General features: G+C 45.9%; 79 protein-coding genes across 79 annotated transcripts in view; 37 read left to right on the top strand and 42 right to left on the bottom strand.

Moving 5' to 3' along the window:
- Positions 1-6: 6 nt before the first annotated feature.
- On the top strand, positions 7-1,423 carry M430DRAFT_146332 (hypothetical protein; the record flags this gene model as incomplete). Its single annotated transcript, XM_024863002.1, has 6 exons — positions 7-82; positions 178-638; positions 718-844; positions 918-1,001; positions 1,141-1,224; positions 1,290-1,423. The coding sequence occupies 6 exons, from the start codon at positions 7-9 to the stop codon at positions 1,421-1,423; spliced, it is 966 nt and encodes a 321-aa protein (XP_024718133.1).
- Positions 1,424-1,882: 459 nt separating this feature from the next.
- Positions 1,883-8,733, bottom strand: M430DRAFT_22285 (hypothetical protein; the record flags this gene model as incomplete). Its single annotated transcript, XM_024864673.1, has 3 exons — positions 1,883-1,939; positions 1,992-8,053; positions 8,106-8,733. The coding sequence occupies 3 exons, from the start codon at positions 8,731-8,733 to the stop codon at positions 1,883-1,885; spliced, it is 6,747 nt and encodes a 2,248-aa protein (XP_024718132.1).
- Positions 8,734-9,529: 796 nt separating this feature from the next.
- Positions 9,530-13,534, top strand: M430DRAFT_127636 (hypothetical protein). Its single transcript, XM_024862032.1, has 2 exons — positions 9,530-10,104; positions 10,157-13,534. The coding sequence occupies exons 1-2, from the start codon at positions 9,795-9,797 to the stop codon at positions 13,375-13,377; spliced, it is 3,531 nt and encodes a 1,176-aa protein (XP_024718131.1). The 5' UTR covers positions 9,530-9,794; the 3' UTR covers positions 13,378-13,534.
- A 349-nt stretch (positions 13,535-13,883) lies between these two features.
- Positions 13,884-16,494, bottom strand: M430DRAFT_69390 (hypothetical protein; the record flags this gene model as incomplete). The annotated part of the gene is made up of 6 exons (XM_024869426.1): positions 13,884-14,043; positions 14,105-14,216; positions 14,287-14,443; positions 14,505-15,336; positions 15,457-15,799; positions 15,853-16,494. The coding sequence occupies 5 exons, from the start codon at positions 16,492-16,494 to the stop codon at positions 14,178-14,180; spliced, it is 2,013 nt and encodes a 670-aa protein (XP_024718130.1). The 3' UTR covers positions 13,884-14,043; positions 14,105-14,177.
- A 366-nt stretch (positions 16,495-16,860) lies between these two features.
- Positions 16,861-19,048, bottom strand: M430DRAFT_127627 (hypothetical protein). Its single transcript, XM_024862031.1, has 3 exons — positions 18,295-19,048; positions 18,167-18,243; positions 16,861-18,114 (listed from the first exon to the last, which is right to left on the bottom strand). Exons 1-3 carry the CDS (start codon positions 18,833-18,835, stop codon positions 16,945-16,947), a joined length of 1,788 nt encoding a protein of 595 aa, XP_024718129.1. The 5' UTR covers positions 18,836-19,048; the 3' UTR covers positions 16,861-16,944.
- A 744-nt stretch (positions 19,049-19,792) lies between these two features.
- M430DRAFT_53494 (hypothetical protein) lies at positions 19,793-20,316 on the bottom strand (the record flags this gene model as incomplete). The annotated part of the gene is made up of 2 exons (XM_024868386.1): positions 19,793-20,040; positions 20,100-20,316. The coding sequence occupies 2 exons, from the start codon at positions 20,314-20,316 to the stop codon at positions 19,793-19,795; spliced, it is 465 nt and encodes a 154-aa protein (XP_024718128.1).
- A 382-nt stretch (positions 20,317-20,698) lies between these two features.
- On the top strand, positions 20,699-22,858 carry M430DRAFT_146312 (hypothetical protein). The gene is made up of 4 exons (XM_024863001.1): positions 20,699-21,484; positions 21,598-21,838; positions 21,892-22,147; positions 22,213-22,858. The coding sequence occupies exons 1-4, from the start codon at positions 21,006-21,008 to the stop codon at positions 22,722-22,724; spliced, it is 1,488 nt and encodes a 495-aa protein (XP_024718127.1). The 5' UTR covers positions 20,699-21,005; the 3' UTR covers positions 22,725-22,858.
- Positions 22,859-24,422: 1,564 nt separating this feature from the next.
- On the bottom strand, positions 24,423-27,867 carry M430DRAFT_37079 (hypothetical protein). The gene is made up of 2 exons (XM_024867046.1): positions 25,682-27,867; positions 24,423-25,459 (listed from the first exon to the last, which is right to left on the bottom strand). Exons 1-2 carry the CDS (start codon positions 27,705-27,707, stop codon positions 24,609-24,611), a joined length of 2,877 nt encoding a protein of 958 aa, XP_024718126.1. The 5' UTR covers positions 27,708-27,867; the 3' UTR covers positions 24,423-24,608.
- Positions 27,868-29,576: 1,709 nt separating this feature from the next.
- M430DRAFT_108004 (hypothetical protein) lies at positions 29,577-30,546 on the top strand (the record flags this gene model as incomplete). Its single annotated transcript, XM_024861186.1, has 2 exons — positions 29,577-29,648; positions 29,698-30,546. The coding sequence occupies 2 exons, from the start codon at positions 29,577-29,579 to the stop codon at positions 30,544-30,546; spliced, it is 921 nt and encodes a 306-aa protein (XP_024718125.1).
- A 392-nt stretch (positions 30,547-30,938) lies between these two features.
- On the bottom strand, positions 30,939-31,783 carry M430DRAFT_69384 (hypothetical protein). Its single transcript, XM_024869425.1, has 3 exons — positions 31,597-31,783; positions 31,384-31,514; positions 30,939-31,330 (listed from the first exon to the last, which is right to left on the bottom strand). Exons 1-3 carry the CDS (start codon positions 31,683-31,685, stop codon positions 31,215-31,217), a joined length of 336 nt encoding a protein of 111 aa, XP_024718124.1. The 5' UTR covers positions 31,686-31,783; the 3' UTR covers positions 30,939-31,214.
- Positions 31,784-33,297: 1,514 nt separating this feature from the next.
- M430DRAFT_146308 (hypothetical protein) lies at positions 33,298-35,177 on the bottom strand (the record flags this gene model as incomplete). Its single annotated transcript, XM_024863000.1, has 3 exons — positions 34,479-35,177; positions 34,375-34,413; positions 33,298-34,323 (listed from the first exon to the last, which is right to left on the bottom strand). The coding sequence occupies exons 1-3, from the start codon at positions 34,755-34,757 to the stop codon at positions 33,298-33,300; spliced, it is 1,344 nt and encodes a 447-aa protein (XP_024718123.1). The 5' UTR covers positions 34,758-35,177.
- Positions 35,178-35,485: 308 nt separating this feature from the next.
- M430DRAFT_107692 (hypothetical protein) lies at positions 35,486-36,457 on the top strand (the record flags this gene model as incomplete). Its single annotated transcript, XM_024861174.1, has 2 exons — positions 35,486-35,841; positions 35,899-36,457. The coding sequence occupies 2 exons, from the start codon at positions 35,486-35,488 to the stop codon at positions 36,455-36,457; spliced, it is 915 nt and encodes a 304-aa protein (XP_024718122.1).
- An 8,486-nt stretch (positions 36,458-44,943) lies between these two features.
- Positions 44,944-47,089, top strand: M430DRAFT_53487 (hypothetical protein; the record flags this gene model as incomplete). The annotated part of the gene is made up of 5 exons (XM_024868385.1): positions 44,944-45,207; positions 45,255-45,739; positions 45,788-45,990; positions 46,038-46,152; positions 46,228-47,089. 5 exons carry the CDS (start codon positions 44,944-44,946, stop codon positions 47,087-47,089), a joined length of 1,929 nt encoding a protein of 642 aa, XP_024718121.1.
- Positions 47,090-69,950: 22,861 nt separating this feature from the next.
- Positions 69,951-72,982, top strand: M430DRAFT_108060 (hypothetical protein; the record flags this gene model as incomplete). Its single annotated transcript, XM_024861189.1, has 4 exons — positions 69,951-70,150; positions 70,203-70,251; positions 70,323-72,845; positions 72,905-72,982. 4 exons carry the CDS (start codon positions 69,951-69,953, stop codon positions 72,980-72,982), a joined length of 2,850 nt encoding a protein of 949 aa, XP_024718120.1.
- A 1,270-nt stretch (positions 72,983-74,252) lies between these two features.
- On the top strand, positions 74,253-76,148 carry M430DRAFT_30817 (glycoside hydrolase family 125 protein; the record flags this gene model as incomplete). The annotated part of the gene is made up of 4 exons (XM_024865983.1): positions 74,253-74,395; positions 74,445-75,652; positions 75,716-75,898; positions 76,051-76,148. The coding sequence occupies 4 exons, from the start codon at positions 74,253-74,255 to the stop codon at positions 76,146-76,148; spliced, it is 1,632 nt and encodes a 543-aa protein (XP_024718119.1).
- A 248-nt stretch (positions 76,149-76,396) lies between these two features.
- Positions 76,397-78,102, bottom strand: M430DRAFT_30816 (hypothetical protein; the record flags this gene model as incomplete). Its single annotated transcript, XM_024865982.1, has 6 exons — positions 76,397-76,551; positions 76,660-77,479; positions 77,531-77,598; positions 77,651-77,895; positions 77,944-77,999; positions 78,049-78,102. The coding sequence occupies 6 exons, from the start codon at positions 78,100-78,102 to the stop codon at positions 76,397-76,399; spliced, it is 1,398 nt and encodes a 465-aa protein (XP_024718118.1).
- Positions 78,103-78,316: 214 nt separating this feature from the next.
- On the top strand, positions 78,317-79,674 carry M430DRAFT_30815 (hypothetical protein; the record flags this gene model as incomplete). Its single annotated transcript, XM_024865981.1, has 2 exons — positions 78,317-78,803; positions 78,854-79,674. 2 exons carry the CDS (start codon positions 78,317-78,319, stop codon positions 79,672-79,674), a joined length of 1,308 nt encoding a protein of 435 aa, XP_024718117.1.
- M430DRAFT_45046 (hypothetical protein) lies at positions 79,466-81,345 on the bottom strand. Its single transcript, XM_024867737.1, has 2 exons — positions 81,226-81,345; positions 79,466-81,142 (listed from the first exon to the last, which is right to left on the bottom strand). Exons 1-2 carry the CDS (start codon positions 81,285-81,287, stop codon positions 79,768-79,770), a joined length of 1,437 nt encoding a protein of 478 aa, XP_024718116.1. The 5' UTR covers positions 81,288-81,345; the 3' UTR covers positions 79,466-79,767.
- A 1,622-nt stretch (positions 81,346-82,967) lies between these two features.
- M430DRAFT_53484 (hypothetical protein) lies at positions 82,968-85,283 on the bottom strand (the record flags this gene model as incomplete). The annotated part of the gene is made up of 2 exons (XM_024868384.1): positions 82,968-83,036; positions 83,175-85,283. The coding sequence occupies 2 exons, from the start codon at positions 85,281-85,283 to the stop codon at positions 82,968-82,970; spliced, it is 2,178 nt and encodes a 725-aa protein (XP_024718115.1).
- Positions 85,284-85,895: 612 nt separating this feature from the next.
- Positions 85,896-87,508, top strand: M430DRAFT_108272 (hypothetical protein; the record flags this gene model as incomplete). The annotated part of the gene is made up of 2 exons (XM_024861198.1): positions 85,896-86,643; positions 86,694-87,508. The coding sequence occupies 2 exons, from the start codon at positions 85,896-85,898 to the stop codon at positions 87,506-87,508; spliced, it is 1,563 nt and encodes a 520-aa protein (XP_024718114.1).
- Positions 87,509-87,746: 238 nt separating this feature from the next.
- On the top strand, positions 87,747-89,667 carry M430DRAFT_30811 (hypothetical protein; the record flags this gene model as incomplete). The annotated part of the gene is made up of 6 exons (XM_024865980.1): positions 87,747-87,819; positions 87,867-87,937; positions 88,001-88,163; positions 88,212-88,675; positions 88,748-89,230; positions 89,317-89,667. The coding sequence occupies 6 exons, from the start codon at positions 87,747-87,749 to the stop codon at positions 89,665-89,667; spliced, it is 1,605 nt and encodes a 534-aa protein (XP_024718113.1).
- A 193-nt stretch (positions 89,668-89,860) lies between these two features.
- M430DRAFT_127595 (hypothetical protein) lies at positions 89,861-91,452 on the top strand. The gene is made up of 2 exons (XM_024862030.1): positions 89,861-91,284; positions 91,359-91,452. Exons 1-2 carry the CDS (start codon positions 89,977-89,979, stop codon positions 91,437-91,439), a joined length of 1,389 nt encoding a protein of 462 aa, XP_024718112.1. The 5' UTR covers positions 89,861-89,976; the 3' UTR covers positions 91,440-91,452.
- A 25-nt stretch (positions 91,453-91,477) lies between these two features.
- On the bottom strand, positions 91,478-94,867 carry M430DRAFT_37069 (hypothetical protein). The gene has a single exon (XM_024867045.1). It carries the CDS (start codon positions 94,791-94,793, stop codon positions 91,722-91,724), a length of 3,072 nt encoding a protein of 1,023 aa, XP_024718111.1. The 5' UTR covers positions 94,794-94,867; the 3' UTR covers positions 91,478-91,721.
- Positions 94,868-95,178: 311 nt separating this feature from the next.
- On the top strand, positions 95,179-96,226 carry M430DRAFT_30808 (hypothetical protein; the record flags this gene model as incomplete). The annotated part of the gene is made up of 4 exons (XM_024865979.1): positions 95,179-95,245; positions 95,310-95,329; positions 95,379-95,497; positions 95,560-96,226. The coding sequence occupies 4 exons, from the start codon at positions 95,179-95,181 to the stop codon at positions 96,224-96,226; spliced, it is 873 nt and encodes a 290-aa protein (XP_024718110.1).
- Positions 96,227-98,717: 2,491 nt separating this feature from the next.
- On the bottom strand, positions 98,718-101,623 carry M430DRAFT_53483 (hypothetical protein; the record flags this gene model as incomplete). Its single annotated transcript, XM_024868383.1, has 3 exons — positions 98,718-98,765; positions 99,296-101,180; positions 101,526-101,623. 3 exons carry the CDS (start codon positions 101,621-101,623, stop codon positions 98,718-98,720), a joined length of 2,031 nt encoding a protein of 676 aa, XP_024718109.1.
- A 161-nt stretch (positions 101,624-101,784) lies between these two features.
- On the top strand, positions 101,785-103,151 carry M430DRAFT_61298 (hypothetical protein). The gene is made up of 2 exons (XM_024868914.1): positions 101,785-101,992; positions 102,044-103,151. Exons 1-2 carry the CDS (start codon positions 101,955-101,957, stop codon positions 102,750-102,752), a joined length of 747 nt encoding a protein of 248 aa, XP_024718108.1. The 5' UTR covers positions 101,785-101,954; the 3' UTR covers positions 102,753-103,151.
- Positions 102,983-103,821, bottom strand: M430DRAFT_37066 (hypothetical protein). Its single transcript, XM_024867044.1, has 2 exons — positions 103,550-103,821; positions 102,983-103,456 (listed from the first exon to the last, which is right to left on the bottom strand). Exons 1-2 carry the CDS (start codon positions 103,655-103,657, stop codon positions 103,097-103,099), a joined length of 468 nt encoding a protein of 155 aa, XP_024718107.1. The 5' UTR covers positions 103,658-103,821; the 3' UTR covers positions 102,983-103,096.
- Positions 103,822-104,141: 320 nt separating this feature from the next.
- Positions 104,142-105,980, bottom strand: M430DRAFT_53465 (hypothetical protein; the record flags this gene model as incomplete). Its single annotated transcript, XM_024868381.1, has 3 exons — positions 104,142-104,182; positions 104,556-105,380; positions 105,479-105,980. 3 exons carry the CDS (start codon positions 105,978-105,980, stop codon positions 104,142-104,144), a joined length of 1,368 nt encoding a protein of 455 aa, XP_024718106.1.
- Positions 105,981-106,806: 826 nt separating this feature from the next.
- Positions 106,807-108,318, bottom strand: M430DRAFT_180626 (hypothetical protein). Its single transcript, XM_024863787.1, has 2 exons — positions 107,972-108,318; positions 106,807-107,647 (listed from the first exon to the last, which is right to left on the bottom strand). Exons 1-2 carry the CDS (start codon positions 108,060-108,062, stop codon positions 107,076-107,078), a joined length of 663 nt encoding a protein of 220 aa, XP_024718105.1. The 5' UTR covers positions 108,063-108,318; the 3' UTR covers positions 106,807-107,075.
- Positions 108,319-108,595: 277 nt separating this feature from the next.
- M430DRAFT_22258 (glycosyltransferase family 31 protein) lies at positions 108,596-109,973 on the top strand (the record flags this gene model as incomplete). Its single annotated transcript, XM_024864668.1, has 2 exons — positions 108,596-109,576; positions 109,638-109,973. The coding sequence occupies 2 exons, from the start codon at positions 108,596-108,598 to the stop codon at positions 109,971-109,973; spliced, it is 1,317 nt and encodes a 438-aa protein (XP_024718104.1).
- A 283-nt stretch (positions 109,974-110,256) lies between these two features.
- Positions 110,257-111,504, bottom strand: M430DRAFT_108280 (hypothetical protein; the record flags this gene model as incomplete). Its single annotated transcript, XM_024861200.1, has 1 exon — positions 110,257-111,504. One exon carries the CDS (start codon positions 111,502-111,504, stop codon positions 110,257-110,259), a length of 1,248 nt encoding a protein of 415 aa, XP_024718103.1.
- A 198-nt stretch (positions 111,505-111,702) lies between these two features.
- Positions 111,703-112,485, top strand: M430DRAFT_146266 (hypothetical protein; the record flags this gene model as incomplete). The annotated part of the gene is made up of 1 exon (XM_024862999.1): positions 111,703-112,485. The coding sequence occupies exon 1, from the start codon at positions 111,718-111,720 to the stop codon at positions 112,483-112,485; it is 768 nt and encodes a 255-aa protein (XP_024718102.1). The 5' UTR covers positions 111,703-111,717.
- Positions 112,486-113,443: 958 nt separating this feature from the next.
- On the bottom strand, positions 113,444-116,505 carry M430DRAFT_180599 (hypothetical protein). Its single transcript, XM_024863786.1, has 4 exons — positions 115,553-116,505; positions 114,695-115,432; positions 114,524-114,642; positions 113,444-114,401 (listed from the first exon to the last, which is right to left on the bottom strand). Exons 1-4 carry the CDS (start codon positions 116,173-116,175, stop codon positions 113,461-113,463), a joined length of 2,421 nt encoding a protein of 806 aa, XP_024718101.1. The 5' UTR covers positions 116,176-116,505; the 3' UTR covers positions 113,444-113,460.
- Positions 116,506-116,680: 175 nt separating this feature from the next.
- Positions 116,681-119,416, bottom strand: M430DRAFT_127573 (hypothetical protein). Its single transcript, XM_024862029.1, has 5 exons — positions 119,225-119,416; positions 119,136-119,173; positions 119,000-119,087; positions 118,603-118,952; positions 116,681-118,548 (listed from the first exon to the last, which is right to left on the bottom strand). The coding sequence occupies exons 1-5, from the start codon at positions 119,256-119,258 to the stop codon at positions 116,881-116,883; spliced, it is 2,178 nt and encodes a 725-aa protein (XP_024718100.1). The 5' UTR covers positions 119,259-119,416; the 3' UTR covers positions 116,681-116,880.
- An 861-nt stretch (positions 119,417-120,277) lies between these two features.
- On the bottom strand, positions 120,278-120,697 carry M430DRAFT_22253 (hypothetical protein; the record flags this gene model as incomplete). Its single annotated transcript, XM_024864667.1, has 2 exons — positions 120,278-120,579; positions 120,628-120,697. The coding sequence occupies 2 exons, from the start codon at positions 120,695-120,697 to the stop codon at positions 120,278-120,280; spliced, it is 372 nt and encodes a 123-aa protein (XP_024718099.1).
- Positions 120,698-121,863: 1,166 nt separating this feature from the next.
- On the top strand, positions 121,864-123,220 carry M430DRAFT_127570 (hypothetical protein). The gene is made up of 2 exons (XM_024862028.1): positions 121,864-122,248; positions 122,302-123,220. Exons 1-2 carry the CDS (start codon positions 121,963-121,965, stop codon positions 122,964-122,966), a joined length of 951 nt encoding a protein of 316 aa, XP_024718098.1. The 5' UTR covers positions 121,864-121,962; the 3' UTR covers positions 122,967-123,220.
- A 426-nt stretch (positions 123,221-123,646) lies between these two features.
- Positions 123,647-126,145, bottom strand: M430DRAFT_22251 (hypothetical protein; the record flags this gene model as incomplete). The annotated part of the gene is made up of 3 exons (XM_024864666.1): positions 123,647-125,814; positions 125,868-125,995; positions 126,045-126,145. The coding sequence occupies 3 exons, from the start codon at positions 126,143-126,145 to the stop codon at positions 123,647-123,649; spliced, it is 2,397 nt and encodes a 798-aa protein (XP_024718097.1).
- An 885-nt stretch (positions 126,146-127,030) lies between these two features.
- Positions 127,031-130,500, bottom strand: M430DRAFT_108736 (hypothetical protein; the record flags this gene model as incomplete). Its single annotated transcript, XM_024861229.1, has 2 exons — positions 127,031-130,281; positions 130,335-130,500. The coding sequence occupies 2 exons, from the start codon at positions 130,498-130,500 to the stop codon at positions 127,031-127,033; spliced, it is 3,417 nt and encodes a 1,138-aa protein (XP_024718096.1).
- A 275-nt stretch (positions 130,501-130,775) lies between these two features.
- On the top strand, positions 130,776-136,731 carry M430DRAFT_45028 (hypothetical protein; the record flags this gene model as incomplete). Its single annotated transcript, XM_024867736.1, has 2 exons — positions 130,776-131,357; positions 131,414-136,731. The coding sequence occupies 2 exons, from the start codon at positions 130,776-130,778 to the stop codon at positions 136,547-136,549; spliced, it is 5,718 nt and encodes a 1,905-aa protein (XP_024718095.1). The 3' UTR covers positions 136,550-136,731.
- A 673-nt stretch (positions 136,732-137,404) lies between these two features.
- Positions 137,405-138,081, top strand: M430DRAFT_270927 (hypothetical protein; the record flags this gene model as incomplete). Its single annotated transcript, XM_024865519.1, has 5 exons — positions 137,405-137,652; positions 137,806-137,858; positions 137,889-137,900; positions 137,930-138,010; positions 138,074-138,081. Exons 1-5 carry the CDS (start codon positions 137,447-137,449, stop codon positions 138,079-138,081), a joined length of 360 nt encoding a protein of 119 aa, XP_024718094.1. The 5' UTR covers positions 137,405-137,446.
- A 717-nt stretch (positions 138,082-138,798) lies between these two features.
- On the top strand, positions 138,799-142,723 carry M430DRAFT_61285 (hypothetical protein; the record flags this gene model as incomplete). Its single annotated transcript, XM_024868913.1, has 1 exon — positions 138,799-142,723. Exon 1 carries the CDS (start codon positions 139,169-139,171, stop codon positions 142,721-142,723), a length of 3,555 nt encoding a protein of 1,184 aa, XP_024718093.1. The 5' UTR covers positions 138,799-139,168.
- Positions 142,724-142,869: 146 nt separating this feature from the next.
- On the bottom strand, positions 142,870-144,739 carry M430DRAFT_53479 (hypothetical protein; the record flags this gene model as incomplete). Its single annotated transcript, XM_024868382.1, has 2 exons — positions 142,870-142,912; positions 143,559-144,739. 2 exons carry the CDS (start codon positions 144,737-144,739, stop codon positions 142,870-142,872), a joined length of 1,224 nt encoding a protein of 407 aa, XP_024718092.1.
- A 3,993-nt stretch (positions 144,740-148,732) lies between these two features.
- M430DRAFT_107908 (hypothetical protein) lies at positions 148,733-149,483 on the bottom strand (the record flags this gene model as incomplete). Its single annotated transcript, XM_024861183.1, has 3 exons — positions 148,733-149,042; positions 149,094-149,204; positions 149,254-149,483. The coding sequence occupies 3 exons, from the start codon at positions 149,481-149,483 to the stop codon at positions 148,733-148,735; spliced, it is 651 nt and encodes a 216-aa protein (XP_024718091.1).
- Positions 149,484-149,753: 270 nt separating this feature from the next.
- On the top strand, positions 149,754-150,349 carry M430DRAFT_107647 (hypothetical protein; the record flags this gene model as incomplete). The annotated part of the gene is made up of 5 exons (XM_024861171.1): positions 149,754-149,801; positions 149,859-149,873; positions 149,987-150,137; positions 150,207-150,272; positions 150,324-150,349. The coding sequence occupies 5 exons, from the start codon at positions 149,754-149,756 to the stop codon at positions 150,347-150,349; spliced, it is 306 nt and encodes a 101-aa protein (XP_024718090.1).
- Positions 150,350-151,315: 966 nt separating this feature from the next.
- On the top strand, positions 151,316-155,248 carry M430DRAFT_30787 (hypothetical protein; the record flags this gene model as incomplete). Its single annotated transcript, XM_024865978.1, has 3 exons — positions 151,316-151,378; positions 151,433-151,937; positions 151,989-155,248. 3 exons carry the CDS (start codon positions 151,316-151,318, stop codon positions 155,246-155,248), a joined length of 3,828 nt encoding a protein of 1,275 aa, XP_024718089.1.
- A 790-nt stretch (positions 155,249-156,038) lies between these two features.
- On the top strand, positions 156,039-157,635 carry M430DRAFT_108766 (hypothetical protein; the record flags this gene model as incomplete). The annotated part of the gene is made up of 2 exons (XM_024861232.1): positions 156,039-156,552; positions 156,737-157,635. The coding sequence occupies 2 exons, from the start codon at positions 156,039-156,041 to the stop codon at positions 157,633-157,635; spliced, it is 1,413 nt and encodes a 470-aa protein (XP_024718088.1).
- An 877-nt stretch (positions 157,636-158,512) lies between these two features.
- Positions 158,513-159,898, top strand: M430DRAFT_108739 (hypothetical protein; the record flags this gene model as incomplete). Its single annotated transcript, XM_024861230.1, has 1 exon — positions 158,513-159,898. The coding sequence occupies one exon, from the start codon at positions 158,513-158,515 to the stop codon at positions 159,896-159,898; it is 1,386 nt and encodes a 461-aa protein (XP_024718087.1).
- Positions 159,899-160,368: 470 nt separating this feature from the next.
- On the bottom strand, positions 160,369-163,410 carry M430DRAFT_22241 (hypothetical protein; the record flags this gene model as incomplete). Its single annotated transcript, XM_024864664.1, has 3 exons — positions 160,369-160,494; positions 160,600-163,072; positions 163,124-163,410. The coding sequence occupies 3 exons, from the start codon at positions 163,408-163,410 to the stop codon at positions 160,369-160,371; spliced, it is 2,886 nt and encodes a 961-aa protein (XP_024718086.1).
- Positions 163,411-164,062: 652 nt separating this feature from the next.
- Positions 164,063-164,892, bottom strand: M430DRAFT_22240 (hypothetical protein; the record flags this gene model as incomplete). The annotated part of the gene is made up of 3 exons (XM_024864663.1): positions 164,063-164,116; positions 164,244-164,548; positions 164,763-164,892. The coding sequence occupies 3 exons, from the start codon at positions 164,890-164,892 to the stop codon at positions 164,063-164,065; spliced, it is 489 nt and encodes a 162-aa protein (XP_024718085.1).
- A 664-nt stretch (positions 164,893-165,556) lies between these two features.
- On the bottom strand, positions 165,557-170,971 carry M430DRAFT_146232 (hypothetical protein). The gene is made up of 5 exons (XM_024862998.1): positions 170,203-170,971; positions 170,053-170,156; positions 169,025-170,005; positions 167,390-168,964; positions 165,557-167,342 (listed from the first exon to the last, which is right to left on the bottom strand). Exons 1-5 carry the CDS (start codon positions 170,930-170,932, stop codon positions 165,756-165,758), a joined length of 4,977 nt encoding a protein of 1,658 aa, XP_024718084.1. The 5' UTR covers positions 170,933-170,971; the 3' UTR covers positions 165,557-165,755.
- An 821-nt stretch (positions 170,972-171,792) lies between these two features.
- M430DRAFT_127539 (hypothetical protein) lies at positions 171,793-173,157 on the top strand. The gene is made up of 4 exons (XM_024862027.1): positions 171,793-172,053; positions 172,112-172,388; positions 172,444-172,991; positions 173,038-173,157. Exons 1-4 carry the CDS (start codon positions 171,845-171,847, stop codon positions 173,066-173,068), a joined length of 1,065 nt encoding a protein of 354 aa, XP_024718083.1. The 5' UTR covers positions 171,793-171,844; the 3' UTR covers positions 173,069-173,157.
- Positions 173,158-173,635: 478 nt separating this feature from the next.
- M430DRAFT_22237 (hypothetical protein) lies at positions 173,636-174,570 on the bottom strand (the record flags this gene model as incomplete). Its single annotated transcript, XM_024864662.1, has 2 exons — positions 173,636-174,392; positions 174,461-174,570. 2 exons carry the CDS (start codon positions 174,568-174,570, stop codon positions 173,636-173,638), a joined length of 867 nt encoding a protein of 288 aa, XP_024718082.1.
- Positions 174,571-175,898: 1,328 nt separating this feature from the next.
- On the top strand, positions 175,899-176,822 carry M430DRAFT_30779 (hypothetical protein; the record flags this gene model as incomplete). The annotated part of the gene is made up of 1 exon (XM_024865977.1): positions 175,899-176,822. The coding sequence occupies one exon, from the start codon at positions 175,899-175,901 to the stop codon at positions 176,820-176,822; it is 924 nt and encodes a 307-aa protein (XP_024718081.1).
- Positions 176,823-177,468: 646 nt separating this feature from the next.
- M430DRAFT_37053 (hypothetical protein) lies at positions 177,469-179,068 on the top strand. Its single transcript, XM_024867043.1, has one exon. It carries the CDS (start codon positions 177,503-177,505, stop codon positions 178,799-178,801), a length of 1,299 nt encoding a protein of 432 aa, XP_024718080.1. The 5' UTR covers positions 177,469-177,502; the 3' UTR covers positions 178,802-179,068.
- Positions 179,069-179,119: 51 nt separating this feature from the next.
- M430DRAFT_146223 (hypothetical protein) lies at positions 179,120-180,556 on the bottom strand. Its single transcript, XM_024862997.1, has 5 exons — positions 180,400-180,556; positions 180,161-180,349; positions 180,072-180,111; positions 179,657-180,015; positions 179,120-179,525 (listed from the first exon to the last, which is right to left on the bottom strand). Exons 1-5 carry the CDS (start codon positions 180,474-180,476, stop codon positions 179,258-179,260), a joined length of 933 nt encoding a protein of 310 aa, XP_024718079.1. The 5' UTR covers positions 180,477-180,556; the 3' UTR covers positions 179,120-179,257.
- Positions 180,557-181,247: 691 nt separating this feature from the next.
- Positions 181,248-182,577, top strand: M430DRAFT_30776 (hypothetical protein; the record flags this gene model as incomplete). The annotated part of the gene is made up of 4 exons (XM_024865976.1): positions 181,248-181,428; positions 181,590-182,401; positions 182,445-182,460; positions 182,504-182,577. 4 exons carry the CDS (start codon positions 181,248-181,250, stop codon positions 182,575-182,577), a joined length of 1,083 nt encoding a protein of 360 aa, XP_024718078.1.
- A 1,185-nt stretch (positions 182,578-183,762) lies between these two features.
- M430DRAFT_108320 (hypothetical protein) lies at positions 183,763-185,677 on the top strand (the record flags this gene model as incomplete). Its single annotated transcript, XM_024861203.1, has 3 exons — positions 183,763-184,033; positions 184,096-184,481; positions 184,571-185,677. 3 exons carry the CDS (start codon positions 183,763-183,765, stop codon positions 185,675-185,677), a joined length of 1,764 nt encoding a protein of 587 aa, XP_024718077.1.
- Positions 185,678-186,266: 589 nt separating this feature from the next.
- M430DRAFT_69337 (hypothetical protein) lies at positions 186,267-187,966 on the top strand (the record flags this gene model as incomplete). The annotated part of the gene is made up of 2 exons (XM_024869424.1): positions 186,267-186,412; positions 186,464-187,966. The coding sequence occupies 2 exons, from the start codon at positions 186,267-186,269 to the stop codon at positions 187,779-187,781; spliced, it is 1,464 nt and encodes a 487-aa protein (XP_024718076.1). The 3' UTR covers positions 187,782-187,966.
- Positions 187,967-188,014: 48 nt separating this feature from the next.
- On the bottom strand, positions 188,015-190,422 carry M430DRAFT_69336 (hypothetical protein). Its single transcript, XM_024869423.1, has 7 exons — positions 190,324-190,422; positions 190,188-190,269; positions 189,861-190,131; positions 189,019-189,810; positions 188,615-188,951; positions 188,383-188,546; positions 188,015-188,290 (listed from the first exon to the last, which is right to left on the bottom strand). The coding sequence occupies exons 1-7, from the start codon at positions 190,373-190,375 to the stop codon at positions 188,246-188,248; spliced, it is 1,743 nt and encodes a 580-aa protein (XP_024718075.1). The 5' UTR covers positions 190,376-190,422; the 3' UTR covers positions 188,015-188,245.
- A 512-nt stretch (positions 190,423-190,934) lies between these two features.
- On the bottom strand, positions 190,935-191,724 carry M430DRAFT_30772 (hypothetical protein; the record flags this gene model as incomplete). The annotated part of the gene is made up of 4 exons (XM_024865975.1): positions 190,935-191,300; positions 191,379-191,482; positions 191,597-191,613; positions 191,690-191,724. The coding sequence occupies 4 exons, from the start codon at positions 191,722-191,724 to the stop codon at positions 190,935-190,937; spliced, it is 522 nt and encodes a 173-aa protein (XP_024718074.1).
- A 4,570-nt stretch (positions 191,725-196,294) lies between these two features.
- Positions 196,295-197,919, bottom strand: M430DRAFT_108511 (hypothetical protein; the record flags this gene model as incomplete). Its single annotated transcript, XM_024861219.1, has 2 exons — positions 196,295-196,404; positions 196,452-197,919. The coding sequence occupies 2 exons, from the start codon at positions 197,917-197,919 to the stop codon at positions 196,295-196,297; spliced, it is 1,578 nt and encodes a 525-aa protein (XP_024718073.1).
- A 1,600-nt stretch (positions 197,920-199,519) lies between these two features.
- Positions 199,520-203,234, bottom strand: M430DRAFT_37051 (hypothetical protein). The gene is made up of 3 exons (XM_024867042.1): positions 203,007-203,234; positions 199,962-202,957; positions 199,520-199,910 (listed from the first exon to the last, which is right to left on the bottom strand). The coding sequence occupies exons 1-3, from the start codon at positions 203,015-203,017 to the stop codon at positions 199,765-199,767; spliced, it is 3,153 nt and encodes a 1,050-aa protein (XP_024718072.1). The 5' UTR covers positions 203,018-203,234; the 3' UTR covers positions 199,520-199,764.
- A 454-nt stretch (positions 203,235-203,688) lies between these two features.
- Positions 203,689-204,766, top strand: M430DRAFT_146214 (hypothetical protein). Its single transcript, XM_024862996.1, has 2 exons — positions 203,689-203,847; positions 203,925-204,766. The coding sequence occupies exons 1-2, from the start codon at positions 203,743-203,745 to the stop codon at positions 204,603-204,605; spliced, it is 786 nt and encodes a 261-aa protein (XP_024718071.1). The 5' UTR covers positions 203,689-203,742; the 3' UTR covers positions 204,606-204,766.
- Positions 204,767-204,887: 121 nt separating this feature from the next.
- On the bottom strand, positions 204,888-205,955 carry M430DRAFT_61266 (hypothetical protein; the record flags this gene model as incomplete). The annotated part of the gene is made up of 4 exons (XM_024868912.1): positions 205,774-205,955; positions 205,328-205,700; positions 205,202-205,272; positions 204,888-205,152 (listed from the first exon to the last, which is right to left on the bottom strand). The coding sequence occupies exons 1-4, from the start codon at positions 205,821-205,823 to the stop codon at positions 204,888-204,890; spliced, it is 759 nt and encodes a 252-aa protein (XP_024718070.1). The 5' UTR covers positions 205,824-205,955.
- A 347-nt stretch (positions 205,956-206,302) lies between these two features.
- On the top strand, positions 206,303-206,956 carry M430DRAFT_22226 (hypothetical protein; the record flags this gene model as incomplete). Its single annotated transcript, XM_024864659.1, has 2 exons — positions 206,303-206,361; positions 206,419-206,956. 2 exons carry the CDS (start codon positions 206,303-206,305, stop codon positions 206,954-206,956), a joined length of 597 nt encoding a protein of 198 aa, XP_024718069.1.
- On the bottom strand, positions 206,797-208,336 carry M430DRAFT_37050 (hypothetical protein). The gene has a single exon (XM_024867041.1). The coding sequence runs from the start codon at positions 208,197-208,199 to the stop codon at positions 207,033-207,035; it is 1,167 nt and encodes a 388-aa protein (XP_024718068.1). The 5' UTR covers positions 208,200-208,336; the 3' UTR covers positions 206,797-207,032.
- A 430-nt stretch (positions 208,337-208,766) lies between these two features.
- M430DRAFT_53430 (hypothetical protein) lies at positions 208,767-209,921 on the top strand (the record flags this gene model as incomplete). The annotated part of the gene is made up of 2 exons (XM_024868380.1): positions 208,767-208,916; positions 208,974-209,921. The coding sequence occupies 2 exons, from the start codon at positions 208,767-208,769 to the stop codon at positions 209,919-209,921; spliced, it is 1,098 nt and encodes a 365-aa protein (XP_024718067.1).
- Positions 209,922-211,987: 2,066 nt separating this feature from the next.
- Positions 211,988-212,803, bottom strand: M430DRAFT_37048 (hypothetical protein). The gene is made up of 3 exons (XM_024867040.1): positions 212,412-212,803; positions 212,180-212,331; positions 211,988-212,017 (listed from the first exon to the last, which is right to left on the bottom strand). The coding sequence occupies exons 1-3, from the start codon at positions 212,435-212,437 to the stop codon at positions 212,004-212,006; spliced, it is 192 nt and encodes a 63-aa protein (XP_024718066.1). The 5' UTR covers positions 212,438-212,803; the 3' UTR covers positions 211,988-212,003.
- M430DRAFT_180298 (hypothetical protein) lies at positions 212,548-213,201 on the bottom strand. Its single transcript, XM_024863785.1, has one exon. It carries the CDS (start codon positions 213,057-213,059, stop codon positions 212,658-212,660), a length of 402 nt encoding a protein of 133 aa, XP_024718065.1. The 5' UTR covers positions 213,060-213,201; the 3' UTR covers positions 212,548-212,657.
- Positions 213,202-213,344: 143 nt separating this feature from the next.
- Positions 213,345-215,038, bottom strand: M430DRAFT_30763 (hypothetical protein; the record flags this gene model as incomplete). Its single annotated transcript, XM_024865974.1, has 3 exons — positions 213,345-214,748; positions 214,872-214,899; positions 214,953-215,038. 3 exons carry the CDS (start codon positions 215,036-215,038, stop codon positions 213,345-213,347), a joined length of 1,518 nt encoding a protein of 505 aa, XP_024718064.1.
- Positions 215,039-215,304: 266 nt separating this feature from the next.
- M430DRAFT_82097 (hypothetical protein) lies at positions 215,305-216,273 on the top strand (the record flags this gene model as incomplete). The annotated part of the gene is made up of 1 exon (XM_024869603.1): positions 215,305-216,273. A coding segment is annotated over one exon (969 nt), but the record flags the coding sequence as incomplete, so codon positions are not given.
- Positions 216,274-217,368: 1,095 nt separating this feature from the next.
- M430DRAFT_30761 (hypothetical protein) lies at positions 217,369-218,274 on the top strand (the record flags this gene model as incomplete). Its single annotated transcript, XM_024865973.1, has 4 exons — positions 217,369-217,567; positions 217,672-217,927; positions 217,991-218,057; positions 218,113-218,274. 4 exons carry the CDS (start codon positions 217,369-217,371, stop codon positions 218,272-218,274), a joined length of 684 nt encoding a protein of 227 aa, XP_024718062.1.
- Positions 218,173-221,445, bottom strand: M430DRAFT_146190 (hypothetical protein). The gene is made up of 3 exons (XM_024862995.1): positions 220,875-221,445; positions 218,751-220,812; positions 218,173-218,678 (listed from the first exon to the last, which is right to left on the bottom strand). The coding sequence occupies exons 1-3, from the start codon at positions 220,957-220,959 to the stop codon at positions 218,660-218,662; spliced, it is 2,166 nt and encodes a 721-aa protein (XP_024718061.1). The 5' UTR covers positions 220,960-221,445; the 3' UTR covers positions 218,173-218,659.
- A 929-nt stretch (positions 221,446-222,374) lies between these two features.
- Positions 222,375-224,372, bottom strand: M430DRAFT_22219 (hypothetical protein; the record flags this gene model as incomplete). Its single annotated transcript, XM_024864658.1, has 2 exons — positions 222,375-223,739; positions 223,788-224,372. The coding sequence occupies 2 exons, from the start codon at positions 224,370-224,372 to the stop codon at positions 222,375-222,377; spliced, it is 1,950 nt and encodes a 649-aa protein (XP_024718060.1).
- Positions 224,373-225,618: 1,246 nt separating this feature from the next.
- On the top strand, positions 225,619-227,025 carry M430DRAFT_69325 (hypothetical protein). Its single transcript, XM_024869422.1, has 3 exons — positions 225,619-225,891; positions 225,947-226,174; positions 226,227-227,025. Exons 1-3 carry the CDS (start codon positions 225,709-225,711, stop codon positions 226,893-226,895), a joined length of 1,080 nt encoding a protein of 359 aa, XP_024718059.1. The 5' UTR covers positions 225,619-225,708; the 3' UTR covers positions 226,896-227,025.
- Positions 227,026-227,453: 428 nt separating this feature from the next.
- On the bottom strand, positions 227,454-229,460 carry M430DRAFT_180228 (glycoside hydrolase family 20 protein). Its single transcript, XM_024863783.1, has one exon. It carries the CDS (start codon positions 229,350-229,352, stop codon positions 227,556-227,558), a length of 1,797 nt encoding a protein of 598 aa, XP_024718058.1. The 5' UTR covers positions 229,353-229,460; the 3' UTR covers positions 227,454-227,555.
- Positions 229,461-232,450: 2,990 nt separating this feature from the next.
- M430DRAFT_37039 (hypothetical protein) lies at positions 232,451-233,813 on the bottom strand. Its single transcript, XM_024867039.1, has one exon. It carries the CDS (start codon positions 233,520-233,522, stop codon positions 232,605-232,607), a length of 918 nt encoding a protein of 305 aa, XP_024718057.1. The 5' UTR covers positions 233,523-233,813; the 3' UTR covers positions 232,451-232,604.
- A 443-nt stretch (positions 233,814-234,256) lies between these two features.
- On the top strand, positions 234,257-236,277 carry M430DRAFT_180225 (hypothetical protein). Its single transcript, XM_024863782.1, has 2 exons — positions 234,257-234,300; positions 234,509-236,277. Exon 2 carries the CDS (start codon positions 234,652-234,654, stop codon positions 236,233-236,235), a length of 1,584 nt encoding a protein of 527 aa, XP_024718056.1. The 5' UTR covers positions 234,257-234,300; positions 234,509-234,651; the 3' UTR covers positions 236,236-236,277.
- A 26,659-nt stretch (positions 236,278-262,936) lies between these two features.
- Positions 262,937-266,940, bottom strand: part of M430DRAFT_22213 (hypothetical protein) — a gene marked incomplete at both ends in the record, with an annotated part of 10,145 nt that continues 6,141 nt past the window's right edge. The window contains one exon of the mRNA XM_024864657.1: positions 262,937-263,161. Coding sequence (XP_024718055.1) covers positions 262,937-263,161 — 225 coding nt within the window. The remainder of the gene's footprint in view (positions 263,162-266,940) is intronic.

The following is a 266,940-nucleotide window of genomic DNA, read 5'->3' as shown; positions in this document are numbered from 1 at the left end:
GAAAACATGACACAATTCAAATGGTCTTCCACTGGCATTGATGTGGTAAATGCGTTTCCAAGGAGCGTCAACCACAAGACAAGTAAGTAATTGAACCTATTGCAGTAATTGCAGTAACTGCCAATTAGCAACCCAGAGTTTTTGTATATAAGAATGAACGTGGCTAACATTTCATAGTCGTCATCACAGGTGCCAGCCAAGGCGGAATTGGCGCTGAAACAGCCCTATCACTAGCCCACGGAAATCCAAAGCACATTCTGCTCGCCGGGCGTTCAGAAGACAAGGTCAAACCCGTCATCGAGGAGATAAACAAGATAAATCCAGGCATCACAGTTACATTTATTCAAATCGATCTAGGATCACAAGCATCGGTGAGACGTGCAGCAGCAGCTATCAACAATGCAACAACCTCGCAGATCGATATCTTGATCAATAATGCGGCGATCATGGCGTGTCCGTATGCTAAGACGGAGGATGGAATCGAGTCTCAATTCGGCACTAATTATATCGGACATTTTCTCTTGACGAACCTGTTGATTGGAAAGATGCAGTCGGCGGGGGGAGGGGCCCGGATTGTCAATCTTACAAGCACTGGCAGCGCAGCGGGAGAGGTTAACTTCGACGATATCAATTTTGACGTGAGTCTGATAAACACGTCGGGAATATTATTTTTTTCAAAAAATTTTAAATTCTAACAAGTTCCCTATATATAAACAGGATGGAAAGACTTATAACCCGATTGCCGGTTATGCGCAGTCCAAAATAGCAATCATTCTCTTCACGGTGAGCCTTTCGAAGAAGTTCGATAGCAAGCAGATTGCGTCCTTCTCTGTTCATCCTGGCAGTAAGTCCACTCACTTAGACACTACTTGCATATGATATGATTCGGTCTTAACCACATATTATCATCTTCTCAGGTATAACTACGGGGCTGCAGAAACACTTCCAAGATCCAGTTGTCTTCAAGGAGATCGTCGAGTACGTAGAAGCTAAGATTGGAGGTGAGTAATTCAATCAATCCATCATAATCTATCTGGTTCTCCACGGCAACAGACCGCATCCATCCCCTTTGTTTTAGAATATTTTTTTTCCCAGCACAATCGCGGTGATACAGTCAATTCTGATACGGTCGATTCCTAGGCAAATTCCAGCTCGAAGAAATCAAAACACTTCAACAAGGTTGTTCTACCACCTTGGTAGCAGCCCTGGATCCCTCAATTACAGGTATGTCATAGCTGAATTCGCAATTAATTGCACATCGGAATCCCTAACAAAACAATTTTTTGCAGCTTCTTCTGGCCTATACCTCGCCGATGCAGATATCGCAAAGGAACAACCTAAACCTGCCGCCATGGATCCGGACACAGCTGAGAAGCTCTGGGCCTTGAGCGAGAAATTAGTGGGTCAGAAATTTGTATGGTAGCTTAGAGAGGTTGCGTAGCTTTGAAATATGATCAGTCGCATGGTTTCGGTAACGTGACGACTCAAGGATGGTGACTTTGATTCAGGGCATACTTAGCTGCTAATACTGCATGCAAATGATTGTCTAGTGATTGAAGAATATTACCCGAATTCCATTCGTGTGAAGATAGTCGTCTTGCGATCCAACATCAAATTAAGTGCAGAGGTGAAGTGAAGAGAGATTACGCGGATCGTCGGGGCGTTAGAAGTCACACTAGAGGAAAAGTAGAAACGAGACGGAAATATTTGTAGATGGAGGGCCAAATGCCACTTGCTAGACTCCTAAAAGCGAGCTAGATTTTATTCGTTTCTCTTTTTGTCTATATATTTACTCCGATGAAGTGTAAAAAGCGGAAGCTTGCCTCGAACTTTTCCTACCAAAAACGCCCATATATGTATGCTTTTATCATTTGGTTATCTCTTACGGTGCCATCACCAAAGCCAACAATGCCATGCGACAATAAAGACCATATCTCATCTGTGTATAGGGTTAGCACACGTCTGGGAAGCAAGAGTAATGTGTGAAATACCTGTCTAAAGTATGCAGCCCGCTGATCAAAGTCCACCTCTTCCCCAATCTCCCGATTTCTAGGCAAGGGATGCATGACTACCATGTGGGCCTTCGCATTCCTCAAGGTTTTGTTGTCGATAATGAAGGTGTCTTTCAGCCTCTCATACTGCTCTAGATCCTCAAATCTTTCTTTCTGTACCCGGGTGCAGTAGAGAACATCTGACCTAGCAACAATCTCTGGAGTCAATTCGGTCGACACGGATAGAAGCTGTCCAGGTTTGGATTTGATGAGTTCAAGGATCTCGGTTGGCAGGGAGAGGAATGGAGGCGAAACTAGCTGGATCTGTACATCGTAGTGTTGAAGAAGTTTCACCAACGAATGAACGGTCCTGCCATAGCGCAAATCACCAGTGAAAGTGATGGTAAGGCCAGTTACGGTACCCAGCTCTTCACGAATGGTGAAGAGGTCCAGGAAGGCTTGAGTGGGGTGTTCCTTGCTGCCGTTGCCACCGTTGATGATTGGAACCGGGCTATACTTCGCAGCTACATCTGCACTGCTGTCCTCGGGGTGTCGTAGGACTATTGCGTCTCCATAGCAGCCAAGCGTGCGAATAGAATCGGCGAGAGTTTCACCCTTGACAGTTGACGAATGCGAAGTGGTGATTGCGACGGTCCGGCCACCGAGTCGTTGCATTGCGGCATCGAAGGAAGCAGATGTACGGGTCGAAGGTTCGAAAAACATTGTGCAAAGAAGACGACCTTTCAGAATTGAAAGCACACCTTCTCTCTGGACACCAAGCCGCATTTCTTGGGCGACAGTGAAGAGCAGATGCAAATCTTGACGAGTGAATTGGTTCACTGATAGGATGTGCTGGTTCTTGAATGGCGACTGGCCGAGCAGTGATTGAAGTGAAGGCGAGACGGTCGGCTGAGGATATAAAGCTGGGCCGAGGTCCTCGGAGATAGCAGACCGATTAGGGGGTGATTGAATGCCTGCAGAAGCACCGTCGAGGAATCGTGAACGAGTAGCGGCACGCATTGCTGGCGCTGCCAGCATAGACTGCCTTCTGCCAGAAGAGCTGTCCGGTCGAGGAGTAACTACCGGAGAAACAGCAGCTTTAACCACTGGAGACATTGGCGTAGACAGGTGCAAGTCAATGAGATGTGAAGACATATCCTTTCCTTCAACGTTTTCGCAAGCTTCGCCATCCAGACAGGCCGTCTTGTCTTGGAAAATGACACGTTTAACAGCACCATACATAGTCTTCCCAACAAACGGCGACCAGATGGGGCTCGGACTAACTGTATAAGGCCTGTCGACCTCAATCTCCACAGATGCTCCGACCTGGTCATGAAGTTCGAAGATCTCTTTTGGATTGTCATGAAGGCGTGCTTTGATATCGTCAACAGTCAACCTCCCATCGGCCACGGCTGACAAGAGTAGCGGCAATGTATCAGCGATTCCAATAGCGCTGTTCAGCTCCTGCTTCGCAACGTGAGCAAGCTGATACGGCAGACTTCCAACTGAGAAAACATCAATGGTGCTCATGTGCTCCCAGAGAGCCTTCTGGTCTTCCACCGTCGGCAGGAACTTAGCTTGTGGGAAGTCATCCTGCGTCAAAAATAGGGAGTACACGGCCGTATCGCACGTAACCTTCAGTCCTCTTTCTTTGGCCAATGAGATCAGTTTAATGTCTTCTTTGGTCGTAACGCTGGTGACATGGATCTTCCTGTTGTGAAGACTAGCGAGAAGCAAAATAGATGCGAGGTCAATCATCTTGGCATCGGTGATGATGGGCTTGAAGCTGGGCCATGATTCAAAATGTGCGGTTACAGCAGCCACCTTGCTAATATTGTCCGAGAGATGGTTGAAGGGGATGAAGAGAGACCCGACCTCACCAGTCACTTGGCTAATTTGATCAGCATTGGCAGATGTTGCAGCGACGGAGAAGTTGTAATCGCAGCTGGCTCCTCGTTTGCTGTTTAGCTGGGCAGTCTTGAGAGCTATGGCATCTGTGAGCGACCCCTCGAGTCCGAGAGGCATAATACGGATCATGCTGAAGCCTGCTGAGATGGAAGCTTTCGTGACAACCTGGAAGTCGTTGCTGCCAGGGGTCGCGATTCCTGGCACAAATGCGGCGATATTGATCAAGCCAGGAAGTACAACCGTCCGGTGACTGGTTTGGGCATCTATTGGGCGAACCTGGAGATCGAAATGTCTGGCAATGGCTTCAACCAGGATCTTGGCATTCTTCACATTGGTAACCAGCGGAGTTTGGTAATCCACAGCCATTCGTCTCGTCCGGTAGCCTTTGCTCATGTAATTTGCAGGTCGCCTGTATCGGTTGTTCGATGGAAGGTTGATGTACAGATCGATCATGTTGTTGGCAAGATGTTGTGTCAGAGAGAATTCCGATTTTTGGTCATCATCGTCGTTTCCGAGAATTTCGAGGTATTGGACCGGAACATCGTGCTCTTGGAGGAAATCGGCTGTACCTGCAGTGGCGAAGAGCTTGAACCCCAACTTCTGAAGCTTCACGACCGATGGGAGCATCTCCTTCTTGTCCTTGTATGAACCGATGGAAAGCAAGATGTTACGGTTGGGTAGCTTGAATCCCGTAGATATGAGGGCCTTGATGTATGCCTCGTACTTGTCAACACCGAAGGATGCAACTTCACCCGTGGAAGCCATTTCGACACCCAGCACAGGATCGGCTCCAGAAAGCCGAGAGAAACTGAATTGAGGAACCTTTACACCAACGCAGTTGGGTGGTAGCGCGGTTGGGGGATATTCAACAAATGGGATCCCCATAATCGCCTTGGTCGCCATTTCAATCAGATCGACACCCATAACCTTCGACACGAAGGGGAATGATCGAGACGCTCGGACATTGCATTCGATAACCTTGATGTCATTGTCCTTGGCGATGAACTGGATATTGAAAGGTCCGGTAACGTTTAGTGCATCCCCGATTTTGCGTGTGGCTTCCTCAATTCTCTGGATCGTCGTCGGCTCAAGATCCTGGGGCGGCAATATCAAAGTGGCATCACCAGAATGAACACCAGCATTTTCGACGTGTTCAGAGATGAAGTGGCCGACTACTTTACCGTCCTTAGCAACTGCATCCATTTCGATCTCCTTCGCATTCTCGATATATTTCGTGATGACTACAGGATGCTCTCGGGAAACCTCGGCGGCCTGCTGGAGATAGGATTCAAGATCGGCTTCCGAGTAGACCGTGTTCATGGCAGCACCGGACAAGACGTAAGATGGGCGAACCAATACCGGGTACGAGACCTTGTTACAGAAGTCCTTCGCCTCCTCAAAGCTTGTCAATTCCTTCCAGGTTGGCTGATCAACACCAATTCTGTCAAGCATACGTGAGAACTTGTAACGATTCTCTGCGGTATCAATCATTTCCGGCGAGGTGCCCAGAACCTTGACGTTGAGACGATGTAGCGGAAGAGCAATGTTGTTCGGGGTCTGGCCACCCATCGCTATGAGAACGCCGCTTGAGGATTCCATCTCGTAGATATCGAGAACGGTCTCAAGGTTGATGTTCTCAAAGTAAAGCCTATCAGCCTCATCGTAATCGGTACTGACAGTCTCCGGATTGTAGTTCACCATGACAGTCTTGAAGCCAGATTGACGAAGGGTTCGAATAGCTCTCACAGAACACCAATCGAACTCCACGGACGAACCAATACGGTAAACGCCAGAACCGAGAACCATCACACCATGATCTTCAAATGTAATGTCATTCTCGGATCCATTGTAGGTCAGGTAGAGGTAGTTCGTGAAAGCTGGGAATTCGGCCGCTACCGTATCGATTTGTTTCACAACCGGTACAATTCCAGCTTCAACTCTCAGCCGTCGGACGGCAAGTTCGTTTGAGTCAAGGTATTTGGCAAGCTGTCGATCACAGAAACCAAGTTGTTTGGCTTGACGAATGAGATTTGGGGTGACCGTGCTCGCGTTATAGGTGGACATCATCTTGCTGAAGTCGCTGAGGCCTTTCAGCTTGTTCAGGAACCATTTGTCGATCTTGGTCATTTCCCAGATCTTGTCGACGGAATAGCCAGAGTGCATGGCGTTGGCGATCGCAAACAGCCGCTGGTCCGAGGGCGTTTGGAGCTCATCGTCAATTGACATGAGAGCCTTAGTCTCGTTGAAGCCGAGATTGTGGAAGTCAATGGAGCGAATGGCCTTTTGGATTGCTTCTTCGAACGTTCGTCCTATGCTCATGACTTCACCAACACTCTTCATTGATGAACCCAGCTGGGTAGAAACCCGAGTGAACTTCTTCAAATCCCATCTTGGCATCTTCACAACGACATAATCAAGGGACGGCTCAAAACAGGCGCACGTAACCTTAGTGACCGTGTTGGAGATCTCGTTCAAAGGAATGCCCAGACCAAGCTTAGCTGCGATGAACGCTAATGGGTATCCGGTAGCTTTCGATGCGAGGGCAGAGGATCGAGATAATCGGGCGTTGACCTCAATGATGCAGTACTCCTTAGAGAACGGGTTTAGTGCGTATTGGATGTTGCACTCGCCCACAACCCCAAGGTGACGGATAACATTGACTGCAGTCGTCCGGAGCATGTTGTAGTCTTCGTCAGACAATGTTTGCGAGGGTGCCACCACAATTGAATCTCCAGTATGGATTCCAAGAGGATCGAAGTTCTCCATGTTACAGACGGTGATACAATTGTCCCGTGCATCTCGGACGACCTCGTATTCGATTTCTTTCCATCCCTTCATACTGCGCTCAATGAGGACCTGTGGACTCGCGGCGAAGGCCTTGTTGCAGAGGGCAAGCAATTCTCGTTCATTATCGGCGAAACCACTGCCAAGTCCACCCAGAGCATATGCCGCTCTGACAATCACTGGGAACCCAATATCTTTGACGACGCGCATGGCCTCCTCGACTGTGCTCGCAGACGCAGATTTTGCACACTTCTCGCCAATGGACTCCATACTCCGTGCGAACAGTTCTCGGTCTTCGGTGGTAATGATCGTATCAATCGGAGTTCCCAGAACTTTGACACCGAGGGATTCAAACTCGTCCTTCAGCTGGATACCAACTTGTAAAGCCGTCTGTCCTCCAAAGGTAACGTATATGGCATCGGGTCGCTCGTGCTTGATGACTTTCCGCACAAAGTCTGCATTGACAGGCAAGAAATACACCTTGTCAGCCAAGCCCTTCGACGTTTGGATTGTGGCAATGTTGGGATTGATCAAGATGGTGTAGATGCCCTCCTCTTTCAGAGCCTTGATCGCCTGACTACCAGAGTAGTCAAATTCTCCGGCTTGGCCAATGCTGAGACCTCCACTACCCAAAACAAGAACCTTCTTGACATGGACCCTTGGGTGCAGACGTGCATTCTCTGCGGCCTCGCCTCCTGGGAAATGGACCGGGGCTGTGAGGAGTTGACTGTCCGCAATGGTGCCCATGATAGTGTCTACGAAAACATCGAACAGGAATTCGGTATCTCGTGGCCCAGCTGTGCTCTCGGGGTGGAATTGAACACTGAAGTATGGTCTGCTGATGTGCCGAATACCCTCGTTGCTGCCATCGTTGGCATTAACGAACAGTTCACTCCAGTCCGCGGGTAGGCTGGCGGCGTCTACAGCATAACCGTGATTTTGTGAAGTGATGTGGCATTTCCCAGTCAGCATATTCGTGCAAGGAATGTTGTGACCACGGTTTCCAAACTTCATTTTCACGGTACGCGCGCCGGCAGCTCTGGCCAAGAGTTGATGACCCAGACAGATACCGAAAATGGGTGTTCGGTTTTCTTGAATCGCAGAAGCGATGTGCTTGACCGTCTTCTCCATCAGTGCAGGATCACCGGGACCGTTGGAGATGAAGAGACCATCATAGTCCTTGCCAGCAAGGTTTGGGAAATCATAGTCCCATGGGCACACGAGGACTTCCACCCCCCGCTTCAGCAGGCACCGCAATTGATTATATTTCAATCCCACATCCAAACATAAAACACGTACAGGTCTGCCGGAGGGATGCTTAAGTGCATTCGATGGGTTCGGGGTGTAAAGTTTGGGTTCCTTTATCGACACTATTCCTCGATGTCAGCCCCGGGACAGGGCCAAAGACGTGCCAGGACTCACCATCTGCAACCAGATTCTTCGCGTTCGGGTTGACCCAGTCAATAGTCTCGAAATAGGCCCTCCAGTTCTTAGATGATTCGGGGGCAGTGATGGCGTTGGATAATCCATTGGAAGTGCCATTGATCGGGGCCTCCTTCTGGAGCAGCATTCGCCCAAGCATGCTCCCTTCCTTTCTGATTCTCTTCGTCAATGCTCGGGTATCAACTCCATAGATGGCGGGAACTCCTTGTTCCTTTAACCAAGTTCCCAGTGATGAGGTAGCCAAGTAATGCGAAAAGTCTTCCCCGGAGTAAGAAGCAGTAACGAGACCGGCGATGTGTATTTGAGAAGATTCGAAATGTGCAGGCAGATCCTTCAGAAGCTCATCCATCGTTTCGCGCGATGGCACACCATAGTTCCCAACCAGAGGGAACGTAATGACCAGGATCTGGCCACGATATGAGGGGTCTGTTATTGATTCGGGGTACCCCACCATGCCAGTCTGGAAGACCAACTCTCCCGCCGCGCTCTTGTTCGCGCCGAAGCTGTATCCCTGGTAGACCGTGCCATCTTGGAGCTCGAGACTGATCATGGGCTCATCTTTCGCACCAAGCCTGGCGGCAACGGGAGGGTAGAGCTCAGACGACATCGTATCCAGTGACGCCCTGTAGCTTGGTTACCGTGAGCAACGGAACATGGGCTCGGGGAAGATCAATGTCGAGCAGGGGGCTCGAATACTGACACTGTAGTAGGAGAGGTAGCGATAGGGGTCTGGTTTCTGCGTCTGAAGTCTACAGGCTGGCTTGGAGGAGGAAAAATTGAGGAAGGATTTGCAGAATTGAAAGAAATGGAAGAAATGGAAGATTTTCTAGCTGCCAGGTTCCTGTCGAGGGAAAAAGCCAAAAACGCCGGACGAAGGGGATCATTGTTGATCCGGGCCGGCGGTAGCCCCGATTAGGCTTGGCACCTGCATAAATTTTTTTTTCCCGGTAGCCTTGCATCGCAGCCTCGACCAACAAAAAAATGCGTCGCGCGTTGAAGACGGAGGAAAGGAGGCTAAATCAGTTGGGTTTGTTGAGTCAATTAGTCTGGATCTTGCGCAGGAAAAGATCTCGTCGCGTCGATCATTCCCGCGGCCCAAGATAACGTGCGGGATCACCCACGGTGGGCATGAGGGGTGGCGGTTATTGCTGTACACGCTGTGATTCAGGTGTCTTATCTGATGTAATCGTAAAAGCCGCAGCCTCTCCAGCAGCGAGCTGTGATTGGCCAACACGCAGCAGATCACTAGCCTCCCGAACAGGGGTCTCACCAGCCACGCTGAGGCGTCGTCGTCGTTGATTGATCACTGGATCGACGGTCATGCGGTGTTTCTGCAGAGATACCTGAATCCCCCCCTACAGATACATGTACTTACATGTACCTCTGCAGTCCCCTAGATATAAAGTACATCATTGCCACTATTCAGACTTCCCCTCGTCCAGCCCGTGGAGGGAAGTTGTTGCTCTGTTCTACATCACAGTTCGCGACCGATCGACGATGAGCGCGCGCCCCGTATCTTATCTGCCTCGCGGTCTGCTCTGTTGATAACATTGACCCGTTCCCTGGAGATCCGCCGCGTCTTGCCATGCCGTGTCTGATCTCTCGCTCAACAACCTCAGTATCGCCGTCGTCGTGGAGCTCTGAGGAGGCTCCGTCTCAGCAGCGGTGATGCTCTCGTCCTTGCTACGGCCCAAGAGAGGGCGTCGACGCGTCGAACATTCGCCCTTCTCGTCGCCATACGCCGATCAATCATCCCCTCTCCTGGGGCGCCAGCAGCGTTTGAACCCGCGCCATGCTACCGCAGACTTTACCGAGACCGACGCCGACGATTCAAACACGGAGGACGATGAGGATAGTCAAGAGGCTGGTGAAGGGGAGGAGGATGAAGAGGATCAGGAGGACGTAGACGACGAGGCTGGCGACGAGGACGGACACGAAGATCCACATCTGCTTCCCATCTTCTCTGCAGCACATCTTGGTCAGACAGTCCAGTTATTCCTCTCTTCCTTTCCTAGCTAACCATGGAATAGATGCGCTGCCTGTATACAACCTCACGCATGCCATTCGTTTGATCGTCCTCCCGCGAACAGAGACAACCTTGACCTGGGATCAACTCCGATCCCCTCAGGTCTCCCAGTTCCTGGTCAAGCCAATGCAACAACAAATACGGGGTTCCCACTTCTCGCGCGCAACCCTGTATGCCCTCATGGCAAACTGTCTACAATTCCAGAAGGAAAGCCAGGTAAACCCGGGGAATGCTGGGAACAGCCGGACAAGAGCCATGGTGTGCGAGTTGCTCGCGATCAAGCTGTTGAAGGAATACAGTACTCGGGAGCTCATCGATGCACTCTCCTATGGTTTCTTCCCCTTGCAGGGACTCGATACACCAGGACTGGATTGGGAACAAAGGAACAGGCCAAAGCCCCCTGCCGCTCGAATCTCGACTCTGGAAGTAGCTATAAGAGCATCGGCAAAACGATTTCTAGCGCACCCTCTTGTTGTCAAACAACTTGAAGCTATATGGGCTGGCACGGTTGTGTTCCACTCAGCAGCTGACAATCTACACAGACCTCAGGCAGTTCAATGGAGCCAAGCGCAGAGATTCCGGCAGACAAATGAAAGCAGGCAGCATCTCAAGACGTCAAGCCAGGGTGTAGGATATGGAACTAATACTCCACAACCTCAATCCTCGCCTGACAAACGGCATCAACAGCCACCACTTCTGACTAGGAGAACGGTTACGCTCTATGATCCAAGGGATGCCTCCCTGTTCAAGCTGTCCCGATTGCGGGTCCCACGATACCGCCAATTCTTCTCCACGTGTTCATTGGCCATTCTTCTCGGCCTTTTCGTCGCTGTACTCGGTGAACGCTCTGTGGAGATTACCCCATTAGAGATCGTGTTTTGGTTCTGGAGCGCTGGCTTTATGCTGGATGAGGTCGTTGGATTCAATGAGCAGGGCTTCTCGCTGTATCTCATGAGCTTCTGGAACATATTTGATCTTGGGATATTGCTGCTGCTCGCCATTTACTACTCCATGCGGCTATGCGGACTGTTCCTGTTGGGTGTAGGGAGGGAGGATTGGAATAGCATGGCGTACGACGTCCTGGCAGCAAATGCCATACTCCTTTTCCCGCGGTTATTCAGCGTCCTGGACCACTATCGATATTTTTCTCAGCTGCTGATTGCTTTCCGGCTGATGGCCATTGACCTGGTTGCCGTTTTCGTCTTGATTCTCATCGCCTGCAGTGGCTTCTTCGTGGCCTTTACCATGTCCTTTGGGAGGAACGACTACGATGCTGCGGGGGTTGCATACAAAATATTCCAGATCCTGATGGGTTTCACCCCCGCTGCCTGGGAGGCCTGGGAAACCTATAATACGCTTGGCAAAGCTATCTTGGTCCTTTTCTTGTTCATCTGCCACTTTCTGGTTGTGACGATCTTGATCACAGTCCTCACGAACTCTTTCATGGCTATTGTCTCTAATGCTAATGAGGAGCATCAATTTGTGTTTGCAGTGAACACAATATCGATGGTCAAAAATGATGCACTCTTCTCATACGTAGCACCTACCAACATCCTCGCATGGCTTCTGACGCCCCTTCGGTTCTGTCTGCCTTTCCGAACGTTCATCAAACTCAATCGAACCGTCATCAAGGTAACGCATTTCCCACTCCTATTCGGTATCTATGCCTACGAGAAGATATTCCTTGCCCGTTCGGTCTTCGAGCCCACCGATCTCGTCGACAACATGGGCCGGGTCCAGAAACGTCTAATTTCATTTCAAGAGACTCGACCTGGGCTCTTCAGTCCGAATTTGCGAATGCGACAGGACTCCGTGGCCGGTTTTCAGAAGGACCGGGCACTCGATGAAGTGTTTCGCCTGGCACCTCGCGGCAATTTTCTACGGGATGCACGAAATGCCATGGGTGAACGCGAGACTCACAACGCTGTCAACAATTGGATAGATCACCAAGGTGGCGGCATTGCCAGCTCGCTACATGAACACGATCCATCGGTGGTGGATCGTTTTGAGACAAGAAGGCAAGCCAGAAACGTATCGATGTTTGGTCGACGTGGCATCAGTCGAGATATATCTGGCACTAGATCAGTTATGAGTGATCCCGCTGATTTCATGTCTACCAGCGCTTTTCACGATCCTCTACAGCCGCCAGACAGCGAGTTGCGTCACGTCAGCAACTATACTGTGGAACAGTCCGATGCGGATGGGGATGATGAGCTTGTTTCAAATGATGAGGATGAGGGGCAGACGTTGGATAAACGTACAGGTACAAACCGAAGTCGTGTATCCGATTCAGAAAACGAAAAGGAATCAGAGGAGGATTGCTTCCAGACACCCACTGCAGTTGGATCCGGCGGACCGCTATCTTCCTCCACCACTTCATCCCCCAAATTATTGGCTGCCGATAACTTCACATCTCCGAAGCCTTCGCCATCAAAACAAAAACATCATGCTCGCAACATGTCGACCAACACGATACTGTATAACCCAGTTGTAGATCGTCACTCCTCCTCCGCTTCGCCGCCCAGGTCACGCCCATTAACAGCTAAACATCGTTCAACTGCAAACACCGGAACGCATACGCCGATGGGCTCGGGCCCGAAAGCTGGCCATCGAACCCCTCGTCATTCCATCTACACAACGACCTCCACGAAGCCGCGGCCAATCATGCCCGCGCGGCAGCAGTTCCATTCGTCTCCCAACGCCAACATCTTAGATTCCGCTCACTCGCAACAACTTCCCCAGCGGCCCATGCGCCACCGCCACTCCTCGCTGGACATGGGTATGTCTGAGCTCGGTCTCGACGGCACGGGTCCCGTCATGGTTCCCAACTCCTTCGCTACGCAGATGGCGATGGCGACGGGCGGATTAAAGAATCTAAAAGCCAGAGACGAGGATACCGAGGGCATGATGGGTCGTCTGATGCTCGCGCGGATGAAAACGCTCGAGGAAGGCTTCGCTGAGATGGTGAAAGAGCTCCGGGGTATCCGAACCGCGGGTTATAGCTCCAATGAGGGAATGTCCTCAAAACTGAAAGGAAAAGAGAAAGTTGAAAAGGGAGGAGGCAGAGAAAAATCAAAGAACGAACCTAATAATATCGCTACCGCTACTAAGGTCCCGGAAACAACTGGAAAGCAAAGAGTGGAAGAAGAAGAAGGTATTAATGATGATGATGATGAAGAAGAGAAAACTCCCGAGACACATGATACAGGTCACGAAGGGGAGTGAGTAATTCGTTTTAGATCCTTAATAGATAGCTTCGTAGCGTGCGTTTGTCTTTTGACTGCTTTTGCTTTTGCTTTTTGGCTTTTGTAAGGTTATATACCATAGCGTAGATAGATAGTAGGTTTTTGGTTTTTTTTACTATAGAGATTATAATTTGGAGTTTTTTTATTTGGTGATCGGGGGATGTGTCAATGTGAGGGGACATGATCTGAATATAAGGGGTAAACACCCCCCCCCCCCCCCAAGATTTCTTTCCCGAAAAAAACAAAACAAAAGAGGGGCAATTATTATAATTTTCTCTCCTTAATTCTCATAGCCCATTAAAACCCAATATACTATATAACGACATATCTAATTTTCACATATCTCCACCTCCTATCTAACACCTAATATAATCCAATTATTACCATAGTATTTCCCAGAAAGAATACAAATCTTCTCTTATATTACTATTACTTATAATATAGAAGGCCCCAACCAAGTTCATGTTCCTAATCTAATGCAGATGCGTGCTATGAATGACTGCGGGAATGTGGAAATGTCGGGCTTATGTAGGGATTCTAGATACGCGGTCTACCTAGGTACTTATTTCTGCTGGGTCAGAGAGTAAGGAGTGGGATGTTGGAAGTGCTCTTATGTATGTATGGAGATATCAGACGGGATTGTTCTCTGGGATACATATTAGTAAAGAGCAGTTAATCACAGTTAGGAATCCATGATTATACATTACCTCTGTGTTCCTTCTGGCTTTTATTATTTAAAGGCCCGTAGACAATTTTTGCTTAGGTCTAAGACTCACTCATCTATATCGTGTTGGCAGTCATCAGATTCTCCCACTCAGTCTAAATGATTCTTTATTTAGTTCATATACTTTGATTTAGATAGCTTGAGAGGTGAAGAAACGGGTCTTACCCAAGCTATATTTGAAGGAGCGAGCCAGTGTTCGGGCTGTAGTCGATCGGCGAATAGTTTCATCTGATCATATGACAACCCGTCATCACTCTGAGTACTGCCTGCGCTTCCAGGAGTCAGATTGAGACTCGATGTCTGGTTTGGAGATGGCATCGCACTGAAATACTCATATTAGCCGAATGATTCATTCCTTCTTCCTATTTATAATTTCAACTCACAGTAAGAACTTGAAGATCTTCACCGCTTTCTCGCAGATCTTGCTTCTTCCAGACGAGGCCTCGAATCTCGTCAATGTCTCATCGAGGATCCTTTTGAATCTTTGGTATTGCGGTTTGTAGATCGGCATGAGCAGCGCCACGGCCAGAACTGCCGCTGCGTGGAAAGCGTGGAAGCTACCGAGACCGTTCGTGTACCACAGGTAGGGTCTGAAATTTGGGCTTTCGGATAGGATACGGTGGATGTCGAGGAGTGCTTCGGCGGATGCAATGCAGCGGATTTGGGACTCGTTGGGGATATCCAGGCCAAGGATTGATTGCGCGAAGAAAGGTCGGTGGAGGAGTAGGAATAGCTGATGAGAGTAGCCGTGCAGAATATGGAGATGAACGGCGTGGTGAGCGGGTAAGGCATCGAAGGTAGAGTCGGCGAGATAGCGTTTGTCCCATGTTTCCTGCGCATGACAGATCTGGTTGTCCAGCTCCTGGATGGTCTGCCGGCTAAGCTCATCAGAGTTGAAGATCTCTCCACAAATCTTGGCGTTAAGGTCGTATAGCTGGAACTTGAAAAGGAGATAAGTCATCTGTGTCGGGCCGTAGGTATTCTCTTTTATGCCGGACAAAGTGATATCAAGATCGTTGACGTCGGCTGGGAGTTTCACGTTATGATTTATACGCCATGAGGGGTCGGAATTCCCGAGGAAAGTATTCTGAATGGTGTAGAGCATCATCAAACCAGCCCAGCAACGACGCCGCTCTTCTGACTGAATAGGATCCAATTCAAAATTCTCTGGGTCTATGTGGCATGCCAGTGCAACAGCAACATGATAAGTCATTCCTATCTCAGCTTTAGTTCGAAGGATTTTGAGGATGGAATGTAATATATTGCGAGATGAGAATCACCAAGCGTGTCTCAATGAAAAGGAAGGTGGAGGCCTGTGAATGAAGTATGGCTTACCAAGAAGGATCCAGGTGGGCTCTTGACAATGACTCAGGGCATAAACCAGAATAATCATAGCTTGTAATGATTGAACATTGTGCTTTCCCCATAACACTCCCTGCCGTGCAAGACACTTCATCGCCGCCTCACGATAACGTCTACTTAGTACTCGGATATTGTTGCACGCATTTTGACCCCGTGCCAAATCTCGAAGAACTGGGTCGCTTTCTTCTAAAGCAGTGACTGCCAGAGATAGCAAAACGAAGAGAATTGCTAGCCACGACACGGGTACAGACGTGGGATCGCCTACGAACTGTTTATATTGTTCATAGAATGTTGGATCGTGAAGGATGTGAAAAAGCTAGTTTAATGTCAGATATTTTGATGGGAAGATAATACTACGGGTATACTTGCTGGAGAAAAAACAGTAAAGTACGTATTTACGAGATAGTCGCATTGCCGCATGGGAGGTAGCAGAGCAAGCAACTCATCAAAAGTCGAGGTTCCAGAAGTGGCAAAAGGAAAGCCCAACGTGGTTTCGGAATCATTCTGGGCATCCAAGGATGCAGTTTCAATTGACAGACCAGTGTTCGCAAGTACAGAACTCCACTGAGATGATCGTGGTTCGTAGCGAACGTCTCCGTTCGGAGACGAAGTCAAAACCCCTATGCCACGAGAGGCCAGACGCTCGGGTTGGTAGGATAGGGGGGAGCAAGTCTCTGGAGTGAAAGCTTCAGGACGTAGCTGAGATGGCTGAATCGGTTCAACTGGCGGAGAGATCATTGAGCTGGTCATTTCGCCAGCAGCAGCAGGAATCTGAGCTCCAGTGTGTTCCCGCAATAAAGATTCCAGATTGCTAATTCGGTCCAGCAATTCCTGATTTGACACTGCAAGAGCAGTTGCGTAGCCTTCGTCTCGAGTGGCTTTGTAGCCTTTGTAGACGCAAAGGTCTGCGCATCCCCGTCGCCGACATGTATCGCATGGAGGACGGGTCCTCGAGCATTTGATTTTACGTCGCCGGCAAGGCTCGCAACTGACGGGTTGTCGTACACTCATGGAAGATCTTAAAGTTGATACTGAATGGCCCGTAGAGTTTTGTGGATTGGTTTCGTCCATCTGATACAGAGGATGTTGCGGCTTCTCCGAAATGCGGGGTTCTGCTGTATGTAAATACCCATGTACTTCGGGGCTAGAGCTGTCACGTGTGGCAAAAATGGTAAATACTTCCGAGGCTGTCAAACTACAGTTTTGGCAGTAGAAAATAGTATGTCCTCTTCGTTCTTTTTTCGTGGCTCCTGTTAAGGATGAAAGTCTGGTTGGGTTCTCGAGAGGGAGGCTGGCCGGCCCCTTTTACCAGAAGCGAGGGGTTCAACGGGGGAGATGGAAAATGATTTACAACACATTTCTAAAATCCTATACAATGCGCATCCCAAACTAGACATAATCTATGGCTTGTTGGTCTATATCTGGGCTCTGATATTATGCTAAATCCTCTTGTGCACTGCCTTATTTCAGGAATGCTTCTACTGCACCCGCAACGCCCTTCAAATCCTCAAATATATGCCAGTGTCCAACTTCACGTAGGACTTGGAGTTCAGCTCCCTTGATCTCCCCTACATAATTCTCGCATACCTGTGGAGGTGAGACCTTGTCTTCATCCCCGGTGACAATAAGAGTCTTCGCCTTGATTTCTTGCACGGGAAGCTTTTGCGCAACTCCTGCAAGTGCTGTGCAACCCTTGGCATATCCTTCAGGATCCTGGCCAAGGAGGGACATTCTAGTGGCAGCAATAGCCAATGGGTTCTCGGCTTTGGTCCGGGCAGATGTTCCGGCTGTTGCAACTGCATCGACGACAGCGGCCATACCAGAACCTCGCACAATCGCTGCTCTAGCGATGGATCCATTCTGACCACCTTCTGGCAGTGGGTTCGGGGGTGGTCCTATCAGCACCAATTTAGAGACCAGCTCTGGATATTTGATGGCCAGTGTGAGAGCTATGAAACAGCCCATGCTATGAGCGATGACAGTTGCTCCGCTGATCTTGGCATGTTGGGCCAAAGCATGAAAATCTGATGCGTAACTGGATATTGAAACAGTAGAAGCCGCAGATGTAGGGGAGAGGCCATGTCCTTCAAGATCAAGGAAGTGCAGAGAGTAGGACTTTTCCAGCCCGAGAGAGGATACCAAGGGGGTGTAGTATTCAGACGATCCCCCAAGGCCGTGAATGAATATTATAGGTGAGCCGGTCGGGTTCCCGGCATGGCGGTAGTACAGGTGCTTCGAGTTGATGGAAGTGAGACCGACTCCCCCACAGGTCTTGTTGAGGTTACTGGTCTGAATGTGCGTAATTTTGGAAACACGAGGAACTGTTTGATTCTTTGCGGACGGCTCTGCGATCGTGTTTCTCAGCACACCAAGACCGGTGACTGATACCTCCACTACGTCTCCTGGTTTGAGGAAAACCGGGGGCTTTTGTCCAAAGCCAACGCCTGCTGGCGTTCCAGTGGCAATGACATCGCCAGGCTGGAGTGTTTGTCCCTCGGAAAGTGTCTTGATTAAGAACGGGACAGAAAATATAAGCTGGTCGATTGTCGACTCTTGTCTTTTCTCACCATTGACAAAGGTCTGGACCCCGAGTGACTTTGGTAGTTTGTGTGCTGGGACAGCAATTGGGCCCTGTAGTTTGTTAAGCCTATTTTCCTGAGACCAGTCAGAGAGAAATACGTACCATGGGACAAAACGTGTCCGCAGATTTTCCAATATAAAACTGCTTGTGATCTCTCTGCCTTTCTCGCGCAGTTACGTCTACTGATATCAGCCTTCAAGATCGGGTTCACAAACATCGGGTCTACAAACCATTGATTATCGTATATCCCCAAACATGATTCATGGCATCCGCTTCCTGTATCTTAAACCCACCCTTCCCAATAATCACACCGATCTCCCCCTCATAATCCAAGGTTTCAGTAAACCCTTGGTGTGGGAAGATTGGCTCACCGCTGGCAATTATGCTCGTTGCTCGTTTTGTGAAGATAACTGGATGAGTTGGCTGGTCGACTTTATCACTGGAATCGTAGCCTGATGAATTGAACTCCTTGGCATGTTCCGAGTAGTTTTTGCCCACGGCGAGAACATCTCTGCCACTGATAGGTGCGAGCAACTCCACAGAGGAGAGAGAAATTACCTCCCCCGATTGCTTGATATGTGATTCTCCGATCTCGATAACTTGGTACAGATCAGAAATTGGGGCCCCGGATTGAAAGCTCAGGGGCTGAATGGTTGATTTCTCAAGGTCAAGATGTCCAATCCGCTCTTGTCCAAGAGCCTTGGGGTCTCGGTAGGCAACATAGTTTGTGAAGCTGTCGGTTGCTCCATTGCTATGGCCGTTGGTAGCCATCGTGGGATATGTGTGTTCTTGAACGATAGTTTCCGTGGTATGGATTGGTATGAGTGAGAGAATGAGAGAATTCTAAGCTGCCAATCGACTGAAACGGGTATACTTGTAGGTCAGAGAGGACAGGAGAACTTGAGGAATAATAAGGAGGACTATTGTTGCAGGATACTATGAACTCCCATCTTCATGGAGCTCTCCCTAGCTGCTAAATAAAACCGGTTCCCAATGTCCAACATCTTTACCCCGCGACGCTTCGCCAAAACGCGTTTTCATCCCACCTTCTAGCGGCCCCGCCGTCTCCGCCATCTCCGCCATCTCCGCCCCTCCGCCGCCATCTCCGAGACATGTCCGCCGCCCCTGCAATGTCAACCTCCACAACACCGCAACCCGCGCAGACTCAACAATCGATGATCGCCTTTACATTGGCCACATCTCCTCGCGATCATATCCACAACTCGGCTATGCGTTTACCCTGTGTTCTGGTTCTGCGTCTTTTCTCTCCGGGTATTGGTCTTCGGCCACGGCACTTGCAAGTTGCGAGGGCTTGTTGCTCAGCATGCCCATGGGCCATGGATGGCTGTTATGCAACTGGACTTACTCGCCCCAGCTTTCCCCTCTTCTCTCAATGTATACGACACGAGCAAATGATGCTGTGCAATTTGCGGCATGGGACTAGGTTTCCTCTTCGCGGTCTGCCTCGACTCCTGGAGTTCAGACGGGCAGAGTTGCATGGGCATTGTTGAATTACGCAGTTGGATCCATCCTATTCTCAAATGCGAGAACTTGCTTGTCTTTCACTCGTCCTTATTCTTACAAGTTATTCCTTCTGCCGTTATCATCCTATCCCAGCCTTAGATTGATCAACAACCCTCATGATTCTATAACCACCACTCCAAAAAGCCCTCTCAGAACACCATCTTTCATCATTTTACTGTTCCCTTCCCAACATATATAGTCATCTCAATCCCACTCATCCCCCAGCCGCCTCAAACCAATATATCTTGGCGGCTCTTTAAACCTGTTCTTCGCGCCCGCCGTCCTGGCGACTCTCAGCGGCCTTCCAAACTCCTGCATTTCCTTTTTTCCATGAAAGCGCCAGAACTGCCAGCTGCAATCCGTCCCAGCGAATGAGCGGATGACTTGCTCCCCGCCCGGATGCTCCGATAAGAACTGTGTGCAATCGTAGACGATGTCATCGACGACGATTACTGCTGTTCGTTAGAAGAGTTGTTATTTTTATAGAGAAGCGTGAGAGATTTGAACATACAGAGACCTCCGCTTTCCGCGGATGTCCGTTTTGCAATTTCTTCGGCGGGTATAAATTGAAGTGCGGCATCAGGAGTCGAGAGCGGCGCGGCGGGGTATCTTGGTAATGGCGCTGTACCGCTGGGTATGTGCTCGATGTGGGCGGATGTGGGCTTCGGGATATCTTCCGAGGTAGCGTGGTTGACAGTGGGATGAGAAGTACGCTTTAACCAGCCCATTCTCATATGTGACCTGGAGAAGCTGGTGTGGTTTGGAAATTCAATTGCACTTAGGGGAATGAATCGATGGTCAGAGACGAGGAGACTTATGAGTATATCGATCGATGATAACGGATCACAGGCACAAGTGAGCCTGGAGAAGCTATTACCCGGACTGTCCGCTCTCAATGATCTAATCTGATCGATGCCGCGCAACACCCGCATCGTAATAGCGGGGAGGGCGGGGAGGACGGGGAGGGCGGAGAAGGCGGACAAGGTGGGGGTGGAGAAGAGCACATATCCCAGTCACAACGGCACCCCGCATTTACAACGAAACCCTGTCCGGAAAGGGATTGCTGTAAAATGAAAGGGAACCACGATCTCCTGTCAACAACCTGACAAATCTACACCAGGTAACACGTTCCCATGGAGCTGAGCATCGGTCCGCATACCCGAGCTGCTCTCTTGGAATGCGGGGAAGGGAGACTGTGATATCTCTAGTTTGAGACACTTACATACATGCCCAGAGATTGATAATCGCGTGTTGATTCAGGATTGAATCCTTGATATATGTAAGCCCCAGCTATATAGGCACAGTGGCTAGTATCCCCTTTAATCGTCCAAGAACTCCAAGCTTGCTTGCAACTTTCTCTTCTTCATTAATATCTACCTATTATCTAGTTATTCAGGATACCACTTACATACTTACGATGGCCCCCTCAAGGATTGACGACCCTCTCCCCAGCTTCAGCCAAGCAAGCATATCAGAGCAACGCTACTCAGGTCCGCCTCGGAACATAGCCAACATCGACGCCATCACATTCGACAAGTCGCTACAACCCAAGAACTACGAGATCCGGGGGACGCACCCGGAATCCAGGATCCTGTTCACCGATGTGCAGATTCTGGATTCCACAGGACGTGATCCCTATGCTGGGGATGTGCTGATCGAAGGGGAGAGGATCACTCGGGTAGGCGTCGTGCCGGGCGTGGAGGAGCTGAAGAAGGATCCGAAGGTTAGAGTATTTCATGGTCGGGGTAGGACCTTGATGAGTGGTTTGGGCGATGCACATACGCATTTCACGTGGAATGGCGGGGATATGAACCGCTTGGGAGAGTTAGGGGTGGAAGAGCATGTTCTCCTGACTGCAAGAAGTGCACAGTGCTACATTGACTCTGGATACACGATGTATGCCCCTCTTGTCTTGTTCATCTGGCTGGGAAGTCTCCTGCTCGATACTATGCTGAACAACCATTTCCATCTATCTGTTTGAATGAAGGGAGATAGCTGATCGTGACAAGGTGCTATGGAGCAGCATCGGCGAAAGAGAGACTGGACGTTGTGATCCGTGACGCCATCAATGCCGGAGATATACCCGGTCCTCGATACCTGGCTAACGGACAGGAGATGGCACGAAGGGACGGGGATCTCGTTCCTGGCATCACAGCATATGCCGATGGTCCCGACGAGATGCGACAAGTAATCAGACACCATGTTAATATTGGTGTTGATCAAGTAAAACTGAGTATGAGTGGAGAAGAGGTGAGCATTACATCTTCCGTCCCATCGTGGTTGAACGTGCTGATGATCTCTAGATCACTGAAATCCGCGCAGCGCAGGATTGTTACTTCTCCGATGAGGAGACGGCGGCATGTGTCGAAGAAGCACACAGCCTCGGTCGACGATTATGTGCCCATGCCCGAGCCCGTGATTCCATCAAGATGTGCGTGAGGCATGGCGTAGATGTGATCTACCACGCCTCCTACATCGACGACGAGGGAATGGATATGCTCGAAGCCAAGAAGACCAAACACGTGGTCGCCCCAGGGCTCAACTGGTTAATTGGAACCCGTAAGACTCCCCCTCCCTGGTGACACAAAAACAAAACAAGCCATTCTGACAAGTCACGCATCAAGTTCACGACGCCGCGGCATTCGGATATCCCAATGAGAAAGCTCAAGAAGTCGGGTACCAAAAGGAGCTCGATGCCGCTATCCGAGGCCTCAGAGAGATGCATCGACGAGGAATAACCATCCTTCCAGGTGGTGATTACGGGTTTGCCTGGACACCGCACGGCACCTACGCGCGGGATCTCGCGCACTTCGTGAACCTCCTAGGTTTCACCCCAATGGAAGCCATCATCGCGGCGACAGCCGGGGTAGCCAAGCTATTCATGCGCGAGCAGGAGCTAGGACGGATCCAGGAGGGGTTCTACGGCGATTGCATCCTCGTTGATGGGAACCCGCTCGAGGACATCAGCATCCTGCAAGATCACGAGAAGTTGAACGTGATCCTGATCAATGGGAGGGTGCACAAGGCCGGGAGGAAGGAATATGTAGCTCCGCCGGTGGCGGGACAGGATCATAATGCACATCCCATCGTGCCTGATTTCCCGGAGATGAAGAAGGAGATGCAGAAGAATTATTGAGCGCAGGCAGCTCTTGACTTCAGTTTTGTTTGCGGGGTTGGCACAGTTTTGTAGTTGTATGAATGGATAAGGCTGAAAACCTCCCGCCTTCCCCTCTAACCCTCAAGCTACACGATCCTATACTACGCGATGCTAATCTCACGGCCATCAAGACCAGCGTTGCTAATGTGCGATGTGCAACAAGCCTCCTCCCCAAATCCCCGGTCTGATATCACGTGATGCTAATCTCACAACCATCGAAGCCGGTGTTGCTGATGTGCAATGTGCGATATGCAACAAAACCTTCTAATTCTCTCTCTCGCCCTCTTTATATCATGTGATGCTAATCTCACTGCAATTGAGAGCGCTGTTGCTGATGTGCGATATGCAACAAATCCTCTTAATTCTCCTCTCCCTCTCTATTTCAAAAATCTCTGTTCCATCGAAACCACTTCCACGCTTGTCATGGATGCGATGTGCAACAAAAGGAAACCTGGAAGTGAGCCATGTCAGGTGATGCTAATCTCACTGCCATCAAAGCCAGCGTTGCTAATGCCCGATGTGCAACACAACCTTCCAATTCTCCTCTCACTCTCTATATCATCACGTGATGCTAATCTCACAACCATCGAAACCACCGTTGACAATGTGCGATGTGCAACAAACCTGGAAGTTTCCCTTTCCTCTCGCGTCAGGTAATGCTAATCTCTATGCCATCGAAACCGGCGCTGACAATGTGCGATGTGCGATATGCAACAAAACCTTCTAATTCTCTCTCTCGCCCTCTTTATATCATGTGATGCTAATCTCACTACAATTAAGAGCGCTGTTGCTAATGTGCGATATGCAACAAATCCTCTCTAATTCTCCTCACCCCCTCCCATATCACCGGTCTAACATCACGTGATGCTAATCTCATGGCCATCGAAGCTGGCATTGCCAATGTGCGACGTGCAACAAAACTCCCGTCCTCCTCACCCCCTCCCGTCCTGTATCACCTGTTTAGCGTCACGTGATGCTAATCTCTCTGCCATCAAAACCAGCGTCGCTGATGTGCGATATGCAACAAAAAACAAGAACTTGGAGAGCTGTACCAGGTGATGCTGATCTCACTGCCATCAAAACCACTCTTCAACACTTCCACGCTTGTCATGCATGCGATGTGCAACAAAACCTAAGGAAAGGAACCCATGTCAGGTGATGCTAATCTCACAACCATCAAGACCAACGTTGCTAATGTGCGATATGCAACAGAACCTTTCCAATTCTCTCTAAGCCTGTCACAATCAGACCCCCGGTTGAACAGTTGCAAGCTTGTCATGGATGCGATGTGCAACAAAAACAAGGACTTGGAGAGCTGCACCACGTGATGCTAATCTCTCTCCCATCAAGACCACCCTTCAACATTTCCACGCTTGTCATGGATGCGATGTGCAACAAAACCTGGGGAAAGGGACCTATGTCAGGTGATGCTAATCTCACTGCCATCAAAGCCGGCGTTGCTGATGTGCGATGTGCGACAAAACCTTTCTAATTCTCTCTTCCTCTCTGAGGTATTTCACGTGATGCTAACCCCACTGCCATCAACACCTCCGCTGACAATGTGCGATGTGCAACAAAAACACCTCATGGTCTTGGAGAGCTGCGCTACGTGATGCCAGGGAGATTGAAAGGTGTGCGGTTTGTTTGATTTTGGCATGGGCTGGATCAGAGAGATCTGCTCGTAGTAATAATAATATCATAATATAAATTACAGATATGTAGGTAAGTAGATAGATATACATACCAATTCAGAGATCAACCAGCCGATTGATTCAGTTCCGCCACCCCCTTTTCGTCGCCGTCCTATATATTATACATATCTTACATACATACATACATACATATATCACATATAGCAATCCATTACTTAACCTTCATGTTTCTCATTCCTTGTACCATGCCGTCAATTCCCTTGCCATTCGCCGGTCCTGCCGGATATCTCGTCGTCTTGACGTCGTCCTCATACAGGTCATGGTCATTGTCAACCGCATTATCTGCATCCGGAGTACACCACTCGGCGACGGGACTCTTGTCCCGGAGTCCTGGGAGCATGCCCGACCCTCCATAGCCTAGATTTTTGAATAATAAATCGCTCTCCTGATTCGCAGTGCTAGACTCTCCCCCATCCTCATACTCGTCACTGGAGTATATGTGGCGACTCAAGTCACCGATTCCTGCACCTACATATATTGGGCTTGTTTTTCCGTCCGCGGTCTCAAAGACGGGAGGGTGATGCCAAACATATTCGGTTCTTGGGTAGCCTTCTTTGGTCATGTATTCCTTCTTCGAGGTCAGGATTGGCTCGAGGAAAGTTTTCCTTCTCGATCCGCTGGATTTGCTCGATCTTGTGGAATTTCTTCTCGAACGCGAATTTGGCTCTCCACGCGCGAGGCCAATGACTGGAGAGTCGGCACTGTCCATCTCTGATGGATCTACGCTATCAGCGCTATTCGTCGGACGGCACGGACCGGGCCCTGGCGCGATGTGCCAATTGTGAGCCTCCCTTCCAGACACAGCATACTTCGGGACGTCAGACTCGGGTATCTCAATGAGGGTCTTGCCATCTTCTGCACGAAGATAATGTTTCGTAGGGAGGATTTCCGTTTCGATGACTGGGAGGACGCGGTGGTATACTTCATGTGTATGGATTTCTCGTGTTGTCCTTTCTTCTCGTATTTGGTGCTGCGTAGGAGTTATATGCTCATGAATGACGGCTGTAAGAAAGCAGACATTAGTCTAGTTGCCAAATTGCTAGTTTTAAATTGCGGGACACAATGAGACCTGCGATTGACCCTTAGAGAAGGGCCAATTCTCAGGCGGAAAAGAACGAGGGTCTGCGACATAATATGATGAAGCATGAAGCGACAATAGTAGAGGTGAATAAGTTCAAGCATGGGAAGTAGAACTGCGGGGGCGAGTTGAACGGGACCATGTACCAGGCAATGTTTTGGTGGTGACATCTGTATCAACTGAGTCCTTCAAGTCCACCACTCCTTTAAGATCGGGTGGTTCAGAAGCGCGATCAACGATCAGGCCCTTTCTGGGGTTTCCGTTACTTGTGGGGACAGAGGAAGCGTTGGGACCGGCCGAATCTGAAGCTCGACTTTCGACTCGGGCAGCAGAGGGGAGAGGTGGGCTTTCTGATGCTGCGTTTGACGACGTTAGAACCGGTTGATTTCCGCTTGAGGAAGTGGTCCTCCCATGGGTGGACGGCTGCGTGCCTCCGTTGGCCGCTACCGAACGTTCACTGCGCGCTGAGGTATACCCATTACTTGTGGACGACGAGCCTCCAGACGAACTTGGCACCCGAGGGGCCGCAGTTGTGGTGGTCTTTGAAGCCGACGACCGTTTCTTCTTTCTCGAACCAAAGCCGAACACCATGTCGGACTGACTGCTGGGTGGACTGCTGCGCGGCGACGAGGGGAGAGTGGTGGGTAGAGGAGGGATAAGGTGGTCGTCGGACGTGTTTTTCAGCGATGCTGATGCTGATGCTAGTGAGGTGGAGCGTTGCCTCCCTCGATCTGTGCTTATCGTAGGGGTCGAGACGGCTCTTGTTCTGGCGGGACGCGTTGACTGGTGTTGATGGTCCTGAGGACTCTGGGGAGCTCCGCGTTCGTGTATCGAGGCGGCGGAGGATCGAGGTGCAATGGACAGAGTCCGGTCGTCTCGGTCTTGAAGCCCATTGGATGTGGCGAGAGGGTCATCGTCACTACGACTAGCGAAGGCCGAATGATGTGAGCGGAACGAGTCAGTTCGAGGGGGATAGACTATTCCGGGGCGGGGCGCCGTAAATGATCGAATGGAAGATATTCGGGGGGAGGATGGAGGCGGAGGGGTCGTTGACTTGGGCGGAAGAGCCGTTTGAAGAGCTGGGAGACTTGGTGTCGTCGTCGAGATCGTCGGCGCCCTCATGTCGTCACCACTGCCACTGCCGGGGCCGCCGCCACGCGCTAGGACGTGAACATCAGCATCAACAGCATCATGGTTCTCACGATGGCTCTTCTCTGCGGAGCCATCGACGCGGGGAACATTTTGCCCTCCCTCAGGCGAATATATGTGCTTCAGATAGCTGAATTCCGGGGAGTCCAGGTCCAGGTCCCGCGTGCCTCTCTTACCTCTCTTAGACTTCTCGCCCTTCTCTCCCTTCTCCCCCTTCTCCCCCCTCTCCCCCTTATCCCCCTTCTCTCCAAACTGCGTGATGTTACGATCTGCTACATCTTCCCCGTAATTCCGTAGTCCGGACGCCTTTGCCCGGTGCCTCGACGCCTCCCGTGAGCCATTGATACTAGAGTGCGCGTCCAATATATCGATGTACGACTTGTGCGAAGCCCCCGAGGAATTGCGCGCGTGTTGCCTTGCGAACGGAGGAGTAAACGGTTCTGGAGGAGGGTATGCGCCGGCTTGCAATTCTGCCGCTGGAGATATCGCAGTCGGCAGAGGAGGAGGCGGTTCTTCCGTAGTCGTCCCTATTGCCCATAATGAATTCCGTCTGCTACGAGTACTGGCCACGGAACTCCTCCTCCTCTTGCTGGGGTCGAGGAAGGCTGGCGGACTCTTCATCGAGAAGCCCGACCGTGGTCTTCCTCCTGCCGCCCCGCCGTCTCCCGCCGCTCCCCCGCTGGGACGGGCAGCATGATGCGGTGCGGTCTTTGGTCTCTCCGTATCTCCTGTGTTGGTGTTTGTATCCGCCGTATCCCCCGTAGAAGGATGATCTTGACCGCGGTGTCGTGGGACGGAGGGAGCTGCTGCGGCGCTGGGGGTGCTAATCGACTGTCTCTTGAGCCTCCCGCGCCGGAGATTCCCTAGGACGGGAGGGCCATTGCCTGAGACGGGTTGGGAGCCTCTGAGCGGCGCATCGCGAGGGACGGCGGCGTCGTAGGGCTGAGATGGGAGATTTTGACGGTTGTCGCGGGTTGAGGACGATGCTTTACCAAACAAGAAGCTCTTGATGCGCGACCCCATCGCAATCGCAACTCTCTCTGCTCGGACCAGGCCTCAGGCGGGGTGTTTCACAGACGCGAGGGATCTGATCTGGGATCTACGGCGACAAATTGAATTGACTTGACTTCAACCGCAGCCACAGCACCGGGACGAGTCAGGAGAATCAACAGTGACGGTGATGGTGAGGTTTACGACCCCTTTGCCCTCTTCCATGGAAAATTTATTTTGGAATTTTGTTGCTAACCCACTGTACGCGGAACAAGAACAGGGACAGGAGGAGCGGCAGAGCAGCAGAACGAACACCTACCAACCCACTCACCACCCACCACCCACTTCACACCAATGACCACCACCACCACCACCACCACCACGGCGCCGTCGAATTGTCGCCAGCGACAATGATCCCATCCCGCCCGTCTCGTCGAACCCAGGGCCCCTCCCGATCCTCCCAGGACCCAGAGTCCCAGAGTCCCAGACGGGTGGCGCGGCCACTGCCAGCAACTCGGTATGATTGGCCGTCTTGTCTTGCCGTGCCGGGTCTTGGGTCTTGAGAGGTTTGGCCGCGGGGCCTGATTGGATCATTGAAGGCAGACATGAGGCCTTTTCCCTGGTGGAGGAAATGATGATCTCTGCTCAGCTTCGAATGTTCGTAGCCACAACCCACCAGGGTGCACTACTTCAACGACTCCAGCGTTTGACCTTTACAAGGACGCACCCCACAGGGCCACAGCATACGTACGGGGCTAATCCCTTTGAAGGACAGTGCACAGGGGCGAGTTGCCCAGGGTCTAATCTATCCAAGATCCTGGGAGGGTTCTGGAAGTGCACTGCTCTCCTTGCGGTCTACTGCGAACCGTGATCGTCTGCTAAGTGCCAAGTCCATTACTACTCTGTAGCCCTCTGTGCACGTTAACATAGAAGCGAAATGGTTCTTCGTCTTGGAACCTATCATTGCTTCGCATCTCATTTACAACTATTATACTCTACCTAGTGGTGGCGACCTCGGTTCTTCTTTCTAAACATGTCTGCTCTCTCCCCTTTCTTTCCTCCATAATGATTAGTGACGTCTCTAGAATTGCTCTCTCCGCTTGCTCTCACTATCCTCTTGCTATGCTAATCCATCCGAGCATGAAGAGCATCCCCAGGACGTCTGGATTCTATATGTTCATGCAATTTCAGTCAGATGGATAAGCCTCTTTAGCCCCTCACTCGAAGCAGCCCTGGATTTCTGGGACCTCGAGGCTTTCAAGATCGACCCTAGGTTCGGGCAGGTCGACCTTAACACTCATAAGGTTGGCTTTAAGATCAGCGTCTCCTAACCTTGTCGCCGAACTTTGGATAGAAGCTGCCAAGATGAAATCAGAACAAGAGTCTTGAATGGGCTGGACGACTCGAACCCACCTGATCTCTGCCCAAAGCCTAGTGCTCGCCAGCTCGAGGTCTCTTTTAAAGCAGACATCATTTTCGCCTGTGTCTCGAGAGTTGTCTGGCTCTCACAGCAGTCACTCCACTTTTTAAACTCCTGCCACTGAAGGCGAGGAATTCGCCCGCTGCCCTGATATCATCTCTCTATTCTCTGTGTGGCTGACGGTGTTTCCTCCTATCATGCAAGCTGCTGAGTCCGCGGGGAACATACCAAGATTGTCGAGTCTCCATGTCTTACTGTGCATCCCACTCGCATTATTCTTGCCGCTCTCCGTCCTTCGTCATTGATGATGTAGGTAGCCCCTCTCGTGAGAGGTCATGCCAGGGCTACGTCAGTTGGTTACTTCCTCGTTCCTGCGTATATTAGTTAGCAATGAGCCACATCTCTTTTGGCCTTCTTGTATCGTACATCAATTACACACAGAGCTTCACATTCTCATCATCATACACACACTCTAAGCCACCATGAACAAGGCAAAGGCAGCAGTTGACAACTTCCTCGCCAGGGATGGAAAGCATGACACTACTGTCCACGAGGTAGGCCGTCTTGCCTCTATTCAAGGGACTCTATTGACGTCCTATACAGGTCATCAACCCTGCAGTGCAACATGAGAACGTAATCCGCACGGAACGAGATGAAGCCCAAGAAGCAATCGACCGAGAGGTCCATCAAGATCACTACCACACTTCCGTTCAGCCCATCCAAGATCGCGAGGTTCTCCCCGAGCAACACGGCTACACCACGGCAGAAGTTGAGACCCGCAACTACAAGCATGGCAACGAGGAACATGTGAAAGAACGTCTTGCGGCTGAGCAGGCTCAGTTCAAGAACACCAAGACCATCAGCGAAGTGCAACACACCAGCGCCAATCTCGGGGCCGTCGAAGCCGAGCACGTCCATCATCATGTCCACGAGAGCATTCAGCCAGTCGTGCAAAAGGAGACCATCCAACCATCCGTTGTCCACACCACCATTCCAATCCACGAGGTCCACCAGAACGAACCCAAACACCACACTGCTACTCAACTCCCCGCCGTCACTATGGATGAGTTCAGAAATCAAGGGGGCCGTCTTACCGGTCGCGAAGAACGCACCGATGCCTTCGTCGGCGAGCCAAAGACCGTCGGCGGCACCCTGGGCGGCACTGGAGCATCAGGAACCACCTCCTTGACCGAGGGTAACGTCCTTCACACTCGCACTACCGGGCTCGACAAGGGCCGCGCTTCAGGCGTCGCCGGCACAGGTGTCACAACCGGAGCCAGCGGTACCGGCTCGTACGGCGTCGGCGAGAGTACCGGCCTCATCTACGACCGGAGCGCCACTCCACCGATGCGAACCGGCGGCGCAACACCCAGCAAGAAGCACGGCTTGATGGACAAGTTGAACCCCCTGAAGGACACGGATCACGATGGAAAGGCCGGTATCATGTCCTAAATGATTGGCGATGCGATGCGATGAAATGAAAAATAATGCGCGGCGCGACGTTATTATTTCTTCTGGTTTGGCTCTGCTTTGTATGTATGTATATTGATGTATGTATGTATCTATGTTATTGTAAATGAAAGAAACTCAAACAATATTCCTGGCAATCAATGGTATGGCCCATCTCATGATGTGATGCGACCTGATGACATCACGACACGATCTCTATAAAATGGTGCATCTGAACTCCTTCTCTTTTTTTTAGATGATGTGTACATTCATCACTCATATCCTTCGGAATCTTCGGAATCAACTCTAAAAGGCTTTTTTTGTCTCCTCTTGCTCTGCACCCACCAGGAGTTTTCATGGAGGTGGGATTGGTATCACGTGATATATGCGCTGGTGGGAGGATGATTGATTCTTTCGTAATGGATGGGCCTATCTATCTATCTGGCACCTATAAGCCATCTCTCGGTGCTGAAGACGATACTTCAGTTATCCCCGTGAGTGGATATGATATGTGGTCAAAAATAAACCGTACTATACACAAGTGTTTGAGTGGACTAAATACCAGCCTTATAAGATCTAAGGTCGAAAATTCTCCCTGAATCGTGCTCGATATGCAATGGTTGCAGAATCCATTCCTATCGGGGATAGATCAAATACTTCGATATCACCTTTTATGTGCTTTGTCGCATTTTTTCGTCCATTTTACTATGAGCGTAGGTACCGTAGCTTAGACTGATCCCGCACCATACCGAATATCTTTCGTCAGAGATTCTGTGTATGTCTGTACCTACAAATACTTGTTAGAGCGATTTGTTTGTATAAGGAGCAAAGTGTACTCACTGCTCATTCCGTCGATAACTGCAAGTGATGTTGGAAATACTCTAATTTGTGCGCGAGTAACGATATCTATAAGAGGCTCGAGGGTGTGGCGCAGGTAACTATCATGGACACGTGCATTTGCATTGCGTTCTCTGTTTTGGCACTAGTTAGCTCTAGGATTCGTAAAATGTAATGTTCAAAGGAAATAGTAGTGTAGAAGGGGTGAGTACCTACGTCTCGATGGCCTGGAGATGCTGTATTATGCCTTGTACCTGTTGCTTCAACAGGCCGATGGTGAGGAAGGCTATTAAGTGAGGAAGCATTTTGTTCTTTGAACCTCACCATCGGCCTGTTAAAATACCACTGGTCTAAGACTTCTAGCTGCTTTGCAAAAGAGTTGCAATTGCTGCATTGAGGTTTGGAACCCATTCTGCATTTGCTGCTGTAGATCTGCACAGACGGAACTCTGGAAGGTCGGGCCGCTCAACTCTGTACTATGGTTGGTTATGCTCTGTTGTAGAGCCTGTATCCTGTTCGATTACGGCAGTGCGCTGGGCTCTGAGCGTAGTAGATCTCTTGCTTCAGCGTCCTACGATAGCCAAGGTAGCTAGCCAGAGGAAGAGAAACCAACGGGAATTGCCTTAGTAACCGCGAGTGAAGCGGAGTTGGACATGATATTGCGGCCGGTTTGAACGGATGGAATGCCTCAGAGAAGCACAGGTGAGAAGAAGTGATGCTTCGATTGTTCTGTTCTGTTTTGTATCCATTCGGCGTTGGCGTTGCGAATCTTGGGCAACTTCCCACCCCTCGATCTTTCAATCACGTGATGCTAATCCTGTCTCTGTCAAACCCCCCGGTCAACACTCTCACGCTTGTCATGGATGCGATGTGCAACAAAATGCCTTAGCACAACTCGACGTGCGAGATATCACGTGGTGCTAATCTCAGAGCCATCAAAAACCCCCTGTCATCATCTCCGAAGTATGTATCAACAATCGCGAAGTGCAACAAAACTTCCCGCATCACGAGTCTAGTATCACGTGATGCTAATCCCGCTGCGATTGAGAGCAGCGTTGCCATGAGCGCTGATGCGACGTGCAACAAAACTCATAGGATCACATGATGCTAATCCCAAGGCCATCAAACCCCCCGGTCAACACTTCCAGGCTTGTCATGGGTGCGACGTGCAACAAAAAGGCCTCTTTCCACCTGCAGTCTTGCGATGGCTGGTATCACGTGATTGAGTACTTGTGCAACCCGATTAATACTCAAGGAAAAGGAAGGGTTGGGAATAGAAACATTGTTTAGGAAAAGCTGTTGATGTACTGCACTGAGTGTATGATGGGTAGTTATTGCACGTCTATTAAAGTACAGAGAAGAGGGGAGATGTATCTCCAAGACACACTGACTTCCGCTAGGCTGCTAGAACCTACCTTACTTACCTTACCTTACCTTACCTTACCTAAGGTAGGTACTACAGAGCCATCTCAGCTCTCTATATGTACAAACCTAATGAGAAAGACAGTGTAATAAAAAATACACCAATGTCTCGATCAAACGCTAAAAGGCCGCAATGCTTCGTACCAAATCACCAAGATTCTGAAAGATCCTGGTGTCTACCAAGCCAGGATCATATCCAGAGCCCAGCACCCAGTTTCGTCTACATCAACATTGTATGGCCGCATATAGTGTCTCTTACTACTGCTGACCGATGCATAAAGCTGTTTTGAAAATCTGCCCCCAAGGAAACGAAGGTATTATGTACGCGCGCGAACCTGGATAACTCGACGAAATCGCTCGATCCCCCTATATCCGGGCTATGCTGGACCTCGTCGGTCACGACGAAAGTGAAGCCCATACCAGCGATAGCCACCCAATCCAAATCTTTCACATCAACTCCCCCTCTCCCCTATGGTGACGAAATTCCCGGCCAATCTACATCATAGAATCAGATGTCGCTCGAAGTAATATCAAGGAAGACTTACAGAACCTAGTCCTCTCCGCATTCCTCTTTCCAACAACCACCTCTTCACCCACCCGCAGAACCTTCCCCTCTGACCGCCTACTCACAAATCCATACCGGCCAAATATCGGACTATACTTCATCCCAGGATCCACCCTTCTATCCGAGGACAGCAGCTTCAACACCTGTCCATCTCTGCCCGCCCCCGAGGTGCCCGATGCGTAGTCGATATTCAACGAGACGCACCTCCCGCAATTGCCCGTCAAGATGATCCTCGTATCGTCGCCGAATATTAATTGGCCCCAGAAATCCTCGTCGAAGGCCGCCGGCGACTTGCGGAGGATGATGTTGGCACGGAATTTCGTCATGTCCATGGTGATGCCGTCGGGGAGCCGAGAGGTTACGTCCGCGGTCGACTCCTCGGTGATCACGAGGTAGGGCGCGCAGTCGTTGAAGGCGATTACTCCGTCGTCTGGTCGGAGAAGGCGGCTGATGATGGGAACCTGGTTGAGGATGCGGAAGATTGGCGTCCGGGGCTTGGATGAGACGTTGGAGGGCTTACCAGGTAGGTTCCCTAGAACCTGGCGAGGATTGCCGCCCCAGTATGCGAGGATAACTTTGAAGCCGAAGATGTCCGAGAACCATTGATTATATTTCGCGCCCATGTCGAACGCAATCGTCGGGCTGGAATGCATGTTCACCTCTATTCTCTCGGATTTGTCGAAATTCGGCGGCTCCAGGGGAATTTTCAACTCTTGGCCATCCGCTTGAGCGGCTCCGGGAGGCCGGTAAGTGACGGTGAGTATGTTCCCCTGGATAGAGGTGTGGAAGAGGCAGACGTTTGGAAATTTTGTGACGGCCATGTGCTGAACCTGTCGAGGAGTCTTCTCAAGATCCTTGAGTAATACAAATTTCCTATCGTGAGTGAAACCCTCTGGTGTCAAGGTGGCGGTGGGAACTTGACAGCCTCGGAGTGCTTTGATGGGATATACCCAGAGCTTTGCACAGTTAGCATTCGAAAATCCGGTTGTCACATGAAAAAGTCTTACCTGTGCAATTTCCATCGTTGGCTCTCCTTGCCTCTTCAACTGAATTGCCCAAGTCAACACATGATACCCCGTGGAAGACGTGCTCATAGATTGCGAGGACTCACATCAGCCAGATTTTGGACACTTTCATTGCCCTTTTCTACCGAGTTGAATTCCCGTTTCATGGCCTGCGACCGTTGGGCTTTTGTAGGTATCGAGGATTTGGAAGATAGGGGGCGGTGAAACGCCGCAGAGATTAACTTTATTGCGAGGAGAATGGCAAGACCAGCGCCAACGACGCCGAGCTTTGCTGGGGTTGACATTGAAGAGAGAGCGTATAGGTCCTGGTTTATCGACCTAGTAATTTCCTGTCCTCTCCCATACAAGTACTCTGAATAGCTCATGATGTCGGATTTCGTTTGCTCAGTTGACCTGAGCTCGACCTGAAAGCTCGATTCTGGGGGCTTCGCTGCTTCAGTGCTTGAGCGCCCGGCGGTAATTCGTTCACGAAGAGTATAAAGCACTAGTATTATATCTCTTCTTCTCTTGGACTCGTTCAAATGAAGATATCTAAAGCTGGAGCTCAAGTAGTCCTCATCGATAAGTTATCCATTCCAAGCAGAGGATATCCCGTGAAGAGCTAGCTACCCCACTTTTGACGTAGATCCTAACCGGGGTTATATTTCCGGATAGAGCGAAAATGTGCGCCTTTGAAGAGAGTCCGCGACAAGAGCCGCAACCTTAAGCTCAGGTATTACTGAGAATTGTTCTGGTCCTATACCATCATAGCTCGGTGATTGGTAGTGTCGGATGTTGATTCGGATGTTGTTCGGGTAGAGAATTGCGAGATGCGGGGGTTCCGGCGGGGGCCAAGATTACCAGCTTATGCGAGGCTGTACTTTAGCCGCGTCAAGACTTCGCGAGGCTGAAGATTACTCGGTACGGTAGGTAAATAGAATCCTTGCCTGTTGGTAACTTGGTCAGCCAGGGGTGCTGTGCCATCTGCTGCAACACCAACATACCCCGCCGAAGGATCGAAAGTTTCCCACATCCTCTTAAAAAATCCAGCCTGCTCACTCCAGATACATACCTGTAAGCCCTCCAGCCCGTCGAAATGCCCTCGCAAGCAGAAATGTACTCAGCGGAGCAGATTGACTCTTATCTCTCTCGTATCTCGTTTCCTGTGAAGAAGTACCCCAAATCTACAGTCGCGGCAGATCGTGTGGACGAGAGTTTCAAGTATCTCTCCCAACTTCAGAAATGCCACCTTTCCAGCATACCCTTTGAGAATCTCGCTCTCCACTACTCTCCAGCCCCTAAAATTTCTCTCGATAAAGACATTGTGTATGACAAGATTGTCAGGAAGGCGCGAGGTGGATATTGTATGGAGTTGAACCTTCTCTTTGCCAACGTATTGAAAGGCTTGGGATATGAGGTTGTTCAAACGGGAGCGAGGGTCTTTGGAGCGTCGGGAGAACTAGATGGATGGTGAGATATCCCTGAAATCCTCCTGTGCTCCAACAAATGGTTAACAAATACCCTCAGGAACCACCAAGTCAATCTTGTGCGTATTGGAGACACAATATACGCTGTTGACGTCGGCTTTGGAGGACCTGGCCAAACAAGACCACTACCTCTCACCACCGGCGTCATCTCAAAATGGGGCGCAACGAATGCAGAGACTCGACTGAGGTTCCAGGAACCCTCGAATCCTATGGTGCAAGGTCTGTGGTTCTATGAGCATCGGATTTCGGAGTCCCATCCTTGGTCCCCGATATATTGCTTTGGGATGACCGAGTTCCTCCCAAACGATTTCCAGGTCATGAGTTTTGCCGTTTCCGCCAGTAGAGCGAGCTGGTTCACATACAAAGTCCTGTGTATGAAGATGCTGTTGGATGAGGAAAAGGATGATATCACTGGGATCGTGGTTTTGACGGATAAGATTGTGAAGAGGAGAGTGCAGGACAAGTCAGAGATCCTGGCTGAGTGCACGACGGAAGAACAGAGAGTTGCGGCGTTGAAGGAGCATTTTGGGATCGTCCTTTCACGCGAGGAACAAGCTGGAATCAAGGGGACAGCGGGAGAGTTGAAAGGAGAAGCATGAACAGATACTACATTTCCTGCTTCACTACCTTATCTGATGGACCATTCGATTAAGTGGTTCTGTAGTCACTAGATGCACATAGCTCAGAGCCACTCGACTCCAGCCTATACAGCTAACAGAGTACATCTCTGGGGCCCTGATCCGACATGCATAAACGCAACTATACAATTAGCAGGTTCACTTTGTCTGGAAATGGGAACTGAAAATGTTCTCCGTACAGCGTTACATCAATACGTTGTAGTTTTGGCGTTGAGTTGTCGAATAGCAAAGCTGACCGTTGACTTGACTGCGGAACAGAAAGGGAAGAATCGGGAGAGCCCCGCGCTATATCGAATGAGGCATGTGCGGGATGCTGAACTGAGTTATGCGGAGCGGTATATAAGTGGGGGTATCACATGATGTCACATGACGTCAGTCACGTAGACTAGGTCAGAACTAGCCACACCTTTTTATGTACACGCATATATATAGTATTCTACACCCTCTATAATCCTTTAACTAATCTAAATATATTTAACATAACCCTACTATTAGATCTACCTTTTAATAGGTTATAAGCCCGGCTAGGCGCATTCCTCTACTATTTATAACTAACTAGCTAAGTTATCTAGATCAAAAGAACGTAGATCTAAGTACTAACCTAATAAATAACTATAGGTAAGAAGGTATTAAAGTTAAGGACTATTAAACCGGAACAGATGTAGTAACTATTTACTAAAGTCTTAGTGTATACTTAAAAAGGTCTTTTTACTTTAAAAGGGTACTAAGGCGATTAGCTTACAGATTCTTAACCTAACCTCTTGTTAAGTAAAGTACTAAGTAGTAAAGAAGACTAATAGCCTATTTTAGTAAGGTAACAGAAATAGTAAGGTTAGGACTAACTATCGTAAATTTCTATAAGCCTACTAGCTACTAAATTTCTACGTTTTTAGATACTAATACTAACTACCTAAATTATTAAAAACACAAGCTATAAATATAAATAATTCTTATTACTTAGAAGGCTAACCTTAAAAGAGAATTAAACTTACTAAAGAAGTACTTTAAGAACTCTAGTACTATTATCCTTAAGGCCGATAGGCTTACTTTATCTAAATCTAAAACTTTACGCGTTACTAGCCTTACCTTTATTAGGAACTACTTAAATAATAAAGGAAAGGACTAGACTTAGAAACACTATATAGTCTAAGTACTTTAAACGTAGTAAGTAAAGTACCTATTAGTTAAGCTAATACTATTAACTTAATTCTACCTCTACTAAGCTATTACGATCTCTTTAGTTAGGAAGCCTAAGCCCCTCTAGACTCTAAGTCGCTATATTAGACGCTAAATTAAAGTTACTCTTCTTATACTAGGTCCTAATCCTTAAATCTAATAACTAGGTAGAATTTAACAAAAGAGTAAGAGAATAGCTTACCCTTACTAGATATAATAACATCCTTAAAAACGATAAGCTAGAATAAGAAGGTAAAGAAAGTAACGCTACCTTTTAGAAAAGGCTTAAAGCCTATAAGTCTTACATAAAGAGAGCCTACACTACTCTCTAGAGTCGCTATAGTACGTACGTCTACGCCCTAGTAAAGTTTAACGACAAGGTATTAGTAATTCTTAACAAACTAGTAAATACTTTTAAAGCCTAAGGAAATAGTACCCTTATTAACTTAACCTTAAAATTCTAGACTCTTAGACTATAAGACTATAAGTCTATTACTAAATATATAAAAGCCTTTAGGTAAATTAACTTTGACTTAGTAAGAATTAATACTAACGCTATAATGTCAGATTTTTATATAGTTATAAAATTTATATATAGACTCGACTCCTTATATAATAACTACATTACAGACTTCTAGAGAAATCACGTCTTTCTTTAAGAGAAAGACTCTATAGACCTATACCTAAAGGTTGTTTCCTTTAATAAGCTAGTTATAAAGACATTAATAGAAGAAACGGCTATAAAACTAGACGACGACAAGGCGATAATAGCTATAGTAGCGACCTATAACATAACAGTACTAGTAACTACTATAGAACAAAGTAACAAGAAGTTAGTAGACTACTATACCTGTTACGATATGACCGGACACATAATTAATTACTATTTCTATAAACACCTTAACCTAGTACTAAAGGGATAGAAACTAAGGGCTAAGAAAGGAAAAATAAGTAACAAGAAAGGAAAACTAAATAAAAAAAGTAATAAGAAGTAACGATTTAATAATAATAGTAATAATAACGATAAGAACACTATTATTACTACTATTAGCGTTACGTTACCCGTACTTACTACTAAAGAACTAATAAACGGTTTCTTATTAGATTCTACTTACTTAAACTATATAACCTAGAGGCAAGATCTGTTTATTAACTTTAAAGAGTTTAGAATACTACTAAGACTAATTAAAGGTATTAGTAGTATTAAAGTTATACTAATAAGAAAAGGTACTATCCGCGTTACTATAAAGGGTAAGCTCCTTTACCTAAATAAGGTCTACCTAGTACTAGATATAAGAGTTAACCTTATCTTAACTAGTTAACTTAAAGAAAAGGAATACGCTATAAGATAAGAGACTAGTAACAGAATTAGAAACAGAATATCCTTTACTATTAAGGACTATACGTTTACCTTAACCTAAAAGAACCGTATCTATCTACTAGACCTTTAGAAACCTTACCTTAGAAAGCTAAACAGAACTATCTTAACTACTTTAACCTAAGTTACTACGTATAGTATAGTAGTCGACCTAAAATACCTCTTCTAGTACAACTAGATAAGTTACTTAAGAAAAGCAAATATTAAACGACTTCTATAAGTAGCTTATAAGGTTAACTTTAATTACTTATAGAATAACAAGTATACCTATAAGAGTTATATACTTACTAAGATAACTACTAAACTATACAACTACCTAATTAAACTAGAAGAGTACCTAATAGACCTAATATACTTTAACCTTATAAGACTAATACTATTTACTAGTATAAATAAGGAAAGATATTTTAGGTACACTTACTATAACAAGACTAAGTACAGGTCTACTAAAACGCTTAGAAACAAAAGTTAAGCTTTTAAGTTCTTCTTTAAATTTAAAGCCGTATATAAGTAAGTAAGACAGAAAATTAGGCGTGTTAGGTATAATAAAAGAGAGCTTACTTTACTTAGGAAATTTAAGGATTACTATCTATAGAACAGTATTAAGATTAAACTAACCGTACTATATAACCCCTTATAGAATAGAGGCACTAAACGACATAGACAGACACTATAGCTATAGACTAAGGCTACCTTATACTAATTAGGACTCCTTGTTAATTAATAAGGTAAGGTCTTACAAGCCTGTCTATACTTACTAAACAAGAGTCTATATAGTGCCCTAGACTATAAGACTCTGTTTAAAGTACTAAACTACTATAAACTAGACCTACAGAACATCTATATCCTTAGCTCTACTATCTATAACCTTATTAGTAGATAAAAAAGAAAACTCTATAACTATATAGTTAAGGGCCGTCTAATTAGCTTTAACAGTAAGATAGTTTATCGTATTCTCTTACCTAACAGACAGGTTGTACGTAGTAGTAATGTCTACATTAACAAGTAACTGCCTCTAGACTCTTAGTACTATATAGTAGGTGTTACTAAACTTAACCTTAAAACCTAGGATTAACCTCTAACTATTCCTAAGGTACTTGATCTATAACTAGACATAAAGCCCTTAGACTAGACACCTCTAACAACTACATAACCTACTTACCTTCCCTTAAGTAAATACTAAGAAATAGCCGACACTTACTTTAATTATAGTAGTAAGCTTAAGCTCCTTATTACGACTCTAGCCTACGCTATATATACCTTCTTAGTACAAACAGACTTAACAGAACCCTTTAAGCCGAAAACCTAAAAACAAGCTATTAATAGTAAAAGCTAGAACATATAGAAACTAGTAGCTTAAGAAGAGTACGTATTACTAATAAAGAACAACACTTAGAAACTCGTGTTACTACCTAAAGACAGGCGTATCCTAAGAGGTAAGTAGGTCTAGAAACTAAAACAAGGACTATAAGGTAAAGTCGTCTAGTACAAAGTACGATAAGTTATAAGAGGCTTTAAGTAGTAGAAAGAAAAAGACTATTTTAAGACATTTATAACTATAGTTAAACTAATAAGCTACAAAGCTCTCTTTATAATTATAGTAGCCTAGGACTAAGAGATTAAGTAGATAGATGTTAAGACTACTTTTCTCTATAAGGATATTAACATAGATATCTTTGTTAAGTAACTAGAGGGTTTCTAGGACAGATTAGATCGCGTCTACTATCTTGTTAAGGTACTCTATAGTCTAAAACAAGCCTCTTAGGTATAGTATTAGACACTTACTAGCTTCTTAAAAAGCCTTAGGTATTGTCCTCTTAACTCTAACATAAGTGTCTTTTAGGGTAACGGCATTATAGTTACGATCTATGTTAATAATCTACTATTAGCCGGACCTAAGAAAGCTAAGATCTAGGAACTTAAAAACGTACTAAGTACTTGTTTTAAAATAAGTAATCTAGGCCCTTATAGCTTCTATTTTAGAATGTAAGTAACCTACAACAGATAAAACCAGGTTCTTAAGTTAAGTTAGAAGGGCTACCTAAAGAAGGTCTTTAAGGATTTTAGTATAGGTAACATAAAGCTATAGTTAATACCTATAGAAACATTACTAAAGAAGATAGTCTTAGTAAAAGCCTCTTATAAGGCTAACCCTACCTTTTGCTACTAATACTAATCTACTATTAGCTCTCTAATGTACGCTATACTTAGAACACGACTAGATATTATATATACTATATTAGTAGTTAGCCGCTATTCCTTAAATCTAACTAAGAACTACTAGTTAGCGGTTAAGTGTATTTTTAGATACCTTTATAGAACTCTTAACCTTTAACTTACGTTTAAAGGGGAACTTTTACTACTAGTTAGCTATACTAACGTAGACTAGGCTAGTAACTATAGTACTTAATAGTTAATATCTAGGTATATGTTTAATATTAAGAGTAGAGTAATTAGTTAGTCCTCTAAGCGCTAGGCTACTATCTTTCTATCCTCTTACAAGTCTAAGTATATTAGGTAGACTACTTCTATTAAGGAAGCTATCTAGCTAAAAGGTTTTCTTACCTAAATTAACAAAGACTACTTTAGGGTACCTGTTACTATAGTTATCTATAGTAATAACTAAGGGGCTATTACCCTTATAAAGAACCCTTAGTTCTATACGTAGACAAAACACATTAATATTACTTATTATTTTAGAAGAGAAAAAGTATAAGAAAGGGCTGTCGTACTATAATACGTTCTAACAGACTAACAAGTCGTAGATAGTCTTACTAAACTACTATACTATAACAAGTTCCTTGCCTTTTGCCGGCTAATTAGAGTAGTCTAGTTTATATAAGAGACTTTGTGTACAAAAACAAAGACCTCTATCTGACTTAATAACCTTAAGAACCCCTAGCCCCTTATTTTTAGGACAATTAACTATATAGGCGTAAAGCTATAAGGTTAGAAAAAAAAAAAAAAAAAAAAAAAAAAAGAAGAGGGGCCTAGAAAATCTTATGGCTAGATTAGCTAAGCGAGCTAAAAGGGGGTCTACCCCTATATATCTAGGTACCTACCTCTCTAAACTAATCACTACTTTATTCTCGGTTACTAAACGTAATAACTATATATCCTAACTATAGAACACTATTAAGACAACAAGTCCTTAATATCTTACTACAAAACTAGTACATTTTACTATTAGAAGAGCTTATAGACAACTCTATATTTAGTAACATTTAGAGACACCTGTAGCTAATTAGAGTAAGCTTTAAATACTATAAACTAGATTATTATTTAAGTAGTAGAAACACGCTATAGCTACTATATACTTACCTAATAGTATTTGTAAACACGGCTAAAAAGGAAAACTAAAAACAAGTCCTTAACATGTACAACTTTAGGTACTTTTTAGATCTATAAAAAGAACGCCTAGAGTAGTAGACTAATTAGATAGGTTTCTTCTATATATAGACTAAGTCCTAGGTTAGAAACCCTAACTAGGCTAACATACTGTTCTATATATAGGCCGTAATAGTCTAACGCCTTAACTAAGGGGGTTTTAAGATCGTTATATACGACTGTAACGCGTAGACAACCAGACTAGTACATATCTACGGCCTCTTTAGAATATAGTAGAAGTTTATTAACTACTATATTAAAAGTAGAAATATTTAAGTAAGTAAAGTCTAGACAATTAGTAAACTAAAAGAAAATCTAGACAAGAAATGTCTTAAGCTAACTAGTCGCTAGTTAAAGAGCTTTATCTAAACCTAAGAGAACTAGCCTTAGAATAAGAGTAAAATAAAAGAAACAGTAATTCGAGTCTCTCTAAAACAGTAGAAGAAAGGAAAGTAAGGAGACCGGTATACTTTACCTACTAGATACTACTTACTATCGCTATAAAGCTAGACCTTAGTAAGTTAAGGATCCTCTACAAAACATAAACAGAACAAAGACGAAACAGAAGACCTACCTAGAGACGAACATATAAGAAGATCTAAGATAGAGGACAGTTAACTTAACGTGCCTTTTAAAGAAACCTTAATGTAACTATAGGGAGAACTTAAGGCTACTAAAGGGATGACTAGATTTAAAGAAACAAGGATATTAGGGTAAAGAAGGGGCTACTATACCGACTCTTTCCTAACTACCCTTTTTTCTTACTAAGTTTTAAGGGAGTTAGGTTTTATTAAAAGGTGTTGTTATAGCTCTAAGTAAGAGTACTAAACTAAGTCATATAGAGCGGTATATAAGTAAGGGTATTACATGATGTCACATAACGTTAGTTACGTAGACTAGGTTAGAACTAGCCACACCTTTTTATGTACACGCATATATATAGTATTCTATACCCTCTGTAATCCTTTAACTAATCTAAATATATTCAACATAACCCTACCATTAGATCCACCTTTTAACACGGGAATGATGGTGGCGCTTTACCTACCGTAGTCTAGCGGAAAATGTGTCCACGTGACACAGATGTTCCAGGTTGTCACTACCTTACCTTACCGTATCCACCTCTCTGCAACTCTCAATCAACTTCAACCCTCTTTCATTCTCCTTCATTCTCATCGAATTATGTATTTATGGCAGCCGCCATATCATTGAACTTGTTGGTTATTCCTGGTCATCCAGAAGGCCACCGTCCGGATTGTAGAGTGTCAACTCTCAAGTGATGTTGTTCCTCGGGCTGCCGGCCCTTGTCCCCCCACCCGCTTCTCTTTGCCGCAGTTCATGCGCAGAATCTCTATGCTTATCTTCTCAATTACGGTTCTACAGTCCGAGTTGTAGTCAGCGTTGGCGAGCTGCCACTATTGACATCGTGCATTTGAAGTTCCGATCTTCTGAAATGTTTATGAAAGATTCTTCGAGCAGCCTGTCTTTCCCGGGTTCCTTTTCTTATCAAGGTTATCGTCTTTTTCCTCTTCTGGCCCCGGGGCTTAGCCTGGACCATCCTTGGAGATTCTAGACCTTTAAACTCCTGAACCCCTGGACTCTTAGAGCTGCAGTACCCCGGATGTGTAGATTCCTCTAATACCGGCGGCGGCTTCAACCGAACGGTATTGTGATCCTGTCGCGGAGCACATCGACAACCCCACCAATGACGACCGCTCATCAATTCTGTCTATTTCTCCACGGTCTACCAGCTTTGACGGCCCGTTCTATCGTCGATCTACTCGCCCCTGTATGTAGGCATGATAAAGCCTGTTCTAGTGCGATAAGGGGATGCAACATGCCGAAGATAAGACGAACGGCAGCAAGCGCTGGGTATGTGATCAAGTCTGCAGACCACCGTAACACCTGCACCGAAGCAATCTTGGGATTGAGACGTTCGGGTACTACAGACCATAGACAGGCTACAACGGGACGGAGAGCTCAGCTAATTCCCGGCACCTTCTAAATGGCGATCAGAGTGCCGGCCGCCAAGCGCGTCTACCTGAGGGACTAGATGCTCTTGGGCAAGTGAGACGGCTCCCCTGAACTGTGGCGCTCATGGTACCTCGACTCTGGCGGCAGTTGATGCCAAGCCATTGACCCTCATCAAGTGACTCCTCTGAACCTTCCTCTTAAAGTTACCTTGTTCTAACATAAGTCTGCTGATTCGACTCTTGGGATTCTGTTAGGAGTGGCGCTTATCGTACTCTACCGGTTGAGGTTTTTGCAGCGGGATTTCAAAGCATATTTTCAACTTGGAGAGACTTGGGCAGCCCTTGGTTCTACACCGTGCATGCCGAGACATTTTTCAACATGGCAGGGCGTCCAAGATGATGACCACCCTGACCAGAGGGCTCAGCCACCTGATCTTGAAAAATGAGTATATATTTCCTTTGGCATCCCTTTTCCTCGACAGGTTCTTTCTCATTGATCCCAACCGAAGTTCTCCTTTGCCTCTCCCGAAATCATGAAGCTGTCTCTCCTGGCACTGATAGGCTTTGCGGCTTATGCTTCTGCTGCCCCAGCACCACCCTCATCTCATGTTGTGCATGAGAAGCGAGAAGTTCAGCATCAGAAATGGGCTCGCAGAGACCTAAAGCTCAATCGCGATGCTGTTATCCCGATGTCTATTGGATTGACCCAATCCAATTTGGACAAGGGTTATGACTACCTGATGGACGTTTCGCACCCACAGAGCCCAAACTACGGCAAGCACTGGTCTCTGGAGAAGGCATGTTAAGCTTCATGTCTTGCAGCAATGTAAGCTAACAATTGCAGATTGCTGAGACCTTTGCTGCATCGCCCGAAACGCTCACGGCCGTCAAGGAATGGCTCACCGGGAGTGGTATAGCAGAGGATAGAATCAGATTGTCCAAGGGCAGGAATTGGTTTAAGTTCAATGCAACAGTCGAAGAGGCAGAGTCTCTGCTTCGTACCGAATACGGCATCTACACCAATGTGGAGACCGGTAACGATCATTTGGCTTGTGAAGAGTACAGTGTACCAGCACATATCCAAGAGCACATTGATTTCATCAAACCTACAGTACACTTCGATGCTTATGTCAAACCAAAGAGGACGCGCAGAGACTTGCAGCGCCGCGAAATTAATGAACGCGACATGAAGGTTAAGCCATTTCCAATTGCTCATCCGGGTGTAGCCGTCACCCCAGAAGTCACCTATTCTCTGGCGAACTGTTACGAGTACACAACCCCTGAGTGCCTAAGGGCCTTGTACAACTTCAGCAATGGCACCTTAGATGTGTAAAGTTACTCCCCCTCTTGTAAAGAACACCAGCTCACGTGGAGAAGGTCATCCTACGGCATTGTCGAATACACACCAGTGGCTCATAGACAAGCAGATCTGAACCTCTTCTACTCAAACTTGCAGCGCCAGATCCCTTCAGGCTACGCCCCAGTGGTCGATTCCATCGATGGCGGAACCATCTCAGTCCCTGAGAGTGAAGATAACAACGGGGAAGCAGATCTTGATATAGAGTACGCTATTGCGCTTGGTAAGTGATGGATCCTGCTCTTGAACATGGGCTAATGTGGCCATAAGTTTACCCCCAGAAGGTTACCGTGTACCAGACTGGTGATACAGTCGAAGGCGCATCATTCGGCAATTTTCTTGACGCACTAGATGCATCTTATTGCAGTGGGGATGATTCCACCTAGTAAGTCAGTTTCATCAGATATATCTGGCAACTACCACATGGTGACTATAACGATCGCACGCTCACCTTCTTCAGTGATGCAACATACCCGGATCCTGAGTCTGGAGGCTACACTGGGTCAGAAGCTTGCGGTACTATCACGCCCGCGTCGGTCATCTCTACCTCCTACGGGTACAACGAAGCCGATCTCCCCGCTTCCTACGAAGTCCGCCAGTGCAATGAGTACATGAAACTCGGTCTTGCTGGAACCACATTCCTCTTCTCGTCTGGAGACTACGGCGTAGCTGGTAATGGCGGCCAGTGCTGCAGCAAAGCAAAGTGTGCAGGAGGAAGATACAACAGTGGCAGTTCAGGGACGTTCAACCCCGCATTTCCTGCGACTTGCCCCTACATAACCTCCGTCGGGGCCACGCAGATCAAGCCCAACACAGCAGTAACCGCTACTGCTCCGGAGGAGGCATGCGAGACTGTCATCTATTCTGGCGGAGGTTTCAGTAACGTCTTTCCCATGCCTGATTACCAGTCCTCCGCCGTAGCCTCCTACTTCTCCTCGCACAAACCCTCTTATTCAGCCACTCAATACAACAATTCCGAAACAGTCAGGGGCTACCCTGACGTAGCTGCGAACGGCGCCAACTTCGTCGTAGCCCTTGACGGCTCGCTCGTCTTGCTCTATGGAACCTCCTGTTCCGCACCCACATTCGGGAGCGTCATCACATTGATCAACGAGCAGCGGATCAGTGCTGGGAAGTCAGCGGTTGGATTTATAAACCCAACGATTTACGAAAACCCATCAGCCTTTAACGACATCACGTCTGGCGGTAATCAGGGCTGTGGAACGAAAGGCTTCACTGCCGTTTCGGGCTGGGATCCCGTTACCGGGTTGGGTACGCCAGATTACGAGAAGTTGTTGTCGGTGTTCATGGCGCTTCCTTAAGCTGATAGTCGTGAAAACCTCAGGCTTGCGGGATATCTCCTCTAATTTGAACAAGCAAGTATGCTTTGGATATACACCTAGTATAGGTGTGGACCAATCCCATATCCACAATGATGTATCGTCAGATGATCGAACGAAGAGATAAAGGCTACCTCCTCGCTTATCCCCTTATTTTATTAATCATGGAACACACATGATAGATTCTCAAGTTTTGAGATGCAGCGGATCCACCATTGGATCCTCCCCTCATTCCTTTTCGTTAAAACGCTTGTTCAACCATTCCTTCAACCTCTGGCTTACTTGCTGCTTTCCATCTCCTTGCTATTGGTCCCTCAGCGCCTAGAGGCAATCTAGACCTCTCCACCCCCAAATTCCCATACCCTCAAAAGCCCAGACCTCCACCGAACAAACCCCCCAAGCCAACCCTCTACCAACTCATCCTCCGAATTCACAATACAATCAAGATCCCCAATCATTAGCACATGCATTCCAAACCTCGGTTCCCTAATTCCCTACCCCAGTTAAGGTAAATAATTGCGCACGTTTTATTTTTCTCAGAGTCTCCGCCCTGAACCGTTGCATCTTGGCAAGTGGGCTACTGCGGAAATGGGGTATTGTAATAGGGTGTGGGAGTTGTCTTATTAGTAGGTTGTATTTTCTAAGTAAAAGTGCCACAATTGTGGGCTTATAGCTAGCTAAGCGAACCCCATCAAATATTAGTAATGTCATGTGATCATTTCCTAGCGCTACAGTATCCCTAGGGATAAGGAAAAGCATTCAAACCCCGGAGACTATGAAATAAAGGAGATGCTTGGAAATATATGTATTAGTAGCATAAAATATCTCTTTTATCTTCTCGCTCTTACAACAGATATTCAGACAACTTTGTCCTGTTGCTTTAAGAAGCAATAGAGTAGCTCCTTAAGCAGATACCATAGATAGATAGACGTTGGAATAAAGATGCAAAGCAGCAGCTCTAGCCCCCCTTACATACATACTGTAGCGCTAGGAAATGATCATATGACATTACTAATATTTAATAAGGTTCGCTTAGCTAGCTATAAGCCTATAATTGTAGCACTTTTACTTAGAAAATATAACCTACTAATAAGACAACTCTTATACCTTATTATATAGCGACCTAAGAAAGATTAGTAAAAATTAGTTTATCTTATTAAAGTTAGTTTTATTAGTGTATTTAAGTATAAGAAGAAGGGTTTAGTTTATAAAGAACTAGTGTCGAGAATTAAGGTAATTTTTAAGGATTAACTAGTAGTATAGTCGTACTTTCTTATACATTAGTAATCGTAGATTACTTGTTATATCTCTCTTATTATTTAGTCTCTTTTTTCTCTTACTTTTTAAGTATTATTAATGTCTAATCTATTTAAACTTACTTTAAATTTTCTAAGATCTCTTTCTTTAAAGAAAAAGGGATTATTAACAAGTATTGTAAAAGTATTAGAATTAAGCTAATTAAGACTAATAGAGACAGAGATCGACTATTTAGTTATAAAAGTAGTAAAGCTATTAATAAGGATATTAACTACTTTACTATTAGTAACCCTTATTATAGTACTAGCTAAGTATTAAACTATTATAATGTTGATCCCTTAACTAACCTTTAAAAGAATAAAGAGAAAAGATATAAGCGAATATATTAAGGTAATTAAATACTATATAGACTTATATAAAGAAGAGAAGAGGACTAGAAGGATAAAAGTAGTCTTTAGATATAAGCTAACTAGTTAGGTAGTAGTATAGTATAAGGGTTAACTAAAGACTATAAGAGTAGACTAAGAAGTATTAAAGAAAGAGTTTAAGACAAAATTTATAGTAGATAAGAAAGTAGACTTTAACTAATAATTCCTACTATAGTAACAGATCTATAACCTTAAGTAAGATAATAAAGAGACTAAAGTATAGTATTTATAATAAATTAAAAAATTAAGTAAAAAATGCCTAGTATTATTAGTATTAGAGGTCGCTAGGCAAACATTAGGTAGGCTAAAGAACGTAGAACTTTAGTACTATATATAGAGCTATCTTTTCTAGGTAAAGAAGATTAATAAGGATAAGTAGTGTTAGGTGTATTTCTATAGAGTAAAAGAGGTAAGAGTTAATAGATAGTTGTAGTATATTTAAAGGTATATTACTACTTTAACTATAGACTAATCTCTAAACCTCTCTTTTTTCTCTTTCTTACCCTTTATTCTTATACTCCTTAATGCTTACTATTACCTTAGTTATAGTACGTAGTTACCTTATACTTAATGTCAGGTATATTTCTATAGAGTAAAAGAGGCAAGAGTCAATAGATAGTCGTAGTATATTTAAAGGTATATTACTACTTTAACTATAGACTAATCTCTAAACCCCTCTTCTTTCTCCTCCTTGTCCTCTATTCTTATACTCCTTAATGCCTACTATTACCTTAGTCGTAGTACGTAGTTACCTTATACTTGATTTCTAAGCTATTATAATTTTACGTATTAGTATACTTAATATAGTATCCTTCCTTTTTAGCTTCTATCCTTAGAAGCTTATAGGTAGCTATTAGATCATAAGGAGGCTAGGGTAGGCTAATGCCTCCCTAGAAACAAGAATAAATACATAAGAATAATTAGTAAGTAAATATATAACTATATAACTATATAACTAGTAGTATTAAGAAAAAGAGAATAGTAGCGACTTTATAGTATAGTAAAGGCGTATAGCTAAACCGTAAGATTTCTATTATATATTATACTTTTAGATCTTTACCTAGTATACCTCTTATATTTACTTTTAGTAAAGACACATTATAGTAAAGTACTAGTAAGTCGCTAGATAGTCGTAAGACCCTTAATACGTAATATAAACTATATTACCTAGGCGCGCTAGTATTCCTTACCCTTTTACCGCTTTTAGAAATCCTTTGTTACCCTTTACTAGAAGGTCGATAGTATACTAATAGTAAGTAGCTATAAGGATTAAACTATATTACTTATAATCGTATTTTTTAAGTAAATATAAAAAAACACTTCTTTTGTCTCTCTTTACTTAGTCTGTCCCTTATAGCGCTAAGGAGTATATAAAGACTCGTTTTTACTAGTTTATTACCTCTTTTTCTTTTTTTTACCTTATACAAATATAACGCTACTATACCCCCCTTCTTTTACGACTCTTTTAACAAACTTCTAACGTACCTTTATTAAACTATTAACGATAATATAGTACTAATAAAGCGTTTAGTAGCTTATAAGTAATACTTAAACTAAATAGCTTTATAAGACCTATAAGGTACCTTACTAAAGTATAAGGACAACGACTATAAGTATTCCTTTTTAGTAAAGAGTAATAGCCTAATAGTGTAGTAGCTACATTAGTAAAGTACGTCTATTATAAAAATCTAAAGAAAGAGTATATTTTTATAAGTATAACCCTTCTTAAGGTAACGCTCTTATGTCGTAGCTTTATTAACGTTACTAGGTTGTTTTAACTCTTTAAGCTAGAGAAACCAAACTTTAAAAGGTAATTATAAAAAAGAATAAGGTAAGGTACTCTATTGTTTATAGTAAAGTTAAAGCTAATATAAACAGGCTATAATTTAGGCCGCCTAAACTTTAGTAAAGAAGAGCCTTTAATATTTAAAGTCTTAGACTATAATATTAGTAGAGAAGAGGCTTTATAACAATAAAGTAAATAAGAAAGAGCGTATAAAGTAAAAGTTAGGTTATTTAGTAAAAATTACTTATTAGTTAGAGCTTTATAATAAGTTTACTATAACTATAAACATAAAGGTAGACTATCGTAATTAGCTTATAAAAGAAGTAATATAAGTATAGTAAGACTATATTACTATCTTTAAAAAGTACGTATCTTATTTTAAGAAAGTTATAAGTATCTCTTACCTTAATGTTAAGTTACTACTAACTTAAAGGTAGTACGCGTATAATTTATAGAGATCTAAAAGAAGTAAGAAAGTAAAGGATAAAGTAGTAGTAGATACTATAAAAGATAATAATAATAGTAGAAAGGATAGTAATAAAGACAAATAATAGACGACTAAGGGTTAAAGCGTCTTTAATAAGTAAGATCGTACTTTAGATTTTTTTCTTTTTTCTTTTTTTAAGATATATAATAATAAAGTTAGTAGAGCTTTAAAAGGTATTTACTAGTAAAAGAGTAGTTTAGTATTTTTTTTTTAAGATACTTAGGTTTCTAAGTTTTTATATAATAAATACAAAAGTCGTACTTATATTACTATAACTATACTAGTAACATTATGCCTTTTTAATAATTATCTTAATGTATTTGTTTATATTCTTATAGAAGTAGGCTATTGTTAAGGTTCTGTTATAGTTCTTACGAGTTTTCTAAATTATTATACCCTTTTTATTTTATAAGATAGAATCTGTTTCTTTATAGGCCTTTATAGTTAAGAATAGCTTTTACTTTAAATGTTTCTTTATCTAAGACTAAGATGTCTATTAGGCTTATAAGGACTTTGCCTTCTTATACTTTATAGGGTTCTAGGCTTATAATTAGAAAAGTAAGATATAGCCGTACTAATAAAGAAAGGTATAGTCTATAAGTAAGTCTATAGTCCTTAATAACGTCTTTAATTTAGTAAGGGCTAATGTACTTATTTACGAATTTCTTAAAAGGTCGACGTTACCTTAGGTATTTTATTAATAAGAGTACCTAGTCTCTCTTTTTAAATAAAATCTTTTTTTAGTTCTAGTTATACTATTTCTTATACTATTTTTAAGAATACTAAAAGAATATAATAATTTCTTTATAGCTACTTTATAGCTACTCTACTTATATATTAGCTACTAGCGCCTCTACTAGCTTTAACTAGTTTAAGGGTATGTCCTTAAGACCTTATAGCTAGTACTTGTATAGTACGTATAATAGTATTACGTTTATTATAGAGTACTATAAGGTATTATATATAAATTTAGTAAGATCTAGCTTAGTTACTTAGTCGTCTTATATAAAGCTATAGTAAGTTTAAAGGTAATACTTAATAGCTTAGTTCTACTGTTCTGTCTACCTGTCTGTTTATAAGTAATAAGTAGTACTAAGTTACTATAATGTCGTTAAGTACTAGTAAAAACTACTCTAGAATTTACTTATAAAGAAAGAGCCTTAGTCTAAGACAATACTATCTAGAATTCCGAATTATTATATAACGTAGTATATTAGAAGAGACGCTAGTCTATTACTAGTAAGACAATTAGTTATTAGAATATATAAGGAAAATTTTATAAATTAGTCTATAATAACAAGTATTAAATTATATAGTTTACTTACTACGTTATAAGAGTAAGGTAGCTACGTAATAAAATTAAGTAAGATCTCTTACTAAGGTTTAGAAGGAATAAAGAGTAAGGCTAACTCGCTATATAGTAGATAAGTCCTTACCTTTATTCTTTAATAGATAGTATAAGTAGAAACGTAATAGTAGATGTCTTTGTTAAGACTTAGCTAAAAGAAGGATTAAGAAAGCCTTTTCTTTGTTTTACTAACTCTCTAGTACCTTATAGTAAGTACGTTATAAAAAAGCTTTAGTAACTCTTTATGTAAGCCTAGATTATTAGGTATATATATACGTCTATAATACTATAGTAGTATATTATCCTTAAACGTCTATAAGGACCTAGTAGTACCTTAGCTACTATACTACTTCTTCTACTCTTTATTAGTAATAAAGGCGTCTTTTTACTACATGTTATAAAGGGCTTCTAATAGTAATAGTAGTAACGTTAACGTTACTATTACCTAGCTGTTACTCTTACTAGCCTAACTCTAAGTAGAGTTCTCTACTAGTATAAGAGTGTTTAATTCGCGACTTAATACTCTAGTAATAAAAGCGTAAGGTCTCTAAGACTTACGATTACCTTAGTCTACTAGCTAGCGTAAGTCTAGCCTCTTATACTAGAGTAATTCTACTAAGACAGTATATGTTAAGGAGGTCGCTAGACCTTTAAAAAGAATAAAAGGAATTAAAAGAACAAAAGAGATTAGAAGAATAAAAAGAATAAAAGCTTTGTTTTAAACAAGCCTTATAACAAGACTAATAGCTTTTAAGGTAACTATATTTACCTAGAATTTATTAAGGAAAGTTACTAAAAGAGCTTGTTACGCCTCTAATTACTTATTAGGATCTTATAAGTCAGGCTGTTACAACAACTTATTAGTAAGGTTTTAGCTACCTTTCTTATATTTAATCTTAAAGTTAAAGACAGAAAGTTCTTTTAGCTATCTAGCTTACTACTATAATAACTTTAGCTTTATAAAGAAGTAATAGTAGTTTAAGTAATCTATTAAAACTAATACTAAACTTTATATATATACTAAGTACGGCCTTTATAACCTAAAAGCCTTAATAATAGCTATTAACTTAGCGTTAAGGGTATTATAGCGTAGCTTTAGCCCTTTTAGCTTTTTAGAAATAAAAGTAATAAGGTACTAGCGGCCTTCTTATAGCTATAAAAGGATAGTACTAATAGTATAGACAGATATATCTGTTTCTATACGTATAAGTAGTTTAAGGTTATAGTAACGTAGAAAAAGGGCCTTTATAAAGACTAGTCGTAACTTGTAGAAGGCCTTTAGGGCTTTAGAACTTAGTGTAACAGTACTAGTAGTATTACCTTAAAAGAGATTCGTTAGTAGTATAGTAATCTTTAAATAATTCTTAATAAAGCGCTTATAGAACCTAGTAAATCCTAAGAAGATATAAATGTCTTTTATAGTTATAAGAATAGGCTATTCTTAGATTATAGAGACACGCTTAGGTTTAATACAAACTCCTTATAAGTCGATAACGTATCTTAAGAAACCTACTTACTTTATATTAAACTCGTACTTTAAGAGGTTAGTATAGAGGTTATGTTATTAGAGATGTTTAAGGACGTAGTAAATATACTATATATACTCTTCTTTATTTATAGAGTAGATAAAGATATTATTAAGATATATAATATAAATATTATTAATAAGATTCTCTAGTACTTTATTAATAAAGGACTAGAAGGTTACTAGTACGTTTACTAGCCTAAAAGGTATAACACAGTATTTAAAGTAGCTATATTAGTACTAGAAAGCCGTTTTCTACTTATTACTAGCCTTAATACAAACTTAATAGTACGCTTTACGTAGGTTAAGCTTAGTATAGACATAGGCTTATAACAGCTAATTAAGGATCTCTCTAATTAATAGAATAAGGGCTTAGTTCTTTCTAGTTACACTATTTAACGCCTAGTAGTTAACATAAAGTCGTAGCTTCTCTTCTTTCTTTAGAACAAATAGTATTAGAGTACTAATAAGGCTCTTACTTAGACAGATCTATCTTTTTACTAGAGCGTCGTCTAAATATTTATATAAGATACCTAGCTTAACCTCTATAAGTAAGTAGATTCGGCTATAAGGTAGTACTACGTCTTCTTTAAGGTCTATTATATAAGTAAGGCTATTAATTATAAGTAGTGATCTAGCCCTTTCTTTAGAGAAGACGTCTATAAATTATTAGTACTTACTAGGTAAGGTCGTTATAGCCTTACTATCTTCTTATAGTTCTTCTTATAGTTCTTCTTTACTTAAGGATTCTAGGTCGACTATAATTAGTTATACTATTACTATAATTATAAATTAAGCTTCTTTTATTACTTTCTTAATTTCTTTTTTTATTATATATAGCTAGACTATTAAAGACAATATAAGGTATACAAACGTCTAGGTCTTTTATAAAACAATTAGGTCTATAGCCTTTAGCTATAAAAATCTAAGTATAACATCTAAGTCCCTAATATTAGTAACGACAAATCTACCTTAATGTCGCCTTACTATTAAGTAGTTATCTTAGGCCTTAATAAACAGATCGTATAACCTAAAGCTTATTATTATTTTTTAGAACAGTAAGGACACTATAATATAATTATTAAGTTACTATAGTACCTCTTGTCTTAATAGTTATAGGTAGATAAGGTTAACTTCTACTCTTAAGTCTAGTAAGGCTAGTATAGCTACCTAGCTACCCTTAATACGTATCTTTACCTAAATACTTATTAAGGGTCGTTTCTCTTTTTATTGTTTAGGCGTAACATAGTAGGCTACTAGTATAGTATTAGCGCCTAAAGTACCGGCCTTATTAGAGTACTAAGCGTAAGTATACTTAGATTAACTATATATAAAGTATTTATATAGTAAGTACGAATTTACCTAATAACTAGGCTACTAGTATTAGTAGTAGTTACCTTATACCTTACTTACTAAAGGGGTTTTTGTAACGCTAAGAGAGTCTTCTTACGTGTTTAAAGTTTAGCTACTAGATACTCTTTACGTGTTTATTAGTATAGATAAGGTCTTTAGATTATAAGAAGAGCCCTTTCTAGTATAGTATAGTATTAAAGGAGCTTTATAAGAGCCTTCTTATTACTTTATCTAAATAAGAGTTTCTTTTCTTAACGCTACTACCTTAACTACCTTAAAGGTATCTAAGACCTTACTACTTACTATATAAGCCCTTAACTTAGGCTTTAAATAATTAATAAGAAGGTAGATATAGAACATTTTTAAGAAGGCGTAGCTAAGTTTAATAACTAAAGAGTTATACTATTAAAGAAAATTCTTAAAGGTCTTGTTTTAGTTTTAAGTTAATATTTAGAGTTTTAATACTACTTTAAAAGAGTAGGTACCCTTATCTATAATACTATAAAAGAGCTACGCCTTTATTTCTCTCTAAGTTATATTAAGAACTAATCTACCTTTTTTTAAGAAAATAAAAGACTTCTAGTACTCTTTAATATAATCCTTTAGTACTACTACTATAGCGCTAACGCGTTTAGTATTTGTTAGATAACTCTTTAGATAAGTATTAAACTCTGTTTTCTAGTTAAATAAAAAGGTCGTAATACTAGTATATATCTTGTTTTTTAGTAAAATAAAAAGGGTATTATAATAGCTCTTCTTTATTTCTTTAATACAAGTTTACTAAAAAGGCCGTTTTACTTTAAGAAGGTTATTAAATTTGTATAAGTTTATTAAGAGAGCCTCTTTTCTCTTAAGTACTATAAAGTAGTCTTACTTTTACTTAAGGTACTACTCTACCCTTACTTAGGTAATCCTCTTATTTAACTTAGTCTTACTTAAGGAAAGGATTTCTATTAACATTTAGAGAGTCGTACTAAGTTTGCCGCTATCTACTTATAAAGAGGTATTCTAAAGAGTTACTTAAAAAGAGGCCTATGTCTTGTTAAGGTTTATTTATTATGTCTATATTATCACTTCTTACTCTAATAGTCTATAACCTTTTAGTAAAGGAAAGAGATTAGAATGTTAGGTATATTTCTATAGAGTAAAAGAGGTAAGAGTTAATAGATAGTTATAGTATATTTAAAGGTATATTACTACTTTAACTATAGACTAATCTCTAAACCCTCTTTCTTTTCCCTTCTTGCCCTTTATTCTTATGCTTCTTAATACCTACTATTACCTTAGTCGTAATACGTAGTTACCTTATACTTAATTTCTAAGCTATTGTAATTTTACGTGTTAGTACACCTAATACTTAATTTCTAAGCTATTATAATTTTATATATTAGTATACCTAATATAGTATCCTTTCTTTTTAGCTTCTGTCTTTAGAAGCTTATAAGTAGCTGTTAGATTATAAGGAGGCTAAGGTAGGCTAATGCCTCTCTAAAAACAAGAATAAATATATAAGAATAAATTAGTAAGTAAATATATAACTATATAACTATATAACTAGTAGTATTAAGAAAAAGAGAATAATAGCGACTTTATAGTATAGTAGAAGTATGTAGCTAAACTATAAGATTTTTGTTATATATTATACTTTTAGATCTCTACTTAATGTACCTCTTATATTTACTTTTAGTAAAGATATATTATAGTAAAGTACTAGTAAGTCGCTAGATAGTCGTAAGACCCTTAATACATAACGTAAACTATATTACCTAAGTATACTAGTATTCCTTACCTTTTTACTACTTTTAGAAATCCTTTATTACCCTTTACTAAAAGGTTAATAGTATACTAATAGTAAGTAGCTATAAGAATTAAACTATATTACTTATAATCGTATTTTTTAAGTAAATATAAAAAAACACCTCTTTTGTCTTTCTTTACTTAGTCTGTTCCTTATAGTACTAAAGGGTATATAAAGACTTATTTTTACTAGTTTATTATCTTCTTTTCTTCTTTTTATCTTATATAAATATAACGCTACTACGCCCTCTCTTTCTTACAACTCTTTTAATAAACCTCTAATAAACCTTAATTAAACTACTAATAATAATATAGTACTAATAAAGCGTTTAGTAGCTTATAAGCGATACCTAAACTAAATAGCTTTATAAGACTTATAAGGTACCCTTCTAAAGTATAAGGATAACGACTATAAGTACCCCTCTCTAGTTAAGAGTAATAGCCTAATAGTATAGTAGCTATATTAGTAAAGTATATATACTATAAGAATCTAAAGAAAGAGTATATTTTTATAAGTATAACCTTTCTTAAGGTAACGCTCTTACGTTATAGCTTTATTAACGTTACTAGGTTGTTTTAACTCTCTAAGCTAAAGGAATTAAACTTTAAAAGGTAATTATAAAAAAGAATAAGATAAGGTAGTCTATTATTTATAGTAAAGTTAAAGCTAATACAAATAAGCTATAATTTAGGCTACCTAAACTTTAGTAAAGAAGAGCCTTTAATATTTAAAGTCTTAGACTATAATATTAGTAAAGAAAAGGCTTTATAGTAATAAAGTAGATAAGAAAGAGTATATAGAGTAAAAGTTAGGTTATTTAGTAAAAATTACTTATTAGTTAGAGCTTTATAATAAGTTTACTATAACTATAAACATAAAGGTAGACTATTATAATTAGCTTATAAAAGAAGCGATATAAGTATAGTAAGACTATATTACTATCTTTAAAAAGTATGTATCTTATTTTAAGAAAGTTATAAGTATTCTTTACTCTAATACTAAGTCGCTACTAACTTAAAGGTAGTACGTATATAATTTATAGAGATCTAAAAGAAGTAAAGAAGTAAAGGATACTATAAAGGATAATAATAGTAAAGAAAATAATAGTAGAAAAGATAGTAATAAAGACAAATAATAGACAAATAAAGGTTAAAGTGTCTTTAATAAGTAAGATTATACTTTAGATTTTTTTTTCTTTTTTCTTTTTTTAAGATATATAATAATAAAGTTAGTAAAGCTTTAAAGGGTATTTACTAGTAAAAGAGTAGTTTAGTATTTTTTTTAAGATACTTAGGTTTCTAAGTTTTTATATAATAAATATAAAAGTTATACTTATGTTATTATAACTACGCTAGTAACATTATACCTTTCTAACGATTATCTTAATGTATTTGTTTATATTTATATAAAAGTAGGCTATTATTAAGGTTTTATTATAGTTCTTATAAGTTTTCTAAATTATTATACTCTTTTTATTTTATAAGATAAAGTCTGTTTCTTTATAAGCCTTTATAGTTAAGAATAGCTTTTACTTTAAATGTTTCTTTATCTAAGACTAAGATGTTTATTAAGCTTATAAGGACTTTACTTTCTTACGCCTTATAAGGTTTTAGGCTTATAATTAAAAAGGTAAGATATAGCTATACTAATAAAAAAAGGCGTAGTCTATAAGTAAGTCTATAGTCCTTAATAACGTCTTTAATTTAGTAAGGGCTAATGTACTTATTTACGAATTTCTTAGAAGGTTAACGTTACCTTAAGTATTTTATTAATAAGAGTACTTAGTCTCTTTTTTTAAATAAAATCTTTTTTAGTTCTAGTTATACTATTTCTTATACTATTTTTAAGAATACTATAAGAATATAATAATTTCTTTATAGCTACTTTATAGCTACTCTACTTACGTATTAGCTACTAGCGCCTTTACTAGCTTTAACTAGTTTAGGAGTATGTCTTTAAGACCTTATAGCTAGTACTTATATAGTACGTATAATAGTATTATATTTATTATAGAGTACTATAAGGTATTATATACAAATTTAGTAAGATCTAGCTTAGTTACTTAGTTGTCTTATATAAAGCTATAGTAAGTTTAAAAGTAATACTTAATAGCTTAGTTTTACTGTTCTGTCTACCTGTCTATTTATAAGTAATAAGTAGTACTAAGTTACTATAATATTACTAAGTACTAGTAGAAACTACTCTAGAATTTACTTATAAAGAGAGAGCCTTAGTCTAAGATAATACTATCTAGAATTCTAAATTATTATATAACGTAGTATATTAAGAGAGATACTAGCTTATTACTAGTAAGACAATTAGTTATTAGAATATATAAGAAAAATTTTATAAATTAGTCTATAATAATAAGTATTAAATTATATAGTTTACTTACTATATTATAAGAGTAAGGTAGCTATATAATAAAGTTAAGTAAGATCTCTTACTAAGGTTTAGAAAGAATAGAGAGTAAGGCTAACTTACTATATAGTAGATAAGTCCTTACCTTTATTCTTTAATAGATAGCGTAAGTAAAAACGTAATAGTAGACGTCTTTATTAAGACTTAGCTAAAAGAAGGATTAAAAAAGCCTTTTTTTTGTTTTACTAACTCTTTAGTACCTTATAGTAAGTACGTTATAAAAAAGCTTTAGTAACTCCTTATATAAGCCTAGATTATTAAGTATATATATATGTCTATAATACTATAGTAGTGTATTATCCTTAAATGTCTATAAGGACCTAGTAGTACCTTAGCTACCTTACTACTTCTTTTACTCTTTATTAATAATAAAGGCGTCTCTTTACTACGTATTATAAAAGGCTTCTAATAGTAATAGTAGTAACGTTAACGTTACTATTACCTAGCTATTACTCTTACTAGCCTAACTCTAAGTAGAGTTCTCTACTAGTATAAGAGTGTTTAATTTATGACTTAATACTCTAGTAATAAAAGCGTAAGGTCCTTAAGACTTATAATCGCCTTAGTCTACTAGCTAGCGTAAGTCTAGCCTCTTATACTAGAGCGATTCTACTAAGATAGTATACGTTAAAGAGGTTACTAGACCTTTAAAAGAATTAAAAAGAATTAAAAGAATAAAAGGAATTAGAAGAATAAAAGAAATAAAAGTTTTGTTTTAAACAAGCCTTATAGTAAGACTAACGGCTTTTAAAGTAACTATATTTACCTAGAATTTATTAAGGAAAGTTACTAAAAGAGCTTGTTACGCCTTTAATTACTTATTAAGATCTTATAAGTTAGGCTGTTATAATAACTTATTAGTAAGGTTTTAGCTACTCTTTTTATATTTAATCTTAAAGTTAAAGACAGAAAGTTCCTTTAGCTATCTAGCTTACTACTATAATAACTTTAGCTTTATAAAGAAGTAATAGTAGTTTAGGTAATCTATTAAAACTAATACTAAACTTTATATATATACTAAGTACGGCCTTTATAACCTAAAAGCCTTAATAATAGCTATTAACTTAGCGTTAAAAGTATTATAGTATAGCTCTAGTCTCTTTAGCTTTCTAGAAATAAATGTAATAAGGTACTAGCGGCCTTCTTATAACTATAAAAGGATAGTACTAATAGTATAAGTAGATATATCTATTTCTATACGTGTAAGTAGTTTAGGGTTATAGTAACGTAAGAAAGAGGCCTTTATAAAGACTAGTCGTAGCTTATAAAAGGCTTTTAAAGCTTTAGAACTTAGTATAATAGTACTAGTAACGTCGCCTTAAAAGAGATTTGTTAGTAGTATAGTAATCTTTAAATAATTCTTAATAAAGTACTTATAAAACCTAGTAAACCTTAAAAAGACACGAATATCTTTTATAGTTATAAGAATAGACTATTCTTAGATTATAGAGATACGCTTAGGTTTAATATAAACTCCTTATAAGTTAATAATATATCTTAGGAAACCTACTTACTTTATATTAAACTCGTACTTTAAGAGGTTAGTATAGAAGTTATATTATTAGAGACATTTAAGGATATAGTAAATATACTATATATACTCTTTTTTATTTATAAAGTAGATAAGGATATTATTAAGATATATAATACAAATATTATTAATAAGATTCTCTAGTACTTTATTAATAAAGGACTAGAAGGTCGCTAGTACGTTTACTAGCCTAAAGGGTATAACATAGTATTTAAAGTAGCTATATTAGTACTAGAAAGCTGTTTTCTACTTATTACTAGCCTTAATACAAACTTAATAGTACGCTTTACGTAAGTTAAGCTTAGTATATACGTAGGCTTATAATAGCTAATTAAGGATCTTTTTAATTAATAGAATAAGGGCTTAGTTCTTTTTAGTTATACTATTTAATGTCTAGTAGTTAATATAAAGTTATAGCTTTTCTTCTTTCTTTAGAACAAATAGTATTAGAGTACTAGTAAGGCTCTTACTTAAATAGATCTATTCTTTTACTAAGGCGTTGTCTAAATATTTATATAAGACACTTAGCTTAACCTTTATAAGTAAGTAGATTTAGCTATATAATAGTACTATATCTTCTTTAAGGTCTATTATATAAGTAAGGCTATTAATTATAAGTAGTAATCTAGCCTCTTTCTTAGAAAAGATATCTATAAATTATTAGTACTTACTAAGTAAAGTTACTATAGCCTTACTGTCTTCTTATAGTTCTTCTTATAGTTCTTCTTTATCTAGGGATTCTAGGTCGACTATAATTAGTTATACTATTACTATAATTATAAATTAAGCTTCTTTTATTACTTTTTTAATTTCTTTTTTTATTATATATAGCTAGACTATTAAAGATAACGTAAAGTATATAAATGTCTAAGTCTTTTATAAAACGATTAGGTCTATAGCCTCTAGCTATAGAAATCTAAGTATAACATCTAAGTTCCTAATGTTAGTAATAACAAATCTGCCTTAATATCGCCTTACTATTAAGTAGTTATCTTAGGTCTTAACAAATAGATTATATAACCTAAAGCTTATTATTATTTTCTAGAATAGTAAAGATACTATAATATAATTATTAAGTTACTATAGTACCTTCTGTCCTAATAGTCGTAAGTAGATAAGGTTAACTTCTACTCTTAAGTCTAGTAAGGCTAGTATAGTTACTTAGCTACCCTTAATATATATCTTTACCTAAATACTTATTAAGGGTTATCCTTTTTCTTATTATTTAGGCGTAACGTAATAAGCTACTAGTATAGTATTAGTACCTAAAGTACCGGCCTTATTAGAGTACTAAGTATAAGTATACCTAGATTAACTATATATAGAGTATTTATATAGTAAGTACGAATTTACCTAATAACTAGGCTACTAGTATTAGTAGTAGTTACCTTATACCTTACTTACTAAAAGGGTTTTTATAACGCTAGAAGAGTCTTCTTATATATTTAAAGTTTAGCTACTAGATACCCTTTACATATTTACTAGTATAAATAAGGTCTTTAGATTATAAGAAAAGCCTCTTTTAGTATAGTATAGTATTAAAAGAGCTTTATAAGAGCCTTTTTATTACCTTATCTAAATAAGAGTTTCCTTTCTTAACACTACTACCTTAACTACCTTAAAGGTATCTAAGACCTTATTACTTACTATATAAGCCCTTAACTTAGGCTTTAAACAATTAATAAGAAGGTAGATATAGAATATCTTTAGAAGAGTATAGCTAAGTTTAATAACTAAAGAGTTATACTATTAAAGGAAATTCCTAAAGGTCTTGTTTTAGTTTTAAGTTAATATTTAGAGTTTTAATACTACTTTAAGAGAGTAAGTACCCTTATCTATAATACTATAAAAGAGCTATGCCTTTATTTCTTCTTAAGTTATATTAAGAACTAATCTACCTTTTTCTAAGAAAATAAAAGACTTTTAGTACTCTTTAATATAATCCTTTAGTACTACTACTATAGCGCTAATACGTTTAGTATCTGTTAGATAACTCTTTAGATAAGTATTAAACTTTATTTCTTAGTTAAATAAAAAGGTTATAATACTAGTATATATCTTGTTTTTTAGTAGAATAAAAGGAGTATTATAATAGCTCTTTCTTATTTTTTTAATATAAGTTTGTTAAAAGGGTCGTTCTACTTTAAAAGGGTTATTAAATTCGTATAGGTTTATTAAAGAAGCCTCTCTCTTCTTAAGTACTATAAGGTAGTCTTACTTTTACTTAAGGCACTACTTTACTCTTACTTAAGCGATCCTTTTGTTTAACTTAGTCTTACTTAAAGAAAGGATTTTTATTAATATTTAAAGAGTTATACTAGGTTTACTACTATCTACTTATAAAGAGGTATTCTAAAGAGTTACTTAAGAAGAGGCCTATATCTTATTAAGGTTTATTTATTGTGTCTATATTATTACTTCTTACTCTAATAGTCTATAACCTTTTAGTAAAGGAAAGAGATTAGAATATTAGGTATATTTTTATAGAGTAAAAGAGACAAGAGTTAATAAACAGTTATAGTATATTTAAAGGTATATTACTACTTTAACTATAGACTAATCTCTAAACCCTTCTTTTTTCCTTTTTTTACCCTTTATTCTTATACTCCTTAATGCCTACTATTACCTTAGTTATAGTACGTAGTTACCTTATACTTAATTTCTAAGCTATTGTAATTTTACGTATTAGCGTACCTAACAAGTAGCTAGTTAAGGATACTAAGTTTAAGGATGTACGTTTAGTGTTTATTACAGCTATAAGGCTAATTAGAAAGCTGAATCCCTTAGAAATTAATAAAGAAGAGCTAATTAAGGAAACTATAGTCTCTTAGAATTAAATTAACTTTAAGCTATATTAATTATTAAAGAAGAGTCTAGAAAAGCCTAAACTATTAAAGACTGTAGCTCTACTACTCTTATACTGTCCTTCTAATCCTTTTTTATTAACTATACTATTCTAGTAGTAGAGATCGACTTTCTATATAAGTACTTATTACAACTGTTTAGGTTAAGGTTATATAGTATTAACGTGTCTATAGACTAGGGTTCTAGAAACCTAGTATTATAAGAACAGGTAAAAGGTAGATATAACAAGAACTTAGAGAACAGGATATATAGTACTACCTATAAGATAGTAGACAGCTATATACATAGTCGTAAGGGAACTACAAGAGGTCGTACAGAATTAGACGTCTTATTAATTTAACTATCCGGCTTAATAGCCTACTTAACCCTTAGTATTAGAATCATTAAATCTAGTAGCTAAAAGGTTATTAAAGGAATTCTCTACTATAGCTATAACACTTTACTATAAGCGACTAATGTACAGCTATAGTACTAACGTAGTACTAAAAGCCGTACAAGCGCTACTTCTAGGTATACTATTAATGCTAGCTATACTAGTAATCCGTTCTACGACTAACTAGCGTACTTCTAATTAAACTTAGCTATATACTTAACTAGAAGAAAATAAGGGCAAGAGGCAAGAGGATAAGTAGACTCCTTTACTAACGTTATAAACGCTAACTATAGTAGGTCTCTTATAGACTAGACTATACGTCTAGCTATACGTATCCTAAGAAATTAATCTAACATTAAGAGTCAAAGATCTAGAAGATGTTAAGGCTAAGGAGTCGTATACTATACTAGATTACTAGCTATAAGGGTATTAGTATACTCTTTAACTACTAGCTATACTGCCTTCTCTATCCTTATAACCTAACTATATAAAGCTAGGCCTAAAAGAATCTATCCTAATTAAGTTGTTAGATAAGGTAGTACTTATAAGATTTAATATTAGAGAATTTCTCTATAATACTAATATTACTCTTAAATTTAGCTAGCTACTTAACTAATTACTATAGATTCGAGCCTAACTAGCACGATACCTCTAAGCTAAAGTACTAAGTAGACGTAGTTAGCGTAAGAATATTAATACTATAGTAGTTATAAACAGACCTCTACCTTAGGTTATAGATAATAAACTAGTTAATATACTAGAAATATAGTACCTTTATATAAATACTTATATAGATAGCTAGAAGTTTGTATAAGCTCTAGTTAATAAGAGAGCTATAGTAGAGCTAATCCCTCTTTAGGTAGTATAGTAGCTAGGCTTAAAGGTCTATTAATTAGATACAAGATAGTATATAATAGTAGTAGATAGTTAGAAAATCACTATTACTAAATATATAAATCTAGAAGTAATAGTAGAAGGAATTAGAACGTTCCTTTATACTTTTGTTATAGGTATTAACGATTCTTATAACATCTTACTATCTAGGTACTAGATAGCTCTAGTTAGAGCTATTAAGGATTATAGAAACGGAACTCTATGTATATAAAAAAGAAGTAGACTAGTTGTAGATATACTAGCTTTAGTAGCCCTAACTCTTTATATTACTATTAATTAGTATAAGTTAAAGGCGACAGGTAATACTTCTTTAGTTAAAGACTCTAATAACACTAATAACAATAATACTAGCTCTAATAAAGACACTAAAGAAGATATAAATTAGCTATTATAAGAGGTTAAGACATTTAACTAAGTAGTATATTAGGTAGAAAAAAGTATGTATTAGTAAGGGAGTAGACTCTTTACTAGTATAGTAATACGTCTACTTATATTAACCTTATATCTGTTTGTTTAAATCCTAACTATATTAACATTATTATATATGTATTATTATCTATTAGATAAGCTCTAGAAAACTAAGATCTAAACGCGCTATTTTTATTATAACTACCTTTATATAGTTATCTAACCTTAGTAAACCGACCTATCTTATAAGGAGTTGTATCTAGCTTTCTAGTTAATAGAAGGCCTATACCTAGACTAATGTTAGATGCTCTATAATATTATATTAACAAATAGTTTAATAGGATTAGAATTAATATTAGTAATGTTATAGACATAAAGGACAAAATAGTAAAGACTAAGAGATTACTATATATATAGAAGGATTACTTTATAATATAGATATAAGATGTAAAAGCTACTAACTTAATTAAATATACTATTAACCTTATCTTAGGCGTAATACTAATAGTTAACAAACCTAAGCGATATACTTAATAAGAGAGAGAATTTATAGTAAAGGTATTTCTTAAAATAAAAGAAGCTAGTATTTTAGTAAGGAGATTAAGTCTATAAAGAGTAAAGACTTTGTTCTTACTAAAGAAAAAGAGATCTAACTAATTCTAAGTAGTCTATAACTTTATACTAGTTAATACTTTAACTATTAAACTAGTCTACCTTATGTATAGTATTAAAGAAGTCTTAGATACTCTAGTTAAGCCTAAGTTTATAGTGTTTTTCTTATTAGATACAACAAATAGTTATTAGGTAGTACTAATAAGACTAGGTAATAAATATAAGGTAGTAATAACAGTACTAAATAGCTAATATCTGTTTAGGTAAATAGGTTAAGGATTAAAGGGTACGCCTTATACTTATAGCTAGTTTACAGATTTAGTTTTTAGACTACTCTCTAAGACTAATACTTATTCTATAATACTTATATTAATCTAGGACTATAGTGATATTAGGTTTATACTATTTATAGATAATTATATTAGTACTATAACTAGCTTTAAAGAGATGTTCTAGTTCTTATATAACTAATATTTCTTATAAGTTATATTTAGTCCTCTCTCTCTCTTACCTTTAAAGTCGTATTTCTTTTTTAGTTCTATTAATATAATTAGATTCTTAGCTAGTTTAATAGGATTACGACTATTATTAAGACATAAGAACTGTATAGTACTATAGCCTACTCTAACCTATTAACAAGAAGTAGACGATTTTATATAGATTACACTATTTCTACGTATTTTTATACTTAAAAGAGCTAACTACGTTCTTATTCTTAAGGAATTATACTAGTATTAAGTTACTATACTTCTAAAGACTAGAAAGAAATTATTAAGAAAAAAGTAAGTAGAAAAACCTTTTTAATAAGGTAAAGTATAAGATTAATCTTTCTAGTATATTAAAGATTATATTATTAATAATACTATAGTAGGCTCTAATCCTATAAAGTAGTACTACCTATATAGAGATATAAGTAAGAAGGGATTAAGAGGAATATTATTCTAGCTAGTAGATACCCTAGCTAGGATAGAAGTAACTAGAACTATTAAAGACTAGATACGTATCCTTATGTTTATATCCTTTAAATTATTAGACGTTAAGACTAGGTATATAACTACTAAGTAAGAAGCCCTAGTAGTTATAAGAAATTTAGCTAAGGTTAGATAGGTTATTATAAAGAGTCCTTATCTAACTAAAGTTTATATAGATTATATAGTATTAATATTAACCTTATAGAATAGTCCGGACTTATATAAGAAAATAGTCTAATAAATAGATTAACTAACTAAATATAACATTAAAGTCTACTATAGGCTAGAGAAATCAAACTTAGTATAAATTATAGATAGGCTGTCTAGATTACCTAAAGTACTTTAGGATAAACTAGTCTAGTATAATATAGAACGTATAGTATTTATAGTACTAATAACTACACTAATGTCTAAGAGGTTAGAATATAACTAGTATAAGCTACTAAAGAATTATAAGGTATATAGTCTTATATTAGAGTATCTTTTAGTAAGGGACGTAAGAATCGTATATATATTAAGGTTATAAAGAAAGTAAGTAAAGAAAAGAGTAATTAGCTACTATATCTAGGGATCTTATCTTATATATAAGAAGTAAGTAACCTATTACTTAGTAAAATATATTCTAGAAGACAAAATAAGTAAGGTAATAAAATAAGTATATAATACCTATAGTTACTATATAAGCGTATTAACTCTATATAATCTATAAGGCTAATTCTTTTAGCTAACTTATACCTAAGATATTAAAAACTAGTCGGCTACTTATAAGGTATATTAGAGAATAAGACTACGTTATAAGAGCTATAACATTAAACTAATTATTTATTTTAAGCCTTAGTTAATAGTAAGTATAGATTTTCTTAGACCTATTAACTTAGTAAGAGAGAATAGTAAGAAGTATGTACTACTAGTCATGTGTTACTTTACTAAAATAGTATTTATTAAGACGTATATAATAGTAGATTTAGTAGTAGTAATTAATTTCTAGGTTAACTATCTAGTACTAATTTTTAAGTAGCTAGAAAGAGTATACCTAGACAATAGAAGTTATTTTACTATAGTTAAGACCTATACTTTATTTAAATCTTATAGATTATTTATAGACTATATACTTATTACCTATCTATAGTTAGTAGGTTTAATTAAGCGATACGTTTAACTAGTTTCTACCTAGCTTAAGAAATAGGTTATTAAGAAGGGGCCTTAATTAGTACTAATGTAGCCTTTTACCTTAAGTAAAATCTTACTTATAATTAATACTAGGCTAGTCTAAACGTATTCCTTCTTTCTAGCTAAAATAATACTAGGATATATCTTAATATAGCTATAGATACTAGAAATTAAGCGACTAGTAGCTCTTAATAATAATAGGCATAAGGCTAAAAATACGACTAACTATACTAATTATTAACGACCTTAGTAAGTTAACTAGGACTATAGATCTAATATTATTATATTATTAGTAGTTCTAAGGAAGTATTAGTCGTTTCTTTAAGAAAAACATAAAGAACTAAGGGATAAAGTCGTTATATTAATTATATACGCCTACTTAAAGCTAGAGGATATAAAGAGCCTTAGGTTCCTTAAACTATTATAAGAAGATCTAGTCTTTATACGTAATTATTAGCTAGATAAAGAGAAAGGACGTAAACTTAAAACACAATAGATAGGCCCTAGACTTCTAACCTAAATGACTTCTAACATATCTATAAAAGTAACAAACATCTATAGTAATAGCTAAGTTAAGAAATACTATTTAGATAATCTAAAGGTATATATACTTAGGACTAATTAAGTAGGCGTAACAAGGTTCCTTATTAATACTAACTAGACCTATAATATAAGGATAGCTTTACTAGATATAGATCTAACTATAATAAAGTTTGCTAGTCGACCTAGAACAAGATACTTAGACCTTACTAACCCCTTTAGCTTCTAAGTCTAGACAGGCGACTACCTTAGTAGACAGACAAGAGATTATAGGTACTAGAATTAGCTAGTAAAGTACTATTATAGAATGTATACAGGTTACTAGAATAGTTTACTCTTCGTTTATCGATCGTAGGTACTTACTATAAGTCTAGGGGTGCCTTATAGCGCTAGGAAATGATCATATGACATTACTAATATTTAATAGGGTTCGCTTAGCTAGCTATAAGCCTACAATTGTAGCACTTTTACTTAGAAAATACAACCTACTAATAAGACAACTCCTACACCCCATTACAATACTCCCCCTCGTCCTTTGGTAGCCCAGTCAGCTACGAATAACAAAGCTGGATTAGCCGCGGTGATGTCATGGACTAATCGGGGATTGAATGATGGTGATTCCGGTGACCGAGTGGCGGGCAGATAGTTTCACGCCACTATCTCCGTAACTTACCCCGCATCGTTTGAATAGGAGGCTCAAGGTCTCCTCCGCTGCTTATTGGAGCCAGAAGCCTGTGCACATGTCTGCCCACTTCGTAGCCTCTTCATCTTTTGGGACCCTTTGCTATCGTCTGCCCACATCGTTTTGCACCTCCGTCCTCTCTTCCCTTCGAGAACTTTTTAAAGAGTCTTCTTACCGTCCACAGAAATGCCTCTCGTACCAAAGGAACCCATAGAAGCAAAGACACGAAAAGAGCCCTGCTGTTATCTTGATCGCATACAGGAGTGTCTGATCACCTCGCCAGAGCTCTCCCTCGCTGTCACCGGCCGGGAACATGATCGCCACGAGCAATGGCCCGCCGGCTAGAGCTGTCGGGTTGGAAAATGAGAATGGAGACGCTGGTAGACGATTTCCTATGCGGCCGGCCAAAAAGACCCAGTCGCCCCTCGAGCGCGACGACTGGGTAGATCAAATTCCTCAGTCTGACTATATTCGGTTCTTTCGATCGGTGAACTGGTCAGCTAGCCACCTGGGGCCGTTGGAAGAATGGTGTCTGGGGCTGAGGATGCATACGTTTACGCTGATGGCGGATTCGCAGGCGGCGTCTATTTACTGGTTGGTTGTATTCCTTCATATGATGGGATTTGCAGTGGCTGACGTGCAGAAGGGGGGATCATAGGGTAGCGATTTACAATTCGGCCTTCTCGGTCTTAGTGGTACCTTTCCCAAATGGCGTTGACGACGTCGACGTCTCGATGTAGATCCATAATACTAACAAAGCGATCAGGGGAATTTCCACCCGGCGCTCATGGGCAGCACTTTTGAAAGAGAGTTTCCGGGATTATACGATTCCATTATACGAGAAGTCATGGAGAAGGCAGAGCAGCGCGGTGTCTCACAAGATATGGTCGAGATACCCTTATTCCCCGTACGGAACGGGTTCTTGGAGGAGACGTATTTCACCGGCGCGTTCACACCTATTCGCAACCTAGATGGGAAGGTGGGAGGCTTTTATCAGGCTGTGAAAGAGGTTACGAGACAGAAGATCAACGAACGGAGGATGGCCATGTTCAACTACGTGATCATCCCCTCTGCCCTCGAGCAGGAGGATCTCGCCTACCATGTCATGTCGCAGCTCGAATCCAATGGACGCGACGTTACCATGGCCCTTTTGTATGAGATTGACGAGGAGATCGTTCCTGGTACCAGCCGCGTGTTTCTGCATGGCAACATTGGGTTCCCAAAGGGCCATCCTCTCGCCGTTGAGGAAGCGGACCTTAATGACTCTGTAGGTCTCATACCGCTGTTCCGCGAAGCCAAAAATAAGGTCCGTACATACCCGGTTGACGAACGATTTGAAGGCGTTCAATGGCGTGGCTTCGACGAGCCGTCTAGCTCCTTCAGCATCATTCCCCTTAGTGCTGCAGGACGCACCCTTGGGTATTTAGTTATCGGCGCAAACCCCCGTAGGCCTCTTGATGAAGATTACCAGCAGTTCCTGTGGCATCTCGAGACGAGGATCACGTCCATCGCCGCTTCGATTGTCAGTGCAGGGGAGAAGAGAAGACGATCCGAACAGTTGGAGAAGGAGCTCAGTGATACTACGAGGCAGATCCAGTATATGGCACAGCATGCATCTGTCGGCCTGCGGCATCTATCACTTGATGGTAATGTGAGCTGGGCGAACGAGCAATATTTCCAAATAGTGCGGCGTTCGAAAGAAGCAACGGACTACAAACACTCCTTTCTCGATGAACTGATTACGGAGGACCGGCCCAAAGCTATGGAGGCGTGGGAACGAGTCACCCGGGGCGAACCGAATGTTACTATGGAATTACGTTTGAAACATATGTTCATCCCGCCATGTGGAGACCCAGAACCGGCATTTATCCTCATGGTTATGTTCCCTTATATTGAGAAGGGGGAGGTCAAATCGATCATGGCTTGCATCACCGACATCTCTCAACTGAAGTGGGCCAAATCTGTTGAACAGCGAAAGGCTGCCGATGCCGAGGCAGCCAGGCGCAAACAAGAAGAGTTTATTGACATCGTGTCTCACGAGATGAGAAACCCTCTCTCTGCAATTTTTCAATGTGTAGATATGATTCAATCATCGATGGTGGAGTGTGAAAAGAAAGGACAGACCAAGGAAGCGCTCCTCGAGGCACTTCGGAGCAACATCGACAACAGCGGAGTCATTCTTCTCTGTGCACAGCATCAAAAGCGTATTGTGGATGATGTTTTGACACTGTCGAAATTGGAGCACATGCTGCTCAAGATCTCGCCGCGTCCAACCCAGCTTGCGGTCCTGATCGAGCGGGCTGTAAGGATGTTCGAGTTAGATCTCCAAAGCCAGGGTTTCAAAGTCACCATAAATCCTGAGTCTTCGCTGCGAGAAAACAGCGTAGACTGGGTTCTGTGTGATCCGTCTCGTGTTGCTCAGATCGTCATAAACCTACTGACAAATGCTATGAAATTTACTCGGGCGGAACCCAAGAGAGAGATCACCATAAGTTATGGGGCGACACTTTCCGAGCCGAGAAACGCGTTCCAAGCAGGGATGACTTGGGCGCCAAGTGAGAAGGAGGTGGACGACCTGACGCTCGAGCCAGACTGGGGAACTGGTGAGCAGTTGTATCTCGTGTTTTCAATTTCGGATACCGGCGTGGGAATGACGCCTGAAGAAGTCAAGAAGTTATTCCATCGCTTCAAACAAGCTAGCACGAGGACATCCATCAGATATGGAGGGTCTGGGCTAGGGCTGTTCATTTCCCAAAAGCTCACGGAAAAGCATGCAGGGGAGATTGGCGTTGCTTCGGCGCCCGGGGAAGGCACTACCTTTGCCTTCTATGTCAAAGGCCGACGTATAGGACCCGAGAATGCTGAATTTGCCTCCATAACGCAACCAGCTCAATCATCACGTCCAGAATTGGTTAAGAGCCAAGGAGAGAAATCAAATGTTGAACTCGACAAGATCCATGTTCTGCTTGTTGAGGACAACATAATCAACCAAAAGCTCCTCCGCAAACAGCTAGTAAATGCGGGATGCGTAGTCTACACTGCAAACAATGGTGTGGAGGCTCTCCAGTTTCTGGGCAAGAGTGACATCTGGCGCGAGCAGGTGGCCGACAGTAAACGTTTGGATATCATCTTGATGGATTGGGAGATGCCCGTCATGGATGGGCTGACTTGCAGTCGGGAGATCAGAGCCCTGCAGGAATCGGGCCAGATTACCAGACATGTTCAGATCATTGCAATAACGGCAAATGCGCGAGAGGAGCAGATTCAGAATGCCTATAAAAGTGGCATGGTATGTTCTCAGCATTCTCTAGACTCTGTTGAGCGAATTTGCTGATTGATGACTGGCAGGACTCTGTTTTGTCAAAGCCTTTTGTAGCGGCGGATCTCCTTTCCAGAATGAAGAAACACCTGAGTATATCAGGCTAGCGAATGATTTCGCTGTTTGCAACTTCGCAATGACCTGGATGCAACTGCGCTGGCAGCATAGCCGTCTCTTCTATAGCGAACAACTCCATAAATAGGCGGCAAAGCTCTGAAAGCTGTGCAAGGCAGACCTATCTGCAAAGACGCCAGCCAGCAAGTCCGGCAGCGAGAAATGCGAGAAAGAAGTCAGTGCGTGCGGAGACTGATGCATCATCCCCCAAGATACCCCGTAAAGATAGGATTATAAGCTAGCCAACGCGGCTCCATATTTACCAAGTAATATAGACGTCAATGTTGCAGATCCTTACCCGGGACACCGGTCCTGATTGTCAATGCAAACAGAACTGGAACTACCGCTGAGTAGATGGAGAAATACTAAAATGATGAATGGGCAGTTCAATACCTTACGAATTAGACGAATAGGGAACGCAGTAATGCAGTTGTGGCTAGGATAACTGAGCTCGATGAACGAAATTTGATCTGTGGAGGGACGCCAATACTGGTGCTAATGGGTATAAATAGCTTTTATGAATATAACAAATGAGATTGTTATCGTCTTATAAATTGGACCTGCCGTTGGTTTCGAGAAATAGACAAGGAGAGAGAGAGGATAAAAGGTAGAGTATGAATAGCCAGGACTGCTGACGCCGGAGTGACAGGAAAATCGAAGTCAATTTCGGGAATAACAAATAATAAATAGACAACTCCAGAGGTTTCAGAGACGAGACGCCGGGAACTATTGATTGCTATCCTATAGCACGGGATTATGAAGAGAAAAGGGGAAAATGTTGATGTGGGATGTTGAAAACTAAACTATGAAGAGATGAAAGGCGGAGCGGTCCTGGATGATGCTAGTGTCAGGTGATGTCAAGTTGTCGACAGCCTCATAGGCAAGGCTTACTACAACTCTCTCACGCGCAACATCAACAAACACCCGTGTCGCCATAATTCTATGCGTCCAAAGTTCCAATTGGATAGAGCAATTGGCTTTCACCCCTAGAACATCGATTGCCCTCTCTCGATCTCTCTCCCGCCCTCCTCTCTCACGCGACCGCGAGGTCAAGAAACGCGAACCATTGCGATGCGAAGCACCTGGAACCGCGAGACGCCGTGCCAGTTGTAGACGACTTATTACAGTCGGCGTCGTCATAGAGGAGTGATTGAGTGACAGGAGAGGAAGACATTGCAACCATTTGGATTGAGGCCCCCATTGGGTTATCCATGGTTGTTGGGCTACATCTAAATTGTAGTCGCATCGAAGCAGAGAAGCACCATGCGTCCCTGTTCCCTCTGGCCAGTGGCACTCTGGCTGGCATGGAGTACCACAGGATTATCCGCAGAGCCAGATGCGCCGGAGGAGTCCCATAGTTACCATAGGGCTTGTCCAGATTACAAGAAATATGCCACATATGTTCAGTGCGTTTCCAGCTGCTGTTGTCAAGAAGCTCTAGCTAACCTTTGCAAGTCGACCGCTCTCAGATGGACCAATGCAACTCCCATTCCAGCGACCGTCGGTACACTGCAGAACCTTTACCTCCCCTCTAGTGGAGAAGGTCATTGAGGATGTGACGGAGAAGATGGTCGACAAAGACCTAGCGCGCCTCTTCGAGAACGCCTTCCCAAATACCCTTGACACGACTGTCCGATGGCATGTCGATGGAAAGAATAAACATACTGAATTGAAAGCCCGAGCCAATGCCAGAGATGCAGGCAAATGGGAAGGCGCCCAATCCTTTGTCGTCACCGGCGATATCAATGCAGAATGGCTCCGCGATTCCACCAACCAACTCCTACAGTATCAACCTCTGGCAAAGTCAGATACAGCAATATACAATCTCATCCTCGGCGCTATCAATACACAGTCCGAATACGTGATCCAATCCCCATACTGCAACGCCTTTCAACCACCACCCGGTTCCAAACTCCCCGCAACGCAGAATGGGCAAGAAGATTACGTGCACCCGGCCTTCGAGCCAAACTTTGTCTTCGAATGCAAATATGAGCTGGACTCCCTAGCCGCCTTCTTATCGCTGGGCAATACATTCTTCAACCATACCAAATCGCAAGAATTCCTTACTCCGCGTTGGTATAAGGCTCTCGACACGCTCCTCGATGTCTTGGATGAACAATCCCAGTCCACCTTTGATCCCGTCTCTGGGCGGTTCCAGAAGAACACATACACATTCTCCAGACGCACAGATCAGGGCACCGAAACTTTACCTCTCTCCGGAGTCGGCAACCCCCTGAACTATGGCACCGGACTGATCCGCAGCGCATTCCGGCCTTCTGACGATGCTACGATCCTCGGGTTTCTCATCCCAGCCAATGCCATGATGGCCGTGGAATTGAAACGGACATCCGAGATCCTTCGCACCGCGAAGAAAGATGTACTTGCGCAAGAGCTCGAAAAGAGGGCGCAGGCGATCACGGAAGGAATTTGGGAATATGGGGTCGTGACCCATAAGCGCTTTGGACGGGTATTTGCGTATGAGGTTGATGGGTATGGAGGACAGATCCTGATGGATGATGCGAATGTGCCGTCCCTCCTAGCTCTACCGGTTATGGGCTTTGTAGAAAAAACGGACCCAGTGTATCTCAATACCCGAAAGATGGTGTTAGACAAAGCGACGAATCCGTATTATTTGGAAGGCAAAGCATTCCATGGCATCGGCGGTAAGGCTCCTCAGAACCTACCTACCCCTTCCAGGACTTTTCTTTAGCTAACGAGGGACAAAGGACCTCATATCGGCCCCGAATACGCCTGGCCCATGTCCCTCCTCCTTCAATCCATGACCTCAGACAACGACACCGAGATCTCAGAGTGTGTCAATCTCGTCCTAGAAGCTTCTCGTCTCGGTCTGGTTCATGAATCTATTAACGTGAACCGTATTCATGATTATACTCGGAGCTGGTTTGCTTGTGAGTCTTTCCCCCTAACCTCCCTACCTTATGATCCCGTTCACATTTATGCTGGCCTATGTTGATCTCACTTACCTTACCTCTCTATTTCTCTATTCATTTGCTTTTTCATATCTTTTAGAGTGGAGTACTGATAGAAAGAAATTGCATAGGGGCAAACAGCGTCTTCGCGCAAACAATCCTAGACCTAGCGAGACGAAAACCCCATTTGATTTTTGGCAAGGGCGCGGAACCGTATCTTGTCGAATGACGGATGATATGTTGTGTATTATGGGTTATTGGATGGAGTTCACGTATAATAGTATAGTATAGTATCTGTAAACTTCTCTATTGAGAAGAGTACATGTTCAAAAAAATCATGGGATCAGGTTATTTTAGGGTGTGGTTTTTCACACTTAATGCTTGCTTGCTTATACATTACATATTCCATGACCAGCCCTTCCACCTTCGTTTATCCTTCTTTGATCAACGGGAGAAAAGAAAAAGGAAAAAAGAGCACTATTTCTTCCCAAAGAAGCTCATAATACTACCTTGACCCTTTTTCTCCGCTCCTTTCTTCCCCTTTGCTGTCGTAGACTGAGCCTTTGGTTTTGGCGGCGGCGCAACCGGTTCATCTTCCGAGAAGGATTCCCAGACTGCTTCTTCTCTCGTGACTACATAACATACCATCCATCAGTTCCTATCCCCAAAAGAGCAGATCCCATTTCCAATTCCACAAGGTCTGGGTCAGGGGGGGATGGTTTGAAGGGGCGACGACTTACCCAAATAGCCTTCTTCATCCTTGATAGTCTTCTTGCGCATCACTCTCCTCTTTCCTCTTCTGCGTCCTCCACTCACCGTCACGGTTGGTTCAGGCTCGGGTTTCACTTCCTCTTTTTCTTTTTCAGGGTTCGTCTCTTCTTCTTCTTCTGGCTCTGGTTGTTCGACGGGTGGGACGACTTCGTCCTCAGCATCATCATCATCTTGCTCCATCATTGCTCTTAACTGCGCCTCCCTCTCCTTCCTAGATCTCCTATCTCCTGCACTCTCCTCCTTTGGCGCAGGAGGCACATATGTCTCCTCCTCATCCTCGTCATCAAAATTCACTGCATCTTTCATTACCTCATCCTCGGTCGCCGCCGCTGATGAATCCGTCCCCTCCTTCTTCAATTTCGGTTTGGCTTTCGCAAACGCTTTGAAGATATCACTCGAATTATTCTTCTTCAGAGCTGGTGGGTTGGGGGCAGGCGTGCTTTCTTTGCTAGATGGTGCGCTTGTACCTCCTGATTTCGCTTCGGATTTCGCTTTCTCCTTTCCCTTGCCGAAGAAATCCTTTGCAGCTGTGCTCTGTTGTTTGGGTTCTGGCTTCGCTTTCGGTTCTGGCTTCACGACAGGGGCAGGGGAGGGCTTGGATGCTTCTTGTTTAACTGGTGCGGGCTTGGAGGTTGTCGTTGGGGCGGGAGGTGGTGGTGGTCTGCGGGCTGGACGGCGTTTTACGAGGGGATTGGTGATTGCGCCATATTTGGGGTAGTATTCGAGAGGATCTTCAGATGCTGTGAGGGCCCTTAGTTCGCGGGTGCAGTCGGAAAGGAGTTGGAGTTCCTGGACAGTGTGAGTTGTGTCTGTGATGCGAGGGGGCGGGAAAGAGGTTACCTTTAAAGGGTGAGGTCCAAGACTATAGATGTGTATTGATGTTATGTGTTCATATTGGGACTTTAAACCTGCAGAACAAGCTTAACAATTTGAGTGGGATGGAAGCGGAGATATTCATACTCTCCAGGTCCTCCTCTCTAACCAAGGTAATGCTCAAGACGGACGTCTCTTCTGTATCCTGATCTGGCTGAGGCATAGAGCTGCTCATGAATGGGCTACTCTGCATATATTCATCTTCCCCATCCTTTTGTACACCACTTGAGGCCTCTTGTTCCTCTGCGCGTTTTGTACCGCTGACAAGATAGGTTGCGTGGACAGTGCCTGGTTTCTTCGCATTTTGCAGATGGTGGAATTCATAGAGCATTCTATGTCCATCAGCAATTTGGCTGAATGGAAGAGTGCGCACTACCTACTCCTTTGCAGTATTGACATTGACTTTGAGAGCTCGACTGAGCAGCCGGTAAGTGATCTGGACATCGTCAGTTGCAGGAAGCCAGTTCGTAGAATTGTAATCATACCACTTTATCCTCACTTAAGATATTGGCTGCCAAGTAACTCTTGTAGTCTGCCATTGTCCTATTGCCTATGGTGTCGTTGTCTGTGTCCTCAAAAGAGTTGTGATTTTACATACAGCACAGTCCTGTGGGAGACGCGCGCCGAAAAGAAAGTCGCGTTCCCACTTTACGCGACTTTCATCATCCTCTCCAGCCTTGACCTCCACCAGCTCCACAAGGCCGACTGAGACAAGCCCAACTCACTCAGAAATATCCTTCATCAGGATTCACAATGAACGCAAATCCACTCCCCGACGATGCCTTTGAGATCCCCGACTCGACGGATTGGCTCGCCACTCCTCTCCCCTCTCTGGCGGCCGTCGAGGCAGCCCTACGATGTCAAGTCTGCAAAGACTTCTATACGACGCCCATGATCACATCTTGCTCGCATACATTCTGCTCGCTTTGCATACGACGGAGCTTGACCCACGATGGCAAATGCCCTGCTTGTCGGGCAGGGGACCAGGAAATGAAGCTGAGGCAGAACTGGGCGATGGAAGAGCTGGTGGAGGCTTTCAAGAAGGCGAGACCAGAGGTTCTGGGGTTTGCGACAAGGCCCGTGGAAAGGAGCACATCCCCGAAACGCAAACGGGTAGTGGAGGAAGGGGAAGACGGCAGTACTCCTAGACGGAAGAGAACGAGGTCTGGGAGGCGGATACTGCCATCTTCACAGATTGTAGCACTTGATTCTGACGGCGATGATGAGGATTACACTCCTGGTATGTATATGGGCGTAACTTGCACGGCGCGGGTGCTGATACATGTATAGAGGAAGAAGAACCCAAAGATGGACTGGTGCCCTGTCCAATATGCCAGGAGCGGATGACAGTCCAAGCAGTTGAAGCACATATAGACCACTGCGACGGCGAACCTCCTAGCAAGAAGAAGGGGGCTAGAAACTCAACACAAAACCCCACAATACATAAAGCAATAAAGAGACCCGAACGACTTCCTCACCCGCACTATTCTGGACTCAAAGACGCAGCGCTCCGAAAGAAGCTTGCAGATCAGGGCATCTCCTCTTCCGGGTCAAGGCAGTTAATGGAGAGACGATACACAGAATGGGTTACGTTATGGAACGCAAACTGCGATTCGAAAAATCCGAAAGGGAAGAGTGAGTTGAGGAGGGACCTGGATCTCTGGGAAAGGACCCAGGGAGGTAGAGCTGTGGTGTCCTGGAAAGAGCAGGAAATAGGGTCCCAGATTAGGGACAAGGACTTTGATGGGAAGGCTTGGGCGGAGAAGAATGACGAGGCGTTTAAGCAACTTATTGCTAATGCGAGGAGGAAACCTGCTGCGAAGGCATCGTCTTCGTCTTCTGGCTCCGGGCCAATTCAGGGAGAGGCAGTTGATGGACCATCCGTGGCATTGCGCACCCTGGACCGGCCAGACACTGAGTCGAATGAACAACCAAGAGCAACAACGTCACTGGTCACATATAAGGGATCTCAGACCAGATTCTTTCAAGAACCATCATCACCCGGCCATACAGGTCCACTCCCATCCCCACAACGTCAAGGCACATCGACACTAGACAAAGATACAGCTATCAATCCAGATAGAACTACAATCAAACCTCTAGAACCGTAGCCTGCTATTGACAGGACTAACAAGATATTAAACTCCCAACCTTGACGCCCGTGATTATACCCCCTAACCTATATTATCCCCAAAGATTGAGCTTTATGCGGTAGCTTGTTCAGGAGGATCTAAGCTCATCCTCTTGAACAGTTCTGCACTCTCATCGATTTCCTTCACCCCTTCCTCTTTCTCCGCTCCCTTCTCGCCCTTCTCCTTGTCTGTATGCATCTTCACAGCATCCTCCTTAGCCCGCTTCTCGATCTCTTCCAACTGCGCCAGCTTCTGCCTCGTCTCCTCTGCCTCTCTCCTTTCCTTCTCTTCCTTCTCCCGATTTTCTCTCTCCTCCTGTTTCTTCTTCTCTTCGTTCTCCATCATCTCCAGCTCGTCATCCACCTCACCCTCATCAACCACACCGCCCTGCGCCGCTTCCGCAATGACGGTCCCGATCTCCTCGACCTGGCCCATTTGCTCCCGCAAGCCATCCAGAACCTGGTCCACGCGATCCACACCTCCAACCTCTTTGTTCAGTCCCGCCAGGACCTTGGCGCTGCCTTCCATGACGCGCACGAGCTCGATCTGGTCGGCCGCCTGCTCGATTTTTAGCAAGACTTCTTCGAGCTGAGAGAGTGTGGCGTGTCGCTTGGTGAGGGTAGCCTCGGCCAGCTTTTTGGAGCGGAGGGCCGCGAGGGCCGAGACTTTGTTCTTTCGAGATACGGCTTCGCGGGCTGTGCTTCCCAGCTCTTCAACCCTGCTTCCCAGGATCTTTGTTTGGGATTCCAGATCCCGAATGAGACCCGTCAGACTCGCAATCGTGTGTTCTTCCTGCGTTATTGTAGTGCTCGTCTCGCCCGCACTTCTCAACTTCACCGTCTGCGAATCCCAAACCAGCATCCCTTTATCCCGCTGGAGAAACCGCAAGAAGAGTTCCATATCAGCATCCGAGAGCTGTTTCGCGCCCAGCACGTCCCGGAACTCCTCTTCGAAGAGCTTTCGAGCATAGATGCGCTCCACCCTGCCCCTCCTCCCTTCCGTTCGCTTTGCCAGCTCGGTAGCTGCGTCTTCGAGATTCTGCACGACGACGAATTTCCCCGAGACCAGTTTGGGATTATTGGAGGCTCCCACGAGGCCGAGCTGGCGTAATCCCCAGCCCACGAGGTTCAGCGGGTTCAGCGACCAAGGGTTCCGATAGATGCTCTCTTTCGCGTCCTGGAATTGCGCCACGGGGATGATTTCTCGCCGTTGTATACTCTCCTGCACCACGGCTCCCAGGGCGAGCGGCCGTCCCCATTCTTTGCTCTCCAGGTCCCGCAACAACTCGTCGTTTATGGTTATTGATAGGAGATCGTGCGGAGGGAGAACCCCGGCCCGGGAAGCGTGCGCGAGCCCTTTCCGCCATGCTTCGACATTCGCTGCATATCCATCGGGGTTCGTGGCTTGTAAATGGCGGAAATCGCTGTAGAGGGAGGCTAGCCGTGCTCTGGGGTTTGTTTCCTTTGATCAGTCCTACTGCTACACTTCCAGTGTTTGATGATGCGAGGGGAGAGAGAGAAGCAGATTTACCGGCGGAAGGCGGGTTCATTTGCTACCAAGTAAGCGAGGAGTGGAGAGTCGGTGTCTGGCATCGCGATTCAAGGAAAAGGGGTCAATGTGCATCAGTTGTTGCGAGACAATTGTTTTTTGTTGACAGTGGTGTTTTCTGTTCCTTTGGAGATGATCCTTATCGATAGCATCTCAATAACTGGCTGCCTTAATGCCTGAACCCGCCTTGGCCTGGATCAACCTCAACCAATGGACTGGAGTCCATTCCCTGGCTATAAATACGCAGTTTTCTCCAATAACTCCTGCTCCGGCTCTCTTGCTTGATGCTTTTAAGATTGAGCGGGTTCCAAAAGTCTTGAAGATGAATGCCCATTCTCTCCACAGGAGAATGCCCCCTGCCTTCGGCCCATTGATTATTTCTCCCATCAGATCCGCCCCCACGAAGTCAGTCTCAAAGACCGGTTCTCCGGTCTTTTCTATTTTCGACTACTGCTTGTCGAAAATGCTACCTTAGGAGCTCGTCCAGAACACTCCGGATATCATCTTTATTTCGATAAACTGGATCAAGCAGTCTCCCGTCCACCCCGAGCACATCAAATTCGAAGCATATAACCTTGTAATCATTCTATGAAGCTCTAGAGATTAGCATCTTGGACTGCTAATAGGATCAGAGTATACACAGGTTGGGATTAACCGATATCAAATACTGATCAAAGAACTGCTGAACATTTTATGTGAGAAGTAGCCCATTCTGAGCAAAATCGAACCAGAATCCCCCCCTTCTGGCGCCTTATTTGTAATTCAGGTAGAAAAATTGCCCGATATAAAGAGAGATTCAGCCATCACGGGGAGAAAAACTAGAGCAGCTTGGAAGCCCACTCATGTATCAATATATATTTCTCCTTGTAACAGGGGGTTCACAACACCAGTCGGTGATGACGCATCGGCCGTTCCCTCGCGGTGCACGCTAATCGCATAAGACTGGAGGATATCGCGGATCTGTATCTCGAGTTTATCTGCTCGTCCCGTCCAGCTATATATAGTGTGGGAGGAGAATCGAGTAATAGCAGCTTTATCGGTAAGCAGCAGCGTACTACCTGTCTTCCAGTTATTTATATGCAGACATATTGGTATAGAAGGGTTACCTTAACCCGATTGAAGCTTTCAATCATAAGGTAGTCTCCCGGTTGCAGAAGCTCATTGCATCGTGTCTGAATGGTTTCTGAACCTCTTAAGCGTACGTCAAAGGGATCAGATGCGACGATAAGAATATCTAGCAAGGTCTGTCGTTGGACATGATGAATGATCCACGGTGTCAGGATGGGAGGTGTTGTTGATGCGAGGTCAATTGGTGGGGAAACCTTTTGAATGGTCCCTCAGATGGTTATCGATAAGCGATAAGAGATAATCGATAAAGGATAAGGTACCTGCAGTAAATGACGGAGTAGCAGTGAGGCGTGGACAGCTGTAATGTAAATGTAAATTGTGAATATTATGAAGCGAAGCATAAGGTAACGTTGTGCAGTCAACTTCGCTTGCATAGCTGTATCCCTGCTGCCCACATGAATTGGCACTGCGGTGTAAAAGGGGTCTCCATCTATTATTCTTCAAGATGCCGACAGGAGAAGCCCTAGATTTTACCTCAGAACGCATCTTTCGTCAAGACCTAAATGCCCAACACCAGACACCGCCCCAATGCATTCATTCATTCCCACCATTTACGCTTATCTCAAATCCTACTGGGACATCGGGTCCGCCGCCCTTTACTCGAATTCAAGCTGCGGGCTCAAAGTACTATTCTCCTCCTCAATCTCGTCCGGCAACACCGGTACCTGCACCCCGATCACGCTCTTTCTCTGGGGTTGAGACGAAAATCCCGACGTCTCCTCGCCAATCTCCGTCTCAATCTCTCCCCCTGAGAGCATTCCAGACCCCTCGATCGCCGACTCGGGGTAAAGAGACATAGTCACTTCGTTCCGAAGGCCTGCTAAGAACGCGCCCGCGTTTTCCCAGCTCTGCAATCCATCTTTCCAGGCCAGCTCCCCGTATTTCGCATCCGCATCGTCAAGACAGAGTTTGGCCTGTTGCGGCTTGCCTAACGTAAGCCATGCGTCCGCAGCCAAGACTCTCCATAGCGCACTCTTCCGGATTCGTGCTCCCCATTTTCCCGACCCTGAGCCTACTTTGGATGCATAGCAGGCAGAGATCCGCTCTTTTATCAGTGCGTCCCCGACCACGCCAACAAGTTTCTGGTCCAATAGCCTAATGCCCCATCTGGCTGCGTCGTCCGTTGCAGATCCACCTCTCAGACGCAGTAACTCCATGCCTAGAGCCAAAGCACGGAGCGCGCCATATGAGCTCCCGCAGCGAGTGATGTAGGAGTAGGAGGCAGTTTCGAGCATCTGATCTACTGTCTCTGCGCGGGTCTTGGAGTTGATAGCTTGTGGGATCAAGAGCGTAGAAATAGCGGCCATTTCATTCGCTGCAGCGTGGTATTTCCACGCCTTGTCGTTGTTAAAATCGGACCGTAGGAGATCGTAGGTCGATTGTGCCAGTTTCCAATCGCGGAGCATGAAAGCATAGTCTGCTAATTTCCGCATCAAGGCTTCAGGGGCGTCAGGACGGTAGAAGCCTTGCAATGCATCATAGTTGTTATTTGAGCCGCCCATACCGTTTGACGAGGATGATCGAGAACTGCTTCCAAATCCCGTCCACTTCGAAATTTTCAAGAGCCGTCCTGCCATTCCTCGCCTTCGGGATGCAATCTGATCGTTCCACGTTGCTACATTTCGTTCCATAGATGGAACCACGGACTGGGTAACCATTTCGCGGATGAAGGTTTTGATTGCTGTAGTGTCGGATTCGTAGAGGCATGGATATGAATCCTCAATGTCCTCTTGACTTTCCCGTCTGTGGATTTCTGAGATCTCTTCCGGTGCTGCCAGCCACTCCGGACGAGGTATCTGAACACTATCGTCGTCCGATGCAATGCATTGACTACTTCTAAGCCGGAGAAGATGGCAGTGTAAACCAAAGTGACGTTTCATCTGTTCAAATAATGCCATGGATTTGGTGATATCATCTCGTTCTTCGTCGTGAACAAGAACGTAATATCTCAGATAGTCATTATTTACCCACAATGGTAACCGTTTATCCCCATGACTAGATTCATCATAGAGCTTCCGTAATGTCTCAATTGGACTTGTATTCCGGGAGCTGATGGCAATTATACATGCCACGGGATGTGAAAATGTCTCGTGAGGCACCAGGGGAAGGCCAGAAAGTAGTCTCCGTAGGTAGAGAGTATAAAAAGGCGATGTTGTATCCGCATTCCCTGGCTTTACATCCTTGAAATTCAAGTAATCCTCGCCATCCATGGTGGGATATTGCTCGGCGTGTGTCAAATGTCTGTCCACCAGATTCTCAATATGGGAGATATCACCTCCAGTCCTTGACCGCTGAGCCGCAAGGGAATCCGGTATCGTTTTGTTCGCATTCCCAGGCAGAACCTTCTCCTCTCTATTTCTCCGCGACCCTAGCACAGCCCCTGGAGGTTCGAGGCCATCGCCCAGCTGTACAAATCGTACAGCAAAGTCATCCCAGGTTTTTCCAGCACCTACGCTATCCCTGATCGTAACTCTTCCTTGTATCCTTTCTCCAAAAGGTCGCAATAATTCCCACAGCCCCCCATCAAACCCCTTGTCCTTTACTAGCTCCTTCGTATCGATCGAGGTATGAACGGCGATGTGCGCCACGAAAGAATGTAGTATCAAATTTCGAGGATCTTCTGCCCGATCAGACGGTGTGAGCCGGTTGCCCTCGCCCGGTGTGCCGCCAAAGACAGAACTCGAAATCTTCCTCGAAGTGCCACTTGGGGAAGAGGACCTCGAGCCGGTAGGCGTCGATGTGGATGCAAAGAGAGAGGAAACGGATGCATTAGTGTTTCGATATGGGAGAGTCGATGTCGAAGATGCTATGGATTGAGTGTCTGTACTGAGTCTGGTCTTGGGGAGCCTCCCGGAGGGCGTCCTGGAGGGTTCGGGTGGCTCGAAAGGCGGGTCATTTTTTGGAGGTGTCATGAAGGCCAATTGTTATGCCAAAGACCGACGGTTGTATTTTCGTCGCTCTGCCAGCATCGATCTGCGCGACACCATGCGCCGAGAGAGGTACGAAAGCAGGAGTGCCAGAGGTAAATCGGGGACCTGTTCAGGATCTGGATATGCGAAGCATTTGTGGTTGAACGAACGAATGTCCTCTCGAAAGGGTGATCACTGGCATGTGGCTCTAGAATGTGAAAAGTCCTGGGTCATATAACAAGACTCTGTCGTACTTTGTTCGCCCTCAGAAGTCCGGCGCATACGATGTATCTGGCCGTGTTGTTCGGCGTTGAAGTCAAGTTCCAGCTGCACGTGACTCCGCACTTGTATAAAAAAGTTCGATTTTCATGGTCCCTGAACAATCTCTGTATTACCAGCAACATCTTCAGGTTTGGAATGATTTAAGTAGCCCAAGACCCTTTCTAGCTCACTCAGAGCCAGTGCACCTGTGTCTTTGAGCTGATGTCCCTACGTTCTTTGGTTCAGCGTAGAGTCATAGCTGGAGCCTTCTTCACCCGCTCCTTTTCTTTCTGTCCTCCCATGAAGAGAAAACCCTCCAACTCACCAGAACCACAAGTTTCTAAGAAGCCAAAGATGGCAACGACAAGGATTACTCTCTCGCCTCGAGAGACCCAATTGAGAAACCTTCTCCTTGATGTCGCTCGATTCATTGATGAGTCCAAGGAGATCAAAGAGAACATCGAGCTACGTTTTGCAGGAGGATGGGTCCGTGACAAGCTTCTCAACATCGAGAGTCATGATATCGATACCGCCATCAACGTCATGACTGGCGACAGCTTCTGTCTCAAGATGAAGGATTACCTAGAGAACGAAGAGAATCTTAGAAAACACTCCCTAGAGCCAGAGGACATTGGAAGCCTCCACAAGATTCTTGCAAAGCCAGAGAAATCAAAACATCTCGAAACAGTAACAACCAAGCTTTTTGGCTTTGACTTGGACTTTGTCAATCTGAGAAAAGAGACGTATTCGGAAGACAGTCGGAACCCTCAGATGGAATTCGGCACTGCTATCGAGGATGCTGACAGACGGGATGCTACCATCAACGCGCTATTCTACAATCTCCATAGTGATGAGGTCGAAGATTTCGTGGGAGGGTTGGTGGACTTGAAGGCTCAACGGATAAGAACACCCATGGAGCCGGAACAGACCTTCAAGGACGACCCGTTACGGGTATTGAGGTTGATCAGATTTGCTAGCCGTCTGGATTTCACGATTGATGCAGAGTCTGAGAAGTGGATGAGCAACGCTACTGTCATGGAAGCTCTGAAGTTAAAGATTAGCAGAGAAAGGGTGGGCGTTGAGGTCGAGAAAATGCTAAAGGGTAAGTTTTCTGCACCCCGTCGAAATAGCGTCACTAATAATCTTTGGAAGGCAACGACCCCCGCAGTTCTCTCCAGTATTTCGACAGGCTAGGCCTCTACTCCACAATCTTCACAGATCCAACAGCCAAAGATTTCCCTGTACCCAGCACTGACAACTGGAGCATTGTATACGACTGTCTGCATGCCCTGAAAGCGAATGAGACCCCTGGCTCCATATATCACGCTCTAGTCCGTTCTGAGGATGCCAAATATAACTCTTGGCTCCTCGCAGCTCTTGCACCATGGGCATCAATTCCAAACCCTCCACAATCCGGACCTAAACCTCCAATTTTATTTGGGACGCGCGTCATACAAGAAGGAATCAAAGCGAATAGCAAGATCTGCAATCTTGTTAACGGAGCTTTTAAAAATTATGCTCAGCTCACAGAGCTAAAGAACGCTGTTGTTGAGGGCCTGGCACTTATTCATGAACGTGACACTGTCGGGATGAGGATTCGGAAGTGGAATGTGGATGGTGGGAATTGGAGATTACAGGCTTTGTTTGCTCTTCTTGTAGAGGTCATGGGCCGTGTTGGCTCTCAAGGTGTTCCACTCAGCACGGTGCTCTCGGAATGGCAAGGACTCATCGACCATTTGGAATCGATGGATATCATGGACGCTCCGGCCGAGAAGCCTTTGATCGATGGAAAGATGCTTATGGCCGAGTTTAATGCGAAGGGTGGGGTTTGGACCAAGGGGGCGTTAGATATTTGTATGGCATGGCAGTTACGAAATCCTGGTGCTACTAGCCCTGAAGATCTGAAGGCGGCGCTTGAGGAGGTGAGGAAGAAGAGCGACGAGTTGCAGATACCCATGAAGAAGTAGTTATTTATATTCTCAAAACAGATGAATGAAGTAATGCTCAAATGCAAATCTCTTTGGGGCTGATCTTACCAAGTGCTTTACTCAACCTGTGACTTTAGTGCTCCCCAGATATACTTTATATGTCCGTTGGAAAAGGGGGGACCTGGTATTCCGCGCTAAAATTCTTGCAACCGAACGACCAGCAACGTCGAGCAATGACCAATTCCTCACCAAACAATGTCCATGAAGCATCACAACTATGTTTGCCACGGCTCGTGAAGCTGCAAGGAATAATGCCGGTGATATTGACACCATAACACTACCATCTCAACGTGCGTCTGTCCGCTGTTCACTTTAAAGCAGATGCTAATAGCCGCAGTCCTGCCTGAGAAGTACTCGTTCTCACAGCTCCATAGCGAACTTGCCAGTGATGAGACCTTGAGCAAGGCTGTGAGTTTGACTTTAAAATGAACCCCATCGCATTATCCACATCATGCTGATGTCTGGTTTAAGGGAGTGCTGGAGAATTTTCTCGTCCTGCGAAGCTGCCTCGAGCACCCGTCCAGGCTAGATCGAGAAGCGGACGACGAGAATATCATTGATATCATCGCATCATGGATATCAAAAATGATCCTTCCCGATGGGAGTATTATTGCTCGCGATGATATTCCCTCTGGTACACCGTCCGCCTCCAAGTGATTAACTTCAAGCTAATCATTCACAGACTCACAAAGTGCCCTCGAGCAGGCTCTCGAAGTCACGCAACGCCTGGGTCTCCAGGGCCTAAAATGTCTACAAGTCCTCTTATCCTTCCACTCGCCCCCTTCGCCCACCTCCGGTATCAATGACCCTCAAATCCTCCTCTCAGCCATAACATTCACCTCCTCACGTGACACATGGACCAGCAGCTCTTCTCGATCCATCGCCACCAACATCCTCTCTGTTTATTCCCACCAAACAGAAGCCTCTGGATTTATCATCGATTTTCTCTTGCAATCGGTTGTCCGCCCTCTCTTCTCTAAATCCAAACCCGAGGCGGTCACGAGTACCGGCCGAAAAGCAATGCCCTCCTCCGCCCCACCAAAGAGGTACAACGTCTCAGATGCGTCAGACCCCGCCCAAAAGCCATGGAAATATACTTCTCCCTACTCGATTCCTGTATTTGAATGGGTGGTTGAGAGTTCTTCTGTATTTCCCCCGTTATTCCTTCCCATCGTTACCAACCTTTCTGAATATCTTCCTAATTAATTCCTTTGACAGGAAGCAATCATAAGCCAAAGCTGGAACCTCTTTATCCCACCCCTGTTAACCCTCCTTGATGACCCCAGCACGCCCATACGCTCACGCGGCCTATCCATACTCTCTTCCTTCCTCCCGAAATTCGGCAGGAAATTATTGGAGCAGACGGGATTGGGCGAAGTATTTGATGATGCAGTTATGCCAACTTTGATGTTTCTACCCAGTATCACGCCCGCTGACGAATCTGTCCAACTATTGGGGCCAGCGTATGAGGCTTTGTTTGTGCTTGGGGATGTGAGATGGGGAGTCAAGGAGACAGGGGAAAAGGGGCGGGAACAGGTGAACCAACAGGACCGGATGAAGTTCTACGACCGGGTAATGAGGAAAGGAATTTTGATGGGTTATATGTATGCCAATGAGCATCCAAGCATCGTGGAGCTGCTTATAGGTGAGATGGGGGTTTTGGTTGAGAAGATGGGGGTGAATGCCGTGAAGCATCTCAAGGTAACCAAGTCTCCCTGAACCGTTTATTTTCTACCCGTCCTTGCCCCGATTACTGGATTAATATGAATGATTAATTTCTACGATAGGATATCATACCCATTCTCTCAGCTCTCCTAACCGATCCTTTCGCATCCTCGCCAAAACAGCTACTCACCGTGGTCCGCACACTAAAGTCCGTCATTCTAGCCTGCTGGCCTCGAATATCTCAGCCCGCACATCGCCTTACCATCTTGAAATCATTGGTAGCATGTTGGAAGAACATTGAGGGATCTCAGGCGGGCACGGAGGATCTGCAAAGGGAATTGAAGGGTGTGGCACGATTGTTCGTTAAGACTGTCGAAGCTACGCAGGTCATCGGTACGGGTTGCGATATCCAAGGTGAAGTGGGCGCGTTGGTGGAAGCTGATTCTGGGCTTGGCGAATTGTTTGGTTTGTAGCATAGGTAGACATTATGACGACGCAAATAATAAATCTTAAATAAGGGTGTTGTTCTGTGTTCTTGAAGTGGTCAAGTCTGAAATGCCCCCCCTTTACGATGATTGGCGGTCTTAAATACCCGAAACTGGTAATAGGATTTGATATTAGAACACCCCCAGAACACCTCCATCCAGCGACAAACATCAACATCTCAACCTCGATCCCGCCCAGGGACTCTCAAACCACACTTCCATGTCCTGGACAGCATATTGCGTATATAAAAATTATATTGGAGTTTGCCACTGCACATCAGAGCCAGCGCTCTACAGATGAGCACCATGGCGGGACAAGGACAAGGACCAGGACAAGGCCTCCTAACCTCCTTCCTGGCCGCCATTCAAGCCTCCCTCTCCGTACTGCTGGTCATCTCATACGGGGCGCTATCCGCGCGGCTCCAAGTGCTCGACGCGGCGTCCGCCAAAGCCATCTCCAAGATCTGCGTCCGATTCTTCCTGCCCGCGCTGCTGCTCACCAAGATCGGGGCCGAACTGCACGCCGGCTCAGCGTCCCGCTATCTGGTCGTGCTGATCTGGGCTCTCGTCTGCCATCTCGTGTCCTTTCTCGTGGGCAGCCTTGCACATCTGGTGTTTGGAATGCCCGACTGGATTACCGTGGCGATCATGTTCAATAACACTACGTCGTACCCCCTGCTGTTGGTTCAGAGCTTGCACGCCACGGGTATCCTGAGCGTATTGGTGGAAGGGGACGGGACCACGCACGATGCTATCGAACGGGCCAAGAGTTACTTTCTAGTCTTCGCAACTGTGAGCTCCTGCTTGACATTCGCAGTGGGACCACGGTTGATCGATAGCGAGCATGCGCCTGATCGCAAGGAGAACCACGAGACTGACGATGCGGACGGGGATGATGAAGAAAGAAGAGAGGAAGACAGCAACGAGGCGACGGATCGAACCCATCTTCTCGGAGCTGATTCTACACAAGTCCAACAGCTCGTGGTATCGACCTCCTTCTTCCCCTCCCGGAGACACTCTTCGACTCCCAAGGCCGGACGCTACGACGATCGCCGGCTCTCCCTCCTCGTCATCAGTAAACGCCGCTGGTACGGCCTCAACGACCGCGTTCGCTGGTGGCTCCTTTTTCTCTACGATTTCCTCAACGCGCCGCTGCTCAGCGCCGTCCTAGGCGCCATCATCGGCCTCGTGCCGGCCCTGCACCGCGCCTTCTTCGCCGACACCGACGACGGCGGCATCTTCACCGCGTGGCTCACGGCCTCACTGTCCAACATCGGCAGCGTCTTCGTGCCGCTCCCCGTGGTCATCGCTGGTGTCTCGCTGTACCTCTCGACTCAGCAGCCCAGGTCCGAGGACGCCAAGTCCCGCACCTCCTGGCTGACCACCGGCTTCGCCCTGGTCGTCAGGTTCGTCCTGTGGCCCGTCGTGAGTATCGCTGTGATTTACCTCCTGGCTAGTAGGACGGCCTGGCTTGGAGATGACCCCATGTTATGGTTTGCCATGATGCTGATGCCGACTGGGCCGCCGGCTATGAAACTCGTCGCCATGGTAGAGGTCAGCGACGCGGATGAGGAGGACGAGCACAAGATCGCGAGACTGTTGACTGTGAGTCCCCTTTATTTCCCTTTCCTTGCATTTCATGGTTACAGGTAATGACGTTGACGTTGATGATGATGTAGATATCGTATATTATTTCGCCGGTTCTGGCATTTACGGTTGTAGGGAGTTTAAAAGCTAGCCAGGCTGCTATGGGGGCCTGATCACGGATGGATTAGGTCTTCAATCTGGATTTACAAAATTAATCCGGATATAATTTGTTCCTCTCTGGAAGTTGGGACTATGTATATGAATGACTAAATAGCAAAAATATGATATCGTACGCCATTATGAATCAAAGCCCACACTCCAACATCTCCAGTTTCTGGAGCAATGCACTTTTGTAAGAACTCCAACTCCAATAACTATCAGGGTATCTATCTGTCCATCGCCCCATTATCTATGCATCCAAGCCAAGAAATTAATTCCAGTTTGACATTCCCCGCCTAATCAATAGGCTGCTGCTTAAACAGGCTCTTCCCCATCAACCATTTCCTGTACGCCTTATACCTCTTCTTCGGCAGATCCTCATCCGTCACCGTCAAGGGGTTTTCTGCTACCGCCAAGAAGTCCGTATATTCTGCTAGATCCTCCTCGGCCGCAGCGCTTATCGCATCCCCACTGAGCATCCCTCCGCCTTCCCGCCAGCTGCCATTGACATAGTCGAGATATTCGGAGTCGACCTCTGCGGGGAAGACCTCGGTGGACACCACCAAGGGCAGGTTCTGCGGATGCGAGATATATCGGGCATAATCCTCCTGTTCCTGCTCGGAGACGGACGGGTTTAGTGATTCGTGCACAACCTGTCTGAAGGTCCACTGGGCCGCCTTGGACTTATCCAGCTTCTTCGTCTCTTTATCTTTCTCCTTGTCATTCTCCGCGTTCTGTGCTGGCAGTTCCTTCATGATACCGTGCGTGGAATTTATAACATTATGTGCAGTCTCATGGATTGGCTGCAACCATCGCTGAATACTAGTCCGCTTTGTTGTAGCCGTCGTATTTGAATGAACCGATAACACGTCATCCTCGATTGCCATTTCTGGATGGGGTTGCTCTTGGTCTGAGGGTTCCAGAATTGTGACGCCTTTTCTGGTGGCTGGTTTCTTCTTCTTTTCAGGCACGTCTTGGTCCGACTCGGTGCGTACTTTGAAAGGCGAGAGATCGTATCGCCCTTCTTGCGTCGAGTGGACTGGTATGTAGCGGAGAGTAGAGTTCATTTTCCCAGGGTATGCGTAGACCTTCACCAGAGATGATACGGCCAGTGGTTTGTAGTATTCTAACCAATAATCATCGAAAAATCCCAATGGCTTGTTAGCAATCAGACCGCGAGGAGCGGAATATTTTGGTAGTTTCCTGGGCTCGAGAAACTCGGGCGTGTACCAATTGATGTAAGAGCGGCGACGTTTGGAAGTCCAGGCTCTGGGATCTGCGTGATGCAGATAATAATCTGTTGACAGGTCCCAGAGCATCGGCCCACCCTGCGTCCAGATATAATTCCCCAGAAACAAGTTATAGGCTTCTTGTCTTTGACCATCAAGGAAAGAGTTATTATAGTAACGTTTGAAGGATTCGACCATGTCGCGTGAATGCGACGTCCATTGGTTGATCTTGCGGTACGTTTCCATGGTGTTGACAAGCTGGGAGCCCCCATATTGGACTGCTATCGTGTCACCGTGGTCGTGATACATATGTGTGAACATATTTACGGCATCCGTATCATAGGAGATGGACGTGTCACCTATAATTCCAAGGGCGTGGAGTTGGTGGCCCAATGCGCGTTTCCCGATCACGAATTGGGCAGCATTGGTTCGGTCGAGGCAGTCTATACAGTTTGTTCGGGCAATGCCATTTTGTACTGAAGACGGGGTTGTATGGCCGTCGCCGCTCTGGAAAAATCCTGTAGTTGTGACAACCTCCTCGGCGATACTCTCAAGAGTGCCTATCACATCTTGATCACGCGACTTTGCGGCACGAGACATGTCCCATGCCTTGTGAATGATTTTCTTGTCGGCAGGAAGGAACTGATTGAGATAATTGATCGCATTTGTGAATTCTTGCAATAGTTTTGATTCTCGCGGCGTTCGTTCTCGAGCTTTTACCAAGTTGAGTACATAAATGGGTCCACCATAGCGCTCAAAGAGATTATCGAAATGGAGGGCAGCGGCACTGTAGAATGGGTCCACCAGGTTGAGTTCAATTGGTGGCTTTGGTGTGACGCCAGTGTTATCCTGGGTCCAGTATAAAGGGATACTACCTCGATGTTGGACGTATGAAGTATAGTTTGGACTAGCAAAGAGCTTTGGTCCTGGAGCATGGAATGATGTTGTGAGAACTTCAGAGACTATTTGTTCGGTCTCCACGTCGTTGGCGACATAGCCCAAATCGTTTGCTCCTCGTTTCAAGAATCTAGCACCGGCAAAATACCTTGATCGCCTCGCTATTACTGTGATGTATACAGTGCGTCCATATACCGAAATAGCAGCTTGATCAATATAACCATGAATGATAGGCAAACACCAATCATAAGTATTATTGAGAGCAGACTTTGCGGGTTGTAGCAAGTAGCTATTCCAAACGAACATCGAGTTGTAGTCGTGAGGATGAGGGTACAGGATACCTTGGGCGATGAATTCTCGCTCGGTACAAATGTTGTGTTGTAACGTTCTCGTAATATCGTATGAATAGCTGAAATAGAACGATCTCGTCAAGTCCAAATTATGGAGAATGCTTAAGAACCTTGCTTCTTCAGGGTTGCTTTTGGCGTCTGGCTTGAATCTCGAATTCGCCCCTGTGGTCAAAGGAACCAGCTCTGTTCCGTCAGCTTGGTACACGAAATGGCCTCCAATCATAGCCACTTGACTTCTCTTCGTGATCAGGAGCATATAGTATGCCCCAGTGAAACGTATGAACCCTAACAGCCCCCAGGTGCTGCAACGTAATTTCATTCCTCCGGTGCTCTTATTGCCATCGTCAATTGCGTTCAGCAATTGACTCATCTCCTTCTTCGTATACACAATTTCATCCTCCGCAATGTTCAAACTGCCTATTTCAGCTGTCCTATCAATCTTCAAGATGCGGAACCGTCGATCCATCACATCAGCCCCAACGATGTAATATCTCGTCGCCGTCTCGTACAGCGAGAATTTGTGCATCTTACACACTCCCTGGTCGCCAACCTTCTCGTATTCGGCCCCGGTATTTCTTTTCGTATCTGAAGTCGGACTGGTGCTTCGCTGGAAAGGCTGAGGGACAGAAGCCTCCTCTTCATCGTGGTCCGCGGCTGATGCTGGGTGCTTTGAGACATCGGGAGGGGCTGATTCTTTAAGACTGGGAAACTTGGGGGCATCTGGTGAATCATTTCTAGAAATATTGAAGTCTGCACTTAGGGGAGAAGTCATGGCAGACGTTGAGCGCGAGGCGTTGTCGGTCGAGTATCCCGCGATACTAGGATCGGCAGGAACTGAGTTCCGAGGACTGGGAGAGCGCCCTCGGGAGGGGCCATCTTGTTGCTCTGCCATGGCGACCAGTTCCAACGTTACCGGGCTCTCATTGCCGTCGCTGGTGAAGCTGTTGATCGAGCTCCGAGGTGTTGATATCGCCGGATTAAGGTTGGCAATCAACACGTGAGGCTCTTCAGTGATATCAGGGTGCACTTATCTATATGCGGTCTAGTGCCAGACCCCGGATTTTGCACATCTGCTTATGTCATCTTTGTATCATCAGCATGTGATTGCTATTTATTTCCACGTGAAGATCCGATCGAAACTTCACACTTGCCGCCCTCCTCTGGGCTTTCTTTTCTTCCCTTTTTCCGTGCCTCTGAATGAAACTTTATATCTTGAAAATTATATCTTCAAAAATATGCCCCTTTTTTGCTCTCTCTAATGCCTCTGTAACATCGCCATGTCTGATGACAGTCATCAGACACAGAGCGCCCGCGTCCACGAGGACAAGGATATCATAATCCAGAGTATGTGCCCGACTCCTGACATGTGATTGTTATGTGGTGGTGATTGCTTCTAACAACGCTGCAGGTGTACTCCACGAGGAAGATGTATGCCTCCTCGCATGATTGGGAATCCTAGGACTGACATTTGGAGAAGCTATATAAAATCCTGGGGACGTCCAGGTCCGCTTCCGCCGCAGAACTACGAAGATGTTACCTCGAAAGATCCAAAATCTGCCATCCAGATAGGCCGCCTTTTCATCCTCTATCCACTACGTAGGCCTCCCCTCCTCCATTCTGTCTAGATAATACCACGCATATCTAACAGGTTCCTCCAGTGCATTTCAGAGACTAGGCTTCGCATTTGATATCCTGAAATCCCCTTCTGCGCGACGAACCTATGACCGCGCCTCGAAACCAACCACCTCCCAGCTCCCCGATAAAACCACTTTCCTGGGCGGCGAGCACACCTTCCGCAGTGCGGTCGAGGCTATATTACATGAATTTATGACTGGGGATTTTGTTATTGTGCGGAGATGGCTGGACAGCTTACATGTGCGGTACCCGAATCTGGTCTCCAAGGAGGTGGTCATAAATGTAGAACGATCTTTCATACGGATCCGGGAGTTGGTCCTAACGACGAGAACGTACGCTTTGTTGATTTATGTCGAGCTGGGAAGAATTCATAGGGTTCAAAAGCGGCTGATGGGCCTAGGATATTTGGATGTCGTAGGGAGAGCCCGGTTGACGATCCATCTGGTGAGAGTTACGCTCGCGATGCCGATGCGTGTTGATCGTGCTTTGAAGCAAAGAGAGGAGAAAGCCTGGAGGGCGAAGGTAGCAGGGCTCCAGGCTCGGGGTATCACGCCTACTGAAAGGATTGGGAGAGCCGGAATCCTCAATGATCGCGTCAGCAAGGTGCTGGAATTCATTGTCGGTGCCGCCGGCAAAGACGAGGGGGCTGATGAAGCCTGGAGTCAAAACCTCGGCGCAAAAGTCTCGTGACATGGAATTGGGTTGAAATCTCTGGGTTTTTGGTTTTGGGTTTAGCGGCATTGGAAGATTGGCGTTCTTGGTTTGGGGATAGAACTGTACGAGATCTGCTTTGTATCACGAGTCACGCTTTCAGTTTCAAATACCTTTTTCCCTCACTTCAAGGTTGTGAAGTTAGTATCTCATACACAACCTAAAGCTCCTCAGATCCCACATACAGCGTTCCCGAGGACAAACGATATAACACTATGTAATAAGGCCTTGAGTGTGGCCTCGAACCTCGTACACAGTCACACTCAATGTAGGCAATCAATCCTCTTGCAGCTTCGATTTTGCTCTCTAATTGAAGTATTATCACCCTGTATAAAAAAGCCCATATATGGATAGCGATTCTTCTTAAGAATATCAACACGTATATCATTTTTTTTCTTCTGTCAACTTCTAAACTCAACGTTCAACTAAGCACATGCCATCCATCCATCTATCTCATCTCCCCCCCCCCTCCTCCACCCTTCCCCCCCAAAAATATCAATACCTATTTATGACGCTCCAACCACTCTCGCATCCCCATCCTTTGTCTCTCACCCACACTCAAACCCGAATATCTATCCCTCACCACACCTCTCACGTCCAAGTTTTCGCGAGTTCGCGGCGGAAGCTCTCTGCTCCCAGAAGCCGACTTTGGTAACGGGGGCCCTGAGCTACGCGGGTAGACGACGTTGCCGGCCAAGTAGTTGAGGTAGACACCGCGGTTTCATGGACCGCCGCTGTCTGGGTGACATGGGTCTAGGTTTTTTGAGCGGGGATTGGCGTTTCTGCCGGGCATGTTGTTTGGGTTTGGGGGGATCGCTGGTAGGATGTTTTGATAAATATGAGTGTTGGCTAGGTATGGTGGAAGGGTTGGAGAGGTGGGTACTGGGTAGTTTGTTTGTCTGTTGGTTGGTGTTGGAAATTGTGTTGTACAAAAAAAGGACTTGGGGATCCTGGAGATAGAGGCATGGAAGTTTATATAGATGTGGTGGGAGCTATGAGTCATTAGAGAGACGTTTTGTGAGAAGTTATTCAATTATATAGAACAGTAGTTATTGTTTCCAGGACTAAGAGTAAGAGTAATCTGAAAGGATATTTTTCTGGATTCCCAACTCCTGCTCTCGGACGTAGGGTGAAGTAAGTCATTGTCTTCGCAGTTCGTTTTGAGAAGCATAGTATAGGTACTCTACGATACCTACCTACCTATGTCCTGCTATCGTATAACATAAGGTATAGTACAATAAGAGATATAATACTAGTAGGAAAGGACAAACAGCTTCAGTACCTATAAATCCGATGCATGACTTAAGTTAACCCAAGTCTGTCAGCGATTCGATACTCCTTGAGTCCGAAACCAACCCCGAATTATATCACACACAGTGTCAAACCTCGAAAGTGAAAAGATGTGTTTTCTTAAACCAACGTTTATTCATTCATTCATATAAGCAAAAAAACTACTACTACCTGCTCCACCTTACATTCTCTCTCCACCCATCCCATCCCATTAAAAGTAACGGTCCGAACCATAAATATCATTCAACCAACGCTCAACTCTCGGTCTCGTCACTGCATCGTTATATGTATATATCGGCTGTCCCCGATAAGCACCATATTGTCTCTGTCCACGTCTCAAGTTCGCCGCCGTGAGCGGCCGCACGTTGGAGCGATCAGGGACGATGTATAGCGGTCCTTGTTGGAATCTGCCGCCGCTTTGTGGATAGGGGCCCGGGAGGGGTGGGAGGGGTCGGTTGTTGAACGGGAGGGGTGGGAGGGGTTTGTTGTTGAAGTTTGACATTTTTTTTTCTTTTGAGGTAGGTATTTTTTTACTGTCTCTTGGTGAGTAGATGATAGGGCGATGATATCTGTGGGCTTGGGCTTTGTATTGGTTAAATAGGTATTTCAAGTCTGGTATTAGATGTTGGGCTGGGCCTGGTTCGTTATGAAGTAAAGGAGTAGTGAGAAAGAAGGATAGGAGAAAGAAGTCGTCGATAGCATCTATATATACCTTACCTTACCTATCTCATACTCAGATACGCAACTTCGACAACCCAACTATGATTCCCCTCCTCCTAAATAACCATGAATGTTCCAAAATACGCGTGAATGCATGCAAATTTAAACTCAGAAATTCCACTCCATGAGCCACCTAAACAACAAATTGCCTACCATCTGTGTGAATGATCTCACTCGTGTGCGAGTCATTGCTAGAACTTCCGTTACGTTCTGTATTACCTTACCTGACTTTTGTGAGATTGAGAAAAGGGTTTCGAAAGGTGAACGCTTGAAGAGTTAGAAGAAGTCCTTTGGATTTCCGAGAAATCATGGATATATCTCCTGACAACAATTACGGGGAGGGTGAGTGAGTGCCACATATACATATGTGCAAGACGTAGTGGTCGTCTAGACAGAATCTGCATCTTCGTCATGATAACAAAAGGAGAAGAACGGTTTAGAAAAATAAACAGTGTGGCTATTAGATGTAGATACGTCTTTCTTTCGACTTCGAGAGTTCAAATGCTAACTAAAAGGTTTTGGATAGCTGCGAATACTTGAAGCGCGGGTTTCGCTCAATACTGTATCTGCAGGAGACTACCTAGATATAGATACGGAAAAGGGCCCTTGATCACTGGATTTGCTAGGGCTGAGTAGGCATGTTCTTTATTGAGGAATCTCTATCAACAAATGATATATATATACGGCTTCTGAACCGACCCAAACTCCATGCCATGATCCTCTATAATGCATTAATTTACAGCATAAACTTATAAGTTATACATATGATACATCCCAGCTTTTTCAAGGGGTAGCGGCTTCGTGTTGCTGGACCTTCTCCCAAAGGGGACCTGCATTAACCACCTTCATTGGTATCTCTCCATCTGGGGTTACCGGGACGCCCGCATCAGAGGCAGGCGAGTCCTCCATCTCGTGAGCATCTTCCAAGCCTTCACTCGTATCCGTCATTATCACCTCGGAAGCTCCGAGAATTTCGCTCACATCGCTACTGCTCTCCTGACCCGCCACGTCCAGCCTCTTGGTTTGCTCCCTCAAGACCTTCAATCTCTGCTGCCTCCTCCTCTCCCTACTCGCCTGATCCCAGTTGACATGAGCGAGGCACTCGTCAATCTTCTTCTCCACTAATTCCTTAATATGGAACGCCAATTGCTGGCTGTAGAATACACCCGTGAATCGATAGCTCAGCCACAGATACAATGTAATGGCTTTATGAAGTGCTTCCGTCTCCTTAAGATATTGGGCACTTCCTTTGCTATACTCGGTTGGGTTTATATCCAAAAGTTCTAACTTCAGAGTCGTGAGCTCGAGAATGTGGCCTGATGATTGGTCTGCGACGCATTTTGCGAGTTCTACCAACACAGCTGGAAGGCCGGGATCGCGGAGATTAACTGGAGCGGCCATGAAAATCATCTTATCGCTGATACTGAGCCGAAAAGGTTGGATAAGATCGGCAATGTCAACTTGCTCTCTTAGACGACAAAGATGGAAGCGTGAACTGACAGAGGAAATTTCGTGAAGACGGAGAAGGATATAGGAGAATGGCGTTGTCGAGGGGAAGTAAGAAGCAAAACGTGTGAGGACGCTGGCCGGTGGAAAGATACCGGCGGTCTTGAGGGGCTCGACTTCAGTTTCCATGGCCGAACGGACGATAGGAAGGTCGAACTTCTCAAGAGTTGTCACATAGCCGATGCTTTCACTGGGTCGTGATGTGCGAAGCTGAAGAGGTGCTTTGGTATCTGCGGGCTCGCCATCGGTGAGGTCGTTGGGTCCTTTTTCAACGGCATCCCGAACTGTCCTATATCTTCCTGCCCTACCAGCTATCTGTTTGATATCTGAGATTTGCATCTGTTTGAATGCAGAGCCATCGTGTTTCGAAGTCGCTTCGAAAATGACACGCTTGATGCTCAAATTCAACCCCATTCCGATAGCATCACTCGCCACGAGAAAATCGTAATCATTATCAGGATCATTGAAGAGATTGGCCTGCTGAGCCCGAGTTTCAGGTGGCAGTGACCCATAAACAACAGCACAGCGTCTTCCAGTCGCCTGTTCAATATCCCTCTTCATGGCATGAATTTGGACCCGAGAAAACAGGATGATGGCGTCGCCCTTCCGAAGTTGTCTTAGATCGCCATTGAGACTGTTCGGCATAGCCTTCAAAGGGCTGAGCCGCTTGTATGTGTGAATCTCAAGCTTGTCTCCCATTGCCGCACAAAGTTCCTTAATCAGAGGTATTGTGCGAAGCTCACCACAGAGATGGACTTCTTTTGCCATCACACCGAGAAGCGCTTGCGTCCAAGCCCAGCCACGATCTATATCGCCCATCATTTGAATTTCATCAATAACCGCTACATCGACCCTGGTGTTTAGGGGAACCATTTCAACTGTGCAACTGCTCATCGTTGCGTTCAATCCTTCGGGAAAGCGGCGCTCCTCGCCAGTCACCAATGCACAAGGCTTGCCCTTCGCGTTCATCCTCGTATAGACTTCGTGGGCCAATAGCCGTAGAGGTCCAGCATAGATCCCACTCTCTGCGGCCTCGAGCCTTTGTAGGGCGTTATAGGTTTTCCCAGAATTGGTCGGGCCAACATGCAAATGTATCTTCCGCTGCATCATCCTCGTAGCTGGGTACCACTCGATAGGATATCTCAGATCTGCCAATCTTTTCTGATTCGCATCGTCTTGAGCCGAAAAATTCTCCCCTACCACCAGATTGATAAAGGCATACTTCATCTCCGCAGCAAGGCCGCCAACATCAGAATGGATGAAGGCATGGCGGAGTTTGTAGAAAAGAGGATTCTTCTCCTTATCCGTAATATCCTTCTCATTGGCAAGTATTACACAGTTCGCAATCATCTCTTTGAACCTGGCCCCCTTGAGCTTCAGGTGGTGCGGGTCATTTATACCCCAGGCATGACAAGACCTTCTGGCGTCGTCATCCCATCTCGACAAGCTTCTCATCAACTGCGAATATTGTTCCATTAACAGTTTCTCGAAGAGGCTATATTTCGGGAGCTTCTTCTCGAGGATGTTTTTGTAGCCGACTGCGCGCGCGACTGGAGTGACCGATATCTTTGAGTACCTGCGAGGCTCCCTTACTTTGCCGTATGTCTGCTTCGCGGCATCGTCCTGGCTTGGTCCATCATTAAAATCCTGGCAGTATTATCATCAGTACATATTCAGCCATAGGGGTTGTGTTGGACTCACACTTAGGAATTTTGAGCCCCGTGTTGGCTGCCTCCAAGGTTTTGCTGTCCCACTGAAGGACCTGCACCCATCGTGGCTGCGGACAGCGGGAGCCAGCCATTCCGAGATCCTGAATGTACAGAGAGCACATCGGCCGGCTCTCCTCGTAGCTATGGGCATCACAACGATCGAGAGAGAAAGGAATATGGGAGAGGCTGTAGATGAATCCCACGAAGGGCCTTGGGAGGAAAATTTATGGACGCCTGAGGCATCAATGCATTAGTTCCCGCAAGGCTGCTGGTGGGATCATCGTCCGAGGTACAGCACCTTCGGACTACAACTCTGGTTTGACGGCCTTACATCTAGGACTCTGGACTCTGCAACCAAGTTACATCTACAGCCCATGCTCAAGATACTGGGCATTGGAGGACCGAGTATCAGAGCAACTGCTACACCACCCGCAGGTCGGAAGAACCCACCGTACGCCAGAGGAACCTAGAGATCCGCAACAATGGCCTCTTCATCCACACCACCAACACCACTCTTTTAGTATGACGTTCCCTCCCATTCCCGTCCCAGAGCCTCACTGACAACCGCCAGCTCTTGCATTGCGCATAACACCACCATCCTCAGCGAGCACACATCCTCCGCCTCCTCTCAAAGCTCGTCACTCGCCTCTCTCGTCCTCCCCAAGATCACCCATACGACGCCCCAGAAGCTAACCTACACGCACAATAACAACTATATCCACTACATCGCCTCGGCGCCCTCCGAGTACCCCCCAGCGCACGCCTCCGCCGGCGGCCTCACCTATCTCGTAATCGCGGACTCATCGGTGGGACGACGCATCCCCTTCGGCTTCCTCGTCGAGATCCGAAAGCGCTTCTTGGAGAACTTCCCCGTCGAGAGCAATGACTTCGCAAGTATGGAGAGTTATGGGGCGGGGAGTTTCAATTCGGAGTTGAAAAAGCTGATGGTGGAGTATGGCACGACGCAGGGCGGCAAGCAGGACGCGATTGCGAATGCGCAGGGAGAGATTGATAATGTGAGGGGCATTATGAGCCAGAATATTGAGAGCTTGCTTGAGAGGGGCGAGAGGATCGATCTTCTGGTCGATAAGACGGATCGGCTTGGGGGCAGCGCACACGAGTTCCGCATAAGGAGCAGGGGGCTGAGGAGGCGGATGTGGTGGAAGAACGTTCGAATCATGGCCCTTCTGACGGTGGTGGTCATCTTCTTGATCTACTTGTTTGTCGGGTTCGGATGTGGGCTGCCGGGGTGGAGCAGATGTGTCAGTCATGGGAAGTAAGGTACAGCCGGTGAGATATTGGCGAAGATATGTAGGATATGGGTTTCAGGGAACAGGAAACAAAGTTTATACCACCGGAGTTAGTAATTCAATCGGAGGCGATGTATTTATAGCACATCTCTTGTACACAGGCCATAGCCTTCAACCCAGAATTTTATTATATGTACCTCCGCTCATTGACGGCGTATTTCAACAACTCATAGTATCATGACGGGCAATGCATCTCCTATCCAAGGATGCTGCCATCCCCAGAAGAAGGGAAAAAAGACTCCAAGCGCCATAATGTACACTCTCCCCATTCATACTTCACCCCCCTTCTCTCCTTCCAGCAGCACTCCCCAAACTCACAACCGGCTCCAACCCTCCCTCCTCACATCATCATTAAACACATACCCAGCGGCCACCGGACTCGTCCACCCATCATCGCCCACGCCATTCGGAGATTTCTTCAAGCGATCCGTGAAGAACACGGGGTGTCTGACCGATGCATCTAGCAGCACCCCCACTTTTCGATCGTGCAGGATCTGCAGCGGTCGGAGGGGCAGAGAGGGCGGCATTGCTTCGATTTGCGACCGAGGAGGAGGGTTAGGAGAGGAGGGGAAGGATGATGATGATGATGATGATGATGATGGGGTGGCGGACGAGAATGAGTGGCTGGGTTGCTGGTTTAAGGGAGAGGCGAATGGGGACGCGGCTGGTTGTAGCTGAGGATGGGATTGTTAGCAGGCAGGCAGGCAGGCTTTTTTATTGATGGGGAAGTTTAAGTGAAAAGACGAGGAAAGAAAATGAGGACATACATGAGGTCTATTAGGTTGCAGAGAAGAAATCATAGCGTTCTCCCTTTCGGCTTCCTGCTCGTGTGGGCTGTTGGAGTAGAAGATTTGCGAGATGGAATGGCGCAGCATAACGGTTCGAGGAACTCTCAATTAAATTGATACAGTCCTTTCGCAGCTGATGGGTTCTATGATTCGTGGCTCTTGATGATGAGAAGAGGAGTTGACGTTTCTTTTTTTCTTTTTTTTGTTCCTTTTGTGCGGAAATAGGTGGATGGATGGATGGAGAGTCGTTGAGCAAGAGGGGAATAATGGGATGTTTTCTCCGTGTGGGGTAGCTTCTTCCCCCCCGGAGGTAAAGCTTGGCCTCGGCACGGCGGAAGACGGGGCGCGTAGTTATTCCCTGCTATTTCCGGATGCATCTGAGCAGCCATTTGAGCCAGGCATCCACCGTGTAGGTGGTCAGGCAGCCACAGACTTATATAAGGTAACGACAAAGGAGGTTGGGGGGAAGAAAGAAAGAGAGGAAGGGGACAGATCCTGAGTACATATTTATTGACGAGAAGAACAACGTTGTTGCTTTATCTCGTTTCATCTTTCTGCGATGATGCGTCTGTTAGAGAACCCAGTTAACATTTATAGATCTCCGCTCCTCGTCTTGAAGATGCGGGCTTGCGGCATGACAGCCATCTGGTTTGACACTTAGCCAACTACCTTCGACCAGTCTCTCAATGGCGGTGTGCGGAATGGCGATTGATAAATTAAGATATAAGATTAATGGGTTCATCTATGCTGTGTTTCCATGTCCATCCATACAGTATAAAAAGGACAAGAGCCTCCACACTGCACCCGCAATAATCCCATCCATTCATCCATATATGAGTGGTATCTCTCATTCCCTCATATTATGCATCTCATCCGAGCAAAAATGTGAGCCTCGCGCGCTGAAATCGCTCATCAAATACTTTGCCGCTAGGGGGCCGAAAAACCGATTACGATAGTTGGATGGGGTAATTCTTCCGGATCTTGCCGCCGAATTTGAACATTAAGGCTGGCACTGGGATTAGCCCGAGAGCAATAAAGCCAAGAACGCTATTTCCCCATCCTAAGCCCAGTTTCGAATACATGGACGGTGCGGCCAGGGGGAGGAGGGCGCCGAAGAGAGAGCGGCTCGCGGTCAGCGCGGCGAGAGCCGAGGCTGCGAAGTCTGGGAAGCTGTCGATGAGATAGGTCTGGATGGGCATGAAGATGCCGATCATGCCGAATCCGAACGGCATCAATCCTAGGATTGGCACGATCCAGTGGACGTGATACTCGGCGGCCCAGCCGTACCAGAAGAAGGTGATGGGGATGAACATGGCGAAGATGACACAGGCGGGTAATCGCATCTCGGGCTCGAAGACACCGTTATTAGCCTTGGTCATTCGGATAACGGTTGCATCTGATATCTTGGCAACGGTGGCTAAGCCTAAGAAGAAACCGAGACCGACGCCGATATATGCCAGACCGCAGATTTCAGGGTGCCAGCCGTAGGATCCTTGGAACACACCTGTGATGGTGGTGAACAGAAGATAAAGAAGGCCGTACACTACACTCATATACAGGGCCAATAGAAAGACGATGGGGGAGCGGAAAAGCATCTTGAGGGGCCGGAGCAAGCCACTTCGGAGGATGGTCACCTTGCTCTGCTCACCACCGGCTGTATCGTAGGCAGATATGAGCTCTGGGCGGTTCAGACTGGCGCGGAGGGCTTCTGTCTTCCGCCGGATTAACACGCGTGGGTTAGTTTCACGGTTGAGCATCTCGACGCCAGCTGTTGTCAGTGTCGCTGCGATCAGGAGGACCCAGAATACCCCTGGACAAGTCAGAAACATTCCTAGATGGGGAGCTGTTGCGCTGGCAAGATATTCTAAACAAGCTCAAGATCTGGGAGAGTTTTCAGAAAAGACTTACATCGCCACCCAGCTCGTTCAGCAATAAATCCACCGCATATTGGGCCAATGACTGGGCCGAGGAGGGGTCCAGCACCATAGATGGCTGTCGCCATCCCACGTTGCTCACGACGAAACAGATCTGCAATGACGCCTCCTCCAATGGTCAAACAACCAGAGCCTCCAATTCCCGCAAAGAAACGGAACACGATAAGAGCACTGATGTTGGGAGCAAGAGCACAACCGATTTGCCAAACGCAGAAGAGCGCGTTAGCAACGAAGAGTACTGGCCGGCGGCCATAGATCTCCGACAGAGGCGACAAGAACAGCGGACCGACCACGTAGCCAAGAACGAAGATACTGACTGTCAGAGCGCTGATGGTTGTGTTGGTGTTGTGAAGGTCCACATCCATGAACGAGACTCCAGGTGCGAACATCGAGGATGCAAGCGGACTTATGAGGGTGATGGAGGAAATGAGTCCAAGGAGGAGCCATTTGCGGCGACTGGGGAAATTAAGCGGCATATCGGGATCGTCTTGTCCTTCCCAGCCTACGACACCTGCGTCGAGGTCGGTGACTGGTACTAGCTCTGGATTGAGCATCTCCTTTTTGGATCGGGAGGTCAGTCTCGTTGCGATGCGGGAGAGTCTGCTCGACGTGGTTCCATGAGTGGGCACTCGTTCAATTTCATACTCGGCGGATTTCAGAGGGTCGGATTGGACATGTTGCGCCTGGGCATATCAGTTACCGTATTGGAGGCAAACGCGAAGGGAGAGGGGGAGACTCACGTGGTCTGGATCTGCAAGGTGGCCCTCGATATTTCCCCCTTGCTTCTCCGCCATATCGACGTCAGAACTATATCTTGAGGATGGCGCACCGGTTGTCGTCTTTTCCAATAACTCGCCTCCACCCTCGAAGTCATCCTTGGGTGCCATGACGAGCAACTCAAGGCCGTAGCGGTCTAAGAGGCCGACTTCTGTGATGGAATGGCGGGGGTATGGTGAAGTGAATTCGATAATAGAAGAAAATGGACCTAGTTGGACTCGTAGGTAGAGAAAGGAATGTAAGTGCTGATCAGTATCAGTCAAGTACTGCAGAGCCGCATAGCAGGGTCAAATATTGCAGGAGGGGCAAAAGAAGGGGCGCTTATTCGCAGAAGAAAGAAAGAAAGCGGTGGCAGAGAAGAGAACGAAGGTGTTTCCCCTGTGTTCTTCTTGAAGAAGAAGAGGCAGAAGTGAACAGAAGAGAAAAGAGAACGAAACGTCAAAGAGACAAAGAACGACAAAAGGAGGAGATTATTTATTTGGGCATCGTATCGGCAAAACGACAATACGACAATACGATTGTCCGATGCTACGTTATGGAACCCGGATGTCGCGAACCCTTATGCAGCCACCCGGCCCATGTGATTGGCTCCGAACCTCTCTGGTGCATGCACAAGCTTTTATGCAAACCTGTCATTTCCTCGCTTCCCGACCCTTGCATTAACCTTAATTCGAGGCGCCTCATTCTCCACCAATCAGTAATAGCCGTGTATGAACAAGCCTTTTGACTCGGGAACATCGCTAAATCAACTAGAGAAAGGGTCCAATGTTACATATCCGACAGATTATCCATTCTCACAACTCATAGATCGACCGCGCAGGCTTCCATGCCTTGGCCTGAGTCTGCGGCATTTCTTGCAGGGCCTCCACCAGTTGCTTGCCCTCCGGCCCGTCTTGGGGATGTTCTTCTATGAGATGAGCATCGGCGGCTGAACCCTTCTTGCGTCTGTGGAGAAAGTATCCCGCACCGAGACCTGCAGTGAGGGCGACGACTCCAACACCAAGCCCAACGCCCAGTCCTGTTTTGGCTGCGGTACTCAATCCTCCCTTAGCCGATGGACTTGAAGAGGGTGATGCCGAAGGTGTTTGGCTACCGGAGGTTGGAGTTACTGAAGTGCTTGAGGGTGGAGGCATTGAACTGGTACCGGAGGCCGTAGAGGTTTGAACGGCCGTCGTGCTTGAAGATGCCGGAGACGCGACTGCGTTGCTGGTGATGTTGATGTATTGACTCTCAAAGAGATTCGTGGTTCCGGTTTGAAACACGCCGAAGAAGAAAGTTTCTCCTGCACTCAGATTGAATTGTGGGTTTCCACCCGTTCCGCTAAGGTTGACGGTCCATATGAACGAGGTGGTATTCACGAGTCCCACTGGAAAACTGTCAGCTTGCTCTAATTTTACGAGTAACTCCCGCTGAACACATACGAGAATTTGGAAGGTATTGGAATGGCAGTGGTCCATCTTGCCAGAGGACCAGGGTCACAGTCTCCCAGATCGTTTCCCACTGTACATTGATGGTACTTCCAATTGGGAACGAGCCATCAACGTTTGCATGGTTGAAATCTTGAGGAGTTGGGAATATAAACTGATTAGTTGTTGCGCCAGTGACGGCAGCAACTAAGAGCGCGATGAAAAGAGCGAGCAGGAACATAAGGAAATTCTCAATAGAGCTTTAGTCGTGATCTCACACATACTTTTGAGAGAACAAGAAGGGCGGGTGCGGAAAGACGGATTCATCAAGGAAATACTTCGGGCTGCTTTGGTCCAACAGTGCTGCATTATCATGAGTTGTTGGATATTTGTTGGTGGCGGTTTTATACCAAATATACCAAATCCGAAACTATAGGGGGGGTTGTCGCCTGGCTGCGATCCCGGATCGGTCCGCAGCCCCTGACCCAAATTCCCCAAAGTTCACGATGGAACGGGCTAACAACTTCTAAAAAGCTCGCTGTCATCGGTCTTCCTGTAGGTCAGTACTTGAAACTGGGCGCGACGATAGATAGTCGAGACAGTCCATTTCAAAACGTGGCTTTGTGTTGGTGAGTTTGCCGCCTCTCGTAACATTATCGTAACAGGGTTCTAAGCGCCGAAACGGAACGAACCAATCGACGCGGGGTCCCCGTACCGCTGATGGGCGCTTAGCCCCTCAAATATTGCAATCCTAAATTTCAACAGCGCTTAGCAAACGCCCTACACTCCTGAGAAGGTGATGAAGGTTAAGTGTCGACTATTCCAGCTCTAAAGATGTTCGTCAAACCCTTCTCCCGACTCTATCTTCACTTCTCACTTCTCGGTTGATGATATCTACCTACCTACCTATGTTCAGACTACAGATTCGCCCGAGTAGCCGCTCCTCAAGCCTTCGCTTTCTTGTCGTGGCGTTAGTGCTGCTCGCTATCGTCCATTTGTACCTCTCACTACCAGTAGAGGCTAAATATCGGTCAAAATGGAGCTGGAACTCGGGGAACGATGACGATGTATGCGGTGCGTTCTCAGGACTTGAGCGCGTAGTAATTACAGTCAAAACCGGAGCCACCGAAGCACCCGAAAAGCTTCCCACGCAACTGCGAACGTCCCTACGGTGCGCACCATACGTCTATGTCTTCTCAGACATGGAACAGAAGATTGGAGAAACACAAATCTACGATGCGCTGGACACAATTCCAGCTGAGGTCAAGGACGGAAACTCGGACTTCGACATCTATCGTAAACAGCAGGAACTACAAGATCCCGCTAAGATTGTTAGTATCTTGCGGGATTTCAAAGACCCACGAAGGCCCGAGGACTTGGCGGCATGGACGCTCGACAAATATAAGAATCTCCACATCGTTGAGAAGGCCTGGGCTCTCCAACCGGACATGGACTGGTACTTCCACATCGATGCTGATACCTATGTCATATGGTCAAGCCTATTAGCATGGATACAAAGGCTTGACCCATCTAAGGAATCCTTCCTAGGGTCCTTATCCTTCATCGTTGGAAAGCCTTTCGCCCATGGCGGAAGCGGGATGTTGCTTTCAAATGCAGCAACACGCAACTTCCTCAGTCATAACGGTACAGCTGCGCAATGGGATTCCAAAATGCACGAAAATTGCTGTGGCGACTGGGTTCTCGCTCAAGTTTTGCATGAATACGGTATAGAAGTGATGAATTCATGGCCTACCATCAATGGAGAAACACCAGACACGATACCCTTTGCTTCTGACCACTGGTGCCAACCGCTTGTGACTATGCACCACATAACTCCTGCTGATGCAGAGCGACTTGGGAACTTTGAACAACGAAGGCAAAACAAAAGCGTAGGTGCCGCCTAGAAGCTCTTTTACACCCAGAAGTTTACTAACATTCATGTGCTTGCAGGCACCGGTGCTATATTCAGAAATCTTCAAAGATCTTATCTTTGATACAATACCCGACTCCCTCGAGGATTGGGACAATAAGAGCGAAGATGAAGCAGTTTCTGGTATTGGTTCTGCGGAAGATTGCACCGAAGCGTGCGCGCACAATCCCGACTGCTTCCAATCGCTCTACACTGGTGACGGGTGCACCTTAGGAACGAAAAACTTTAGGTTCGGCGAAAAGCACAAGCCTGAAGATGGCAAGAGGTGGCAAAGTAGCTGGAATAGAACGAGAATTGCGGCATGGGCGTCGAAGCAAAAGCCTTGTGCTGGGGCCACGTTTCCTTTCCAGGATTGACTAACGAGCATCTATGATTGAGTTGGATATACGGCATGTAATAAAGGATGTAATGGAAGATACCATATAATGCTCTGGGATCTGGGAACGGTGGCGTACGAGTCATCTCTGTAGATATCAACATCAGGTACGGGAAGGTCTCTCGAGAGACTGTTGATGTTTGAATGATTGAGAAATGATGTGAATAGACGGGTGAGATGTGGGAAGCGTGTTCGAAGCGAAGTTGGCCAGTTTTCGTATGAGCTAGCTACCTAGGAAAAAAGGTCAGGTAATAAATGCAAAACTATTTAGCTTTCTTCTGCTTTCGAGACTTGGTCTCGGGTGCCTTTGTCGCGGGGGCGGGCTTCTTCTCGTCGTTCTGCTGGTTCTTGTCCTTGTTCGATTTCTGCTTCTTCTCCAGCTCTTCTTTTTCCTTCTTCTCTAGGGCTCGGCGGACGGCTTCCTCCCTCTCAACTCGTTCGATCAGCTTCTCGCTGCCCTCCCAGAGCTTCTTCGCCACGGCCTCGTCTTTCACATCGCTCCTTTCGAACCCTATCTCCTGACACTCCTTGATCAATTTTCCGCCGCTCCCTCGCCCCAAGCTACCTTCCATAGCCGCGTATAAGAAACTCTGTGCTCCGCCCTCCGCGCTCTTCAACAAGATCCAAACCGTCTGCCACAAAACCAAATATATCGATAGTCCCCAGAGCGTCCCACGCGTCAGCCACCGTCGCATCCCCGGCGTCCGCGAATATCCCGGGTTCACGAATATCACGCGCGCATTCATCGGCATCTCATCGGGTCTCTTATACGCGTCCAAATGTTTCTGAAACGCGTGTCCGAAGATCGTCAGTGCGAGTTTGCTCCTCGCGTATGCCTTCGCCGGCGTCCAATCCTTCTTCGTCATCGCGACGCTGCCGTCGTCGACCGGCGCGGAATTCACGTATGAGGAGCACGTCGCGAACACGATGCGCACGTCGCGATCCGGCGGCTGCGCGCGGATCGCAGGGCTCAGGATGCTGAGTAGGTGGAAGTTCGCTAGGTAGTTCACCATCCATGTCTCCTCGATTCCTTCTCTCGTGACGACCCTCGGTTTCCCAGGCGGGGTGAGCGTCGCCGCGCATAGGATAATCATGTCGAGTCGCCGGGGAGGAGCGTTATCGATCCATTTCGTAGCAAATTGTCGGATACTGTAGAGAGAAGATAGATCCACCTGCTCCGCGTATATCAACTCGTTTCCCGTCCGGTCGCGTAGGTCTTCGATAAAATCGACAATGAACATATCGGAGGGCGGTTGGTGGGTCAGGAGAACAATCTGCGCGCCTCGTTGCGCGAGTTCAAGGGCGACGGAAGCTCCGATTCCAGATGTGCCGCCGGTGATCATGATCACTTTCCCGTGCATCTGCCGCTCCGAGGTGTTCGGTCTGCCCGTCGAGTACCATTTTAAGAGGGCAATGGCGGACAGGATAGCCACGACTTTAATAAAGGTGAAGCCATTGGGAAGCCAGGTTATGTTCCCCTTAAAGGCTTCCTTGACAATGTATACAGGCATTGTCGTGAAAATTGGTTGTGTAGGGCCAGATCGTGGAGTTGTTGACACGAAGTAAGAGGTTGGAAAGGGGAGAGAGTTATTTCCAGCCACAGAAAGGCGGTAAAGAGCGGCAATACTTAAGCTTAAATTTAGGCCGGAGCTAAAGACAGCGACAACCGTCCGTGATCGCCACCCCAACTTCTTCAACACCACAAATATAAACGGTTCGGCGGTATGTCCGACGACGAGACCTACGAGGTCCCTCTCCAAGACCAGAGGATTTTTGGGGCTGGTATAAAGCGCAAGAGAGTCAAGTTCGTACCGTCGAGCTCCTCTTCCACCGCTGTAGCGCCGCCGAGCACCACCCCTGCGAAATCAGTGAGCGATTTCTACCTCAGTCTTGTCCTGCGAAAAGACGCAGTCTCCTCCGAAAAGAGCACAGCAGGCCCTGATACTCCCCATCCACCGCCAGCAGCACCCGCCAATGAACCAACAACTCCAACAAATGAGCCCTCCGAACCGCAACTCTGCGAGATCTGCAGCCTTCCTCTCTCCTCAAGCTCTCCCGCTGCAAGCTCAGACGCCACACTCCCTCAATCGGCGGTGGCGGCACAATCGACTCCCAAAGCGCGACCCCATGAGGCATCTCTCGCGCACCAAGTATGCCTCACGCACTCGCACCCGCCATCACACCTGGACCGCAACCGCAAGGGGCTCGCCTACCTCGCAGCCTACGGCTGGGATCCAGATTCGCGACTCGGGCTGGGCGCGTCAGGGCAAGGAATCCAATACCCGATCAAGACGAAGCCGAAAGATGATAAGCTGGGCATCGGGGTTGTGGTACCCCCGCCGGGAACAACGGAGAGGAGGGTGAAGAAGATGCAGAAGGTGGATGCGGGCAGAGCGAGGAAGATGTATGAGAAAGATAGGAGGGAGGGCCAGAGGCTGCGCGATTTGTTTTATAGGAATGAGGATGTGGAGAGGTATTTAGGGGGTGGTTGATGGCGTGGGGCGGGACATTGGAAAATATAACTATGGGCGGCATTGGGACGGATGGAAGCGATTCTTGGCTTGGGCTGGAAGTCGAAGTACAAGATGAAAAAGCCCTACATACGCTTGCCCGCACGTTGGGTACAGTTTAAATCGGTGCTATACCGCCCGTACAAAAGGGTTCCAGGGCAAGGCAGGAACCGTGGTCATTGTCAATATTGGACAAGTCTTGGCTATCAAGTGCTGAAAGCTAAGACTTACACTTCCTCAATAGCCTGGAGTTTCGGCTCCGTGAGCAGAACTCACACAATTGATCCTAAGAATACCATGAGTGGAGTGATTGGGACGCGCCCATCCTCAGCTGCCTTGCCTTTGGTAATACAGGGGAGTCGATGGCTAATTGCCCTATCGAGAGGTGGAAGCGTAATAGAGACTATATTGATTAAGAGTTAAAATCACTTCAATTAGCTCCGCAATAGCAATTTACGAAATTAAGAGTAAAAGAACGTAATGCATTTCTTTGGTATCATTCCATGTCAATAAGCCAGTGATCTGGGTCTGCTGAACTCCTGTCCTTAACTCCTCCGTTGAATTACCATTTCCATGTCAACTCCACGCCCGTCACATGCAGCATTCCGGTGAAAAATCCAGCATAGTTAACGCCTCCATGTCAATAGTTCAGAAAAGGTTCAAAACCAGTTCGGAATATCAACTCCATGCACGTTACATGCCGCACCTCCGATTAGAAGAAAAGAAAAAGCCACCTTAATTAACGCCTCCATGTTGATAGCTCAGGAATGGCTGAAAGACCAGTTCCATATCAACTCCACACACGCACATTACGTGCAGTGCTTCCGATTAAAAGTCCATCACAGTTGACGCCCACGTCAACAGTTCAGAAATTGCCGAAAGAAAACATACGAAAAAAAGGTGTGTGGAAAAAGAGTGTATGAAGAAGAGAAAGCGAATGATAGGACGTTTACCACTTTAGGGTAGAATATCCGCATCGTCGGCACTGTCATCATCATCATCTTCGTCACTCTCGAGAGAGGAACTGACGAGCTTGCCGTACTTCAATGCTACCTCGCTGTGCATCTTCTCCGTGTCAATATTGACGCGCTCCTGAAGTCGCCTAATCGTGTCGTCAATGCCTCGAGATGGTTTGATATTGAGCGCCTCGCATGCAGCGCGGACGTCCTTGCGTGTTTGGCCGCTCGTGTAGACCCACTTCACTGTCTTCTGACGCTTTGACTCTTTGGCCTTGTGCTTCTTGGAGACTTTCGATATGTCGTCGTCAGCTTTGCGCTTCCCTTTGCCTACACCACCATTGTTCTCCTTGTTGGAGCCAGATTCGTCCAGTTCCTCAATAGTAGACAAAGCGGAATCATCTGAAGACACTGACTTATTGTGGTCTGAAGAATTCTCTTCCTCATCTGTCGCCATCAACAACAGCTGCTGCAGTCTTTGGACTAGGTCCACAGATGTTTTCATTATTGGCACTCTCTCCTGCGGCGGTTCGGTCGGCAAGAAGCCCATCATTGTTATTTGGCTCTTATTGTAATCGTTCAGCCACGGATTCTCTACTGCCCATTCTTCCACAGTGTCTATGACTTTTTGGCTGTTGTATTCCCAGTATTTCTCGATGATATCGAACCAGGGGCTTGCATTAGACTTGGGATTCGGTCCTTTCATCTTGATTAGCCAGCCAATCATAGCATGTCTGACGGTCTTGATTTGAATCTGCATCTTGTGCTGAAAGGCTTGTGGGTTTTCGTCGTCATCTGTGAAGCTTGGTTCATTGAGCCAAGGCAAAGGTGCTCCAAGGATCATTGCTTGGATGCTGACAAGTACAGCAAGAATGGTGCTCTGGTTCGGCTGCCACATTTGGCTTGGGTCACCGGGCCAAGTGTTGAGAATCGAAAGACAAACTATGCATACGTGTAAGTACGACAATCCAGTGTTCAAATATAGCGGGTATTATCGAGCAGACAAAAGTGGATGAGATGAAATTCTGGGTGGAGAAGGGCTTAGAAGAAACGAAAATACTAACCATCGCCTCCATGATGAAGATTTGGATTCATTGCGGGACTCTCAGAATCGACTCCTTGCAGGACAAAAGCTATCTTCGGAGGACTGTGAGGATAGTTACTCGGAAGAACCATGTCGAAGCTAGTGCGAATCGTCAGTCAGTAGAGGGTTGTCTTTTGGTTGTTTAACTCACTTGAATAATCCTCCTGCATATGGAGAACCTTCCACTCCGATAATAAGCACCTTCATCACATCCGAGCGGGACTCCGCAACTTTTACAAATACACCATCTGGGAGCGATGTTGTCATATTAGAAATCTCCTTTCCGATGGCAAGCATCCGGTCTTTGGTCGTGGAAGTGAGGCTGCGAAACATCTTGGCAAAACGGTGATTTTCCAGAACCTCGTCAGTAAACGTCACTCTGTTTTCCTCGGCAAATTTCGTCCAGGGGTTTTTGAAGCCTTCCATAGAACGAATGCTGTTGTCGAGAGATTCGCACTGAGCCTCAAGTGAGCAGTAAAGCTTGATAATTCTGTTGCAGATATCGATCGGGTCTTGGCCTTTGGGGTGGCTAGAGGGTCGCTTCCCTTGATAATTGGCTTCAGCATCCTTCTCTGTAAGTTCCAGGAACACTTTAGCTTGCCGATAGGTGTTGCTGAAGCAAGTATACAAGGATGGTGACAAGTCTCTCAAGTCATGAAATCCTTGCTTCATTTCTCCAATACTAAGAGCTCGAAGACCAGGGCTCTTCTTTCGGTTTGGTTGTTGTTCAAAGAGGAGCTGAATAAGCTTAGGATTCTCAGCTATGCTTTCAACAAATGAAAACAGGCTATGGTAGAGGGTAGATCGCTCTGTGATCTCTTTGATGGAGTCGTTGCGGATCAAAGCACAAATACGATCCATCAGAAAGCTTGTCTGAAAGAGTAATAACCTAAAGCATTCAAGAATCAGTAACTTTCTTAGCTGGGGGCGTGGGTGTCCCAAAACTAAGGACAATGCATAAATCAATCCGTGCAAAGAAGGAAGCAGCTGGTCCTTGGGGTATGCTTACTCATTGAGATCCTCCGCAGGGGAGGCTGAGGCCAACTCCACGTCAGGTAGGAAACCCTCAAGTAGGGCAAGGACAGAGGCGATCAAGGAATCCGAATGCTCATGTGTCGGAGCAGGGGGAGCGGCCGATGTCTTGTAACCCGCGGAGGCGTATCCTGCTTCGTACCCAACCCCCGAGTCCTTAGAAAGATTGGCCTCATCCTGTTTCTTCGAGTTGTTAGATGCAACACGGAGCTCTAGCTCCTTCTGATCAAAGTGGCAGAGAATCAGCCAGATACCTAAGAGTCTGGCTCCCTCGCAGCAATGATTCAAAGAGCCAATAGATGTGACAACAGTGGTCTTGTTTAATGTTGGTCTCTCACCACAGCCAAGGCACGTCGACGTAGTGCATACCTTGCAGCGAAGCTTGGAGATCTGGGATTGGACATCAGGTCGAAAGATACCCGGGGAAACGAACCAGGGCCAGACGTTCGAGCTGACTTCGTTGTATGTAAACAGCGTGTGGCAAGATCGGCATTCGAAGTGGAACTTGGAGTAGAGAGCGTGAAGTTGTTCAGAACGAGAAAGTCCAGTTTTGTCTTTTGACGACGCCAGTCTGTTGGCAGTGCTGTTCTGTGCCCCCATTCTACTTGAGAGTCTTGACGCTGTTCGAGGTGCAATGGTTGGTGTCGATGTTGTAAGTGGAGGAAAGATCGAAAGAGCGCGAAGTTGTCTTCACAGACGCGCTCCGTGAACAAGAAGAGTCGCGCGTCTTCGCATAAGTCACGCATAGCGAAGTGATATTGAGTGAATGTGCTGGACCCGACTCGACGGCCCGAGCCTCGAGTGAATAGGCGAGGGACTTGACAGGACTTTTGCCGAGACGGACATTCTGCCCGCGACAGTAGAAACGGCATATGCTACGCAAAGCGAATCAAAGAAAGTCAAAAGGTGTTTTGTTTATCAGATCCTCCCTCCTCAATACAGAGGAAGAGCTGGAGTCGGGAGCGGTTGTTGGTGGGGTAGCGGGGTTGTCCGGGCTATTGTTAATCCGCCGAGCCTCCACGTTTGACCCCTTTTGCCAAATGCCTCCCCTTTTACAGACTATCGTAAACTAACATTACAATACACAATGGAATATAGTAAGCTATCCAGGCAACTTCTCCATGTCTAGTTGTAGATGTCAATCCATCGCTATCAACATAGGAACGCTACGTCCTGCTATTATTACATCCATACTCATCCATCCCATCTCTCATCATCGTCAATATGTTGTTGTCGCCTGCCAGCAGCTATGTCCTCCAACGCCACGCCAAAAAGCCTCCTTCATTAGGACCTCTCGCCCTCGGCTCACAACTTCTTCCCAAAAAACCCCTTCTTCTTCTTCTTCTCCCCCGTTTCGTCTTTTGATGACTTACCTTTCTTCTCTAACTTCTCGCCATTCAACGGCTTCGAACCGGCGGAATTGATGCTCATGGCAGCCAGCCCCGCAGTCGGAACGAGCCTGGCATCGTATGTCGTCCCTGGAGCATGATGTTGGGGTGGCGGCGCAGCTGCACTACTCGGCACCCGCCCTCCGGGTAATCCCACTGCGTGTCTTGATACGGGGCCGCCGGTGGCAACTCCAGCTGGTTTGGGCTCCTCCCGCTCGAATAAGTGAGCTGGGGCTTTGGGTTTTGGTCGATCTACAGGTAAACCTAGCTTCCGTCGATCTTGGCTCAGATCTCCTACTTGCTTGACAAATAAGGAGGGGGTAAGCATGTGGCTTGTGGCAAGAAAAATGTCCCGCCCACTCGATCTGGAGACTTCGTAGCAAGCCCGAGATTCCGAGTACGTAGCTCCACCGGCCACAAACACAATAATTCTCTGCCGGATCTCGTTCCGTTCAGTCCGGCTTCGCGCCCAAGTTGGCTTAGCACTTCGAAGTGAGGTTTGCGCCTGCGCAGCCATTTCGTCAGAGTTATCCAGAGGCGGTTTGGTATAAGGAAAGATCCCTTGATCTAGTGTTCCTTTGACGCATTCTTCTAGCATGAGCTTGAGCGCCGGTTCGTAGCGTGATAAAGCATACTCCTCTTCTTCCGCTGTCGGGACGGTCTTGCGAGGAAACAAAGGTGGAGGTGCAGGTTTGATGTCTTTGAGGGCTTTTGATACACGTGCTCCAAGGAGTTCCATGTTGGCGACCGACTCAAAGTCATTGGGTGGGAGAGAGGAGTGCGATAGGAGCCGCTGGATATCTTCGGGTATCAGTCCGTCGCGATATATTACGTAGAGCAGTATGAGTCTCAACCGATCCGTTGGGACAATACTCTCGTCATCTAGCAGCCGGACAATTTGGTCTGCAATATTCTTTGGTTTTCGGAAGTCCTCGTCTAGTCCAGTCGCGAGTGTTTGCTCCACTGATGCAATATCAGGTAGCTTGTGCTGCTGGAATATGTTCATGCAATCTTGAGCCATAGTCAAGTGCAATGAATATGCATCCTTCAATTCTTGGAATTGTGGTAACCCTGCCAGCATATCCTTGATAGCATTAAGACTGGTAGCATCTCCATCGCTGTTCGTGAAATGCGGGTTTTCGTCGATAAATTTTTGGAAATCTCCCATCAGCTTCTCAATTGTATCCTTCATATGTCTGTGTCTATTATCGACCCAGATCTTATCCTTCTCGCCTATCTCCATGTCTTTCTCCACCGCGTCTGAGCTCCCTTCACGCACGACAGTTCTGTAGAGCACTTTATCCCCTTCCTTGATGGGCAAGAGGTCATGTGCCATGGCTTGATATGTGAATTCATGGATCAGTGGCGCGATGAGGTCCATTGACCTATCTGTGATTAGGAGAACTCCCGGTGGCCGGGCAGTTTGAGGTGGGAAGTTCGTGTGGTATTTCGCGTATGCATCCAACTCATCTTGTACAAATCGCGCAAGATGCGAACAGAGAACGCTGGCTTCGTGTATCGGATTTCGTGGCCTGTAGTATCGGATCTTTGGGTATTCGCCCAGTGAGACGCAAATTCCGGTAATCTAAGATACAACATTCAGCATGGCATTTGTGAAACAAGTAACATGAGATCTGACCTTCTGTGCCAAGAGTTGCATATGATCCCGAACAAGCTCATTACAAGCTGGATGGTATAATATGGGAAAACTATACGGATCTCTGAATGTAATTAACTGTGATTCCCGGGGGAAAAAGTCTACTGATAATGTCTCGAATCCTGCCAGTTGTTCTCTCGCATTTGCCGAAGAGTCGATGCGCCGGCGCATCTGGGGGTGAAGGAGGGCAAGCCATACTAAGTATGACTTTCGGTATCTCCGACGCTCAAAATCAGCCATGAGGCAGTCGACAATATGTGGCTCTGGGGATAGTATGTATATGGCATCCATATCGGGATTCGGCCCCCTCCTCTCCTCGATCCTTTCGATGTCTGCTCCCATCTTAGCTGCGGGTCTCTTGTCGCCCAATATTACGTACTCGCGATGTTTTCGTTGAGGATATCATCTTCCTTAAGGACATTGTCTATAATCTTCTTGGCCCCTTCATCAATGACCAGCACCTTCCACTTAAGAGCGCGTCAGCACGGCCACGGTATTGGTATCAGAACACCTACGTCTCCTCGAGTTATCTGCTTGATCTTCTCCAGAATAACTGTTCACCGTCATCAGTCGAGGTACCGCTGGCAACGCATGATCCGCTTACTGTCGCGCTGCTCCTTGATCGCTGAGGCCCCCATGCTGGGCGCTGGAGACCGAGCTGTCGAAGAGATCCCCACGTTAGTTGGTATGTACACGGCAACCAACTATCCAGTACCTATGTATCAAAATCGCAAATCTTTGATTGGGCGAGGAAGAATCTAGGAGAGCGGTTATATGTCTCTTTGTCTCTTCGTTTGGTGGAGTTTCGAGGATCATCATCCGAGACGTTCATGGTCTGAGGCTCTGCGGGTCTGCGGCCGCTAGTGCCGGCATATTTATCCTCCGAAGTCTCCGCCGTGCATACATGTGCAGTAGGTATTGATGACTGAGGCAGTAACATCTTTCTAACATGTCCCTACCGAGTTTACATTGTCCTCATTTTCTCATTTTCAAAGTGAAATGTCGATGTCAACGGTACTTAGTTGTTCCAACACCATTAAGCTTCTCATCCCTGACTCTACCGTACAGCCTAGTGGTGAGCGAGAATCTAGATTTCGAGATGAGCAAAGGCCTGGTTGATCAGAAGGTCCCCAGGCTCCGAAGATATTCAAATATCTGGATGGTGATATTAGCACATTTATTTCTAAGTCATACCTTGTACGAAAGTACCTTCTCTTTATTTCGATCAAAAAGAACTTCTGGAGTCATAAGTTAGCCATGAACCCTGTTCCTCAGCTAAATTTATCTATAAAACCAGGTATCATGCGGCTCCAGGTAGTGTTGCTTTGGAATATCACCCATCGTGATATTCGCCTGCTTTACAGCACCATACGCCCCCCTAGTTGAGGAAAGCATATGTGGTTTGAGTTTTCCGTACCTCATTATTCATACCGAAACATTCCATTTACGCGTCCGCGACTCCGTGGAGTGGCAGTGACTACCCGTCAAGTCACCTTGTGAGAAATGGATTTTATTTTCCTTCCATTAGATGTTGGATTTTCTTATTATACCTACTTGTCATCTAGAGACAGCAGCAGGTCTGTATATAACCCAAGAGAGCCATCTCCACACGCAATCTCAGATCAGCAAGCTCCCATTCCCTCCGACGCCGAACCCATTAGGCCTTGTATTCATCACCCTCCATCTTTAGAGCATGGGCAAGGCCATAAACATTATCCTCATCACGTTTCTTGTACTCATCGCCCTCCATCTTCAGAGCATGAGCAAGGCCATAAACGTTGTCTTCATCACGTTTCTTGTATTCATCACCCTCCATCTTCAGAGCGTGAGCAAGTCCATAAACGTTATCCTCATCGCGTTTCTTGTATTCATCACCCTCCATCTTCAGAGCGTGTGCGAGGCCATAAACATTATCCTCGCTCCGCTCCGCCACACCTGAATTCCTAGCATCTACGGGTGCTGGGACGATTAGCGGATATTCCGTTTTGAGGATTGGAAATTTATTACCAGCAACGGGAGCAGCTATACCCAACGCCACGAACCCAGTCACAGTAACTAGTATGTTTCTGAAAAGCATTCTGACTTTGCGGGCTACTTTTCTCGCAAGGAGTGTATTCCGTTATTGACTGGCGAGATCTGATCCGCAGAGATGGGAGGGAGAGCTATTGATGATAGGTTCCTGGGCCGGCCTGTGTTCTTATGGTTCACTTTTCAAAGCCTGTAATCTATCACACTGCCCAAAGTGGGGTATACATATTTGCTATCTTGAACATCCTCTTTTCTTTGGGCCTTCCCGGATTGTATTGTGACTAGTGCCATTCGAAACGATCAATACGAGAAAACGGCACAGCAAGTTGGAGGTGTCGCCAGGCATAGAAACAGGAAGGTACTTGAAGATAGTCTTGCTCGGAATCGAGACTTTTCAACCCATCGAGTTTACAATATAATGCAAGTACTGTCGAAGAACTGCGGGAAGTGGCATTAGTTTATTGCTTACTCGCCCTCGGCGATTCTTCCGCCACTTCAGTGCAGACGAGCCATGAATACTGGAATAGGCAGTTGCATGGAGATAGTTGTTTATCAGACCTATCAGTAAGCGGATAGCACGATGTCAGATTGTCATTGACTCAAGGCTGTTTGATTGTACGTAAAGAGGAGCTTGAGCTCGTAGAGCGATAACCTACGTAAGTGCGGCGAAGTCAGGATAATCCATAAGCATGGATATACTTCGGTGTGAGACATTCTTCCTATCTTCCGTTCAAGCCATCTTTTACCAAGTTTATTATTATTTGTATTGTTGCATTGATACCTCGTTTACATCGTGCTTTAATCGAAGCATTCGAAACTCTTTGGCCAACACGCGATCAAAACGGCAGTTGTGGACTTCCCCGTACTCGATAAGCTAAAAATATAGAAGATTTAGCAAGGGGAACCCAGGTGTTATGCTTATCGACTGTACGTTAAAGTCACTAGATCAATGTGGCGGGGTATAACGTACGGAGTAAGACGGCAATTGAGGATTCCGCTTACAGGTCAACCATTGATTTCACCGCCATCATGCAGACTGTGCCGCAGAAGGTATTCCTCTGTACCAAGCTATCGGGCCACAAGTCTTCTGCCGATAACGACGATCGCATCACCACCTGCCGGATATGTAGTGGATCAAAGATGTTCTAGATTTTGACTCCCTCAGAGCACTGTGCGCGCAATCGTACACTTTTCTGCTCCTTCATCCGTCTATAAACCTGGAAGAGTTCTTTGTAGAACAAGAAGGCCGATACTTAACTTCTGGAAGCTCGGGTGTGGGGTATCAATGGCTTACTCTGTAAACCATATATCATAATGTTCTCGAAATGGACCAGTACAGCCTCATCTGCGGGGCTTCCAAGCAATGAAAAGGATGGTAGTTCCGCTGAAAACCTCCTTCTCTCTTCATCTCTAGAAGAAAATCGGGATGCTGAAGAATGGACAAGAGCATCACCTCCATCGCGCAGGAGCCATTGGCTATGGACGATCCTCAATATTCTTCTCTTCCTCTTCTCGCTCTCTGTTCTCTTACATCAAGCCTATCAGAAGCATGCAGAAGCGCGGGTCAAAAATGGACTTCTTAAGAAAACCTCTTTTTTCTGTAAGGATCCACAGCTCTCCCATTGCGTTCAGAAACTGACTCCTTTTTCGAAGCTCCCATTCTCGACCGGGTGGAAATTCCAACATACGTCAAGCAGACAGACGGCAGTCTTTTCGAGTCCGAGCATCCCTCTCCCTACCGCAACGGTCGAAAACCCGACCCCAAAGTGAACGATGCATGGGAAGCATTCGACAACATCCGCACCTTTCCCATCAGCGCCGACGACGTGCGAAGACTCGGCAAGGACCCCTCCCTCGCCGTCAAATTCCCCGAAGAATACGGTCTCGGTCCCGACGCATACGTCGCGCAGCTAGACATCTTCCACCAGATCCACTGTCTGAACCTCCTGCGCCATCTCGCATGGGCCGAGTACGACCGCGACGAGCAACACGGCAAGAAACCCTACTCGGAACTGCATTGGGTGCACGTCTCGCACTGCACCGACATGCTGATGCAGAATATCATGTGCGCGGGCAACACGGACGTGCTGACCTTCAATTGGATGGAGACGCAGAAGTGGCCCTTCCCGGACTTCTTCGTCAATCATCAGTGTCGGGACTTCGACACCATCGTGAGATGGCAGGAGGAGAACGCTCTCCCTTTGATGATGGGCCGGAATCTGACGAGGCCGCCTGATGCGAAGGAAATCCCGGCTCCAGATGCGTACTATGAATTGTTCGGGAAGGAAAAGAATGTCTCGATCCACCATATGATATGATTTCTCCGGACTCTGGGGACTCGGGCTACAGTACAGTACCAGCCCATAATGTTTATATTCCTCTTTCGAGAGAAGAACCCCGAAAGGTGATTAATTCCTTCTGACTTCTGGGTCGACGTGGAGAGCCTTTTCAACCATACTCGACAAGGCTGATAGGAAAGGGCGATAGATAACTCGATAACTCAAAGTCGGAACCAAATGAAGATATGCGTCTGCAGTGATAGAATAACAATGAATCAAAATAGTTCAAATGGAAACGCTTGCAGCTCAGTTCACGTGATATCTAGAGGTTATTAAGCTATTTGGTCCTATATCCAATCCGATGTTCGATTTCCAGCCCAAGCTGAGGAAAGCTCCCCGCATTTTCGAATGCGGAGGTGCCACATGTGTTCGCGGGTCTGCTGGACCCCATGAGCCTCAAGATGGACTAATCGAAAGTATTATTAAGATGGGATTCATCTCGTCGAAACTAGTACAATTCACGTACGAGGGTCACATAGAGAAACAAAGATCAAGGGCTGGCAGCAATACATCCTATCATTGCTTCATAGAGAAGCTAAGCAAATCCCACCATCTAGCTATTCAACCTCACTAACAACGTGGCATTGTTTTGTTTGCTCAACTCCCTGCCACGACGTCCTCCATTCTCATCCTGTCCGATGTATGCTGCTGTCCATCATCTACTGCCTTCTGAAAGCACCCTGTGGCGGTGGCGGTCCCCTTCCATCGAAGGGTCCCACTCCTCCAAATGCCATCCCTTCCGGGCCTTGGAAGCCCCCATTCATACCCGGAGGCAGGAACCCAGGCGGCGGAGCGTAGAAGCCTGGCGGAGGTTGCATTCTTGGAGGACCCATAACATCCGCTCCTTGAAAGCCACTGATACCTGGAGGTAAGAATCCAGGGGGGAACATCTGTTGTTGCATCGGCGGCGGCAAACGATTGCGCATTTCAGGGCCGGCGCCTCCTAGACCAGGCGGGGGTGCGATGTGGTGGCGCATTGGCTGCTGGGGTGGTCCTTGAAGGCCGGACTGCTGAGCCCATCCTGGTGGCATTTGATCTAGACCCGGAGGCGGAGCGCGTTGTAAGATTTGGGTAGGTTGAGGCTGGCGTTCATGCTGGGGCGGCGGACCGCGTTGGAAGGTAGATGGGTCTTCGAAGAAGCCGGGTGGTAATTGAGGACGAGCTTGCCGCTGGGAGGCACTACGTTCGCGTTGTGCTGCTGCTTCGCGCTGAATTTCAGCCTCCATAATCTGCTGTTGAATTTGTCGATCCATGGGTTTCTGGCCGGGTGGCATCCGCAGTAAAAGTTGTTCAGTTCGCTGCGGCTCAGGCGCTGCTTTGGCGCTTTGCATTAGATTCATAAGGAATTCGGTATTGCTGTGGCTCTGTTGCAGGTCTGGCCTCACTGACGACTGGCTAAGAGCGTTTTGACGTTGGCCAACTAGTTCATGTAACATTTGTTCTGGTCGCACAGCTGGCTGGCTTCCAGTTCCTTGACGCTGATTTAGCAAATCCTGAAGAGCTGGCTGCGAATTACGTGTGCTCGACCGACTTTCTTCCTGGCGATCAGGGCGATATTGCTGGAAAACATCTGGTGAAAGAATGGGATTGCTTTGCGGTTTGTCTGGAGCAGGGGGCTTTTGTTGCTGTTGAGCATTGGCTGGAGAGGTGGTACCCGAACCGGGCAATGGTTGGCCTTTTAATTTCTGAAGCAATTCTGCGAAAGCTGCCTTCTCGCGAGAATCCGGTGTTGTGTTTTGAAACAAAGCTCCAACTCCCTCAGCAGAAGCTCCTGACGCTGGAGGGTTCGATTCTGTTTGTCTTCGAGCAGGGTCTTCTTGCGGGGCGAAGAAAGACGTAAATCTCGAGGCTTTTCCGGCAGTCTTAGGCTTGGCCACTCCCTCTTTCTTTGCATCAATACCTGAATCCAGACCGTTTTCATCTTTCTGGGCTGCCCACATGCCAAAGAACTTATCTGGACCAGTATCGATAGCCAGAGGAGTGTCAATTTTGAGCTTCTCCAAACCAAAGGATCCTCCGGCATCAATCTTTTCTTCCACAAGGGGTTTGGCACTGCCAGCTTTATCCTTACCCTGCATCTGCTCTTTCCACTTCTGAAACTCCTCTTGGGTATGAGCTTGACTTCTCTCACCCGCTGGTTCGTCCATCCACTCAGGCTCGCGTTCTTGCCTATTATCTCTGTCCCGATCCCTGTCTCTATCCCATCTCCGGTCGCTTCGGTCATGGCGATTGTCTCCACGATCTCCCACTCTATCATCGCGGTCCTTTTCTCTCCATCCTCTGTTCCGGTCAGCAAATCTGTCTCCCGTGCTATTACGGTCTCTCGGTGTGGGAGGTCCGTCATGATCTGTTCGAAACCATGATTCGTTCCGACCTCGACCAGTTCCATTTCTACGGGTATCGCGCTCTTGGTCGTGATCAGCATCCCTGTCTCGAGTAAAGTTATCAAATCCGCGATGAGGTCTATCCTTTGTATCGCGATCTTCGCGATCCTTGAATCTCCCATCATCTTTGTGCCTGTCAACCCCCATGCGGCCGTTGAAGCGCTCAGCGCCTTCGGTCCCGAAACTCTTCCTAGGTTTAACGGTGCTCCATCCATCACTGTCCGCATCGCCATCCGCCCGTCTATTACGTAGTGAGTGGCCCCGCATATCTCGCAGTTCATTCTCCGTGTCTCTCTTCATGCCACGGAAGTTGTATCGGTCGCGGGAGTCAGCGTCTCGGGTAGGGGGGTGGTCAGGGGAATCAAAGGTTTTGTTCGCATTACGAATAGATGTTGAGGACGTGAAGGCCATCTTTGGAGGGCCAAGGATGATATCTTCAGGGTCTGCGCAGCATTAGTACACACAGCTGGTTTACTTGGTCTCGTGGTATCCTTACTTGCACTACCCCGTGATATATGCTGCGGACGTCTACTTGTCTGATCTAGCAGTACGTTAGAGTCATGGTTTTTGGCTCGTTCAGTTGCACTGGTCGAGTTACGGGTTGCATCTGCGGATGGTTTTGGTCTGAATAGCTGTCAACATGTATACTCAACGAAAGCAACGAAGAGCTTACCCCATCCATTGTTCTGCTGGGGGTAGACCTGGAGGTCGCAATAAAGATAATGGCGATTCTCGCAGGTGTATCAACTCCTCTGCTGTATATCGAATTGCCATGATTGCTGTGATAACTTGGGCTACCTTTCGTGACCCTGAACGTTCATCGGCTGCTCTGCAGGCCGCACAAACCGTCTGTGTAGAGAGGGCAGCACCTTGATAGCTCGATAGAGCAAAGAAGATCGGGGCTGAAGGGTGGAAGGAGGGTGGAAGGAGGGTAGAGATGTGTCAAATTGAGCGGTCGAAGTGGTGAGATGGGGAGGGAAGAGGCGAGGAGATGCTATGAGTTGGAGGGAGGGAGAGTGTCGTGACGCTGGCAAGGCACTCCTGGCAGCCCCCCGGCGTCAAGACAGGTCGAGCGTACAGGCGTAATGGAGGAAGAAGTAGGTCGTGTGAGGAAGTAAGGGGATTCCAAGGCGGTGGTGTTGATCGTCAAGGGTCAGGATTGATTGATTGTAGGAGTCGAGGTACAAGGCTGGTGGTGGTCAGAGGTGAGCTCATAAAGCTGGTAGACCAAGGCGAAGTGAATTCTTGTCAATGGATATTTATTATTGCTTTCGATGCTTTCGTCTCAAGGCTTTCGTCGCGGTGCTGTGATGGCACGTCAAGGTCATGAATGGACAGACACCCACGTCGGGGCTGCTTATGTAAATAAGCGTGATCAGGCGAGGCAGGTATTCTTCCTGCAGTGTGGAAGTGCTCACTTCTGAGGTTCTTTTTTTCCTTTGGTTCTTTTAAAGTTAATAAGTCTCTCTTATTCTTATATAATATAGCAAGTACTCATCTGACTAGCTCTTTTACACTTGTCTCGTTTTCTATATTTTACGATCTAGGTACCGAGGTGTGAATATCACCCTGCCCAGTGCAAGACCGTTGAGAGAATTACAATTTCACATCTAGATGTACGACCACCGGTGATCATGATTGGGTATCATATCTACATATCTAAAAGTTCAAGGTATTTACCTTTGCCTCCTTTGCGCCTTGTCTCGACCATGTTGAAACACGCTTTTGGTCACATGACTCCAGAATCCGTTCCATAAGAACTTTCAGCGGTACTCCTCCCCTCAACGCAACTTGCGCCTGTAGCCAAGTCATAGTGCTGAACCTCGTAATAAGAGTTGTACTGCCACCTTCGATAGTAGTGGCCCTGAACAAGATCTTCAGGATCTTCTCACGCAAGCCTGGTCCTAGATAGGAATTGCTATACAGCGAGAACAGTTTTTCGAAGGCCCCTCGTTTCCGGTATATAGCCATGTCGGCAGGGGAGCGTAGACCGTCGAGCATATAATTCAAAAGCCAAGCTATCTCAGAATAATGTGCGTCGTCGAGACTGGGTGCTTCGTCAAGAATCTTGTACATCAACGGAATCTTATCTAACTCCCATACCGGTCCTTGGGAAAGGAACTTGTTCAACTTTGGATAAAGGCAGTGAAGAGGATCGTTGAGGACCGCGATGGCATGCGATGCGAATGCAGAGATGATTGTGGGAAGTGGTTCTTGATCAATGACCTTTCGCGCTGTCTCAACGACTTCTAATAGAAGTAACCAGATCTGCTCCTTTTCTTCGAATGTGGATTCCTTCAACTTCGCAGCGAACTTTGAGATATTCGTGACAGCCTCTCGTCGAATACTCAAGTGTTCTGACGACAGGAGCAAAATCATTGCTGCGGCAGAGCCTCCTTCGATCACCTCGTCGACCTCTTTTGTCACCCATTTGTAGAGTGAGCTGTGATCCTCCACGCGAGTACCCGAATCCTCCAGCATTTTCGTTGTTATCTCTTCCTTCTCGGTGGCGGAGAGCACATCGGCTATGATACCAGCATCTCTTGGCGCAGCGAGAACGGCTTGGGGGTCCGGAACAGGTACGGTATCGACCAGTTTCTTAGAACGCTCAATTATTTTTCGAGGACGTGAGCCTTCTGGCGTTCCTGCAGCTAGCTTCTTTATCACCAGTTTTATTACTTTTTTGTCCTCGCCTATCTTGATCGAAGCTGCTAGATGCCGTGCGATGTAGTCCGCGACTTCTAGGAGCACAGAATCAGTGGCCGTCTTGACCACAAATGGCCATTGCTCAACAATTGCTAGTGTCAAAAGACTAACAAGGGACTGTTTGTCATTAGATCCACTAGCCTCTGCATGAATCTCTTCAAGAGCGAAAATGTACTTGATTGGCTTGGCTGCGCATCTTGAGACACAATCGTCAAGAAATTCAAACACTGTGGCCCCATTCGTAGTTTCGCGAAGGCTTCTCAACCCAAGGATAAAAGTATCCAGAGAAGATATGGCGGTCTCTTTTTGAAGTATATGATTCTCCTGAAGGACTGAGCCAAGCACCGACCTCAATTTCACAAGTGGTATGTCAGGCGGGGCCTCAGCAGCGAGCTTCAACATGGCCATGAACGGCGAAATGGACAGTCCTTCGGCCTTTGCAAACCAACGCATACCAGGTGAGAAATGAGCAAATTGGAATAGGTTCTCCAACTCCAATGCACGCATGGCTCGGTTCTCGGGGGTTTCATCGACTGTTAGAAGCGTCTCTGCAAGGGTCGCCGATACGTCAAATTTAGCATCCAGCGCAATCCGAGGAACAGCTTCATAGTACAAGACCAGCAATCTCGTAATTGCTTCTCGCTGCATGAGGTCCGTCTTGGGCATATTTCGGAAGGCGTTGATAACATCCTTGATAGAAGGACATCTTTGGCAAAATTCGTCTGTCAGTCTCTCTGCAGCTTGAGACCACACCGTTGTTGAAGATCCTGCAGCTGCTTCTTGGTACATCTTGAAGACCTCTTGGAATTTGGCAAAAGCAACGCATAGGAGCCGAACGGCGAAGAAGGTAATCAATTTATCAGGCTGATTCAGGCAACGAGTCAAAACCTTTTGGTTCAGAGGTTGGGGGAGAAGGCTTTCCAAAACCACAGAGGATGGTGGCGGTAACCGTGCGTATCGTTCTTGATATCCAAAGTACTTTGGAATAGGAAGCTGAAGGGCTGAAAACAGGAAGGCTGAATATCCTATCCAGGTCGCAGTGAGCTTAGGGTCGAAGGTGAATCCCTTCTTGGAAAAGAAGTACTCTGCTACCAACTCAGGTGCAGACTTGAGTATAGTGATCAATAGATGGCTCTCTTTTGTGCTTGACCATGGTCGTAAGTTTTGGATAAATTCTGCTAAGATGGTATTGCGAACAGGAACCTTTTCGGTAAATCTATCCATCCACTCAATACTGTCGAGTCCCAGGTCGATAAAGTCCTGTCCTGCACTGGCATCATGAGCGTCATCTGGATCAATGCCCCGAGGATAGAATCCGGTTTGACGATTTAAAACCCCTAAATCCGCAGATGTGCAGGCCAGCAACAGAAATTCATGTGCTACCGTTTCCACTGGCTTCTTCAACGTCGGCAGGTCTTCGTCCGGCTGGTCGTACCTATACAGCATCGCAATTCTTCCCAAAGATACGGCGTTCACAATCCTCGTTTTGGCATCCCTTGGGAGGGCCTCGTCCTGAAGTACAGAGACCTTTAGAGTATCAAGAATCTCACGAACCATGAATGGAGGGTCATCCTTGATATCCTTCGTCAACGCCCCCACGATGTCTCGTTGATTGAGAAGCTCCCGCTTCGTATCTGAAGGAAGGAATTTTATGGCAGAGAGCACAAATCGAAGAGCCGTTGTTCGTACCGATGGCTTTCGTTTATCTTCCACGCCATCTCCACTATATCTGAGGTTCAAGTTGCGGGCCAGGTTCTTATATGTTTGATCTCTAGCACGGAACACCTGCTTGGCCAATACACCGCCATCAAATGTTGTCAACTCCCGGAGCAAGCGCAACACCGGCGAGATGAGAAATTCCTTGCCCTTGTTCGATGTAATTCCTCTCGCAATCAACTCCTGCTGACGTTTCTGCAGCAGAGTTCGACCCAATCTTAAACCGTATTCGGACAATTCGAGTTCATGAGATATTGTTCTGAGAAGTAATGCAAGGACCGCGGGAACAGCAGACAGCAGCGAATCATTGTTCGATTGGGACGCAAAGCTCCATGTCTGCATCAAATCTCCCAAGTATACTGCAGTCTTGTCCTCCTCATCAGATGGCTTCTGCGCTTCGAGATATTCCTTGAGGATAGAGATTTTCCCCGCATTGTCGTTCTCAGTTGTTGCGAAGCTGTCTAGGAAGGCTTTGAACGATTGAATTGCTAGAAAGCTCTTTTAGTAAGATTGATTGTAAGAAGGGAGCAGGAGCATCTACCATGTTTTAAACGGCTGGCATCTTGATCAAATGCCAGAATCTGTCGCAACTTCCTCGCAGATCGAATCTCTTCTGCGGGACTGAAGACCTTTTCAGAGGTAGTCCTTTGTCGTTTCAGATAGGCCTGGTTACCATCTTCAACATCCTCCGCGGGCCTCTTAGACATTTTCAACTGATTTGTCGCTTTCTACTACTGTTCATCGCCCAGCAGAGTTTTGGAGAATCTTCCTGTTAAATGCTGCGGAACTTTTTCCTGATGTTCAAGTTCACCCGGAGTATAGCCGGCCACACGTTCCCGTTTTGAGCGATCCAAAGGCGGTCAGCAGCAATACCGCCGGTCCAGGCGATAGCTCCCATCAATGAAGCTATCGTCGCGATTCCAACTTCCTCTGTTAAACATGACTTGACTCTGCTCGCTCAGCCAAGTGGCTTGCGGCATTCATGACAACCATTTCGCCTTTTACTCCTCGTCGCGGGACCCAGCGAGCTTCGCATCTGCGGCACGTCAGTAACGGCAGCGCAGACTCGAATTTCAGCAACCGTCCCACGCCTGGAGCCTCAGATACTGGCACCGCCCAGCATGATGGAATATGCCCGAAGGCATCTGTGGAGAGGAGATGCAATCTCTGGGTACACGAGGAGTCTTTCTCTAAGAATGATGTCGTCCTCAATTTGGATTTATTTCCAGACGTCAAGCCTGGGGATCTTATGGCAATTGTATCGTTGAAGGCTGATTTGGGCGTGCGTGACTTCCAGGAGAAGGCGCATACCCCAAAGAAGGATGCAGACAATCTTCCAGCTACGATGAGAAGCGAGCGAAGCAATTCGAATCCAAAAAGCCCAAGCCAAGCTAGCGGAACGGATATCAGGAGTGAAGTTGAGCTCGGGAGAAGATGCTTGTTCATTGTGAAGCCGATGTCTTCCGAGATGAAAGCAAAGCAGCCAGGTCTAGAGGTATCCGTTGCAAAGCATATTGCTGATATCTTTCATTTCAAGCATCGATCTAATGTGCTCGTCGCTAGCGTTCGTCATCTCTGTGCCCTTTTCCACTATATCAACTCTACTAACAAATGTTCCAGGCTGATATTGCTAGTTGCTCTGCTTCTCATGTGGAAATGTCCTTTAAGGATGAATATCTTGCACGGTCTGATATGTGGAGGCTGGCGGTCTATGAACTCAGCAACAAAACCGTATTCAAGGGCCAAAAAATACTGTTCATGGGCACGATCAAGGCGCAGGTGACATCTGTGTATGTCAATGGCCGCAAGGTTCAATCCGCCTTCTTCTCAACGGACACGAAACCAATCTTTCGGAGTGAGTCAGCGCGCTATGTGCTCTTCATCCAGATGTCTAGGGAGATGTGGGATTTTGATTCAGAGGGGTCTGGGGAGATCATGTTCAATAAGGTTGTCAATGGCTTCCTCCCCGCCCTCTTCAAAAAGTGGGTCGCACTCCGAGCAAAACATCTTGTTAGTATCGTGCTTTTTACGAGAGTGGAATATGACACGGGACTCACGTCAGAGCTGGGAACAAGCGTACACGACAACGGATATCACACTGGCGTCCAGACGGATGGCAACAAGAAGCCTTATAAAGATTTCTATCGTGTTGTGGTTAGTGAAATGGCCAGCGGATCGTGGACCACTATCCTATACCAATTGAAGCGTGAATTCAAGTTCTTCCGGAAAGATATCTCGATGCATCGAATCGACACAGTCAGCGGTCTCGACCCTGCACCACCAGAGAGTAAGATGAGAGGAGCGCTAGGAACACGGATAGAAGCTGAACCGTCGCTCGCGATGTATGGAAATGTTCTTGAGGCAATCACCCTGGCCTCGTCTCAATTCTCGCATGATTATATCGATCGCGATTTGATGCGAACCGGAATTTCAATTGTGGTCATCACTCCTGGCCCTGGTCTCTTTGAAGTCGACTACGATACCCTGAGAATGACCACCGAGGTTCTAACAGGAAATGGAATTGGGATAGACCTGGTATGCTTGCCCAAGATGCCTTTGCATTCAGTTCCAATCTTCCGATATCGAAATCCGCAATATGCTGCTTTCCAAGAAGCGCTACACATGAAATCACTGCGCAGCGAGGACAGCACGCCACGTCAAAATGGAGCTATCTTTGGGAGCTTTTCATCCTTGAATGAATCGATATCACCAACCAAAGCATCCTTACCTGATCGCAGCCTGCGCAATGGATCATTCCATGCCACCAATCCTAGCGAATGGAATTACGCAATTCCCCATTGGATCGATGTCTCCTACTGGACGGGGGCATCACAAGACCTACATCTCATAAACCCTGCACCAAAACAAGGCCTCAAGCATTTCAAGAAATTTGGAACTCAAAATCCCAGCGATTTTGCCGTTCGATGTAAGATGTACGAGATGGAGATGGCTAGTGTCATGGAGAATGTGATGACGGAGATTTCTGTCACTCCTCTGCAGCACGATGCATTTTTCCCAAAAATAATGATACAACCTCAAGACGGATCCGAGAAGCAGACAGATCAGCATGGTGCATCTCATTCGATTCGCCGGGAGAAAGCTTATGCGGGTCTAAGTGAACTTGTCAATGGCCCTTCAAGACCATTGGTCGATCGGAACTCGAGTCAGACGGAGAAGGGGTTCTACAAAATGCTTGATGCTTTTGATGTGACCACCTCAGAGTTAGTCGCAGAGCCCCCTGAGGTCAGGCAGAGAAATAATGGCAAGAAGTCTTTCAAAGCGGGTAGTGAGGAACCTACAAGGAAACCACCTGCGGAAGATTCAACGCCCTCCGGTGCGTCTCTTAACGATGGCCTGGGGAGCCCCAAAGGTATGGCTATCAAGGGAGCGGCAAGTCCTGGTCGGAGCAATTCTCGAGCTATGGAGGAAGTATCCAAACCCCGCACAGATAGCGTTAGCAGCACTACGACGACAACAAAATCGAGAGTGTCGCCTCTCAAAGCTCCTAAACTTGGACGCCAAATTAGTCTTGGAAAGCATGGATTTGGTATCGCAGCCCCGAAAGCCTCTACAGCAGAATTGCAAACAGAACATGTCAGTGCGGCGAAGCTGAGCACTGGTTCAATGAAGGCAGCGGATACAAAGAGGCCAACCAGCAGCACTATGGCAAATCGCCTGCTGGGTACCGCGTCAGAACGGCCCACATCATCCCACAGTGATAAATCGAGGACCAGAGCGGACACCGCGCCTTCAGAAACTAAAGCTTCTAATGATACTGAGTCCAACGATAAAACCCCAACACCGTCTGCCAGGCCTATGACGATCAAAGTCGCGCTCCAGAATCTCGACGCCACGAATCAGTTCAAGTCAAGATCAGTCCTGGGCTCTGTCTACGAAGGGATTGGTCGGCATGGTGACGAAGAAGCTAGTCTTTTACACTCCCTCACAAGATCTGATGACAGCCAGAAATTATATACCTCAAAACTACTCGCAGGGTCCGTACCCGAGCTTCCGGCTACACTCTCGCCAACGACGGCTATGGCTCCTTGGCTAAATGTATTGAACCCATCGAACCCTACATCGAATGATGTATCTGGACCAAGTCAGTACAAGCGTTGGCAGCATGTATTTCCGAGGCCAATCCCGACGAAGACGATGAAATGGAAGTCCCTCTGCTCTCCCGCTTCCGTGCCCCTGACAACTGAGTACTTCCCCACCAAGCATCAACTGGATACGGAATATCAGCAGAAGCCGTATAACATCTCTCAAAACACTGATGATGACTTGAATGAGGTCACTAAGTCTAGAGAAGAGTTTCTCAGGGAGCTCATCGCTTTGCGTCTGTCCCAAGGGTTTCAAATTGTCGTTGGACCAGCAGTCGCTGAGGCATTTGGGCAGAAGTCTATGAAGATTGCCAACGTGTTTAAGCGCGACCGCATTGCAGAAGATGGAGTTAGTGTCTTTATGTCGATGGGAAACATTATTCATCAGCTGTCTTGCGTCAATGGGACCGAGATTGCAGTCAATATGTTTGTTCGAAAACCAATGGCTCCGACTGCATCTAATTCCGGTGCTGTTGCACCCAAGGTTTACAAAGCTGCCATCCGCACAACCTTGGGAGATAGTTACGAGTCACGCGAGATCATCCTTGGCAAACCGAGGGAGGAGTATAATTGGAATTATGTCGACACCTTCATTGCTGGATTCGATGAGGAAATGTCCGAGCACCTACGCTTCTGGCGTGCGCGCTTTGTTTTGATTCCTGTGGAGCGGCCATCGCATTATCAACGGCGTCACGGAGAAGACAACGAGGAAGAGATCCGGCTGGAAGGTATCAAAAGACTTACACAGATGTGGCAACGCCACAGAGTTATTACTGCTTCAGAACGCCGGTTCCAGAGTCTTACCACGAGGAAGACGAAAGACCCGAACCCGCTGGACATCGTGTACAAGACGGAAGATCCCTCGCTTGTCGTGACAGCAGAGCTGGAAACCTTGCCATTGGTCGAGACCGGTGATGGTGGTCCTCGGCGTGGCCAGCTGCTCGAGTCCGAGCGGTTCCGCAAGTCGAAGCTTGATATTGCAGAATTGGCCGAAGCCATCCAAGCACCTGTCGAGAGAGGCGGGGTTCGGATGCAGAATCGCAGATGGCATTTCCGAATACACTACAACTGTTTCATCGGCTCTGATATGACCACATGGCTACTTGATAATTTTGAAGATATCGAGACCAGAGCAGAAGCAGTTGAGCTTGGCAACATGTTAATGGCCAAAGATAAGGATCGCGAAGGTTCCAGGGATGGTAAGGAGAAGGAGAAGGACATGGGGATCTTCGTTCACGTCGAGAAGCGGCATCCTTTCCGTGATGGGCAGTACTTCTACCAAGTCACAGGGGAGTATGCCAAGCAACGCCCTGAGAGTCGGAGTGGCTGGTTTGGATCGCGACGTCGGGATACCTCGATACCTGCAACGCCAATCCCAGAAACACCTAGAGACTCTCCCAGACCCGAGCGATCGCTGTCCAGCTCAAGTTACGACGAGAGATCTTCTGAATCCGGGGCGACGACTCCAACGACAACAATAGCGGGGCCTGGGAAGAAACCCAAGGTTGCTCTCAGCAAGGTCATGAAGTACGATGTGGACCATCGCAAACGTTCATACCGTCCTGAGCGGATCAACCTTCACTACGACCGACTGCATAATCCGGATAATTGCTATCACATCCGGATCGATTGGATGAGCGTGACGGCAAAGCTGATCGAGGACGCAATCGAATCGTGGGCCTCAACCGCTGAGCGCTACGGGCTCAGGCTCGTTGAAGCACCCATCGGCGAAGCGTGCACCATCACATCTGTCAACCCCTTCCGGAGCCCTTATATTATCAAGCTCGCCGCACCGCCTCCCGATCGACGACCGCCGACGTACTACGACCTCAACTCTTTCGCTCCTCATGCACAAAGCAGCCCCGCCAGCCGCCACTACTACCAAAAAGCTATTATGAAGAAGTTCAACTTCGTCCTGGATATCGAAGCGGCGCGTAACTTCCCCAGCAATGTTGACGTGACGTACTCGTGGGGCCGGCCGGATTTCAAATACACCCAGTACATCCACCGGTCTGGCGTGGTCCTGGCCGAGATCACGGACGATGGGAACTTCCTCCTCCTCGCAAATCGGTTGTACAATAACAGAACGGTAGCCGCGAGGGAATCCGACCGGTACGTCAAGACCGACAGCGATTGGCCCCGATACGCCGACCGATCGACGCCAGTCTCGTCGCCCCTCCTCAGACCGACGGCGCCCGCCAGCCTCCAGTCCCCCGTGCTGAAGGCGACGGGCGACGTGCTAGGCCCCAGTCTCGCCAGCGCCAAGTTCTCCAGCGTCACGGCGCCCGAGGCCGTGGGCAAGGAGCTCGAAGCCTTCTGCCACGATGCCGGGGCGCTCGAGGCCTTCTACCGCGAAGTGTACGAGCGCGCGGCCCCGCCCAGCGCGACGCCGCCGCCGCCCTGGGTCCTCCGCAGCCCGTCGGTCACGGGACTGTCGGACGTGCCGGCGCTGGGCCTCCCGCCGGGGATCCTGTCGCTGTCGATGCGCGACGCGAGCCCGTCGCCGATGCGGCTCGCGAGCGTCAGCGGCATTGGCAGTCCGAACCCGGGGCCGCTGGGGCGGCGGCCGAGCGTGCAACTGGGGGGGTTGGCTCAGGTGCAGGAACAGAGTCGGGAGGCGGAGGGGATTGGCGAGGGGGAGGAGAAGTCGTGAGGGATGGTGTTTGGGCATCTGTCTTGTATATGGATGATGGATGGATGGGTTGGATGGGTTGGATGGGTTGGATGGGTTCGATGGGTTCGATGGGTTCGATGTAGAGGGGATAACTAATTGTATTTATATAATAGATAGATATCGATATACAAATAAATAAGTAGGTATTCTTACTTAACCGCAATCCCATTCCCTCTTCCTTAAACACGAGAAAAGGGCACACACGTAAAATATAAACTATAAAGCACCTGTACTGGATACCAAGTTCTCAAGTAGAAGCCTTAAAAAGGGGCCCGTCCGGGGTTGCAGAATATGGAGAAGTAAGGGGAGGGGGTAAATGAGTGGAATTGGGAATTAGTAGCTAGGTAGGGAAATAGGGGGTTAATAGGGGGTCCCAGCTCGGTATGCGCATATAGGTACTCCCTTCCCTTGCCTTCCCTAGGCTTGGCTTCTATAGCTAACATCTCAGCTTAAGCAGGACAATTCCTAAACAATACCTCTCTCTCTGAGATAAGAAGCTATACAGAAAAGCAAGGACAAGAGTTGTAATGAAATAATAACTCTTTAACTTATTCAAGTAATCAATCAATCAAATCATCCCTTATCCAGAATAAAAACAAACAAAACAAAAGCGCTCATCCCCGAGCTGCGCAGGAGAAAGCCGGAGATGTGGATTTTGTGGATTTTGTGGATTTGTGGGTCCAGGGGCGAGGGGATATGGATGGGATGGGATGGGATGGATGATCTTCGGGGGATTTTCTATATTTCTCGGTTATGCTTTATTGACGTTAGAATGGGGATTAAGGTAAGGTAAGGGAAGGATGATTCCGGTACACTCAGATCCAGATCCATATACAAAGTAATTATTTATTTATTTGTTAATAATGACGAATGTAAATGCGGAGTGAAGGGAAGGGGATCAAGAAAAACACAGAAATGATAGATCGCATACCGGAATCGAGACGTCGACACCGATGCTTTGGTACTGGAATTGATGCGTGGGGGCTTATCGGTGGGATGGGAATTTGGGGGATAGGGGGGGCCGGGGGAAGCGAGATACCTAGGGGGATGGTTATGGGTATTTGGAGGGAGGGAGAGGTAAGGTGAGGTGAGGTGAGGGGTTTGGAGGATGGGAAAGGAAAAGATGGGAAAGGGGTAGATTGATAGATAGATTATTGATATAGTGATAACAAGGCCGAAGGACCCGGGGAAATTCAAGAAATCAGATAAAACATCACGTTACATCATATCTATAGAGGTCGCGATATTGACTACTTTGGGAAGATTAGGAGAGTGGGCTTCTTGATATGTATGTATGTACCCCTATGTATGTATATAGATGTATATAGATGTATGTATATAGATGTACAATGTACATAGATGATAGGGCCGTCGGTGAAGAAGCCGTCGGTGAGAGTGTGAGGGAAGGGAAGGGAAGCAGAGCGCGCCGTGCCGCAGCAGGTAAGAATTTAGAATGAGCGCGTGGCAGTTTTGTTTTTTGACAACTTGACTTGATTTGATTAGATAGATAGATAGATAGATGGTATGTATATACTCGGTGTGATCCCCCTGGTTGTGTGTCTGGCTGTTGATTTGATTGATTCATTCCTTTCGCCTCGACGAATGAATCCCATTGTCCATTGTCAATTCCATGTCCAATGACAATAATGACAATCCCTAGGTAAAGTAAGTGATTACCCCGGCAAAAGCCAATGACCACCCCGGCATTATCAATATCCGATATCGAGAGAGAGAGAGAGCGAGATCCCCGGAATAATCATGATCGAATCCCCCCAACGAGATACGGCAGAATTGATAGGGAAGCCGAGTCATGCGGTGCGAGTCGATGATGTATAATCATAGAATGTATAGAATGTATAATACACGGAGTAATTGTCTGTCTGATCCCGTCATGGAAGAGAAGAAGAAGAAGAGAGGCTTTCCTCGGCCCGTCGTGTTCCTTGCTCTCTTTTAACTGTGAACCGTCATCCCCCGAAGAGACGTGAGTGATGGCCAGAAGTCCCACGCAGATGAGAAGAAGAGGTGTGGAAAACGAGCATGATAAATCAATTATCAATTTATGAATATAGGAAAATATAACATCTGACAATAATAATATAATCTATCTGATCCTTCAACTCTTCATGCTTCAATCCTGCATTCCCATCTGACTCGCCCTTCTCACCGCCTTCACCGCTTCTCGCTCCGGCTTTTGCCCTTGGCCTTTCGCCTTTTGCCTTTTGCCTTTTGCCCTGGCCCGGCCCTTTCAACGCCAGATCCTCTTCTCTTCAACGACCGCACTTCTACCTTCTGACACCGACGACGGAACAACGTACAACTTAACAACTTACAACACTCGAGAGTCAACACCATCATCCTCTCTTCACCACCATCCTCTGCCTCGGCCTCTCCCTCGACACCCTGGTTCACCCCCCCGGCTTTTGCGCAGACGTCACTCATCACTTCCATCCATCCACCTCCCACGATCCCTCTCCCTCTGCCTCTGACTCTGCCTCTGCCTCTCGACATTCCACCCGCAACAATGGCCAGTCCGATATCCCAGCTCCAACACCGGCATGACCACTGTTAGACAGAATCCCCTGATACATCCTCACCATCATGTCCCTCCTGGGAAAGCTCTTCTCCGGCTTGCCCTCCGCAACCTCCTCCTCCCGCCCTCCCAACCCGCTCGACTCCAACCTCGAGGACAACTTCACCTACAACCTCCTCTTCCCCGACCCCGAGGCCCTCGCCCACCATGATCAGGTCTTCTCCCTGTCGTCCGCCACCGTGCTGCCCCCCGCCGCCGTCTCGCCCTTCGACGTCAACCCCGACATCGATCTGGAGATGCGCGATGTGCGGGTCATCATCATGCAAGAAGCCACCGCCGCCACGGGCCATGCCTACCTGCTCTACGACAGCCACCCTCCGCCCCCATCCTCGCCCCCGCTGGAGCGCCAGCTCACGAATCCGCGGCGGGAAGGCCGCCGCTCCATCAGCTCGTCGCGCCGGACCAGCAGCGTCCAGAATAATGCCCGGCCCGTCATCATCCAGCAGGAGACGGCCCCGAGGCCCGTGGGCGCGTTCGATCGCAGGACCACACAGCATAACAAGACCCTGAGCTATCAGGAGACGGAAGGACAGCGCTCGGCCAGGGAGTATCGGGAGGAGGTCACGTCGTTCGCGAACTGCATCTTCGGCGCCTCGGATACCCTGGCGTACAAGGGCGCCGGCACGAAGCTGCACATCCTCCCCGCGGAATCCAGATCGACCCCCACGTCAGGTTCCTACGCCGCCGACGGTTCGCTGGGAAGGTCGAGCATGCGCAGCAGCCGGTTGGCGCATTCCTTCACGTCAGACAACGTCGCCTCGGGGATGCCGTCCCCGGGTTTCACCAGCACAGGTACGACGGCGAGGAGTGAGCGGAAGAAGGTCTTGATCACGCGCATGTTCCCCGTCACCCTCCCCAACGATGATGCCGACGAGGCGCAGGACCGGACCCCGACCGCAAAGGCACGCGCGGATGAGACGACGGGGTATCCCTTTCCGCAGGTCAGCGAGCATGGCCTGCCACAGAAGAAGAAACCACAGCAGAAGAAGACGCCGATGTACGCCGTGGGCCTGGTCATCCGCCTCCCAGCCGCGCCCCCCAATGCGCCCTCCGCTCCCACGTCCAGGTCCACCTTCCGCGGTCCGAGCTCCTACAACGAGCAAGAGTCGTTCCCGTCGTCGTTCAACTCGGCGCGGCACGCTGGCTGGACGATGCTGGGCCATGGCTTTGGCGTGCAGTCTCTGGAATCGTCCTTTTCGAGCGATGTGGACGACCGGATTGACGCGATTACCCAGCATTGGGACATCATTATGCGAACCCTGTCACATCTGCAGGCCGTGGCAACGGCCGCGCTCTTGCCCATGCTCAAGCAAGCAGACATTAGCTCCCCGAGTCCGCAGAAGCACACCCGGACGCCTTCCGCCAGTGTGTCTGTCTCGGGGAAGCGGGTAGAGGAGGATGTCAAACCGTTCAAGATCCAGAAGCCTAATATCAAGTACGTCCAGCTGATGTCAAACTGCCTGATGCAGGCCCCGAATATCCACAGAGAGGTCGAGTCGTCGCGGCAACGGATCCTCAGCGGCATCCGCGCCCGTCGCGTCGTCACTGGCCAGGGGAGATGGGGGATCTGGCGCGAGGAGGCGAGATTGGTGAGCAAGTGGGCGGGGGGGAAGGATGAGGGCTTCTTCTTCTTCAACCTCCTCACCGGCTTCCTGGGCAATCATACCGAGTGGCTCCAGGCCCTGGGGCCGACTCACTACCGTCGACGGTATTATCAGCAACAGAGAGCCAATCGAGAGGATGATATCTCTGTCCCCGCGCGAACCGTCATCGTCTCGGACAATAAGCTCATGGCTCGCCGGCTGATCTTCCTGCTCTCCGCCTTCCTGCCGGCAAATCAACAACCAGGGATGTGTCGATTGCACCGCCCAAGTACATCGACCTCTCTCGGCGGCTACTCGCAATCGCCGCCTACGTATACCGTGCCTATCTTAAGAGAGGAATCACTACGTCGCCGGATCAACAAGCGCGGGAGCGCGGCTCGAGGCGCTCATGCCAGGACTATGAGCTTCCCAGCACAGAACCTGGAGATCCATCACCACGATAGACGGACCTCGGATGCAGCATCGATCCGGACCGCCAACCTCCCGATCCCGGGAAGTGATCTCGGCACGAGGAAGAGCAGTGCGGCGACTACCGCGACCGTGACGCCGGTGACGACCATGCCTCACTTTTCTACCCGACGTCCCGTCAGAGGGACTGGGCCCGCGCCGCGACCAGGGAGCAGTGGTAGTCTAGCAGCGGACGACCTCATCCGGACCTTGAAGAGAGGCGACAGCACCGGCCAATACAGCAACACGTCTACGGATTCGCAGGGACAGAATTCGCGCTGGGGGAGCATGATCAGTGGGTTCTGGAATCCGTCAAAGAAACGGGAATCTACAACGGCAACCTCCCCCCCTACGTTAGAAGGTGTAGAGATTAATCCGAATTACAAAAGATATTACCAAGGCAAGCTGCAACAGATGGTCGATGAGGCCACCGCGCGAACCTCGCAAGAAGAGATGCGCCGATCAGAGACGGCCTCCGCCGAGACGGCCAGACCAGAGTCGGATGCGGGTGGTGACGAGGCGACGGAGCAAGTACGGAGCCGCGAACGCATCCCTGATCCGTCGGGGGCATATGAGAGCCCGGTGAAGACGTCTATTAAAGACGGGGTCATCGAGATTGATGTGCCCCTCCCTGAATATCTCTCTTTCGAGACGGCCGTCTCCTCACCCAGTAGCTCTGGCTACTCGCTGCCCACCCCGGGATTCGGCAATGGGCTGGATGCATTTGAGCATTACGCCCGCGGACCCGATTCAGATACGACGATGAATGTGGGAGGCTGGTTACCGAGATACAATCCTGACTTTGCCCTCCAAGCTATCCCTCCTCAACCAGATTTGCTGGAGGAGGTCAAGGAGAGCATGCGTGCTGAACCCACGCCCTTTACCTCCTCCACCCCGCACCCTGATGATAGCGGCGAGGGCCGCTGGGTTGATATCTGCTCGGCTATCATCGCCGATACCACTAATTTCTCTATCAAACTCATCCGCTACCGCCGTCTGATCAAACGCCCTCACGTCGACCATTCGGCTACGTCGTCCATCCAGAATAGTCTGGATAGCAGATACGGCAACGTCTACAGCGCCGCGCAGCTCACGCCTGGTATTGAGATCGGGAGCGAGGTCGAGGAGCGTTTCATCGAAGAACCCATCATCTCCATGGACGAGACGCTGATCGAAGCCGTCGAGCGCATCATCGCTCAGTCGGGCCCGGGGTCCAAGCATTCGTCGGTCTGCTCGAGCCGCAGCACGTCACGCCGCGGCGGCGGTGGTCACGAACGCAGCGACTCGGAATGCCGCGAGCCGCGCGTGCCAGAACACACGATAGAGGTGCCGCGCAACGAATGCAAGAAGATGGTGCTGACGGCACTAGACGAGATCGTGCGGAGTGTGGTGGATAGCCGGGAGCGCGAGGCCATGGCGGAAGCGCGAGCGAACGCGGGGATGCTGGCGAGAGAGAAGGAGAGTTTTCTGAGGGAGGGCGTTCGGTCATGGTTAGGGAGTGTGGAGAATTGACTCTGCCTGCTTTTGTCCCTGCGCCCTTTATCTCAATCTGTATAGTAGCGTTGCATTTCTCTTTTTCTTTTTTTTTTGGACTGTTAATATGTGGGTTTAGCGTGGTCGTTTGGCGTTTGTTTGGTTTGGTCAGTCAGTACCTTACCTTATCTACTGAACTGATTGATATTTATCGATTGATTGATACCACTGGAGTGGCTATTTGCTTTGATTTTGGGGGGTATGGATTGGATTGGAACGGGGCGGATTGGATTGGATTGGAATGGATTGGATGGGCAAGAGATGGGAGATGGGAGATGAGGGATGGAGAGGGGGATATAGGGGTGTAATGATCGATTGATCGAGTGAGTAGTAGTCATGAAATGAAAGAATAAATCAAAATCAAAAATAAATAAATAAATAAGTTCAGAATTAAGATATGAGATGTGAACATCCCCCTCTCCCTCTCCCCATCTCCATTCTCTCCCTCCCCCACCAACCCCAAAATCTAATCTCATATAAAACTCCCAATAATCACAAAAACAGATATAAAGAGTTCCATACTGGTGTATCGGTAACATTTCCGCCTCTCATTTCAAAAGTGATTGTGCGCGGTAGCGCAGGGTTCGACTCCCTGGTATGGAAGATTTCTTTTTTGGTTTATTGTGTTTTTATTTTTTTTTTTTGGGGGTGGGGGGGGGGGAGGGCACGGTATATTGATCAATCAATCAATGGAGAAATATTCCAAGTAAATTAAAAATTCTACACGCACAAAAAACACATCGATCGATACGCATACAAAAACTATCCCCACGTCCCCCCTCCCCCACCCCTTCCCTGTCTCTTCTGCGCCGACAATCTCCAATCGTCCTCCGCCGCATACTTATTATACAGGGGTTGTATGCGCTCCGCTTTCTTGCGCTTACTCAGTCTATCCGTCGGCGCAACTTTAAAGAACGTCGGCGCTGCATCGACCAGCCATTTCGGTTCGATGCTCGACGTGCAATGCATGTATTCCTTACTTGTCAGGACGAGCGTGTGGTAGATGACCCATTCTGCTTGTTTCCCGAAGAGTGCGGAGCTCGGATGGAGATAGACGGGCGTCCCTTCGATGAGGGTTTTGTAGCCTTCCTGTGGGTCTTTGCGTGCTGAGTTGCGGAAGAAACCGCTACACAGCGCTTGTCGCACTTTTTGCGTGTTGCGCCCGCACGACACGATCGGGTGCTTGTAGCGCTCCATGATCTTGACGAGTTGGTCGCGGACGTCTTTAGCGCGCCGCATGGAGCGGGCTTGGATGAAGTTCTCGAAGCACCAGGGGTTGGCGAATTTGTTGGCTTTCCAGCCGTTGTAGACGTTGAGCAGCGTGAGGTGGTCGCCGTGCGGGTCGTGGAATTTGGCTTTCTTTTGGTCGGCTTGCGCTTGTTTGTCTTTGGGTCGGTAGAAGACTGTGGGCATGGAGAGCATGGCGACGATGCTGAGGATCTCGTCGGAACAGCCGAGGTCGACTGCGGCGATGAGCACTTTGGCAAGGGCGGGTTCCATGGGGAAGTCGGCCATCTTGCGGCCTAGTCGCGTCAGGAGTCCTTCGTCATCTAATGCTGACAAGGCGTAGAGCTCCTCGAGCGCGGTTAACATGGTATTGGTTGGAGGGGGATCCATAAAGTCGAAATGCAGCAGATCATTAATACCCATAGCCTTCAACATCAGGATCGTGTGGGAGAGGTTTTGTCTCTGGATTTCAGGGATAGTCGTCGGTAGCATCTCGGATTGGAACGCCGCTTCGGTGTAGAGACGGAAGCATTTTCCTGGTCCTGTACGGCCCGCACGACCAGCTCGCTGCTTGGCCTGAGCCTGGGAGATGGGCGTTACAACCAACGAATCCATACCAAGCTTTGGATCGTATGCATTTTGCTTGACGAACCCAGGATCGATGACATAGTAGATGTGGTCGATGGTGATAGATGTCTCGGCAATGTTTGTAGCGATAACCACCTTTCGGCTGCCAGGAGGCGCCGGCTCGAAGATCTTACTCTGCATCTCGCTCGGTAGGGCTGAGTAGACCGGGAGGATGATCAACTCTGGAACACTCGGTCCAAGCGCTTTCATACGCTCGTACAAGATCTCACAACTTGTATCAATCTCTTCCTGGCCAGTCAAGAACAGGAGGATATCTCCGGGCGGTTCGGTCAGGTGGATCTGCATGACCGTAACCAGTGCCGCGTCCAGATAATCGGATTCTGGCTCTCGCGAATACATGATCTCGACCGGGAACGTGCGACCCGGGATCGAGAAGATAGGACACTCGTTGAAATACGCCGAGAACTTGTCCGCGTCCAGAGTCGCCGAGGTGACGATGACCTTCAGATCCGGCCGTCGCTTTAAAGTCTTCTTCAGCAGAGCGAAGAGCACATCTGTAGCGATTGTACGTTCGTGAGCTTCGTCCAACATGATGACCGAGTACCTCTTGAGGTCAGGATCCATCAAGACTTCTCGTTGTAACATGCCGTCAGTCATGTATTTGATCTTCGTCGCAGGACTCGTGCAGTCTTCGAATCGAATAGTATAACCAACCTCCTGACCCAGCTGACAGCCGACTTCCTCTGCCACACGTTTCGCGACTGACATAGCAGCCACTCGCCGGGGCTGAGTGCAACCAATAATGCCATTGTTTGCGAATCCTGCCTCGGCCAAGTATTGTGTCAGTTGCGTTGTCTTCCCTGAACCCGTATCTCCAACCACGATCAACAGTTGATTTTCCTGGACGGCCTTGATCAACTCTGACCGGAATCTAAAAACCGGAAGAGATTCTCGTTGTTCCTTAATAGTCATATTCGTTCTCCGACCAAGCGATTGATCCTTGCTCTGTGTGGCTCGTTTCCATTCAGGAACAGCCTCTGTAGATTGCACAGGTCTAACGCTGCGTAGATCACTTGCAAACTTCTTCTCGTCTGGATCGGCCATTGGATCATGCCACTGAGCTGACAGATCAACTTTCGCGCCCTCGGCAGCAGCCTTCTCCTGGGCTTCTTGCTGCCTCAACTCTCTTCGATCCTTGGCCAGAGCGGTACCTGCCATAGCGGCTCGGTTCATAGAGCCGTCAGGCGCCTTGACCACTCGAATAGGAGAGAGTTCAAGGGACTGCTTTGTTTGTCCCGCCAGGAAAGGAGGTTCATCCTCCCGCAGTTCAATATCGACATCTTCTTCAAGCTCCATCTCGCCCTCGCCATTGAGTGTAGCGTTGTAATCTTCGTCTAGGTCTGGGTAGTCCGAAGCCTTCACTACGCCTGAGGCGATGAGTTGACGAATCTCCCATCGTTCTGGTGAAGTCATCCTCTTCTTTTGCCTAGAGTTGCGAGACGTGTCACCCTCGAACACAAGGACTTTATCGTCGATCAGTCCATACTCATTCTTGCCCCCTCCTAACCGCTCCATATTCGCTCCAGACTGTATTCTTGCCTGTGGTGCAAGATCTCGCCCCGTCTCTTGATCAACTTCCTTCATCGAAAGCCCAATCCTAGAACCTTCAATCTTGATAACCTTGACCTTTACCGGCTGCCCTCTCGAAACCAGATCCGACGGGTGATTCACACGCTGGCCTTCCACCAGCGCTGAGACATGCACAAGCCCATCCACCTTGCCCCTGACCCCATGTATGTTGACAAATGCTCCGAAGTCCTTCACACTTGTAACGTGTCCGTCGTAGACCTTGAAAAGTACAGGTTCATCATCGATTTCTGGAGTTGGGGGCCGCCTGAATTGTTCGTCATCGTCTCGCCTCCGCCGACTGCTCTTGTGACCATTCCGTGACCGACCATACTCATCGTCATCATAGCCGCTTCTTCGTCGGTGTCGGGTATCTTCTACTGAGCGAGACCTCGACCTGTATTTGCCCCTGCGACTCCGCCCCCTATCATAATCCTCGTCTGGGCTTCTACTTCGTTTTCTGCTCGTCCTGCCTGATCTTTCCGTCTTCGCCTTTCCCTCAAGGCCTTCCAATAGCGCAAGGGTATCGTCAATCGCGTCGGTCTCTGGCTTCGAATCGCCATTTGTATACTCTTCCTCTACATCATCTTTCCAGGGTATCTCTTTATCGGGCAAGGCAAGCCCCTTAAAGACCTTCGTCTTCTCGTCTATATTGTTCGTTCCGCTTTGCGTCTGTGGACCATTTTGACGCTTCGCACCTTTGAACTTTGGATGCATAGTCAAAACCAGTCGATCTATACTCTCGATCAAGCTCTGGGGGAAGTCTGCGCCCATCCCCTCCAGCTTCTTCTGAAACTCCTCCAAGGAACTGCATTGCGCATGCTGGGCGATGACGAACTCGGCGAGGGTCTTATCGCTGATGCCCAGATGGTTTTGTAGCTCCGAAGTAACTTTCGAGACCAGCGAGAGTAGCTCAAGGGATTCGAGATCGTCCATGGCGGCTGTGGAGGGGAAGGGAGAGTCCAAGGGGTTCAGACCTTGATGGTTTTCCGCATCTTGAAGTTTATCGCCGCAGCGCGCTTACCCGCGCTTACTAAACAGAATTAAGCGCGCTCGGCTATCAACTTGGATATCAACGCCTCTGCTTGTTTCTTCTACAAACTTCTATCAAGTTAAGAATTGGACTGATATTTTGCCATCTTAGATCACAAGAACTTTTTCCACAGAAGCAGTTCTGCTGCTTAGACTATCACGTGACTTTTACTGCCACTTCAGTTTCAGCTTCTAGCTCATCACATCTCTCAAGTCTGCTTTGCCTGCTACTCTTTTCCAATTATATCACACCTTGTGTGACTCTCCATCTCCATTTTTCATCAAACTGTGTAGTAGTCTTACAAAATCCTTCTGTCTATCACCGTCATTGACAGAAAATAAAAGCCATCTCTTTTCGGTAATCTTATCGCGAAACAGTATCGACGTCAGCCAATATCATAATGCAGACTTATTAGGGCCCTCTAATAGATGACATATCTCATCTGAGGCTTTAACTGGAAAAGAGTCGGATGGTTACACGATCTGGAAAGCTGGGAAGTCCCCAATAATGAAAAGCAGGCCGCCACAGCCACAGCCTGTCTGAACTTGACCCAATCCAATTCCTAAGCTCTATCTGCATGATCTGCCTGTTTTTTTACGCTTTGATGAATATCCTGGCTTCCACCTTGAAAGACTACTGCGCGAGACGACCTGTTGCGTGGACACTAGATTTCAGTGGGGAACCGTCATCCAAGGGAATTTCGCTGCAATTGTAATTCATTGAACATCATTCCTGATTTAGAGGACGCTTACACGAAGTGGACCAGCTGGTACCAACTAGTCAAGAAGAATGAAAAAGATACCATAATTTAGCCATAGCAATATCTTCAGAGGTTTAATACAAGCGATACAAGCGACAAATGATAGATTTCTTCGAGTCTCTCCCGGCATTTGGAAGAAACTCTCGTGAAGGAATATAAAAAAAGGCTGCTCATTCCTATTACATAGCCACTGCTAGAGTTTTTATCGATTAGGGCCTTGGGTCGGTTATGTTTCAATATTGATAGTGGTTGATAGGGCAGAAAAGAGCAATATCAAAACGAACTCGTGGAAAACAGACCAGGCAATCGTGCCGATACCTCTCAGTTTCGACACTATGCTTGCGACTCTTCAAGCTTATTTGCTGTTAAGGCGGGTGTTTCTCCTTGATTCTCGTTCGATACAGATTGCTATTCTCCGGGAATCCCGGATTCATAACGTTTGATACCCGACCCTGTGGTGCTGGTAGCTTGATTGATATTGAGTTTGAGAAGCGCCGCTCAACGAATATTTGATACTCGTACTTCAGTTCTCGCTTGATAAGAGAGAGTGCTTAATTCCAGGTGAACCAGTCGAGGGACCCAAGATAGTGCGTAGTCGCTTGATAGTCACGGCTTTCGACTAAACATCAATATAATATTGGGATGTACTGATTGCGGAGTAGATGGATAAAAAAAATCCACAAGCTCTGAACGTGATATATTCCCCACTGACCGTCATATGTACAAGACAACTTCCCCTCTCCGGTGAAAAAAATCACTTCGTCCTAATGTGCTTCAGCTTTGTAGGGCTGTACAAGAAGTTGTTCGCATATGCCTTCGGAACGAATTTCCTCTCATTTGGCTCTTGCACGAAATACTCATATCCCTGCTTTTCCGCGAACCTGATCGCGTCCTCCTTGCTCTTGAAACTGATGTGTGTGCCTTGCATGAAATCGGCGGAAGATTGCCAACCGATCAGAGGGTTCTCCCATCGGTGTCCCTTTTCCAGGATATCCCAGTCCATGCGCCAGTGGTGGCTATGCCAATCGCCGGATTGGGTTGCGGGCTTGGCTTCCTTGTAGATGCTGCATTTGTTAGTTGGGACGACTGAGAGAAAGTGGAAAGAGGGACCAAACCGGACGGTGCGAGCCTCGAGGTCAATTGGAGCTCCAGACAGAACAGCGGCTGGAAGAGTATCTCCTTCTTCGCTGCCGTTCATAACCCGTTTTGGGATGGGGGAGAAGGTTCTGTGACTTGCATCAGCCTCAATTCATCTGCGACTGGCCATTGACCTACGAAGAAGCTTGGTCGACTTCCGCTGTGTAGTCTGGCTGATTATGTCTGGTCATGGACTTCTTCACTTCTTCCTTGCTGAGTGCAGATGACTGGGTGTTATCTGATGTTGTGAGGGGCGTTCCGACTGCGGTGTAGGTGTTGAAGCGTGTCGAGCCTGGAACGGGTCGTAGGGCCGATGGGGCACCTGCTCGTAGCAGACGACCTGCGATCGAGGGACGGAGGAGAGACATTTTGTGCGTCGCGTTGCCGTCTTCGTTGCAATGGGATTTGTCTCGATGTTGCGGCAAGCTCGAGGTCAAGATGATCTGCTTAGTCAGCTAGCGCTAGTGGAAGCTTTCGGGAACCGCAGGTCGTTTTCACGACCTTGAAACCGCAACTCTCCTCTTCGCATTTCATCAAGACGTTCAATAGAGGTACGTGGCAGTGTGGGATGGGGATATAAGGAGATCGCAATGCTGGGGATGTTCAATTGGGCTGACTTGAATGGGATAGTCATCAAGATGAGTTACATTACCCGCCGGGCCCTTTCGACCCTTATCCCTCCCAAGGTGCGTCCTCTTGGATATCCAAACCCAATCCCATTCTGTCTGCTAACCTAAGATCAGATTGCCTCGCCATCTGTAAGTTGCTGTCCTTCCGCCGACCCGTCAATTGAATCCTACGAGACCCTGCGCCCAGCAACCGATACTACCGACCACATGGAGTGAGGAACGACCGGACTGATGGAATTTAGGGACTTGGCGCTGCCACAGATGCTGCCCGCATGCAACGCGTGGTGAGCTTCTACGAGAAGCTTCCCCGAGGCGCAGCTCCAGAGGTCAAGCCTAAGGGCCTTGTGGGCAGATACCAAGCGAAGTACTTCGGGAAGAACCCTTCTGCTACCCGTATGTTCACCATCTTCGATCGACGTGCCATGTCGGAATACGATAGCTGACTTTCTTGATTTCCTCCAGCCATCATCCACGCCATCGTTGCCGTCCTCGCCATCAGTTACGCTAACGCCTACTACTTCCACCTGCGTACGTTGAGGTAAACTCACAGCTGAGAGGACCATTGCTAATGATTTGCAGGCCACCACAAGAACAACGCCCATTAGATAAGGGACCTGGGGCACGAATGGAAGGGGATGGGTCTACTGTACTATGATCGATGTAAATAAGGCACAGAATACCAGTCAATCAAGGTTGCAAAAATAATGCCGGGCTGAGGATGACCAGTCCAAGGAAATCTGTGTGACGATCTGAAGCAGGGTGAATTCGAATACCCGTGACTAACTGAAGACAAAATGCTGTCAAGCAGAGGCAGAAATGACAGGAGAGTAGACCGAGGCTCCTTGGGTATCCCGGAAGCGTAAAAGCTTCTGGATGTCAGGTGACGATCTCCCATGGCCATTCATAGGTACCTTAGATAAACAGTTTTATCAATGATCAGAGTGAACGGCTCCCAGGAATTGTCTCCGAGTCAACGAGATCTCGAGGGCACCTTGCAGATGGTTGGCTCCCTTTTGAGAATTGCTGGAACCATGAATACCGCGGCAACATATGGTGCTATTTATATTCATTCAAACTTAACTCGGTAACAGAAGTTATAGATGAAGATTCCATCCGACAACATCTTACCCCAAGACTGGAAAAGTGAATTGCTTCTTTGCTTTTTGCAATATATTTCAATGCATCTAAAAGTACGTATTGACGAAGATCGCTCCTCTCCCTACCTTATACACCCGTCATGAATTTCAGCCTCCAAGACAGAGCTCGCTAAGTACGCTAATTCTTCCGCGCTAGCCGCTTCGAGCCTGTACATTCTGTTCGTACCTTAAACGCTACACGCATCGTGAACTTGATTCTTTGACCCCAATACACCGTCAATACCTCCCGTCACGGCCAACGAAGGAGTGAATCATCCATCTTCTTGTCGCCTTGCTGGTATTGCGACGCTCCTCTAATCTACGATTCCTTCAATTAACCCTCGGAGTCAAGGTCAAAGCTTGCAGAGTCATCAAAGACGGGCCAACGCATGCACAGCTTTTGGAACCATACAACAAGCAATCTGAAGACGTATGATGGCAACTGAAGCCACCTCTAATAATATCGCGTCGCCGTCTTCTACCCCTGACCATGAGCTGGTGCGTTGAGAGCTCTGTACCATGTGTCTACTCACCTTACTGACGTGCGCTCAGAACACAACTGAACCCACGAGCCAGGATGCCCCTTCCGAACAGTCCCAACCTCTCGTGAACGGAGCCGCAGAGAAAGATGGAAGCAAGAAAAGTAATACGGAGTCTGCCGAAGCAGGTGTCATCTCGGCGGAGGTCAGTGTTAGTGGAGGATCGGATACTGAAGCTTCGAAGGCGGAAACCTCGAAAACTGCAGGCGATGACAAAGGTCACGTTCGTACGACATCCACGGTCAAGAAGCCTACATCTTTCAAGCCAGTTTCGGTAAACAAGACATTTCTTGCGGCAAAAGCCGCGACGGCTGCTGCTCCTTCGAAGCTTGGAGACAAGCCAGCCGCCGGCGCACCCGCAACACTTACAGGACCTTCGACAACAGCCCCAAGTCGACCAAGGCTGGTTGCAAAGTCTGGAAGTAGTATTCGCGATTCGTCTCCTCGAACTGCTGCTTCTGCGAACGGTGGCAAGCCTGGGACCCCAGACGGCAGTGCCGTATGGAATAAGAACCGACGTACGTTGGCGACTTGAATTTGTGATACATAAATATGCTAACTCGTATCAGCTGCACCACCCCCAGAACCAAAGCGTTTTACAGACGAAGAACTCAAGCAGCGTTACGGAATCCATCTAGCTACGAGGCTTCAGTCGGATGACCCAGGAAAACAGGCGAATTGGGCAGACATAGATGATGACGATGACGACTGGGCACCCGAAACAATCGAATGGACCGATGGTACAAAGATTACTCTACCTCAAGCAGATGAAACACCTGCGCCAGCTCCAGCTCCAGCTCCCTCGCCAGTTCCGGCTGTGAAGGAAACGAAGCCTCTTGAAGCAACGAAACCAAAATCCCCAGCACCAGTCCAAGCGTCTGTCTCTCCTACCGTGAAGCCTAGTGGATTTGGGGGAAGAGCCGGACTAGTTCTGAAAGGAGCGAGCGAGAAACCTACTCTGGTTGCGAAGCCTCCAGGACCTCCAGCACCAGTGAAGTCGCCATGGGCTCCGTTACCTCCTGTGGATAAAGTAGCACCTGTTGGAATTGATATCCCCCAGAGTCAACAACAACAGCAACAGCAACAAAACCGCTTCAGTCAAAGAGATCCCCATGGATTCCACGGAATGCCTCCGCCTCCAGCTAAGGAGATCGCTGCAGATGATTTCAGCCGGTCATGGAGAGACGGCCATTCCAACACGAGCAGAGAATTATACAACTCTCAATCTGGACGATATGAGCCAGTAAATGACACCCGTCGAGGTTCTCGGAATGATATACACTCTCGTCAACCCGCAGTACTGCAGAGGCCATCACAGCAAGATGGTCCAGCAGAGCCATCTGCGGCCTTCCAAACGCATCGCGCAAGTGGACAGGATGGCGGATATGGACGTCGTCGCACTTCTTCAAATGTTAGTGGGGGGAGTGGGAACCTTGCCCGACGTATGAGTCGAGGTGATATGCCACAGCCCCTGGAGATGTTAAATGCCCGGCGGGGTTCATTGGCTGCAGTAAGCGATGAGCCTTCATCGCCTCGAAATTATTCTCCTTCTGGACAACAGCAAAGTCAGCGTGGGCCTCAAAACCAGCCATGGTCCCGTGCGTCGCCCGCTGTTAGCCATCCCTCTCCTCAGTCTGTCCACGGACAACCTGAACCACCTGCACAGGCGCCTGCAGGCATTCAAAGTCAGCCTGTTATGGAAGATCCAATCGAGGAACAAAAGAAAATCATGCGATTAAGACGCGAACAAGCCATCAAGAGACGACAGGAAGAAGAGGCAAGAGAGGAGGCTGCCAAAAAGGAGCGTATCCGTCTAAAACTCGAAGCTATGGAGAAAGAACTCGGTCCTTTGCCAGACGCAAAGAAGAAAGACGCACCCAAAGAAGAGAAGGCCGTCCCTACTCAAATCAAAACACGTGATGTTTCTGAGCCCGCGCCAAAATCCGAGCCTGTCGCGTCAGAAGGAAATATCGAATCGGACGCGAAAATTTCCCAGCATGTTGATAGTGCAACATCGCATGACGCGAAGCCCACCGACAGTCAGTCTTCGAACCAAGACCTCCGTCCCAACGGCGCCCACGGTGTTTCTGCATCATCGGCCCCATCTACCCAACCTCCTCAGGAGAGCCGGTCTACACAATCGTGGCAAAACCGCACAGCCACGAACTCTGAAAGATTCCATGCTTGGGGTGCAGCACCTGCACAACAATCTTCGAGAAACGTTTGGGGACCACCTTCTAGTGACAGAACACTCGGGAATGGTACCTTCAACCCCGAACTAAGCATGAATTCGTCATCCACCCCTGGGCCAATAGGTCCTCCGAATCGTGGAAATGGTTCCTATCAACAAGGACGAGGTCGTGAATACGGATCTCGGCCAGCACCCATAGGTCCTCCAAATAGAGCAAACGGCGTTTCAAGAGAGCAGCAATCTCGTGTCGCTGCCTCTGGTTGGACTAGTCTCCCTGAGAAATTGGCCCAAGAAGATGCTTTAAACGCGAAGCAGCATGAGGCTGAACTTGCTCATCGACGTGACCTACAGGCCAAGGGTCTATACACGGACGTGCCACAGCCGATCATTAAGGATCATTGGCGCCCAGTCACTATGAATGAGGATGGAACGCGAGGCAAGGCCCAACCAGTATCCTTGAATATCATAGATGATGGATCTGCTCAACCGAAACAAGAAGAAACCTCTACTCGACCAATTTTCGAAGAACACCGTCATCTCGATGGGCAAACTCAATTCAAACCTGACCCTTGGAGATCGCCTTCTAACCTGAATACGTCTCCTCAGGTCCGTGGATCGAGATTCTTCCCCAATAACAACCGTGATGTACGTTTGGAAGATCCGAATGCCTTTTTCGATAGGCCGGGATCACCATCACCACCTCCGCCAACCATGGCTGGCCACCCTGCATACGATGGTGACAGCGCTCATCCGCATGTCTCCCTCCCACGTCCCTCACCTGTAGTCAAGTTACCACCTGCTGTGCTTGCCCCAATTGGTCCACCAAAGCCAGCTTCTTTTGCCGCCGCGGTTACGGCGCCAGCAGTACCTTCTACGAACAACTATCCTGGACGCCAAGATTATAATCAGAGACAAACCTCATATCAAGATATTCGTCAACAACCACCTACTGGAGGGTCTGGAGGTTGGCAAGATAGGATCAGCAATTTGCTTGGTCGCAAGAGTTCGCCTCCTAAGTCGCATGCTTTTGCTGTCGATTCGTCAAGCAAGAATGCTTTGGAGCTACCTACATCCCAATCTTTTGCAACGGTATCATTGCCATCATCCGTCACTGGCGATTTGGCCGCAGACGATGGATCTGTAGCATCCAAGCCAGCTGCTGAAGAGTGTTTTGAAGAACAAGAGATGGGATCCTTACCCGTCATCAAGGTTCCTGTTGCAGCACCCGTAGCCGCTTGGTCAATGGCCACACCTCAGCCTAAATCACTTCCAAAGAGGTTCCTTCTTTCGAATCCCACCAGTATTGAGCCGATCAACTTCCCTCAGCATATTACAAACAACCGCGTCACAATCTCCATTTTACTCCCCGGACAGGCGGAGCCGAAGAGTGTCAGTCTTCCGGCAAGTAGACAGAGAAGCAACCCAAGACGAGGTGGTGCTTCACGAGGTGCGACACGTCATTCTTCTTCTCATACCAGAGGCGGCAGAGCAAGAGATGCATCGGGAAGTTTCCCATCTCCTAATCTCGATAGCGCATCGGTTTCATCCAGCCCGACTGGTCGTGGAGGTCACCGAGGGCATGGCAGAGGATACGGCTCGAACTGGAACCGACATGTTTCAACACCGGTTCATACATAATCAGTGTTGGATTTGGATGTAGCATGATACAGGAAGCTTGCAGGAAGCCTTCTACTCGGCATGGCGATAACGACCTTCTTGTGCAATTATGGACCTCATATTTCCTTTCTACCACGCACAGCAACACACCACTTTTCGCATTACCAACAGCACCTTGTAACTTGAATGCATATGAGCGGTTGTTTGTCTCTTCAGCGGCTATAATGCAACTTTGCATACGGCGTGTACATTAGGTGCACAGGAGAAATGATTTTCGCCGACTTTCAGGAGTTGGTAGACATAATCATGGCCTTGAAGCACATTTAAGGATGGACCTCAGAGTGCATCATTCGATGGTGAGCTTGACCTAATTCAGGCAGTAGCAGCTGAAGGAGAGATACTTCTTTGCAAATCTTGCGAGCATTGCTGTGTAGCTTGCGGATGTTAAGGCTTGATTGATACCGATAAATAGCCAATTGATGAATAAAACACTTCAAAACATTTCAAACCAATGACCACGTTCCATTGAAGTCTATACCTTGTCTAAATGCCTGATCTGAAATTCTCTCAGCTTTATTGTGTAGACCTTGTATTTCTCAGTTTTATAAAACTCCTTCCCATAGCCAAAGAGACCCGTAGCCCCCCGGCAAATTCTCACCCCATTACTTCCATCCAATCAATCAACTCGGTACATTCCTCCCCCACGTATGACATCCCCACCACCAATCCCAATGTTCAAACACTCACAACCTGGCCCCTTTTCCGCCATTCGTCTCCTGACTATCTGATATCCAGATCTGAGAACGACATAATGGTTGCCAAGAAACAAATCAATCTCCTCCGGGGCTGGCCCAACCCGGCTCTCCTAGCCAGCTCCGCTATCCAAACCGCAGCCGCAAAAGCTCTATCCGACCCCCAGGTCTCAACACCTGGATTACTCTATGGTCCTGATCCGGGGTATCAACCTTTGCGGGAGAGTATCTCCAGATGGCTATCAGACTATTACCGCAACCCGTCCCTTGGCCCCGCGGAAGCTTCGCACAATGGCACAGGGGGTAACGGGGATGAGGATGATGGGGACAGGATCTGTATCACGGGCGGCGCCTCCCAGAATCTGGCTTGTTTGTTACAGGTGTTTACGGATCCCTTGTATACTCGGGTGTGGATGGTAGCGCCTTGTTATTTTTTGGCGTGTCGGATTTTTGAGGATGCGGGGCTCAGGACGAGGGCGGTAGGGGAGGGAGCGGAAGGGGTGGATCTGGAGGCTTTGGAGAAGGGCTTGGAGGAGTGTGAGAGGGAAGCAAATGCAGAGAAGAAGGTAGGTGGTCTTGAAATTTCCTGAGAAGACAAATGGGAGAGATGGCAGAGGGGAATGGAGTGTTCAGTGGCACGTGATGACCGAAGGGGAAACCCAAGAACAAGCCTGGACTTTTAAAACTGCTCTGATTCTTATATCTCTACAGTCTATGCTATTCTCCGAGACACGATTTGCTAACGTATTATAGAAAGTCAAACTGCCAAAGCCTTGGTCAAAAATCTACCGCCATGTAATCTACGCCGTCCCCGCCTTCTCCAACCCCTCTGGTCGAACCATGGCTCTCTCTTGTCGGCGCTCACTTGTCCAGCTTGCAAGAAAGTACGATGCATTAATAATAACGGACGATGTCTATGACTTCCTGCACTGGCCCACCTCCTCCCCCTCCTCGCAGCATTTAACTAGAGCAATACTTCCACGACTAGTAGATATCGACCGGACACTGGAGCCCGTGCCAGGGAAAGAAGACTTTGGCAACGCTGTGAGCAACGGAACGTTCAGCAAGATTGCCGGGCCGGGTGTGAGGACTGGATGGGCCGAGGCGACCCCGAAACTCATATATGGATTGAGCCAATGCGGCTCATCGCGCTCTGGAGGAGCGCCGAGTCAACTCACCGCCACGATCATAAACTCATTACTGCAAAGCGGGGATTTGGAAGAGCATATTGAGAAGGTACTAAAACCTGCTTTTACAAGAAGATACAATCTTATGATGTCGGCTATCACGAGAAATTTGACGCCACTGGGCGTGAAGGTTGAAGAGGGTAAGGTGGAGGGGAAGGATATCTTTGGGGGGTACTTCATCTGGTTGGAGTTACCGGAGAAGGTGAATGCGGAGATTGTGAGTGAGAGGTGCAGGGAGAGAGAGAATTTAGTCGTGGCGCCCGGGGATCTATTCGAGGTCCACGGGGATGAGAGTATAAAGTTTCAGAACTCACTAAGGTTGTGTTTTGCATGGGAGGAGGAGGGAGATCTCGAAGAAGGAGTGAAGAGGTTGGCGCGGGTTGTGAAAGATGTTATGGAAGGGAAGGGAGGGGAGATAGGGGGAGGCCGAATGAAGGCATCGAAGCAGGATCTGGGAGAGTTTAGGTGAAAGGACAAGGAAAATGGGATAAAAATTATATAGATATACTCACAGGCTCAGGCTTCAGAATCGATCAAATCCCATACCAGCTAAAGCTACTGCACTCTATACACCATGCCTTGTGATAGGTGCCACGGAAATTACAATAGAATATTGGAAATTAATTCCCAGGCACTTTTAGAACTTGCATGACGAACGTCAGTTACTGTTATGAAGTGCTTTAGTTATTTGTTCCTTTGCACTCGAAAGGTTTTAGAGGAAAGTGAAGAAGATATAAAAGAGAGGAAAAATAGATACGGATTATAGGCTTGTTTTGAATAGTCCAATCTACTACTAGAGTTTTGATAATCAAATACACGAACCTATCTATCTTCGCCGGTACTGATATTCGCAGAGGTCTTTATCCAGCCATAATTGTCCTCTGAAAGCACTTCGACAAGTTCATACCTAGGTACCTGCGGATCAAGTACCAGTAAGAAATAGAACTTTCTATTTATCGAATGCGCCTTCTGCGAAAAGAGACGACGTTGTGTTTGTACAGGAAGTTGGCTTCGAGGGGACGCACGTGACAAGTGAACGACGACATCTCCCTTCGCTCAACTTTGTCTTCACCCGTCTCTCTCCTACTCATTTCCTTCCATTCCAGATATCAGTAACCTCAATAATCCTAATCCCTTAAATACTCCAACCTTGTCTCCTAGTAACTGAACATACTTCCAGGGCATACTAACCACCATCATTCTGTCTACGATCTCGACATTCCTCCAACATGGTTCACCGGCCGCACTGTATGCGGCGCGCATATCCTGTTGACGGATGGGCATGCGAATGCAGCTGTCATCCGAGAAGTGACCAAGAGCATTCGCCGGAGAACTGGCTCAGCGAAATGAAATGCCGGCCGCAATTCGATGCCGTCCGTCAACCCAATTACTTCATCCTCAACCCCAAAACACTCGTTACTACATCACAACCCCTCAGCTTCACCATTGGAACAGGCACTCAAGTCCTCTCCTCCGCTCTTGCAACCTGTCTTGAAACCAAACATGAACTCATTTTTGTGACCTGTTTCTGGTCAAAGAAATCCAAAGCCAGCGAGGATATTACTTTGCTGCTTCACAAGTTGTCCGAAAAAGCTCTGGCGCAGAAGCATACTATCCAGGTGCGCATTTGCTTCTCCTCTCATTCGCCGTGGAGGCGTCTTCATCCATCTGTTAGGAAGGGGAAGATGCATCACCCTCGGTCATGGAAACGGCTTGGGTTGCCGAAGCCAAAAGAGATCCAAGGACTGCATATGGTGGTCAAGAGTATATTTGTCCCTCCCTTCAGTGTCATGCATCCAAAGTTCATTCTCATGGATCGGAAAAAAGCATGGATGCCAAGTTGTAATGTCAGCCGGCAGAACTGGTTTGAGGGGTGTATTGAGATGGAGGGAGAGATCACGGAGAAGATTTATGAATTCTGGGTTGCATTTTGGGGGAAGAGAGGGGCGGAACTTCCTCCCTTGCCCTTGGATAGCCAGGAAAGGCCGGGCATTTCTTCGCCAGGGGAGCTTGCACCAGGATCACCCGTGATATCTCAAACAGCTGTCCCCTCACATCCAGCTGGGATACCCACGATCCTCCTCCCTTCACCTCACCACTGGAACCCCCGTTTCTCTCCTCTCTGGATACGGTACACGCCTCATACAACCCCATTCACCACCTTTCTCCAACACATTTTCCGCGCCGCAAAATCAAGCATCTACATCCAAACGCCGAATCTGACCTATCGCCCAGTCATGAGAGCCCTCACCGAAGCTCTCAAACGCGGCGTAGATGTGCACATCATCACCTCAAAACATCTCATGGTTCTCGAACAGCTCGCCACCGCAGGCCGCATCACCGAATGCGAGGTACGAAGGCTCGGAGGCAGATACTCACACTTAAAGAAAGCCAAAACCATCGCCCTGCGACGGTACGAAAGAGCATCCCGACGAGGCCAACCCGTAGAAAACCCTCCCAGGCTCGGCTCACTAAGCATTGGATATTACAAACCGAAGAGCGACAAGTCGGTCAAGGACCCGAACGAGCCCGTGAAGAGCCATCTGAAATTCGTGTGCATAGATGACGAGGTCACGATCCTGGGAAGTGGGAATATGGATCGTGCTAGTTGGATGACTAGCCAGGAGCTGGGGATCGCTTTCTTCTCGAGGGATCTTGCTATACAGCTTGCGGAGAGTGTGGAGAAGGCTTTAGATGGTAGGGTGAAGTACGCGTATGAATTGAGTATGTGAATTAGTAGACAGGCGAACTCCTAATGAAAAATAATTCTCGATTTGAACGAACACTTCATCTGTGGTCGTGATTGATTGATTGAACCGACATTTTCAGACATCTTCTCACCCTCCTATGAAGACGGAAATAGAGTCCCAAATAGGTAAGCAGATTGACAAGCAGGAAATATCAATCAGGAGCATGCATATATCCTCTCTCATTCATCACTCCCTACACCCTCGCTCAGACATAGTAGAATAATCAATCCCTCCTACCAACCCCTCCGCCTCTTCTCTCTTCCATTCACACATACACACAACCATACGTGAAGAAGCCAGTACATCCCGCCAAACCCCCAAACGCCAAAAATTCCGAGAGAGGTTTCTTGGTATCGATCGATCCATCCATTCATTCATCCGTCCGTCCGTCCGTTCACCCAGCCACCCGCCCATTCCATACCCAGAACATCATTCATACGCAACAACTACGCCTAGTACTCTTCTACCGCGCAGTTAGGGTGCAAGACATAGACGCTGTGCTCTGCGGTAGTGGTGGAACTGCCTTGTCCATCCTCGCCTACGAGACCTTGTCCGCGGATCTCCATTAGGATGTTCTCCTGTTGCGCGCGAGTTAGTAAGTAAGTAATGGAGGAATGGGAGATTGGGAGATTGGGGATCAGAGGAGAGAGAGAGAGAGAGAGAGAGAGAGAGGGGCGACAAACCTTAACCATCCGCTTGATGATCTTCTTCACCAGTGCCTTCTCGGCGTGGTAGTCCTCCTCTCCTGCTAGCTCGTCCTCTTTCTGCTCCAGATACCACTCCACCAGCTTCTCGCCCTCGACACCTTCGCCCGAGCCTAGCTCGTCCTCGTTGACTCGCTGCACTAGCAGGTTGACGACCGAGATGTACTTGTCGTACGTGACCTTGGTCTTCTTGCTCGTTGGCGCGGGCGTGCTGCCGTTTGCACCTGCTCCACCATCGGGGCCGTGATCTCCATCTTCGTCGTCACCGCCATCCGCCATCGGCGCGTCTCCATCGATGTCTCGTGGCCGACGATTCAGGACCTCGTCCTCGTCTTCGTCGACCTCCACGTCGTCTTTCTCGACCGAGATGATACTTTGTCGGAGGAGGTTGAAGGCTTCGATGACGAACTCGGGAGTGATCTCCTCCACGCAGTTGGCTTTGGCAATGGCTTCACTCAGTCGAATCATCGACTCCAATTGTCTGACCGTGATTCTGTAGGAGTTCCGTCCAATGCCACCTTGTGCGTCGTCGCTTCGAAGCTCTTTGTACTTCTGAACCAGGACCTCGCGAGCTTCGGGCGTAAACTCTGGTTTGAACGTCTTCGCGAAACGGATGTAGCGTTGGAGTTGTTCGGTGGTAAATTCTGGCTGCACCGCCTCGTCCCTCAACTGGTGGATCCCCACAATGTGCTCCGCGAGATGGCGATCCACGTTCTCATTGCACTCGTCGAGAATGACGAAGAACAGATCGAAACGGGACATGATAGGAGCAGACATATTGATGTTGGCTCGTAGAGTAGTCTTTCGGTTGTATCGCCCCCCGACTGGGTTTGCAGCTGCGAGAATGGATGTTCGGGCGTTGAGAGTGGCTTGGATACCAGCTTTTGCAATAGAGATAGTCTGTTGTTCCATAGCCTCATGGATAGCAACCTGGTCACTGATGTCCATCTTGTCGAACTCATCAATTGCACAAATGCCATTGTCTGCAAGCATGAGAGCACCGGCTTCGATGGTAAACTCTCCTGTTTCCTCATCCTTCACGACAGCGGCTGTGAGACCAGCAGCCGAGGAAGCTTTACCAGAAGTATAAACAGCACGAGGCAGAAAGGAGCAGACATATTTGAGGAATTGGGATTTCGAGGTTGAAGGGTCTCCAACGATGCAGATATTGATGTCACCTCTGAGTGCCATTCCCTCTTTGGTAGTTTTGCTGACTCCGGACATCAATTGAAGAAGGATGCCCTTTTTGACGATTTCATGCCCATAAACCATAGGAGCAATTGAGTTGACCAGGCGAGAGTATATGTGATCACTGTGAACCATCTTTCGAAGATCCTCGATTTCTGCATGCGTCATGGATGCAAGGACGGCTTCTTGTGCATGTTCGCCCGGCTCGTTTGGATCAATGGGAGCCGTTTGGTTGAGAGATGCTAGGATATTGCTGGATTGACCATTGAGTTGTTGAGACGACGCTTGTCCAGGAGTCGTGGTATCTGGGGTTACCATGCAAGCTAGGAAAGCAAGTCTGTAGGTAAGGTCTCGAACACCAAGTGCTTTCAAACCGGTAACGCCATTAGCATCACCACTCCTGTTCTGGTTGTCTCGTACGGCCATTGGCCGAACGCCTGGAAGGCCAAGTTGGCTGACATCAGGCACGACGATAAGAGCTCCAGTAAAGATGCATTTCTCTCCAGCTTTGGCCCGGTCCACGATTTCACCACGAAGAATAACATCCATGGTCCGAGGCATGCTTCCTGTAGGAATCTCGGAACTATTTTCTTGAACTCGGACTTTCTGCCAATCGACAAAGGTACTCTGCCTGATATCTAGTCTCCACCCATGACGATTGCCACATTCCAGGTTAGGGCACTGGGTTGGCTCAGTGTATCGGAAGGTCTGCTCGACATTGGGAACGGTGCTCCGGCAGGATTCGCAAATAAACGTTGCGAGAGAGAGTTCTGGCCGGACTTCGGAGGTTCTGGTGACTGTGCCAGAAATTGAAAGCAGTTGACCGATATTGTTAGTCCTGAGGTGTCGGATACGAGTGACGAGAGGTAAGTTGTAAAAGGCGAGGGCGAATAACTTGTCAGTCTGTTGATTTGGGGTTTTGTCGCCCTGAAAATCAGATTGACTTGCAGAAGCAGCGTTACTGGCACCAGACGAGGTCTGGTTGCTTGATGCTACTGGTTGGCGATGATCTCGGAAGTATCGAGGTTCGTATTTTGCAATCATGGTATGCAGGCCTTTCGTTAAGAAAGGTAGGAATCTGTAGTATTCCTCAACAATTCCCACAGCCAGCGCACCCCCCTTCCACTGTGCAAGATGCGTATAGTCGACATAGAGCGTGGAAAGCTGGTATGTTCTCAGACCATGGATCTGAGCAATATAGTACTTGTCTGTCGTGACAGCACTCGATGGAGGTGCTCCTGATGATACTGGATCTTCGACGAATCTGCAGGTCGTCAGTATGTTGCGACAGAGAGAGAGACAATCTACTACTCACTGCTCGAGGAAATCCTCAAAGTTGATTTGGACGTATTGTCCGATAGCATCCTCCACTCTGGGAATGTTGCGATCGTTTCTCCTGGGTCGACTAGATCCAACTGGAATCTGATCATCCGCAAAGCCTTCATCATCACTCATGGGCCCAACACTTTCAGTTGGAGGGCCTCGTGGTCGAGCTGAAGACCCTTGTGACCCCCTGCGTCTGGAGCGGGCTCCGGGAGTACCAGTCCGGCTGGATGGGCCAATATCTGAGTCGATAACATCGGACATCATGACTGAAGCCATTATGGGCGATAGAATTAAAGAGGATGTGGTACGGTCGCGGTGTTGATGTTTGTGGAGAATTTGTTCAGGAGTTGGCGTTTAAACAGGGGCAGGGCCGAGTCGCGTTTTGACGCGCTTTCTGCGCGACGACGCGATCATGGCTGCCGTAATAAAGTGCTTGCATATAATCATCGATATCAATAGGGGGGAATCACATGTCTGGCCTCCATGAGAGAGTTGCTAGGCGGATGAATAAGAAGACTTGTATTTCTTGCAGCTAATGAGTGAAAGTTGTTCTCATAGTTTTTAGTTTGATGTGTCTTGTTGACCTAAAATGCCTCTCTTCTCCTATATCCCCTGAACCTCAACATCGAGTTCTTATTACAACAGCGGTGCCTGTCTGGACAGGAAATAGACAGACACACAAAAGGCGAGAAACGGGAGGGGAAATAAAATATGTAAAGTTTGGGTGTTGCAAAGGAAGGAGAAAAGAGGGAACCAATACGTAACAAGTACCAAGTCAAAACCCTCAAAACCGCAGATTCCTCTTTAAATGTCACATCAGAACCAACAGCCCAAAACTGCACAATTCAAATATCCTGGTATTGCCCAAACCAACGCCGTATCTTGCCTTGTATCCAGTACTCCAACATCCCATACACAGTTAGCGAATCTATTTTTCCCCTCCCAACGCCGCATCGCTCTTCTCTTCTGCGAAAGAATGGATCTATTTCTCGTCAGCCGCAAATCATCCCTCTCTGGAATATCCATCTATAAGAACTGGATCAAGAACAAATGAGAGATGACAGAATAGAGAAGAAAGCATATTAGAAGAGAACTAAAACACAACTCACCGATTCAGCAACACCAACCCACTCCTCCAACGCCCTCACATAAACATCCTCCTTGTCAACCAGCACTTCATGACCCCAAACCATCACATTATCGAAAGTCGCCTTTTCCTCCAGGATTCCCGTCTCCTGCTCCTCTTCGTTTTCTTCTATATCCGCGGTATCTTCGTGTCCGGCATATCGATCTTGATTCTCTCTCGGTAATACCCGATTTGTTTTTAAGAGCACCACGCCTTTGTATCCTTGCGGAACCTTGAATTCTCGGCCGTATAGTTTGCGTCCTCTGAAATAGGCAATTTTCTTGCCATCTGTCGTGTCATCAGTTAGCTATTATCAAACCATGTCCCTAGAGCCCATTTTCAATCGTCTCTTGTCACCTCATCTCCAAAACCTCTACTTTCCCTCCTTACCCTTCTCCTTTTCCAACCGCAACCCCGCCTCGCTCCCCGCCCAAGAAAAGACCAAAGAAAGAGAAGAAAGAAAGAGAAAGAAAGAAAGAGAAAAGAGAAAACGCAAGCTCACCTTTCAAAACCGGCTTCCAATACCGCCCCGAAGCATCCACACTCCCATCACGATGTATCCTGCAGGGAAGAAGGTTCGGGACCAGCGGCCCCTGGTGAGATTTTGATTTCTGGATTGCGCGGGCAGGCATCGCGGGTTCGTGTTCGTGTTTGCGATGTGAGGGAGAGGTGAGAGGGCGACGCGACGACGCGTTTGTGGGACCGGCGGAATGATTTTGCGACGCCGGTGGGGGGGGGGAGGGGGTGGGGGAGAAAATCGTAGAGAGTGGTCCGAATCGTCCGAAGACTCACGATTAAGGCGGCGGCGGCGGCGCTGCATACGCCTATAGTAGTATATACCAGCTATAGCAGCACCGTACATCATCCACCTGTTACGGGCAGTTCGATCCATATTGGCGTGGGAGTATATCTTTAATTCAGTCAGGTAAGTTGGCTATATAGGTGCTGCTCGTGGTAGTGGCTGCGCCGCTGTTACGCTAACTGATGGATTTTATGCGCCGTCTCTCAACCTGCTGAAGCCTGAAGCTCTCTAATACCACGGAAGCTGGAATATCTCTCTACGGTGCGATTACAGTATGATTCTATTAGAGAATCGGTTAAGGTCACTCTATAACTAAAGGTGTATGCGTGGAGCATTGCAACTTTTGGTCACTGAATCGTGGATTACATTCCATCCTTAAAATATCTGCCTACCTACTTAGGAGAAACTGGTGACAAGTATTTTACATCTCAAAACAAGTTGTCATTAGGATAGGTAGAGCCCATGGTAATATCAGAGGGTTCATCTTTCATGCTACGAAAGATTCACGGAAGGGGCAGTTTATTGGATCCGGAAATTGATTTTGGATAACTTGATTCCCAGACTCCGAACCTTAAGAATGTGGTGCATATCAGAAGTCGTGTAGAAACAATGAGCCGTGTCTATCATCGTCACACAAATCGTGACCAGTCGACGCCATATAAGTCATCACAACGCCAGCAGCCAACTCCGCCCTCAAACCGCAGTGCCATGAATATGCTTTCCATTAGCCTCAGCCTCATCAACCTCAGCCTGACAATCACAACCATACTCCTGCCTAAACTCAGGCAAAGGCAAACCATCCAAGATCTCTAATGCCTTTTTCGCAGCCCCGACTTTCGCATATCGACTACTTTCCGCTTTGAAATCCGCTACGACCTGGGAATGTATCATGACAACCGCCATAACGGCCGGCTTGCTTCCATCGATAGTAGGGATCTCGCGAGTGACAACCGACCAGTCCATACAGCCCATGTTAACCTGGAGAAACTTGGTTAGGAAAGTAGTAGGTTGTTTGTTGGCGAAGGTGTCATAGATGGACATGTCCTTGAAAAACCATCTGATGTGTTCGTCGAAGAAACGCTCGACCTCTCTATAGTCGTATTCGGAATCGACGAAGACAGCACCGACGTATGCCTCGACGATGTCAGGAAGGCACTTCGGTGGTTGACGCACAGCAAGCCAATAATCGGGTGAGCATTCCTCACGGGTCTTGCCGGCTCGAAGGGCGTCTTCCTCAGCTTGGATGCGGGCTTCAGTGATCTCAGTCACGTAGTCCCCGATCTGCTTCTGAAAGGTGGCATTGAAGAGAAGCAAATGTCTATGAAATCCAAGTGATACGCAAAGGGCTCCCAGGAATTGATTGGACACCATCGCCATCTTGTGTTCGGTAAGCCACTGAGGGTCATGCGCAGGGAACTCATGGAAAAGGAAATTGACACAAGCCATGTCAAGAAGCGCATCTCCCAGGAATTCGAGTCGCTGATAAGACGGGATATGCTCATATGAGAAGGGATACGATGGATGAACAAAGGCTGATCGGGCAAGACGAGGATATTTGAAATGGTAGGCGTGTTTTTCTTCTAGCTGTCGCGCCAAATCGCGTTGTGCTGCCGTAGCACCGGCAGTCTGATACTTTGGCTTCTTGTAGAGCTTGTAGTAATCAGAGTATCTGGTGACGTTATGATTTTCACTGGAGACCAACTCAGTAACCGCCCTGACAGCGTTGTCCATATCCTTAGAGTCATGGCAGGTGAGAAGAGCAGCACCGATCAAAGCCTCGCAAACGTCTGCAATAGTCTTATCACCGAGATGATGGGAATTTGGTGCTTTCGCAGTCTTGCCTTTCTTGAGAACAAGACCCTCGGGGTACCATGCTCGTCTGTTGAAACTATGAGAGCGGATATATTCGTAAAGTTTCAGCTTGACCGCATTGTCGCGGAGATTTTTGTTGCAAATCAACATCATACGATCAACGTGATAGCTGTATTCGTCGTTATCCGGATATATACCGTAGAGAGATATCGAAGTTGCCATCTTCAAGAAACAATCACCGAGGAATTCTAGACGCTCATAGTTGTTACCCATGCCACGCTGAAAGTTGATTTGTTCGGTGCCATGTTCGCCTGAATTGTCCGAGTCCTTGGTCACAGCTTCCAAAGCAAGCTCCGGACGAATATTAAGATGTAGCAAGGCGCAAGCCTCGAGGGCAATGAGGTATGACTCGACTCGGTGTATGATTGCAGGGAACAGATATGCCATAGCAGCAACAGTTGCAGGAAGCTATCATTATCAGCATTTGCACAACGTGACTTCAGAGATATACTTACAGGTGATATTTTGAGTGTCTCCATAATTACCCAACATTGCTTAGAGGTTTCGACTTCTGAGGTATCGAATTCATCAAGAAGATTGCGGCGCAGGGATATGAGTCTGGCCGCAATGACCCTCTGATTCTCATCGAACGTTCGACGAGCTCTGGCCTTCGCCCACAGACTACAGCTGTACTCCATGATGTTATCATTGTTCTTCCGTGCTCCAGAGCGAGATGCCGAATTGGCGGGAACAGGGTCCAATGGCTTAAACTGAGGGTCTACTCCCAGGGACCAAAACTTGCGAGAGCCATCCCAAGGGTCGACAATAAACTTATCTTTAAAATACTCATCCGGCGCATCCTGCCATGCTTTATTCTCCCAAGGTTGGTCACCCCATTTCGACTGGTAATCCTCTATGCTCTTGATAATGTCCCATGCAATCACCTCGGATGGGTCACAACATTGATCTATAGAGCCATGTGACTTGACCGGGGCAAGGAAATATGGCATCTTTGCTTCGTCGGCCTCATAACCTTTGCTGAATACATCGTCGAAGATACAGAGCGTGAAAGTATTAATTTCATGGAGAGTAGAAGCGTTGACCTTCAGAGGCTGGGCAAAAGACGTGATTTGAACGGGTGACTTCCGGCCAGCACCAAAGTGCAAGAGGAATGACGGAAGCTGTGGGAGTCGCGACCTTGTCAATAGAGCTAATGGTTGTGATGGACGATCAAGACATTCTGGCTGGTCCAGGCTTAGGACTGACACGAACAACTCATCGGGGATGCTTCCGGCAGACCACATGTCCGGTTTTGTGCGCATGTTATATTCTTCCCGCTTCTTCGAGTCGACAGCAAGAAGGGCATTGCGCATGGCTGGCAGTTGCTTGGTGAACGTGGGCAGTAACCATTCATCCAAGTACTTACCCTTTCTTAGCAGGAGACATGTTTCGAAAGCTGCAGAGCATTTTGCTACTTGCTTGGTAGAGCATGGACGCCCAACAGCTCCTCGAATTGGTGATGCTTCTGGGAGAACTACTTCGCATATGAATAGCTTGTTCTGGACAGTAATGACATACTCCGGGTTGGGGATACTATCTGGACTGCGAGGTAACGAGTCGACGAAATTCGCAAGAACCATGAGGCTCATTTTGTAAGTAAGCTTTGCACCCGTTTCGGGTACTTTGTAGACGCGATGCGATCTCTCCTTGGCCAAGAAATGATCCATATCAAAGCTACTGCCTGTGACTAGTCTGTTCTCTGGAAGAGCGTTGCAAAATCTTTTCAGTATGCTTTCATTCCGACGGACTTCTTGAATAATTTGAATATGGTCCAGATTATGCTCCTCGTACATGTGAATATACCTGGAGTTCGTATGCCTGGCGCGGCCCCTCGACTGAATATACTGAATCAGGGTTGTGTAAAGGTCAAAACGGATCACAAGGTTACAATCCGGAATATCAAGACCTTCCTCGGCGATAGATGTTGCAAAAAGACAGTTGACAACACCTTTTCGGAAGTTCATCATCGTAACAACCTGTTGGCGGAAAGACACATGCAAATCTCCTGCATCTCCAGTTTTGGAGCCAACCTTGTAGAACTAGTGTTAGCTGAATCTCAAGTCTGCTGAGAATGATATGTGATCACATACCAAAGTATCAACACGGAGATAAGGAGTCCCGATGTGTGAGTGAGAAAATAGCCTAGCAAGGAGGCTGGCAGTGTATCTCTGTCTCACAAACACGATGACTTTATCATCAGTCGGTCGTTCAAACCTTTCCCTCAGGTACTGGACAAGCAGTACGACCTTCGAAGACAGGTTCTTGGACGAGCCTGACGCATCCAGATGAGGTGGATCAAAGTTCCAGGCCTTCACAATATCTTGGGCCTCTTGAAGTTGGAGCTTACGCTGTTCTAGAACCTCCAATGGCTCCTCAACCTTCCGGGCATGATACTGGCGCTCGGTCTTGGCTAAGAGCTTCTTGGCTTCATGATCACTCAGAACAAAAGGCCACACTTGGTCTGAACACCAAGGTCCTAGCTCTTTTGTCACCTCATGTGAGTACAATAGAGGCTTCTTGAAGACAGGATTAGTTTTGAACCTCTCATACATCTTCTGATGAAGGGGTGTCTCAAACACTGGTCCCAACGTCGAATATTTGGCAAGTTGCTCTTGTTGCGATGTAATCTTGTATCCAGCCAACATACCATCCTTCGCAGTAGCAATCTCGCAATGCAAAAGGGCTTCCAATTCAGCGGCAGCTGTTCTGACATCAACTCTAGCGTCTACAGGCGACGCAGTCATCCCGAAGATCTTTGGAAGTGAAGTTTTATTTTCTTCTGATACGTAGAAGTCTTTGATGATCCTGGCGTATGAGTGGTCCTTCTTTGCATGGTGAGCTTCGTCGAAGATTAGAAGATTGATGCGATCCATCGATATGAAAGAGTGATGAAGGCATTGGCGAAGGACTTCAGCAGTGCAGACAATCACCATGTTTTCATTGAAGTGCTTCTCCCAAAGTTCTCTGCTCCATAAATCGCAGCCCATATCGCCACAAAACATGTTCATTGGTTGGTCAAGATTGGCCTTGAGGACTGCATGTTGCTGGAAAACCAGGGTCACAGAATCGACCTAGCTTCGTTAGCTAGAAAGACAAGTTATACAACAGTTATACATACCAGAAAGAAAGATATACGCTTGGGCTTGCCCATTGCTCTGTCTTCCAACTCTTGAGCAAAAATGTGACGAAGAAGCAGGACCGCAATCAAAGTTTTACCAGAGCCTACAGTTGTTAGTTTACTCAACATAATTTCATGTATAAAACGAACCTGTATCTAAGACAGCAATAATATTTTTCTCCTTGGCCCTTTCGAAAAGTTCGGTTTGGTACTCTCTTGGGGTTGAGATGATCTCCTGACTTTCGGATTGATTGACAAGCCATCTAGCAGATTGATTTACTTCATCTCCGGGCTTGACCTGATTATCCTCCTTGATAGACCTTAGGATGGATTCCTGGATATAATTGTCTGCAATGGCGTTCATTCTTCTCTTGCGCTCAGAAATTTTCCTCGGCTTTGCAGAAGTACGGATCTCATCGTCGTCATCGTCATCGTCATCATCATCCTCATTTTCACCATTCTCAAGGTCTGATTCCTCGTGTCCATCAGTAGGCAAGACATGCACAGAACCCGGAGGCTTCGATTCATCTGAGTGAGGAGAGGGGGGGCCTCGGGAACTTTTTGAAGGGCTCAACTTATTAGAAGTGCCAAAGGAACGCTTGAGATCGGCAATGACATCCTCCGTAGTTCTGGCTGCCAGAGTTGTGGTAATTTCCTGCTGGATGGGGATAGTAGCTGCTGGCAGCCCGAGACCTGTGACAGGTGCTGGCAAGGAAGACAGAGTCTCTGTAGTCGAAACGGGGCTAGCTGGCGTTGAAGGTGGAGCGACCTTTGGAGCAAATGAACCTGATGTGGGAGCTGGGTCTGGTGTAGGGTAATTAGTGACAGGAAGGGCTGACTGGTGATCAGGACGAGGATTTGGTAATTGAGCTATTGCCATCTCCTCTAGTCCCGCTATATAAGGAGAAGGAAAAGACACTGCTTCTTGGCTTGTTAGAGGCATCGAATGATCGAGTGAGCCGTTCACTGGAGGGGTATCTCTATTTGCAAGTCCCTTCGGTTTTATGCCATGATCGATTGAAAAGGACAAACCTGGAGGGGAGTTGATATTCTTCAACGCAATTGGAGAAGGTCTATTCTCATGGAGAGATGTAGCTAGAGCAGGCTTCGGATACGACACCTCCGGGAGACCTCGTTCGTTTGCTGTCAGAGTTGAATGGGCGCTCGCTGCTTTTGTGGACGAAGAGACAACGTCGGACGATGTTAGAAGAGAGTCCATATTGGCATGCTGATGGGGAGAAGTAGGCCCAACACTCGATCCAGCTATCAAGGAAGTATCATTCAACATCTCCATAGCCGCGAGGGTAGGTTCAGTGAGATGACACTGGCGTGCCTCATCACTTCCCTCAATTAGTTGCTCTTCGGTCGTGACTGTGTGGTTGTCAGTAAATGAGCTGTCAGTGAATGCAAGCAAACATTCCGGATACTCGATCAGCTGAGAGAGATCCTGCAGATACGAGTTCCCGGCAGCAAACATGGTGAAGAAACTATAGAGATTGACAAAGGGTAATGGTTTACATGTGCAGGGCCCGAGAGGAGATTCCCGCCGCAGTTGATGTCTATCTCCAAAGATCAAAACATCTGGAGAAGAGAAACATCCAAGTCAAGTCAATAGGTATAATATTGAAATAAATCTTCAACTCATTCTTGAATGGGTTGTTGGTTTTGGGAGACGCGAAGCGAGGTGAAGATCGAGGGGAATTTCGCGTCTTCATCACGACCCCACCTGACGTTTTCAATCATCCCCGCAAATACAAGACGATATCACCAACCGGTGGATAAGCACTCTGCAATGGAAGAACAAAGCATCAGAGCTCTCTTTGGCTCTGCAGAGCGCCAGAGGAAAGACATTGAGGCATCATGGGACAGCAACACCGCAACATACCAGCAAAACCTCGCCGCCGCGATAGCAACCTACGAGAACTGTCTCCAGCTCGCCGACCGACTCTCGCTGTTCAGTCCCAATGAGACGCTCGAGGATCTGGCCTCCGGTGACATGCAGTATGTGATTTGAGCTTCCGCTGTGCTTGCAAATCCGCGCTGACTATCAAAATGATAGATATCTTCTGATCAACTACCGCCTCGCAGACCTTATCCAGCGTATCTCCTCCCCTGACCGCAAACAGATCCTCCAGCGGGCGCGAGACGCATACGAGCGCTACCTAAACCTCCTCGACCACTACGAGATCCTCTCCCCCGCCGACAAGAAGCTCTACAATACGTACACCGAATCACCGACCACCTTCTCCACAGTCTCGAGCAGCGACCCGAGCGTACGCCGCGGCGCCAAGATCGCGAATTTCAAGCTCGAGAAGGAATTGAAGCGGAAGCTGGAGGTACGGCGTCTCATGTAATATCGTGGGGCTCTGATTAACAGTAATCGTGGAATAGTTCCTGGAACAGTCCCCTGCCTACCTACAAAACGACGATGCTGCCGTCCGCGAACTGCACCTCGCCAATATCGCCTTATGCACACATGCCACCTTCCAAGCTCTGGAGTCTATAAACCGCGAGTTGGAGGTCCTTGCTATGGCGCCTCCCCCTGCGGGTCCCACGCCGCAGGCTCTCGAGCGTGATTACCGCGAGCGAGCCGGTCTGCGCGATGGGTCTGAGTACTCGGAGCGTTTGGATCGGAGGGATGTGCTGTCAGCTGCAAACAAGGGGCCACTATTAAGCTCAGGAGGCAAGCCATTACGGCCCTTTACGTTGCTGGATAGCAGACAGACGATCAAAGAGGGCGTGTTCAGACCAGGGCATAACTTGCCGACGATGACGATCGATGAGTATCTGGAGGAGGAGCGGGCTAGAGGGGGCATTATTGAGGGGGGTGGCGAGGCGAGTGGTATCCCTCCAGAGCCGGATGAGGATAATTACGAGAAGGCGGATCAGGAGACGATGAAGGCGAGAGAGTGGGACGAGTTTGTAGAGAGTAATCCGAAGTATGCCCTCTTCCCCGTCATTATAGAGCCTTGCTAACTGAGATAGGGGTTCGGGAAATACATTAAATAGAGGATAATTTAAGGATATATAAGTCAAGGTACCATGGACATTTCTTGCTGTGATTGTGACTTGTATGCATGGAATTTAATTTATTTTTTGCTGCTGAAACCCCCTTTACCTCCATCAGTAGGAACGCCAAAGGGTTTCTTGAGTCATTGCTAGCAAAAGCGTGACATCGCACTGCAAGAAGTACACCTCAAGTGAAGACCAACGGCACTATGCTTGGCTTTTGCAAATTACTGATTGATTATGGAGAACTGCGCTTCTTATTGCCTTGTACGAATCGTATTGTCACGTATTTCCCCAAATCCTCGCTATTATTGATACCACGTGAAGATCGCAGGCGTAACATGCCGTTATCCTCCCTCGAGTGTCCTTCCCTGTTAGTCCAAAGTCCAAATCGAGGATGCTGGGAGGATTGAGATGAGACTCTAGCCAGAAATCGCAACGAGGGGCCCGAAAAAGTTCAGGAGACAAGAAACTGATGCGGTAACAACTGAGAATTCGAAGATGGCAGCTACTGCGGATTGTAAGACTTGTAATGAAGGGAGTGAGGACTCGGGTTTTCTTAGTGGTGCCACAGTCATTGATCGAGGTCGAGAGCAGCATTAGGTGCTGTTGTGCTGTTGTCTGTGACCGCAGGAAGACATTCCATCCCTGATGGTCTGTTCTGAGCCTTCTTCTTCCTCTCGTCCTCTTTGGCCTTTTTCGACAAGATGTGGCGCTCCAAGCGGACTTCCAACGGGACTTCATCAACCATGTAATCGGCACGGAACTTCACAGACCAGGGACGATCACTGTAACTAAGCGTCCGAGGGGCGCGGTTGATATCCGCAATCGAGGCGGGAGTGTTTGCAAGCCACTGACGCCGATTATGGTCAGAAGAGCTCCAATATCCATTCAGATATAGCAGCGACCTGGTTACAATCTTATCAAGGACCGAACCCTTTTTTGTACACTTGTAAATCGCAACTGCTTCAGCGCGCGATAGCCAATTTGGATTTCGGTCAGCATACTGCATGATAGTGTCCATGCAGCAGTTCTGAAATGATGGAGAGCGAAGATATTCACCAAATAGCCAGAGACCTTCGAAGCGTACAATATCCGGGCCAGTCCAGGCATCATACGCGTTTATCTCGCCAGTGTAGAGCCACCGCTTAAAGACGATGAACGGGCATGGCTTGAGATTAAGAAAGATGGGCTCCTGGTTATCATTTCCCCTGCGCGCTAGTTGGTTGGCGAAGCGGCCGCTGTGGATGATAAGGAGGTCTTTGTGGATATAGTAGCTTTTTGCCTCCTTGCCAACGATGAAATGGACAATGGGGCTACCGACAATGACGCTGGGAAGTGATATGCCGTTAGCCTTTGAATCAGATAGGATCTGAAGGTATATGTTTTTGTATCTCACCTCTTTGTAACATCCTTATGTGTTTCAAGTTTTCTTGCCAGCGCGCACTCGACAAGTGTTCGATGGGGTGAGACGCATTTGCAGTCCTTGAATCGCACGACGCGGTCCATGTTGGCTTCCTCTTCTCCGTGGTGTTTGAAATTATGCTCTATGGGAAAGGATTGTCAGAGATAATAGATGCACAGAAGAGTTTATGCTGTATTGAATATGTTGTAGTGGTGGTATTGTTCTGAGAGAACTTGGGTATACGTACTTGACTGTTTAGGAGCGCGTTGAGGAAATCGCGTTCCACTTCCTACGATTATGTGACAGGACATATAGTAGTAGTAAACTCATTCACTATTCAATATCCTTACTGAGTAATATGAGAGCTATCGCTCTATTTAATAATACATTTGGTTCAACAAGAGGGGAACAGAAATGAAACCCCCTGCTAAAGCGCCTGATAGGACATATAGATGATCAAAGCTGCAAAAAGGCTTGAAATATAACAATATGAGATCTGTGATGGAGATTAGGAACCTCTTAATAATTGCCCATCCTTTGCAGTCTTATCAATATGCATGAAGTGACTGATCGGCCTGCTGCCTCTGAATCTTGTAGCCTTCCCAGTCTTTACAGAGGCTCTGCATCTGTTGAGAGATCTTTGGGGGTTTGAGTTCTGATATAGACTATGATACGCCTTGAATATGATAGTCATAAATGGTTTCTCTTAGTGTATCTCTATCTTCAATCTCGCCTTGGAATGGATCATGGTAGATCTGCCAATGGTCTCATACTTGAGGATGAAGTACTTTGATTTGCCATGTCTGCAAAGCTCCTCTAACCTTCTGTTTCAACATGACTAACCAGTTACTAGCACACTGTGTAAGAAATCAGCCAAACTTATTGAGACAAGCAAAGCCTATGATTGTAACTGTTGATAACTGACATTCCAACTGCATTTAGGACCTCATGCAGGAGTACTAGGTAGACAAAGAGAGAGCCAAAAATAAAGACTTGCCTTGACTACCTCACCTTTGATTTTCTCGTCTGACAATATCTTGAAATTCACTTGCTGGTGATCAGAGAACATGCCCCGGTTAAAGAGTGTTAGCGCCGCTTTGGAGTTTCTCCTTGATATCCTCGCGTGCTGTTCGCGCTCATCCTTCTGACATCCACCCTCCCTACCATCAAACACTTATTTGGTGTTTACTCCTCGATTTCTCTCGCGCTGTTCGCGCTCATCCTTCTAACATCCACCTTCTCTACCGTGAAACGCCATTTTGGTGTTTACTCCTCGACATCCTCGCGTGCTGTTCGCGCGCTCATCCATCTCATATCCACCCTCCCTACCATTGATCCCAAGATACAAAATGGCGTGCATGGCAGACTGGTACTCTACTGGAGACGTGAGTCTCCCCTTCTAAGGCACCAACTTGGGCTCCTGGGCTAATTCATGCTTCAAAAGGTCTCCGCTTTCGCTAAGGTTCCTCCGGAAGTTTTGGAGAATATCTTGACCTTCGCACTCGTAGCAGAGGGAGATGTCCGTCCATATGCTAGCGTCACGCGCGAGGACCAGTTCAAGCAGATGCATGGCACGAAATCCGACAACTTAAGCCCAAATAGCTTCCTACCGATCTTACTCGTTAACAAGCGGTTCTATCGTGAGGGTATTGCTATTGCTTACAGAGACAATTCCTTTAATTTCACTTCCCTCGCAACTTATGCGGCGTTCGCCATCAGCCTTAGGATCTCTAAGCGGTCTAGGGCTTCGGCCAGAAAGATCACAAAGGTGTCAATCACACTTGACGTTGCTGGCGATGCCGGAAGAATCTCGGATTTGTGGAGCTTCATCTACCCTCGCGACTTGGAACTCTGCTCTCTTACCGCTAGCCTCTGCGACATTACGCTCCAAAGACTCTTCAAGACTCTTCCAAACCTCTCGCACTTGCAGGTCTGCACCAGCTTGTTCCAGTGTACCTATATGGCCCCAAACGCTGTTAAGCGGACTACGCGTCTTCAGCCTATGATGCCAACATGCCGACATCTGCCTATGGAGACCCGCCTTCAGCATATCAACTTTGCTTTCGACAATCCCTACTTCAATGGAAGGAAGAAGGCAAAGAGAACTCATCAGGTATTGCTGTATAGCCAACTTCGACATGACTTCATGGTGCCCGGCATTTACCGCACTTTTACAACCTACATGCGCTTCCTTCTCAAGGAGATTCGGAAGAGAAAGGAGTTGGAAGCAGCGGCTCAACTGGCTGCATCATCTGATCCATCCGCACTTTCATCTCAGGAGACGTCGGATGAATCAGAACAGCCAGATTCGTCTGCAGTTCCCGCCCCCGCCCCAGCCCCGGCTGCCGAAACCTAAAGCTGAGGAGACAATTACCGGATCGAGTAAAGTTGGAGGACATTAAGGAATGGCAGTCTTGACAATTTGATTTGAGGAATCGAGCGTGAGAATTTGGGAGGAGTCAAGTCTTTGATATTCAACCCAGAGACTCCCTGGAAACTTCCAATTGCGGCGGACGATTCAAGCATTAACACGGGAATATGGAAACCTCTTGCTACTAAGAAATTTGCTACTGAGAAATTCGATGCTTTTCCCTAGTCCCCGTGATGCAGATTTCCCTGGTAAATGATACGTGACAGTCTGTTCTCCCAAGTCAGAATTTGTGCCTCAATAAAATGATACTTGTTCGAGGATTCCTCAACCTTCTTCATACCCTGTTACCAGAAGGCAAATAGATGTCTGCTATTCCAAAATTTCTGCTTGAAATTGAGTTAAATTCTCATCTTATGGTGTTGTCCAAGAACATCTCTTATGACCGTGAACAATTGACGAGGTGGTTGAACCGAACATATAGGGGTACGGTCCGTCTATCTAATGATGACTAAGTTATTGCCTTGAATCTGCGGTGCTCAGAATCACACGGGGAGGGAGTATTCACGTGACTACATGTTCAACCTCGGCATGGAATGCAGCCTCGCGAGCCCAACCTCAATCACTCGCACATCTTCTATTCTTTCTTTTCTAACCCATGCGTAATCATGGAGTTCATGACCGCCCTCCAGGGCACCTTCGATGACCAAAAACCCTCTCTCTTTGAACTTCTTTCCGAGCAACAACTCTCCTCTCTCCTCCCACCCTCCCTTCGCTACCTGCTCGCCGTCGCAACACACCGGCACCCACGCTATCTCCTGCGAATCCTCAACTCCTTCGATGAGCTATACGCTCTACTCATGCTGCTTGTTGAGCGGCACTATCTGAAAACGCACGGCGGGGGATTCACAGAGAACTTCTACGGCCTGAAGCGTGAGAAGGCGTTAGCCGTGGGCGAGGTTCCCCGCGCTGCTATCGCGGCGCCGAGCCATGTACGGGAGGCGCTGACGCTGACAAATGCGGATATATGGAAGAATCTGGCGGTGATGGTGGGCATACCATATCTGAAGAGGAGACTGGACGAGGGGTACGAGATCAATGCGCCGCGAGCGTTGCTGGGAGGGAATTATACGCGCATGCCTGTGAACCCGACGTGGAAGCAGAGGTTCATGCATTATTATCGTTGGTTCTTGCGGAATGTGTATCCGAGTGTCAATGCGGCGTATTATTTCTCCCTCTTGGCGTTCAATGTTGCGTATCTGTTCGATAACAGCAAATACCATTCGCCGTTCATGTGGTTGATCGGGACGCGGATGCGGAGGTTGGGAGAGGCTGACTATAGAGCCATTGCTGCGCTGGATAAGCCGAGGGATGTCCCTGGTGGGGGGAACCTAGGGATTACGTCGTTTTTCAATCCTAGAATGTTGGGGCCCAGGTTATTGGACAGCTTGAAGTTTCTCCTTCCAACGAGTATTTTCGCCCTCAAGTTTCTGGAGTGGTGGCATGCGTCAGACTTCGCGAGGCAGCTATCAAGAAAAGCAGCCGAGGGAATCGAGTTACCGCCTCCAATTATATCCGGTCTCTCCACGCTATCCGTTAAATTCGGACCAGTCGGTCCCAAGGCCAGTACTTCCGACTCGGAGAAAGAGGATAAACAGGAAGAGAGCGAAACCAAGAACCCGCCAATAGCCGCCGGCTCCCTCTTACCAATCTTCACGGTCTCCATCCCTGAGGACTCTGAGCTGTGCCCCATATGCGAGAAGGAGATCACGACAGCCACGGCGTGCCAGACGGGGTTTGTATTCTGCTATACGTGTATACATAGGTGGATTGAAGGCAACCACGAGAAACAAGAAGAGTTCATGAAAGACAGGGAAGGCAAGTGGGAAAGTGGGAAAGGCAGATGTGCTGTCACTGGTCGAAGGGTCCTCGGTGGCACGGAGGGCCTGAGGAGGGTGATGCTTTGATTGAGGAGATATACTTATGAGCAGATGATTTGGGGATCATTTATGGCGTTGGAAAATGTATCATATATGCATGGGCTTGGCGTTGGTGGTAGTTGGGTTGGCATACCCTCTTTGGACTTGTTCTCCTATAGCTTTCTGCAGAAGCTTTGTGAAATCTCAAGAAGGCAGAGTTTATATAAAGCCAGAGGCTTAGAGTTAGTGCTCCGAAAAGTATTTTTGAGACGAGAACAGTCATCATTCTCCTCAATAGATTCCATGGATTCGGGATATGCATACCGCCACTGGAAGAGTTCTGTTCGTTGCACTTGATGTGCATTTATTCTGGTCTACTTAGCAGCTCGCTATCCGGAGTTGCAAACCAGTTCCTCGGAACCAGCGATCTCATGCCAGACGCGTTGCGTTCTCCTATCGTACACTCCCCTGGTCCTATCGTACACCCCGCCATTCCACACCAGATCACAAGAAGCCCGCATCATCCAGCTCCATCTGCGACCATTCCCACAAGCGCTCGGACAAGTACTCATCCTGAGCATCGGCACTTGCTTTGCCCTTCTTCCCCACGGGGACGAAATAACCGCCATTGTCCCCTGGCTTGACGTCCGGGCTTGCGGCACACCAGAGGGTGTTCCAGCAGCCCTTCTCTGGACCGGGCGCGCCGAATTCGACGAGGGGTCTGATGATGCGGTTGAGAGCCGTGCCGGAGCGGGGTCCTTGGGTGGGGTTTCTTTACTTATGTCAATATTATTCTCACTGATAAAAGACAAGAGGAGGAGACAGAAGGGAATAGAAAGTCAGGGGAAGAGCGGTTTTGGATATAGGCTTTGATAGGAGGAAAGGAAGATAGGGCAGACATACGATTTGAAGATTCCAGGATGCAAGCTAAGCGCGAGCAACCCGTTCTTCTCGTCTCCATAGCGCAGCGCAAGTTCCTTGGAATGCAGAACGTTCGCCAATTTACTCATGCCGTATCTCGCACGTCTGCTCAAGCGTCGACCTTTGCAGCTCTCGGAGAAGACGATTCCTTCTTTCGGAGCCAACTTGGCGTGGTCGTCACTGCTTACATTCACGATTCTCACGGTACCCTTAGGGGAGATCTTGACGGTGGAGAGAAGCAGCGGAAGGAGGAGACGCGTGAATAGGTAGTGGCCGAGGTAGTTTGTCTGGAACTGGACTTCGTAGCCTTGGGGAGTTTCGCCGTACGGAACGCACATGACCTGGAACGTACGATCAGTCTATTGGGGGACTCGAGCCAGGAGGAGAGCGGACGTACACCAGCGTTGTTGATCAAGACATGGAGCTTTGATTCTCTTCTACTCTTCACATCAGCTAGTGAACATGAGTTGGGGAGGAGATGCGAACCTGAGGAATTCCTCCGCGCTGCGCTTGACACTTTTGAGATCGGCCAGATCGCAAGGCAGAAAATGAACGTCTGCACCGGGTTGGTTCGTTGTCAAGAGCTTGATTGCGGCTTGGACTTTGTCTCTCGAACGAGATGCCATGTACACCTTGGCTCCATGGCGAGCTAGCTCGGTCGTGGTTGCGAGTCCGCTGAGGAGCGTCAGTCTATATCATAGAACGGGAGGAGAGAAGAGACGAACAGGCCTGAGTGTCCACCTGTCACAATGATTACATGACCTATGAGGTTAGGCAGCTTAGATGGATCGAAGTTCGACATCTTGAATGAATGTACCTATAGAAAGGTATTGGAGGGTGTTGGGTGAAGCTCGAAAGAGGTGCAGAGGTTGAAGTAAGCAGAACCGCGTAGATTCAAAAATACGCGTACCTTATCTGTAACCGGACACATCAAAGTGAATCGAATATTCGTGTAGGCTTAAAGTCATGTGGTAGTGAAGCAAGCTTTGCTTTCTACTTCATCTTTCATATCTACCGCAATGGATCTTCAGATCCCACCATTTCGGAGCAGGCCGTCCAAGTAAAACCAATGATAGACCCAATTCCGAGTATATAGCAACACTCAACTAAAGGAATGCCAGACAAAGGAAACATCTTGTAACGGATGTATATAACAGCGATTTGAAATATACTGACGACTGCTCAGGGGGGAAATGCTATATTATTGCCTGGAATATAAGGCGTTAAGACGACTCGAGCCAAATGAATGAACTTCAACTGTCTCCAGTCTGCGAACCCTGTGGCTGACACTTCCATCAGGGACGCCGCTATGATAGGATATATCTGGTCGTATATCTTTGAGCATTCAGTATTGCTATCATACTCTCATACATGGCAGTCCATATTGAGATCAGAGATGATATTGATGCGAACAAGACCTCCCACTTTTGCAACTCGCGCATGGCGACGGCCCGTCGGCAGTGCAATAAGAGTTTAGAGGTTGCTCTGAAGCATCTTGCTCCATAAACCAAGACGTTGTCTGTCAATTTTCATTCAGTTCAGGTTATATATCGCTTCGCAGTTTGGACCAACAATGGCTCCCATCAGCATTCTCAAATTCGGGGTCTCTTCGCCTGCAGATACCTTACCCCTCAAGGAGTTGAAAGCTGCAGGTTACGATGCAAATGATATTCTCGGTGTTGTTGGCAAGTCAGAAGGCAAGTACCCTTCTCCTGTCGCCGGGATTGGTTTTCAAGATATCGATGACCGGAATGGTTTTGCGAATTGATGATGTTGAAGCACAATATTCTCCATATCACGTGCATCACTTGTCCAAAACATCCCCTTCTCCTCAAGAACGATTGAAATCACATCAGAACCTGATATCTTGTCTTTCAATCCCAGCGACTGTCAAGGCCTGTTGCTAATGAATCAGGCAACGGCTGCGTGAACGATTTCTCTCGGACGCTCAGCACCCATGTTTGGGAACCGCTCATCCCCTCTTCCGCCGTGACTATATTCTCTGGAGGCACCGAGGGTGTTCTAAGTCCACACGTGACATTCATCGTTCAAGAACCAAAGACGACGGGACTCCAGGCTGCTGTTGGACGGACCCGCGAGCTTGAGCCGCATGAAATTGGAACAGCGGTGCAGGCTCGGGAGGTAGCGTCCTCTGTACAGAGGATGCTAGAGGAATCCGGGATTCGCAAAGAGCTTGTACATCTTGTATTGATTAAATGTCCACTCTTGACCTCCGCTAAGCTGGAGAGCATCAAAGCTGCGGCGAAGACTGCTATCACGACGGATACCTATGAATCGATGGCAAAATCACGGTACGCATGCGCCGTCGGGATAGGACTCGCTCTGGAAGAACTGGAAGACAGTCAGGTGGAATCCGCATTGGCGAGCGAAACCAGCTGGAGCAGCAAAGCAAGTTGCAGTTCCGGTGCCGAGCTCGAAGATTGTCATATCCTCATTCTAGCATCCGACCCAGTTGCCGGCAACCTGCGTGCCGCTTCAACGTATATGGAGGATGCCATTGATGCCAAGTCAATCATGAAGATTCTACAGCAGATTGAAGCAGAAAAGGGGCATGTGGTACAGGTCTTTGCCAAGGCAGAGGCGGATCCTAGGGGGGTTATTAGGGGAAAGAGACATACCATGAATACAGATAGTGATATACATAGTACGCGACATGCGCGCGCTGCTGTAGGGGGTCTTATTGCGGGGTTGGTGGGGGATGCTCAGGTATGTTTGGAGCTCAATTTTGAGTATGCAATGGCTGACCTAGATAGGTTTATGTGTCGGTATGTCATCTCCGTCATCTCTCGCTATGCGTATCAACTTTAGGTCGTCCTGGTATTAACATCAGCAGGGAGGCGCAGAGGGCCAAGGCCCTGCAGGTGGTGGGAGCCTGTGCGTGATATATAAAGTATAGAGTACTCTTACGATCGAAAGGCACTATCCTAACAATCCTTGTGGGGTTATCTATGTACCTTCGGAGCGATGGACTCATTTTCCTTTCCTCTGGCTAAACATCCCGGAATCCATCTGTCTCGAAATGCAGCGCGATAATATGCAAACTTCCGGCAATTGGCTCAGCAGACACAGAATTGTATACGTATTTGGCTTCAGCGTTTCCTGTCGGTGGGAGAGATCGGTGCCCTATTGATGACTTTGAGATGGAGTTATTGTTGAAAATCCGATGCTTTCGATGCTCTGACGTCAGTCCAACATAAGCCTACATCAAAAGTAGAGAGCAAAATCTCAAGAGGCATAATATCGGAAGCCAAAAATAAAAATTAAAAAAGGAAGCGCCAAAAAGAACAAAAAACATACAACAGTAGGTATTCGCTGGTGGTCACCCACCCAACTACTAATCTACCGATCTGAGGCTTATGTATGGCAGAGCGGACGGGATGCCCAGTTCTCCTCAGTCTGTGGTCGTATGTGACACGTATTTCACTATCTGGATACATATACACTTCCCGGGTGAGATTGACCTAATTGTCTCCGGCAGTTTTCCTCTTTTCCTCTTTGGCGCTTTTTTTCTATTGCTGTTGAATGCGTGGAACATAATCCGCATATTTCCCTTCCTCACTTCTGCTAGATTTGTCACCGAAAAGTCGTCGGTCATGTTGCGATGGAGTCTGCCTTCCAGAATCCTAATTTCCGTTGTGGACGTGTTCACGGTTCCCTTTAAGACCTGACCCATCACAAGATAAAATCACGAACCTCCCAGAGTTCAATTCTTATCTTTGAGTAGAATTAATGGGTCAGATACCACGGATGAGCGGCCGCCGCTCATCAACTGGTTCTTGCACCCAAGGGACTACCACTTGTACTCAGAAGTAGTGGGATGTCGGCCGTCATTACCTTCCTTTAACCCCCAACCAGTCTTGTCGCTGTTGCCGCCATTAGGAACCCCAACCCAAAGTATGGGCTCTGGTGATCAAGTCTCTCCGTCATCTCTACCGTAGTTTTTCATGGCTACTTAACTCTCCAACCCTACATCCTTTCTCTACTTCTCCCATCAATTTCATTATTGATTACTTTTTCTCCCTTATACTTTCGCAACATTGTTCGCGGTACCTGCCAAAATAGAAATCATGGGATTGTTTGACAGAAGGAAAAACGACGTGCAGCAGCCCTCGGGCACGGTCACGGTTGAGGAGAAAAGCACGCCGGGTGGGACGCCAACGCCCCTCACGCCTGTGGCTCGATCAGCAGCTGATCTCCCAGCTCAAATTGATCAGGATGGCAACGCTGCCACGGAGGAAGCAGGGGGAAAGCGACGAGTCACCAAGCTGGCTGTTTTGCTGGGTTCGATTGCTTCCATTGGAGGATTCATGTTCGGGTACGAGTCGGGTCAGATCTCGGGTATGTCGTGCTTTATTCAGAACAGAGATCTGCCCCGTGTCATAGTCCTAACCCATCTCAAGGTTTCCTGCAAATGTCCGATTTCCTCGATCGCTTTGGGGAAGACGGGAAGTTCACCGCTGTTCGGCAAGGAACCATAGTCAGTCTCCTCTGCGCGGGTACACTGGTTGGCTGTTTGGTTAGCGCGTGGACCTGTGACAAAATCGGACGACGTTACACTATTTCTGCTGCAGCATTCTTCTATATCATCGGTGTTATTGTTGAGATTACCAGTTCAACTCACTGGGTTCAGTTTGCGGTGGGCCGGTCCGTGGCGGGTCTGGGAATTGGTGCTCTGTCGACGAGTGTCCCCATGTATCAGTCCGAGAGTGTTCCAAAGAATATTCGTGGCGCAGTTGTCTCTTCCTATCAGTTATTGATTACACTTGGTATTTGGACTGCATATATGGTGAGTTCTTAAATATCATAAACACCTCTCAGAATCTCAAATTCCTTCCTATCTGTGTGTTCCTCGTCCCTGCTAATGACACCTGTTAGATAAACTATGGAACCGAGTCCGCCTTCAGCAATTCGGCCCAATGGAGGATTCCTAATGGTCTCTCCGCTGTCTGGGCGATCGTCCTCGGCACCGCAGTTCTCTTCTTGCCTGAATCCCCTCGATATGCTTATCGACTCGGACGAGAAGAAGAAGCTCGTCAGACCATGGGACTTCTAAATGGTGTCGGTCCATATTCGCGTCTTATCGATTCTGAGATTGCCGAAATAGAAGAGAAGATTCAAGCCGAGAGAGCGGGTGGCCATCACCCCTGGTATGAGATATTTACCGGCCCACGAATGCTATACCGAACGATTCTGGGGATGACACTTCAAGCCGGCCAACAACTCACCGGCGCGAATTTCTTCTTCTACTACGGCACCACTATTTTCCGCTCCACGGGAATCAGCAATTCCTACATTACATCTATCATCTTGGGAAGCGTGAATGTGGCTGCTACTATCGTCGGATTATGGATCATAGAGAATTGCGGACGGAGAAAGTGTTTGATGGTCAGCGCAGCCTGGATGTGCGTCTGCTTCCTGGTCTACTCCTTCGTCGGGCACTTTGCTCTTTCAGCCTCTGACCCCTTATCCACACCCGAAGCTGGTATTGTTCTCATCGTCTTCACATGCCTCTTCATCGTCGCATTTGCCACCACCTGGGGTCCCATCGTCTGGGCTGTCGTCGGCGAGCTATACCCTGCACGCTACCGCGCATCCTGCATGGCTCTTGCTACGGCCTCGAACTGGCTCTTCAACTTCCTGATTTCCTTCTTCACCACGTTCATCACGAATGAAATAGATTATTTCTACGGGCTGATCTTTGCCGGTTGTTGTTTCTCGTTGTTTTGGGTAGTGTACTTCTTCGTGATTGAGAGCAAGGACCGCAGCTTGGAGGAGATTGATACCATGTACATTATGCATGTGAATCCGATCACGAGCGCGAAGTGGAAGCGGAGCGACATTGGGGACGAGGGCAGTGGGGAGGTTGGCAACGATGGGTTGTTCCTGGGGACGGAAGGGAAAGATGATAAGAAGACAGAGGCCGGTAACAATGTACCCATGGTTCAGTCCCCTAGGAGCCCCATGAATGAGACTACTGTGTAGGGGTTTGTTGAAGATGTTGGATGGGAGTGCTGGGAGTGTAGTATAATATATCCTTGGGTTGCTTTTCCATTCCAAAATAATGTTTGGACAAGCGGTTTGCATATCCTAGATAGTCGATGGAATCAATAATTACAGCTTGATGTTTTCATGTTTCTTATGACCATCATCTAAAGCTATAAAAAGGTCATAAAACTACGTACTTTTGAATAACATTTATCAAATGTAGTATTCGTCGTCCCAAGAGCCTCAACTGTCCATTTAACCTTCTTTTAAGCATTCGGATAATCAGATAATAATTGACTTGGCGTGACGACCCTGGACGATTCATCGAGAGGGGCTAGGCCTCAAGAGGAAAATAGGAAAACACGGGGTCTTTAGCGCTAGTCCATTACCGGCACTAACTCATTTATCCCGGAACGCCCGGTTCACCTACGTAACGGCTTAAGAAATCAAATCCAAATCCCTCACGCGTTCTGTTCCGTAACTCCATAACCATCCAGACTCCAGTACTTGAACTCATCATCACCCGAGTTGCGCTCAGGGAGACGTTCAATGCTCATCCTGCATTCTCATTCCGGCTCCATCCACAATGTCTGAGGCTTCTCCCAAGAAGATGGGCTTCAGGTCGCGACTGGCCAGTGCCCTCAAGCCAAAGGCCGGCAAGAAACTGACCAAGGAGCCTCCTCCGGCATACGATTACGAGGCTGAGGTTCTCGACTCTCTAAACCAGGTCAAGTCAGACGTGCCGAGAAGTGAGAGTCTCTATCCAGCATCAGAGTCGGCCAGTAAAGCACCACCAACGCCGGTACAGCAGAAGAAGCCCATCAACTTCTACAACAAAAACACCACTGGCGTCCAGGCGCAGACCGGAGAGTTGTGGGATGAGGCTGAGATGCTGCACAGTTTCCTGCGGCGGGACTCGTTTGACTCTCTCGCATCCTTGGACAGGGAACATCGCAACAACCGGACGGCCTGGGATGAATCGCGCAAGCGCGGCGAGAGTATGATTGCCAGCTTACCACCGGGGCTATGGGAACACATTACCTCCTACTTGACGCCGACTGATCATGCCAATCTCGCATTCTCATGCAAGACTTTCCACTCTATCATGGGCCCCGGAGTATTCTCCGCCCTCAATCTTCCAGAGAACCGTCAGTACAAATGTGACTTCCTCCTCCCAATGGACAGACTCTATCCAGACCACCTCCTCTGCTTCCCCTGCGCAGTCTACCACCGACGGATCCAGAAAGGCCAAGAACGCATCAAGCACAACCACACGCTCAACCCGATCTTCAACTGTCCAAATCCCAAACTGCAATCCAAGGCCCGCATCACCCCCGGCTGGACGCTCCCCTTCTCCCTGGTGCAGCTCGCCTTCCGAGCGGAACGGTACGGTCCCGAATACGGAATCCCCGTCGAGTCCCTCAACAAGCGCTACAAATGCCGCAGCAGCGAATGGACACACCAGACCCGCTACTACTTCCACAAAGGCCATCTCCTCCTCCGGGTCGTCAGCACCTGTTTCGCCGAGGGCCAGCTGCCACCCAGCATGCAGCGACACCTCCTCTACTGGCGCGAAGACTACACGCCGTACTTCTCAGTGTGCGCTCACTGGCGCGACGGCGAGCTCATGAACCTCTGCAAATGCGCGCTCTCGCACATCCCACCGCCCCGAGCGCCCATCACGCAGCAACTGAAATCCGGGCCAGCGATCCACCTCGCGCTGCGCAACCCCAAAGTCTTCATCTCGCTGTGCAGCGAGTGCCGGCCCATGCGGCGCTGTCCCGAATGCCCGACCGAATACCTGATCGAGCTCAAACTGACCGAGGACAAGAACGACCCGGACCCGTTCAACCGCTTCAAGCAAGCCATCGTGGTGACGCGCTGGAGCGATCTCGGGGATGGCCGCTCGCCTGAGAGCCCCGAGTGGAAGGCGTGTATCCAGGAGGAGAGTAGCGGGTTTGATTCTTTCAAGGCGCTTAGTCGGAGGGGGCTGAGTGGCACGTTTGAGGCGCAGAGTGGAGTGACGATTCCGGGACAGAGGATGTTGAGCTTGAATCCGGCGAATGTGAAGGAGGGCGAGGAGGGTCATAATTGGTATTAAAAGTAAAGGGTCTCTTCTCTTCTCTGGGATTTATTTTTGATTATTCTTGTATTATTTCCATTTTTTGGGTGGATTGGTTGGATTGGATGGTTGGCTGGACTGGAATGGAGTGGATTGGATTGGGTTGGATTGGGATTGTAATTAATATGTGTATATATAAATGGGATGTAAGTACTGTACGGTTTAGATATCTATCTATATATAACTCTACTTGTAGTCTTCTCGGGTGGTTTCTCATTTGTGCATATTTAAATCGTATCTGTAAAAGTTTGGTGAGATGTATATACATATATTCCTAATATAACAGTCTCGCATCTTCTTGTTAGTACACACTTATATACATACAAAATACTCATTTCATGGATGAATTAAGTATTTCATTTCATTCTTTCATTCAATTCGTCATACTATCCCATCACTCACTCACTCACAATTTCTCTCATTCTCCCACATTCCCATCCCATCTACTGATACAAATCCTTGTACTCCTCCTTAATGAAATCGGCACCCTATTCAATCACACAAAACCGTTAGTTTTTCTTGGCCGCATAACTCGAACAAAGTGGAGGAGGGATTGAAGACCGGGGGGAGGGGGACATACACGTTCAGCTACCATATAGACAGCGTTTTGAATACGGCAGTCGGGAATAACGGGGAATACTGAAGCGTCGATAACGCGCAGGTTCTTGACCCCGTGGACCTTGAGCTTCGGGTCGACGACGCCGTCGGCGATGTTCTTGGAGAGACGGTTTGTACCGCAGGGATCTTTTGTTGGGGTTAGTTTTTGTTTCATATGTTTTTTTTTTTGGGAGGGGGGGATATTGGGGACTTACGGAATCCAGTCTGCGAGCGTTCCAAGATCATCTTATTCATAGCGGCGTCGGAAGCGCGGGGCATCGGCCATGGGTAATCACCCTGCACGATATCCTTCATGCCCTCGCCGTTCATGATGATGTCGTCGATGAAGCGGATGCCCTCGCGCAGCGCGATGATGTCGAGATCGTCGGAGAAGAAGTTCAGGTTGATGTTGGGCTGCTCGAGCGGGTTGGTCGAGTTCAGCTTCACGGTGCCGTTGCGGGAGAGCGGGCGCAGGAGGTCGACGATTACGGTGAGGCAGTCGCCGGTGGGTGGAGTGGGGATGTGCCATTGGAAGGCGTCGGCGAACATGGGCTGGGAAAGGAGGGTTTTAGTTTAATTGTGGGAGAGGAGGAAGGGGGAAGAGAGGGGGGGGACATACGACGAAATCGATCTGGAAGTGAGGCTGGCCGCCAGGTCCGAAGGGGTCGACATTGCCGTTCTTCTTCTTGTACTCGACGTATTCCTTGCTGCGGTTCAGGTATTCGTCAATACGTGGGAAACCGACGAGTTCGAGGAGACCGCTGCTCAGGGGCCCGGTCTTGTCTTTCTTGTAGGTCTGGACGGCGGCCGTCTTCATGGGACCCGCGCGCAGGATGTGGTTGTCGAGACCGTACCCGTCCTTGAGATGGAAGACGTGGGCCAGGATGGGGTGGTCGAGGAGATTTTGCCCGACGTGGGGGGATTTAACGACTGGATCGATACCGTGCCTTGCGAGCTCTTCCGCTGGGCCAATACCAGAGAGCAACAGCAACTTGGGAGACTCGAAGACACCGGAAGAGACGATGACTTCCCTCTTGGCGTAGAAGGACAAGTCTTCGCCGTTAGGTCCGTGAACATTGATACCCCTCGCGACGCCATTCTCGATGATCAGCCTCTTCGAGTGGGTGGACGACAGAACGGTGATGTTCGGCTTGCCCAGCAGGAACACCCAGCTGGAAGAGCGGACACCCTTGTAGATACTGTTCATGCACTTGGTGAGACCCGCCTGCTCCCCGGAGTAGACATCATCCGTCAGTTTCTCGCCCTTGCTGAGCCAAGCCTTCTCCAAAGCGTCTCTGAAGGGCTTCAGTTCGGGAACCAGCTCCGCATGCTCAATCTGCAATGGGCCGTTGATCCCAACCTTCTTCAGTTCTGGCGGGTAGATCCCCTGGTCATCGTGGTAGGTGGCGGACTAGGTCTCCGTGTTAGCTGCTAGTAGAAGGACCTCAGCGGAAGACATGCCTTGTTGAAGTAGTCTTTGCACTTCTCCCAGGTCCAATCATCACCCGCATAATCGGCCCAGTCATCGAATGTTGGCTTACTGCCTCGAAGCCAGGTGTAGTAGTTCAGACAACTGCTACCACCCAGGACCTTTCCTCGAGTGTTTGGCTTCTCAACCCGCGTGTAGTCCGGACGGTCGATCATGGTGGTCTTGTAGGCCCAATCATACTTGCTGTCTCGGAGATCAAAGGCATGAGCTGGCGTCGTGATGTCTGGCACATCCTGAGGATTCCTGTTGAACGGTTATTAGTTTCGATGAATTCATCTGGGACCGAAGATTCAAGGTACCCGACACCGGCTTCGATTACAAGGACGGAGACCTTGGGGTTCTCCGCCAATCTGCCTGCAACGACATTACCAGCGGTACCCCCTGAAAAGCGTTAGTGGTTGCTCCCCTTGATATGAGGTCATGATATCTTGGTACCTCCAACGACGATGAAGTCGAATTCCTTGTTGTTTGGAGCAATGGGAGCCATTATTACTAAATGCGCACGACTTGGGAAGAATGAATGCACGAGTGATGAATGAACACGAAAGTACAACTATCTGAGAAAGCTCATTGTGAGGTTTCTCACGAACTTATATCTCAAGCAAAAGTACACCACACCGCCACGGATCGTCGCGCAGGGCAAACTAGTGATCTAGACAAGCGTGAGGTACTTGAGGTAATTGATGTTGATGTAATTGAAGTCTATTGAATTGGTGCTGATGTAACAAAGCTCGAAGTAACTGATGTAACTAGAATAGTACATATGATATCATGACGTGCTTACTGTGCTCTGAGCGCTAAGGCTTCTGAGAGAACCACTGTAATATTGTGGTTTAAAGGCTTCGTATAGGACTTACGAGGCAGTTTGAGAATGATGGTCAACATTCAAGCTTGAAAGAGAAGTTGAGCACTCTGCTGGAGAAAGATTCAAGAGAGATGATGGCGTATGATAGAGACAAACAGGATGTATCATTGCGTACAGAACTCCAAGTTACTTGCTTGAAAGTAGCATAGACAAGGCATGGACCCTGTGGTAGCGGAAGGCACTAGGGCCGATGCGTATCTTCCCCAGCTGAACAGAGGCTGGAAAGAGAATAGTGAGATCGTATTGAGGACTCCTCGTTCCTGAAGAGCGGACACTGGTCTGGTCTAGTCGCATCCAGCCCCAAGAAGCCTTCAGTCTGAAGCCTATCGGGAGACCCGCCGTGTCCCCGTTTATCGACGTCGACTGACACATCCAGATTCTCGACAACTGCATCTCCTGGTTCTCCTCTGACTATACGGCCGATGATGGTGGTTATCGATAGAGTGGCGAGTCGAGTCCCGGGTATAAGGCAATCGAAGGGTGATGCGGGAATACGTGGGTGGGGGATCAGAACACCGATGCCGCCCGAGTCTTCTCCGAGTTGCGGCTACAGCATGACGTTGACTCAGGACACAAGAGGGAGAGTCAGTTCAGGAAGTTAGAATGGAATAGTCAGGCCACTTACCGACAAGGTACAACTAGTTGATGTCTCATAGTTATCTGATCTCATCTTGAAGATAGGGTCCCGGATGTGTATGTAGAACTTCATGGGGGTGTACCGAGTAAGAGCTAAAGAAATGGGATAAAAATAAACAAAACGCAGAGGACGAAAAGACAACAAGGTAAAATTAAAAAAAAAAAAAAAAAATATAAAAAAAGAGAAAAGAAAAATCAATTGCACACGAGCACCAAGGGACTCGCTATAACAATGTTAGTAACTGACACAGTTAAATCAGAGTAGAGGCATAAACTTACAACCCTCAACCTCAGTCTTACAGCATCTCTGCAGTAGGAGGACCGCGCGCTACCATTGCGCCAAGCGCCCTGTGTGTGCGGGACTTAGTAAGCCGCTTTGGGGGAAATTCAACATCAGCCTATTTGAACGGTGGATGGTAGGCCGCTGGAACTTGCTGCTCTCCGTTGATTGAATATCCATCCTCGATCCATCCAGGAAGCCATTACGATCTACATACATACTCTTCAATATGGGAATATCGCTTGCATAATTTGCATCCAAGATATCTCACATCTTCGTCGACGGTGAGAAGCCGGTTTTCCCAGAAACGCAAGGTGTATTTTTTGGGGTCACCCTAAACCCTTATGATGTACTTACTGTACTGTACTGTACATAGTAATGTATCAAGGCCAAGAGTGAGGTATCTAATCTGATGATCTAGATAAGATATCCTCGTTAAATCATGGTTTGTTGATATCATTGTGCTTCGAGACAGCCAAGCTTCTTACATAAGCAGATCGCATATCGAGTATATTCTTCTTAATCCCTTCTTCTTCATTCACACCTCCCATACGGACATCACGTATCTTCATCCCGGTAGGGATCCCGATCGAGATGTATAGCGGTGAGGCATCATTTCAATCAACCATTCTCTCGCAGGACATTGCCTCAAGAAAGGGAGGAATTGAGTCTATTGGTGGCCAGGTCAATGTCCGATCAATCAATCATCCGCGACTCACCAGGTAATGTCTCTGCCTAAGGCAACCCATCCAGCCTTACTGTAGGTACGATATCGACTTGTCAATCCCCCACATCTTCCCTTCCTTTGAAAAGAGATGCGAAAATCAACAACAAGCACTGTACCATCGTCTGTTAGAATTCCCCTTGAATCAATCTATTGACGTTGATACGCGCGTGCACAGTTCACACCAGCCAAGGGACACGCATACAGAGAGATCGCTCGCTTAGCGCGGGTGGCCGGGATCTTAGCGAGATGGCGTAAGCGAGTCTCCTATACAAACCTAAATCAGCCATCATCATCATCATCCCTTCCACAACCGCACGGAAAGAACGACAGGAAAGAAAAGCAAAAGTAAAAGTAAAAGTAAAAAGATAGAAGGAACCTAGGTAGACAAACTGCAGCAGTATAGCTTAGAGCAAAAAGATAAAAACAAAGGTCCCCAACCAGCAGGCTACATGGTGCAGGGGTTTGTATTGAGATTCCCAGTCCCCCAGTCCCTCCACATAGGCCTAGTGGGTCTCCCCCATACTCAATTACAACCCCGGGTATGAAAAATATCCACCCCCAAAAGATGACAAAAACAAAGGGCGTCTTATCCACGAAAGTAGACACGATGAACTCCTGATCAAGGGTATAAGGGAAGCCATTGGCCTATCAAGTTCTTGTTTTTCGCCCACATATCTTTGCCCAGCGTGGGTTGGAACTTGGGCGACACCATGTGACGGAAAGGAAACCACCCCAACCGTCACACTATCACCCTTCCTACGTTGACTGGAAAGCCTATTCTGATTTATATTATGCATGATAATTATCCACCCCTAAGATTACAAAAATTTACGACTTTTTCTTGTTCACGAAAGTGGACACGATGAAATCCTTAGCAAAGGTATGAGGGAAGCCAGTGCCTATCAATTTTTTTTTGTTTTTTTGCCGAAGGATCAAATATGTCTGAAGGAAGACATCTAGACTATCATTCTTTTCTCTCTCTCACAAATCTTTCTGCCCGCGTGTAGGGTTCGGCCGTGTGACGGGAGGGAAACCACCCCAACCGTTACCCTATGGCACCGCCCACGTTTATCAAAAGGCGTATTCTGATCTATATTATGTATGAAAAATATCCAGCCCTGAAAATGATCGAGCAATATAAAAAGGGAGACTACCTTAATAAAAGTTCTGATCCGACACTTTCTATTTACAGTAGTCTAAGGAAACCATGAGTTAGTTTATTATAACCCCGGATATAAAAAATGCCCCCCCTCTCCCCCCGCGATAAGATACAAAAAAAGTAGCCGACATATTATTATTGTAAAGGAAGAACCAACATCTAATTCACAGAATATCTTCTGTTATCAAGTTCCTGAAGGAAGAAGGGCTTTTCAGATCTTTCTGCCCACGCGTGTGTTAGGTGAGACGGTGGGACGGGAGGGAAACCACCCCAATAACCGTCACACTATCGGCACCGTCCACACGTACTATATATCCTACTCTGGTTTATATCCCGAGGGTTCTTCTTTTTTAATGGTTTGACGTGTTAGGTCTTAGGTATTCTACGTGTGTAATTCTGAACTGTGTGTGTTTCGACCCCTTTGCACATCTCAAATCTATTGGGCGGAGAGCCTGAGCTATAAATATCAACCAACACGGTGTCACGGGCAGAGCAATCTTCACTTATATCTGAATCCTATCAACTCCTTTCCTACACTCCAAGAAGAAGAAGAAATCTTAGACGCCGATATCATGTCTCCCCTCCAGCTCAGCCTTTTCGATGACGACCCACTTCCCTACGTCCAGGAACTTTGATTTTGACTTTCCGGTACGATATCTTCAGCCGTCCAGCTAAGGCGCAGTAGTTGCAAAACTAGATAGATGCTCTCTCTTGTCGATTTCAATTCAGACAGGACCTGATGAGTCTCATCACCTTTGAAGGAATTGCCGACCTCGAGGACAATAACCTACCTACCCAGAAACCCAAAGGATCTCGAAATCTCAGTCGACTGTGGCTCGAGCACGCGGGGCTAGAAACGTGTGCGAAGATCGATCGATGATGACGAGAAGCTCATTATTTCAGGGCCCGGCCCGAAGAAGAGCTGGGAAGTGCAAGGTCTGAGTAGGTACGTAGAGGTGGATGTATTAGAGATCCAGCTGATATTTCAGGAGGATGGGGATTCTCTGGGGGGAGACAAAAGTCTCATAATATTGTGGGAGGGAGTGTCGTTTGTATGAGTAGTAGTAGGTTGATTCTCTCTTTTCTTTCTTTCTTTCTTTCCTGTCTCTGAAATTGTTCATTTGCCGAGTTCTCCTTCTTCTGTCTTTATACCTATGACGTTCGGGCTCTAGAACTGGAATTTGCTTTTGCTCTCTTATGTCCAGAGTCCAGACTGCGATGCATCATGTATCGTTGGTTGTTCAAAAAGTCCAGTGACTTACTTCCTAGCAAAATCAGTATTATTCTGAACCGTTTTCACACTCCAATTTCTACTATCAGGCATGATCAGCAAACCATGCATTGCTACACACAGTAGAGTTCATTATATCGTATTTCACAGCATACAAATTCAATCATCTATTCCTAGCCTTTCTGCATTCTCTGATTATCAGTAGAGTGAACCTCCGATCCATTCCTGGAAGATGAACTTGTATGCTAGATATTTCTGCATCTCCCCCCCCCCCTTTTTTTATATATATATTGATACTTCATACTTCCTTCCCCCTCCACTTCTCTACATCTATATCCATATTATATACCTAGGTAGGTAGTCAACACACTTGTATTACCCTCCTCCTTCCTTCCCTGAATAGATAATGTTCACTCACTCATTCATCCATCAGAAACAAAGAACAAACCTAACGAAATCCTGCACCTCACAGGACCAAAGGGATCAAAGGAAACGAACAAACGGCCACTTCCGAACATCCATCACCCACTTTTTCCTATCAATCAATCAATCAGAATCAATCAATCAACCAATCAATCAAAACTAATCTAACAATCCTCCAGACTCCAGTACCTTACTTAACAAGGCCGGAAGATCCGAGACGAGACGGGTCGGGCCAGGTTGTGTCGTGAATCGTGATTCTCGTGCCGGCCCGTGGGATGGTCCGGATGGATGAAGACTCGAGGTTTCTTTCTGTTGGTCTTTCTATTTTTATCAAAACGCTAATAATCAATCTATCTTTTATTCGCTGTGAATGTGAAAGGGCACCAGATTGCAACGCTCCTCTCTATCCGGAATCCACCTATATTATACCCTCCCCATAGCTTATTATATCAACTCACTAACTACTGCTATAAGCTAACGAAACAAAACAAAATATCGATAAATAAATAAATAGTTGGCTAAGGTAAAGAGTAGGTAGGTAGGTAGGTAGGACCCTCTTTCTCAAAAGTGATAGATGGATTGAATATTGGAAAAGTGGATAATATATTTATTGATCTAGGTAGAATATCCACACGCTCTAGAACGAGGTCTAGATCTATGATGACATGATGACAACGACGCGCGGCCTGATGATTATGGAAGCTAATAATCAACGGATGGATGAATAAGAGACTCGTTCTAGTAGCAGGCACGATGCTAGAGAGACACAGGAGCCAACACCATCTATTTGACGAGAGAGACAAGTCGTACAAAGTACAAATATTGTCTGTCTGTCTGTCTCTCTATACGTGTCTGTATGTACGTCTGTGTCTGTATATACGAAAATATATATATATAATTCATGCTCATTAAATTACCGCCCCGCTACCAAATCCCCACCGTCCCACTGACCCAAAAAAGAAAGAAAGAAAAAGAGGCATTTATTTTCATTCATAGCTCGCTCTCGTCGGGACTGATGATTTCCATCCTATGCTTGTGTGCATGGTATTCGTCTCACCCATCATCGTCCCAACTATTAAGACGTCTTATCCGGCCTGGTAGAGGAAGGGGCCGGCAACGACGTGTGGGTTGACGCTGCTGAGGTTGAAGGGCGTGTAGGTGGTGTTGGTGTCCGTGATGGCAATGAACATGGTTCCTATTATCATTAGCTTCGGTTCAGCATCACAAGGTAGAGAGGCTTACCATTGACCGCAGGGTCACCCTCGTAAGTCGAAACATCAGGCTGGATGGTTTGGCCATAGTTCGTGCCGTTTAATCGCGTGATGTTGGTCAGAGGCGAGTAGGTGGTGTTGAGTTGCGTGACCCACAGAACCCATGCCGGCGTGCTGGCGTTGCTGGCCGTGACGTACGAATTGTTCGGTCCGACGCGCTGGCCCGGGTTCTCCCACTGGAGGTAGACCGGGCGGCCTGGGTAGGACAGGGGAATTGTTCGGTTCTGCGAGATCGCGGCCGAGCAGTCGAAACCAGTCACGTTGTTGGCGATGCAAGACTGGTTTGCGGGAACATCCGAGCTTGGTGCCGCGGGACCCCATCCAACCGTCTCGTTGGTGCCGGTCTGGCTTGCATTGCGACGAGCACTGTTAGGCTGGTTCAAGACGTGAAGGGCCGGGAAGTTCTGCCACGCAAGACGCTTCGCGTTCGGTGGGCAGGAAGAGATGTACGGTGCGAGCAGAGTCCAGGCCCACGACTGTGGAATTCCAGTCTCGAACCATACCGGCATGGGGAAGAGACCCCGGAACTGACGGAAGATCATCTGTTGACGAGCTTCGGTTGCGATGGACTGCGAGAGGAGCTGAGCAACCTCGCGGGAGTCCAAGTGCGCCTGGAAGCCCCACACTCCAGACTCACCGAAGCGCGTCACCTTCTGGGCGAAGTCGAAGGCCTCGGGCACAGTCGTGAAGGGGTAGTTGTATGTGCACTGCGGTGTTGCGCCACCAGGCCCGCCGAGCAGGTTGGAGAGGAGAGTGGCGTGGCCAGCCTCCTGATCGGCCATGAACTCGATAAGGTATCGGTCAGAGGCGGTCAACCCGGCAGCGGTAAAGTCGGCCTCGGAGAAGGTGGCGAGGATGTAGTGGAAGAGATCGAGCTCGATCCACTCCTGGTACAAGCCGAGAAGGATGGACTCATAGTCAAAGTCGGACTGGACACGGTAGACAGGCTCGGTGCCGCTTGTACCAAGACCCCCAGCTGGTTGATACGGAATAGGCTGCGGGTTGTGCAGAGAGCCGTTGGGGCTGTAGGTGAGCTCGGTCGCGTTGGGTGGCAGGACCGGGATAGCCGTTGCAAGAGGCGAGTTGCTGACAGCCCCCGTTGTGGTTGGTGTACCACTGTACGGGCCGTGGCTTGTCGTCCCAGTGACCTCGCTGCTCACGAGTGGCACAACGCCATCGGTGGCACCTGGGAGTTCGGAGACTGGAATGCCAGCGTACGAGGCGGCAGACGAGACGGCGGCGCTATTGACAGAGGTCGATTGAGGGTAGGAGTAGGACGTAGCAGCTCCACCGGAAGATGAACTGGAAGACGAGGATGACGAAGAGGACGAAGAGGATGAACTGGATGTGGTCGACGATGATGTACCCGTAACTTGAGGCGCCGGCGCAGCAGAAACTGCGGCTATGAAGCCAGCAGCGAGAACTCCTTTGAAGATCATGTCGCTGGAGGCTACAAGTGTGCGAGTTGGAGCAAGAAAGAAGAGAAGGGAGGGAGACGAGGAGGGTAATCTTATACTATGGACCAGATGCCAAAGTCACATGGGTCATGACGCTCATCACCTTCGAAGATGTGGGGACTCCAAGTCCTGTGCGTACTCCGAAAGCTGATAGAGGAAATCGTGCTTGCATCTTCTCCATTATTATGTAAAGGACATGTCCTCGCAAATACCATCAACACGTATATCCCCGGCGAGTGCTCTTTAGGTAATGATTTTTAAGAATTCCTCGACTTTTTTTTTCTCGGACGAGCGTCATACGCAGCACCCCTTGCACTAGCATAGCCATAGCGATGTAGTGTTGGACCCCAAGGGTCGTCTCATCTCCCGGGAGATCCGGGGGGATGGCAAACGAGATATGTTTCAAAGACCCAATGAAGTGGAGCGGTCAGGACGGTAGGGTTCGAAGCAACATGGAGTTCTGGTCCGGGTTGCAAGACACCACGGCTGATCCGTCCTCTTGGTAAGGATCTCTTGGCAAGGGGAGGAGGCAAACCAAACGGGATATTTCTTTCAAGAGAGTAAGACAAAATGAACTAAGGGAATTCATGACGGTGCCTCGCCCTCCCACGCAATCCCGGCAGCTCCAGCAGCGGGCCCTACCAGCACACCGGCAACGGCTCTCCTCGTCCCATCGCCCCCCAGTGGAAGCCTTGCTCCCGGATACGAGCTTTGAGTGATATCTACAGCTGCAGGACGCATCATCCCGAGGCCAAGGTGGAGCATCACTGGACGCTTCTCAACCAGCCCCCCATTGTTTCCGCGGCAAAAGCTGGCTGTGTTGGGGGGGGGCACCGGTGCTCCCGGATATACCGGCGCTGGCAGATATATAGACAACCGCGCGCCGTTTCGCAGATGCCGCGCACAGCGTGAGGCGTCCCCAGTCGATCCTCGGGCCAGATACGCTTCGAGAGTTGGATGTGGAGTATCGTTCGTTACCTTGTTGATGCTAGATAGATGACTGGGAAACGTTCGGCACTCGTTCGGGCGTAGTGCGCATAGCTCAGACGACGGCACCTTACGCGAGGGATTATGTCATTGATTAGTCATGTCCAACCTTAAACGCACCGCTCCGCTCGCTCGATGGGGTTTAAGTCGGTTCGGGGTCCTCTGATGGTTCAAGTCTCTTCAACTCTTGTGGTAAAGTCCAACTTTCCAACTCTCTCCGTGGTAAAGTCCAGTCGCCCCCCGTCGCCCTCTTCGCTAGGACCTTTAGCATCTTCGCAAACGTCACCAGAAGGTCGCCAGAAGATCGTCGTGTCATGATTATGTCAAGGGTCCGACGCCGGTGACATCTTCGATCGCCTCATGTCTTGCTTTTGTCTTGCCTTATGTCTTTCCCTATGTCTCGCCCTTGCGTTTATGTCTTGCCCTTGCGTTTTTGTCTCGCCTTGCAACGAGTCTCGCCCTCGTCTTGCGTGGTTTGTGACACCTCGAAGAACCTGCCAAGCTGTGGTCTTACAAATGGTCCGGAGATCCACTATAAAATATCCAGGATATCAACACTGTAGGCGAGTCTTCAAGTGTGATAAGTGTGTGATATCTCAGAAGAGGAAAAAGGGTCCGATCATTTCAGAGTACATACATACCTCTCATATGCCTCTCAAACCTTTTGCAGTAATTACTATCGTACATCCCAGGCCCTGCGGTTCCGAAGCCGCAGTCAACCTTGTGAAGTCGCTCAAACGTCATGTCATAATATATACCCTTGCATCCTATATCCCAAGCACGCGCGCCAATCGCCCGCATAAACATCCTGGGGTTTGCATTCCCAGGGTGGCCCTCCAGTTAGAAATCGAATGCGCGAATCCCCCTAATCCCTAGACCGCCCTTCTTCTCTTTCTTGCCATCCGTTGCCGGACCCCCATGTTCCTTCTCCTTCCCTTTCTCCTTCTTCCCTTCTTTATCTTTCTTGCCTATGTTCTGGACCCCGCCTGTACTCGAATTAGAAATGCAATCAGGTAGAAGACGAAGGGATGACAAACCTCGACCATAGACCCGGATATCACTCTGCGGTTTGATCTTCTGCTTTGGGTTCCCATACATGTCGAGACTCTCGCCATCCGTGCTGCTCCTACCGCCTCCGGGAGGAGTAAAGGGATTGAACATCCCATATTCGCCACCGCCCGGATATCTCTCTGTAGTCGATTGAGAAGACCGACCACTAGCCTCTAGTTTGGCCGGTCTTGCAGCGCGGTCGCTTGGCCCAGCGCTAGGCCCCGCATCCTCTCCTATCGCCGACGCGCTATCTCTGCTGGAACCCTCGCTCGGTGATGCTAACAGCTGGGGATACATACTGGACCCTGCACCCCTTCCACCATTACCAGACAGGAGAGGCTCGTCCGCTCTCCAAGTTTCGTCATTCGCCTCTTTCAATTCCAGGTATTTGTCCTGCAGTTCCGTGTATCGACGCAGGAGGTGATTATGGGCGTTCTGGACCTCGTTTACTCTCTGCCTCGACGCAGCCAGTGCTGAATCAAGCACTGACTGCTCCAACCTCTCTCGCCTAGCCATATCGATGCCACCGTTTAGAGCCTGTTCATGCCTTTCCCGCAATTCTTGTATCTCTTCCTCGAATGCAGCTCGTGATTTCATTAGTTCCTCGTCGCGGGCGCGTAGCTGCATTTCCAGGAGTACGACCTTGCGAAGGGCCTCTTCTTCATTCTCCTTCGCCTGCAGAGTATCGGCTTCTTTCGCTTCGTAGGTCCTCAAGCTCAGGTTAAGCCTGTCTACCTCCGCCCTCAGGCGTTCCAATTCATCCAGGTTGATCTCGATGTTTTGTATCTTCTGGCTCATGCTCAACTCCTTTTTCTCAGCCGCCAGGACCAAGTCCTTCAAATTCTTATTATCCTCTCTTAACTTCTCCAACTCCTTTAGTATTTCTCCCCGCTCTTGCGTCCATTTCTTTTGCTCCTCTTTCAGCGTCCTCAGCTTGCTCGCCAAATCCACCTCCCACTTCCTGCTATGCTGTTTTGATTTCTCGTTTTCTTTCTTCATCCTCATTAGATTACTCTTCACTTCTTCCAATTTCGCCTTCAATCCTCGATTCGAATTGATCAGATTCTGGGTCTCGGCTTCCGCGCGCGCCTCACGAATTTGCTTGCGACGGAGCTGCCCAATGTGAGAGAGGTGCTGTTGTTTGAAGTACCGCTCAAAGTTGAGGTCGTTGCGTAGAAGTTGGATCTCACGGTGCAGGTAGGCAATTCTGAGTTCGCAATCTGTTTGAGTTGGACGGATGGAAGGAGATCGAGGTACGGGATCGCGGGTGAGCGATTGCAAGTAGGCATCTACGTGAACGGAATTGTCGTTGTTGTTCTGAGATAATGCGAGGGATGCGAGGCTATCATTTGTAGGTGATCGGTAGATGCTGCCCCGTGATTTTTGGGGACGCAACGCTTCACGGCGTGGGCTCTGAGCGGCAGATCCAACTATGTGAGGTGGCAGAGTTGGACTGTCGAGACGATCTGATGGTCGCAGAGACGGAGAATTGGCGACAGATGGTATGGACTGGCTTGCTAGAGACCCTTTGCGCGGGATTCCAGACGAACGGTAGTAGTCATCTGGTGACGCGACGGCAGTAGATTGAGTATGCCGCCAACTTGTATGCCGAGAGTGGTACGGAGTTATAGCATCACCCTCCAGCAATGGCTGCTCAGGAACATCCGTATTGGCGTCAAGACTTTGGCCAGGACACATTGATCTGCTGGCCATAGGATTTCCCCCTTCTCCAGGATTGTACAAAGCCATGCATTCAGCAACGACATCGGCAGCTTCACTGCCCATCCACCGTTTGTTATCAGTTAGTTCTGATTCGATCGTCATCATGAAGAAATTCGGATGCAGGAGGTGAACCTGTCTGAAAGGTTCAGACCGTTGACGAATCTCCGTGGGAGCCACGTCCAGTTCATCAGCACCCGGGAAATTCGCATGTCTGAGATATCTCTGCGGCTTCCGGATATAGCTCATGAAATTGAGCGGGTACAATCCGTATAAGAATGTGAAATAATGTAGCAGCTCCGGGACAACCTCGTCATCCGATTCCAACAGATATGAGAGTTTGTCCCATTGACCTTCGGGAGATGGTGGCCCCTTTTCGTTTTCTCTTTCTTCGTCCATTGCCATCTCAGCCGATGCCCTCCTTTCCTTATCCCAAAATAGCATACGACTGTAGATATTGAATAGGGCCGGAAGATGTGGAGTCAGAGAGCTGGGTATATGCGGTAAAAACATAACGAGAGCGGTCATCGCCAACGAGATAACCCTCGTACTTGTATCGACTTGTAGACATTTGAGCAGATTGCCAAACAGCGGCGTCTGGAGCAACTGGTGTAGGTGCGGCGGCTGATGTCTGATGAACTCGCAAACCAGACTAAGGACCAAAATCCGGCTTTCTTTCTTGACGAAAAATTTATCGATAGTCGTGAGGAAATCCTTAGGTCTCTTCTTCCCAAATGCTAACAAGATCGTCTGAATCTGAGTCTCCGTAAATCGAGCATCGTTGTCGAACTCTGCGGACGCAACCTTAGACTTCTCAAGCCATAAGCCGAGCAGATTCTCTAATATGGCAGAAGAAGTCGCTCGCGCGTCATCCAAGAGCTCCCCCTCCTCTTCATCCTCATCATAAACTAGGAGCTCGAGTATGGTACTCTTCGTTTCCGTCGCCAATCCCTTCTCCTCCCCCAAATTGTTCAAGACCGGGATGCAGAGCTTATCCCACCATTGCAACAACCTGCGCGAACCTCGAATCGCTGGCCTTAATATGCGCAGAACGGCGAGAAAGGGCGCAAGACGGGAAGCTTTGTCGTGGACATGGGTCTGATATATGGACAGTAACTCTTCCTGCAGGCGCTGCGAATCTGAGTCGTCGTGCGCATCGTGTTTCTCGAGGTACGCGTTTATCACCTGCAGGAGGTCGTCAGGGAGAGGGGAGGAGATGGTTGGTATCGAGGTGGTCAGCGCCTTGGTGAGGTCTTTCAACGACCTGCTTTGGCAATTAGTCGTGCGTGCATATCTCGAGGGGAGTTACTGACCCGGACGACATTATCCCTGAGATCTGCGCAGCGTGTCTTTCTTCCAATCAAGCTTTTATCTCCTACGACGTCTCGAGGCGTCTCGCGGCGGGGTTGAAATTGGACTGATGCATAGGCAGCGGCTGGAACCCTGATGGCATGGCAACACCAATCAATGGAACTCCCAGTCTACCTCCACCCCCACGTCAGTCTTGGGTCTTGGGAGAGAGTATCGCAGTTCCGCCGGCGCTGGTACGAAATGGGGTTTGAGCGAGGGATCAAATCAAGAGCTTTCTTCACAAGCGAGGCGACTTTCGACAATCTTATCGCCGAAGAGGGTCACAGACGACGTCGTCGTCTTTCCCTCGTCTTGATGGAAGCGCTCATGGCCGACAAGCGTCGATACAGAGGTATATAATACTACTACCTAGGTAGGAAGTATAGTATGCATTTTGCCTGCTATTTTAACTGTAGCCCCAGTACCTACGGCCTATTATTTAAAGCCATTTAGTAGGGTGGATCAAACCCCAAAGGCTTCCAGGAGAGTTCCTATCTTGGATTACTGATCCCCTTTCGGTGATAGATATCTGGTTCTTTTCTTTGTAATAGGAATCCCCTTTTTGGCGTTTCCCACATTTTTTTACTCTATATAAACTCTCTTTCTCCCCTTCACTTAACTTAAATCCTTATCGTATCTCACTCAGAAGAACCCGAGACACCTTTCCCTCTTACCATCAGGCCCAGCCAAATCCCAGCCATGTCTTCTCCTCTCACTCTTAAAGGCAAGACCGCCCTCGTCACAGGAGGCTCCCGCGGAATCGGTGCAGGAATAGCTTTTGAGTTGGGAAGCCGAGGCGCTGATGTATGTTTCTTCCCTCCCCTCCTTTCGCCCGGCCCGTGCCCCCATCCACAATCTGATCCTAATACTCCTCCCTCCAGGTCATAATCGTCCACTCCTCCCCCCGAAGCGCAGACAAAGCCCAAGAAGTCGTTAAGAAGATCACCTCCCTGCCCCACCAACCCAAAGCCGTCGCCGTCTGCGGAGACCTAAAGACCACTACCGCGCCAGCCGCCATCGTCGCCGCCGCCAGAGAATGGTTGAAGAGCCAGGGCAAGGAGGACAAGATCAACATCCTGGTTAACAACGCCGGTGTCGAGCTCGTCAGACCTCTCGGCCAGATCACCCCCGAGGATTTCGCTGGCGTCTACGATGTGAATGTCCGAGCTCCTCTCCTTATGACCCAGGCCGTGATGCCGTACCTTCCTGCTGCGTCGCGCGTCATCAATATCTCGTCCGTGGGCTCCCGCGCTGCCTTCTCCGGGATGTCGGTTTACTGCTCGTCGAAGGCTGCGGTGGAGGGGTTGACGCGCTGCTTTGCCACCGAGCTGGGACACAACGGAACTACGGTGAACGCTGTGCTCCCAGGTCCAGTGCAGTCAGACATGTTGGAAAATATCCCGCAGGCAGTTATCGACATCCAGAAGAATAACACGCCATTGCAGCACAGACTCGGCACGGTGGAGGAAATTGCGGCTATTGTTGCATGGTTGGCTGGCGAGGATAGCAGATGGGTTACGGGACAGTCTATCAGCTCAAGTGGTGGATGGGCTATGTATTAAGCTCAGTCGCAGAAAGGCCTGAGAAGGAAGATACACGAGGGAGTAGTAAAGGGTATAGACGGTATAGAGGGAATAGACAATAGACAAGGAATAGACGGAAAGGGATGGAATAGACAAAATAGACGACATAGACGACATAGACGAAATAAATAGAAATAGACCCAAGAAAGAAATGGATTAAATGTAAATGGTTGGTTTAATATATTTGTAAATTTCATAGTTGTCTGGTATCTACAGCCTCGGCTGGTTTTCCCCTATCCTATTTGAATATCGACCATGCATTTAGATCAACCACTCGTTAAACCAGGCAACGGCCTGCAAGAAGGCCTGCTCCTTTGCAAACTTCTCAATCTTCTTAGAGGTGTCGCATCGCACACTGAATCCGTGGACAACACCACTGAACAAGTTGATCTGGTAAGGCTGCTTGGTCTCGATGAGGATAGCCTCTGACTTGTGGCGCTTCTCGGTAGGGAAGATCTCGTCCGTCTCGGCAGCGGCGATGCTAAGAGGACCATTGATCTGAGAGAGCTCGGACTCCTCGACAAAGCTGCAAGGATGTTAGCGGGGTGCAGAAGAAAAGGGAGAAGGAGGCGTACGAAGGGTGGGCGAGGTAGCCAACGTCAATTCCCTTGCCCTTGGGCATGAAGCGAACGACGTACTTGGCGCCCTGTAACTCATCATCAGTATTTCCCAGTGGCTCAATGATTAGAAGCGAAACTCACAAAGCAGTAACCAACGGCGCCGATCTTCTTGTAGCCCTTCTCCTGCAAGTACTTGATGGACTTCTCGACGATGGGGTCGACAGCTTCGTAGGTGTGAGGGTTGTTACCGCTGGAACCCTTGGTCAACCAGGCCATGAAGTCAAAGTTCTCTGGCTTGTTCAAGGACAGTGGGTCGCCGTTGAACAGGTCAGGGATGATGGTGTAGTAGCCATTGGCGGCGAACTGGTCAGCCATCAACTGGCTGTTCTGCCAGATACCGATGACGTCTGGGAGGTACAGAATGGCGGTGTCCTTGTGGACGATCTTGCCCTTGGGCTCGGCAACATAGGTCTCAATGTTGTCGATTTTGATGGTAGTTCCGGTAGGCTGACCTCTGTTGTTGTCTCAGTCACTCTTCAATATGCATGCGGGCATGGATTTGGTGGGTTAAAAGGGGGGGGACGCACTCATGCTTGACACCGACGGTGCAGCAGGCGGCGGGAGGGTTGGAGGCCATGATGTTTTATTTGGTTTGGAGATCAAGAAGAAGATAGAGGGTCGATTAGAGATGGGTGAAGAGGTAGAAAATGCGAAAATGAGGAAAAGCAGAATGTGTGAAATGAAGCTTCGAGAAATGCCTCTAAAGGATAGGATGGAGGGGTAGCGGCAATGGAGGGGGGATTTGTCAGGCAAACACAACGAGAGGGGCTTTCGGCCCACAAATTGCCTCATCCAGCCGTTCACAAGCCTCACGGCGAAGCTTAACTCCGTGCTGTGGCTGCTTTAGTCCGGATATCACGGGTTACCGCCCACTCAGCGCCGCGCTTGCCCGATCTGGTATCGTTGATGGCCCGATACCTCTTCGCGACTAGCGCCACAGTTTATTTCCCGATTCGAGTATACGCGGAGGTTGAAAAATATACCTTAGTGAAGCTTCAACAACCTCATCCAAGGTCCACCATCTCTATCCCCGCTGATATGGCCAACTCCGCAGCCATGGCAACCTCAGCTATCGTGCGCCAAGGTCCCAAGCTGGGGACCAAGGAGATATACTTGTACTTCCCCCTTTTCTCCTCCCAATTGTCTATCCCCAGCTAACAAACTCTCTCCAGGCCAAACTTCACCTTGACCCTCCTGCGGACCCCCAATCTCCCTCCCACCTTCGCGTCTTTCATCGTTCCTTTGAACCTCAACAAGCTTGATCTGCGGGACTATCTCTGGAACTGCTATGGCATCCCCGTCACTTCCGTGCGCTCCTACATCCAGATACAGAAGCTTCGACAGGACAAGCCCGGTGCTCGACGGCCCAGCCCCAGAAAGTGGTTCCGCCCGCGGAGTATCAAGAAGATGACGGTCGAGATGGAGAGACCGTTTGTGTGGCCCGAAGTCCCAGATCTGGAGAAGTGGGACAAGAAGACCTTCGATGCCGCACAGAAGGAGCGCGAGGAGAACGAGAAACAGTTCAGACCCGATGGCCGACAGATCCCCACGAAGGAACGCGCGAGCATTGCGGAACAGGCCAGGTTATTATTGCAGGGGAAAGAGAAGTGGAAGACTGGGAATACAAGACGTGAGTGGAGCGAATGGGAGAATGTGGGGGAGGAGATCGAGGTTGAGCGTGATGTTCAACTGCCCAAGCTTGAGCGATGATAGGTATCGGCCGGTGTGTATATTAAAGGTGTATAATATTTGCTTTGTGGTTTGGCGGGCTATGAAACATGGGATATCAATGCTCTACTTCCTTCCAATGCTCGCTCATCTGGAATTTCAGAACCTCGTTCCCCCAGCACCACCATCCAGCCGTGAGGTTCCTCGCAAAGACCTCCAGAGCCTCATAGTCTCCCTCCACTCTCCCCATCACTTGCTCAAAAATAGATTTCAGGTTCGGCTTTCGCGAATGCAAATCTGGAACCGCTAGAATAACTCTCCTTTTCACCTCTCCTCCCTTCTCCGCTTCCCTTTCTTTCCCAGGTTTCCTCCCAATCAGAAGTATCTCATAAGGTTTCCGCCACGTAGAATCAAGTGCACAAATCGGTTCCCCGTCCGAGGTGACCTTCAACCACACCCATTCCTCAACGAGCTGTACGCCCCATTGCTCAAATAACCCTCCTTCCCCCAGTAACAGATCTCTGAATGCGACTTTGTTCGTCACCCACACAGCCACCAACCCATTTTCAGTCAAGTGAGCTTCGATTGGTAAGGCAGACAACAGATCTTTGATCTCCGTCGTCCCGTAAGATATGCCATACGATTTCTTCCGTCGTGCGGACCGGTTCGGCCATGGTGGGTCCAGGACCACGAGGTTGAAGAGCGGTGCAGTGGTGGTGAAGGTATCAAGGGTTGATGCGATGTCGCCTTGTAAGAGGGTGGATTTAGGGGGGATCCTTGCACGGCCCTTAGATGGGCCGAGTGTGATATGTAGAAATGCTGAGAGGCGATTGTGATAGTGGATGGTGTTTGAGAGCGAATCGTCTAGATGAAGTGCTTCATGATCTGACTCTTTTTCTTTTTCACTTAGGGAAAGGCTTGCGTTCCTATTAGGAGACGCGTCTTGTCTTGGATATTTCTTCTTTCTCTCAGAGGAGAGAACATCAACATCCTCTTCAGTAATGCGAGGTAATAACCAGCTCTTGTTTCCCTTCAACTCACGCCTCACCTCGTCCAGCGCAAACTCCAGATATTTCTGAAGCAACATATCATCCAAAGAGGTCTCCCCGACATTATTCCTTGCTTTCTCTGATTTCGGCTCAATGGATGGATAAGGACGCTCCAAAGGCTTAGAGGAAATCAACCTTAAAGAGGAGTCACCTTGTGCCTCCTCGATAGAACGAGGAATGTCCAGTAAGATGACGGTGGACAGGGAGTTTTGGTAGAGCAAACATGAGGAGGGCATTGGAGCGGGCGTATGTTACATCGTAAACAGAGTCTTTATCCCGTATATAACAATGGTCAGACGGGGCAGGCAAAAATATAGTGAGAAGCTTCATGCCGATTGCCACTTGGTAATCGATAGAACAATGGACGGAAGCATACTCCAGATGTGTATATCAAGTGAAGGAGACCCGTAGCGGATGAGCCAAAGCAGGGCGTGTGCGGATAAATCAAATCGCCAACGGCGGGACAAAAGCTTTGCCGTGCGTCTCTGGCGGAGTCCCGCGGCAAACTCGTAAATACTTCGGCAAAGCCGACCTCCGCTCCTATCCACGACTCCGCATTCAGGGTTTGCAAGCCAACTTCTTTCTCCCAATTTCCAACCTCCAACCTCCGCCCCGCCCTCGCCAGCTTCACCTTTGAATTCTTTAGAATCCGCCTGCTGCTGCCAATTGTGCCATCACCCGATGTCAACTCGGTTTTAGCCCAGCAGCAGATACACCCGGAGCCCGCTGGGCGGCGAGGAATGCCCCCGGCCCTCTTGAACAATGCCTCTCCACCTGCGATGCTTAAGGACAAATCACGAGAGATGGACGCCGCAGCAGAAGCTCGCAAGAGGGAGCTTGCGATATGCCCGACAGACGATGATACGATAGCCCCGAAGAGGAAGAAACCGCACAAGCAGAGTTGGGATTACATATGGCGGACAGGAGTGGCGGGAGGGCTGGCAGGGAGCGCCGTACGTTCACCCGTCCCCACGGATCCCCGCCCAAGTACTTATACAAAGGTGAAATAGGCAAAGACAGTGGTAGCGCCTCTAGACCGAGTCAAGATCCTCTTCCAGGCCAGCAATCCCCAATTCGCCAAATATACAGGATCATGGTTCGGCGTGGTGTCGGCCATAAAGGATATCTACAGAGACGACGGAACGCGCGGGTTATTTCGCGGACACTCCGCAACGTTACTGCGAATTTTCCCCTACGCCGCTATCAAATTCCTAGCATACGAACAGATCCGCTCTGCCTTAATCCGCAACCCAGATCAGGAAACGCCAATTCGCCGCCTGCTCTCCGGTTCCCTTGCCGGAGTCACAAGCGTCTTCTTTACCTACCCACTCGAAGTCGTCCGAGTCCGACTGGCATTCGAAACGAAGCGCGATAGTCGCTCCTCGTTCTCCGCAATCTGCAAGAAGATATACAACGAGAGATCACCCCCGCCGCGGCCCGTATCTGGCGAACCAGTGGTAATAGCGACGACTGTCAAAACCATAGATGCAGTGACGCCAAGGTTCGGCCTCTCGAACTTTTATAGGGGTTTCTCGGCCACGATCCTAGGCATGTTACCCTATGCGGGGATGTCTTTCCTTACGCACGACACGGCGGGGGATATTCTGCGGCACCACATGATTTCAAAGTACACGACGCTCCCCAAGCCCCTTGACTCCCCGCCTGATAAACCAGTGCCCTTGCGCTCCTGGGCAGAACTCTTCGCAGGCGGCATCGCAGGAATGGTATCCCAGACGTCCGCGTACCCGCTTGAAGTCATTAGGAGGAGGATGCAAGTTGGCGGTGCTGTGGGGGATGGACGCCGATTGCACCTGAGCGAGACAGCGAGGATGATATATAAGGAGAAAGGTATTAGGGGATACTGGGTAGGGCTGAGTATCGGCTATGTGAAGGTTATACCGATGGTCGCGGTTAGCTTTTATGTGTACGAGAGGGGAAAGACATGGCTAGGCATTTAGAGGTTGACTTATCATCTACTCGTTGTCGGCATCAATTGCATGGACTGGCGTTTTTTCGGGTCGGCGTTTTGGTGCGTTTCAAAGATGAGAGGAGATGCTTGTATTCAATCTAGATATAGGTACCTAGACGGACCCATCGAGATGTATGTAGCAGGGTCACATGGCATAAGATATCTATTTCCCATCATAAATAACACCATCCCTCCGGGGCACAAGCCGTTGTATCTCCACGTCATCAAACCGCTTGTCTTGTCAAAGACCCTCAATCATCTAGGCGCTTTTGCATCATTGATTGCTATATAGAATACCTAACGAATCCCCACTATCATCTCCCCTCTCCTTCCCCCACTCTCCAAAAGAACCATCACCATCTATCTCCCAAATACAAAAAAAGCCTACTACATATGACCATAGACCGAGGAAACCAGGCCATCCCGTCTGAGCCTCGAATCGGTAGATTAGTAGTTAAGTCGGTGACGATTAGCGAATACCTACCTACTGTTGTATGTCTTTCTTTTGTTTTTGTTTTTGTTTCCTTTTTGGGGGGCTTGTCTCTTTGTTTTTTATTTTAAATTACTTATCTAAGATTTATTGTAGGAAGAGAGTGTGAAGATAGAGACAGCTTAGCTCTCCCGACTCATTCATTCATTTCTCATAGCCTTGTTCCCTCCCTCTCTTTGAAAAAGGGGGCAAAGAAAGACAAATTCCAAATTTCTCAATCACCCCCTCGCATCCCATCATATCTAGAGATTAATTGCTTACTTCAACAACGAAGTATTAACTAACTAGGTAAGGTAGGTAGGGTATTATTCTCAACGACTACATCTTGATCCGATCACCTCGCCATGTATATGGTGAAATAGGGGGGACCCTGGGATTTTAGGCGAGGATTAGCGAAAGAGGTACCCTGAAATTCGCTGTCGAAACTGGTTGTAATAAGCTTTTATTTTCATTTACTTGAGTTGACTTTTTTTGTTTCTGTGGTTTATAGATAGGTAGATGATGGCTTGGTTTAAGAATACAAGTGTTGATGAATGAAGGGGTGGTGTTTCTGTCGGTTTGTTTATATGCTGATATGCGTCATATGGCTGGCTAACGGGTTGTGAATAGGTAAGGTACCTACTACACAGAGGGTTGTACATAAGAAGGATAGAGAGCGAAGCTACGGAATCAGAAGGACCCGCGGCGATCGAGATTGCCATGGAGTACGGCTAGTCAATAGCTAATACCCGTGGATTCTGAGCCGATTAGAGAGATCTTGGAAAACCACTAGTTTTTCAAAATACATACATACATATATCGCTGAATTTGATTGAAGCGGAAGGAAACAAAAATACTTAGATCTATAGGGTTTATTGAATATTAGATCTGTTAACCACGATAATATCATGTTGCAATGCATCAATCATCGTTGACTTCTAATCTATTAAGCAGGATTCGCCAGGCATTGTTTTCCATTCGTTGTAAGCGAACGAGAGAGACGTTGGAGTCTTCCTCCTCCTTCACATCATTCATCTGAATCGACGGACTCTGCTCTAGCTAGCTAGCTTGCTCCGGCGGAATCGAAGTATCTTGGAATCAGTTAAAGAATCTCATCCCAGAATGTAGCTAATTTGTTTATGATGGGCGCTGGTGGGCGGTCTGTTTTCTCCCGGGCAGAGCGTAGTCCTCGGGGATTCGTATCAAGACTATGGTTTGTGTCCTGATCCTTACCCGGACCATGGACAAGAAGATATTTCTTTGCTTGAGGATTGTAAGGATCTTTCTCCTAGCTGAACACGACTGATGATACGTATAGTTGCATTAGTAGGAGAGTGATTCGCCCTGTGCACAAATCTTCACATATATTGACGTAGGTCCTCATACTGAATCGACATCTGGACGTTGGATTGATTTCTCATCCTAGAACGAAAGTAAGAGCCCGCCGCCAACCCGACAGAAGGGTATATCCCCGACACGGGGCATTCCAACCTTTGGTATACATATGGTGGTCTTTCTATTTATCTATCTCGCCTCCGCTTCTTCTCCCATATTCTATATCATTCTTTACCTATCTCCCATTCCGAGGTCCTTGTGTCAGAGTTAAATGCCGCCTCCTGGATGAAAATATTGTAAGCAAGGGTTCCCCCAATAGCGTAGTTCATTTGACTCCAAAGAGAACAAGGCAAACGGAATACTATAAAATGGGGTTCAAATAACAAGAATGTAAAAATGCGAGAGGGAAGAATGAAGAAGAGGGAAAAGGAGAAAAGACGAACCGCTTCTCCCAGGCGCAACCGTATAATTGATATTTTTACCCGCCGCCCTCTTTGCTTCCTCGCTCCGCTGCATCACAGCTCTCCATTTCAAGCCAATGAACACACTACCTGCGCCCACACAGGCAGCAATGACGAGTGGTGTGCGTTGCTTGCTGGTACACGTGCAGGTCAGCAATTTCCTTTCTCTTAAGCCAGATATATGTGGGGTTTGGGAGGCAGAGGGGTGGCGTACGCGACAAAGCCTCGAGCGGGCGGCATGTTTGCTTTGCTTGCTTTGCTTGATTGGAGACACTATCTCCTATAGCGAGAGTAGACGTAAGGGGGTCGGAATTGTGAGTTCTGGGCAGTTTTCACTGCTGTGGTGGATATGTATAGGTAGTTCGAGGAGTGGCGAGAGAGGATCGGGTATGCAGATGTAAGAGCTCCTTTGTTGTGAACGCTTCCGCTGTTCCGGTTGGGAATTGTGGCACCGATACCCTCACGATAATGGTAATTGAAGCTGTGGTTGTGATAGACGGATCGAATCGAGGGATTGAGAGAGTCGGACAGGAGTTGTTGGGAGGATGGGGATGTGAAGAAGAGGAGGGGGAGGGGAGCACGCGAGCAGTTGAAGCAAGGGTTCCGTGGGCGAAAGGTTAACGACCCGCGTTGTTCCCGTTCCCCACAGTTTGCCCCGGAAATCGCTTGGTGATAAAGGACGGCCTCGGCAGAAAATGGCGGTGACAAGATAATAAGACGTGCCCCTCCTATCTACCGGCAGTCTCTTATGATAAGCCTCTCTAGCTATTTTACTCAAATTAACATAGAGATTATAATTATACAGTTTCGAGTCATGACTTTGGTAGAAGGCCTCTACAAATTCAATCGTCTGCCCATCCATTCCCTTCCTTGTTCCTGTGCTATGACGAATCTGGTCTCCACCGACCCGCTATGAGCGAGGGACCGAAGCATGAAAGGGAGGAGATCAGAGGGAATAAAGCGGGCTCACATATGGAGCCTAGATACTTTAGTCAAAGTATGTACAGTATCATCAAGATCGGGAGCTCATTATAGAGCTTAGACATAGTTAGAAAACCTTTATTGTCCACCAACGCCTCAACCCAAAGGCCACACCAAAGGCCAATCCAACCACCAGACGCCACCATTTGCCGACCGACCTCCAAAACTACCAGCCCCATGTCCTCGTGCTCGCCGTGAAGACAGGCGGCTTCCATTGTATCCTCGCCGGATCAATCGCCCTCTTCGGCTTCGTCTTCTGCTTTTCCTTCATCGCCTCATGTCGCTTGATGAGATGCGTCGGTAGGACGATCTTGTGCTCGCCCTTGTGATAGACCTGCATCTTGAGCGCTTGCAGAGTGCTCTCCACATCCGTGGGCGTCATGGCCAGATAGTTCGAGAGCTGCTCGATACTGCACTTCGCGCCCTTAGCATTTTCTTCCAGGAGCTTCTCGACCAGGTTCTCCGTCCAGTACTGGCGGTAGGAGAGGAGTCCGAGATCTGACAGAGGCTTCTCTGGCGAGCCGAGCTTGCCTTCGATCTTGGAGAGCTCGTAGGAGAATTGGATGAGCAGGCGCCCGTAGCCTTTGCGTTGGAATTGCGGCAGAGTCAGGATACAGGCCACGTTGTAGCCGTCAGCGGATTCTTTTTCTTTAGAGAAATAGCCGATCAGGTGGCAGCCTTTGTCGTCTCGTGTGGTCATGACGTAGAAGAGGAAAGGGTCCACGTCGTAGTAAAGAGTTTTATGATCAAGGAACATTTTGGACAGCAAGCAGAGGTTGCGGCACCATGTCCTTTGGCGCCGACCGTCGATTTCAAAAAAGGAAACATAATCATCCCGGTAGATTTCGTTCCCAGGGGGGTGCTGGAGCGTGCATTTTTGGCGGTGGCGTGTAAAGGATTTGAAATCCCCGTAATAACAGAGGCAGAACTCGCAGATATAAAGGAGATCTTCCTGGGTAAAGATTTCAGGGTAGGGTGAGAAGTACCACGGGTATAGGTCATATTTCCCAAATTGGACCTTGGAAATATTTCGTATTCTCGAGATCTCGGCCTGGTTCTGTGTCATGGATCCTCCTGTCCGTAGTTTCTCAATCTCTTCCTCGCGACTGAAATGCTCCTGAGGTTCGGCCTTCGCTGATACTGCCGAGGCCACAGCACCGTCCACATCCATAGCATCATCATCTTCCACCCCGGGCGTCGCATCCAAGTCCAAGCCAAGTGTAAGTTTCTCATCCGGCGAGCCAGGACTCTGTTTCTGGGATCCCGGAAATTCTGTCCATGGGCGCGGTGTACCTCCCTCCGAGGCTACAGATGTTTCTCTGGTAGCAGCAGTTGGTCGCTTTTGTCCCTTTTTTGGGGCAGTTGTTGACTTTTTCGCCGCCTGGCCGGATTTCTTTGCATCCTTGGGCTTCTCGGGGTTGGGCCACTCCACCTCTCGAGTGAAATCAATTCGACTTGTGGGGACCCATTCGTCTAGACGTTTGTTGAAGTTGTCGAAGTTGCAGTAGAATTGCCGGCCGCTCTTCGTCTCCTTTATACTCAGGATTTCTGCTCGTCTGTAGCCACCATCCTGGGAACCGTCGTTAGCATCGATCCACTAGATCTTGAGGGAAAGAAACTCTGATGCACCGCAATGGAGAGGGAAAATCAACCGCTCCAGAGGGTATGCAGGGGATTGTAGAAGTAGGCTCACCTTCATAACCATAGCGACACATCCGACCCTGTACCCAAAGTCAGCCTGGAACTCTCGCGCCGTGACAATCGCCGCACTCACCTCAACGTATCAACGGTCGCCAGCCCCTTCTTCTTGGGCGCCGGTGACCCCACAGACGCTTCCTGGCCTTGTCCTGCGCCTGCCATGATGATAGGTCGCTGTTGATCCGATGGAAAAGGATGGATTTTTGATGGATCGCGACTGAGAAGTTGTTGAATTCCAGAGGGGCTGACAAGGCTGAAGAGGCGGCTTTTAGCGTTGAAGTCCAGAGCCTTGTCGCTAAATTTTTCTGCCGGGGAAACTCAAAATATACCTACCTAGGTACACACTGTAACCCCTTTCTTATCGTTGTAATTCCCTGCTGTGCCCAGCATTTAACGGCAGCGTCCAGATGACTCGATAACACAACGGAATGGCCCCCGAACTGTCGAGTAATTGGAAGAAACTGCAGGCGCAGTTAAAGCAGGAATCTACAACAAGCAAAGAGAAGAAGAGAAAAGCAATACCGACGGAAAGACAGCAGAACACTATTGCGAAGCGGAGGAGGTTGGAAGGTAATCCGGTCAAGGCACCGTTGACAAGAACTCTGAAGAAGGCCAAAATGGGAAATGGGACCAGCACTGAGGCGGCGGAACCAGCGGAAGCAACAAAATCAACGGCCTCGGCACCATCTGCGTCTTTGGCTCTCTGGGCTGAAGAAAACGACATCTCGGCCAAGGATCTGGTAGAAGCATATGGAGGGAGTATAAAGGGCGCAACTATCCAAGGAGCCAAGGCAGATGTCATCAATGGAGGGCTATCAAAAGACGTGGAGATTGGGAAATACATTGGCATCGATTGTGAGATGGTGGGAGTTGGTGGGGAAGAAGATCGATCGGTTTTGGCACGGGTCAGCATCGTCAACTTCCACGGTACCCAAGTCTATGATTCTTTTGTACGGCCAAAAGAGTTTGTTACAGATTGGAGGACACATGTCAGCGGTGTCTCTCCGAAGGACATGGCAACCGCAAGAAGTTTCGAGGAAGTACAGGCGGACGTCGCGGCCATATTGAAGGACAGGATTATTGTAGGACATGCGATCAAGAACGACCTGGATGCAATGATGTTGGGGCACCCCAAGAAGGATATACGAGATACGGCCAGGTTTTCGGGGTTCAGGAAGTACAGTGCAGGGAGGGCGCCGAGTTTGAAGAAGCTGGCAAAGGAGATCCTGGGAATTGATATTCAGGAAGGGGAACATTCGAGTATTGAGGATGCCCGTACAACCATGCTACTTTTCAGACGCCACAAACCTGCTTTCGATGTTGAACACGCAACACGGTTTCCCACACATGCGCCAGGGTCCGGAGCGAAGAAGCCAAACAAAAAGAAGAAGAAGAAGAGCAAGCGCTGAGAAATCAAGAGAAGCATGACAACCCCTATGGTATAAGAGCATGTCCAGAAGGCCTGACAAAGTTCATCTTCATGGCTATGCCTGGAAATAGCAAATATCCAGACTCAATCAACTTGTCAGTGGAATGCTCTCAAGATCGCAGCGGAACCACAGTGGAAGGAATTCCATTGGCTCCATGGCCCCTTCACGACCAACCATGATTACCACATCCTCCAAAGCCTTTGCCACAAAGCTAGCATTGCAATGAGTAAAGTAGTACGTGCTGGTTAGTTTGGAAGACATTAAAGTTGGAATTAATTACATACCTCCCATCTTCTTCCGAGTATCTCCACTTCCTTCTCACCCATATCTTCGTGCTCCTCCATCAAAGCAAGCCCTATTCCCGAGTCGATATTCCTCATAAATGCCTTGCCATGGACTCGGGGTCTTGGCATAATACTGGTTTCCCTAAATGCTATACGCGTCACTCGCCAGATCCAGCCTCGCGATCCTACCTTATACACCACAATAAGAAGAGTCATCCAACAATGATCAAAGAAACAAACAAACCAGCGCGTAGAGGCATTGTGGGATTGTTGTTGAGATGGGAGCTTTTGGGTGATCTTCTTTCTGTTGCAGATATGTGGTTTGTGGGGATTGAGTGATGTTGAGACATTGAGAGGTTGATAAAAGAGAGCTCAGAGAAGGGGGCAAAAGGAAAGGAGATAAGAGGGCATGCATACTGATGTGTATAGCACCTATCATAACACACAAATATATAAGCTCATAAACATACCTACAAATCGCAGCAGGGTTGTATCATCCCTCGGTGTCTTTCACATTTACCCAGCCTCGTCATCGCTGCTGCCTCGGCCTTGTGTTCGAGGTTAATGACAATAACAACAATCACCTTCTCTCCATCCAAATCCCAATCTCCCTCCCGACATCTCCCAAGCAGCCCCACCCCCAAAAGCAAACTCCCAAAAAAACTGGCCCCTCCAGCCCAAATCATCAATGGGAAGAAAACCTTCACCGTCCTTGGTACTCCGCCCCCCTCTTTTCTCCATCCCTCTCTAACATCCCGCAGAGAACAATCCAGAAGTGATGAATGCTCTCGCTAAAAAACTCGGTCTCGAGCCTACCCTTAGATTCTATGATGTGTATTCTCTCGATGATGAGGAATTGCTGGCGTTGATCCCGAGACCGGTCTATGCGCTATTGGTTATTCTGCCTTTGACGAGGGCGTGGGATGAGGAACGGAGGAGAGAGGATGAGGGGAGGGAGAAGGAGGGGGGAGTTGGTGGTTTGTCTTTCCCTCTATATTTCTTTTCAGGTTGTTATATATCACTTGGTGGGATTTTCCAAGAGGATTTTACAAGAGAACTAACTACCTACCTAACAAAACAGGACCTATCCTCTATTTCCCGCAAACCATCGGCCACGCCTGCGGTTCTATCGGTCTCTTACATTGTCTCCTAAACGGGCCCGCAAAAGCCCACATCCTACCCAACTCAATATTGGCACGTATCCGCGAGACCGCCAATCCGTTAGATGTAAACGCGAGGGCGCAGCTACTCTATGAGGATCGGGAGTTTGAAGATGCACATCAGAGTGTAGCCGAATTAGGGGATACCAGGGCGCCAAGCGCGGAGGATGGTGATAGGTACGTTGTCTGACTCTTGTAAGGACGTGGGGAAAGAAAGGGGGAAAAGCTGATAAATACTAGACTAGGACAGCATTTTGTCGCTTTCGTGAAAGAGGACGGCCGACTTTGGGAATTGGAAGGTAATAGGGTACGTATCCCTCTCCCAACCCATCCTCCAGCATACAAGCGCTGACACACTGCAGAAACGGCCACTAGACCGCGGCGCCTTGGCTGAGGAAGACGATGTCTTAAGTCCTCGCGCGCTGGCGCTTGGGCTTAAGAGGGTTATAGATCTGGAGCTGAGAAGTGGAGGCGGGGATCTGAGATTTAGTTGCATTGCGCTTGCGAAGGCGGAGGGGGTGTGAGCATGCGTGAGTAGAGGGGTGGGATGTAAAAGGGGTCATGAGAGATAGTTATGGAGAGGCAAGGCGAAGATGGCTAGGTACGTGTATTCGTCCTCGGGAGGCGTTTTCGCTGGCATGGCGGTTTCTTACCCAGTTAGATATAAACGTGCAAAACTCGCCTCTAGGATTCCCTCCCTAGAATGCCTACCTAGGTAGTCATAAATCCAAACACTCTTGTCACTTAACACAGGAGATTACATCCCGGACATGGAACACGGCGGTGGGGGACAATGAGGGAGTGACAAATAAAAAAACATTAGCATTCATGTGTTCCCGATCGATCAGTTTCCAAATTTCTTCAACTCCAGCCTGTGTCCGCCCATGCCAACTTTGTAGGAATCGTTCGTTAGTCTGCTTTTATGGCCCTGGTTGCGTGTTAGTTCATTGATTTCAAAAAAGAGGAGAAAGGTGGGAGAAACATGGAGAGGAAGACTTACCCATAAATCCTTCTAACAAAGGCATACGCTGTCAAAAATCCCACCGTGCCCGTCAACAGTCCATAAACACAGACCGCCATGAAGCTATAACTAAAGAAAAGCAGGCCGCTGACGAAGCCCTGAATATGCAATTTCGTGAAATAGTACCAGATGCAATACAAGAACACCCAGATGCTGCTGCCGCCCCCGACGAAGAAGCTGTGCCACCACCAGTTGTAATCTTCCGCCGAGAGCTTGATGTAGATGGTCACGATGGTGACCTCGGCGATTGTCAGGATGAGGATGACGCAGACAGCCGATAGGAAGCCGAAGACGTAGTAGTAGCCGGACTTATCCTGCCAAAGGGACTGGAAGACAAAAAGCAACTCGATGAAGATGACCGCAAATGGGATCAGGCCGGCGAGGAGGATGGATTGCGGCGTGCGAATGTACCACGGGAGCACCGGGATCTGCCGTGCGATCGCGATCGTTTTCGTGGGGTGTTCCCAGGGACCGGTGCGTATATAACCGAACCAGGAACCAAAATACACCAGGGGTAATTGGATACAGAGCCAGAGAAGGACGATGCCGACTAGTGTACCAAATGGGAGCGCGGTCGAAGAGGCCTGCGCCCAGACAAAAAGGTTCAGGATGAATACCAGGGCGAAGAGCAGACCCGGGAATAGTGTAGCAGTTATGAGGGTATTCTTTCGCCAGTTCACACCGCCAAATGTTTTGTAGACCCGTCCGGAGAAGTATCCTGAAAAGACACCGGCGAATACGAAGAGACCGATGCCTACGGACATGAATCCGCCGCGGAAGGACGGATTCAAAACCCCAAGGCTACTGAGGAAGAGAAGCCCAACGACCATAAAGACCAGCTGCATGCCCGAACCGATCAGCGGTGCGAGCAGGTAGCCGTACGCAGGAGCGCGGAATACGTCGCCATGGAGCAATTTCCATCCCGTAGCCTCCTCCAGCGCTTCTTCATCTGAGGATATATCTGCATCATTCTCGGTATCTCCGACTTGCTCCAGAAGTCCCCCGGTTGTTTTCTCACCCGGTCTGGGCGTACGTGCCCCTGAACCTGGGCGCGAACGTCGCTTCTGCTTGAATCCTTCTTCTGCTGAAGCGTCTTTGTACGTCTTAATATCCCCTCGAATGGTTCGGGCAAGAATCATAGCTACGATCGAGCTCAGCAACCCAGAGATAATCAGAGAATTGATTATTGCCAGCCAGTGAATCCTGGAGCCATCTTCCTGATTTACGAAGTATAGATCCCATCTATGCGACCATTCTATCTTGTCGTCCTCGCGGAAGTAAACCGAGTATGTATACGGGATGTTGAGCGTTGCGCCATCCTCGATGTCTTGCTCGCTCTCCGGGGGGTAGTAGGACGAGTGCGGATACTGAAGAGCCATATCTGTCGTATTCGGAGGGAGGTATAGCTCCATCGGTGCTTCCACCTCATTGATATCTTCCGGACATCCATTCTCCAATCCATTGCCCGGCCCAATACTCTTCGTATAGACCTCAAACCCCACGATCACCCTGCCGCCCCTCTCCCCATCTTTCCCAGGCGCTTTGCGGTATCGAATGACAATCGTGAGATGGTTATTTATGTAGTATCTAGGCTTCTCCGAACTCATCGAGACGTCTGTATACCCCAGCTTGAACCCTGCAGCATAGTACTTCCGACTCTTGTCTACAGTCACGAAGCTCGTCGCGCCAGGCAGGTTGTCCACAATCCACTCTGCGACATAGCCACCCTTGACCATCTCTCTGGCGCGCTTTAGATCCTTTCTGGTAACAGTTCTGGTGCACAGGAACTTGCATTCTTGGTCCTGACCCATCACGAGCTCGATATCGGATTGTGTGATTCGATCGCCGCGGAGGACTTCGCCGAGATTTAGGGGGATGGTCTGCCCGCTGAGGAGTGAGGAGCCCTCATGGCGGGCTCCCGTGGGTGGGCAGACGAAAGGAAGGTCGTAGTAGGCATATTGTAACTGGGTGTTATCGGAATAAACTTTGTTGACAAGAAGGGGAATTGCTTCGTTTTCCTTGTAGCTCTTGATCGACCACCCTACGTCTTGTCAGTCCCTTCTGCCTTGATGCGCCACCGAAGGAGGCTCTGCGGACACGCACCTGGAATGTAGAAGGCTTCTGTATATGCCAAGCCGACCAAGAACAGGAGACATCTCCCCAGCCGTAATCGAAAGTCCGGAGCCATCTGTTCAAACACAAGGATATCCGGTTATAAAGTTGGCATCAGCAGTTGAGATCTCCTCTCCTGGAAAGGATGCCAGATCTTCCAAAGCCCAAGGCTGGAGGGCTCGATCGGTGGTGTTCTGTGGAGGAGTCTCTGGGAAGATGGGCAGAGAACGCGTTTTTTTGAGGACGAGGGCGCGTTGGGCTGGCGGAAGATGCGGAACTAGGGGTGAGGATGGGAAAGTCGGGAGATCGCTGGAGATATGGCGTGTGTTCTAGTCTTGTTCTAACGAGCGTAATTGGCACCGAGTACCAGTGGGTTTGTTCTGTAGGAAATCGTGCAGCAGTTCAGCGGTTGGAATTTGAGAACAATAAGCAGGAAACAGCAGGGAGCAGCGAGGCTATTGATGCCCTCGACAGTCGTTGCAATGAATGGTGAATCTGTCTTCTATCGAAGGGAGAAGAAGAGGGTTCAGGGAAAAGGGAGAAGACAGACGTTGATCTTCGTCGCTCCACCGTTGGAAAGGATTCGGCGGATGTGCACTGTGATTGGCCAGAGGCGGGGCGAGACCTGGCGGATGATTACGGATATACACCGTATAATACGGTACACGGGATAGTACAGGGATAATACCGTATATGCAGTGGATAATACCCATGCGGAAAGGGGGGGCTGCAGGGGACTTGGCTGGTTTGAGTTTACGGCAGATCATAAATAGCTATTTTAAGTATAACCCGGTGTTTAAGGTATCGTGCTAATATCCAGCATCTCTGGCTCTGTTGTGATCCAGCCCTTTTGAAGCTGCTCCTAGGTATCCATCGCATGAAGGACGAGATGTATACGTGTGAATACAAGTTTATATACACGTAGCTCATATACTGTACTGTATCTATCTAGGACCTATCTATACCTAGGTAGATATGTATAGATATCTAGGTAGGTATCTGCATGCATACATATACATACCTATCCTGAGGCTTGTTCCCTCTCTTATCTTCACTTCACGCATCTGTGCCTTCAGCCTCAATATCAAAAGCTCCCTCACGCGACCCCTTTCCACACACTTGCTAGCGCAATAACTCGCCGCAACGAGTGGCGTCCCAGCCATAAACACCCGCTCAATGCCAAGTCAAGTCCCTTCCTCGGAAGAGCCGGACAGGCCAGCATCATAAAGACAAGAGAGAAGCCCCACTATGTCGCCACCTCTTTGCTATACTCTGTAGCATTATATCCCAGCTTGACATGTCATGGCCATTGTTCTGACAGCCGTGACGTGACACTCGCCACTGCTACTTGGAAGTCGTTACTTCTACTTGCAAAGTTGCCGCTGGACCGTAAATCAAGGTTCATCCACAGGGTATCATTCGTGATAATCTAATCTACAACATTCCATTCTATGAACAAAGATCCATAACACCTCCTCTAGCCATAACTCATCAATTGTTCAGCGAAAACTCTTCGTCGTACTCGTCGTCTGAGAATGCGATCATGTATTCATAATAAGCTTCCATCTCATCTGTCTCGGATTCTTTACCCTTTTTATTGCCTTCTCCTTTGGATTCGGTGGCTTCATCCGGGAAGAGGGTGATATCATCATCCTGAGGACCCGCATCATCACCGCGCCCATTATCCAACGGAACGCTGATGTTGGAACTCATCTCAGTAATTTCACCATCTTTGCTAAAAGCAACAGGACTGATCGTCTCGGGAGGCGTGCTGGATTCGACGTGGGAAGTGGAACCGGCGGTAACAGGGACAATCTTTTGGAAGTCACTGTTCTCGTCAGCCCAGAGGGGAAGGTATTTGAATTCCTCGTGCGTAAGACAAACGATTGTATCAGTGAAGTCACGGAAATAAAAGGACGGATCCGCCGACAACATGGTTTCGCAGAGTCTATGAATATAGGCGTGGACCTGGGATAAAAAGACTGCAGTGGAAAAGAATGGGATATCATTGAAGCCATTGAAGGGGTTCTCAGTAGTCACGGGCTTCAAGGCATTGCCGATTTTGATATCCCTCACCATAGTATCGTTAAGATCATCGCCAGCCTTCGCAACCTGAACAAAGGTGGCTGCCGCGATGCCCCTAGTTTCCGCAAGATGGATGTTTTGAACAGCGCGTCGTTCCGAATAGTAACTATGGAGGATGTTGTTCGTATCAAAGCTCGCCTTCCAGTCCATCTCACTAAGCATCTTCCAGTAGAAACGTGTAAAGAACCTCTCGTCTTCGGTCAGGTTATCATAGAACGTCGCAAAATCGCCATCGTAAGGCTTCAGGTATTGCTCGTCGCGGCGATGGGTATTGGCTTTGTTCCTATCAGCCCTGCAAAGCGGTTGAGTGCCAACGGAAGCAATCCGGCCACGAACATAGTGGCGAAGGAGATCGACAAGACTCTTGACAACCTCTTGGACTCCGAATTTGAAAGAGGTCTCCTTTTCATAGGTCCCGATCTTGCGGAACTCGGGAAGCTGCTCGAACCAGGCCATTTCTGGATCAAGTAGATTCTCGACGATACCTCGTATCCTCTTTTCAAAAGTGACAGCCGCCGCATCGATCATTTTGAGGTCGTCCTTATCGACATTTTCTCTAGCACGACCGAATTGATTTGTATGGGCATCATCAGCGTCGAATTTCTGATTCCTGCGAGAGACAACGCTCAAGGCGGCCTCGGAGACTAAAACGGAAAAGGCAGAGCGAGTTATGATCTGGCTCTTAAGGCCTAAGCCAATCTCATAGCTCACTTCGGGAAGGATCTCGATGATGGGATAGTTGCTTAACATCCATTTGACAATCGGTTCAGCCTATGAAAGTAAGCAAGGTAAGTCGATTAAAGCGGGTAAGAGACTTACCACCAGTGCAGTACACTCGAAGTACTTGGAGAGTGCAAACAAGGTCCAAACCTTCGGAGCAGAATCCAGTGTTGGTCCCTGTCCAACAATTGTACGCAATAACTCCTCAACCCCAAAACGATGCCTAATTGGACAGTATTCGGATTGGATCTTCGAGTATTGACCATCATTGGGGAAATTGACAAACACGTCTTTACCTCCAACAAGGCTGTAGTCAATGCCACATTTGACTGATGTCAAAGCCCAATGCCGGAGCCCCAAGGAACAGGACAGCATTGTCATGAGACCTACACCCTCTTCCCCCGCCTCTGATGGCGTCAAATCGATAACATACCTAATCCCTGAAGGAAGCGCATCCTTGGAGAAGAAGCTGTGTTGCTTTCGAAAGAGTTGCTGTTGTCCGTAACCCAGGAGCTTCTCGAACATGGCAGAGCCGGTTGCAAGGAGTGCTGCGCTGTTCACCCTGTGTGTCATCACCGGCATGTAGGAACCGGTTGGATGGTAGAGCTCGACACCAATCGGATAGTTGATAAAGATGTATGTATCACCCTCTAGCAGGAGGGGCTTCAAATACGGGTTTTCCATTGCTAGAACAGACTTCAAGATCAGTACGTCAGCGACTGTTGGGCTCTTAAAGGATACCAGCAGGGGATGAAGAATGTCAACGCCAAGTGAAGTGGTAGCTGCCACAGCTCAAAAGCCAGTAGAGAGGGACAACCGTGTAGGAGTAGAACAAAGAGGGTTGAAAGGTAGATAGCAGGAGAGATTGAACTTGCGCAGAGGCAGGATCAGTGGCATACCAGATGATTAGCAGAAACGTCTGTTTTATGGTGTTTGTTTGTAAGGTTGAAAAGAGTGGAATTGATCAAAGAGTAGGAAGGAAAGATGTGAGAGACGTAATTCTCCACTCCCCGAATTGCTGGTGAAGAGTGATCTTGTGGAAGATGGAGATTCCGCACGTCAGGAAGGAATGCTGTGCCTTAGGTGACGTGTTTTCAGTTGCTGCTTGGACAGGAACTTAGACTGGGATGGGGGGAGATGAGGAGAGTAGTAAATTAGGTGTTGCTAACACCTACTAGCTGCCTTGCAGCACAACCACTCTCGAAAGCATCAGTCGCAGGCCACGTGCCACGTGATTGATTCAGGGAGGTTTCGCGGTGAACGAAGAATTTTGATGACGAGGCTGTCTTTGCCTGAGTGGCATCATGAAAGCCTCCTTGTACTTCAGACACACTGCGTGTTTACTTAAACAGCAGCATTCTAAGTTCGTCTACGACTATGATGGGAAATGGAAAGGAGAGATTGGGTCAAGGAGTTCTCTAGATTTACTAGCGCCGTCTGATCCTCGGGTGGCTGATCTTCGGATAACCTTATTCTGACAAGGTCCGTGCTATGTTTTACTCTGCACAGAGAGAACACAACCTCCTCCTCTATCAACCCTCTGTTGGGGAATAATACATCCAAGCACGTCGATCAAGCGATGACTCTATATGCAATTTTGTATTGGGAATGTGTCTCAAGATAACAAATCGCTGTTGGTCATTTACACCGTGCATTCTGTCAGGTAACAGGTTGGAAGATCCTCAAATAACAGCCGTGAATATCACTGGCAATTGTGTCTGAAGTACACGAATGTTTTGGCCTCTTACTTGAGTATGCCTTTCAAAGTGCCAAAAAAAAATTGATCATTTATATATTATTTCTTTGTTGGCTCTTGAATCTCTGATGTTGGAAATGCTTGTGTACATGAATCTGCGGAAAGCTCTATCACTCTATTATATCTGTCTGAGTGTCTCTCACTTGACTTCCATTTGCCTGGGACGGTCGGTCTCTACGTTAAAGTCTGCAGATTATCTGACTTATATTAAAATTTCCAGAGGCAGGTTCACTGTCAAAGGTATCTCTGAAAACCTCTGCCAGCATGGCTGAAAGCCAAGAGACGCCTCATCTTCGCTCATACTGTTACGTGGGAGGAGATTACCATCAAACAGCACTAGGGCATGTTATGGAAGGCCAAATGTATGTTGAAAAGCTTACGCCAAGTTGTGGATGCACAAGGCCCTATCCCATAATCTTCATCCAAGGCGGAGGCCAATCCGGGACTGTAAGTACCCGCCGTCCCTTAGTCACTATTGCCGAACAACAATAACCTCAATTAGAACTGGTTAAACAAGCCAGACGGTGGCAATGGTTGGGCTTCCTGGTTTCTAGAGCATGGCTACGAAGTCTACCTAATCGACCACACAGCAACAGGTCGCTCACCATTGAACCCGAAAAGCAACGTTTCCTACTCTGCTTTCCCAGCAGAGTACGTCCAACAACGCTTTACCGCAGTGCAGAACTTCTCTTTATGGCCCCAAGCACACCTTCATACTCAATGGCCTGGCGTAAGTTCTCTGTCCCTAGGCTCATTTCCAGATCCTAATCTGCTCTCTCCAGTCAGGCATGATAGGCGACCCAATCTTCGACAAGTACTACACTTCCATAATCCCAGTCCCAACCAACCAGGCATTCCAGGAGATTAACATGCGCAATGCCTTGATTGCACTCCTCGACAAATCTGGCCCAGCGATTGTCCTGACTCATTCTACAGGCGGGCTCTACGGCTGGTCCATTGCCGACGCCCGGCCTCGTCTCATCAAAGCCCTCATTCAAGTCGAGCCTAAAGGGCCCCCATTCCGCGAAGCCATTTTTTCGACCCGGTTCACCCGACCTTGGGGTCTAACTTCCATCCCGTTAACGTACGACCCTGCACCTACGGACTCCACCGCGCCTCTAACCATGAAAACAATCCCAACCAGCGACGAGAGCAGGATTGATTGTATCTTACAGGAAGAACCAGCAAAGCAGCTGACTAACCTAAGAGAGGTCCCGATCTTGATCGTAACGGCAGAGGCGAGTTATCATGCCACGTATGATCATAGTTTCAAGTTGTTCTTGGAGCAGGCAGGCTGTGAGAAGGTGGAGCATTTGAAGCTTAGTGATAGGGAAATCCATGGGAATGGACATCTGATGTTCTTGGAGAAGAATAGTGATGAGATTGCGGGGATCTTGGAGGCCTGGATTTCTGGCACGGTTGGAAAGGGTGGAGAGGCTGAAGGTGATTGAATATTCGGGCATCCTGGATGGGACAAGGTACAGAAATTCTCGCTGGAATATTTAACAGCATTCTTTGCGTAGCACTCCGAACCAGCACGCTGTACCAGATCAAAGCATCCCGTCTATACCTTCTCCCCACCTTACCTCTCCTCTCCTTTCACCACCCTAACCTCGAATACTCTATCACCTGATCCCTGCCACAGCCCCAAACTACCCCAGGCTCTGGATGTTTCCGTATTGATCTTCGAAACTCGTCGGTATTCAATTCGATGCTCGAAATTGGGTACTATAGGCATATCCAAGCCAAACAGCCGTCTCGTACCTAGCATCTAGTTCTTCAGCATACAAGACTGATAAGTGAACAGAGCGCTGGAACATGATACATTGGGCCAAGATTCATAAGAATGTAATGGTTTAAGGTGTATATAATGTGGTTTAGTAATTATGAGATCAAAGATGGGACTGGAAATACTGCGAATTGCGAGATTTGCGATTGTTGAGAGGGAGAGGAGACGAAGGAACAGTGCCTCGGCTCCCACATTTTTGCACGTTACGCCCATCATGCCAGTATACTGAACACAAGACACAAGCTATTAATATACTAGATATCTATATTAAATCGTACGTGCTATATACACTCCTCTGGCATCTCCACCCTCCTAGACAAGCCTAGGGAGAAATCGCCGATTGGTTATAGTACAGATCGCACGCATGCGGGTGCTGCAGACAGTACTTGGGCACCAGCGGCGTAGCCTGGACGCCATTCGCCACGAGATACTCTCTAAAGTTGAGGATACGCTGCGTCAGCTCCGTGGTGCGTTTTACGCCCGCCGCGTTCCTGTTCCCCGACCAGACAAGCTCGGCGAGGGCCGCTGCGCGCGGCCACATCTTGGACGAGACGACGGTGTCGTCGACTTGCTCGGACCAGAGGGGCACCTCGGCGCCGAGCACGTGCGCGGCTTCGGTGCTGGTCAGGTTGTCGGTGAAGTCGTAGTCGTAGATGCGCTGCCAGGTCTTGTAGGGGGCGCACCAGGAGCCGCCGTCGGCGAGGTAGTTGAAGTTGGGCGTGGATGGGTCGGGGTTGGACATCACGTCGTAGCGCGGGTCGTTAGTTACCCAGCCGCTGAAGCCGCAGTCGAGGTAGAAGAAGTCAGCTGAGGAGACGATGATGTCGTAGCCGTCTGAGGCCAGGGTCTTGATGTTGGCTAGCCCGTTGTTCCATGTTTGCATGATGATATCCTTGGGCACGTTGCTGGCATGGGGCGTCGACAGGTAGATGTCTTCCCACATGATGAGCCGGCGATTCGCGGGCTTCTTGAAGATGGGCACGGCGTTGTCGACCCAGTATTGTGCCAGATCATCGTATGTCCTCGACGAGTTGGCCGCAAACCAGTCCTGGGTGATGGTGCTCAGGTTGTAGCAGCCCTCCTGGAGCTCGTCGGCGCCAACATGGAAGAAATTGTCGGTGAACAGACCCGAAAGTTCGTCGTAGACCTTCTCCACAACCTCGTAGGTCTTGTTGTTCAGGATCTCGAGCTGGCCCGGGTTGGGTTCAACGGCCGTGTGCAGCGGCCAGTTGTCATTCGACCACCAGGAGTCGGCGCAGGCCACGATCGAAGGGTCAACTTGTTTCCAGCCGGAAGACGCGTGGCCTGGCATGTCGACCTCGGGGATCACGCGGACACCACGTGCCTGGGCATACGCAATCACGTTCTTGATATCACTCTGGGTGAAGATCTGGGACGGGGCGTACGCATCCTTGGTCATCATGGGGAGGGTTTTCATTTCCACGGGCCAGGACTGGGCATCGTCCAAGTGCCAGTGGAGCACGTTCAGCTTGGACAGCGCCATGCCGTCTATCTGCTCTAGAATCTTGGGGACGCTGATGAAGTTGCGCCCGCTGTCAATCATGATTCCACGGTACGGGTACAACGGCGCGTCTTGTATCGATACGGGCTGCTCGACGATGAGCCCGCCATGACCGTCCGAGATGATGAGCTGCTGGAGAGTCGTGAACGCGTGGAGAGCGCCCCAGGTCGTGTTGGCGGTGATGCTGATCACAGGCGAGTTGGCCGTGATGTCCAGGGTGTACGATTCATCGACATCGTGCTGCAGCGGTGCATTGCCGTCCTTGACACTGAGGTTTACTTCTATGAGCAGCGAAGGCGCGCGCTTGACCTTGGCTGGGGTCGTTGGGAAGACCGCGTACGTCGCAATTGGGGCTTCGGTGGCGGCTGGCACCCATTTCAGGGTTGTGATTGTCTGGAATGCGCGGTTCCAGGCCTCCGAGACGATCTGGTTTGGAGATCCCCTCAACACGAGGAATCCAGCGACTTGCTTGGGGCCGGTGGTCCCCCAGGTGATTGACCGGGGCGCGGGGAGAGGGTTGACGGCGACCGCTTCTCCTGTGCTCACGAGCACGCCCGTGATGGCGGTCACGACCTGCACTATGCGATTGAAGTGCATCTTAAGTTCCACGGGCAATTGGTGCTGGGCAGCTGGAATGCTGGAATGCTGGTAACCTGGACGTCGAGGGAGAGGCCAGGCGACGAGTATATAAACAAGAAGGGATCGTCGAGGAACCCCACAATACCGTCGCTACGGCCTACTCGATGATATAGCAATCCATGTAACCTCCAAGGGCCTGTTGGATATGGACATGCAACGTTAGGGAGCCAATAATGAATGACGGGGAGTACAGCCTCAACCCATGGGGATGGATGTCCTGTCCAGTGCTATCCTTCAGGGACAGCCCCCATCTTTGCTTTGCTACGACTGGCGCATTAACGTTGTACCGTGAGGTACCTTATTCCGTGGTTGTATTGCTGGTTTATTGCTGGTCTATTGCTGGTCTATCGCTGGTTTGTTCGCTGACTCGGATTGTGGACCGCATGACTAGGAATGATCGGGTCTATGTCTTCAATGTCTTGAGAGCCCTCGCATAGAGTAGTAACGAGAAGGACTTCTACATACCTTACCTTACCAAGGGTTAGAATCACGATAAGTCCTCCGGAGTCCTCAACTCTGTCCCATGTCCGCTTGTCCCTGGCTGCACCGCGTGTCCGTCCCTGAAACGTTACAGCGAGGATCTGCCTTTCAGATAAGCGCGCCGTGCCGCTTCGGCCAAATTTCCGTTCATCCAGTCCTGATATAGCGATGCTCCTGAATCCTGGCCTGTCAAGTCAAGTACGTAGCATCGCTTGGGACCGCGCTGGATCATGGAGCATTGTCCCTATCCTATCGCACGGATCTGGATCCCCGGATAACCACGCAGCTCTGGTCTTTCGGCGATAGCAACGTGGAGGGGGAGTCAAGGGACTGAGCTTCGTTGGACGGTCACGTCGCTGGTCCTATCGATATCGCTCTTTTGATATTTGATTTTGGATGTCCTTCGTACTATCCGTGGCGTTTAGTTGTATAGAGCTGCCCTTGAGAAGCGGATGAATCCGCGGCTTTGTCTCTGCAACGGGTTCCATCTCATGTGCGCCCAACACGCCAGCAATCTTCTGACCATCCATGCTGCTCTCAAGCTCACCAAGACCCTTCTCCTAGGCTCTCCCCGCTAGTACTTTTGACGTTCTTGACAGATGCAACTACACATGTCTCCCTGCATCATACCCTGTACCCGTCCATTCCAAGCATCTGATCGGTCTGCTGGAAGACAAGTAGCTTCTCCGCGAAGGATGTAGATCCAGATATGCCACGTTTAGAGCTGCAGTATCAGTGCAGATCAAATAGTAGACGCTCATTAAAGCCCGGTGGTTCGCTGAAAATAAAATCGTCGTGATATAGCTTCTTCTCACCTGGCACCTGCTGCCCATCGCGGATTCTCCCCATGGAATCTGATCGGCATTCATTGATAGATATAGCATTTTTTGGAAGCAACTTCATGTGTTCTTACCACATTCCTTCCCTAACTTCGATCTTGCTAAGCATCTCATCTCCCCACCGGTATAGGTCGCAAGCCAAAGGGAAAACGCAGAGAAATCGGAGCTTAGGAAGAGAGGAAGTATCGATGTGCTAGACGTCGTATATGTCAAAGAGTCGACCTTGTTTTTAGCAGTATCAGCTTCAAAAGGTACTAATTCGCAAATAGGACTGCTTTCACAAGGTGCAGGGCATATTGTGGGTGCTATATTCGTGGTGGTAGAGGTTTGTCCGGTTTCTATGAAATGACGTTCGGCTAGAACATGGGGTACTACGAGTGATGTCTACGTAGTCAAGCTACTGATAGCAGCCATTGGCATACTAACCTGGAATCTTCTCTGCCTTCTGCAATTCCCTTCGAATCAAAGAATCAAACACACTGGCTATGAAGACGAAGTGACTGTCACATGGGGGGAACCGCCCCGTTCGAGTCAGTGGCATCGATGGCACCACAAAGAGTCCAGCCCCGGAGAATATCTTCCTTTTCATCCCAAACCCTATCGGTAAGACAGGACCCTGTCTCCTCCCGATTATGCTAACAAGATTCAGGATACTCGCGTATTGTTCCCGTCATGGCTTCCCTCTATTACATGCGCCTTCAACTGCGAACATGCTGCGAAAGTCTCGAAGGTCGAACTGACCCGAGATTGCAGAGCCTTCTTCTCACCGTATGAGCTCTGTATGAGCTCTTCCTCATCGCGCTATGCATCCTTCCCTTCTCCTCACCCGCTCCCACGTCGTCCTTGATCCAGCCAGATGGCGGAATGAGCTCGATGCAGCCTGTACCCATCACCGCTCCTCTGCAGATCTGGACTACACCGCGGAGCGCCAGCGCTATGGGGATTGCTAGGTAATTTACTGCCTTGTCTCGGCGATGTCGAATCAGCTTTCCTAGGGCGCAGGACTTGCACCGGTTCAGACTCTGGTCATTGCTCTACCTCCCTATCCCCCAAACCCTTAACAATCCTTACAATCTCCCATACGTTCCTGCGATCCCAGTATCTTAGAAAGCTGTGCCAGAGCTCAGTATCACCCGTGCCCTTCTCGGCACGATCGGTATAGCCACAAGATCCCAGACTGGTGCAAGCAACGAGGACCCTGAATGAGACTTCGCCAAGACCTAGGTAAACGGAAGCTTTTGATTTATCTTCGACATAGCAGTTCTTATCAACAGCAGCGCATAGCTCCCTTTCTTCTCCAAGTACTTAGAATGTAGTCGCCAACCTTACCGGTTTCAAAGGGTATGCCCGGGGAATGCTTGGTCCCTAAGTGTTAAATACCTTACGCTCATAATCGCGCGGTGACATCTCCCAGTAGGTTAGAGACAAAGTTCCGATCTACTGCAGCATGTAGCGTTGCTAAGCAGGCCGATCCCCGCATCCAGTTGCGGCCCCGCCATGAACTAACTACCTATGCATTATTCATGTTAGCCGCATAGAGCAAAGGGGGTAGCCTAGGTAGAGAGTTGGTGAGACCATGGAAAGGAATACATAGGTGACATGATGTCCGATTGGCCTCTCTTGGCCGTTGGGCAATGCTTTTTCTGGTATTATATCCCGTAGTACTATTAGTCACTATCACGAAGCTTGTTAGTAGCTGGCACTAGGTATACCACGCCATTGAAGGCCTACGTATTGACCCTTGGAAGCTTGAATTAATGGGTCTAATTATTGGCTGTCTGGCATGTAGATTAAGCTGGTCGATGGTCACTCACCCCTTTTCCTCATTCCATCCAACCGAAGTCTCTGAGCATAACGTTACAACTTTTGCCAAGCATATACCAATCCCAAATCAAACCAAAGATGCCATTTTTTCCGTGAAATTGCCCTCGATCACCTTCTTCATATCGCTGAACAGCTTCAGATGTCTCGGCAAAGGCGTATAACGCTCATTCTCTTCGCGGTGATCAAATCCGAATTTGAAGTCAAATTGGCTGACGTTTGTGAGCTGCAGCAATGGCTCGCAGGTGTTGCTATCAAGGAAAAGTTCCGTCGCTCTCTCGTTCGCAACATCCATTATCTTGTCCACTTGCTCTTCTAACTCTTCTGATTCATCATCGCTATCGTCGGGCATCTGCGCCATCGCGTTACAATTGCACATAATCTCCACCTCCAACTCGATCTCGAGACTGACGATCTTCGGCAAGCAGGACATAAGTTTTACGAAATTCTGAATAACTGGGGATTCGCGGAAGGCGTCCTTCAACGAGACAGCGTCGGAGGGATTGACGGTATTGTCGTCGCGCATCCAAATCTCCATGAATTGTGTATGGTCGTATCCGAAACTCGCGTCGAAACTGATCTTCTGGAAACGAGCAAAAACGTGAGGGTCCAGCTTCCCGCGCATTGGAGGCGTATCGTAGGTGACTACCCCATTCTCCCCCGTCGTGCCGAGTCCATGGAGGGGGTTGTGTCTCCAAACTCGTTCACTCGGGACTCCAAATCTTCGGGGTCCGGTCACCCTCTCTCCCAAGCAGAATATATCGCCAGGCTCCACCACCAAGGTGCATTCCGTATAGAGAAGAGAGGAAGCTTCCGAGTAAATCTGGCGGTTTGTTCGTAGAATTGCCCCGTGAAATTCTGGATCCTTGTCTATAGAGGGATGGGAGGAGGATTGGCTGGGCTTCCGAGAAAGAAAGTGCTCCGGGGCTTGGCCGTGCAAGATCATATCCTCGAGCCACTGCACACCGTCGTCGGAAGATGGAAGCATATCGTCGACGTCCACATCATCTACCCAAGGATTCTCGTCCACCCATGCATTCTCATCGTCCTCCTCGTGTGTGTCTGGATTGTCGTATGATGGGTTTATCCATAGCAAGGTGTTCCCGGGCCCAAGGAGGAGGAGGCGATATATGATCAGGCGGATTTCTGCTCACGGTTGTCAGGACCTTGGCAGAGATTTGGAACCGGTGTAGAACAATACACCCGTACCTTTTGGGATTCGCAGGAAATGACAGGTTGTTGAGGGCGTTACGCGCGCACGTCCACCGGTCTCCATTATGGCTGTTCAAATAACAAACTGGGTACTGGGGTAGCAAGATGGGGCGAGCCTGAGATCATGAACTCGTCAGGGAATTTTTGAATATTCGGACGCGACGTGATGTGGCTGACTAAGCGAGTTTCAATATCAGCCGACGAGAAAAACATCTCTCCTCGGACGTATTAAATTGTTAAAATAACACACTTACCTGGCTTAACACTTATTGCTAAGATACCTGTATTATAAAATGTGTAGTAACTACGGCTACTGTTCCACACGTAAAGCCCAAGGTACCTTATAATATATATCTAAAGCCTCAAGCCACATGTCACTCCCGGTTCAGTTACCTAAGGTACCTATAATAGCTGTTTAGCCGGCTCGACATAGGCGGGCTTTTACAACGTTGTAACCCCTTGTCGTGACCGGCCTACTACTCCATGTTTTGCTTCCCGCTTTCGAGCAGGGTTTCCTTGCAAATAACGTCCCTGCAAAATCCTTGCCCACCTAGGTATGTCGGTTCATGCCTATGATTCGCGATATATGTACCGTTGAAGCAGACCTCATCTCATGGCTTTCGCATCTACATCAGATTTCCCCGAAGCTACCTACCATTAGTCTATGGATATACTGTCATTTCTCTTGTCTTTCAGAGGCGTTAATCTGTCCAGCTTCCTGAGTCCCAGCGAGCGTTGCTAAGTGCCGGTGTATCACAAAAGCCAGACGGTCTCTGACGCTGCACCTGAACCATCGGCACCGCTGTAGTGTCTGTTAAAGGTGTTTTGGTCGCAAGTATGCTACCTCTGTAGACCATCACGCTTTCAATTGCAAAAATAATCACTATGTGCGCCTAATCTGGATAATGCCGCCCACGATTTCATTTCTGGATCTTCCTCTCCAGGCGAGACTGAAGATATATTCCTACTCAGGATGGCTCCGCCCATGCCCGATTGAACTCGTTACCCTCGAACCGTACCATGGGGCGCCGAGCTCCAGGCAGGCCGTACACACGGAGTGTTTGTACATCCAAAGGAAAACCGGTTGCCATATAAGCATCGACAGAGAACGGCCAGATTGCGTCTGCGCAAAGCTGCCAACTCAGCTGCTTTTCGTATCTCGTGCGATCCATGCAGAGACTTTCTCGATATTTTATGGCCAGAACAAGTTTGTTTTACGTGCCCAGGTTGCTGATGATCTTACCCCTCTGCGAGAGTTGAGTATCCACGCGCTGTCAGCTATGACTTCACTGTTGATCCGACTCAAATGTTGGCCTTGCCCACGGGGACACGAGGAAAGCCGGCCCGATGGCTTATTCTGCCTTACATGCGGCACTCCGACATTACTAGGTACTGCTGCCCTAAGCTCAACGGATCAAACTGGACGAGATCTCGTTAGAGAATGGGGCACATTATGCCGCTATCTTTCTTCAGCCATTTCCCCAGGACAACTACGGTTTACATTTATCTGCGATGTAGAGGATCTAGACACAGGCAGGCAAGTCATCGAACCGCTTTTGGGATTACCAACCTTGAAGCAGTGTAATATCCGACTTGGTCGACAACGAAACTATCAGCTAAGTGCATTAGCTCAAGAGACCTCCTTGCGGATGATGGGCTTACTTGGCCCAAAGCTGGATCCATTTCCTTTTGGGCGTCTTCCCCGAGAATTGCGCCTTTATATATTAGGCTTTACACACCTGGGACGGCGAGGCTATCGTGCTGATGGCGACAATCATCTACGCATCCAAGGGTCTAAACTTGCTTGTCAAACAGATGGTCCTCTTCGCAAGTCCTGCTGTAGGCAGTGCACAGAGACGCTCATAGACTGCTGCTGTCCTAATAGGCGCGCTTCCTACTCTCGTGATTGCGACTGCCGGCTGTTCCCATTTGAGCTAGCTCTTGTGAATAGGCAATTTCACCAGGATGCCATGGAAGTCTTATTCTCGCAAAACTGTTTCGATTTCTTCCAGGATCCTGAGGAGACTATCTCTTTCTTGAGCCGTCTTCCCAAGGGCGCTTTGAGTTACATTCGGCGTGTGCAATTCCAAATTTCCGAGGATGAGGTGGTGCATTGGGATGAGTGGGATTACAGTCGAAAATGGGACAGGCTTATTACCTTTGTAAAGGACAACTTGGAACTTTCTAGACTATCCATCGTTATCATTCTTGAGACCTGGGATCTAGGCCTCTTTAGGGAAAGCGAGCAGAACAGATTCATCTACGACGTTTACTGCCAGGTCACACGCACCTCGCGCATGATACGTGGGGTTTACGATATTCGCTTTGAGCTTGGCTGGTTTATAGGACTTGAACCGTTGATGGCAAAGGCAGTAATGGGTGAAAAGTACATAAATCGGCATCCGGAAACTCATATCCCTCTAAGGGATAGGGATCAATCGTTTTTTAAGGTACCGACGTGGTATAACCCATCTGACCTCACAGGGTAGATGCAGAGGACAATATACAGTGTCAGCATAGCTGCGAATCTTATTGTCTGCTACCTTTATCTTACCATCTTGCTTCTCTCTGCTAGAGTGTTCTTAAGCCATATAGATCTTTCCTTTGTGTACTAAAACCACTTGTAGACTTTCTACCTGTACTGATTGTAGCTTACGATCAAGTAACGAATAAACCTAATTAAACTTGCTGCTTTAGACCAGGGAGCACTAAATTAAGTACTTTAAGAAGGCTTGTTAATTTAAAAGAATGTGACTATAATAGGGTTCTAAGGGACATTAATCTTTTAAAAGTAAAATCAGGCGATTCTTTAAATAATAATATAACACTAAAACATACTCTTTATCTTAAAAAATACTAGAACATTTCTTATAGAATAGAAGTTTTTAGAAAAAGGCCTTAAAACTACTGTTAAAGTAATAAAAAGACATATTATTATTATTATTCTTACTACCTATACCTAATGTATGTAGAACCTCTATACTATATAAATAAATCATGTAGTAAAACTATACTAAAGCTAGGTAAAAACCTACGTACTACTTCTTTAACTTATATTATTATAGTACTACTAAGGTACTAAGACCTTATTACTACCTTACTAGAACTTAACCTTCTAGCCTAGTAATACTAAACATACTAGTAAAACACTAGTAGAGTACTAGTAAGACGCTAGCTATTAGCTAGGATTACTCTTTCTTTTAAGCCTTTTTAGCTAAGTAGTACTTAGCTAAACAAAACTATAAGAACTAGCTAGTAGATAGTAGCTAATAGATTAGTATATACGTACTCTTCTTTCTTTTTATTACTACTATAAAGTTATAAAACGTCTATAATACCCTTAAGTAAAGTACTTACTATAAGGCCTACTACTATTAATTAAGCTACTAGTAGTCTAGAACTAAGTAAGCTATTATCTTTAAGGCCTTACTATAAGAGTACTAAAAGGTCGCTACCTCTAGTACTTTACGTTTAAAAAGAAAAGCCTAGAGTCTAACTTTACTAGTATAGATCTATATTAAAAAAGAGCTCTTATACTTATAAAAGAGTAAGTACTTCTTAAGGGTATCTACTAAGGAGGTAGGTAGCGTAGCTAGGGTAGTGCCTTATTAGTATACTAGTAAGCTATTATATTAAGACTATTATGCCTTTTAGTTCTTTTATAAGGTCTTTTTTAAAAGAGAGTCTTTATACTAGTTCTTTACTTATATAGCTTAGCCTACCTTATACTTAAGTAACGTATAAAGTAGTACTATAGTAGTATTATAGTAGTGTCTTTAGCGTTATTAAAGACAGGTTACTACCTTATTATAAATAGACTATATAAGTTCGTCTTTACTTATATATTTAAGACGTTATTTAAAGTCTACTACTTACTTATTAAGGTAGAGGTTAAGTAAAGGTATAGCTATTTTAGACTTAAGGAACTAGATAAGTATTGTCTAGTATACTCTTATAATAACGTAAAGACACTATAACTACTCTATAGCTAGGTCTTTTATAATCTTCTTAGCTCGTTACCTAAAGAGGTAGTACTAGATCCTTATACTATATACTATAGCGCTCTAGATTACTTTTATATAGATCTCTCTTACGTGTAGTAGGCTATATTCTTATATAGATATAGTAAGCCTAGTAAGTGTAAACTACTAAGTAGTAAACTTTTGTTTAATAGCATTAAAGTAGCCTTTTTATCTAAGTTTTTAGTCTATCTATACCCTTAGAAAGTAGGCCTCTTAGACTAAGGGTATAACCTAGCTATTAAGGTAAACAAGTATTATTAGTATAGTATAAGTATAAGTAAGGTAAAAGAGCTTATTCTTTTTAAGAGTAAACTTTATTTCTCTTATACATAACTACTAGCTATATATTTACTATACTCTTTTAAGGTACTAGCGTATCTTTATTATATCTTTACTAAATACTAAGAGGTTAAGGTCGTTAGTAAACTCTACTATAATAAGGCCTGTATGTCCTTATAGCTATACGTATAAGCTAGTAGTATAAAGAAGAAAGAGGATAAAAGAGAAGGGTAAGCCTTATAGTACCCTTATTACTAGTAACTTCTTAAGGTAGTGCCGCCTCTTTATTAAAGAAGAGACTAGCTGTCTAATTAGTAAGGAAGCTATATACTTACTATATAGCCTATATAAAGAACCCTAGGTACTTGTTAGGTACGCTAACACGTAAGACTACAATAGCTTAGAAATCAAGTACAGGGTAACTACGTACTACGACCGAGGTAATAGTAGGCATTAAAGAGTATAAGAATAGAGGGTAGGAAAGGGAAAGAAGAGGGGTTTAGAGATTAGTCTATAGTTAAAGTAGCGATATACCTTTAAATATACTACGACTGTTTATCGACTCTTACCTCTTCTACTCTATAGAAATATACCTAACATTCTAATCTCTTGCCTTTACTAAAAGGTTATAGACTGTTAGAGTAAGAAGTAATAACGTAGACACAACAAATAAACCTTAACGAGACACAGGCCTCTTCTTAAGTAACTCTTTAGAATACCTCTTTGTAGACAGATAGCGGCAAACCTAGTACGACACCCTAAATGTCGATAGAAATCCTTTCCCTAAGTAAGACTAAGTTAAACAAGAAGATCGCCTAAGTAAGGGTAGAGTAGTGCCTTAAGTAAAAGCAAGACTACCTTATAGTACTTAAGAAGAGAGAGGCTCCCTTAATAAACCTATACGAATTTAATAACCCTCTTAAAGTAGAACGGCCTTTCTAGTAAACCTATATTAAAGAAATAAGGAAGAGCTATCGTAACACTCCTTTTATTCTACTAAAAAACGAGACATATACTAGTATTACGACCTTCTTATTCGACTAGGAAACAGAGTTTAACACCTATCTAGAAAGTTATCTAACAGATACTAAACGTGTTAGCGCTATAGTAGTAGTACTAAAGGATTATATTAAAGAGCGCTAGAAGTCTTTTATTTTCTTAGAAAAAGGCAGATTAGTTCTTAATGTAACTTAGAGAGAAATAAAGGTATAGCTCTTTTATAACATTATAGATAAAGGTACCTACTCTCTTAAAGTAGTATTAAAACTCTAAATGTTAACTTAAAACTAAAACAAGACCTTTAGGAATTTCTTTTAATAGTATAACTCTTTAGTTATTAAACTCGGCTATACCCTCTTAGAGATGTTCTGTATCTACCTTCTTATCGATTGTTTAAAGCCTGAGTTAAGGGCTTATATAGTAAGTAGTAGGGTCCTAGATACCTTTAAAGTAGTTAAGGTAGTAACGTTAAGAAAGGAAACTCTTATTTAGATAAGGTAACAAAAAGGCTCTTGTAGAGCCCTTTTAATACTATACTATACTAGAAAAGGCTCTTCTTATAATCTAAAGACCTTATTTATACTAGTAAACACGTAAGAGGTATCTAGTAGCTAAACTTTAAATACGTAAGGAGACTCTCTTAGTGTTACGAAAACCCCTTTAGTAAGTAAGGTATAAGGTAACTACTACTAATACTAGTAGCCTAGTTATTAGGCAAATTCGTGCCTACTATACAAATGCTCTACTTATAGACAGTCTAGGCATACTTATACTTAGTGCCCTAACAAGGCCGGTACTTTAGGCGCTAATACTATACTAGTAGCCTACTACGTTACGCCTAAACAATAAGAAGAGGGGCGACCCTTAATAAGTATTTAGGTAAAGATACGTATTAAGGGTAGCTAAGTAGCTATACTAGCCCTACTAGACTTAAGAGTAGAAGTTAACCTTATCTACTTACGACTATTAGGATAAGAGGTACTATAGTAACTTAATAATTATATTATAGTGTCCTTACTGTTCTAGAAAATAACGACAAGCTTCGGGTTATACGATCTGTTTGTTAAGGCCTAAGATAACTACTTAATAGTAAGGCGACATTAAGGCAGATTTATCGTTACTAACATTAGAGACTTAGATGTTATACTTAGATTTCTATAGCTAGAGGCTATAGACCTAATCGTTTTATAAAAGACCTAGACGTTTATATACCTCGCGTCGTCCTTAATAGTCCGGCTATATATAATAAAAAAAGAAATTAGGAAAGTAATAAAAAAAGCTTAATTCGTAATTATAGTAATAGTATAACTAATTATAGTTGACCTAGAATCTTTAGGTAAGGAAGAACTATAAGAGGAACTATAAGAAGACAGTAAGGCTATAGCGACCTTACTTAGTAAGTACTAACAATTTACGGACGTCTTCTCTAAAGAAGGAGCTAGATCACTACTTATAATTAATAGCCCTACTTATATAATAGACCTTAAAGGAGACGCGGTACTACTATATAGCCGAATCTACCTGCTTACAAAGGTCAAGCTAGGTGTCTTATACGAATATTTAGACGACGCCCTAGTAAAAGGATAGATCTGTCTAAGTAAGAGCCTTACTAGTACTCTAATACTATTCGTTCTAAAGAAAGGAGAGAAGCTACGACTTTATGTCGACTACTAGGCGTTAAATAGTGTAACTAGAAAGAACTAAGCCCTTATTCTATTAATTAGAGAGATCCTTAATTAGCTGTTACAAGCCTACGTCTACACTAAGCTTAACCTACGTAAAGCGTACTATTAAGTTTGTATTAAGGCTAGTAATAAGTAGAAAACAGCTTTCTAGTACTAATATAGCTACTTTAAATACTATGTTATGCCCTTTAGGCTAGTAAACGTACTAGCGACCTTTTAGTCCTTTATTAACAAAGTACTAGAGAATCTTGTTAATAATATTTGTATTGTATATCTCGATAATATCCTTATTTACTCTATAAATAAAGAAGAGTATATATAACATGTTTACTACGTCTTTAAACGTCTCTAATAACACAACCTCTACACTAACCTCTTAAAGTACGAGTTTAATATAAAGTAAGTAGGTTTCTTAGGATACGTTATTGACCTGTAAAGAGTTTGTATTAAACCTAAGCGTGTCTTTATAATCTAAGAATAGCTTATTCTTATAACTATAAAGGACATTCGTGTCTTTTTAGGGTTTACTAGGTTTTATAGGCGCTTTATTAAGAATTATTTAAAGATTACTATACTACTAACAAATCTCCTTTAAGGCAACGCTACTAGTACTATTACACTAAGTTCTAAAGCCCTAGAAGCCTTCTACAAGCTACGACTAGTCTTTATAAAGGCCCCTTTCTTACGTTACTATAACCCTAAACTACTTATACGCGTAGAAACAGATGTATCTGTCTATACTATTAGTACTGTCCTTTTATAGCTATAAGAAGGCCGCTAGTACCTTGTTACATTTATTTCTAGAAAGCTAAAAGGGCTAGAGCTACGCTACAATACCCTTAACGCTAAGTTAATAGCTATTATTAAGGCTTTTAGGTTATAGAGGCCGTACTTAGTATATATATAAAGTTCGGTATTAGTTTTAACAGATTACCTAAACTACTATTACCTCTTTACAAAGCTAAAGTTGTTATAGTAGTAAGCTAGATAGCTAGAGGAACTTTCTATCTTTAACTTTAAGATTAAATATAAGGAGAGTACCTAAAACCCTACTAATAGGTTGTTATAGCGGCCTAACTTATAAGATCCTAATAAGTAATTAAAGGCATAACGAGCTCTCTTAGTAACTTTTCTTAACAAATTCTAGGTAAACGTAGTTACCTTAGAAGCTGTTAGTCTCGCTATAAGGCTTGTTTAAAACAAAGCTTTTATTCCTTCTATTCTTCTAATTCCTTCTGTTCCTTTAATTCCTTTTATTCCTTTTAAAGGTCTAGCGACCTCCTTAACATATACTATCTTAGCGGAATTACTCTAGCGTAAGAGGCTAGACTTATGCCGGCTAGTAGACTAAGGCGATCGTAGGTCTTAAAGACCTTACGCTTCTATTACTAGAGTATTAAGTTACGAATCAAACACTCTTATACTAGTAGAGAACTCTACTTAGAGTCAGGCTAGTAAGAGTAACAGCTAGGTAATAGTAACGTTAACGTTACTACTGTTACTATTAGAAGCCCTTTGTAATACGTAGTAAAAGGACGCCTTTGTTACTAATAAAGAGTAGAAGAAGTAGCGAGGTAGCTAAGGTACTACTAGGTCCTTATAGACGTTTAAGGATAATGCGCTACTATAGTATTATAGACGTGTATATATACCTAATAATCTAGGCTTACGTAAAGAGTTACTAAAGCTTTTCTATAACGTACCTACTATAGGGCACTAGAGAGTTAGTAAAACAAAGAAAAGGCTTTCCTAATCCTTCTTTTAGCCGAGTCTTAACAAAGACGTCTACTATTACGTTTTTACTTACGCTATCTATTAAAGAACAAAGGTAAGGACCTATCTACTATATAGTGAGTTAGCCTTACTTCTTATTCCTTCTAAACCTTAGCAAGAGATCTTACTTAACTTTATTACGTAGCTACCTTACTCTTATAACGTAGTAAGTAAACTATATAATTTAATACTTATTATTATAGACTAATTTACAAAATTTTCCTTATATATTCTAATAACTGATTGTCTTACTAGCGACAGGCTAGCGTCTCTCTTAATATACTACGTTATACGACAATTTAGAATTCTAGATAGTATTGTCTTAGACTAAGGCTCTCTCTTTATAAGTAAATTCTAGAGTAGTTTCTACTAGTACCTAACGATATCGTAACGACTTAGTACTGCCTATTACCTACAAACAGACAGGTAGACAGAACGGCAGAACTAAGCTATTAAGTATTACCTTCGAACTTACTATAGCTTTGTACAAGACGACTAGGTAACTAAGCTAGATCTTACTAAATTTATATATAATACCTTATAGTACTCTATAATAAACGTAACACTATTATACACACTATATAGGTACTAGCTATAAGGTCCTAGAGACATACCCCTAAATTAGTTAAAGCTAGTAGAGGCGCTAGTAGCTAATATACGAGTAGAGTAGCTATAAAGTAGCCGTAAAGAAATTGTTATATTCCTTTAGTACTCTTAAAAACAGTATAAGAAATAGTATAACTAGAACTAGAAAAAGATTTTATTTAAAAAAGAAGACTAGGTACTCTTATTAATAAAATACCTAAAGTAACGTTAACCCTTTAGGAAATTTGTAGATAAGTACATTAGCCCTTACTAAATTAAAGACGTTATTAGAGACTATAGACTTGCCTATAGACTACGCCTCCTTTCGTTAGTATAGCTATATCCTACCTTTCTAATTATAAGCCTAGAACCTTATAGGGCGTAAGAAGGCAAAGTCCTTATAAGCCTAATAGACATCTTAGTCTTAGACAAAGAAACATTTAAAGTAGAAGCTATTCTTAACTATAAAGGCTTATAAAGAAACAGACTCTATCTTATAAAATAAAAAGGGTATAACGATTTAGAAAACTTATAAGAACTATAACAGAACCTTAACGATAGCCTACTTTTACGTAAATACAAACAAACACATTAAGATAATCGTTAGAAAGGCATAATGTTACTAGTGTAGTTATAGTAACGTAAGTACGACTTCTATATTTATTATATAAAAACTTAGAAACCTAGGTATCTTAAAAAAAAAATACTAAACTACTCTTTTACTAGTAAACACCCTTTAAAGCTCTACTAACTTTATTATTATATATCTTAGAAAAAGAAAAAGAAAAAAATCTAAAGTACGATCTTACTTATTAAAGACGCTTTAACCCTTAGTCGTCTATTATTTGTCCTTATTACTATCCTTTCTACTATTATTTTCTTTATTATTATCCTTTATAGTATCTACTACTACTTTATCCTTTACTTCCTTACTTCTTTTAGATCTCTATAATTCGTACGTGTACTACCTTTAAGTTAGCGGCGACTTAGTATTAGGGTAAGAGATACTTATAACTTTCTTAAAATAAGACACGTACTTTTTAAAGATAGTAATATAGTCTTACTATACCTAGATCGCCTCTTCTATAAGCTAATTACGATAGTCTGCCTCTATGTTTATAGTTACGGCAAACTTATTATAAAGCTCTAACTAACAGGTAATTTTTACTAGATAACCTAACTTTTACTCTACGCGCTCTTTCTTATTTGCTTTGTCGCTATAAAGCCTCTTCTCTACTAACATTATAGTCCGAGACTTTAAATGTTAAAGGCTCTTCTTTACTAAAGTTTAGGCGGCCTAAATTACAGCCTGTTTGTGTTAGCTTTAACTTCGCTACAAACAACAGACTACCTTACCTTATTCTTTTTTGTAATTACCTTTTAAAGTTCGATTCCTCTAGCTTAGAGAGTTAAAATAACCTAGTAACGTTAATAAAGCCACGACATAAGAGCGTTACCTTAAGAAGGGTTATACTTACAAAAATGTACTCTTTCTTTAGATTTTTGTAATAGACGTACTTTACTAACACGGCTACTACGCTATTAGGCCGTTACTCTTTACTAGAAAGGAATACTTATAGTCGTTATCCTTATACTTTAGTAGGGTACCTTATAGGTCTTACAAAGCTATTTGGTTTAAGTATTGCTTACAAGCTACTAAACGCTTTGTCGGCACTATGTTGTCGTTAATAGTTTAATAGAGGTACGTTAGAAGTTTGTTAAAAGAGTCGTAAAGGGGGGGGGGCGTAGTAGCGTTATATTCGTATAAGGTAAAAAAAAGAAAAGAAGGCAACAAACCGGTAAAAACGAGTCTTTATATACCCTTTAGTGCCGTAAGGGACAGACTAAGTAAAAGGAGATAAAGGAGGTGTTTTTCTATATTTACTTAAAAAATACGATTATAAGTAATACGGTTTGATCCTTATAGCTACCTACTATTAGTATACTATCGACCTTCTAACAAGGGGTAACAAAGGATTTCTAAAAGCGGTAAAAGGGTAAGGAATACTAGCGCGCTTAGGTAATACGGTTTACATTACGTATTAGGGGTCTTACGACTATCTAGCGACTTACTAGTACTTTACTATAATATGTCTTTACTAAAAGTAAATATAAGAGGCGTACTAGGTAGAGATCTAAAAGTATAATATATAACAGAAATCTTACGGTTTAGCTACGCGCCTCTACTACACTACAAAGTCGCTACTGTTCTCCTTTTCCTAACACTACTAGTTATATAGTTATATAGTTATATATTTACTTACTAATTTATTCTTGTACATTTATTCCTGTTTCTAGGGAGGTATTAGCCTGCCCTAGCCTCTCTACGATCTAACGGCTACCTGTAAGCTTCTAAGGACAGAAGCTAAAAAGAGGGGATACTATGTTAGGTACGCTAATACGTAAGACTATAATAGCTTAGAAATCAAGTATAGGGTAACTACGTACTACGACTAAGGTAATAGTAGGCATTAAGGAGCATAAGAATAGAGGGCAGGAAAGGGAAAGAAGGGGGGTTTAGAGATTAGTCTATAGTTAAAGTAGCGATATACCTTTAAATATACTACGACTGTCTATCGACTCTTGCCTCTTCTACTCTGTAGAAATACACCTGACAGTACTAGAGAGTATAGAGAAGGCGTATATAGTTTACTATATTAAAGGCGCCTTTAATATTAAGTTAGAGAAGGGTTACTATAGCCTTATAGCTCTATACTATATATATAGCGTTAACTACTATTTTAACTATAAGGTCTATTAAGCGTTAAGGCTGGTTCCTTATCTACATTTCTAAGAAGAGCCCTTACGACTTTATAACGTTAGTAAAACGCTAGCTAACTACTAACTTAATTACTTTACTTATTATATTTAAGAGTAATATTAGCCTATAGGCCTTAGCGGCTTATTACTACTTAAGGGTCTTTCTAGGCTTATATAGTACTACTACCTTTACTACTTTAAACTACGTAAAGAAGTACCTTAGCTAGAGGCTTACTATTACTATTACTATAAAGAGTTTAGCTAAGAGGCGCTTATATACCTTAAGAAAGCTAGTAAGTAGTAGGTTAGGTCTTAGTACATTTTAAGTACCTGTCTTTTAAAGAACGTTAGTAATATCTGCCTCTATTATAGTGTTGTTAATAGTAAACCGCTAGTACTACTTGTCTTAAAGGTCTAGAATAACGTTACTAAGATTAGCTATTAACTCTAGAAAGAACTATTAGCCTAACACTATTACTTTATTATAGTAGCCTATAGCTAGTACCTTCTTGTTAGTACCTTAAAGAGGTAAGAGTAAGGCTAGTTCTAAGGGTATATAGCTATAGAGCCTAGCCTACCTCTTAAGACTCTAGAGTTTTTATTAGTCTATTAAGGTAGTAATAAAGGCGCTATACTAGCTCTTAGTCTTTGTATTTTAGATTGTATAGAGTTAGTAAGTACTAGCCTACTAAAGGTCACGCTAGTAGAGCTTAGTTAGGGTAGTAGTATATTAATAGTATGTTACTTATACTTACTAAACGGCCTTAAAGACCTTACTATTCTACTAGGGCTTAGTATATCTCTAGCTAACCTTCTTTCTTAAGGTAGATATATCTATAATACATATAAGCTAAGAGGTAAGTAAGTTAACTACCTTATTAACCTTATAAGGTATATCTAGCGGCTCTAAAGAGAGGTAAAGCCTCCTAGCCTTAATCGTTACTAGTTCTTAGTCTATTAGGGTCTAGCTTTATTCTAGTACCTTTATAGCTCTCTCTTAGCGATCCCTTTAAGTTACTTAAGTAAAAACCTTAATTAGCTAGGCTTAGTAGCTAGATTCCTTATACTCTAGGTCTTCTTAATAAGTATACTAGAGCGTTACTAAGGCCTACATATAGTTAATTATTAAGTCTTATTTGTTATGTTACTACTAGGTTAGTTCTTCTTAAAGTATATATAGTAAGAGCTACTATCTATAGGCTAGATAGAGAAGGGTCTCTAATTTAGGGGTAGTCTTACTAGTTCTGTCTTAAAGCAGGTAATAAAGGTTTATATCGCTAGTAATAATCTATAGCCTCTTTAAGTCTTTTCTAGTAAGTCGCTAGAAAGGGCTAGTCTAGCCTAAGGAGTTAGGAATTAGCGAGTATATTAACTAGATAGTAATACCTTATAAGGTAACGTAGTACTAGTTAATACTTACTTTTACTACTTAAGTAAGAAGTAAGTACTACTTATAAACGTAGATAACTATATAGCCTTTACTCTTATAGACCTACTAGTACTTTGTCTATACTAGGTAGTAGACTGTCTTTATCTAAGTGTTATACTATAGCTCTTAAATTACTATAACGTTAGCTTTATAGTAATTATAAAGTACTATTAAGGTAAGGCCGTTTCTTCTTATAGTATTCTAGTATACTATTATTAATTTTATTACTATAAGCCTAAGATCTATAAGTCTTACGTTATAAAGGGGTCGCTAGACTCTTAGTTAGCTCCTTAGCTTAATATCTTTATAATATTATAACTCTAGACTATTACTATATCTAGTACCTTAATAAAGGGTCGCCCTCTCTTTACTAGAGCCTTTACTATAGGCTTCTTACTATTACTTGTTATAGTCTCTTAGTTACTATAATCTAGAAGCTATTGTTACTATCTTATAAGGACGCTAGTATAACGCTAGGTACTTAGCTAGTAAAGCTACTCTTAGATACCTTAAACTACCTAGGCCTTTGTTAGTATATAGTGTGTACTTACTCTTTTACCTTAAGGGCCTTAAGATACTAATAGTCTTATACTATATATACTATAGTCTACTACTAGTATAGTTAACGTATCTCTTCTTACTATTAAGTTAGAGGTAGTCCTCCTTACCTTAAAGGTATACTATACTTGTATAGTAGCTATACTAGGCCTAGTTCTTATAAAATCGCTTAATGTAACTAAACTAGTAGTACTAAAAGTATCTTTAGATTTATAGGTTAGCTAAATATAGCTTATAGTTAAAGATCTAGGCTTACTAGATTAATCCCTAGTTATATAAGCGCGTTACTACCTTAGCGCTCTAGAGGTATAGTACTACTATTATAAACTTTACTATAAAGGCCTTAATAGGCTTAACCTTAATCTTTATAACGTATAGCGCGTAGGCCTAAATCTCTACTAGTAATACTCTTACCTCTATCTATATAATCTAGTTAGCTAGGTAGTAAGCCTTTTACGATTACTATAAACTTACACTTATAGAGCTAGGCCGTAGGCCTAAACGCCCTTTATACCTAGCCTTAATCTTAGAGCGCGCTCTTTAGTATAGACTCTTTAAACGTAAGGATAGTGTTACTACTAAGTAGCTAGTAAGTCGCTACTACTTTAGCGCTTCTAATTACTATATTAGCCGCTATTACTATCTTTATAGCGCTATAACGTACTAGGTCCTTTATCTACTTGTCTACTCTAATCTGTAGCTCCTTAATCCGCCTCTCTAGTATAACCTACTATATACTCTTACTAGGCGTTAGCCTACTACTAACGCGTAGGTAGCCTAAGGGGCCGCTATCGCTACTAGCCTCTAGAAGGCCTCTTTTAGTATTGATCTTAACTGTCTAACTGTTACTAGGTCGTTATTAGAGAGGGTCTTAAGGGTATACAAGAGGGTTACTATATTCGCTACCTTTGTTTCTACTACTATTATTATTGTCGTAATAAGGTTGTATAAGAGGCACGACACTTCTTTCTCCTTACCTAGTATTATATAGGCCTTAATTCTTTATAGAATTGTCTTTATCTTATCGTTACTACTACTCTTACTACTTACCGGCTCTTTACTATAGTTTTTTACTAGGGAATAAGAGTACTAGCTCCTACTTATAAGCAGGTAGTACTAGCTCTGTTTAAGTCTAGTACACCTGCTATCCGTTACTATAGGCTCGCCTATAGTTTACTAGCGCTCTAAGGGGTATCTAAAGGCACTGATTTTAAATCTATCGTTTGTTTTCAAGTTTTTAGGGTAGTAGAGAGTGTATCTAACAAAAATCAGATATATACTTTTTAATAATAATAATAATAATAATAATAATAATAATAATTTGTTAAGTAAGTAGAACTATCTCTTTACTAACTATAGTATAAAATGTTAAGGTAGGCTACTACTACCTTAATTATTAGAGATTTAGTAATACAAGTAATACAGTAGAGAATTACAGTCGAGTAGCTAGTAAGCCGTCGTATATTTTAATTTAAACCTAAACTAATTCTTACCTTCTTTCCTTGCCCTAACTCCTTAGAATATATATGTACACTACCTAAGAACCCTAAGTAGCCCTAGCGTACTTATAGGTACGCGCAGGCCGCGTATCTCTAATACTAGCCCTTAAATCCTTAACATTACTTCTTCTTCTTACGGCTCTGTCCTAGAGTCACGTAAGACTATACTAGATATAGCGTCTACCTTATACTACGTAAGGGTCGCGCTAAGTATAGCTTATTCCTCTTTTATAGCGTGTACCTAAGCTATACAAGGGCTGTACTAGATACGCCTATACTTATATAGCTCTTACCTTATATATAGCCTATTCTTACCTAAACCTTAAAATAATATAAATATAAATATAAAGAAAGAAAGAAGATCTCCTTCTTTTGTCTATCTTTTATCTTTATCTGCCCTTATAGTAGCGTACCTGTCGCGCCGGATTTGCGCTAGCGCGTTCCTAGTAAGCTATATAACAAAGGCTCTAGCTACTTTATATCTATAGTAACCTGTCTACGTAAGAATTTGTTTAACGTAAAGAATTATTTATAAAGCCTTACTAAATGTTTACGTCGTATCGTTAGTAAGTGTTTTATAATATACTATTAAAGAAGAGTATATAAAGAGGCGATCCTTTTCCTTTCTTTCTTTCTTTTTTTCCTTTTTAATTAAGTAGCTGTATCTCTCTTACTACTATACCTCTTTTATACCTTACTAGTACCTCTTCTTAAAACCTAATTCCCTATACCTTACGCCTTTTCTCTTTTCTTCTTTCTAACTCTCTAACTTTATATAATACCTTTCTAGTGTCTACCTTACCTCTTTACCTACTCTATAAGTACGCTACTACGCCTAGCCCGCTCTTACTATATATAGTATACTAAGACGTAAGTAGCTAAGCTAGGACTTACTTACTCTACTTAAGAGAGACGTACTAAGTATAATTAGTATACCTCTAAGAGAAAGGCCTACTATAAGATACTATAAGAGTTTGTTGTACGCCTTAATAAGCTTCTCTACCTGTCTAATCTTACTAAAGCCGTAATTACGGCCGACCCGGTCTCTAGTCACGCTATAATCCTTAAGGTAAAGCTAGGGCCTTACTAGTACTCTTTTACTTACTATATTAAGAGCTACTTCTACTAGGCTCGGCTTTAAGGACAGCTGTAGCCCTTTTATACTACTACTAAGGCAGTACTAGTTACGGTTAACGTACTATAAGGTCTGTACTAGTTAATTAATGTTATTATAGATACTTACTAGTATAACGTAAGTATGTTCCTTTTACCTTACTAATGTCTTACTAACCTTAGTTAGTCTAACCTTCTTCTTATTACTAAGACTAACCCTTATAATAGTAAGGACGATAATAACGATAATAATATAAAGGATAAGGATAAGGACAATAATACTTAGTTGCCTAGGTCTAGTTTCTTAGTAGTTTTAGGTTATATAGTTATAAGGCTTAGGTTACGCGTATATGTCGCTAGCGTATAGCTAGGGCTATTCTATTCTATTTTTTTTTTTCTTCTCTAAATTAATAAACTATTTCTAACCTTACTATTTACTATAACCTGTATACAGGCGCCTTATGGCCAAGCTCCTTGCGCTAATAGCGACTACAAGCCTCTAGCTAGGGCACTTCCCTACGTAGTTTAAAGTAGTAAAGGTAGTAGTACTACGTAAGCCTAGAAAGACCCTTAAATAGTAACAAACTGTAAAGGCCTATAGGCCGATATTACTCTTAAATGTAATAGGTAAAGTAATTAAGTTAGTAATTAGCCGGCGCTTTACTAACACTATAAAGTCGTAAGGGCTCTTCCTAGAGACATAGATAAGAAACCGGCCGTAATACTTAACAGACCTTATAGTCAAAATAGTAGTTAACACTACGTATATAGCGTAGAGCTATAAGGCTATAGCGTCCCTCCTCTAACTCGACATTAAAGGCGCCTTTAATATAGTAAACTATATACGCCTTCTCTATACTCTTTAGTACCTAAGGTTCCTTATGTAGGCTGTACAGTAGGTATATAGCTTCTTTACTAATTAGACGGCTAGTCTCTTCTTTAACAAGAAGGCGGCGCTACCTTAAGAGGTTACTATAAGGGTACTATAAGGCTTGCCCTTCTCTCTTATCCTCTTCTTCCTCTATACTACTAGCTTGTATACGCTACTATAAGGTTATATAGGCCTTATTATAGTAGGGTTTACTAACGACCTTAACCTCTTAGCTTTTAGTAGAGACACGATAAAGACGCGCTAGTACCTTAAAGAGGCGTAGTAGACATATAGCTAGTAGTCGTGTATAAGAAAGATAGAGTTTACTTTAGAAAAGAGTAAGCTCCTTTACCTTACTTACGCCTATACTATACTAACGACGCCTGTCTATCTTAACGGCTAGGTTATACCCTTAGTCTAAGAGGCGTGCTTTCTAAGAGTTTAGATAGACTAAAAGCTTAGATAAAAGGGCTACCTTAACACTATTAAACAAAAGTTCGCTACCTAGTAGTTCGCGCTTATAAGGCTTACTACGTCTACGTAAGGATATAGCCTACTACGCGTAAGGGAGATCTATATAAAGGTAATCTAGAGTACTATAGTATATAGTATAAGGGTCTAGTACTACCCTTCTAGGTAGTAAGCTAAGGAGATTATAAAAGACCTTACTATAAAGTAGTTATAGTACCTTTACGTTATTATAAGGGCGTACTAAGCGACAGCTGTCTAGTTCCTTAAGTCTAAAACAGTTACGCCCTTACTCGACCTCTACCTTAACAAGTAGGTAGTAGACTTTAAATAACGTCTTAAACGTACAGGTAAGGGTAAACTTATATAGTCTATCTATAATAAGGTAGCGACCTGTCTTTAATAACGCTAAAGACGCTACTATAGCACTACTATAGCGCTACCTTATACGTTACTTAAGTATAAGGCAGGCTAAGCTATATAGACAAAGGACTAGTATAAGGACTCCCTTTTAAAAGAGACCTTATAAGGGAACTAGAAGGTATAATAGTCTTAATATAATAGCTTGCCGGCATACTACTAGGGCGCCGCCCTAGCTACGCTACCTGCCCCTTTAGTAGATGCCTTTAAGAAGTACTTACTCTTCTATAAGTATAAGAGCTCTCTTTTAATATAGATCTGTACTAGTAAAGTTCGCGTAACAAGTGAGTGTAACACGTAACAAGTGAAAAGAGGCGCGCAAGAGGTGTAGTATAGCTGTTAGGCTAACGAGTACTAAATCGAATTAAATTCTAACGACAAACTTAACGACTTAGAGTGTTTTCTAGAGTCCTTATATACATGATTTAAGTTTTCTAGAATACTCTATACTACCTATTCTATAAGCCTTATAGTCGTAATAGGCTACTAGACTTAATTAGGCATAGTATAGAATATTCTAGTACATGAATTTGTAAGTAAAGACACTAAAATCACTTAATACTTGACTAGAATCACATAATATACATAATACTCTTAACTAAATATCTTTAAGTTACTAGGCCTAACAAGAAGCTGTTAGGTTACTACCTTAGCCCTTTTAAAGTTACTTATATTACGTTAAACAGGTTAGTATATAAGCTAAAGTTACTCTTAGTATTTAAAATCTACCTTATATTCTATGTGTCCTTACTAGAGCTATACTACTATAGAGCTAGTATAACGCTAGAGCTACCTACTTAGCCTAGACGTTATAAAAGAGTAGAAAGAGTTTAAGGTAGAATCGATTCTAGTATATAAAGAACAGGCTATAAGAAGGTAGTACTTAGTAAGGTAAAAGAAGTACACCTTTATAGACGACACGTAAGAACTAGTAAGAAACCTTAGAAACACTACTAATATAGTCTAAGAGTATAAGAAGATAGTACTAAGTAAGGACTAAGGTACTAGTACTATAAGAAAGAGACACTAGAGAAAACACAGGTTATAGTAAATATTATTATTGTTCTTACTACCTATGCCTACTACATGTAGAACCTCTATACTACATAAATCACGTAGTAAAACCGTACTAAAGCCGGGTAAAAACCTACGTACTACTACTTGTGTTTACACTATTACGGCGCCGCTAGAGCGCTAGGTCTTTATCGCTACCTTACTAGAACTTAACCTTCTAGCCTAGTAATACTAAACATACTAATAAGACGCTAGTAAGGCGCTAGTAAGGCGCTAGCTACTAGCTAGGGCTACTCCCTCTCTTATAACTCCTTTACTAGGTAGCGCTCGGCTAGACAGAACTATAAGAATCGGCTAGTAGATAGTAGCTAACAGATTAGTACTTAAGTACTCTTGCCTTTCTTTGTTACTATTATAAAGTTATAGAACGTCTATAACGCTCTTAGGTAGAGCGCTTACTATAAGGCCTACTACTATTAATCTAGCTACTAGTAGTCAAGGACTAGGTAAGCTACTGTCTCTAGGGCCTTACTATAAAGGTACTAAGGGGTCGCTACCTCTAGTACTCTACACTTAAAAAGGAAAGCCTAAAGTCTTCGATCCGGCAATACGGCGTTCTATTATAACCTTGTAATCCAACAGGTTATAAGCCCGGGGCTCTTGTAGTATTTAGGTACTCGAATCCTTTTAAACTTCACTTATTTTACGTGAATTACGTGCCCTTTACGTGTTTAGTAACCCCCCCCCTTTACGCTAGCAGTAACTTAAGCCTAAGGCCTGCGTCCCTAAGACTAAACTTAAGTAAGGGAATAAGCTTAAGTCCCTAGAGGCTATAACTAAACGTGTACGTTACTTATAGCGAGTGTTATAGCCATTTTCTTATACTAAGGTGCCTATACGTATTAGACAGCGTAATTCTAACAGGATTACGTCAGGCTAATATATAAGTGGCTGCTTAATACTAAACTAGCTTGATATTATATTTAACACTGTTAGTATATTACAGGTATATAATACGAACATCTTTAGAGAGAGTATACTTGTATATATTAGCATTGTTAATATAAGGAAAGCTTACTTAGTAGTTGTTACAATTATATAGCGGGGTAGCGACAGACTGTCTATTTCGTTATATAGTTGTAATTAGCGAAAACGTAAGCAAGACAGTACTAAGACTGTTAGAAAAGTCCTTAAATAAGGCACACTGTTATTAGGGGGTCAAATAAGACGTAATATACGTCGTTATATTTGTACTACGCTAAAAACTAATAAACACACGGGTTATTCGTTAAGGATACAGTACCTTATTTTAACAAAAATAGTTAAAGTTACCTTAACTTTAATTGTTAAATAAGAGTTATCTTAACCATTAAAACCTAATTTTGAGTCACCTTAACTCGAAAACTAGTGAAATTAAGAGTTACCTAACTCTAAATTCACTTTATTCAAAATAGTGTCCTTAACTCTAAGATAGTGAATTAAGAGTTACCTAAACTATTTCGACTATTATACCCGTTTCTTAAGTGTTTATTAGTTAATATGGCTTCTTCTATCTCCTTTAAAGGGGATAAGCTAATTAGCCGTTCTAATTACGTAGAATAGTTAACTAATGCCACTTTGTTCTTTAAAATTAATGGCTTTATGCCTTATATCGACGGTATAGAAACAAGCCCTAATAAAAGCTTGTATTTTAAGGCTAATAATAAAGCCTATAGTCCGGAATTAGCCGTTAAGTATTACGAAAAATTAAGTAAATACAAAAGGAACAACAAAAGGGCATTAAGGGCTATTAAGTCTATTATCTCGATTAAAAACACTAAGCGCTTTAAAGACAAAACAAGCGCTAAGGACTTATTTAAATTAATTAAGTCTACTTTTAGTAAATCAAGCCTTGAATTAATAGGCCGATACTTAGATCGTATTTTAGAAGCTAATTACAACTCGTTTAGTTCTATAGACGAATACACAAGTCAAATTTAATCCTTGTCTATATATTTAAAGGAACTTAACTATAAGTTGCCTAAACCTTTTTTAGCGTAGTTACTCTTTAAGGGGCTACCTTCTTCTTTTAATAGCTTTATCTCTCGAAAATACGAGGAATTAGCCAAGGATATTAAGAATATTAATATTTCGAAATTAATATCTGACTTAATATCTAAAGAAGCTAGAATAAAGTCTAATATAGACTTAGAGGCTAATAAAGCTATTAAAATAAATAAGACCCCTATTTGTAAACATTGTAAAAAGAAGGGACATTTAGAGAGTAAATACTTTATTAAATACCCTAAATTACGTCCTAATAACAACAATAAAGGGACGAATTTAAAGAAGTCTAAACAAAAGGACTCTAACAAAAGGGGTAACAGTAGTACAAACAACAAAGCAGAGGCTACTAAAGCAATTATAAGTGCTTTTATTATTATTGTTCTTACTACCTATGCCTACTATATACAGAACCTCTATACTATATAAATTACGTAGTAAAACCGTACTAAAGCCGGGTAAAAACCTACGTGCTACTACTTGTGTTTACACTATTATAGCGCCGCTAGGGCGCTAGGTCTTTATTACTACCTTACTAGAACTTAACCTTCTAGCCTAGTAATACTAAACATGTTAGTAAGACGCTAGTAAGGCGCTAGTAAGGCGCCGGCTACTAGCTAAGGCTACTCCTCTTCTTATAACTCCTCTACTAGGTAGCGCTCGGCTAGACAGAACTATAAGAATTAGCTAGTAGATAGTAGCTAACAGATTAGTATACGCGCGCTCTTACCTTTCTTTATTACTACTATAAAGTCACGGAACGTCTATAGTACTCTTAGGTAAAGTACTTACTATAAGGCCTACTATTATTAATCTAGCTACTAGTAGTTAAGGACTAGGTAAGCTACTGTCTTTAGGGCCTTACTATAAGGACACTAAGGGGTCGCTACCTCTAGTACTCTACGCTTAAAAAGGAAAGCCTAGAGTCTAACTTTACTAGTATAGATCTATATTAAAAGAGAGCTCTTGTACTTATAAAAGAGTAGGTACTTCTTAAGGGTATCTACTAAGAGGGCAAATAGCGTAGCTAGGGCAGTGCCCTAGTAGTATGCCGGCAAGCTATTATATTAAGACTACTATACCTTTTAGTTCTCTTATAAGGTCTCTTCTAGAAGGGAGTTCTTATACTAGTCCTTTACTTATATAGCTCGGCCTACTTTATATTTAAGTAACGTATAAGGTAGCGCTATAGTAGCGCTATAGTAGTGTCTCTAGCGTTATTAAAGATAGTTCGCTACCTTATTATAGATAGACTATATAAGTTTGCCCTTACTTATATATTTAAGATGTTGTTTAAAGTCTACTACTTGTTTATTAAGGTAAAGGTTAAGTAAAGGTATAGCTATTTTAGTCTTAAGGAACTAGACAAGAGTCGCCTAGTACGCCCTTATAATAACATAGAAGTACTATAACTACTTTATAGTAAGGTCTTTTACGATCCTTTTAGCTCGCTACCTAAAGAGGTAGTACTAGACCCTTATACTATATACTATAGTACTCTAGATTACCTTTATATAGATCTCCCTTACGCGTAGCAGGCTATATCCTTACGCGGACGCGGTAAGCCTTATAAGTATAAACTACTAGGTAGTAAACTTTTGTTTAATAGCGTTAAGGTAGCCCTTTTATCTAAGCTTCTAATCTATCTAAACTCTTAGAAAGCGCGCCTCTTAGACTAAGGGTATAACCCGGCTATTAAGGTAGACAAGCGTTGTTTATATAACGTAAGCGTAGGTAAGGTAAAAGAGCTTACTTTTCTTAAAGGCAAACTCTATCTCTCTTGTACGCGACTATTAACTATATACTTACTACGCCTCTTTAAGGTACTAGCGTGTCTTTATTATGTCTCTACTAAAAGCTAAGAGGTTAAGGTCGTTAGTAAACCTTACTATAATAAGGCTTATATAACCTTATAGTAGTATATACAAGCTAGTAATATAGAGGAGAAAGAGAATAAAGAAGAAGAGTAAGCCTTATAGTACCCTTATAGTAACTTCTTAGGGCGGTACTACCTCTTTATTAAAGAAGAGACTAGCCGTCTAGTTAGTAAGAAAGCTATATACCTACTATACAGCCTATATAAGGAACCCTAAGTACTAGAGGGTATAGAGAAGGCGTATATAGTTTACTATATTAAAGGCGCCTTTAATGTTAAGTTAGAGAAAGGACGCTACGGCCTTATAGCTCTACGTTATATACGTAGTATTAACTACTATTTTGACTATAAGGTCTATTAAACGCTATAGCCGGTTCCTTATCTACGTTTCTAAGAGGAGCCTTTACGACTTTATAGCGTTAGTAAAGTACTAGCTAATTACTAACTTAATTACTTTACCTATTATATTTAAGAGTAATATCGGCCTATAGGCCTTAGCGGTTTGTTACTACTTAAGGGTCTTTCTAGGCTTACGTAGTACTACTACCTTCGCTACTTTAAATTACGTAAAGAAGTGCCTTAGCTAGAGGCTTGTAGTCGCTATTACTATAAGGAGCTTAGCTAAGAGGCGCTTATATACCTTAAGAAAGCCGGTAAGTAGTAGGTTAAGACCTAGCGCTTTCTAGGTACCTGTCTTTTAAAGAACGTTAGTAATATCTACCTCTATTATAGTGTTGTTAATAGTAAACTATTAGTACTACTTGTCCTAAAGGTCTAGAACGACGTTACTAAGATTAGCTATTAATTCTAAAAAGAACTGTCGGCCTAACACTATTACTTTATTATAGTAGCTTATAGCTAGTACCTTCTTGTTAGTGCCTTAAAGAGGCGAGAGTAAGGCCGGTTCTAAGAGTATATAACTATAGAGCCTAGCCTACCTCTTAAGACTCTAGAGTTTCTATTAGTCCTTTAAGGTAGTAGTAAGGGCGTTGTACTAGCTCTTAGTCTTTACGTCTTAGATTATGTAGAGTTAGTAAGTACTAGCCTACTAAAGGTCACGCTAGTAGAGCTTAGTTAAGGTAGTAGTGTACTAATAGCGCGCTACCTGTACTTACTAGATAGCCTTAAAGACCTTACTATTCTACTAAGGCTTAGTACGCCCTTAGTTAACCTTCTTTCTTAGGGTAGATATGTTTATAATACGTATAAGCTAAGAGGTAAGCAAGTTAACTACCTTGTCGACCTTATAAGGTATGTCTAGTAGCTTTAAGGAGAGGTATAGCCTCCTAGCCTTAATCGTTACTAGTTCTTAGTCTATTAGGGTCTAGCTCTATCCTAGTGCCTTTACGGCTCTCTCTTAGCGATCCCTTACTTAAGTAATAACCTTAATTAGCTAAGTATAGTAGTTAGATCCCTTATACCCTAGGTCGCCTTAATAAGTATACTAGAGCGTTACTATAGTCTACGTATAGTTAATCATTAAGTCCTGTTCGTTATATTACTACTATATTAGCTCTCTCTAAGGTGTACGTAGTAAGAGCTACTACTTATAGGCTAGACAGAAGAGGGTCTCTAATTTAGAGGTAGTCTTACTAGCTCTGTCCTAGAGTAAGTAATAAAGGTTTATGTTACTTATAACGATCTATAGCCCCTTTAGGTCCTTTCTAGTAAGCCGCTAGAGAAGGCTAGCCTAGCTAAAGGAGTTAGGAATTAGCGAGTATATTAACTAGATAGTAACACCTTATAGAGTAACGTAACACTAGTCGACGCCTGTCTCTACTACTTAAGTAAGAAGTAGGTACTACTTGTAAACGTAGATAACTACTCTACCTTTGCCTTTATAGACCTACTAGTACTTTGCCTATACTAGGTAGTAGACTGTCCTTGTCTAAGTGTTATACTATAGCTCTTAAATTACTATAACGTCGACTTCGCGGCTATTATAAAGCGCTATTAAGGTAAGGCCGTTCCTTCTTATAGTATTCTAGTATACTATTATTAATTTTATTACTAAGAGTCTAGGATCTACAAGTCTTACGTTATAAAGGGGTCGCTAGACCCCTAGTTAGCTCCTTAGCTTAACATCTCTATAATGTCGTAGCTCTAGACTATTACTATGTCTAGTACCCTAATAAAGAGGCGCCCTTACCTTACTAGAGTCTTTACTATAGGCTTCTTACTATTACTTATCTATAGTCTCTTAAGTACTATAATCTAGTAGCTATCGTCGCTATCTTATAAGGACACTAGTGTAACGCTAGGTACCTAGCTAGTAAAGCTACTCTTAGATACCTTAAACTATCTAAGCCTCTATTAATATATAGTATATACCTACTCCTTTACCTTAAGGGCCTTAAGACACTAATAGTCTTATACCGCGTGTAGTCTACTATAGTTAACGCATCTCTTTCTACTATTAAGTTAGGGGTACTCCTCTTTACTCTAAGGGTACGCCGCTCTTATATAGTAGCTGTACTAGGCCTGGTTCTTATAGAACCGCCTAATGTAGCTAAACTAGTAGTACTAGAAGTATCTTTAGATTTATAGGTTAGCTAAATACAGCTTATAGTTAAAGATCTAGGCTTACTAAATTAACCCTTGTTTATATAGGCGCGTCGCCGTATTAGCGCTCTAGAGGTATAGTACTACTATTATAAACTTTACTATAAGGGCCTTAATAGGCTTAACTTTAACCTTTATAATATATAGCGCGTAGGCTTAGATCTCTACTAGTAACGCTCTTAACTCTACTTATATAATCCGGTCTACTAGTAGGCCCTTTACGATTACTATAAACTCGCTCTTATAGAGCTAGGCTATAGGCCTAAACGCCCTTTATACCTAGCTCTAATCTTAGATCGCGTTCTTTAGTATAGCCTCTTTAAACGTAAAGATAGTGTCGCTACTAAGTAGCCGGCAGGTCGCTACTATCTTAGCGCCTCTAATTACTATATTAGCTACTATTACTACTTTAATAGCGCTATAACGTGTTAGGTCCTTTATCTGTCTGTCTACCCTAATCCTTAGCTCCTTAATCTACCTCTCTAGTATAACCTATACTCTTATTAGGCGCTAGCTTACTACTAACGCGTAGGTAGCCTAAGGGGCTACTGTTACTACTAGCCTCTAAAAGGCCTCTTCTAACATTGTTCTTAATTACCTAATCGTTACTAGGTTATTATTAGAAGGGGACTTAAGGGTACGCGAGAGAGTCGTCGTGTTTATAGCTCTTATCTCTACTACTATCGTTGTTATAGCGATAAGGTCGCGTAAGAGACGCGACGCCTCCTCCTTCTTGCCTAGTATTACGTAGGCCTTAATCCTTTATATAATTTTCTCTGTCTTATCGTCGCCGTTACCTCTACTACTCTCTAGCTCCTCGCTACAGCTCTTAGTTAGGGTATAAGAGTACTAGCTCCTACCTGCGAGTAGGTAGTGTTAGCTCTGTTCGAGTCTAGTACACCTACTATCCGTTACTATAGGCTCGCCTATAGTCTACTAGCACTCTAGGGGGTATCCGAAGGCGCTGATTTCGATTCTATCGTTTGTTTTCGAGTTTTTAGGGTAGTAAGAGGCGTGGACGACCAGAACTTTTTTTTTTCCCCTTTTTATAAGTGCTTTTAGTATTAATTAATGTAAAATAGACGTAGATACAGAAATTAATCTTAATACAGCTTATTTTACTTACTCTTACCGTAACAAGCTTGTATTAGACTCTAGTGCTACCGAGTATTATACTCCTAATAAAGACTGGCTTCTTGATTATAAGGACGTCTCTAATAAGTCTATTTTAATTACAAACAGTAACAAAGTATCTATTAAAGGAATAAGTAATATACCTGTCTTAATAGGTAACAAAGAGGTATTAATAACAAACGTTAGTTATATACCTTCTATTAAGACTACCCTTATTAGCCCGAAAGAATTAACTAAAAAGGGATAGTTAGTTCTTTTTAAAGACGACAAGGCGATTACGTCTAATAAAGCCTGTAACTTGCGTTTTAAGGCTAGTTAGATTTATAACGTATATTATATAAATAGCGTTCAAATCAACTACAACTTATTAGAACCTGTCGTCTATAAAGTAGATCCTATTATTAACGACAGTCATAATGTAATAGACTTATATCACAAAAGACTGTTATACATTAATAAGGACTACTTAATAAAAACAATTAATGTTACATCCGGGCTAAAAAGAGTCACTAGTTCTAAAGAACTTAGTAACTGTGATTCATGCTATTACGGCAAATTTAATAAAATAGTCAGTAGAAAGCCACTAGATAGCGGTTCTATTCTGACTATATTTAATGTCGATATAGTAGGGCTATTTGAGATTCCTGGCCTTAAAGGGGAACGGTATTTCGTTACTATTATATGTAGGGCAAGTAGGGCTATTTAGATATACCCTATAAAGTTTAAGTCCTGGGGTTCCCTGCGTGGGCTATACGGTAGATATGTAGCTTTCTTACTAACCGGACGGCTAGCCTCTTTTTTGACGAGGAGGCGGCGCCGTCCCGAGAGGTTACTATAAGGGTACTATAGGGTTCGCCCCTCTCTCTTATCCTCTTCTTCCTTTATACTACTAGCTTGTATGTACTACTATAGAGACACATAGGCCTTATTACGATAGGGTTCGCTAACGACCTTAACCTTTTAGTATTCGGTAAGGACACGATAGAGACACGCTAGTACCTTAAAGAGGCGTAGTAGACATATAGCTAGTAGTTACATATAAGGGGAATAGAGTTTGCCCCTAAAAAGAGCGAGCTTCTTTACCTTACTTACGCCTATACTATACTAATAACGCCTGTCTACCTTAACGGCCGGGTTATACCCCTAGTCTAAAAGGCCTGCTTTCTAGGGGTATAGATAGACCGGAAACTTAGATAGAAGGGCTATCTTAACGCTATTAAACAAAAGTTTATTACCTAGTAGTTTACGCTTACTAGGCTTACTACCTTACGGCCTTATTTATATAATTTAACCTAGACTTAAGATAACATTAAATATATCTTAAAACTACTTAAAATTAGGTTAAAACTAAGTTAAAACTAGTTTTACCTTAGTTTTAACTTAAATTTAACCTAGTTTTAAGTAGTTTTAAATAGTTTTAAAACCCTTTTAACTCTAGTTTTATCGTGATAACACACGATTATTATTAAATCGATTTAGAGATTTAACCTAGTTTTAGAGACTTAACCTAGGTTAAAACTAAGTTAAAACTAAGTTAAAATACCTTAAGCTACCTTAAGCTAGATTTTAAGAGTTAAAACACATTTAAAGAGTTAATTAATTAATTAATAATAATCTATCTATTTATTTATAAAAACAGTTAATTATAAGGGTATTTATAAAGGTAGTCGTAAGGGCAGTTGTAAGGGCAGTTATAAGGGCAGTCGTAAGGGCAGTCGTAAAGAGGTCTATAAAACAATATAATTAGTAAAGGTAAACAAAGTAAGGGTAGAAGGACGATCTATAAGGGTAACAGAGAGCTATTAAAGGTAACAGAGGGCTGTTAAGGGTAACAGAGGGCTGTTAAGGGTAACAGAGGGCTGTTAAGGGTAACAGAGGGCTGTTAAGGGTAACAGAGGGCTGTCGAGATCTGTAAGAGTAAAGGGACGATCTGTAAGGGTAACAGATAGCTGTCGAGATCCGTAAGGGCAACAGAGGGCTGTTAAGGGTATTCGCGAGGGCAACAGAGGGCTGTAGAGATCCGCGAGGGTAACAGAGGGCTGTCGAGGGTATTCGTAAAGGCAACAGAGGGCTGTCGAGATCCGTAAGGGTAACAGAGGGCTAGAGGGCTGTCAAGATCCGCGGAGGCAACAGAGGGCTGTCGAGGGTATTCGTGAAGGCAACAGAAGGCTGTCGAGGGTATTCGTAAAGGTAACAGAAGGCTGTCGAGATCTGCGAGGGCAACAGAGGGCTGTCGAGATCCGCGAGGGTAATAGAGGGCTGTCGAGAACAGAGGGCTGTCGAGGGTAACAGAGGGCTGTCGAGATCCGTAAGGGCAACAGAGGGCTGTCGAGAACAGAGGGCTGTTAAGGGTAACAGAGGGCTGTCGAGATCCGTAGAGGTAACAGAGGGCTATAGAGGGCTAGAGGGCTGTCGAGGGTAACAGAGGGCTGTTAAGGATAACAGAGGGCTGTCGAGATCTATAGAAGTACCTAGGTAATAAAGGGCTGTTAAGAACAAAGGGCTATAGAGGGCTATAAAGGGTATTCGTAATACGCTTGTTTATATATAAACAAAGCTAAATCTTGTAGTCTAGTCACGTAACATAAAATCACGTAACATTATAAGTGTCTAAGACTATACTTTATAAAGTACTTTACTTAAAAACTAGGTTAAATTTAGTTAGATATAGTTAATTCTAAGTTAAATCTAAGCTAAATCTAGTTAGACTTAATTAAATCTAGTTAAAACTACTTAAAACTATTAAAATCTAGCTTAAAATAAGTTAAAACCTTTTAAAACTAGATTAAAACTAAGTTAAGCTTATAAATTTAGGTTAATATAAACTTAATACTAGATTAACTATCTCTTAAATTAAGGGCAGTTAGCCTGTAAGTATATTTACGTAGAGATATAGCCTACTACGCGTAAGGAAGATTTATATAAAGGTAATCTAGAGCGCTATAGTATATAGTATAAGGATCTAGTACTACCCCTTTAGGTAACGAGCTAAGGAGATCGTAAAGGACCTAGCTATAAAGTAGTTATAGTGTCTCTACGTCGTTATAAGGGCGTACTAGACGATACTTGTCTAGTTCCTTAAGTCTAAAGTAGCTACGCCTTTACTAGACCTCTACCTTAACAAATAAGTAGTAGACTTTAAATAACGTCTTAAATGTATAGGTAAGGGCGAACTTATATAGTCTATCTATAATAGAGTAGTGACCTGTCTTTAATAACGCTAGAGACGCTACTATAATACTACTATAACACTACCCTATACGTTACTTAAGTATAAGGTAGGCCGAGCCGTATAAGTAAAGGACTAGTATAAGGACTCTTCTCTAGAAGAGACCTTATAAGAGAACTAGAAGGTACGATAGTCTTAATACAATAGCTTACTAGTATACTAATAAGGCGCCGCCCTAGCCGCGCTACCTACCCCTTTAGTAGATGCCCTTAAGAAGTACTTACTTCTCTATAAGTATAAGAGCTCCCTTTTAATATAGATCTGTACTAGTAAAGTTAGACTCTAGGCTTTCTTTTTTAAACGTAGAGTACTAGAGGTAGTAACCTTCTAGTACCCTTATAGTAAGGCCCTAGAGACAGTAGCTTACCTAGTCCTTAACTACTAGTAGCTTAATTAATAGTAGTAGGCCTTATAGTAAGTACTCTACCTAAGGGCGCTATAGATGTTCTACGACTTTATAGTAGTAATAAAGAGAGGTAAGAGCGCGCGTGTACTAATCCGTTAGCTACTGTCTACTAGCCGATTCCTATAGTTCTGTCTAGCTAAGCGCTACCTAGTAGAGGAGTTATAGAAAAGGGAGTAGCCCTAGCTAGTAGCCGGCGCCTTACCGGCGCCTTACTAGTGTCCTATTAGTATGTTTAGTATTACTAGGCTAGAAGGTTAAGTTCTAGTAGGGTAGCGATAAGGACCTGGCGCCCTAGCGGCGCTACGACAGTATAAGTACAGGTAGTAGTACGTAGGTTTTTACCCGGCTCTAGTACGGTTTTATTACGTGATTTATATAGTATAGAGGTTCCGCATGCGTTAGGCATAGGTAGTAAGACTAATAATAATAATAATAATAATAATTTAATATATTAATTCGTTGCAAAAGAGCTTACTAGCTCTAAATAAGACGCGTTCTGTAAGAAAAAGGGCATTATGTACGAACCTACAAGCCTTAATACGCCTGCCTAAAACAGTATATCTAAAAGACTTAATAGATATGTAATTAAACGTCTTATTAGTCTTTGTAAAGAAAAACATATACCGTTAAAACTATAGCCTTACCTTATACAATTAATAGTACACATTAAAAACCGGACTTATAACTCTATAATTAAGTCGACTCCTTATAAATATATTACACAGAAAAAGCTAAATATTTTATATTTACGAATATTAGGATCCTTAACTTACGTCCTTATCCCTAAGTCAAGGCGTAAGGGTAAATTAGCCGATAAAGCTAATAAAGGGATCTTAATAGGCTTTAACTCGTCTAACAACTTCTTAGTTTACGTTCCTAGTCAAAACAGAGTCATTAACTCTTAGAACGTAGCTATTAAAGAAGAGTTAGAATATAAGGACGACTTTGTTATAGAAGAGGACTATTCTAATTTGATAGAGAACTAAAAATACGATAACTTAACGAATAGTACCTCTAATACTAGTACGAATTTAGAAGACACTACGTCTAATTTAGGAGATATAGACGAATTAAGTGCTGAATTCTATAAAGGCCCTACAACAAGAAGCCGTGCTAGTAGAACACCTACTAGTAACATGTCCTTATATAGCCTAGCTTCTATAGCTTTCTTATCCTCTTTAAATAAGGGGGCTTGCATTAACGATAATTCAAATGACTTATTACCTTAAATTAAGTTAGAGTTACCTAAAATCGACTTTATTAAATTAGAGTCACTTAAACTTAATTCAAACGAATTAGAGTTACCTAAACTTAATTTTGCTAAATTAGAGTCAAATAACTCTAAAAATAAATTATCGAATACATTTAAAGAGCCTAAGAACTATAGAGAGGCTATTAACTTAATATATAAGGATCAATAGATTAAAGCTATAGAAACGGAAATCAATTCGCTTAAGTCAAATAAAGCATAAGACTTAGTACCCTTACCTAAAGAGACTAAACCATTAAAAACAAGATAGGTTTATAAAGTTAAGAACCCTAAGAATAGCCTTAATATAGACGACGTTACGTTTAAGGCTAGATTTGTAGCAAAAGGCTTTAAACAGCTATATGGCCTTGACTACATCGAGACTTTTACGGCCGTTATTAAGCAACTAGCTTAGAAATTGTTGGATTACAAGGTTATGATAGAACGCCGTATTGCCGGATGGACGCGTAACAGGTGAGTGTGACACGTAACAAGTGAAAAGAGGCGCGTAAGAGGTGTAGTATGGCTGTTAGGCCAACGAGTACCGAATCGAATTGAATTGAATTGAATTGACTTGAATTGACGACGAACTTAACGACTTAGAGTGTTTTCTAGAGTCCTTATATACATGATTTAAATTTTCTAGAATATTCTATACTATTCTATAAGCCTTATAGTCGTAATAGGCTACTAGACTTAATTAGGCATAGTATAGAATATTCTAGTACATGAATTTGTAAGCGAAGACACTAAAATCACCTAATACTCGACTAAAATCACACAATATAATCAAATACAACACTAAAATCACGTAATCGCAACTACTAACTAGAGCCACGTAATACGCCACGTAATACGCCACGTAATACGTAATACGCCACGTAATACGCTACGTAATACACTATACTATGTTAGTAGTACGTCGGCTAACACAGTAGGTAACATTTGTAATATATCGCGCATTTGTAATAGAACACGTAAATCACGCAATCTATCACGTAATACGTGTATAGTATCACGTAATAGTAGTATTTGTAATAGTCGGCGTATTGTCGGCTTTCGGCATAACGTTCTAGTATCGGATTAACGATATGCCGTTAAGGTAACGTTAACTTATCAAATTAGAGTTAAGGTAACGTTAAGGTAACTCTAATTTGATTGATTGTAAATAAGGTAACGTTAATCCTTAAAATGCTACTAGTACTGATTTAGTTGTAATA

The sequence above is a fragment of the Amorphotheca resinae genome, assembly GCF_003019875.1.
Source record: "Amorphotheca resinae ATCC 22711 unplaced genomic scaffold M430scaffold_11, whole genome shotgun sequence".
Taxonomy (NCBI): Eukaryota; Fungi; Ascomycota; class Leotiomycetes; order Helotiales; family Amorphothecaceae; genus Amorphotheca; species Amorphotheca resinae.
This window is presented reverse-complemented; position numbering and strand designations above follow the sequence as displayed.

Bases quoted from the DNA above. Each gene is read 5' to 3' on its own strand.
- M430DRAFT_127636 (XM_024862032.1), top strand. From the start codon at position 9,795: ATGCTCTCGTCCTTGCTACGGCCCAAGAGAGGGCGTCGACGCGTCGAA. The intron at 10,105-10,156 runs GTCAGACAGTCC...ACCATGGAATAG, and splicing joins CTTCTCTGCAGCACATCTTG to ATGCGCTGCCTGTATACAAC.
- M430DRAFT_127627 (XM_024862031.1), bottom strand. From the start codon at position 18,835: ATGGCTACCAACGGCCATAGCAATGGAGCAACCGACAGCTTCACAAAC. The intron at 18,244-18,294 runs GTTTGTAGACCC...TGATATCAGTAG, and splicing joins GGGATATACGATAATCAATG to ACGTAACTGCGCGAGAAAGG. The intron at 18,115-18,166 runs GTACGTATTTCT...AACAAACTACAG, and splicing joins CGGACACGTTTTGTCCCATG to GGCCCAATTGCTGTCCCAGC.
- M430DRAFT_146312 (XM_024863001.1), top strand. From the start codon at position 21,006: ATGGCCCCCTCAAGGATTGACGACCCTCTCCCCAGCTTCAGCCAAGCA. The intron at 21,485-21,597 runs GTATGCCCCTCT...GATCGTGACAAG, and splicing joins ATTGACTCTGGATACACGAT to GTGCTATGGAGCAGCATCGG. The intron at 22,148-22,212 runs GTAAGACTCCCC...TCACGCATCAAG, and splicing joins CAACTGGTTAATTGGAACCC to TTCACGACGCCGCGGCATTC.
- M430DRAFT_37079 (XM_024867046.1), bottom strand. From the start codon at position 27,707: ATGGGGTCGCGCATCAAGAGCTTCTTGTTTGGTAAAGCATCGTCCTCA. The intron at 25,460-25,681 runs GTACATGGTCCC...GCTTTCTTACAG, and splicing joins CACCACCAAAACATTGCCTG to CCGTCATTCATGAGCATATA.
- M430DRAFT_69384 (XM_024869425.1), bottom strand. From the start codon at position 31,685: ATGCTTCCTCACTTAATAGCCTTCCTCACCATCGGCCTGTTGAAGCAA. The intron at 31,515-31,596 runs GTAGGTACTCAC...GTGCCAAAACAG, and splicing joins CATCTCCAGGCCATCGAGAC to AGAACGCAATGCAAATGCAC. The intron at 31,331-31,383 runs GTGAGTACACTT...AAGTATTTGTAG, and splicing joins AGTTATCGACGGAATGAGCA to GTACAGACATACACAGAATC.
- M430DRAFT_45046 (XM_024867737.1), bottom strand. From the start codon at position 81,287: ATGCCAGACACCGACTCTCCACTCCTCGCTTACTTGGTAGCAAATGAA. The intron at 81,143-81,225 runs GTAAATCTGCTT...AACAAACCCCAG, and splicing joins AATGAACCCGCCTTCCGCCG to AGCACGGCTAGCCTCCCTCT.
- M430DRAFT_127595 (XM_024862030.1), top strand. From the start codon at position 89,977: ATGAGCACCATGGCGGGACAAGGACAAGGACCAGGACAAGGCCTCCTA. The intron at 91,285-91,358 runs GTGAGTCCCCTT...ATGATGATGTAG, and splicing joins AGATCGCGAGACTGTTGACT to ATATCGTATATTATTTCGCC.
- M430DRAFT_37069 (XM_024867045.1), bottom strand. From the start codon at position 94,793: ATGGCAGAGCAACAAGATGGCCCCTCCCGAGGGCGCTCTCCCAGTCCT.
- M430DRAFT_61298 (XM_024868914.1), top strand. From the start codon at position 101,955: ATGGCCTCTTCATCCACACCACCAACACCACTCTTTTA. The intron at 101,993-102,043 runs GTATGACGTTCC...GACAACCGCCAG, and splicing joins CCACCAACACCACTCTTTTA to CTCTTGCATTGCGCATAACA.
- M430DRAFT_37066 (XM_024867044.1), bottom strand. From the start codon at position 103,657: ATGCTGCGCCATTCCATCTCGCAAATCTTCTACTCCAACAGCCCACAC. The intron at 103,457-103,549 runs GTATGTCCTCAT...TCCCATCCTCAG, and splicing joins TGCAACCTAATAGACCTCAT to CTACAACCAGCCGCGTCCCC.
- M430DRAFT_180626 (XM_024863787.1), bottom strand. From the start codon at position 108,062: ATGATAATGCAGCACTGTTGGACCAAAGCAGCCCGAAGTATTTCCTTG. The intron at 107,648-107,971 runs GTATGTGTGAGA...ACAGTTTTCCAG, and splicing joins CCCTTCTTGTTCTCTCAAAA to TGGGACTCGTGAATACCACC.
- M430DRAFT_180599 (XM_024863786.1), bottom strand. From the start codon at position 116,175: ATGGGGGCACAGAACAGCACTGCCAACAGACTGGCGTCGTCAAAAGAC. The intron at 115,433-115,552 runs GTAAGCATACCC...TGAATGCTTTAG, and splicing joins CCTGCGGAGGATCTCAATGA to GTTATTACTCTTTCAGACAA. The intron at 114,643-114,694 runs GTGAGTTAAACA...GATTCGCACTAG, and splicing joins TATGCAGGAGGATTATTCAA to CTTCGACATGGTTCTTCCGA.
- M430DRAFT_127573 (XM_024862029.1), bottom strand. From the start codon at position 119,258: ATGGGGGCCTCAGCGATCAAGGAGCAGCGCGACA. The intron at 119,088-119,135 runs GTAGGTGTTCTG...CGCGCTCTTAAG, and splicing joins AGCAGATAACTCGAGGAGAC to TGGAAGGTGCTGGTCATTGA. The intron at 118,953-118,999 runs GTACGTAATATT...AGATGGGAGCAG, and splicing joins CCTCAACGAAAACATCGCGA to ACATCGAAAGGATCGAGGAG.
- M430DRAFT_127570 (XM_024862028.1), top strand. From the start codon at position 121,963: ATGTTCTCGAAATGGACCAGTACAGCCTCATCTGCGGGGCTTCCAAGC. The intron at 122,249-122,301 runs GTAAGGATCCAC...CCTTTTTCGAAG, and splicing joins TAAGAAAACCTCTTTTTTCT to CTCCCATTCTCGACCGGGTG.
- M430DRAFT_146232 (XM_024862998.1), bottom strand. From the start codon at position 170,932: ATGGCAATAGCTCAATTACCAAATCCTCGTCCTGATCACCAGTCAGCC. The intron at 168,965-169,024 runs GTATGTGATCAC...TAGTTCTACAAG, and splicing joins ATCTCCGTGTTGATACTTTG to GTTGGCTCCAAAACTGGAGA. The intron at 167,343-167,389 runs GTAAGTATATCT...TGATAATGATAG, and splicing joins AGACACTCAAAATATCACCT to CTTCCTGCAACTGTTGCTGC.
- M430DRAFT_127539 (XM_024862027.1), top strand. From the start codon at position 171,845: ATGGAAGAACAAAGCATCAGAGCTCTCTTTGGCTCTGCAGAGCGCCAG. The intron at 172,054-172,111 runs GTATGTGATTTG...TCAAAATGATAG, and splicing joins CTGGCCTCCGGTGACATGCA to ATATCTTCTGATCAACTACC. The intron at 172,992-173,037 runs GTATGCCCTCTT...TAACTGAGATAG, and splicing joins TTTGTAGAGAGTAATCCGAA to GGGTTCGGGAAATACATTAA.
- M430DRAFT_37053 (XM_024867043.1), top strand. From the start codon at position 177,503: ATGGAGTTCATGACCGCCCTCCAGGGCACCTTCGATGACCAAAAACCC.
- M430DRAFT_146223 (XM_024862997.1), bottom strand. From the start codon at position 180,476: ATGTCGAACTTCGATCCATCTAAGCTGCCTAACCTCATAGGTCATGTA. The intron at 180,350-180,399 runs GTTCGTCTCTTC...GACGCTCCTCAG, and splicing joins ACAGGTGGACACTCAGGCCT to CGGACTCGCAACCACGACCG. The intron at 180,112-180,160 runs GTTCGCATCTCC...TGTGAAGAGTAG, and splicing joins AGCGCGGAGGAATTCCTCAG to AAGAGAATCAAAGCTCCATG.
- M430DRAFT_69336 (XM_024869423.1), bottom strand. From the start codon at position 190,375: ATGGCTCCCATTGCTCCAAACAACAAGGAATTCGACTTCATCGTCGTT. The intron at 190,270-190,323 runs GTACCAAGATAT...AACGCTTTTCAG, and splicing joins CGACTTCATCGTCGTTGGAG to GGGGTACCGCTGGTAATGTC. The intron at 189,811-189,860 runs GCATGTCTTCCG...ACGGAGACCTAG, and splicing joins GCAAAGACTACTTCAACAAG to TCCGCCACCTACCACGATGA.
- M430DRAFT_37051 (XM_024867042.1), bottom strand. The intron at 199,911-199,961 runs GTTTGTCATCCC...ATTCGAGTACAG, and splicing joins TATCCGGGTCTATGGTCGAG to GCGGGGTCCAGAACATAGGC.
- M430DRAFT_146214 (XM_024862996.1), top strand. From the start codon at position 203,743: ATGTCTTCTCCTCTCACTCTTAAAGGCAAGACCGCCCTCGTCACAGGA. The intron at 203,848-203,924 runs GTATGTTTCTTC...TCCTCCCTCCAG, and splicing joins TGGGAAGCCGAGGCGCTGAT to GTCATAATCGTCCACTCCTC.
- M430DRAFT_37050 (XM_024867041.1), bottom strand. From the start codon at position 208,199: ATGCCCTCCTCATGTTTGCTCTACCAAAACTCCCTGTCCACCGTCATC.
- M430DRAFT_37048 (XM_024867040.1), bottom strand. From the start codon at position 212,437: ATGCCGCCCGCTCGAGGCTTTGTCGC. The intron at 212,332-212,411 runs GTACGCCACCCC...CACGTGTACCAG, and splicing joins CCCGCTCGAGGCTTTGTCGC to CAAGCAACGCACACCACTCG.
- M430DRAFT_180298 (XM_024863785.1), bottom strand. From the start codon at position 213,059: ATGGATGGGCAGACGATTGAATTTGTAGAGGCCTTCTACCAAAGTCAT.
- M430DRAFT_146190 (XM_024862995.1), bottom strand. From the start codon at position 220,959: ATGGCTCCGGACTTTCGATTACGGCTGGGGAGATGTCTCCTGTTCTTG. The intron at 220,813-220,874 runs GTGCGTGTCCGC...GACAAGACGTAG, and splicing joins AGAAGCCTTCTACATTCCAG to GGTGGTCGATCAAGAGCTAC.
- M430DRAFT_69325 (XM_024869422.1), top strand. From the start codon at position 225,709: ATGGCTGAAAGCCAAGAGACGCCTCATCTTCGCTCATACTGTTACGTG. The intron at 225,892-225,946 runs GTAAGTACCCGC...AACCTCAATTAG, and splicing joins GCGGAGGCCAATCCGGGACT to AACTGGTTAAACAAGCCAGA. The intron at 226,175-226,226 runs GTAAGTTCTCTG...TGCTCTCTCCAG, and splicing joins TTCATACTCAATGGCCTGGC to TCAGGCATGATAGGCGACCC.
- M430DRAFT_180228 (XM_024863783.1), bottom strand. From the start codon at position 229,352: ATGCACTTCAATCGCATAGTGCAGGTCGTGACCGCCATCACGGGCGTG.
- M430DRAFT_37039 (XM_024867039.1), bottom strand. From the start codon at position 233,522: ATGCTTCCATCTTCCGACGACGGTGTGCAGTGGCTCGAGGATATGATC.
- M430DRAFT_180225 (XM_024863782.1), top strand. From the start codon at position 234,652: ATGCCGCCCACGATTTCATTTCTGGATCTTCCTCTCCAGGCGAGACTG.